General features: G+C 37.0%; 1 protein-coding gene across 1 annotated transcript; it reads right to left on the bottom strand.

Annotated features, from left to right (window-relative positions):
- Positions 1 to 55,596: 55,596 nt before the first annotated feature.
- BRINP3 (BMP/retinoic acid inducible neural specific 3) lies at positions 55,597 to 251,126 on the bottom strand. Its single transcript, XM_047754623.1, has 7 exons — positions 250,972 to 251,126; positions 246,047 to 246,237; positions 224,169 to 224,359; positions 181,176 to 181,281; positions 177,071 to 177,307; positions 121,329 to 121,551; positions 55,597 to 57,072 (listed from the first exon to the last, which is right to left on the bottom strand). The coding sequence occupies exons 1-7, from the start codon at positions 251,124 to 251,126 to the stop codon at positions 55,956 to 55,958; spliced, it is 2,220 nt and encodes a 739-aa protein (XP_047610579.1). The 3' UTR covers positions 55,597 to 55,955.
- Between the last annotated feature and the right edge of the window lie 37,232 nt (positions 251,127 to 288,358).

Below are 288,358 nucleotides of genomic sequence, written 5' to 3'. Positions count from 1 at the left end.
GTTGTTGAGTTGTAGAAGTTGTTTGTATATTTTAGCTTAAGCTCTTGTCAGTTGCGTTGTTTGAATCTATTTTCTCCCATTCTGTAGGTTGTCTTTTTTTTCTTTATGGTTTCCTTTGATGTGCAAAAGCCTGTTAGTTGGATTAGGTCCCATTAATTTATTTTTGTGAAAACAATTTCTAAATTATGTGCATTCCTTCTAAGCTCAATGTCAATCAAATAGGTTATCTTTAAATTTCTATAATTCATTCATGTTTAGATCTTAATCATCTTCTAATTTTCAAGCATGTAAGGATGGAGGACTTGATGGAAGGAAGGAAGGAATGAACAAACAAATGAAGGAAAAAAGGAAGGGAGGAAAGGAAGAAAGGAAGGGATAATTTAGAGAGAGTAAGAAGAAAAACAGAGAGAGAGAGGAGAGAGAGAGAGAGAAAGAAAAGGAAGGAAGGAAGGAAGAAAAAAAGAGAAAGGAAGGAAAGAAAGAGAAAGGAATGAGGGAGAAAGCAAGGGAAGGAAAGAAGGAAGAAAGAGAAAAGAAAGAAACATAAAGAGAAGTTTAGATAGTTGATTGAAAAAACATTTATGAGTTGATTGAAAAAACATTTATGAAGTGAACTCAGCGTGGTAGGGAAGGAGAAGGCCAGGGCTGAATTGCTGTTTCTCTAAATAGGACTCCAGTTGCAGAGCTGGTTCCCAGGTCTCTGAGGATGACTCACACCTTTTTCTTTCATTCCATCTCTTCTCTTTTTCTTCTGTGTTGCTTTCAAACAGTCACCCGTCATGCCGGCCAGTATTTGACAGATTGTGACTCCCTAAAATACTACAATAGTTCTCTGGTTAATTTTTTCCTAATACATGTTTTTCTAGTAGCCAAAGGTTTAGTTTCTTCATCTTTAAGTAAGATCTGTCTTTAAAATTTTTGTCTTTATATGACAGGTACTAGTGTGTCACTCACTTTTCTTCCTGAGGCCAAGTGACCAGTATCTTGGCCACTGTCATTTTGGTCATTGTATTAAATGAATGGGAATAGTTTCCTTCCTCCTCTTTGCTGCATGCTAATAGCTTACCCCTTTTTGTTCAGTTTTAATGGTATATGATTAACATATAATGTGGTATTAGTTTTATGTACACAGCAATAATGACTTGACATGTATATAACATGAAACAATGACCACAGTAGTTATAGTTAACATCCATCGCCACACACTTTGTTTTCTTGGGAAGAGAACTTCGAGGATATACTCTTGTAGCAACATCCACATACACAGTGTGGCATTAACTGTAGTCAGCATGCTGTGCGTCACGTCCCCAAAACGCATTTGTCTCAGAAATGGAAGCTGGTACCTTTGGATAACCTTTACCCACTTCATCAGAGAAAGGTAAATACAGGCATCCCTTCATAGCCACAGAAGATTGGTTTCAGGACCCCATGGATACCAAACTCCGCAAATGCTCGAGTTCCTTATATAAAATGGTATATTATTTGCATATAACCTGTGTATACCCTGCCGTATACTTTAAATTGTCTCTAGATTGCTTAGAATATCTAGTACAATGCAGACACTATGGAAATAGTTGCCCATGTATGGTAAATTTAAGTTTTGCTTGTTGGAACTTCCTGGATTTTTTTGTAAATATTTCAATCTCTGATTGAATCTGCGAATGTGGAATCCACAAATACGGAGGGCCTGCTCTACTCTCTGATCTCACTCATATGTGCAATCTTTAAAAAATGAACTCAGGCAAGCATTGTCACTGAAGTGGCTCGAGTTGCTGCTGTGACACAGGCTCACTTCCTGGCCCAAGAACTTCCATGCCCATGCCGTGGGCAGGGTCAAAAAAACAAAGATGAGCTCATAGACACAGAGTAGAGATTGGTGGCTTACTCATTACAGTGAAGTTTCATGTTGGCTGAGGAAACTAAGCTCAAATTGGTCTCAGTCACATTGCCTACTCTTTCCAGCTTTTCCTGCCTTTTTTCCCCCCCTTTGGCTACACAGAGGATATATGGAAGTTTCTGGGCCAAGATTGAATATGAGCCACAGCTATGGCCTCAGCCATAGCTGTGGCAACATCAGATCTCTAAGCCATCTCTAAACCTGGGCAGGGAATCAAACCCATGCCCAGCAGCAACCAAAACAGCTGCAGAGACAGTGCTGGATCCCTAACCCACTGCACCACAGCAGGAACTCCTGAGCTTCCCTGCCTTTTCTTACATCAACTGGAGTTTTAGAAAAAGAATTTCACTTTAAACTCTGCAAAGTACATGAAATGCTCTCTCACACATGTGGTTCACTAACTTCACACATGTCTTCTTTATGAGAGCAGGCTATAGCTCTCGATTCAGAGGTATCAGGTACAATTGTTTGTCTTTTTTATGGGTTCATGTTGAATCCCTCATGACATTTTGATATATTCTCTGATATCATCAAAGCCTTTATCATCAAGAAGTCTGTGATCTAAGCAACAAGAAACAACAGAGATTGCAGCAGTCAGATATTTTGTTACTGTTTGATTGGGATTTTTCTGACTTGCTGCCTTCCTGCACCATCCTGTTCTGAACCTGAGGTACTTTATGCCATCACATTGATCACTGTCAACAGCATTTTCACCATTAGCATTCTTTAAAATAAAATAATCTTCTATGACAAAAACCTAACCAAAAACGTCCAAAAATGTGAATTCATGGATTCACTAATGGAATTGAGAAGTTGAGTGTGTCATAAGCTTCTTGCAGAGCCGAATACCAGAGCTGACACAGAATCAGTAGAACCTGATTTTTCTGGTTTGTTCTTGGGTCTCTTCTGTATTCCATTTGTTTTCACTTACATTTTTTATATGTAGGGGAAAAATAGGTTCCATCCACTCTAGCTTTACAAATTGTAACCCCGGGAAGAACAAAACAAAAAGTCTTCTTTCTCATAGCTGCGTAAGAAGGCAGAGGCATGGCTATATCTGTCATTAGTTCCATAAGGTGCTTGTCTCTGGGGAAAAAACCTCTGTGCCCATGAGGTTTTTTTCCTGGCTGAGTGTAGGGAAATAGAGTTTCTCCAAACAGATGCTTTACTTTCAGAAAAGAAAAGGTAACAATTTTAAAAGATTGTATTGCTTGAAGTTCCTTATCCAGAATAAACCAAATAATGGATGATATAATACAGTGATAGTTAGAAACATCTGGGGTTTGAAGAGTGTTAGGAACTGTAACAACTGCATACAGTAAAGGGTAACAGATGAAAAGATATAAGGAAAGGTAGAAATGGATCTTCTATAAGATATGAGTTGTCCCCACGTGTCTGTGTAACTGTTATTCGCAGTACATGAAAGACTTATGTTCCATTTCTCTAGTTCACAGTATCATGTGTATTATGTAGTTGCTCAATAAATTTTTAATAAATTAATGAAAGCATTTCACCTGCTATCAAATAGTTATTTAAAATGACCCAAATAAAAATGTAAGATGAAACACATGTACTCCTCTAAACTACCAAAAAGAACTATTCTAAAAAGAGATTTGAAATCAACTTAACATTTACAGGATATGTGACAGCTAGCTTGACATCGAATATATTATCTATATTTTTCTTTCATTCGGTAAAACCCTTCAAAATAAGTGAGATGAGCATATATGGGGACATTAGTGTATTCTGTTTCAAATTTCAGTGACAAAAATAAATGGTAAATTTTACTATACTCTGTTGATTTAGTGTACTGTAAAGTCTCCACCATCCATTACACTTTATTCGCTAACTGCCTTAATGTAGCAATTAGGAGTCGATTAGAAATGTCCAGGAACAATAATACTTAAAGATCAATTAGGAACCCATGCTGCTAGGAAGATTAAATATTTACTAAAATAACAACAGCCTTGAAACTAATGGTTCAAACTTCATTACTTGAATACATTTTTTGAACTGCTATTTTCTGCCTCACTTCACTGTAATTGCAAAATGTAACAGTAGCAGTAAATGTTTCAGACTAAAGTACATAAAAGGCACAAAGCTTTTAGGTCATAATGACACTTGTTTAGATATTGTACACAGAATACAAACACTTTTTGGTACAAGTTTATAAAAGACTGGTTGAAAAGAAAGCTTTGTAATGATATTATTTAAGACTAATTATATTTATTGCAATAGATGGAAAGTAAAGCTACTGAGTTTATTTCTTATGGGGGAAAAACATAATTGAAATGTGTTGGACTACACATTATGCCTTAGTAATTTACATGGTAACAATAAAGTTGCAGCTATGTGAAAATTAAATCACAAGTTTCCGAGGAAGTCGTTTCCAATTTTTCACCACTGTAAATGATGCTGCTATAAAAAGTTTTATCTATAAAGTTTGCGTATTTACTGGATCGACTATAAAAAAGGCATTGAGGGAGTTCCCATCATGGCTCAGTGGTTAACAAATCTGACTAGCATCCATGAGTATGCAGATTCAATCCCTGGCCTCACTCGGAGGGTTATGGATCTGGCGTTGCCCTGAGCTGTGGTGTAGGCTACAGACATGGCTTGGATCCTGTATAGGCCAGCAGCTACAGCTCCAATGTAACCCTTACCCTGGAAAACTCCACATGCCGTGGGTGCAGCCCCAAAAAAAAATTTTTTTTTTTTTTTTTTTTTTTACAAAAAGGCATTGAGTATTTTTTTTAACAGCAGCTGGTAGACTTTTCAGAGTTATACCACGAAGATGAGTTTTGTCCATAGACAGCAGTTTCTGTTCTGTCAGTATTCTCTGAATAAGGAAATAAAGTTCATCACTTGCATAGTCAGGTTGGACAACTACTTGCGTGAAATAACTTCAAGGACACCAAGGCGGATTCATGCATGTGTGCACGAGTATATAAATAAATGAAGTCAAGTAAACATACAGAGGGATCCAGTGCTGAGTAGATCTGTAGGTAGGATCAGATCTGGAAGGACAACGTAGGCGTGTTGGCTGTAGTGATCACTAAATGTAGCACTTGTGGGATCACTAAAGTGGATGTCATGCTTAGCCCTTCCCTGCTTGCTTCTTTCAGGGAGGGGAAGAGAATAAATGTCATTTGAAATTGTCCCATAGAGTCAATATATTTGAAAAGAGCAGTTATATTATCAGTAATATAGCAGAATGATATGTAAAATCGAAGAGTTATATGGATTGCAGGGTATATATATTTTTTAGCCAAAGAAAGTTTGTTTTGCCCACTTCTGTGGCATGTGGAAGTTCCCAGGCCAAGGATTCAAACTGCACCACAGCAGTGACCAGAGCCCCTGCAGTGACAATGCTGGATCCTTAACCCACTGAGCCATACTGGAACTCCAAAAAAAAAAAAAATTATGTAAAATAAAACTGAAGGGGGGATAATAGGAAGTGAAGCTCACCTACTCCCACAAAGACATCAAAAATACATCTACATGTGGAACAATTTGCATAGAAAATTTACTGATTTCTGGCAAAAGACCTCAGGATTCTGAGACAGCAAGAAAATCTCCACATAACTGGGTAGGACAAAAGAAAGAAGAGGGAGAGAGAGAGAATGAGAACAGAAACAGGAAAGAGCCCTAGTACCCCTAGGAGGAAACTGAGAAAGAAGAAAATCCTGCACCCAGGGAAGTCCTCCCACTGGTGAGATCAGTCAGGACAGAGGAGGAACTTCAGATTTGGAGGAGAACACCACAGTTGGTTTTTAGCAGTTATAACCGAAACAGTCCTGCACAAACAAACCATCAGCGCTACTGCCCTACACTTTCCTGAGATGACCATTGATGCAGGCAGGGGTTGAGAACTAAAACTTGGACTTCGGAGATCAGATTAAGGGAGAGAACTGGGGCTGTCTACAAGGGAAAAAAACTGGAGTGGGCCATGAAGAAACATCCTGGAGGGACTAGAGTCTAGGATAATCGCACTTGCCAGTTGAGGAAACCAAGCTGGGTTCAGAGGCCAGGGACCATTGTTTGAAAGTGCTGGTGGGAATCCACCACTACAGCCTTGTTCCCTGTGCACTCTGAGGCAGCAGGACCCCACTTGCTCCAACTTCAGGAGCCATACATGAGCATTTGCTGTCTAGCAATGTGGGGAGCAGCTGCCACCCCATCACAACTGCAGAGAGGATTCATCGGAGCTGCCTGCCAAAGGGAGGGGATACAGGAGCAGCATCTTCCTGGAGCCACTGCCACCCCCACCCTCTGATCCAGGATCATTCCCATGAACTGTAAACCACTGGCACCTCCCTCATGGAACTCAGCCATAGCAACCTATGAGGATGATACCACTGCTCCCATCAGGTGCTATGGGTATATATGAGCCCACTGCCACCCTCAAGACCTCTAGGACTGAGCAACAGCTGCCACCTCTACACACCTGCTGTCAAGGGGACCACAAACATAGAAAGTTAAACAATATGAGGCAACAAAGATACATGTTTCAGCCAAATAAACAAGATCAAAGCACACAAAAACAACTATATGAAGATGATATAGGCATTCTACCTAAAAAAAAAATTCAAAGTGATGATCATAAAGATGAACCAAAATCTCAGAAAAAGAATAGAGGCACAGGTTGAGAAGATACCAGAAATATTTAACAACGAGCTAAAAGATTTAAAGAACAAGCAAGCTAAGATGATTAGTATATCTGAATGAAAAATCCACTAGAAGGAATCAGTAATAGAATGACTGAGGCAGAAGAAAGAATAAGTGAGGTGAAGACAGAGTGGTGGAAATCACTGCCACAGCAAAGAATAAAGAAAAAAGAATGAAAAGAATTGAAGACAGTCTAAGACCTCTGGGACAATATTAAATATACCGACATTGCATCGTAGAGGCCCCTGAAGGAAAAGAGAGAGAAAATGGGCCAGAGTAAATATTTGAAAGGATTATAGCTGAAAACTTCCCTAATGTGGAAAAGGAAATGATCACTCAAGTCGAAGAAGCACATACAGGTTATATGTAGGTTTATCCATACAGGATAAACCAGAGGAGAAACACAGTGAGACACAGCCTAATCAAACTGACAAAAACTAAACATGAAGAAAAAAAATAATAAAAGCAACAAGGGAAAAGCAGTAAATAACGTACGAGGATAAGAGCTGATTTTTCAGCAGAAACCTTGCAAGCTAGAAGGGAGATGAAGAGGAACCTGGAATCAAGACTACTCTAGCCAGGAAATCGCTCCTTCAGATTTGATGGAGAGATCAGAAGCTTTACAGACATGCAAAAGCTAAAAGAATTCAACACCACCAAACCAGATTTACAACAAATGCTAACGGAGCTTATCTAAGTTGAAAAGAAAGACCACAATTGGAAACAAGAAGATTACCAGTGGGAAAGCTCACCAGTAAAGGTGAACATACAGTGAAGGAAGGAAATCATCCATATACAAATATGATATCAAAATCAGAAATTGTTAGAAGAGGAAGGTACACATGCAAGATATTGAAAAAAGCCTTTGAAATCAAGAGACCAGCAACTTAAAACAATTCTGCATATATACAGAATGCTATATCAGAACCTACTAGGAACTACTTACCAAAGCAGGATCCATCCCTGGCCTCGCTCAGTCGTTTAGGGATCTGGCATTGCCGTGAGTTGTGGTGTAGGTCACAGACATGGCTTAGATCCCACGTTGCTGTGGCTATGGCTGTGGCATAGGCTGTCAGCTGCTGCTCCAATGATTTGACCCCCTACCCTGGAAACCTCCATATGCCTTGGGTGCAGCCCTAAAAAGCAAAAAAGGGGTGGGGGTAATTATGTGGTTTGAAAAGTGTTGAAAAGGTTGTTTTTTTTTTAAGCTTTTTTTAGGTTTTCTTTTCTTTTTTCTTTTTTTTTTTTGTCTTTTTGTCTTTTAGGGCTGTACCTGTGGCATATGGAGGTTCGCAGGCTAGGGGTCAAATCACAGCTGTAGCCGCAGGCCTATGCCGTAGCCACAGCAACATAGAATCCAAGCCGCATCTGCAGCCTGCACCACAGCTTATGACAACGTGGAATCTTTAACCCACTGAGCGAGATCAGGAATCAAACCCCTGTCCTCATGGATGCTGGTCAGATTTGCTAACCACTTAGCCATGACAGGAACTCCTATAAGCTATTTCTACTACCAGCTTCTGGATTAAGTAGTGACTTTGCTTAGTAAATCAATTTATTTGATCAGTTTATATATTAAAAGATTTAATCCATTTTTAAAAAGAAAGAAGATAGAAAATTAAAGTGATACTAGATCTTACCAAAGAAATTGGTCATGTACACAAGTGAGGGAAAACTCTCCTGATTTTACTTCCCATAAAAGAAATTCAGCGAGCAATTTAGTCAAGCACATATTTAGTAACAGGTTAATGTCTAGTAAATTCTATCAAGACTGTTAAACTGATTTGCGTATATAGACACCATCAATAATTGAATGTCTTTAGATTTTTAAAATAAATTGAACAGGACTCATCTGAATAAACAGAGTAGACATTATATGCATTCAACAGGATTTATACAACAATTAAGAGAAAACTCTCATTAGCAGTTTCATTAAGAAACAAACAAAAAACAATTTTGAAAAGTTTGCTTCCAAGACCTTGAGAGAGAAAGTGAAAAATTCCATTGGGCAGAACAATTATCTCATATCAGGTTCAGGAAATAATACTTCGAGATATTTTTCTAGACCAATTAAGCAAAAGGGTTGTAATTCATGCATATGTTTGAATACATACATTTACGTGCATAGAAAAGATAACTGGATATACGAGGCATTTGGTACCAATGATGAATAGATGGCATGCTTAATTTTTGAAAAGAGAGAGCCAAATAATATTTCACTCTCCCAAGTGATTTTTGGTTGATATAATGAACTCCCTGGAGAACCTCTTTATTTAAAATATTTACCTGAATATCTCTGTACAACATCTTTAGATCCCATATATTCTATTCACAGTTCTCTACATGTAGCCCCATCATGTGTTAGCTTTATTTGAAATAATTTTCTGCTTGGAAAAATGTGCCGCAGAAAGTAGAAAAAAAAAAAAAAAGACACCACCTTGGGTGCTACCATGGCTGTTTTAAATGGGTTATAACTCATAAAGGAATACAAACAATTTTAAAGGGTTGATGTTTCACAAACTTTTCTTGGGAAATAATCAGGTAAATGTCTGAAAGATGCAGATAGATTCAATATAAATAGTATATGTTAGAAACCGATGCATTATTAAATAGATGTTATCAATAATTGCTGGTTAGATATTTGATTTTAAATACCACTCTGAAAAATCTGATTCAGCCTTTCCATTGCTGGTTAGATATTTGATTTTAAATACCACTCTGAAAAATCTGATTCAACCTTTTGACCTATGACTGACAAAGTTGAGTGAAATAAATGACAGATATCCATTTTTATATATATATTGAACAAACATCAAATAATTTAAAACTTATTGTGTGACAGTACCGCTCTAAAATTTGAAAAATATTAGCTCATTTAACCTTCATAGGTGACTTTACACCTTTCATAAGGTAGATACAATTTTCAACTTTATTTAACAGACCAAGCTATTGTGTCAGAGAAGAAGGTAAAACAACTTATTCTAGGTCCTACTACTAGAAAGTGGCAAGGCTTTGATGCAGACCCAGGCTACCTGTCCCAAAGTCCACTGCACCAATTTGCCGGGCACTAGAGGCACCCTGAGGAAAATAGTACAACAGGAAGAATGGAATGGAATATGGTATTTATTCTATTCATCCAGTTGCTTTATATCTCTTTTTCTTACAGATATTTAACTTCATTAGCCCCCATGGCTCCCTCTGCTTTATCTTCCACTGGTATATAATGAGAGTTTTTTTGTGTGTTTTTTTTTTATATATTACCATATGATATACCTATCCCACTTCTGGGTATTTATTTATAAAAATAGGAAAACACTAATTCTAAAAGATAAGTGTGCCTCTGTGTTCCCTGCTGCATCATTTATACTTAGTTGTTTCCCTGAGATATCCAGGACCATTGGCTCCTTTTATTCTCCAGTAGTAACTTCCTAGGAAATAGATTCCCAGCAATATAGCTAGGGTTTGCGTAGCAGGACAAAGTGCTTCCTATCTGGATTGTTACAGTGAGAAGAAACTGGGACGGAACCCATTTTAGTAAAAATATACTCTCGGAGATTAAGTTTTTATTTACTTTTTAAAATCAAGAGACACAACCAAAACTACAGACTACTTCATAGTATTCAGAAATGAAATCTAATCCTGAACATTTCTAAAGACAAAAGAAATCAATCTTTCTTTAGGGGAGGTGGTCCAGATATTCAATACACATCTGCCACAGTATCAGAGAGTTTGCTGTGCATATATGCCAGCCTACACTATATCATCAGTAAGGAGGATTTTTAAAGAAGACACATGTTCAAGAAGTGAGGGTAAGGTAATCCATAGGCCTATTTATGGAAAACAGCAGACCCAAATAGTTCCATCATCATTCACAGATGTATAAACAGGAAAAATGAAAGAAAAAAAAAATCAGTGAGTGTTACGGTACGAACCTACAACAGAAAGAAAGGATAGTGTACCTTTCATACTCTGAATGCACAGCTGCTGTATTTTGAAATAGACGAATAAATATTAGAAAGCATCTGCTTTTCGCATTGTGAAATTTGAGAGAATTGATTCTATGAATCAAGAGAGGAAAAGAGGTAATAAGAAAACAGCTTAATTTAAAGGGAATCTGAGATGCAGGGAAAACAATAAAAACAAAACCAGGTAAGGTTATATTATTTTAAAAACTAAAAATACTTTTGAAATAAATATTGGTATCATTAGAAGTTTGGGTCAGAAACAACACTACGGAAAAAATTACTGTGATGTAAAAGATACAGTTAATGCCCAGCATTTAGAGGAAAAAATAGGTTAAAAGAACCAAAAACATGTGACAGGAATGGAGGTGTAGCAAACCATTATTTATATTATTGATTAAACAGAAAGACCGTAGAAAATGGAAGTAAAGAAGTTTAAATACCATAGAAAAAGAATCCTGAGCGGAAGAAATATTATGTTGTGTGAATGAAATACTCTCTACCAAGAAAGATCAGTAGTCCAACACACACACACACACATAAAACCACTGTAGTATAAGTCCTGGTGGGTGTGGGTGTGTGTGTTGTCTATTTCTTTTAGTAGTGCAAGTGCCTGATTTAAGTGTTGGTTGTCAACGCATTCACTTCAAAGACGCCTATCTGGACTAATCGCATTACCATCCACAGGGATAAAGAGCCAGGCCATGCCTCATCTGAGACTCCTATATTTATTTATTTATTTATTTATTTATTTATTTAGCTAGCTAGCTAGCTTTTTTTTAGGGCTACACCCATGGCATATGGAGGTTCCCAGGCTAGGGATCGAATCGGAGCTACAGCTGCTGGCCTGCACCACAGCCACAGCAACAGGACATGTGAGCCACTTCTGTGACCTACACCACAGCTCACGGCAAGGCCAGATCCCTAATCCACTGAGCAAATCCATGGATCAAACGTGTGTCCTCATGGACACTAGTCAGATTCGTTTCCTCTGTGCCACAACGAGAACTCCTAAGGCTCCTATTTTTAGAGATCATGGTTGATTTAGATAACGGACCATTTGGGCTGCTCATTTTTCTCTTCTCCTGCTTTGATTTTCCGCTCTTGTGTTTCAGATTTATCCATTTAGAGTGAGCTGGAAAAACTCTATGCTCCCACATTTGACCTCAATAAAAGCAGAACCCCAGGCTCTGGCTTAGACCCTCTCTCTCTTTTTCTCTCTCTCCCTCTCACCCAGCTCCCTGCCCCACAGTCTCACTGTATGACCTCAGGTGTGCCATGTAATTTCCAGGACTTATAAGTTATAAAGCTCATCTCTTTCAAACTTTCCTGATAGTTATTACTGAAGGCATTTTGTGGCCTCGATAAGAACCACAAGGGTTAGTCCATCACGAACCCTGGTTATTGATAGGCTGAAACTGGCACAAAGCAGACATTTTCACATTTTGTTGATAGCACTGCCTAGGCCACAAATATCAGAATTATTCTGAAACTAAACCGTCACTCAGAGTGGAACAGCCAGAGATGGCTAACTTTGAGGGTGAAATGTTGGTTAGGAAGGATGCACTCATAGCTGTAAAGCTCATGTTTTATGTCCCTTTTCATACTCCTAAGCTAACTTAATAAAATGTTTAATGATGCCAGGCTACTCTCTACAAAGCTAAGTTTTGCTACAGATATGGTAGCAAATATGTTTCCACATAAATTGGAATAAGAAATCAGTTCACACCTGAAGGGAAAAAAATGATACAAAATCATGCCATGATTATGAAGTGCAGTGAACTAAATAAAAGTAGCAAAATTTAAAATCCAAGACATAAAATATCCTTTAAAATTGGATACTGGTGAAAAGAAAGAAATTGCTCTGAATCAGAAAGCACAGATAAAGTTCTGAAGACAGAGGAAACCCTGTGATTATACATTAAGGAATGATGCAAAAGATCACTGTAACAATTGTTGTGTTGTTTATTCTAAAGCTATGTATGAAAGACAATTGTTACATTCACTGGTTTCATGTTTCACTGTAACAATTGTTGTGTTGTTTATTCTAAAGCTATGTATGAAAGATAATTATTACATTCACTGGTTTAATGTTTTACTGGTTTCACTGAAAATTTTCTGGAGTTGTCATTAGCAATTATTGGTGATCCAAATATTCACCAAACTACTTTAGCTCAGGGGGTTAAAGTGTCATTAGTAGAATTTGTTCAAATAATATTGTGAAATATTTAATAATAAAGTCCTCTGTTGAACATTTACTACACATCAGCATGTTAAAATCTGCTATAATTATACCTATTTAACCTTACATTAGTTGAATGTCTTTTTTTGCATTTACTCTTAGGCATTCAGTAGATCAATATTTACTGAATCTCAATAATAGTGAAAGATAGATAAGAATAGTTGTTAAATTAGGAGATATATAAGAATGGAAACTGGAGTTCCTGTCGTGTTGCAGCAGAAATGAATCCAGGTTCAATCCTGGCCTTGCTCAGTGGGTTAAGAATCTGGCGTTGTGGTGAGCTGTGGTGTAGGTCGCAAACGTGGCTCAGATCTGGCATTGCTGTGGCTCTGGCATAGGCCAGCAGTAATAGCTCCAATTAGACACCTAACCTGGGGATCTCCATAGGCCACAGGTGCAGCCCTAAAAAGATTAAAAAAAAAAAAAAAAGAATGGAAACTAATAGGAAGAATTAAATCAGAAAACATAAAACAAGATAACACAAAACTGACATGTATCAAAGAAATCTTGAAAGAAATTAAATAATATTTTGAACTAAATGAAAGTTAAACACAACTTATGAAAATTTGTGGGTTTCAGCAAAAGCGGTTTTTAGAGGAAAATTTATAGCATATTAGCATATAGCATATTAGAAAGCAAGAAATATCTAAAATCAAAGTCTAAATTTTCACCGTAAAGAACTAGAGAGAGAAGAACAGATTAAATGCAAAGTAAATAGAAGAGAAGAAGTAATAAGATTTGGAATAGAAATCAATAAAATTGAAAATAGATCAATAGAGAAAATCAGTAAAACCAAAGATTGTTTCTTTGAAAAGATATATAAAAACACTAAGCCTCGATCTAGCCAGACTAAGAGAAAAAGAGAAAAGAAAAAACCACTAATTATTGATACCAGAAATGAAAGAGGGGACATTGCTAAAGATGCCATGAACATTAAAAGGATAATGAAAGAACACTTTGAACAACTTTGTCTACAAATTTTATAACTTAGATAAAATGGACCAACTCCTGGAAAGATGCAATTTGCCAAACTCACAGAGGAAGAAGTCGACAATCTGTGTAGGCCTTTAGCTATTAGCAATTTTGAACAGTAAAGAATAACCTTCCAAAACAAAAAGCACTAGGCCCAGAGGATCTTCTGGTGAATTCTGCCAAACATTAAGGAAGAAATTATACCAATTCTCTACAGTCTCTTTCGGTGGAGAGAACCAGAGATAATACTACTTTGTGTGACTACTACAGGGTTTTCTTCTGTGGTTTTCATGATGCATGTATTAGCTATTTTATATGTGTAACGTTTTAAGCTGATCATTTAACTGTGATAGCATTTCTAAACTTTACGTTTACTCTCACCTCATTCACATTATAGGTTATTGATGTTACAGTTTACATATTTTTTTATATTGTGTATCCAACAGTGCAACTACTGTAGCTATGGTTATTTTTAATGTATTTACTTCTCTAACTTTTAAACTAGATTTGTAAGTAAAGTGTGTACCACCATTGCAGTATTAGAGGATCTGACTTGGACTACATATTTACTCTTTACAATGGGTTTTACACCTACGTTCATGCCTTTATAACATCAGTTAGCATCTTTTTATTTCGGCTTGAGTAAGGCACTTTTGCATTTCTCATAAGGCGGGTCAGGTGGTGATGAATTCCTTCAGCTTTTATTTTTTTAGAAAAGTCTTTATCTTGCCGCTATTTCTGAAGAGCTGTGCCAGGGTGTTCTTGATTAACCTTTTATTTTTTTCTCTCTTTCAAAATTTTGAATATGTCATCCCATTTTCTCCTGGTCTGACTGGTTTCTATTAAGAAATTCTCCTCTAGTCTCATGAGAGGTCCCTTGTATGTGACATGTCATTTTGCTACTTTCAAAATTTTCCCTATGGTTTGAACATTTAATTGTAATGTGTCTTGGTATAGCCCTTTTGGAGTTCGACTTATTTGGGGTTCTGGATGGGTTGGCTGGTAGAATCCTTGGGCACGTAGGTCTTTCTATCAGGGTCTGTTTTTCTTTTTTTCCTTTTTTTTTTTTTTTTTTGACAAGGCCACTGCCCAAGTTCTGAGGTTAAGGGGGAGCGCTCTGTTGGATGGAAGTAGTTGGATAGGATAGCTGGCTTGTTTTCCTGCCTAGTTACAACTGTAGGACAAGCTGTGCATTTGCTTGGGTTCTCTGGTCAGGATTCCTATTGGACGGAACTAGGTACAACACTCATTAGTACATCAGTAGACAGGGCTATGAATTAACTTCACTGCTTACTGGGCAGCAGAATGGACCCCAAGGCTGACATGGCTGTTTGTTTTGGAATTCAAATCTGGAAGAACTAGGCACTGATTTCCCTCCCCAGACAGTGCCACCAACTTTGCTGTGTAGACAGGTAGAGTCAAGGGCTGGGCTTTCCACTTGTGCCTCTGTAAGTAGGGCTGCAGGACGAGCTGCATAGCCTTGGACACATGCTCTGCTTAGGTTTCCTGGTCAGGCGGAGCTGAAGGCTGCGTTCAGGATACAGGTTAGCTTCCTTACATGGATGTGGGTACAAGACAGATCCCCAGACTGACAAGGTTCCTTCTTGGGGACCAAATCGGCAGATCTCTGCTCGAATTTCCCTGGCCAGCCAGGGCCACTGGCTTAGTTCTGCACAAGGGCAGAGCCAGTGGGCTGGGCCCTCTGCTCTGGTGTTTCAGGGGTAATATGGCCTGGCTTCCTGGTCAGACAGGGCTGAGGGCTAAATTCAGGGTAGGTGAGGATGTTAATTAACTTCCCGTCCTGGGTGAAGCAGCAGAGCAGGCTCCAAGGCTAGCAAGGCTTGTTGTTTGGAGTCCGGAATCAGGCAGAACTATGCACCGAGTTTCCTGGTCAGCCGGGTATGCGGTCTTGGCTCTGCAGATGTGCAGCGTCACTGGCTGGGGTGTCTGCCTGAGTTAGGCTGTGGGTAGAAACTCAGTCTGCCAAGATCTGAGTGCTGGTTGCTGCATACCCTCCCCCTTTCTCCATCACTATTTAATCTCCAGTATTTAAGGCTTGCAGATCCGCCCCCCGACACCTGCCATGAGCTCTGTGAGGCAAGGCCTGAGCTGGACCCCTGGGAAGTGACCCACAATGTTGGGAGAACTGGCTCTCTAGCCAGGGCTCTTTTCTTCCCACTGGAGGAAAAAATAGGCCCAGATGGGCTCTCTTGGTGTGACTGTGGCGGCCTGGAGGCAGTGTGACCAAAGGATGGCCACTTTTCTTACCCTGCCAATGCAATCCTCCTTGGTCTCTGAGGGCAGAGGAGTGCTTCAGACTCACGTCTGAATTCTGGAATTTTCACATCAGTGTTTTCTTTGTAGATGGCCGCTAATTGATCTTCTTGTGAGAGACACTGAAGTCAGGGGGGACCTGTGTTTCCATCTTGATGTCACGCTTTAAAAGACAGAGCCCTCATTCAAAGAGGTACTTGCAGCCCTGTGTTCACTGCAGCCCTATTCACAGTAGCCAAGACATAGAACCAACCTAAATGTCTACTGACAGATGAATGGATTCAGAAGCTGTGGTACATACACACCATGGAATAGTACTCAGCCATAAAAAAGAACAAAATAATGCCATTTTTGGCAACATGGATGCAAGGAGAGATTCTCATACTAAGTGAAGTAAGTTGGAAAGAGAAAGATACCATATAATATCACTTACATGCAGAATCTAAGATGCGGCACAGATGAACCTATCTGCAGAACAGAAACAGACTCACAGACATAGGAAACAGTCTTGTGGTTGCCAAAGAGGAGGGAGAGGGAGTGGAATGGACTGGGAGTTTGAAATAAATAGATACCAACAATTACATTAAAATGGATAAGCAGTGCAGTCCTGCTGTATAGCATAGGAAACTATCCAATCATTTGTGATAGAACATGAATGAAGATAATATTGGAGAAAGAATATGTATGTGTGTGTGTATATATATGACTGGGTCGCTTTGCTATACAGCAGAAATTGGGCTACAAATTGTAAAGCAACTATGCTTTAATAAAAAGTGTTTTTAAAAAGATAATGTACTTTAAAAATTTATTTTTACTCTAAAGGTATTTTAGTGCAGGCAGTAAATAACACAATGGAACAAGTGGAAATAATACTAGTTCTCAATAATAAGATGAGGATTACCACTTGCTAACCGTGGGGCCTCGGAAAGTTATTGAATTCTCTGAGCCCAGCTGTTGTCACGTGTAAGTGAGGGCTGGTCACTGCTGGTCTCCACAGCCCGCTGTTGTTCTGCTGATGGTGACGATAATGGCGCCAGCGTAGTCTGAGTGCCAATGAAGACGATTCGGTTCCTTAATGACTGTATTTACCAGTGAAAACATCGGCCGAATCTTGCTTTCACTCCTTTTGTAAAATGTTAAAATAACGTATTGAACAGTTGGGGCCGGTAAGACCGGAGAATAAGAGGAAGGTAATCTGTTTTCTTAACATGGAGCAGATACATCTTGAGAGCCGTCTAGAGAAAATGAATAAATAGGTCACTGGGAGTCTACCTGTTCATGCATACATTTTGCTTTTCTTTTCTCTAGAGTCTCTTTAGTTTAGTCTTTGCCGACCTCAGAATAAACATGCAAATGAAGAACAGACGGTGAATAGTTAAAAGCATTTATGAATAAGCATTTATTCATCAGTATATTCATAAATGAATCAGCCCTTCCGTGTATTGTTTTCTACCGAAGCGTAGAAAACACATCAGAGGGCTCTGTTCACTATAAAGCAATATTCTAAAGCTAGCTATTTTTAATCTGTGCTTTTGTCCGTTTGTCCTTTGATATATTAATTCGCTACTTAAAAAATATTGAGTGTCTATAAATTTCCAGGCTGTGAGATATGAAAGATACTGCCAACATTTTCCTCACTTTCTAACTCAGCAAATTTTGCACTTGGGACTCTCAGAACCATTCCTCGCAGAAAACACTAACTACACAGAACTAAATCAAGACTGTTCTTCAATATCTTTCTATCTGGAAGTTTAAAGAAAAGTATAGGAACCGACAAATATGCAATTTTTGCATGAATGAATTTATAAATACATAAATAAGTGCATGAATACATGAAGGAAGAAAGGAATGAAAAGTTCTATGTAATACTCTTTCTTAAGCATGTTTTTAAATTAAGGCAGTACATGGTACTGCTTAATCTTGAATACTATTATATTTAATATACATGTTTCCAGTATCTTAACAAAATGTGTGCTTACATTCTGGTTAGCAACTGGAGTTCCTGCTGTGGCACAATGGGAGTGGTAGTGTCTCTGGATGCAGAATAGATCCCTGGCCCTGTATAGTAGGTTAATGGATCTGGTGTTGCCACAGCTGCAGAGTAGTGGCAACTGTAGTTTGGATCTGATCCCTGGCCTGGGAGGTCCATGTGCTGTTGGGCGGCCAAAAAAGTAAGAAAAAAAAAAAAAAAAACCATTCTGGTTAGTAACTTATGGACTGGGGACTGACTGAGGGACTTAGACAGAGGAGTGATGAATCAGTCAAACCATACATCTGTCTTGGTATAGCCCTAATCAGTGAAAGCATTTAGTTATTTTTATAAGCAATGCATAAAACACACCATTATATTTTTTATCTCCAAAATACAGCTCTCTGAGCATACACACACCATCCATGTGTTTTCCTCGATGGCGTTTGTGGCAATAGTCATTTATCACATGGAGAAATGGCACTGGTGTGTCAAACACAAAATATGGAGCACCTGCCTCAGCAGATCTCTTGTCATGTATGGCAGCCCATGTACAGAAAAGGCATGTTCCAGCGAAAGCACAGGCCAAAAATATAAGCTTAAAACGTAGAATTAAATTACATACAAGAGGGAATCTTTAGCTCATTACACCAACTCTACAACATACATGCTTCGGTTAGTAAATATACACAGACGTATTTTCACTTGTTTCCTTTGTGCATGTTCCTTGTTTGAAGTCTTGGAGGCTATTTCTCTATAACACCACACTGCATAATTTGTAAGTCGCTGTTCGAATTGGTATTCTATATTTAAATATTCGCTCTCTCATTCCCAAATTGCAGCAGATATATACAAAGTGGCAAATTCGTTGTCTTTAATTAACTTTGAAACTGCAGTAAATTCTTATTCTTGTATAATTTACTAATATGAAATGTTAGGTGATTGAGTCAGTTTACTTTTGGATTCTCCTTAAAAAATAGGCACTTGAAAAGAAAATGATTCAGGTTTAGTTCCAAATTGCTACTGGTAGGAGCTCTTTAGCATATACAGGGAAAAAGTGGAAAGCACTTTTTTACATTATATACATTTTATATATTACTATATATTATAATTATACATAATTATGTATGTTATAGTATATATAATATATAGTATAATATATAATATAATATATAGTATAAAATATAATACTCATTTCAGATTTAATTTGTGGCACTGTATTTGTCTTTTAGTTATTATTGATACCTTGATTAATTGAATAGAACGGTGACAATTACGCATTTTTTCGGAGTGGGTAGGTTTATAAGTTCTACTGTGTAAAACAGACCTTCTTCTCTAACGATTGGATCTTGGTCATGTTGTCAAGGCTATGAAGGGCATTTTGTTTCCTTGTAAAGCTAATGGGTTAGTCTAGCGCTCTTCCCTGGCTGTTTGCTATATAAACATACTTGGGAGTTTAAAACAAAAGCTATGAGGCTCTGCCCCCAGGTTGTACAAAAATATTAGAACCATAAAGAATTATATTCCAACCTGCAGCCTTCGTCTTTTATATGCTAAAGTTTAACCCACTTATTTATTTAGGGCATTTGACTAGTTATTTGTAACAGTCAGCTACTGCTGCAGTGATATGCAAGAATGATCATTTGAAACTCAATGTCTTAAAATATCAATGTTTTAAAAAAGCAAGAAGCATGTGCTTCTTGTTCCTGTGCTGCTGCACTTTGACTGATCTAGGCTGGCTTGGCAGCAAAGCTCTGCTCTAGGCTATTGAGTCAGCTGAGCTTGCTGACTTTGGTTTTGCCAGGTTTTTGTTAAGTTCTGTTCCATGTGTGTCAGTCGGAATCCTGTGCTGAAGCAGCAGCAATTGGTATGAGGATGTTTGTCTTATAACTGATGCCTAGAATCCAGCTGATAGCCAAATCCCTTTGATTCTTTGATTTTTATTCCATTATCCAAAGCATGTCCCACAGCGAGTATATTTTGGACAGGAAAACACACTCTTCTCCAACGGGGAGAAGAAGTTGAGAAGCTATTTGTCGAACAATACTCCAATCAGTCCTGATGTTTCTAAACTTTTTTTCTGAATGTCATTGACTACGATTTGACTTTTCATCTGCTGAATATCCATGGCAAAAAATAGAAATATTCAGACAAAGGTTGATAGCACTCGCTGACAGCCTGATTTAAGGGTCAGTCATGCTCAGACTAATATATTAAAAGGCAAGGCAGTAATATTTCAGTCTCCTTCTGTTCATAGAGATAATATGTTCACAAGCCAGTACATAAAACATGTTTATAATTACACCACAATATCTTGAAAGGCATCACATATATTTTGTTACTATAAAGAACTGGAGAAAAATAATAAGAATAGCAACTAAATTTTGCATGAGTTTGAAGTTTTAAAAGATTGTATGGCCCTCACTTCACAGGATGCTTCAAACAACAGAGTAGATAAGAAACCTCACAACAGTTCTCCTTTTTCCAGTGAAGATACTAAGAGTCCAGAGGTTAAGTTCTTTACCAGGACCTTGCAAACCTAGGACTCAACTACCTATCTGAAAAATTAATGTTAAAAATACAGCACCATGTCACTAATGAAAACTTTTGTCTTATATTCAAACAATATATTTAACAGGACACTTTGATGGTCTGGTTGGTTGAGTGTAGAATTTAGTATTCCTTTTTAAAAACCTGTAAAATTCTGACTACATCATCATTTTTTAACTGACCTTATGCTGATTTATTAGCATTTTATGTCAGATAACTTTCATGTGCATTGTACCTTAATTTAGTTTTTCATTGTCACTGTTCACTCTATTTCTTTCTTTTAATGTGGCATTAAATCTCTTTGTGAAAGAAATCTAGCAGAGATGCTTTCATGAAGAGAAATTATGTGAAAATTTGAACTTCAGAAAAGTCCATGCAAGTGGATGCAAAACTCTGTAACAATAATTGCTTTTAGCTTCACCTTACCTTCTGCAATCTCCTGGACTCCATGGCATTGTGGCGCACCTGAGCATCTTGAACCTCAACCCTCTTTTGGGTCATAATGCATCACAAAACAGTAATTTATTCAGCGAAGCTTTGTGAGGCAGAAGTTTTAAATATACACAGGGTTTGTGAAATACAACATAAATACTTATCTACGCGTCTGTGTACATGTAATTCAAATTATATTACAGGATAGTTTTTTTCTCTTAGTGAATGAACACTACATATTTCATCAAATGAACTTCGATTTTCTTCTATATGTCCACTGTGATAAATTTAAGCTCTAACCTGCCTCCTCTTTTGTGTGTATGTGTGTGATGGGGGGGTTGTCTATAGCTGTAGTCCAATTTTTATTTTTCTGTGTTTTGCATTTGAAAGTACTGCCTTAGGTCTGAAGATTTCCCACTAAGCTTTATTAAACTCATTAAGCTAAGAGAGTGTCACTTTATTTTTTTATTTATTTTTTAATACTATTTAATTTATTTAAATTTTATTTTTAATTAAAAAAAAAAGAATGATAGACTCACAGGTACCTCACTGAGAGACTAAAAAGCCTATCATCCTTACTGTCCATATAATAGTTTTCAATTTCTTTTTATAGCAAAACAGATATTAAAATCAGAAATGCAGAGTCTACTAAATAATCCGTCTAAGTGTTTTGTTTCATCAGTTGGGCCAAGCACACATATATTTGGAATGTTTCCATGGGGAACAAGTTGGAGCCTTTCTGCAACATCTTTATACATACACATATATATGTGTATTTCATTGAGATATTTTAAAATAATTTTCAATTTTATTTTATGTCTTTGAACATAATAGTTTTCCCAGCCATCACAATTTCTAGATATTGTAAGTACAGTCAATTTGTAATCTTTGACATTGTAGGTGTGAAAAAAATTTTTCTTACATCTTACCTTATACAGATGGTCCTCTTTTGACATATGATTTTGTTCAATTCATCTTTTTGAAGGATTAAATCCATCTTCATGAACTTCATGAGCCTAACTCATTTAGCTCTTTTCCATTGGAGAACGCATGCTGGAATTATATTTAAAAACAGAAAAGAAAATTATTGGCCCCTTACTTTCTACAAATCAGCATGTCAACTGCTAAACTAATGACATAGCCTAACTCATGTTTTATAGGAGCACCTTGGTAGGTAAAATAAAATCCTTCATGCAGGAGTTCTTATTCTCTGGAGGAAATCACACAACAGCATAATTTTCCAGAATCCGTTACTCTAGACATTTCTTAAAGATTTATGATACTTAGTTGAGTAAATTTGGCATTGGGAGTATTGAAACAACAAGCAAGAACCTGTGATAGAAAGGTACATATTTTATGAACTAGGGTATAATGAAAAGAGGTCAGGAACTATGAGGACTGGTATTCATTTTTATCTATACCTCAGCAGGTCAATCCTGAGTTAGAATCTAATCATGATTTGGCAGTTAATAAATTAACGAAATAAATATGGAGAAACCTCAGATATATTGATGTATCTTGGTCTTTGTTCTGTTCAACTTTACTTAATACAGTAAAACATGTAAATTGATAAGAAATATACTTTAGTCATTGAGAAAGCAACTCTTTCACAAAAACCATTAATCTTTCATGCTCTTTGTGACTTAAAATATTACTTGCTAGAATACAAGGAATGTTGTAAAAAAAACTATCAAGTTGCAAGAAAATATTAATCAATATTAAATATTCATTGAGTATTGATTTTTGACTTGAATTCTACCATAAGTAATATGAAGGTATTATATATGTGTGTGTGTTCGTGTGTGTGTGTGGGGGGGTACTTCCATTTCTTGGTAAATTTAAAATTCGGGGAAATAAACAGGCAGTGATACTTTTCCTCTGTAATATTCCCATTTTCCAGTACTCATTCATCTACTGAAACTATGTAAATATTATGTATTCTCCTCCTTATCCTGTCAATTTCTCCCAGTATCTTCTCTGAATTCACTGAAGTTATTCTTCCTATTTTTTTCCTAACTGAATCAAAGACATTTTCCTATGGATTAGGTATAAAAATTAACCTGATTTTGTCTTTTTCAATCTTTTTTATTTTAAACAGTGGTAGTTATTCCTCTGTGTCTTAATATTGGGATTAAAATTATCCATGAGATACATGAGGTCAGAAATGGGCCAGATTAAGTATTTTAATGATCTTGTTACGGTAAAGTGACGTGAATGGCATATCTGTCCAAGGTTGATCAGAGAATCCATTTTCTTCAGAGCAAGAGAACCCTAGATGTTCTTGTTCAGTCTTGCATCATCAGACTTTGGAGTGCCTCTGGGACTATGCCCTAATTCTGACCTCAGACTCTTTTGACATCCCAGTAGATTCTAGGGAAATGCAGTAATCTGGCAAGAGAACTTGTTTCAAAAAAGTATATATTGTAATAGGAAAACCTGAAACAAAGTTTGAGTTTGATCATTTTGTTGGCAAGTATCTAAAAAAAAAAAAAAAACTCAGGAGTAGCAGATAACAAAATTAGATGTTTTCAATGTTCCATTAGCTATACATCCCATAAAGTATTGTCACAAAATAACATATGTTTATCTTCCCTTAAATTTTTAATAAATTTTAGATGTAAGTTTCTAGCTTCCAATTAGATACAATAGTTTATCCTATTTTTAAATTCTTAAAACTTAAAAAAAGTAGGAAAAAACTTATTACGCATTCCATATCCATATGTTTTTCAAAGAACTGAACCCATAAAAAAAGAGCAGATTAATTTTCCTTTTTTCTCTTTACGTTCACAGGTGTGGCATATGGAAGTTCCCAGGTTAGGGGTTGAATCAGAGCCACCCTACGCCACTGCCACAGCAACTCCTGGTCTTTAACCCACTGAGTGGGGCAGGGATTGAACTCTTATCCTCATGGATACTAGTTGGGTTCGTTTTAGCTGAGCCACAATGAGAACTCCCTTTTCCTTTTTTGAAACAGTTAATATAAGCTCCAGAAATTTTAAGTTATGTTGTTTACTGAGAAAAATTTAACTCAATATGGAATGGTCCAATATTTATATAATAGGAAAGGGAACAAAACCTTATTTGCATATGTGTGTGCACATACATGTGTGTATGTGTTTATGCACATGAAGGGTATTGCTCCTTTAGACCAATAAAAGATGGAAAGGAAGAAAATTGGCAAAGGAGAACAAGAAAAAGGGTGTCAGGATTGGAAAGGAAGAAGTAAAACCATCTCATTTACAGATGACATGATTTTCATATATAGAAGCTGGATTAATTTTTAATGGAAAACATCATCAAACTGTGTTTTGTTTTGTTTTGCTTTGTTTTTTGGCCATACCTGCAGCATGCAGAAGTTCTCAGACCAGGGATGGAACCCACACCACTGCAATAACAAGAGCCACTACAGTGACAATGCTGGATCCTTAACCTGCTGAGCCACAAGGGAAGGCCAATGTCAAACTATTCTTAAGTAATACATCCACATTGAATATGTATATGGCAAGGATTAGAAATTGAGATAAAAATGTCTGATTTGGTCTAGACAAAGCTGGTCTTGTACTATCATATCTTAATATAATGTCTACAATAAACTATCACTTAAAAAAAGTCACATTGCTTATGCATATAGCACATATTCAAACATCTTGTTAAAAAAAAAAGGTCTGTTAAATATAGCTATAAAATTGCAGCCCAATTCCAACTATTAGTCACTTTGGGAAAATAGCTCAATTGTTTTCTCAAACTGATAAAGATGTTCATTCAAGTTGTCAGCTAGGATAGATATAATAAGAAATCAATTTTAGCTGTGAAATTACAGTTTCATCTTGGCAGTGGTCTAGGATATAACTTACTTCATTTCTAATTCTGAGATATCCACACGATATAACTTGGCATTTGAAATGCTATAAAAATTTGTATCAAGGAAATACAAGAACTTAGAGTTTATCAGAAAACCTAGACTTTAGATATGCTTCTGTTTCCTCTGTAACGTGTAACTAGTCATTTCCATCACCTGGTTTTGAACCCGCTCACTACACCAACAAAATTAATTGCTCACATTCAGTTATTCATTAGCTTCTAGCGCTATAAAGTTATAATTTCTTCAACATTTATGCTTTTATTGAATTTCAAATTTTCAATTATAAGACAACAGCCAGCATTGTAAAAGTTTTTGTGTAAATTTCACTGAGTGTGAGAAATAAATTGATACTGTATATCTGGACCAATTTTTCCATATATCTGAAAAGTCAATATATTCATGGTGTTTGATCTAGCTATTCTATATTTAGAAATTAATTCTAAGGAAATCATTAGAAATGCATGGAAAGGTGTCTCAACAAAAGTTTTTACCACGATATATTTAATGTCATATAAAAAGCGAGATTAATATATAGCATTTATGGGGTAGTATATCATGCAGTCACTTTATGGAATGTTAAGTCAGGAAACAGAGAATAAACTTGTATATGAAAATTTTATTTAAAACAAATAATACACTTTTTTTCCCATTTTGGGTGAAAGATACCTAAATTCAAACATTAAATATAATCATTAGCTTGAAAGAAGTATAATAAATATACTAAGTATCCAAAAGTGAGGGAATGTAGGAGTTCCCGTCATGGATCAGTGGTTAACGAATCTGACTAGGAACCATGAGGTTGTGGGTCCGATCCCTGGCCTTGCCCAGTGGGTTGGGGATCTGGCATTGCCATGAGCTGTGGTGTAGGTCGCAGATGCGGCTCAGATCCCGCGTTGCTGTGACTGTGATGTAGGCCGGCGGCTACAGCTCCAATTAGACCCCTAGCCTGGGAACCTCCATATGCCGCAGGAGCAGCCCAAGAAATGGCAAAAAGACAAAGAAAAAAAAAGTAAGGGAATGTGGAAGAAATTGGGTAAATAATGAAATATGCTGTGTGGGAGGGATGATATTAAAACAATTACCTTATGAAACATTTAGAAGTTGTTTTTTATTTTATTTATTTTTTAGCAATCGTTTTTAAAGTTGATTTTCTAATAATAACTTGCACATTGCCCCCCAATTTATTTCCAGTACCTAATGCTCAGATCACATGCCACGAGCTTTTCTATCTGCCGTCTACACTAACTTGGACTTAACCTAACAACCCTTAACCTAACAACCTCTTAACCTAACAACCCCCTTTACGTACTTCTATGCTAGGAAATTCCATAACATTGCAAATTAGGCACAACACAGTTTCTGTCATCCACTCAGAAGCTGTTACATACAACTTTTATTATATGAAAATTTTCAAAATCACAGAAATTTTAACTTCTGCAAAACATGACCCTGTTCCCAGACCCATTCTGTTCCACAAAGATCTATCATCATTATATTAAAGATATGTAACGGAAATATAGTCAGTAGTCGACCTCCCCCTACCCCTAACTCAAACTAATTTCACCCAGTTACTAGGTGAAGCAATTGCTAAATAAAAATTGCTGAAGGAGAGAAAATGAGGGAAATCAGAGAAGACAGTGTCATCCCCCAAAGAAGTAAATTCCCAAACCTGAATGTCATGCGTCTGAATATCTGCATATTGTAAAAGATTTTCAAGTGCAAAGCACATCAAGGAAGAAAAAGTGCTATGAAATTTCAAAATACTAAAGATGTGCAAGTGAGAAGAGAGCAAAAAAGAGAAAGAATATCCCCCAAATCTAAGCTTAGGGGAACCCCATCAATCCTGTAAAATCAAGTTTGATAATAAAAGTATACAATTTATTGATATAAATTTCCTCAGGAAAAAAATTCGACTTTGATCAAATAAGTGCAGATGCAGAATTTTTCACATTCGATATAAATCGACAAGATGGAATTCATTCTTGAACAAACCAGTATGGTGTACAAAGCAAGGGGTCAGCAACACTTGTAGCTGTGAAGCAGAACTTCAGGACACAAATTACTAGAGAAATAGTAATAGAAATACATGACACAGTAATTGAGGGTTTTGGGGGGGTCTGTGTGTGAGCATGTTTGTATGTGCATATGTATGTTTAACTGTTTTGAAACCAATTATCATTATTAGATAGTGTGATTTCATTAACTTTTATACATCATTTGGTGATCTTTACAAAGTCCTATAATGCAAAACTCTTAGATATCATCAAACTTAAAGTAAAACCAGAGACGATTTAATATTTGGCATCAAGATAAACGTTTTAAAATATTTGTTCTGCATTGATTTATTGGTGGTTATCTCCACTCAAGCAAGGAGCATTTCTGGTTTGTTAAAATTCATTAATTTTCAATCCTAGTTTAAGTCTGTGTCTGTGTGTGCAGGAGTAAGACTAACCTGTATTATTCTGGCTATGTGGGAAATACTTTGTGGAGTCCTTGGTTATTCTCTATTATGTTTTATATTTATTCTTGCGCTGTGTCAGTGCCTGAAACACTTTGCTAGCCTAGGGCATATAGATTATCTTCATTGGGCTTTGTGTGTTGGCTGGTATAGCTGGTGGCCTGTTCTCTTGGGGCAAGACATTCACAGTGGCTGTTTAACCATCTTGCCTTGCTGGTGTTCTCCAATCTCTCTTCTAGCTGGTGCTGCTGAACATCAGAGAAGCATTTGCCTTCCCCCTCTGCACTGTCATCACACCTCATGCTTCAAAGAACCCTGGCAGGCACATGAAATGTATTCCTCAGTTACTGTGATTCTTTCTCAAGGGGCGATTTGAGAGTTAATGTATTTTCAAACCGATATGGACCATGGGGAACGAGAAGGGTGTTGGGTTAAATTGGATCTCTGCCTCCCACACTACGTAGTTATTTCTAACTTCATCTGGCTAGGACGGTGTTGACCTAGGACTTCTCTGAGAAACACGGAAACTTCAGAGAGGTAGGTCAAGATAGGAAGTATAAGTTTGCTCAGAATGTCATAAAAAGATACTGCAGACTGGGCAGCTTAAAAAGCAGAATTTTAATGTTTCCTAGTTCTAAAAGGTGGACGTCCTGGACCAAAGTCCGCGTTTGCAGTTGGCTAACTTCTTGCTGTGTCCTCACTTGACCTTTTCTTTGTGAGCACACATTACTGGCGCCTCGTCCTCTTCTTATAAGACACCATTGTACTGAATTGCTGCTGTATCCTTAAGATTTTTTTTTTGATCTTCTTCACCTTTTTAAAGTTTTGATCAGAGGTAAAGGCTTACACATGTGAATTTGGGGTGGGAGGGCAAATTCAGTCTATAAGTTCCAATGTTCTCAATTAGTCAAAGCTATTCAGATGTTTTGAAAATGCCAGTGGGTGCAGCCAGTGACCTGCCTCAGACCTTCCTCAATGAATAGCAGCTTCTGTAAGCTTGTGAAAATAATAAATGCTCCAGCTGTCCAAACCCTTCTTTGGAGTTACCTGGGTACTCCATGCCTCAGTAACTAAAACCTTAATTCTGACATTTGGGGCCTCCTTGGCCCTGTACCAATTCAATGGCAAGCATTAGGTCTGGTTGGTTGAAAATAATCATATTATTGCTCTTTCCTAAAACAAGGGATTTAGATGATCCATAATATCTTCATTTCATTTTATTTTATTTTTGTTTTGTTTTTTAGGGCTGCACCCGTGGCATAGGGAGGTTCCCAAGCTACGGGTCGAATGGGAACTCCAGCTGCCGGTCTATATCACAGCCATAGCAGTGCAGGATCTGAGCTGCCTCTGCAACCTACACCACATTTCATGGCAATGCCAGATCCTTAACCCACCGAGCAAGGCCAGATCTTGAACCTGCAACCTCATGGTTCCTCGTCGGATTCGTTTCCACTGTGCCATGAGGGAAACTCCTAGATGATCCATAATACCTATGATGATAAATATTTAGAGGCACCAAAATATCAGGAGAATAAATATAAAACATGGATGATAACCAAGCTTTATTGTTCTTCCTATTGTCTCTTTAGACAAAGACTGAAATTAGAATTCAAAATTAAGAAATTAGTCAATTTACACTCCAGAAATACAGAGTGGTTAAAAGGATTAAAAACAATATCTAAAATATGCTGCTTATGAGAGGACTCTCTTTAGCTGAAGAACCCATGAAGCTGAAAGTAAAACAATCAAGAGATACTCCATACAAATATTAACCAAAAGACAGCATGGATGGCTATATTTATATCAAACAAAATAGACCTTAAGTGAATAACTTTCGCAAGGGACAACATATAATGAAAAAAGGGTCAATTCATCGAGAACATGTAACAGTTATAAAAATATATGCACCAACATTGAAGCACCTAAATATATAAAGCAAATAGTAACAAAACTGAAGGGTAAAATAGATAGCATATAATAGTGGTTGGAACTTCAATATTCCATTCTCAACACTGAATCATCCCAACAGAAAATCAATAGGAAACAGCAGACTTGAATAACACTTTAATCAAATGGAACCAAGAGACATATACATAAGAGTCCATCCAACAGCAACAGAATATACATTCTTCTCAAGTGCACACAAAAAATTCTCAGGATAGATCAGATATTAGGCCACAACACAGACTGTAACAAGCTGAAGAAGATTGAAATCATGTCATATATTTTTTTCTAATCACAATGGTAAAAAATTAGAAATAAAAGAAGGAAAATTAGAAAATCCCCAATATGTGGAAATTTAATAACACACTACTAAGCAACCAATGAAGCAAAGAGGAAATCAAAAGTAACATTTAAAAAAATACCTTGAGACAGGAGTTTCCACTGTGGCTCAGCAGGTTAGGAGCCCTTCACAGTATCCCTGAGGACATGGGTTCAATCCCTGGTCTTGCTCAGTGGGTTAAGAATTCAGTATTGCCACAATCTGTGGCATAGGTCACAGATGTGACTCAAATCCCTTGTTCCTGTGGCTGTGACGTAGGCTGGCAGCTGCAGCTCTGATTCAATCCCTGGCCCAAGAACTTCCATATGCCATAGATGTGGCCCTAAAATTTTTTTTTTTTTAATTAAAAAGTAACTTGAAACAAATAAACTTATAGGATGAAGCAAAACAATTCTAGCAGAAAAATTTATAATAGTGAAAATTTACACTAAGGAAAAGTATATGTCAATAAACAACTGTGCGCTTTAAGGAACTAGATTTAGGGGAATAGCTCAGGGGTGGAGCATTTGACTGAACTTCAGGTAACTAGATTAAAGAATTAGTTAAGCTCTAAGTTAGCATAAGAAAAGAAATAATAAAGATTAGAGCAGAAAGAAATAGAGACTAGAAAAATAAACATATTTGACAAAACAGAAAAAGAGGACTCAAATAAAATTATAAATGAAAGAAAATTTATCACTGATACACAGAAATACAAAAAAAAGTTAAACTACTACAAGAAATTATACAAATATACAACAAATTGAATAAACTAGTAATAACGGACAAATTCCTAGAAACATTAAACTTACCAAGACTGAATCATGACAGACCAATAACAAGTAAAGAGATTGAAGCAGTAATCAAAACCTCCCAATGAAGAAAAGTCAAAGGCCAGCTAGCTTCACAAAGAAATTTAACCAAATATTTAGTGAAGAATTAATGCTAATTCTTAAATTCTTACAAAAAATTAAAAAGGCTAGAACTCTTCCAAACGTAATTTATGAGTCCATCATTATACTGATATAAAACAAGACAAGACTATAAGAAAATAGAATTATAGACCTAATGAACATAGATGTAAAATTACTCTACAAAATAGCCAAATTCAACTACACATTAAAATGATCATACACTGCGATCAGTTGGGATTTATCCCTAGCATGTAAACATGTTTTAAAATATGCAAATTAATAAATGTGACACAACACATTAATAGGATAAAGGATAAATGTCGTGTCATTATCTCAATAAATGCTGAAAGAGCATTTGACAAATTCAGCATCCTTTCATGATGCAGATTCCATTTGTCTCTGCAGATGAAACAATACTGTATATAGAAAACTCTAAGGACTCCATTAAAAAAAAAATAACTGTCAAAAAATCCAAGTCAGCAAAGTTTCAGTATACAAAATCAGCATATAAAAAGTAATTGCAGAGTTCCTGTCGTGGTGCAGCAGAAATGAATCTGACTAGGAACCATGAGGTTGGGGGTTCAGTCCCTGGCCTTGCTCAGTGGGTTAAGGATCCGGTGTTTCTGTGAGCTGTGGTGTAGGTCACAGATGCAGCTTGGAATGGCGTGGCTGTGACTGTGGCATAGGCCAGCAGCTAGCCTGGGAACCTCCATACGCCACGGGTGTAGTCCTCAAAAAAAAGACAAAAAGTCAAAATAATAATTTCATTTCTGTACACTAACACTGAACTTTCCAAAAAATAAAATATAAAACAATTCCATTTACAATAGCATGAAAAATAGTAAAATACTTAGAAAAAAATCAAAGCGGTGAAAGATCTATACACTGAAAACTATTTAACACTGTGATGAAAGAAATTAGAGAAACCACAAATAAATGGAAAGATATCCCTTGTTTATGGATCTGAAGAATTAGAATTGTTAAAATGTCTCTGGTTCCCAAAATGATCACAGATTCAGTGCTCACCTATCAAAATTCCAATTGCATTTTTCACAGAAATAAAAACGTTACAAATTTCTTATGAAGCCACAAATGATCCTTAGTAGGCAAAACAATCTTGAGAAAGAAGAACAAAGATGGAAGCACGACATTTGTTTTCAAAATAAATCAAAAAGATATAGTAATCAAACAGTATGACACTGCCATAGAAATAGAGACTGGAATAGAAAGCTTAGGAATAACTCTGCATATCTACATTCAACTGGCCTTTGATAAGGTTCTAAGAGCATTCATTTGGGAAAGATAGTCTCTCCAATAAATGGTGTTGGGAAAACTGGGATATCCACGTGCAGAAGAATGAGAAGGGAACTTTATCTCACACCGTATACAAAAATCTATTCAAAATGAATGAAGGACAAACATCAGACCTGCAAGTAAAAACCTATTAGAAGAAAAGAAAGAGAAAAAGCACCTTGATATTGATGTTGGCAGGAAATTTTTTTTTTTCATCTAAAGCATAAACAATAAAAATAAGTGTGATTACATCAAGCTAAAAAGCTTTTGCACAACTAAGGAAATAATCAGGCTGATGAAGATGCAAACCATAAATCTGATAAGCAAAACCCCCAGTTAACCCATTTTTAAAAATGGAATATAGACCTGAATATAGACATTTCTCAAAATAAGACATACAAATGGCCAGCAATTGTATGAAAATGTGTTCAGCATCAGTAATCATCACAGAAACACACATGAAAACCCCAAGATACTTCTGCACACCTGGTGAAATCACTCTTATCAAAAAGACAAAAATTGGAGTTCCCTTTGTGCCTCAGCGGTTGACAAACCCAGCTAGGATCCATGAGGATGCAGGTTCAATCCCTAGCTTCGCTCACTGGGTTCAGGATCCCGTGTTGCCCTGAGCTGTGGTGTAGGTTGCAGACACAGGTCAGATCTTACGTTGCTGTGGCTGTGGTGTAGGCCAGCAGCTGTAGTTCAGACTTCAACCCCTAGCCTGGGAACTTCCATATGCCGCAGGTGCCACGTAAAAAGCAAAAAAAAAAAAAAAAAAAAGGGCCAAAATTAACAAGTGTTGGGAAAAAGGGAGCCTTGTATACTGTTTGTGAGAATGTACATTGGTATAGCCATTATGGAAAGAAATATGGTGATTCCTCAAAAAATTAAAAATAGAACTACCATAGTATCTAACAGTCTTACTTCTGGGCATATATGCAAAAGAATGAAGTCCGTATCTTGAAGAGATACCCGCCCTCCTGTGTCCATTGAAGCATTATTCCCAATATCAAAGTATGAGCCCCTGTGTCCATCAGTGGACACATTGATTAAGAAAATGTAATGTATATATCCAGTGGATTATTTATTCAGCCTTTGAAAAAGAAGGCTGCCATCTGTAACGATGCAGAAGAATTTGGAAGACCTTATACTAAGTAAAACAAATCTGAAAACAGAAAGGCAAATGCTTGATGTGACCATATGAGATTTTTAAAAGTTGAATTCATAAAGGCAGAGTAGAGAGTTGGTTCCTGGAGGCTGAGGTGGGGTAAAATGAGAGGTGTTGTCAAAGGGTACAAAGTGTCAGCTTTGCAAAATGAGTAAGTTCTGGAGAACCAGTATTCTGCATAGGGATTATCATTTGATATACAGTATTATATACTCCAGATTTGCTGAGACAGCAGTTCTGAAGTCCTCCCACCACACACACACACACACACACACACACACACACACACAGAGTACAGTGTGAGATGATGGGTATGTTACAATTGTGGTAAGCATTTCACAGTGTATATGTATGTCGAACTTCATGTTATACACCTTACATATATCCAGTTTCTATTTGTTTATACCTCAATAAACCTGGAAAAAAGATGTTTCTTAAGTTCATATTAGCACTCTAATTTCTAAGTGAACCAGAATATTGACTTACTATTTAAAATAGTTTGTGTTGATTTCTGTTACTTGTACTTAAAATGGTCCCAACAGATGAAGCCGGGCGTCTGTTGTGATATGATAGCCAGGAATCAAAACTGACTTTAATATTTCAAAATATTATTCCTTCTGGTTTTATTAAATTACATATGAGGGTGAACCTAAATAAACCTGGGAACTAAAATAATCTTTCAGGTCTTTGTCAAAACATAACTTTTCAGACCAAAACATGTTATGTTTAATAACATGAGTTTATGGAACAAGTGCCCTGGTTACAACCCAGATTAACTTTTTAATCTTGGTTTTGTTCTTTTATGAGTATTCTGAGGATGAAGTGATAATATTAGTAAAGTACTTAGCGCATTCCTTGCCATGTAGTATGGACTCAGTAAGTGCTAGCTATTTTTGTCATTGGGATTGAGAGTATGTTCAGTTTTAAGACTAGCATTAAAAAGGAAGATGATTATTAAAATGTATTTTATAAGGAAATTATGTATTTTTAAGTATATTTCAGTGAACCTACCACAAATTTGTGCATATTTGAATTTGAGAAATACTGACATATGAAAAGTTACCTTGTTCCCGAATTAGCTGTCCACATAGACTTGCGCTTCCTTTTCCATTGTGTATTGTTATTGCGGGAAGTAAGCCATGCCACCAATTTCTAAGTGCCCTTATGATTAGATGCTGTTGTTTCTCACCAAGGAAATATTAGTGGAAATGATGTTACTATGTAGCGAAGAATTTAACTTTGCTCAAAGGGAAATCTCGTCTTTACCCTTGGCTCCTCGGAGATAATTTCAACATGCTTGGAATACTCTGCCTTGTAGACGTGCCTTTGTTTACCTGGGGGCTCTGGGCCATGCCACATAGTCTAACCGTATGATTTAAGGTGGGGTCTTTGGTGCACATTGCGTGAGCTTGACCGTGGTAGACGGGAAGGTGGGTTGGGACTGAGATCATCCGTGTAAGCAGTAATCAGGACTTGTGACAGTGCCGCAATAACAACTCGAGGCACTAAGGCTTGGGTGAGCTACCGTGGTGGCAAATTGTCACACATTCTTGTGGGAAAGTTAGCCCTGTCCATGAAGCCACTGGAAGAGGACAGAAAGAAGCTCCACACATAGACCCTGCCTCTCGTGTCTTCCCTTGACTGTATTTAATCTGTATCCTTTCCCTCTAATAAACCATAACTGTGAATGTAAAAGTGAGGTCGATGAATCCTTCTAGCAACTTACTGAATCTGAGGGTTCTGAGGACCAGCAAACTCATCGGGCGTTGTCAGAAGGGAGAGTGATTTAGTGGACTATTCCCTAACTTCACAGTCGGTTTCTGGCACGAGTATAAGGTGTGTGTGTGTGTGTGTGTGTGTGTGTGTGTGTGTGTGTGTGTGTGTGTGTGTGTGTGTGTGTGTGTGTGTGTGTGTGTTTGTGTGTGTACCTCTAAGCTTAGAGCCTCTTCACAAGCTTGATCCAAATCATTCCAAGACCCTAACCGTGGATAGATCTTTAATATGAAAGGCGTCTAGTCTACAAACCAGGCTCTGGGCAGCATGTGAGAATGCTGCCCACTGACCAGTGTGAACTGGAGATGGGCACTTGCCATCTGCCTCTACAAAGATTGAATCATGAGCCACGGCAGCTGCCGACCCTCGACACCTGCTGGCAGGAGCTCAGGGTGGAGACCAGGAGTGAGGTGCTCTGTGCTCTGGGAAAACTAGCAGAACAGGTCTTCAGATTGTTAGATATTTTCAGAAGATTTTATGAGACCCGCTTGCATGTGTTTGAATCTAGAAAGCACTAAAATCCTTCAGGGTGATGTCTGCTTCTTGTGACTAGCAGGAACCTTCATGAGATGAGTGGCAACCTTCTGCAAAAATATGTTTTTGATTTCACCTACCTCCCCAAAATCACGTGTAGACTCATCTTCCCCCCTCCTCTTGGGAGCAGTTTTTCAGCACCCTCTGAAATGCTCCTTCCCAGGCCGCAGTCCTCGTTTTGCTGCAAGTAAAACTTAACTCTCAACTTTTAGGATGTGCGTATTTTTTTTAAGTCGACACCAGGATTATCCAAATGGCATTGTTTCATGAGCAAAAATTAAACTTTCTTGAATGGAAATTATTGCTGATATTATGATAGCATTGGCATAACTACTCTATTCCTTATCAAGGTTATAATATTTCTTCGAGACATATTTTTTTTTAAAATGGCCTAAGTTTAAAAAAATAAACTTACTGCAGACATATGAAATAGTATCTGTTACTACAATATGCTGAATTTTGAATCCATATTTTCCAGACTCTATGTTTGCAGTTCTGGTAGATGCTTTTATGGATATGTTAAGTAGCAAAAATATTTTACTAGTAATGGCGCTTCTCACTCAAGTAAAATCTATATCCTTCTTGTCACTTATTTTTACAATTATAAATGTACCTCCACATTAAATTATAATATGCATGAGCAAAAAGTATTACCTTTACATCCTCTACAAATTATTTTAAAAATATTTAAAAAGTATTACCTTTATATCCTCTACAAATTATTTTAAAAATATTTTAAAAAGCATCATTTCTTAAAATGCGTTTAAAGACACCAAACCAAGAATGTTAAAGTCACCACAATTATCTATCTACAATTTAGATTTTAGTTCCCCTTGATTGTTTCATTATCTCAACCAGTATCAATCGCCATTTAATTTACCCTAACTCTGTTTTCCTCTTATTTCTTTCTTGGTCATTGAAATGCAGCCCCAGGTTTTGGCCTCAATGTAGCCGATAGTGATTCAGATGTCAATACAGGCTGTGAAACATCAGAGTTTCATTAGCTTGAAAAAGGTGATTTATTTAGCTTGCCCTCTGGCAACTTTGAACATTCAGTAGCTGCTAAAAATCTGCAAATAAATAAAATAAAATCACTCTCTATGCTGAACCTTTAAATAGATTTAAACTCAACATGATCAAAAAGTAGCTTCCTCACAGGATAGCTCAAGCTTTTATAAGCAGTTATTAGAAGGTAAAACAGATAAAAAGAGGAATTCTCTTATATTAATTATAGTATGTAGTCTTATATGTTAGTAGTTAGAGTTATGAATGTTTTGGTCCTATGGGTTTATTTAAAAATCAATTCAAAGTCAATAGATGTCCACCCACTTGATGGCATAACGTTTTGCTTGGCTTAGGAAATAATAAGCAATATGTATCAAATGAAAATGGACAAAATACTTTGGTTCCCTGTTACGGTCAAGTTGTTAAATAGGAATTTGGGGAAAAAAAGGGAACTTAGGAAACTGAAGATTTCCTAATGAAGTGACATAAAAATATTTTTTATTTCCACATCTCGTTTAAATAAGACATACAATCCTAATGGAGAGTTTTGAGTTTTCACTAGATTTTGTGTATATAAGGCCTCTGGGAAAACAAATTCAACCTTTTTGGTGCAAACGGAATTCTTGGAAAAATATACCATAGTGAAAGTTTTATTCATTTAGAAATTCTTGCACATTTAATATTGCACCAAATTATTGATGTGTATCATATAAAGATTTGACTAGAGAGAAATCTGATTCTAGCCCTTTTTAAATTTTTTGTTTCCTTGTAGCTTTTCTCTCTTACACTCAGTTCTGTTCATGTCAATGAGAAATGATGGCTATATTCATATTCATATATATTCATATATATTGCTATATTCATAACCAAGTCAAGAATCACCTAAAATACACTTTATTAATAATAACATGATTTTCCAAATCCAACCCTGACTTTCAACAACATTGATTCTGGATCGACTTTCCCATCCTCGGGATCACTCACCATGTATCATATTGAGGCAGGAGGTAGATGGGTGCCAGGCTAAGCAACTGGGATCTGTCCCCCTGTGGACAGATACTGCAAGATAAATATCATGGCAGGCACAAGGAGGAGCTGTGCCCTGCTTGGATAAAAGATAGAGACCACATATTTCTCATTCTTGGGGTCAAAGAGACCTCCTGAAGTAGACATTTGCAGAAAGATTCCTCAGGAGTCAGAGAAGGGAGGGAAACCCAGACCACAGCACATCCTGTCCACTTCTCAGAAACCCTGGTGGTAGAATCCTTCTCAGCTACAAGGTAGTCAGGCTGAAGGTGGACTCCAGGCTGGACCAAGCAAGATGCTTGACAAGAGGAAGCCCGCAGGACCGCCTCTGCACAAGTGATTTAAACCACCTCCAAACCTCGTGTTGCTCTCTTCTCATTCTCGCTCTCTCTCTGTCTCTGACTCTCTCTTTGCCTCCCCACGCCCAGCCTCCCCATGCTTTCAGCACATGATTCTTCTCTCTTCATGAACACTTGATTTGCCTCAGCACTCGCAGTGACTTTGCCAGATTATTTCTCCAAAGGCACAAGGACTGGGGACCTCCGTTAAGCCTGCTGGCCCTTGAGGTCTAGTGGTCAAGGTTCAGCGCTCTCACCCCCCAGCCACCTGAGGACGATATGTGTCCCCTCGTATTTTAGTGATTTCCTTGAGAGTCCTAATTTTCTTATTCTTCATGTCAAATTTTTTGTTATTGTATGTAATTAGCTAGCAGTGTTTGTGTTGACAGTCTCACCACCACAAATCTCTTGATTTCCTTTCTCTCCTTCACGGACCCTCCTTCTTTCCACTGGTTCCTTATTGCAGGATATGTGCACACATGGCGGTGTGTCTTCCATCCTAAAGTCCAACTTTACAAAAGCAATGTTACCACGACCCCTCTTCTACACATGGGATCCATGGCACTCCTTCCTCAGGAGTCCTTAAGAGTGAAGCTTTCCCCTTTGTGCTCTATTTTCAGTGTTTTCCAAAAGGCTGGGAGGCAAAGGGGTTCTACCAAGAAAGCCAGAGACCAGGGAAAATATTAACATTGGCGCCAAGTGGAGGGAGCAGTATTAAGAGTCGACTTACATTGGAAGATGTGCAGATACCTTCATGTTTTATTTTAGGTCCTGCTTGGTTTCTGCATTTCTCAGGAATGTATTTCAAAGCATTTGCAGACTTCATTGAACACCTCTGACAGTACATGTAAAGATATTAGGATAGATTCCCTAGCCCAGATAACTTAGACACGCTTCTTTAAATAGATGCAGTGCTTTCTGACTCTTGCTTTCTCATCATCGATCCTCTCCTTAAACAACTAAGAAACAGATTATGCCGTAGACTCTGTATAGCTAAGATTGTTAAGAATGACAGTCTGTGCCAGCTGCTGTCCATGGCACATGACTCTCCCCAGCATCCTGTCCTTTAACCTCTTGCTTTATGAGAAGAATCCTGGTTTCTCTCTCTCTCTCTTTTTTTTTTTTTAGGGCTGCACTCAAGGCTTACGGAGATTGCCAGGCCAGGGGTCAGATCGGAGCTGCAGCTGAAGCCAAAGCAACTCGGGATGCGAGCCTGTGTCTGCGACCTACACCACAGCCACAGCTCACAGTAACGCCGGATCCTTAATCCACTGAGCGAGACCAAGGATCGAACCTGCATCCTCAAAGATACTAGTCGGGTTTGTTAACCACTGAGCCACAATGGGAACTCCCTCTGTCAGCTTCTCTTCTTAAATACATTTGTGCAGTGTTCCATCCATGACAGATTTCCAGTGAGTCATATTTTCTGTAGTATTTTGTCCATGCCCATGGTTCTGTACTATTCATATATGATATCCATTTCCAACGCAGATAATGTCACTTGAAAGTTTCCTCAAGGTATAGCATCAAACAAAACTCCTAGGTTGCAGGTTTGATCCCTGCCCTTGCTCAGTGGGTTAAGAATCCGGCATTGCTGTGAGCTGTGGTGTAGGTTGCAGATGTGGCTTGGATCCCCCGTTGATGTGGCTCTGGCGTAGGCTGGCGGCTACAGCTCCGATTGGACCCCTAGCCTGGGAACCTCCATATGCCAAGGGAGCGGCCCAAGAAATGGCAAAAAGACAAAAAAAAAAAAAACAAAACAAAACTCCTTATCATTTCTGCCGAATTTGTTTCTACTGCCATCTTGTCTATCCCGTTGATGATACATACACTTTTGATCAGAAAGCCATGGGCATCACACGAAGTGAAATAAGTCAGTTACAAAAGGACAAGTACTGTATAATTCCACTCATATGAAGAATCCGATATAACCAAATCATAGAAACAGAAAAGGCTGGCCGGGAGGTGGGGAGGGGAACTGATGTTTAATAAGTATAGTGGTTTTGGTTTTGGAAGGCGAAAAAGTTCCAGAGGTCTGTTGCACAGCAATGCGTATATACTTAACACTAGTGAATTGTCCACTTAAAAATAGTTAAGAGGGTAAAGTTAATATTACATATTTTTTACCACAATAAAAAAATTGAATAAATGAATAGCTAGATAATTTAGAAGTAAATGATTAAAAATAGAAGATACTCATATTTACACATGTATTTTATCTGTCCTACTTTGAGAAGTCAGTCCAGCAACATAATCCTGACCTTATTTGAATAATTTTGGATAGGTGTTAAGAGATGTTTAGGCACCAAGCCTGTGTTCATAGCTCCATTTCAGTTTGTAAGAAAACTATAGGGAGTTCTCGTCGTGGCTCAATGGTTAACGAATCCGACTAGGAACCATGAGGTTGTGGGTTCGATCCCTGGCCTTGGGTTAAGGATCTGACGTTGCCAAGAGCTGTGGTGTAGGTCGCAGATGAGGCTCGGATCCCGCGTTGCTGTGGTTGTGGCGTAGGCCAGCGGCTACAGCTCCAATTTGACCGCTAGCCTGGGAACCTCCATATGCCACAGGAGCGGCTCAAGAAATGGCAAAAAGACAAAAAAATAATAATAATAAATAAATAAAAATTTAAAAGAAAAGAAAACTGTAGATGAATTTTCTAGCAGCTCCCCCCTGGTGACTCTGTTAGGCTAAATAATAGGTTACAAAATGTCACTTCCAATTCCTAGAAATGCTGCCTGGCTTTGAAAATGGGATTTCTCGTGTGATTACATTAAGAAGTTTGAGATGATGGGATGATCCTTGTTTAGCCTGATGAACCCAAAATGGAATCAAGTGTGTCCTTAGGTGGGGGGCGGTCAGAAGGAGATTCACAGATTCCACCGACCACACATACAGAGGAGAAGACAATGTGAAATCAGAGGCAGAGAGTTGGATGTTGTTTCCAGGAAATAAAATTGCCAGCAGCCACTGAAAACTCAAGAGAGAAGGAGTGAATTCTCCCTAAGATCCCCTGCAGGGAGAGTGGCCCCTGCTGGCATCTTGATATTAACCCACTAATACTGAGTTCTTAGCTCTGGGCTCCAGAAATCTGAGAGAATAAATTTAAATTGTTTTAAGCTACCCAATGTGTGGTAATTTGTTGTAGAAGCTGCAAGAGAATAATCCCGTTACTAACTTCATATGCATATGAGTTGTGCTTTGAATGCCAACAAACAAGTAAAAGCCATGGGATAAATGATTCTGACTACATAAAAAAGAGCTGGGAAAGAAAGAAATTAAGAACTAAGGACCCAAGGGATTTGGTTAGGATCTGAGAAAGTAATTTGCCTATAGTATTAAGTATGCAGTAATTTGCATATGGCTGAAGGAAAATTAATTTTCAAGGTTTTCAAACTATCATGCGTAAACACAATTATTATTTAAAAAAACCTAAGTGCAACAAATGAAATAATTGAAGTGAGTGGATAATTATTAATATACTTTCAAAATTTGCTAAAATTATTTCAATGAACCTAACAACATGAGTCACTTAGGGTTTCTAAGATTTTCTTGAAATAGAGATCATGAATGAATTTGCTAAAAAAGGATATGTATATAATTTTCAGCAAATTCATATATACATTATATATATACACACATATATAAATGCATATGCTTTATCATGTTGCAATTTTTAAAAGAGATTAATATTACTTAAGAGCATAGCATCTGGAACTAAAATGCTTCTGTTTAAATCCTAGTTCTATCATTTACCAGCTGTGTGAACAAAATTGTTTCACCTTTCTGTGCCTTGTTCAGCTAGTGATAAACAGACTTCATTGGGTTTTTCTGTGAATTAAATGGGTCAATGTGTGTATAATACTTAGAACTATGCCAGGCATTTAGTACTTTAAAAATGACTCTTCATAAGTAAGTAAGAGAGACTAACGAATTCCACTCTCACCCAGGGCATAAACAACATTAATGATTTTGTTGTTGTTGTTGTTGTTTGTTTTTTAGAGCTACACCTGTGGCATACGGAAGTTCCCAGGCGAGGGGTTGAATTGGAGCTGTAGCCATTGGCCTACACCACAACCACAGCAAAGCAGATTCGACCCAAATCTGCAGCCTACACCACCGCTCACGGCAACGCCGGATCCTTAACCCACAGAGCGAGGCCAGGGATGGAACCTGCATCCTCATGGTTCCTAGTCGGATTTGTTTCCACTGAGCCATGATGGAAACTCCCAACATTTATGATTTTTAGGACACCAGTGATTTTAAGAAGGTTTACCAGTTTTATACATCTCACAGATGGCATGGCTGAAAGAACAGACTCATTTCTCACAGATTTGGAGGCTGAGACATTTAAGATCAGTCTTATGAGTCTGCCTACTGATGCACAGGAGACGTCTTCCTCCTGTGCCCTCAGGTGGTGAGGGAGCCCTTTGGGGCCTTTTATAAAGACACTTATCCCCTCATGAGGGTGATTAAGACCTAACCACCTCTTAAAGGCCACGCCTCTAAATATCATCACTTTATGGGTTAGCTTTCAACAGATGAATCTGGAGGAACACAACATTCTGTCAATAGCAATTAAAAAAAAAACTACTAATTTTGGACAACTAAAAAATAACTACTACCATATTAATGTTACCTATTAGGAGTAACATGTTTTCAGAAGAACTTAAAGAAAACTAACACTGAAGAGAGGAACTGGCCTGATGAGGGCATGCTTGTCTCAGGATGGCGTTGGAGAACTATTGATGAATTTCGTCTCTTGGATTCCCTTTTCTTTAGAATCTGTGTAGGCAGCTTTTCTTTTGTTGAGACATTCTTCCTTTGTAAGTGCCAATATACCTGAAAGGTTTACAACCTTCTTTCACATTGATCTAGTTTGAAGCTTTGTTTTTTTTTTTAAATTAAACTTTCTGAAAAGGCAGGTCAGTCTGTTATGTGTTGATTTTAACAATTCATCTTTTTGAAAGGTAGCCTATCTCTAAATTTTAGGTATAGTTTTCTATAACCCCTATGTTCAACATAACAAACATATATTCTCAGGAGTTTATTTTATAAAGTGAGTTTTCTTGATGAATCATTCATTGTATTTTCTTTTTATTCCATCTCACCCTTCAATCATCCTGGGATAATAGACATTATGATTATAGCAAATGCTGTATTGGCAACTATGGCTTTGTTATGGCAAATGCCAAGTATGTCTAACTGTGCACAGGAAGTCCTGCCAGTGGAAAGTGGCATTAATTTTTAAATCTCTGAACAACTGAGTATATCATTGTGTTCAGCAATGTTTAAACAAAATATTTACTCTTCCAAAGTAAAGTGTTTGGATCAAAGGTGAAAATCAAACTTTCAAGCAGTGATAAACATAATATATTTCTTGCTACTATGACATGCATTTGTACTCTTAAATTATAGGGCATTTGCTTCACCTGGAATATCCTCTCATACCCTCTTAATTTATCAAGATCCTACTCTTATTTCAGGGGTCAGCTAGCAGCCACAGCCACCATCAATATTTTCCCACAACTTTCACCCACATAGAACTCTCAGTATTTGAATCATTTTGCAAATGAAATCATAGAAATTTTAATGTTGAGAAAGAACTTAAAGCACAGTAGATATAACTTTTTATGGGAAAAATCCGGGTCCCAGAGGAGTTAAGTGGCTTCCCCACTGCGACAAAACCCAGATTTCCCGATTGTAATTTATTATTAAAATAGTAGTTTTTATATGGTTTGTTTGTGTTCTTTGGGGTCCATGGAAATCAGTCAGGTGCCACCAAAGAAGTCAGTGGTGCTGTTGAATAAACAAGGATACTTCAACCTGATTTCCCCTAGAGTACAGGGGTCCTTTTAATTTGTATTGTTTAATAGGTTTCAGTTAGAAGAAAAGTTCTCATTAAAATAAGTATAACAAAGTAATACATTAAAATTTCGCTCATTTCCTTGTACTTTTTCCATGTGTTGTTGTCGGTATATCATCTATGTATCCATTCCTCCATTCATCTCTCTATGTGAGTAGATAAGGAATGTATGTTTCCTGGCATGGAATTTTGATTTTACTGTCTTGAAAGGGCATGACAAGACCTATATCATCTCCCACCTACCCACTTTATTTGCAGCTGCCTTGAATAAACTAAGAATTCTGTATAATTTCTGATATTGATGATAATGAGAGTAATGAAGTCAGCTGAAGTGGAAACAGTATGTAAATTTTATATGTATCAACAGTTTGACATAACTGACATCAACATTAATTAATGAAATTAATGATTCGTTACATGAAATCAAATATCAGAGAAATGTGTCTTTATAAAGCAGGGTACAATGAGCTTGTGTTTAACCATATTAAAGGCAATTCAGGATCAATTAAATAAATAACATTCCACCAGCATTCCACCTCTTCAGTTTTAAAACTCTAGAAATGAAGCATAATCATAATGAAAAACTGACAGCGTGAGTATTAAAACAACATAGAGTGAAATTTATAAGGTTGTCTTTTGAAATTGCACATATGTAACTAAGACATAGTATATACTATATCTTTATCCATTCCATTCATCTTTTGATGGTTACCTCAATGTTCATGTCTTAGCTGTGGTAAATAGTGCCGCAGGGAACATTGGGGTACATGTATCTTTTACTATTAGAGCTTTCATCTTTTCTGGATAAGTTATCATACTAAGTAAAGTAAGCAGACAAGACAGATACTACAGGATATCACTTATATGTGAAATCTAAAAAATAGTACAGGAGTTCCCATTATGTCTCAGTGGGTTAAGAACCCAGCACAGTGTCCATGAGGCTGAGGGTTTGATCCCTGGCCTTGCTCAGTGGGTTAAGGAACTGGCATTGCTGCACGCTGTGGCATAGGTCACAGATGTGAAACAATCTGGCATTGCTGTGGCTGTGGTGTAGGCCGGGACCTGCCTAGGAACTTCCATATGCTGCAGGTGCAGCCCTAAAAAGAAAAGAAAAAAAAATAAAAAATATCACAAACAAACCTATTTACCAAATAGGAACGGATTCACAGAGATAAAAAATAAACTTATGGTTCCCAAAGGGGAAAGGAGCGGGATAAATTGGGAGTATGGGGTTAACAGATGTACACTACTGTATATAAAATAAGCAAGGACTAATTGTACAGCATAGGAAATTATATTTAATATTTTATAATGAACTATAATGGAAAATAATAAACACACATATAAAACTGAATCACTTTGAGGTACATCTGAAACCAACAGAATATTCTAAATCAACCATATTTCAATTTAAAAAGATGGAATGAATATTACCTATATCTAGTGAATTCAACCACACGGAATTTTCCTGTTACCCTTCTAGAACCTAGCAACAGGACAGGCACGCGATTGCTGTTTTTGTTGTTGCTGAATAAATGAATGTGTGGATCAATAACTGAATCAACTGATGAAACTTAAACTTTTCAATTTTGGGTAAATGCATGCCATCAAGGCCATTAAGAAAATGAAACTAGCTCAATCTAGTAATACTGATATTAGATAAACATTTCCAAACATTAGAAAATACTTCTAAAACTTTGGCTCACTATAAGCAAAAGTAGATGAATAGAAGTCCTGTGGACTTCTATTTTCAAAAGTATAAATCATATCTGATCAAACCATATGTTACAGAGGTTTATAGCCTCATGTTCTTTAATCACTTGATACGCTCTATTACTCCCAGAAAGAGAAGTCTTAATTCAGACACATGTTGGTGTCCTGCCTTCCTTTCTGTCACCACTTTAACTAAGAGTAATACAATTGTGAGGTTTTGCTAGGTACCCAAATAATAGGCTGTTTGTGAAAGTGACATAAGCACAAAAATTATAGCAATATTGGCGTTCCTGTCGTGGCACAGCAGAAAGGAATCCAACTAGGTTGTGGGTTCAATCCCTGGCCTTGTTCAGTGGGTTAGGATCTGTTGTTGCCCTGAGCTGTGGTGTAGGTCGCAGAGGTGGCTCAGATCTTGGGCTGCTGTGGCTGTGGCATAGACTGGCAGATGTACCTTCGATTCGACCCATAGCCTGGGAACCTCCATATGCCTCGGGTACGGCCCTAAAAAGCAAAAAAAAAAAAAAATATATATATATATAGCAATATAGAGTCAGTAACTATAGAGCAAAACAAACAAGTGTCAAAATAATTAGTATGTTTTATATGCTATTACAATAGCATAAGGTGTATGCTATAGCAAAGGTGTATTACAATGGCAAAGAGTCATTTTGATTATTATTTTGATTACTTAGTATACTTCCATTTGAAATTTAGAAAAGCTTCATCAAAACAATTACAACAAAACAGTGAGGGAATAAAAGAGATATATAAATTGCATTTCATATAAAAAAGATTAAGTTCTTGCTAAGTTATTTAAGAATGAAGATTTTTTTGTAAATTATAAATTTTGTGCCCATTATTGTAAAAATACATTAGAATAGTTCGATATTCAATTAGAGGATGCATGGGAGGGAAAATAATGCATAGAGTACATTACTGTATTAGAATAAAAGCTGAACAAAACTTTTAAAAGACTTAAGAATGACTCAGAAATAGATACCTTTATTTCTTTTATGTAATGTATAGGGTGACTGCCTAGGATCTGTTTAGATTATATTGATTTCAGGAATACTTAGTGCCTCTGTCATCCTTGAAACATGATTTTCCAGGCCTTTCCATTTGTGGCCACTCACAGGCAGGAAGAAAAGTAAGTGTGAGCCCGGGTCAAGTCTTTTAGGCAAGTGGGAAGGAATTGTCAATATGTCAGTTCACATATCCTTGGTGAGAATTTAGACACATCGCCACACTTACTTACAAACGAGGCCAAGAAATGTAACGTAGCTGGAAAGCTTTGCACGTAGGGGGGACGGAGAGGATACATTTGAGGGAATGAACAAGTGTTGTAAGAATACTTCCCAGGATATGTTACTTCAGAGTTGAGATTTTTGTCTGAAAATGATTTATACTTATGAAATACCTAGTAATACACTAAATATCCTATTGGATTATGATTTCTCAAACAACTTTTCTTTAGAGCAGATTCCAATTTGCAGAAAAATTAGGAAGCTAGAGCAGTGTCCCACTCTGTTTTCCCTGTCATTAACATCTTATATTAGTATTGGAACATTATTATTAACTGAAGTCTCTATTCAGTTTTCCTTAGTTTTTCAACCCAGTGACCTTTTCCATTGCTGGTTCATAACAAATAATTGACTCTTAAATGTTTTCCTGGTTATATTGCTTGTTAGTTGATAGAGCAGTGAAAGCTCTGTGGCAATGGTCATACCTAGTGCCCCGATACTGATTTCGAATGTCACTGTCAATAAAAGGAATCAGAGCCCCTTGAAGAAATGGCTGATTCTAGGACTCGGATCAAAAGTATACATGAGCTGGAAACATCTTGTAAAGACAGAGAGTAAGGAGGTGCTAAAAAACAAATAACTCCTCTCCTCCCAAACCATTATGATAGTAATATGTCAGAGGGTCACAGAAGTCAACTTAAAAAGTTTCAACAGGAGTTCCCGTCGTGGCGCAGTGGTTAACGAATCCGACTAGGAACCATGAGGTTGTGGGTTCGGTCCCTGCCCTTGCTCAGTGGGTTAAAGATCCGGCGTTGCCGTGAGCTGTGGTGTAGGTCGCAGACGCGGCTCCGATCCCGCGTTGCTGTGGCTCTGGCGTAGGCCGGTGGCTACAGCTCCGATTAGACTCCTAGCCTGGGAACCTCCATATGCCGCGGGAGCGGCCCAAGAAATAGCAACAACAACAACAACAACAATAACAACAACAAAAGACAAAAAAAAAAAGTTTCAACAGCAAAAGCTGGAAAATTTAAGCACAAAGTAAATGACATTGCATTGGGTTGTAACCCAAAATATAAAACAAACATCTCTGATTCCATACTGATATAAAGAATTGGAGAAGAGAGATAAGAGCCCAGGAAAGAATTTCATTTGGTTTTTGTATCTCCTATGCTCTCAGGGAGATAAAGCGTAACTACCCACCACACCTTAAGTGTGTGGGGTAAATGCAGTGACTTCTTTCCAAAGAGGACAAGAAGTTTGATTTATGTAAGGAAAGGAATGGCAAGAGCAAATTCTATCAAGTGTTTTTTATCTGTTTCGTTTTGGTTTTGCTTTGTTTGTTTTTGCCTAAGAATGCCATTTTCCGTTTTAAAACATTTAAACAAATTAACTGGGTGTAAAATTCTGATTTTTTTTTTTCTTTCAAAGCTTTAAATATTTTAGTCCTCTTTCTTTTTGCTTGCATGGTTTTAGACTGGAAATCTAATTAATTCTCATCCTTGCTTCTTTCCAGTGAAGGTATTTTTCTTCCATCTGCTTTCAAGATTTTCTGTTTTTGTCAGGTCAAATATGATATGTCCAAATGTAGAATGTAGAATTTTTTTTTTTATTCTATTTGTTGTTTTCTAAACTTCCCAGATCTGTGGTTTGAGTTCTGTCATTGATTTTGGGTGTCATCTACTTCTTCCAGTAGAGCCTTTAACATATTAATCAGAGTTACTTAAAATTCTCAGTCATAAAATTATAATATATATATTTTTTTCTCTCTTTGGCATGCCTTGTAATTTTTGTTAAATTGTAGACATGTTGTATTGGGTAATAGATACTGAGATAAATATGCTGTAGTGAGAACTGGCAATTTCAGTCTGCCAGTTGAGTTGAATTTAATGTTTGCTGTAGCTATAGATGCCAGAGGCTTCAAATTTCTCTGTTTTCCTTGTTTTTGTCTCCACTTTTCACTTTGTTCCTTTAGCACTCAGAAGAGTCTGCAGCTTGCAAGTGTCCCAGCTATGATCTATGGTTAATTATATCAGAACCCTGTGGGCATAATGGTAAAAGTATGGGAGAAAAAGAGGACGTATTCTATACTCTTTTGATGAAACATGGGTCTCTGGCTCTGGTTGTGAACAAGTGTTTTTCTCTAGTGGTACAGCTTTCTTGTCACCCCTTACACAAGATGAGAAGGCTAGTGAGGGCTAGAATAAGCAGATGCCCTTCCAGCAAGGGGATAAGCTCTGCTAAGGACTTCATTCACCAGGAGAGTAGTCCTTCCTTATGGAGAAGGCTCTGGGCATATTGCGTAATAACTTCTCTTCCCCATCTTCTGTCGGACGCCGATGGTCATCCTTTTTGATCTTCACCATAAGAGCCTGCTGGGGTTCCGAAAGGTGAAGTTCACAAAAGTGGAAAGTCAGGGCTCAGAATGCCCCCAGGAGATCCTCAGCATTGTTCTGGACCCAAACGCAGCTTCTAGCAATTCATCAGAATTACCATTTAGGTCTTCGCATGGGTTTATATCTCCAGCAGTTTCTAGTCCAGATAAGCATGACTTGGCTTTTTTTTTTTTTTTAATCTTTTTACGCCCATGGAAGTTCCCAGGCTAGGGGTCGAATCGGAGCTGCAGCTGCTGGCCAAAAGCCACAGCCGCAGCAAAGCCAAAACCGAGCACTCTCTGCTACCTCACACTGCAGTTCACAGCAATGCTGGCTCTTTAACCCACTGAGTGGGGTCAGGGATTGAACTTGTGTCCTCACGGATATTAGTTGGGTTTGTTACCGCTGAGCCACAGCAGGAACTCCTGTCTTGACTTTTATTCTTTGCATTTCTTTGTTTCTCTAGATTTGGAGTTTGTGCTTTGTTCTGCAAATTCAGTTCTGTAATAGATTCAATGAAAACTACTGATTTTAAGTTAGATCAGTGTTTTCTTACTCTATGGAGAGAACTGAGGAATTCTGAGCTCTTTATATGTTAATGTTGAAACTGGAAGTCAAAGTATGAGGTTTCGTATTATATATTTAACATGTTTTATTGCATATCATTTTGTTATAATTTGGCATATAAAATAAAATGTCAAATTTGATTGGGAGGATATTGCATGATTTAATTTTTAAGAGGTTGGAAGATTCCATCAGCTTTCTGCATGAAATCAGATGTTTATTATAGCCAATGTTTAATTGCATAAACAGGTTGGAGGCAAATAATAGGAAATAAAATTTATAAATTATAGTCAAATTTTATTTGTATACTTCCACTCACCCTTTTATTATACAAATATAAAATTAAAAGAGTAAAATCTCCCTGTACCCCACCCTTTTCAATTTTTTTAAACATACTGAAACCCTTAGAGCAATTATATTAAAAATTCTTTAAATGCTTAACACTGAACATAGTCTCTGACACATATTAGCAAATGTTTATTTGATAAATTGATAAGTGATTTAATAAATGCCGATAACAATGGGATGATTTAAATGCAAGAAAAAAGAAGTAGAGTGAAATAATTTGAAAAGTAAGAGATCATCAGGGCCCTGATGGAGGCGGGTGAACAATTCTCCGGAAAATGCCACTTTAGATTGAAGCTGCTCAGGTCAAACTAGAAGAGGAAGAGGCTGGTAATCAGAGCTGCCCCATCAAAACAGGATCCACTGGCAACATGTGACTTTTGAGTCCTAGTAATGTGGCTGGTCCCCAATTGAGATGGGTGTGAATGTAAAATACAAACCAGATGTCCAAGAATTGGTACTAAAAAGTAGCACACGATGTCCCATTATCAATAATGTTTGTCGCTGATGACATTTGAAATTATAATATTTTATATATACTGATTTAATTAAAATACGCCAAATTGATTTCTCCCTTTTTCTTCTACTTTTTAAAAACTAGGACTATAGGAAAATTTTAAATTACATATATGCCTGAATTTGTGGCTTAAATTATCTTTCTATTAGATTGCTCTGTTCTGGGGAACAATTTTTTGACACTAGGGATCTCTCCAACTAGCAACTGGATTATTTTTTTGTTGATAGTGTTAAATCCCTAAACTACTAGGGTGTAATTTCTTCTTTACTTTTGCTTTAAGATATAAATTTAATTAGTGTGTCCTCCTTTCCAGGTAGAAAATCAAATGCTACAGCTGGATGAATTACGTTCCACTTACATTTAAAATGACAATTTTATCATAAATGCCGTTTCCACAACCACTACACTATTTTGTTTTTCCACCATTTGTATATTTTAATGTCTGTCAACAGAAGTTCTCATTAATTTATCTTGTTTTCAAATTGATTGGTTTGTTCACAATCATTTTTTCTCCAAACACATTTTAAATTATTTCATTATGTTGATATTAAAAAAGATCCTATGAAGATCTTATTTAATTAGAAGTAAACTTGAAAATTACTTTGACGTAGAGTTTACATCATGTATGCTGTTGATCTAATCTAATCAAAAGCATTATATTATATTATAGTATAGTATAGTATAGTATAGTATAGTATATTTTCCAAACGGTCAGTTCACTTTTGTATTTTTCTTTGTGATAATTTTATTTCTTATGGTTATCCAGTAGTTAAGTGCCTGAGTTTAACATTATAATTTCTTCATTACAGCCTTTTTTTCAACTTAGAGTAAGAGAAATATGCAACTATGTTAGAAATAAGAGTTTAATAGCTTGTTTTTGCTTTAAAAATTGAGGGTTTTTTTGGTTTTCATTACAAACTCAACATTGGTGATTTATGTAGAAGCACTTTTAAATATGTATTATTCTTATTTTTATAGTAGTTTATATGTTAATTACCCTGGCTCTATTAAATACTAAGTACATAACCTAATAAGTGTAGAGTATTATCATTCTATGTAGAAATTTTTACTTATTTTACTTCTCATTTTAATGATTTTGAATGAGTATATTTTTAAAGAATCTATCCAAGATGTTATAAAAGAGCAAAGTCTATATTTCAAAATCAACAATGTCAGAAATACCTCTGAAAATTTCTGTATGAAACGATTAAATGGACTTTGGTTTTCTGTAGCAGATAGCTAATTATCGCTGACATTTTGAGTGTTATAGACTGCATTTTTGCTATAAATCATTTTCAGGGGATCATTTTTTCCTACGTATTTACTCTTGCACTTTTGCAGACCCTTTCAGCCCTGCTTTATGCTCATAATAATGCTGTTTGGAGGGAGAGAGGAGAGGTAGACACTGCAGTTAGGTCACTATGTCCCCTCAAAATCACTATACTCTCGGAACAGTGCTTTTCTTATTGTAAGTATTGCATAGACATTTAATTAATCAAATATTATATGGTATGGTTATGTGATAGTTATACTGTATAACCGTAGAATAAAACAGTACTTCAGTCATTAAGTGGTTAGTCTGATGGCCAGTATATGATATAATTTCAAGTGTGGAATTTTTGCTTTGGATTGAATTTCATTTATATGTATTAATTTACCACACTTGACTGCATGTCCTCAATATCAAATTATTTGACATGCATATTCTAATTTATCAGCTGTTCGTAGTTCATTGAAATAGTTGATGTTGCCTTCATGTAAAAGGAATGGAGATGTTTGTAAAATTTTTCAGCTAAGACACATTTTCCAAATATTAAAATATGCCAGGGTGATTGAATTATAATTTATATTTCTATTTCTAGGAAAGCCTGGAGATAGAAATATAACTCTGATGACACAGATGGAGAACAGGAAAGTAGAATGTCCACAGCTGTAGAAAAGTAGTCCAATGAATGATGACAAAATAAACTCTTGGGTTTTAGAAATTCAGATAATGGCACTATTATTGCCAAAGAATACTACATGCTTAACATCGGTGACTCTGTGTTTTCAAATTATAAATACCTTATTTGTGGCCAGAGGGAAGATGCATCTTTCCTAAAGGATTATTATTCCAATTAAATGATCTAGGAACCAAAATCAAAAAGAAGTTTTATCAAATGATAGTTTTTCTAAGGTTGATTTATTTAATATGTTCTTTTCAAGTGATACATTGATTTGGGAGATCTATATGCAGCTTCTTAAAATCTTAACCCAAGTTTATTATGTAACAGTTTTATTTTCTATTTTTCAAATTCCCTAAGATCACAAACCCAAAAGTTAAAAGACCAAGATTCTAACACAAAGGAATATTACTCAGCCAGAAAAAAGAATGAAATATTGCCATTTGCAGCAACGTGGATGGATCTAGAGATCATCATACTAAGCAAAATAAGCCAGACGAAGACAAACATTATATGATATTGCTTATGTATGGAATCTGAAAAAAAAAAAAAGATACGAATGATATGAATGGATTTACATACAAATAGAAATAGACCCACAGACATAGAAACAAAGGTGGGAGGGGTTGGGATAAATTAGGAGTTTGGGATTAACATACACTACTCTGTGTAAAATAGATAATCAACAAGGATCTACTATAGAGCACGGGGAACTTTGTTCAACAAAAGGGAGAGGAAAGTATCTAAAAAAATAGATAAGTATGTATGTATAAAAGAATCCCTTTTGTGTACACCCCAAACTAACATAACATTGTAAATCAACTATACTTCAGTTTAAAACAACAACTATAACAATAACTAGAGCAGTAAAAGATGTTCCTGGAAAAAACATATTCTTAATAAATTTTTCAATTTTCAGAATTTCAAGTGCCATTGAATTAAGTTCAGTAACCCCTAATTTAGAGACCTGCATTAGAAATATAAAAGAAGAAATCAAATACCCTGTCTTCTGAAATATGATTTTACATATGTAGTTTTCAAAAGCCTTTTGCTCTGAATAAGATTTTGGAAGTTCAATTATTTTTATTAAAATCCTCAAATTCCTAAAGCTGTAATGAACAAAAGTGTTTGCATATAGGCAAATTCAGGAATAATGAAATGTTCATGGACTGCATTTTTCCCTCATACATTGAACAACAAATGTATTAAACTAGGTTATATCATCTGTGCTTGTTTGTCACTGATTAATAGCTGGTAACATATGGCAAGTAAAAATGTAAAAAGAGATGTTGATCTTATTCTTTAATTATGTAACACACTTTAGAATTGCTTGGTAGGTTTACTTGTATTCGTGTTCTTTTAGACACAACATTCAGAGAAACACCTTCATTTTAGTTTTCCACTTTCAGGAAAAAAACAGAGTCAGAGACACAAAGGACTCAATGATATTGTTACCAAGACAGTTGGAATGAAGATGATTCGATCCCATCCATTGGGACTTTTGTGCCAACACATGCCAGCCACAAGAAGTCCCAGAATCAGCCCCCAGTCATGTACTTTACCTGTGGCTGTAGGAGCTTCTCTCTCATAAAGCAGCTAGGGCAGAGCAAGCTGAGTAATAAAAGAAGTAGCATTGCTGGCATTTTCCTTAAATTCCAGGGAGTGATTGCAGTTCTGAATTCCCTGGTGACCATGCATGATGCTCAGGTGGTTTCTGGGTCTCAGCAGCTCTGGATAGCTGAGCCTTGAGGATGCTTCTGGAAAAGTAGCAGTGGCTACTACTTAAGGTATTCAAATTATAAATACCTTATTTGTGGTATTCTGACTTTTACAGCAAATGTCTTTTTCAATGTATTATCTATTCTGACTTTTACAGCAAATGTCTTTTTCACTGTATTATCTATATTTGATAAGCTTGGTCATCCAGTGGATGATGAATTCTGGTTTTATTTAACTACTCAGGTGTGCTGTGAAGGTATGTGTTTTATTATTATTTAGACCTCATTTTCATAAGTGATTCTTCTCCATAAACCTTTTCATAGAATTAAATTAAATATAGAAATAGAATGGTTCATTTAAAGCTCTGTGACACAGTGAAAAGAAGATAGATTCACTGCAGAAAATTTGTGTTAGAATCTTGGTCTTTTAACTTTTGGGTTTGTGATCTTAGGGAATTTGAAAAACCACCTTGAGCCTCTGTTTTTTTTTTTTTCCCCACCAAGAAAATGAGAATAATAATCTATAACCTAGTGTTGTCAGAATTAAATGAAAAGAATATTTGCTATGATACCAGTAGGGTAATGTTTAATGCCTTGTGTATATTTTCAACTGAATTACCTACGATAGCCAAAACAAAACAAAAAATCAGGTGCATAAAGGAAGAAAATCAGCTACCCAGATACTGAGGGAAAAATTATGCCATGCTTATCATTATTTTGAATAAATATCTGTTGTCTGAACCACCTGTTCTTAAAATGCTTTGGAATCTAAAAAAACAGTTGGAGAATCCAGAATATGGGTGTGATGTTTTTGTGATCAATCTTATTCTTTTCATTCAAGTTATGAGATCCCTTCTCTGCGCCCTGAGAAATGACTTCACAGCCTCAACAGGGAAGCTGGGCTGGACAGTACATTTGATTACTTTATAGGACATGTTTATGAAATACTTAGACAAGAGCTGAGTGAAAATATCATAACCATACTTCACAGATCATCCATATATTAAAACAAAAATGCAATTTAAATTCATAGCTAAAAAGTACTAATTATATAACTACTGTCACACCAGGAGTCATATGGGAATTTCAAACCAAAATTAGTTTGTATTGAAAGTTTGTTCTTTAAAATATATTTTGGTAAGAGTAGTTTCTCTGAGATGAAAAATATTTGAATTCGTTTTTTGATCATTTATTTTACACCAACACCTTACAATTTGTGAATTCTAAAAATGTTATTTTATTGACATTGGTCGAGTGTTGGAAGAACTAGGGTTTCAGTACTTGGAATGGAAATGATTGTGCAGAGTACACTGATGGCTGGTTAGTGTAATGTTGAGAAAGAATGACAAAGTACGTTGCGAAGTTAATCAAGGGTTTACTTTCTCCATAATGTTCTTATAGTCACATTGACTCTTCTGTATGTTTGCCAAAATGTTTTGATATTTAGCTGGGAATTACTTTTGTCTGTTATTCATAATAACGATGATGTCTCTAGGAATGGTTTATAAGTATTGGTAGTAAATACAGCACTGCCATTTTGCTGCTCAGCACAAAAATACAACTGAATCCTAAGCATTCTACCTAGGTGGGTTTTCCTTAAAGGCTGTTGAAAGGGATCTTCAAATGTTTCCATCAAAAAGTCTTGGTGAATTTTCCCCAGGTTCTAACAAGCTATATCTAAATAGAACTCATTTCATGGAAAAAAGGAATCCCACAGCACTTCTTTTTAATAACTGTTCAGCTACAAAATTTTATTGGTATCTTTTTATGTTCCCTCTAGAGGATGTAATGCACAAAAGCATTGCCACGGAACATATAAAATTACAAATGAAATTTATTGTAAAAAGTAGAATGTCTTCTAGACTGGTGTCAGTATTTATTTCATTCATAAACCAAAACTGCAGTATAATATATTCATTGTCAGCAAGTTCATGTGTGTAAGTTGCCATCCAATGTTATTGACTGATATAAGACAGATATTGAAAAGACAATTGAAATGTACTCTTCCAAACATAACGTGTTCCACAAAAGCACTGTAAAAACTCCTTCAAGGTTTTGGGTTGTGCTTGACATTTATGGTTAACTACATAATTTGGTCGTGTCATAATCCACCGTGTTTGGCAATTTGGCATTAAACGCCTGCAGGGCAGCTTGGATCCTCACCACCTCACTCGTAGACAGCTTGAGTCTATGACGAAGCAAGCAGGAGAAAAGATCTAGACGACGCTGACCGGGCGGGGAGAGTTTATTTACACGGTCTCTTATCTCCAGAAGCTGCAAAAGTGCTGAGTCCTGGGATCCCTGAGTGTAGGGGTAGTCCAGCTGCAGGATCAGGTCCCGAATCGCTTCCGGGTCAAAGTGCATGCTGTAGCCAAACACTTGGATGTTATTGATTTTCATGTAACCCAGGTTCCGGGAAGGGTCGATAAACTCCAGAGGTTCGTAGTAAATGCTCTCATTGCCATTGGGGCCGTTGGACTTGATGCGACTCCTCAGGTAGATGTGCACCGTCTCAAAAAACGTCTTCCACTTGTTCCCCAGAGTCAGCGACCAGTTGTAACACTGCAGGGGCAGGTCCAGCTTAGTCCGCTCCCAGTCGGGAAAGCTGTTTTCATTCACAGGCATAAACCAGCTCTCAGAGTGGCTGCCTCCGAAGGGATTGACGTAAACGGCCAGCACCGGCTCCAGGGTGCTGTTTTTCGTTAAGCAGATCTGCAGAGAGAGACCCAAGATCATGTGGACCAGGCTGGACTTGTACTTGTTGCTCTTCAAAGTGAGCAGCATCCGCTTCCGCCAGGACGGGTCGAACCAGCTGTTGAGGCGCATGTCGTTGCTGATGAAGATGGCATGGACCTCTATTCGTCTGTCCGTTTTCTGCAGCAGGTACTTCATCTCGAGGTCTTGCAGGTCCGTCTCGAAGCCGATGTAGTGATCGGTAGACTCGGCCACCTCGGGCTTGCAGAGCCCCTGGCTCAGCATGTAGCCCGTGTTGCAGGCGCCACAGCGCGTGCGGTTGTCGGGGGCGCAGGTGAGGCAGGCGGCCGCGTCGCCCACGGTGCAGGGCAGGAAGGTGGTGCAGACCACCTGGTCGTTGGGACACGTGCACGAGTGTGTCTCCTCAGAAAAGCTGCCCAGGAGGCCGTTCTCATTGCAGTAGAGAAAAGACTGGATGCGCGTGAGCCAGTAGGTTGAGGTTCTAGAAATGCAAAACAAAAGGAATCTATGTAAACTACAAAGACATTCAGTGTGTGTGTGTGTGTGTGTCCCCGGCAGTCAAGTAACCTTAAGTCTGAAAGCTTCACTGTCACTTTTTTACGTTCTTTCCAGTTCTTCATTTAACTGAAATAAAAAATCCATATAGTTCATAGTTGAAAAAACATATATAAATATATTGCCTGTATTTATATTATATATATATATATTTTAATTCATCACTGCACAAGCTTAGATAAAGATAGATACACTTGGAGGTTCCATGGGGCCCGGTGGAAATGAATCTGACCAGGAACCATGAGGTTGTGGGTTCAATCCCTGGCCTTGCTCAGTGGGTTGAGGATCAGGTGTTGCCGTGAGCTGTGGTGTAGCTCACAGATGCGGCTCGGATTTGGCATTGCTGTGACCTTGGCATAGGTCAACAGCTGTAGCTTTGATTCAACCTGGGAACTTCCATATGCTAAGGGTGTGGCCCTAAAAAGCGGGGCGGGGGTGGGGGGGATAGATACACTTGATTTGAACTGAAAAACAGCATGAAATACTTTCTCAAGAGACCACATGGGCTTTTACTAGTGTACTTGGAAGCTGCTTGCGAATATAAATGGGTTGGTTATAGTTTTGAAATGATGCCACACCACAGCAACTAAAAGTGATTTTTATCATCAAATATCTAGAGTAGAATTCGAGCGTATAAATGACGATTGTTCCTTCATTCACTCTTAGCTTCATGGAGCCCTAATGCTGCAGGAAGCCTAAATAGGAAGTAAAACAAAAATAAAAGAAAAATAACTCTAAATTGTCAGTCAATGGATTTAAATTCTAGGGTTTCATCAACACTGAAAGAACAAGTACCCACTGAGAAGGAAAATATTATTAAAACATGCTTGATTTTTATCCTTCCAGGCTGCTCAAGAAAATTGTTGAAAATATCTCATTAAAACCAACTAGAAGTTGTTTTAATAAGGGTTAAGTGCGTTAGTTGAATGTGTTTGATTTGAATCATTAACATTTTTTCTTATTTATATCCAAAATCAGGCTAATCGTGATGCAAATTTAAGATCTACTTTTCCTGTTTTCCCACATTACTCAAATTCCTTCGTGTTTAAAAATCTCAGGAAAATAAGGAAAAGCGTGTGGCCCTGTGATCAGATAATTGATTTTGTTTGTTTGTTTTTTGTCTTTTTGCCATTTCTTGGGCCATTCCGGCAGCATATGGAGGTTCCCAGGCTAGGGGTCCAATTGGAGCTGTAGCTGCCGGCCTACACCACAGCTCACGGCAACGCTGGATCCTTAACCCCCTGAGCAAGGCCAGGGATCGAACCCGAAACCTCATGGTTCCTAGTCGGATTTGCCAACCACTGAGCCACGACGGGAACTCCCAGATAATTGTTTTTATCATGCTGCTTTCTCATACTAGTTACATGATCATGGAAAAGTTGAAAGGCCTCTCTCGCTTGCAGTTCTCTCATGTGAGAAATGGGAATGGCAGTAACAGCTTCCATATTGAGTTCTTGTGAGAAATAGGCTCAGACGGTATGCATGGTTTCAGTCTTGTATAGAACATGTGTCCCAGTAGACACTCAAAAATCATATCTATTTTTGGTATCCTTTCCAGTGTTCATTATTTAGCATATACGAGCTTTTCTATAAATCGTATGTATTGTACTCAATCCTGTAGGTTTATTACACTGCTGCTCTTTTAAAGAATTTGTATATGCTGGATACTGGTAAATACAGGTATTAATCCTTGTAAACAATATTTTATTATGGTATTGAGTGCAATATTTGCACTATATACTCATTTTTGTATATTCATTTTTGGGCCCTTGCTCATTCTCCCCTTGCAGTGTAACACTTACAAAAAACAAACAAACAAACAAAAAACTCCCTTTTTTTCCAAATAAATTCAATGACTCCTTTATTCCTCTCATAACACTTACTTATTCCTCCTTACAGTGCCTTTTCCCACTTAAAATGTTATATTGTGTACTTACTTGTTTATACTCCATTTATCCCATTAGATATAATATCCAACTTGCCAGAATCGTGCATGCTTTGGTTATAGCTTTATATCCCACTGCCCTGCAGAATGCTGAGAAATCACAGCCCTCTGATATTTAATGAATATTAGGTCAAATGCATAGATGAATTAAAGGAACATTTCCTCATAAGCCTATTTTTAACTGAAATTTAGAGCCCTAGACTACATACCTAATATAGTTATGAAGACCTAAATCACATGTTGCAGGAAGTCCGATACATAACATATATTTTGACATTTGCACAAATAAATCTACATAAAAATCTGAATAAAATTTAAAATAAAATATAAAAAAAAAAACCATTTCTCTTCCCGAGTCCCTAAATGTAACTCTTTTCTGTAGACCCAGAAGAAAATGTAAAACCAAGCTGAAGCCAACCAAAACACGAAACTTTTTCTTCTTAATTATTTCTCACACTGAAAAACACTGACTGGAACACTTAATACCTTCATATCTAACTTTCCCAAGATACTTTAAAAATCAGTGCTTAGGAAAGCTCTCCCATGAGGGTGCCCAGGGTTGTGAAATAGCCATTTGGCACTTCCTGAGCCATCATCTCTATATAAGTATCTTTCCTCCTCTCCTCTGGTTCTTTGTTTTCTTGCTGCAGAAAAAATGTGCAAAAAGCCTCCTCCCTTTTCTGGCTTAGAAAATAGCTTGATTCATTATTTCTGCATTCAGCCTCTGAAGATAGAAATTATTAATGATTTGTTACCTGTAGTTACTGACATATTTATTTCATCAGTTCGTTCTCAATGAACTAATCACCCTCCCTCTTGTCTCCCTTCTCTTTCCCTTTCCTTCCTTCCTTTTTTTTTTTTTTTACTTTTTTATAATCCTCTTTCCCTTTCTCCCTTCTTTTCCTCTCTTCGTTTCTGTAGTTCTGTTTATATCTAACATAACAATATAAAATATATATCCTATCTGGATTGAAAACGGTATTTTCTCCCCTAGAACCAAAGCATAAATTCCCTGAGCCAATTCATCTCTCACTCTACGCTCTCATCATGTTTTCAAATCATAAGAACAAACAAAAAATGAAATAAATAGACCTAAGGCTAGAGGCAGAGCTCCCAAAATGAGGGCACTGTGGAAAGACTCATTTGGACACTTTAGAAAAGCAATGGCTTTTCCAGCTTTCAGGCTCTTCCAAGCCTTCTCACATCCCCGCAGATGCGTAACTGAAGGAACGTGTTCTCAGCCTCATGTGTTTCAGCTTGTCACGTATGGATATCGATAACCGGGCATGTTGGCCGAGCTCCCATTCTCTGGGACAGAGGAGCCAGCGGATTTTCTTCCTTTCTGCTTCTTGTCCTTGCTCCTCTATTACCTACCTTTTGAGTATCTTACCGCATTTCACAAATAGAGACTAGATTTTTAAAGGAACAAAATGCAATAATCATTCTTTGCCCTTGTAAAATATTGGTGAAGGCAGCAGTCAGAAGTAGAAAATGGAACACATTTCAGGAGTGTACGTGGATTTTTCACTTAAAAGATCACATAGTTTTTTTCTGACAAAGTAAAATGTAACCGCTTTAAATTTTTTTTTTAAACAATGTTTTTGGAAGAGAAATGTTGTCAACATTAAAATGCACATTTTGCTGTAGCAAGTATTTTTTAAACTATATACCTAAATAGTAAAACACAGTAATGCCGCATTTTAAATTTTCACGTATAACTTCTCTTCACATAAACTCTGACTAGGAAAGAGGATATAATGTTGAAAAATGAATGTCTGGCAGGCAGATCTCTTGTTGCTTTTTATCAAACATGTGGCCTTGTTCCTGACATCTACTTAGTGGCACATCAATAAATATTTACTAAACAGAGGAAGTAGGAAAGAAAGGGAGAAAGGAGGTCGGGGGGGAGGAAGGGGGAGAGAAAAAGAAACTGAAGTGGAAGAACTATGGATTATGGAAGAACAGAAGAAAGAAACAGGAGAAAACAGCATTTAAAAAGCCATTGACAGGAGTCCCCACTGTGGTTAAGGACCCAGTGTCATCTCTGCAGCAGCTCAGGTCACTGCGGAGGTGGGAGTTCGACCCCCTGCCAGGGCAGTTGGTTAAGGATCCAGCATTGACGCAGCTGTGGTGTAGGTTGGGTTTGGTCAGTTAACTATGTCTAGCACTTCTAGTTACTTGGTGAATTTATTATTATTATTATTTTTAATTTATGGCTGCACCTATGGCATATGGAAGTTCCCGGGCCAGGGACTGAATCCAAGCCACATCTGTGACCTCTGCCACAACTATAGCAATGTCAGATCCTTTAGCCCACTGTGCTAATAAGCAGGGCATGGAACTCATACCTCTGTAGCAACCTGAGCTGCTACAGTAGGATTCTTAATCCACTGTGCCAGGGTGGGAACTCCTATCTCGGTGAATTTCTCCTCTCCTAGGCTTTGATTGGATGGCCTTTAAGAAATTCATTCAAGAAGAAAGAATTTATTCTTCTGTTTGAGCCATTCTGGTTATTACTTGCTTTGATTATGGCCACAAATATAAATTTTCTTTAAAAGTTCTCAAGCTCAATCAGAGCAGTTGGCTAAATTTCAGTCAAAACCCATAACCACCCCTTTATTAAGAGGGACTCTTAATAGTTCCAGGCTAGATTTAAATGGGTAACTCCAGGCTTCAGTCATTTTAGTTTAAAGTTCCCCTTATAATGAACAATTAAATCACACTAAGAATAATCAGAATAATAATACTAGGATATTGGCCTGGAGTGCCTTATGAATAATGTAAATATATCATTACCCTTAAAAGTAACAATTGGTATAAAATAGTTTCGGTCAGATGACTAGAGATACACTGGGCTGCACCCAATGGAAGTTCCTGACTTGAATTCTTATTTATGACTTATTAAGGCTACTAGTTACATTACTTAAATTCTGCCTGTTCTCTAAAAGTGTGGTTTCTTTATAACCCACTATGTAACTGAGCCTCTGACCACAATAATGCAAGCTATTCCATTTAGAATGGATAAGCAGTGAGGTCCTACTGGACAGCACAGGGAACTGTGTCCAGTCTCTTGGGCTAGAACATGATGAGAGATAACATGAGAAAAAGAACATAAGTATGCATATGACTGGGGCACTGTGCTGTAGAGCAGAAATTGACACAATGCTGTAAATCGACTACACTTTAATAAAACGATGTAAAAATAGATTAACTTGAAAAATCCAAAAAACTAATGACGACTAAGTGGCCAGAAATGATTGACCAAACATATAGTTTTATACAAGACTAAAATGACTGTAATAGGAGTTCCCATTGTGGCTTAGCAGAAACAAATCTGCCTAGTATCCATGAAGGCGCAGGTTTGATCCTGGGCCTCACTCAGTGGGTTAAGGATTTGGTGTTGCCATGAGCTGTAGGGTAGGTTGCAGAGGAGGCTCAGATCTGCCACTGCTGTGGCTGTGGTGTAGGCCAGCAGCTATAGCTCCGATTCGACCCCTAGCCTGGGAACATCTATATGCCATGGGTGTGGCCCTAAAAAGACAAAAATAAATAAATAAATAAATATAAATAAAATAATATATATATAAAATGATTGTAGTAGTGTAACTCTACATTTGGGAAGAAGTCACAAGAGAATCATTTCCTAGACTGTCAGAGTCTAGTAAGACAGGTGGCCTAGAGACTTAAACATCTGCTATTAGCAGGGCTTAGTCCAGTAATAGCATATTGTGTGGCCTATGAATGAAATCTTCTCCTGACCTAGGAATGAGCCTTCCTACCACTGTGAGACAGACTGGTCATGAAAAATCTCCCAAAGCTTGGCCAGGTTTATAACCCAAAGAAGGGGTCTGTTGCCCACCATCCGGTTCTGTGAGAATCCAGTCATTAACCACTGCAGTTGACTAATCGTACACCCTGAAAGGAACGCAGGATAAAAACAAGATAAGGTGCTCTGTGCTTTGGAAAAACAGGCCCCTCTCAGTAGTTAAGAGCTATCCCAGCAAAAAATAATAATAATGAACCCAGATCTGCACATCTTCCTAAACATAAACACTAAACACATGAACTGAGATCCGTGATCCTTGTAACTAGCAGTAACCCTTTTTTGAGATGTATGCCAGACTGCATATTTCCCCTAAAGTCATACGAAATCCCTACATATGCTGGCCTCTCCACTCTCTCTCTATAGCAGTGCCCCAGATCTGTCTGAGACGCTGTTTCCCAGGCTGTAGTTCTCAATCAGATCCTGAAAAAAACTCAACACACAGTTCTTACAGTGTGTGTGTGTGTGTGTGTGTTTCACACAACACATGGTACCGGGTACTTACTAGGAGCGCTGTATAGAACATAATTTATTGTAACTATCTGCTTACCTTATGCTTTCCTTCAGGAGGAAGAGGAGCTTTAAGACAGGTTTGTGCCTGGTATAGCACTTGGCACGGATTAAATATATATGTAAAAAGTAATCTTGAGAGTAAATGACAAGACTGATAACATCATGCTTTTTTGTGTCACACATGGAAATCTAAAAACGTGCAAAACACTGTAAGTATAACTTACAAGGAATCAGTATTATGTAGATTATTTTGCCATTCAAATTATTGATCAACTGTGGGTATGTAGAAATAACATTTATTTTATCACATATTACCGGTTAGTGTTGTATACTAACCACAAAATTGCGAAGGTTTTGTTGAACTTATCGTGACCTATGACTGTGTGGCGCACAGGAACACTCAGAGTGCGGATTAAATCATTAATCCACTACATAGACAAGTAGATGTGATGTCATTTTGGGAAAAAAAAAAATAGAGTATCTGCCAATTCAGAAACTGGAACAAAGGAATGTGACGTTAGGCTAATCGATGGTATTAACAAATACACAAAATTATTTATCTAAATAAAAGGCAAGGAGGGATTTGTAGGTGAAAATTATTACATTTAGAATGGATAAGCAGTGAAGTCCTGCTATACAGCCCAAGGAACTATATCCAGTCTTGAGATAGAATATGATGGAAGATAATATGAGAAAAAGAATATATATATATATATATATATATATATATATATGTGTCACTTTGCTGTACAGCAGAAATTGACAGAATGTTGTAAATCAACTATAATTTAAAAAACTAAAAAATAAATAAAGGGAATGAAAACATGAGAAAAAGAAACATGGGGACTCAGTGAGGTGTTAATTGGCAGTGTTTTTCTAGCATTATCCAGGGATGAGGCTGTCCATATAAAATGATGAGTGGGCTCAGACCTCCTGGCAGGTAATATTTGTGCCCATAAATGTATCCATATATAATGTTATTAGGAGTGTGTTGGGAGCAAATTTTGCCACTATAAAATATCTCTTTGGAATGTAGATGATTTTGTGCTGAAAATAATCAAGGTGCGAAAGACCCCGGAAGCTTTTCTTTTTGCTTCTGCCTTTGCTGTCTAAGGAACTTAGATAAAGTGCCTGTTCCCTGGTCCGAGCTATCACCAGAGAGATCCGAGGCCGCTCCGTGTCCCACGGTCTCTGCGTGGCCCAGCAAACGTTTGGTTTCCAATATTTAGTCTCCGTCTCCGTCTCCGTGAGAACCGTCTTCCTCCCTTTTGAAGTCCCCAACTGCCACCTCCAACATCCTCTTTTGTGTTTAGCTGAGGGAGGTATTTAAGGTGAGGTTTTTTGGCCATTTTGGCAAGTTACTTAGTTTTCCTGTGTCTCTCTTGTGTGTATATGTTATTAAACTCTTGTTTGATTGAGACAGATTAACAGGAGAACAATCTGTCAATTTAATTTCTAGATCAGCCAGAAGAACAGAGAAAGGTAGAGGAAAATTTCTTCTTCGCCAAGAAATGAGAGTCAGTTAAAACTCTCTTGCTCTTAGTCCATGACAACTAAATTTTATGATAACTAAGGGGCTTCGCATTTAAGATTCCTATAAGAGGGACTCTGACTAGCCACATTGTACAAGTCTTGTAAGTCATGTGACATCTATGTCGTCAAATAATAATATAAACTATAGATTATTCTTTAGGAATTTGATTCATTGGGCTATAATCCTTAAACTGGTGATCTTTTTTTTTTTTTTTAATTGCTGCACCCGTGGCATATGGAAGTTCCCAGGCCAGCGATTGAACCCAAGAAGCAGCTGCAGCCTATGCCACAGCTGCATCAACACAGGACACTTTTAACCCACTGTGCCAGGCCAGGGATCAAACCTGCACCTCTGTAGTGACCTGAGCCACGGCAGTTGAATTCTTAACCCACTGCACCACAGTAGAAACTCCTAAACTGGTCATCTTTAAAGACTGAATGTGGGTAGGGATCCTGGAGCTTTAGAGTTTCACAAAGTGGACCATTGAAAGAAAACACCAAGGAACTACTAACTTTCAGGGGTTCTGCTTAGATAATCTTCATCAAAATACCTGAAGAGTTGGAGTTCCCATTGTGGCTCAGTGGTAAAGAACCAGACTGGTATTCATGAGGATGTGTGTTAGATCCCTGGCCTCCCTCAGTGGGGTCAAGGATCCAGCACTGCCGTGAGCTACAGTGTAGGTCACAGATGCAGCTTGGATCCCGTGTTGCTGTGGCTGTGGTGTAAGCTGGCAGCTAAAGCTCCAATTCCACCCCTAGCCTGGCAAACTCCATATGCTGCAGGTGCGGCCCTAAATAGACAAAAATACATGTATTAAAAGCTGTTGCACTGAGGGTGTGGCTTTTGTTTGTATTGGGGACAAGGCCAGCATGGCCAGCACAAGGCCACATGTGCTCTGAATTAAAATCGTGATTAATGGTTACACCACACTATCACCCAAAATGCATGTGATCCTTTATGGAAATAAGCAATTACTGTGGTTTGTGTATGTGTTAAATGTTGCAAAATTTATACAGAGATTTCAAGAATAGCAACTTACATCTCTAAAAGTTTTCTTGCTTAGCATATGAATATAAGCAATAACCTTTGACCTATTTCAGGTGATGTAGCATTGTTCATGGAGATGAAAAGGAACAGAGGTATCTCAAGGGATGGGATGTTTGTATTCTCTCAAAATGCATATGATAAAATCCTAATCCTAATCCTAAAGTGAGAGTATTGGGAGATAAGGCCTTTGGGAGGTACTGAGGTACCTAGGGCGGAGCCCTCATGAATGAGATTAGTGCCCTTTGAAAAAGGACCTAGTCAGCCATCTCTCTTTCCGCTGTGTGAGGACCTAGTGAGAAGACGGTCCTCGGTGAACCAGAAAGAGATTTCTTACCAGACACGGAATCTTCCAGTGCCCTGATCTCAGTCTTCCAGCCTCCAGAAGTATGGGAAATAAATGCATGTGATTTGAGCCACTCTTTAGTGTGCTATTTATGTTAGACCATCCCATTCTAAGACAAGTGTCATCTTCTCATTCATTACCAATTTAATATTACACTTAAGTCTATGGAAAATAAAAGCAGAATGTATGCAATGACTGTTTAGAAAATGAAAGCAATCTAGCAAGTCTAGCCTTCTGTGGCCTTATTATTTTCTAGAGGAGAAAATAATAAATGATGAATTAGCTTAAATGATGATTACACATCTATTCAGAAAATAGATAGTAGAGCAAGCACTTTAATTCTCGGATCCTTGGGCAGACATATAATGTAGAACGTCCTTTTATTTCTTTTTTCAGTGCACAAGATGTTCCATTAGCCACAGGATCATCTCATTGGGGAAAAAAATGAGTCACTCTGGATGATATCAGCAGTGACACAAATCAAATGGGTATTCAAAATGTATTCTGCTCTTCTATTTTCAGGGAAAACCACAACAATACAAATGGGAGCCTCTTATCTTTTGGAAGAAAGGGAGAAACTTGTGTCACTTCAAGAACTTAATCTGTTTTCTTGGCAGGGGGAAAATCCATAAGTCCATTCCTTAGTGTTAACAGTCAAGCCTTAATTTAATTTTGAACAGTAAACCCACTTTCAAATCATTTCAAAATGAGATATCACTAATTTTTTTGCTTACAAATTAACTTTAGACAGTGAGAGACAAACATCATATGATATCACATATATGTGGAATCTAAAAAGAGGATACAAATGAACTTATGTGCACAACAGAAATGGACTCACAGTCTTTGAAAACCTTATGGTCTCCAAAGGGGACAGATGGGGGGAGGAGGGGTGGACTGGGCTGGGGATTTGGGATGAAATGTCCTAAAATTAGGCTGTGATGATGGTTATACAACTATGAATATAATAGTAAAATTCATTAAGTTATTAAAAAAATAAAATTAAAAAACCAAATTTATTTTAAATTATAATAAATGAACAGAATAAATGAATAGAAAAACAAAGATAATTTAAAAGAATTTTTTAAATGTAATGTAATTTTTTTGATAACTTAATAAATTTTATCACCTTTGCTATTTATCATCTTTTAATAATAAAACGATTCCTGGGGGATCTCAAAGGAAAACAACGCCACCAGACCCCCAAACAAAGTGGCTTTGACGTAACCAAGTCCTAAGTCATTTGCAAGCCAAGAGTGAAGAAAGGCCATTGCAGACTTAATTCATCAGGCCCATCAGGATGTGGTGGTAGAGGTCAAAACCACCTCCCCTGCAGTCCTCAGGGCCACCAGAGCAATCGGGCACGCTTCAGGGGCACCGTGAAGTAATAACTACAACTACATGAGGGCACTTACAACGTGCCAGGGACCATTTAACCATATAGTGACGCTTAGTCCTTGTAACGACGCGGTGAGCTGAGTACTGTCCTCACCCACATTCCCGGGTGAGGAACTCAGATGCCCAGGGAGCCCCTTACGTGACGGCACAGACTGTCCCTAAATGAGCCAGAGCCCATGTTCTCTCCCCTCCACTCGATTAGCTAGGAAACGACTGGCCCAAGAAAAACATACTACGTGAGTAAATGTTGAAATTAAAATTTCAGTCTACCTTCTGAGGTGACCGCTGCCGAGATACTTTGGCAGCCCAGAGCAGCTCTGGAGGCAATGGGGAATGACCACCCTGTTTCTAGGTTAACTGAGCAACAGGAAGTGAGATGAGACCGCTTGCTGTCATCATGGTCGTTAATGGTCTTTCTACCACATTTGGTCAAGGGCAAGCTACCCAAACCCATATTTCACAGGCAACTAAAGTCAGGAGATAGTGAGAGGCATGCCGTCCAAACGCAATTCTGAAGAGCCTTGGATCAGAGTGGTCCAAAACCATCCTGTCCATGTAAGCAAAGGGCTGAAGCCACCTGAGGTTCTGTTTTCAGCTCTGATAAGAGAGTTTTAGGTCTCATGGATCTTCCGTGAAAGGGAAAGAACAACAACGACCACTAAGTGGCTACAGGACTAAAGTCAACTTGTCTTTGATTCTGAAAGTTTAACTTTTATTACGTAAACGTGATGCTGCGCAAGACCCTTCGGGGGCCTCCACAAAATCCTTTCTGGGTCCTTCATTTCTTGTTTGTAGGAAGAAGGCTTTCAGCCTCCTACACCTTCCCTGGGTTACAAAGGCTAGATTCAAACAATTACTTCCCTAATTAGGGAGGGGAGGGAATGCAGAAACAGGAAAAGTAGTCAAGAAACAAGAGTGCAGTGGAGTTCCTGCTGTGGCTCAGTGGTAACAACCCAGCTAGCATCCATAAGGACACAGGTTTGATCCCTGGCCTCACTCAGTGGGTTAAGGATCTGGCATTGCCATGAACTGTAGTGTAGGTTAAAGAGGTGGCTCGGATCTGGCATTGCTGTGGCTGTGGTGTAAGCTGACAGCAATAGCTTCAATTCAACCCACAGCCTGAGAACTTCCATATACCGCAGGTGCAGTTCTAAAAAGAAAAAGGAAGGAAGAAAGAGAGAAAGAAAGACGAAAGAAGGAAAGAAAGGAACAAGAGTGCAGTGATGAGCAGGGTCCTGATTCCTCCTGGTGGAGGGGGGGGGGGTGGGGGGGTGCACAGCAAGCTGACCCCTGTCTCTGAGTTCTTCTACAGAAACTAAGGCCACCACCCAGGTGGCGCCAAGCATGTGGACCCCAGACTGGTTGGAACCAGAAGGCTTTTTGAGCCTCCTGGAACACACCCTGTTGTGTCACCACCAACCAGTTAGAGGAAAGTCACACACTTCAGCAGCCCTCACCTCAAATGTTGCCTGTAAAATTTCTCCCTGAAAACCATTAGGGAGTTTGGGGGTTTTGAGCACAAGCCACCTGTTTCCTTGCTTGGCCCTGCAATACGCCTTTCTCCACTCTAGACTCTGATGCTTTATTTCTCTTGGCCTCCCTGTAGGTCAGGCACATGAACCTCAGTTTGGCAACAAGCCCTTTTGATCATGTTTCCTGGTTCTTCTAGCATCGGACTGACCTGCCAGAAAATAATCATGAATCAGAGTAAATGGTTTTCATGAAATGTTTAACCTACGAAAGGGAATTTGTTTGGACTTTATGATAATCACATACTTATCTAAATGCAATCATTTACTCAAGATTTCTTCTCATCCTCTTTTTACTTATGAGGTCGTCTTAACACATTTCAGAGTGTTATAGGGTTTGGTTGTGAGAGCACCAAACAGGAGCTGAGGAGGTAATGCAGAAACAACTGTATGCTTTGTCAATTGAGAATGGGTGTCTCATCTGCTGTTAATTGCCCATTTGATATTAACGGGTCTTTTATTCCTACTAATGGAACCTTGATTTTGTTCATTGTGTTGTGCCAAAATAAAACTACTTTTCCCAGTTTCATTTTAAGTTAGAGATGTCTACCTGGCATGGTTCTCATATAAGCAGAAGTCTAATGTGGGAGAGTCTATGATGGCTGCTTCTTCCTGAAAGAAGTCAACAGCCATGGCTACTTACACTGAAAAACGTTGTGGTATTTGAAGCTTGTGATGTCAAGAAAAAATCAACAAGCAAAGCATGTAAAGTATGTGGAGGGAAAGGCAAAAACGAACAAACAAAAAAACAGATAAGATATGGTCCTGAACGCATCGCACTGCAGAACTGCTGTCCTTAGTTCCTTTCTAAGGAATTCCTTTTCCTTGAAAAAGAAACCTCTTTATGTCTTTAGGCTTCACTTAATCAAGTTTTCTGTTACTTGTAGTAGAATATTGATTAGTGGGAACCAGATGAAAAGTTTCTAAGAAACGTCCAAACTTTGAAAATAAATAGTCCCTTGATCCTGCTCCTGAGACATCAAGAAACCTGCTGTTCTTGGATATCAAGCCATAGCTGTCTCAGGCGGAGCACCTAGGAATGATGTGCATACTAACTCTGACAGGGTTTTAAAGGGAAATACCTCAACAAGTAACTTCTTTTCAGCAACTCTTAAAAAAAAAAAGCCAAACAGGTCAAATCCTTGGAACTCTCGTGGAATTAAAAATGTATAAAAACTGACAACCTGACACAGAAAATTGACTCTATTGGCTCATTGGACAAGTGATTTTATGTCCTTGAACAAGGAGTGAAAACTCTTAACAAAAGTATAAGCAGCTTGGAAAAGGATGTGGCATCTTCAAGCATTGTTGGATAGACCTGAAAGCATTTTCATGCTTATTTGAAATAAAACCCTTTAAAAATGTTAAGTGTGTTTTAGGCCTCAGCCATATACCTACAATACATTTGTTTCTGAAACAAAGTCAAATTAATATTGAGAGCATATGCTGTTGTCTCAGCTGATGAGGGTTTATTTGAATTTCAAATAATATCTCATTAGCTGAACTGATACTGAAATCACTGAATGTTTCCATGTATTAGCACATTATGAATTCCTTGAATATAATACAAGGAAGAATACTGGAGAATACTGTATACATAATGCAAGTAGAATACTGTATCTATATATTTCACAATGTTTTGGGGGTTTGCACTGAAACTTTAGAAAATCCGTTTACAGTCCTATGAAATAAAGTCAGTAAGCCAATAGATACATAATGAGTTTTTAAATCCCAGGCATGCTTTTCCTCTTCCAATAAACCAAAGGTCTCTTTTTTGTGTGTTTTCCTAACAAGTATTTGGAATCTTATAAGAAATGTTTTATTTCTCACTTCCATTTATTCCCACATATATCACTCCTGTAAATGATCTGAAGTGCAACCTCTTCCTATTTCTCTAAATTGAAAGAGACATGTCACCATAAATCAACACCTTAACTTATTTTGGTGAGAATTGTGCTGAAGCATTACATTTCCCAGGGAAGAAACTAGGATGAAATGAAACCTACAACTTCCATTTCAGTATTCAAAGCAGGGTTTTTCATTTTAAATCGGAATAACAGAGTATGCTTTCTTCATACAAGAATTAACTGTATCAAATCCTTCTACTTCTCCCATTGCTACTCATCCTTTTCTTCTCCCCCTTTTTCTTCCTGAAACACCTATAAATACTTAATCAGAATGCCTTCGATTACCTTATTTTTATCTAGGAAGGATACAGGTTGAGGTGGCACAGGCTGTGCCTATGAACAAAAATTTTTAAATCAGTGGATCAGTTTCATTGCCAACAAGTCAATCCATCTGAAATGTATGTGGAGGAGCTCCCATCATGGCTCAGTGGTAGTGAGCCTGACTAGCATCTATGAGGACTCAGGTTCCATCCCTGGCCTCACTCAGTGGGTTAAGGATCTGACGTTGCTGTTGCTGTGAGCTGTGGTGTAGGCTGCAGATGCGGCTCAGATTCTGCGTTGCTGTGGCTGTGGTGCAGAACTGCAGCTGCAGTTCTGATTCAACCCAGACCCCTAGCCTGGGAACTCAATAGGCCACAGTTGTGGCCCTAAAAATAAATAAATAAAAAATAAAGAATGAAAAAGAGTAAAAAAGATTAACTAAATAAAATAAATGTGGAAAGGAAACAAATTTAGAGTTTTTTGCTAATTAAGTCAACTAGATATTTTACTTTTAAGGATACACATTTAGTAAGTTTTTATACATTAATTCATTTTTAGACATCCGGAATTCCAGAAAAAATAGAGTTGGGTGAAAACCAATCAGAATTAAGCAGAACAACTTTCTCCCTTATATACAAGGTACATATATGACTGGGTGCATTTCCCTATTATTTTGCTAATATGATGGAGCAACAATGGCTGGATTTGAAATGTGGAATGGGACTTGTCCAGGCTCTGGTTTGGGGACCTAAAGCAACATGATTGGAGGATATCATTGTCTAATCTGTGCATTTTTAATTTTTTTTTTGACATTTACAAAATCAAGCCAGGTTTACTAGACTATTTTTAAGTTTCCTTCCAGCTTGAACTTTCTACTTTCTACCCAAAGACTCAATAATTCTGTTTTTAGTAATAGTACTTAAATAATACCCTAAACATTTAGCACTTATGCATTAGGTTATAGTGACTATAAACTGTCTGTTGATAACCGCCAAGTAGTACGTACCATCCAAAGTGAAATGATCATCTTACGTTCTTCACAAAAATTTGTTTTTGGCTGCCTCACAGCATATGGAGTTCCTGGGCCAGGGATCTGATCCTAGACTCAGTTGTGCCCTGTGCTGCAGCTGCAGCAATGCCAGATCCTTTAACTTACTGTGCGGGGCTGGGAATTGAGCCTGTCTCCTGAAACTGCTGAGACACCACTGATCCCATTGTGTCACAGTGAGAACTCCTCTACATATATTTTAGCAGTAAGGTTGCCACACTGTGTGTGTGTGTATATGTAGGATCATACTGTTTCTCAGATCAAGACCTCCCAGTCATCTCCTTAAGCATGGGATGGGGGATCCTCAGAGGGACCTCTAGGATGTCGGCAGCCACTCTCCCCATTATTTATTCCCTCTTCCTCCGTGACTCCTTTCCCCTTCTCGTTTCACACTGCACACCTTTGCTTCTCTCTCTGGCATTTGCATGTGCTGGTTCCTTCTCCTGGAACTCCCCTGATCAGATGTGTGCACGGCTTCCTCCTGATCTTCTAATCTGTTAACGCATTCTTTTCATCATTAGATCTTTTCACGGACAACCTATTTAAATTACTGCCCCCCTCCCAGCCTTCTCTTTCACCTTTCTCTCCTCTTTTTTTCTTATCGCTCTCATATTTCTTTTATTTAAATGCTTCTCTTCACCAGGATGTTAACTTCAGTGAAGCTAAGAATTTTCATCTCCCTTGTATATGGTTATATTCCCAGAAAAACTCTCTAGCTGGTGGTATGCCTGCAATAAACTACGTTGAAGGATGAAGGAATTCTTTTAGGAAATTTTTAAAGGGAGAGGGATACTTAGTAGACACAAATGAGTACAAGCTGCTCAGTTTGCCTGTGTTCAGTTTACAGAAAGTTCTCTTAGCTAGAGTCCACCTCTCAGCAAAGTAGAAACACTTTTTCTTGAAAATTATTTCCCACTGTTTCTCACTCTAGGGTTTGTATTTCAAAGATCAAAGTTCCACCTTATCTATTTATTTATTGTTAAGCACTGGGGTATTTGGAATACAAATTTTGGTTAGGGGAAATTTTAGAATAAAGCAAATGTGAAGAGCAAAGAGTTGTGCCATCCTTGAAGATGTTTCTCCCCCATAAATTGGCAACTATTTCTAGATCCCAGCTTCTCATAACATGGTCTGGCTAGCATCCAGCTGCCCTTCCCATGAAAAGCAAATGAATATCACTCACATTCAATATTGAAAAATCTCTTGCTCTGTCGTCCATATTGGAGTTCATTATTTTCCACAATTTCTTAAAGATAAGAAAAACGTGGGAGAGAAATGTCTATGCTCTTACATGATATTAGCAACAGAAATCAGGGTCAAACAATTAATGATAAGTTAAGATTTCCCATGCCTAATGGTCAGTGATGTGGGGACAGAGAGATGTGGACAATCTCTGAGACGAAGAGAGAAGCCCTGAATGGTCCCAGTGAAAGGATAATTTCTTATACGAGCTTTAGCATTTAATTTAAAATTATATATATATTTTTTTGGTCTTTTTGCCTTTTTCTAGGGCCACTCCCGCGGCATGTGGAGGTTCCCAGGCTAGGGGTCTAATCGGAGCCGTTGCTGCTGGCCTACACCACAGCTACAGCAACATGGGATCCGAGCCGCGTCTGTGACCTACACCACAGCTCACAGCAACGCCGGATCCCCAACCCATAGAGCAAGGCCAGGGATCGAACCCACAACCTCATGGTTCCTAGTCGGATTCGTTAACCACTGCGCCACGACGGGAACTCCTAAAACGATTTTAATAGCTCGGATTATACATAAAATATAAGGACAAAATTGATTTTCTGTATCGTAGGTAGCTTTCCATTTGGTTTTCAGACACAGCAGCAGGAAAATAAGATTTCAACCATGGATATGTTTTTCCAAGGAATCGTCTGAGAAAGAGCACAAACTTGACAGGAAGAGTCATTAGAGAGTTTTGTGGTCCATCTTAACTTTGCTAATCCATTCACTCTGTTCCTAGTCTTTTCATTCCTACCACAAAGGGTAATCATCCCTCATTGTCTCCTGTGTGGTACAAAAGCAGAGGGAAAATGAAGGTGTTTCCTAAAGCTGCATCCAGGACTGCTGTTACTGGTAATCTACCTGATGCTATGTTACAATAGTCTGACAGCCTGGAATTTCTCCTCAGAGTACATGTCATGTTGCTCCGAACACATACTAATCGAACGTATCTGCCTTCCACAAATACAGTTACAAGCTACCATTAATCGATGAAAACTGAAGTAGACAACTTCGGATTTCAGAACCCGAAACTCCAACAAGTGATGTGTTTTTCTGGCAGGTGAGAATACACAGTTTCAGATATGCTGTGGCGCGTTGCACACACAGGAAAATTAGCTTTCCAAGTGGTACGTCAACATTAATTTTCATAGTTTTGTAATATCTCTAATCATAACCAATGGGGTTAGACAAAAACACCTGCTGTCCTTTTTGCTATTTGTAGGACAAATTAAATTCAGAGAAGCATGACTACAGTAGAACAGGATACCCACCGTGGGGTAAGTGTCCTCAAGGCTTCTTGCCATGTCAGTGGTTGGTGTTTTAACATTCTAAAGGGGCTAACCAACTGGAAATGAACACATTTCCATTGCATTTCTTAATAGATTTTCTGATTCAAAAATTGAGTGAGATAAACGTGTATTTATTCATGGAATGGTTACCTGAAGAGACATTGAAGGGATGGGTTGAAGCCATAAAATATTTGGTTCCTTGCATATGAAATGCTTATGATGCTGTTATGCTCTCCTTGCTCAGTGAATGTGGGTGTCTTGTGTTTCTTGACCTTTCTTTACAGATTCCTGTACAGATTTTTCTACATGACTGTAAAAAAGAGTGCTTTGAGTATAAGGACACCATCATCCTTTCTCCAGCTTAAAAAGATGATTACTTCTTTAGATCATGTTAGAGTCGAAGAGAAGGTAGCAGTTGCCACTCTTTGGTCTTTAAACCACTACGCTATGCAAAATATACTTCACCTTCTCAACATAATGCTTTTGCAGAACAGGAAACTAAAAGGACTAAATCCTTTTGTAATCCAGGTGTTCCACATGGCCACTGACTCCGTGTTATTCAGGAGAAATTACTCTAGGAAGAAACACCTCGTTAAAGGTTTTAGAGATGTAGCATCAATCTTCACACATTTTTGCTTAACAAATTTTGACAAAAGTCTTGGGTAGTATACACTAAAATGTGCACACAATACATGCAATTTAATGAGTATTGAATTACTCCTCTGCAAATAATCATTGAAAGGCTGAAAGGACATTAGAGCCAATACTAAGGAGCCTACATTCGATGTCTATTAATCTTTAACAACTTTTTCAGCATGATATTTTCAAATGCACACAGATAATAGAGATTTCCCCTGAGGTTTCAGGTATTCATTAGCCAGCATCAACAGCTACCAATATTTTGTTTTACATGTTTTATCTACTGCCTTCCAATTTTGGGGGGTAGTTTGGAAGGTTTTAAAGGAAATCTCAGACCACGTGTTATTTCATGCAAATATTTTGTGTGCAATTCTATATGCATCCCCCAAATTAAAATGTTAGAAGACTATTAACTTACATAATCACGACTGCCATTGTCTCATAACAAAATTAATCATAATTCATTGATGGTGACTCATACTCAAACCACATTCCAATTTCCCTGAAAGTCTGAAAATAATTATTTTTAATCCTTAAAAATCAGGATCCAAAAAAGTTCTACTATTTCATTAGGTAGTTATGTCCCTTCAATCTTTTTCAGTGTTTCTTTGTTTCTTCCCATATCATAGGGTTTTTTCTGTTGTTGTTGTTTGAAATAAGGCCAAGTTTTTTTTACTCTCTGGATTATGGATTTGAGTGATAAATTCTGCATGGTGGCATTTAACTTCTTTTACCCCTAATTAATTGCCTGTGAACAAAAGTTGACATCAAAAAAATATGATTAGATCAAGTACATTGTGCTTTGGGGCAGAGGATATGAATTTCATAAACAATGCTGAATATTCACTATTTTTATATTTAAATTAATATTCTGCCCTCCAATCCTAAACACACATCATACACACACACATTCACACAGACATACACAAACACACATGGTATTGAAAGCTCAGATTTCAACCCAAGCTCTGTGGTCTACTAAAAAAAAATTCATAAAGAAATGGCCTGTACTGTGTAATTAAGCCAAAACCCGAGTCATTGTGTCTAACCACAGCCTGCTATTTCCTCTTGTACAAATAAAAGTAAAATTTTTATACAGTAAAAAATACAACAGGGACAAGGTTAAGAAATGGGTTTATAATAGACACGGCCCTTCACAGACGCCTTCATGTGGCCTCCAAGCAGGAAGGGACCGAGATGTGACATTTATCAAGCAGCTGTTTAGGCACTTTACCTAACACAGTCATAGAAGTCTCACTGCTCCAAGGTCAATGTTTTTAGCACAAGGTTCTCACAGAGCAGATAACTGAGACTCAGAGAGGCAAGTTTCCTAAGGTCATATGGAATGAGTGAGCTGCAGATTGGGGATTGAGCCAGAGGGTGTCTACTCCATATAGCACAACCTTAGAAGTAGATTGATGACTAAAATTACAGGAGGAACCCCTGTTCAAAATGGACTCTTCCACTGCTCATAAGCTTTTGTTATAAATATAGTCCCTTGCATCCAGGAAAAAACAGCCTGTAATCCAAATGAGCTAAACATGGAAATATCATCCCAAGAAGGTCCTATTAGAATAGGAAATACTGGGTTATAGTCCCAGCTTCACTACAAACTAATTCTAAGTTTTCCTTGAAGTTTGGCCTTCAAATAATTACTCTGTGCGTAAACACCGTTATTGATTAGTATCGTTAGTGGGTGTTTATATTTTCATCTTGTAATAAATAAGCATTTTTTACGAAGACTTAATTTTGCCACTGTGGCTAACACTGACCGCTTTCTATGTTCCAGGTGCTTTTCTAAACACTTCACCGTTAGTAACGCATTTAAGACACCACCTGAGCCTGAGAGAGGTACTAATATCTTCTCTATTTTGCAGATGAGGAACGTGAATTACAGTAAGGAGCGGAGCAATTTTGAACATGAACACGGAAACGGCCGAACTGGGATTTAAACAGGCGGTATGATAGTCTTATGCACTACTTAATCCTACATTTCCATAAAACTATCTTCTTTCTAAAGACAGTAAAAGGTAATGGCATTCTCTTCAAGTAATTAAAACATCCATCAATTTCAAAAGGCTGATCTCTATATAAAAGAGGTGAGTAAGGATAGTACTGAAGACATTTTTTCAGTAGACAAAGAAAATCTAAACTATTCACTCATTTGTTCATTCAAGAAACACTTGTTACATTGAGGGTCCCCCCACCCCGACACAGTCATCATTCCAAAGCTTCTTACAACAGGTCATCTCGTGGCCTTTGTTTGCCTTTGTTTCTACACCTATCTCTGTTTCTACATGGAAAACAACAGTGAAAATCTGCACTTTTAGAATCTGTTGAAAGCATGTTTGACATAAGAGGAGAAACAGAGGATACTTGCTATGTCCGGGCTGGTAGCTAAACAGAAAATGTCAAATTTCAGTTAGGTTCACGTCTGAGCCACCATCATGAGAGTGAATATAAGTGTTTCCGTCTTTTAAGACATGTCAGTACTTCTTGACACTTTCTAAATTTTAAAATGTTACACTGGATGACATATTTTTTTTATCTCCCCTATTTTTTTTTAACCATTAATTATCCCAAAAGTTCACTGACACTGAATACAGATGTCTGTATTTCAGGTAAGTGCCACGTGCTTTGTTAAGACCTGTTATTCGGCAAAATTATGGGAAGGACTTGGAGGGCATCAATGATGAGATTTAACTGTGGCTTATTGGTTGCTTAGTGCCTTACAAACCTCTTTTTGTGTAATAAATATTTCTAAATGGAAGCTCAAGGGTTTGGCGTTCATAGCATTTAAGATGGAGAACTGTTGCACTGCCTATGGACCACTCACCTGGGGTCTCCCTGTAGCCCACTCCTCAGTACTGGGCGGTCAGGACCAGTGCCATCCGTATCTACTGACCCTCAGAGAGTGGCTGCCTTTGCTTTATTATTTTTCAATAAACCAATGAGTCTATTTGTGACTCCACTGTCGTGGAGCAAAATTTGCTATCCCAATATTTTTCTTGGGCATGGGGATTATTTTGAGCTGAAAACAAGACTGAAAAAGATGCCAAAAGAAACTTTGACTGTTGCACAGTATTGTCCAGAAGAATTCACATAATGGGCCCGTTCCCAGAACAGAGCTGTAACCCAGAGGGAGGTGCCAAGAACATGGCCTATGTCTGCCAGGGGATCGCTGGCAGCCCTGGCGATCTGGGTCTACTCTGCTTGCGCTTTCTCCTCGTGGCCCAGCAAACATTCATTTACCCTCCTTCTGCTTCCTGTCCTCGGGGCCATCGCCTTCCTCCCCTTTGAAGGGCCACACTACCATCCCCGTGATCCTCTTGGGTCTTTAGCTGAACATCTCTAAGGTGGCAGTCTCGGCCATTCTGGCAAGGCAGTCACATTTCCGGGGTCTCTCCCATGGATATAGGCTATTACATTTTTATTTGGTTTTCTCCTGCTCATCTGTCTCATGTCAGTTTAATTCTCAGACCAGCCGGAAGAACCAGAAGAGGCAAAGGAAAATGTCTTCCTTCCCTACACCTTCGAATACAGGAAGTGACCATTTCATACGCCTTTGAATACAGGAGGAAGTGACCATTTCATACGCCTTCAAATACAGGAAGTGACCATTTCATACGCCTTCAAACAGGAAGTGACCATTTCATACGCCTTCGAATACGGGAAGTGACCATTTCACACACCTTCGAATACAGGAAGTGACCATTTCATACGCCTTCGAATACAGGAGGAAGTGACCATTTCATACGCCTTCCAATACAGGAAGTGACCATTTCATACGCCTTCGAATACAGGAAGTGACCATTTCATACGCCTTCGAATACAGGAGGAAGTGACCATTTCATACGCCTTCAAATACAGGAAGTGACCATTTCATACGCCTTCAAATACGGGAAGTGACCATTTCATACGCCTTCGAATACGGGAGGTGACCATTTCACACGCCTTCGAATACAGGAAGTGACCATTTCATACGCCTTCCAATACAGGAGGAAGTGACCATTTCATACGCCTTCAAATACAGGAGGAAGTGACCATTTCATACGCCTTCGAATACAGGAGGAAGTGACCATTTCATACGCCTTCAAATACAGGAAGTGACCATTTCATACGCCTTCAAATACGGGAAGTGACCATTTCATACGCCTTCGAATACGGGAGGTGACCATTTCACACGCCTTCGAATACAGGAAGTGACCATTTCATACGCCTTCCAATACAGGAGGAAGTGACCATTTCATACGCCTTCCAATACAGGAGGAAGTGACCATTTCATACGCCTTCAAATACAGGAGGAAGTGACCATTTCATACGCCTTCGAATACAGGAGGAAGTGACCATTTCATACGCCTTCGAATACAGGAGGAAGTGACCATTTCATACGCCTTCGAATACAGGAGGAAGTGACCATTTCATACGCCTTCGAATACATGAAGTGACCATTTCACACGCCTTTGAATACAGGAGGAAGTGACCATTTCATACGCCTTCAAATATAGGAAGTGACCATTTCACACACCTTCGAATACAGGAAGTGACCATTTCATACGCCTTCGAATACAGGAAGTGACCATTTCACACGCCTTCGAATACAGGAAGTGACCATTTCATACGCCTTCAAATACAGGAGGAAGTGACCATTTCATACGCCTTTGAATACAGGAGGAAGTGACCATTTCATACGCCTTCGAATACAGGAAGTGACCATTTCATACACCTTCGAATACAGGAGGAAGTGACCATTTCATACGCCTTCGAATACAGGAGGAAGTGACCATTTCATGGTTGCATGTCCTTATCACTTGCCTTCAAATTGTTAGAGATATTTTTCTTTTTTAATTTGTTTTATCCGTTAGCGAAAGGAGGTTAACTGCTTTCTCCCTGCTCATTACAAAAGGTATATTTAAAAAAAAAAAAAAAAAAACCCAAAGGCCTAGTGATAAGAAGCTTGTGATTCTGAATTCTAACAATACAGAATTCTGAAAAGCCCAGTTCGTCCTCAACTGCCTTCAATGTTATTTTTCCTTTGCTTCAACCTTATTGCATTGCGGTGATACACAATGAAGTATTTGATAATAAAATTTTACCAATGAATAAAAAAGAATCAAAAATATTTTTTTACATGGGATAGGTGTATTAGAAAATACAAGCATATAAAAAAGGAAACACTTTTGGTAAGTTTATCAACTAGGACATGTAAGTATTGTCATTATAATTAATGTTTCCTTATAATGGCAAACATATAAATAAAATTTTACAAACCTAGATTTTATTAAGTGCAGAATTTGCCTACAACTGACTGTACAGAAATGAAAATACCTTTTGAAAATAATGTTTTTGAATTATGTACCCACAGAGCCCACAGATAGTGCATTTCTAGGTCTACAGACCAAAACTAAAACAAAACAAAACACTAAACTATGACCTGTTATACAGAATTGAAATCAAACTAGGGAAAATGCAAACTACAGGCTATTTAATTTAACACAAGATGTGGTCAACCAAGATGAAAAGGCCATGGAAAAAATTACATAATTATGAGATCAAGCAAATTTGCAAATCTGAAAAAAAAAAAAAGTTTTGGGGTTTCCCATTGTGGCGCAGCAGAAGCGAATCTGATTAGTATCCAGAGAATGGGGGTTTGATCCCTGGCCCCACTCAGTGGGTTGGGGATCCCCACATTATGGTGAGTGGTGGTGTAGGTCGCAGACGCAGCTTGGATTTCGTGTTGCTGTGGCTGTGGTATAGGCCAGCAGCTATAGCTCTGATTCAACCCCTAGCCTAGGAACTCCCATATGCCATAGGTGTGGCCCTAAGAGAAAAAAAAAAAAAAAAAGAAAAAGTCTTGAGAGACAACCTCCTTCTGAATCTGACACACACTGTTTGGGGCTGGAGCTGCCATGTCTTCTGTTAAAGGCAGACTGTATAGTCTTCTAGAATACAATAAAATTTGGTTCATTGAGGATCTGAAGAGAATGAGAATGGCATATTAATAGTAGAGATAAAAACTGAGATAAAACAAAAACAGACTATAGCATGGTAGAGCTAAAAGCACAGCACAAAGAAATTTGTACAATTAAAGGGATAAAGCACTTATTAAGGGAACTGAAAAGCAAAGGGACCATGAAGTATTAACAAGCAAAGTTGGATGAATATCTAGTGCTGCTTCAAACCAATTTGCAAAGATAATGCAATAGAAATGTGTCTTTGCATGCATGTGTTTATGAAAGGAAATAATATTTCTATAAATAAATGCTAACATTTTATTACCTTATTATCCTGCTTCAAAATATGTTAGAATGCAGACAAATCTGAATTGGTTTACTTATGGAAAACTTGCATAAGCATAAATGTAAAAGTTTAGCCAGTAAGTACTTAAGTTCTAATTATGTGTCTAGCGTCATTTTAGATAACATTATGTAGGGAAAGTGGGCAAGGGAGGATTAAAAAATAAATAGAATATTTTGTGAATTCCAAGTGCCTATTACACTGGAAATGCATAAACATATATAATGCATAATGTAGAATGTTAATAAGTGTGAATAAAAAAGCAAATTATGGGTTATGCTAAAAAGTATGGTAGAAGTTATAAAAATACAAACTATGTGGAAAGAAAAATATGGGTAAGTAGAGGGAAAAATTTCTCCAAACTTAAATGCAGTCTCTGTCCTACTGAGCCCCTAATAGTGCTTAAGCTTTTGAGGACTGATTGCAATATTTTTTTGTTCTCTGAGCCCGACAAAACGCACAACCTAGAGAAGCTTCTTTGGAAATAATTATTTACAACGAAAATATCAACATGATGCATGAGAAGGATGCATGGTGAGATTAAAGAAATCATTCCAATTTAAACAGTTTAAAAACTATTTTAGAAGGCTCATTGGTTTCTGCTCTGCCTTTAAGAAGTGGTTTGGAACATGACGCATTGCCTGTAACACTGTGGGTATAAAAATTAACTTGACACCATTCCATAGCATGTCGGAGGAGGCAGAGATGTGCAAAACTGATGTGAGAAGAACAAATAAAAGAGAGAATAGGTAGCAGTCCCAGGTAATTAGGGTACCTTATCATAACTTCAACACTGTGCCTTTCAGGAAAGCCAAAATTTGTATTTACATTTAACTGAAATCTTTACAGCGATACGAAGCAACCTCTTGAACATCATGAGAAAATGTATTCTATGGAGTGTCGTGAAGGTGACTAAGGAAATTAATTAGATCAGCATGCACAGTGTACCATGAGTCAGAGAATCACGGAAATTAGAGCCAGATAGGAGCTCAAGATCACCTTGTCCAGCACCGTCACTTGGCAGATGAGGAAACTGAAACTGGATTGGTACGGGTAATTTCCCAAGGTCGCACCGATAATTAGCAGCAGAACGACACCTCAAACCTAAGTATTTCAACTCCTAACTAGGGTCCTTTTGGATGAATAAAGGCCACGCTGTTCTAAAGCATTAAAAAATAAAATAGAATAAAGAGCTCCACAGTCAAGTACATTAAAAAAGTAAAAGCAACTACATCCTCATATATATCCAAACGTACATAACACGATATAGAAATATACACAGGTTTTAACATCTCTTTAGAATATGTTGTACACTACATGTGAACAATTTTTAACATGAGGTCTTTGTTGCTCATGATGAAGGAATAAGGCGTGAGAATGAGAGAGCTATTCAGAATATGTAATTGATTTTCTGTGCAGCTCACTTGATTCTATCTTAAGAAATTTGCTGCATTTCCAGAAATGAATCTAACACTTGGAAATTAAAATCACAATGGGATGGGATGGCAGACACAACTTATTTCTTAATATTCATCCTGTCTTGCTTTGCATAGTAATCAGCTTTTTAGCTGAGCACATAATCACTCAGCCAAAGGCTACCTTTCCCAACCTTTCCTGCAGCTAAAGTGATCTCAGAAGAAGCTTTGGTCTCTGGGTTGTAACTGGGATGATATATTCAACTTGGTGTCATGCCTTCAAAGGAAAGAAGTGTGGACACTTTTCCACTTCTCCATCAGGGATGCTGCAGTGGCGTCACTACGGTGAGGGTTGAAATCGCCATCCTGTACCCTAAGATTAGATCTGTATGTGGAAGATGGCAAAGCAACAGCTGAAGGAACCTGGGTTTCTAACATTGTGAAGCCGTCACACCAGCCCTGAAAATCCTACGCAGTTACTCAATGTCAGAGGGAAAAACTACTTTAAGCCCATGTCAACAATCAATCAAGGCTTCCTTTTCACAGCAGCTTACCTTATAGCCTACCTCATATGGATAAGATTGCTTTGACTGGGAAATTTAAAAATTTACATTAATAGCCAATTTTACTGTTGAATATTAGACAAAAATAGATTAAAAAGGGGATGTTTGCCTGACTTCATGCTGATTGCAATAGGTCTAAAAAGAATTTGAAAATACAATCATCCATTTAACGATTCGTTGCACAGAAACACTGATTTTAAAAAAATGAGTGTATTAAGTTGTATTTCTGCACATTCTATCAGTTCGCCATGGATTTTGAGGACTAGCTGCTATAATAAAGGGAATCAATTCCACATTCACCCTTCCACCCTAGAGTGCTCTGACTGCCCTCTGCCGTGCTCTTCTAGATAAACCGGAGGTATATCCTGTCCATCTATCTCTACTGTAGGAGTTACAATCTGGTATTACCATTGTTAATTTCTTTTTATTTAAAACAATTTTTTTTTGGCTGCAAGTTCCCAGGTCAGGAATAGAACCTGTGCCATAGCAGTGACAATACCAGGTCCTTAACCTGAGGAGCCACCAGGGAACTCCTTACCATCGTTTATTTATCTTTACTCTCCATTGAAAGAAACAGGATACATCATTATTAGATCATTTAGTTCTCAAATTAGAAAAAGATTTTCAGGGTCTTTGCATTTGTGAATTCTTTTCCCCAGATCTCTACAGCCAAACTCTTTCTCATCCTTCATACCTTTGCTCAAATTTTACCCCTTCAGAGCCTCTTCTATGTAAAATGGCACTCTCAGAGCTTCTGTTGTGGTTCAGATGTAATGAACCCGACTAGTGTCCATGAGGATGCTGGTTCAATCCCTGGCCTTGCTCAGTGGGTTAAAGATCCATCGTTGCCGTGAGCTGCACTACAGGTCCAGACGTGGCTCAGATCCTGCCTTGCTGTGGCTGTGGCTGTGCTGTAGGCTGGCAGCTGTAGCTCAGATTTGACCCCTCGCCTGGGAGCTTCCATATGCTGTGGGTGCAGCCTTAAAAAAAAGCAAAAATAAAATAAAATGGTCTCTCCTATCTATCCCCAGATATGAAAAAATGGCACTCTCCCCTACAATCAATTATATAAATCCACCTGTTTATTTCCCCCATAAATTTTAATCTTATCTGAAATTATTTTATGTATTTATTTGTTGATTTTTTATGACCTGTCTTCCCCTTTGAGGCTTTTAGTATGCATATCACATAAGCGAGATGGTGCTAGGATTCAGCAAACTCAAGTGTAGACACATCTACTTTCACTGGATTTAGAAGACAGTGCATAAAACAAACACTGAGCAAATAATTACTAAGGTAATCACTGAGAGGGTGATGTAGCTTTTAAGAAAACAAAGTATTTAATTTGATCAGAGACAAAACTCATTTATCTCTTAAAAGTATGAGTCATAACTTTGCATCAGCCTTGCACACAATATGGAATAAAACTGCAAATCTGCATAAATCAGTAACTTGCAGCATGATGAGTGTTTTCAAATAAACTTTGATCTAAACAGATATATTTTTAAAATCATTTTACATGAACTTATTTTCCTTTTCTCAACAAAGAGGGCAGCGATACATTTGAATAGCTATTTCGAATTTTGTTACTGAAACAGGATAACATTATTTCATGTTATGTTTAGCTGCCTAAGTAAAGAATACCCAATGAAAATACATGGGGTCAATAATTCAATTTCAGGTATCAAAGTGTCAAAAGATTGGGTTATTTAAAACTTTTTTATAAAATCTAATACCAGTCTTTTTCTAAGTTACACAACCACATGTTCTATCAATACACATTTGGTTTACACGCTGACTTATTTCCTTTTTAACACACTGGACACACACACTCTCCCCAAACTGTACAATTTTGTTTTTGTTTCTCTCAAAGTTGTTTGATGGTATAAGGAGGCACTATAGCATAGCCAAGCTGACAGGTAGAAGTAACCATCAAGTGACCTAGACTGGATGAAATACATAAAGAATAATCATATGGTCAAGTCCCCAGAAAGTTGTTTCCTGCTTTCCTGGACTTTAAAATGGCTTTTAACCCTATTATTCTGTAATTTAATAACTTTATTCTGCAAACAGATATCAAGGGACTAGTACATGTTGCATAACTGATAATTCAATTCTATCTGCCAAAGACTATTTTTGGAAGCTTCTAACATATAAATCAATTTGTCTATATCAAATGGACAAGAGTTGGCTGATGGATAAAGGTTATCATCATGTACTGATTTCACAGAACTTAAATACCAACTTGGTCTAGAATTAAATGTCTTAGAATTCTGCCTGTATCTGCAAAAACATGATACAGTGCCACACTCAATGCACATTGTTTGTTAAAAAAAACAACAACAACAAAAAAAACGGGCTCCCAGTGTTAATTCTCATTTGATGTTTGCCATGGCTTTACCAGTTTAACAAATGTTTATTGGAAAGGCTTTACCTGTGCCTATGGTAGCAGATAACTGGGACAAAGACCAAATTATGCAAACCAATTTTCGGATATATGTTGGGCAGAGAGATAGTGAATAAAACTTTTACATGCAGCCAAATCCTTGCTGAGTCATTTTATTTATCAAGGCCAGACTTCCACTGGATCAAGGAAGGCTTTTATGTCAATACCAATTATACAATCAAAAGTTCAATAATAGAAATATTTAAAAAAATCTTTTAAATGGGTCTGATTACTGTTTCATAGGAACAAACAATTGAAAGTTCTGATTTGATTGGATAGGTCTACCATGATTATAGAGGACAAGCAAATAGAATTTTTACTAGGCTTTCATTTAACATATTCCAATTTCTGTCAAAAATAAATCAGATTCAATTTTATTTGCTACACTCATTTACACAAACCAATCTATTACTATCCTTTAGGTAAGGATCTAGATAAGGGACCTAAGAACCACAAACCCTACTTGTTCCTTCTTTTTATTATTACTGATAAGAATATATAAACCGATTCTAAGATGTGTCGAGCTCAGCCAATAATTAAAAACAAGTATCTTTCTGAAGTGAAACAATAGTAATTTTATCATCTGCTGGATGAAGAGTGCATGGAGAGTCAGTTTCGGTCGTCTCCATGCAAATAAGCACTGAACAGTAATTTTCGTTTGTAGTGCTATATTATTTACCAGTTCTGGGGATACTTGTAATTCATGCGGTAGATAACTAGAGCATTATGTTCTTTTAAATACCATTAAAAAAGAACAGGTGCAGCTTCTGAACACTCAGGACAATAAGCTCATCTGTGTTTAGAGCAGCAAGCCTCAGGTGAAGAATGAGAATGCAATTGACATGATGAAGACTTTTAAACTGTAGATAATGTTAGCAAACAAAAGGGTTTTTCGCTGCCTCGTTAGCACTCCTTCTTAGTCCCCCTAGCATTTTCTCCCCAAAGTCACACAGGATTTATAGCAACGTGGTTCCATTAACTCCACAGACATGAATGAGTAACACAGAGAACTCTATTTGCCCATTACACTTCTAAAATCAAGAGCGAATGACGGGTAAACAATGAGAGTAAGCAGGTGAATCAGACAGGCAGTCCTAATTTTAAAATGACATGGTGCACAAAATTCTGTTCTTTGGAGAAAAATCCCTTACACATTTCCTATCTACTGGGGAGGCACGATTTATCTTCTGGATTTCTGAGTACAGATCTCAGAGCGACTGTGCTCACACATGGGAGTTGCCAAGCATGGGAAAATGGTGCGGTAAGAAAGCAGATCTTCAGCAAAGAGTTCTGGAAGCCTGTCCGGACACCGATTCCACTTCTGTTGTCAAGGTTTCTGTCTGAGTTTAGACATGTTACTTAATCTTCCTAGTGTGCAGGTTTGTCTGAGCAAATAAAAGAGTTGGCTCAGATCTTTTAGCTGTTTGACTGTAGGTGTGATTTTTTTCCTTAAAAACAAAAACACAAAACAAAAAAAAAAAAACCTTTCTGTGCCTTTTCCCAGCTGTGCTGCCCCGTCTTTGAGCTACCCTTTGTGCAATCAGGAGTCTAAACCAGCCAAACTCCATGTCCCCTTTTTGGCATGTTAGTTTGTTTCACTTAATGTCTGTCTTCAAAATATTTTTGACACCTTCTTGTGAAAGAACAAGTTAATTAACTTGATTTAGTGACCTCAGCCCTTTGAAGCTGCTTTCATTTATCCTAAACGTTATTGTAATCATCTCAAGAGAAGGAAAAAAAATGTGCTGTGAGAGTTCTGAGCATCGCAGGCAAAGGACCTTTGCTGCCAAAAATACTTCCCTTCGACCTCGTATTGTTGAGCACTTACTACATTCGAGACACTGTTCTAGGAGAACCACAAGTATTATCCTAACTTTCTCAACGACTCTAAAGTTAGCATGGCATTTTTGAGGGGCCACCAGGAAGGAACTGTACAGGGAAGGGTGCTACTTCCCAAGCAGGTTTGCATCCAGGTGTGGTGTGACCTTGTAACAGGTTCCTGAAGTAGGAATGGAAGAGAGAACTACTGATCTAGAATCTTAAGAAGAAAAGGATGCTTCACACACCCCACTCACCTTAATGGGCTGGATATTGATATTCCCAGTAACCCTGGAAGCTATTCATGGAAAATGCAAAGACTCCGTAAGTCGGGATCCCTGAATGATTAGGTGGCATTAACTCACATGTTCCTATGCCAGTAAAATCCTCTTTTCCATCCCCTACCAACGTAGAACTGCCTTGGGTTCTTTCAGTGAAGGAAAAACAAATCTCTCTTGTATTTGCTGATTACGTATTTCGTGCCTCTTTGTTCTCTTAGCTTGTCCTAACTAGTATAGATAGATATTACTATCCTCACTTTATCAAGGATGAACCTGAGACCAAGAGTTGTTAGGATGCTTGCCTCAGATGACAAAGTAAACATGTAGAAGCTGTCCAAATCCAGAATTTTGCCACCAAAAGCGGTGCAAAATGTCTTCACTCACAGGGAAATGGATAGGAAATGTGTTGACTCGTGTAAACAGCACTAGAGATTGATGAGGTCAGATCTTGAGATTAGCTAGACGTGTATCATCTCTTTGAAACTCCCTGAAATGGTAACAGTGAAACAGAAGACAACATCTACTTCAACTACCATGGCTATTTTAGGTCAGTAAACCCTCTATCTTCAACCCCGATGCCGAGCTAGAAGTCAGCATCTTTCTAATTACTTCTGTTGTCCCACCTCCCCAAAGAACCATTCCATCACCAAGGTCGGTCTATTCTCTTCCTTAAAAATGTCTCCTAGACAAAAAAAAAAAAAAAAAAAAAAAGGAGTTCCCGTCGTGGCGCAGTGGTTAGCAAATCCGACTAGGAACCATGAGGTTGCGGGTTCGGTCCCTGCCCTTGCTCAGTGGGTTAACGATCCGGCGTTGCCATGAGCTGTGGTGTAGGTTGCAGACGCGGCTCGGATCCCGCGTTGCTGTGGCTCTGGCGTAGGCCGGTGGCTACAGCTCCGATTCAACCCCTAGCCTGGGAACCTCCATATGCCGCGGGAGCGGCCCAAGAAATAGCAGCAACAACAACAACAATAAAAAGACAAAAAAAAATGTCTCGTATTTATCCCCCTTTTCCGTGACAATATTTGTCATGTTTTGTCTGGATATCCCCTGACTCTAATGTCAGCCTCTTTTATCCAACTTTCATACTATTTCCAAAGTGAGCTATCAAATGATTCAATCTAGTAGTCCCATACTCCGGCTCAAGGAGTCAATTGCTCCAGATGGTAGGCTTATAAAACTCTCTATGAGCTTGCCCCATTTACAAGTTCATTTTCGCTTACCCTCTTTCTTCCTTTTAATTTTATGAGTCGGCAACTCTAACCTGCACTATATCTGGACATTTTTGGGCTGCGTATTCTGTACTGGTTATTTACAACTGCCTTTGGAGGTGCCAGTCATTTGTAATAGGTGTAATTGCGGGGATGACTGAAAAAGTATGCAAAATATACATCAAATTAACAGCAGCTAATGTGTTAAAGCAAATTTCCCACCTAGAAAGAATGCCTGTCACCTGCCCATGCTAATTGGTAGCATTCTGTAATGTGGACTTCATAAAGTACTCAGACCTATGTATTAAATTCTCCAGTGGCTAATACTCACAGATTTCTGAACACCCTTGCAGTGTCCATGCTTCTGCACACTGCATCTGATGCTCTTTCTCACTAGAACCACCTAAAGATAGGAGATTTTTCTGGCAAGTGCTTAACCAATCGCTCTTTACATCTTCACTCAAATTAAAACTTCATTGTGAACATTTTATGAGGTTAATTTTACCTTTGTTAATAGTATGCTTCCACTATGCAATATGTTCTTTTGTATCATACAGGGATGTGTGACCTCAGACATTTGAATTACATTACATTGATATTGTAATGGGATGTGTTTTAATACACCTGCGTTAGATTGTATTTTAAGTTTTTTGTATCATATTTTCTTTTTTACAATTGTAGCATAGGCCCTGATTACTCATTCCTTCCCATTTCCTTAGCAAAATGTTTAGCGCAAAGTAGAGAACTTAATTTTATTTACAGAATAAAAACCAGAACATAATAAACATATATCCTATTCAGAGATTTCAAGATATAAGGCTACATTATAACGTATGGGTTTTGTGGTGATTTAGAAATATATCTATAATTCTGTGACACTCCTTTTCTCAAGAAGTGGAGATTAATGATCTTAAAATCTTGAGTGTGGGCTAGACCTGCATATAAAAGGTAGAAAGTGAAGAAAGGGATTTTAACTTCTGAGAATAGGTCATAAAAAGTTTTGTGCTTTCTTCTTGCTCCCTTGAATCACTAACTGTGGGGGAAGGAAGAAGCCAGAAGGGGATTTAATGAACATGCTGCAGGTCCACCTGTCAGGGCACTAAGAACTCCTTCCAGTAGCCATGCTTGTGAGCCGTCTTGAGAGTATGTCCTCCAGCTCCAGTCAAGCCTTCAGATGACTGCAGCCTACCCTTCAATTGAATGAGAGACTAAGTGAAAACACCCAACTAAGATACTCCCAAAATTATGACTTGTAGAAATTATGAAAATATGGACTGTTTAAGCTGCTAGTTTTAGAGTTATTTGTTATGCAGCCATGGGTAATGAATATTTTATAGTTTATAATAAAACTATAAATGTATTCTGCAAGTAACTTGTGTTAGTTTAGGTGGGGGGCTTATCTTTATTCACATGACAAAAACATAATGTAATACAGTGTATTACACAGTGCTAAAATAATTACTTCCACAAGCATTTACCAAAAGAAAAAACCTACTGTGTCTTATTAAAAAATATAGATGGCTCAGCAGTTCTCTTCCTGCTCAGAGGAACTGTCCATAAATGAAAGGCACAACATGAAGTTGTGTGTTCACTGTGGCACAGAGTGTGGTCGTGGCAGTTAGAGACGGTGTGGGTGCAAATCCCTCAGGAATGTATGGAAACAGTGCATGCACATTATAAAATACTCTGTGACAATTTGAAGTCACAACATATAGGTCCAGGAAAACACATTGATTTACAAATGCGTTTTGTGAAAAAAGGTAAGAAACAAAATGCATGATACAGTGAATGCAAATTACATATGCATCCATGAATATCATCACTACATATTTTATAATGACATAGCCCCTTTAATGACACATATCAAGTCCAACAGAGTGGGTATCTAGGAGAATGGCAGTGGGGATAAAGAATGAAAAAACCCCACATAATACAGGTATACATAAATTTAGACCAGGTCTTGGCACAGAAAGAAAATTAAACTATGAGCTGTATGAATGATTAGCTCAAATCTCTGTACCTAAGTCCCATAAAAACCAAACTGAACAGATAAACAAAAACTATCTACACTCTTTCGTGTACTGGAGGATTAAGAATACGACAGTGAAAAAGAAACACGGTCTCCTTGTGGATTTACTTCTCAATAAATAAGTGCAACAGTAACAAACAGGAAATATTAAATAAGTCTACATGCTATGAAAAATTAACAGTGTGATGTGTTAGCATATAAGGCACAAGGGCTACTGCGGGAAGGGACCCTTGCCAGAAGCCTCTCTGTGGAGGTGATATTTGCATGGAGAGCTGAATGTTTAGAATTCACTATCTTGGCAAAGCTGAGCAAAGGATATGTATTCCAGGCAGAGTGCAGGTGCTTTGGCTTGGCACGAAAGGGGCAACAAAGATGGGCGTGGCTGCGACGTAACGAGTTCGTGGAGAGTGACAAAACGGGCCAGACCAGATAGGATTGTGTTAATCTTTGGAGGCAGATTTGGATTACAGCCTTAGAGTGAAATGGAAAGCAGGCAAGGAAACACATTGACAAAGAAAAGCATCCTGACTGTTGTGTGGAGAGTGAATTTAAAGACAGATGAAGGCAGACGTGGAAATGAGGCAGAGCAGTTCCGATACCACTGCTATCGCAGTGATTCTGGAAGATGCGATGGTCGCTTAGGCAGTGGTGGGAGAAGGAGGGCTAGAGGGACCTTGATAAAGGGACCGTAGAGGATTGGAAGAAAGCTCACAAGACTCGCTACTGGAAGGCATGCATAGTGTGGAGCAAAGAGAGAAAACGAGGGTGACTCCTCTGTTTCTCATTTGAGCAGCTAAGTGGCTGGGGACATTGCAGTCCAGATAAGGACCAGGTGTCATAGGTCAGTGTGGGGTTCAAGGAATCTTTTGACTATTGGGTCACTTACCTTAAATCAGACACTGAAGCATGAACATAGTTGAGAAGTAAACTGTGAAACTGTATATATATTCAAAAATGAATATAACTTAAAGGTCCCTCTGTGAACCTGAATAGAGTTCTCAGTACATTTACGGGAGTGAGACATCCCTCCTGCCTCCTCCCACGGTTACAATATGTGGGATTTCAGATTACAAGCTTGAATACCGCAAGTCCTGGGTTCTCCTCAGCTCGGTCTCTTGCTAGCTCTTGGCTCTCAGATAAGACGATGACCTCCGTTTGACTCCTTTTCCTCACCGGTCAGTGGGGATAATAATAGTACCTCCCCTGAGGAGTATGCAAGCTAAGGCAGCAAGAGAACTTGGCACAGTGCTCGGTACAGAGAAGCTCCTCCATCCTGTGCCTCTCAAAAACAATGCATAAATCCTAAGTAGATTATTTTCCCTTTCCTAAAAGATCTATTTTCCTAGGTGAAATTGTTGTAATGCTCATCTTCTCTGTTCTAGAAAACATGCTAAATGTTGAGGACAAATATTGAGTCCAGTAATGAATGGTTCTCACCATTTAGACACTTATCTAACAAGAAAGACGTTACTCGAATAATCACATAAATATCAATATAACATTACATTTGTGACAGGTGCAAAAAGTACACGTAGATGGTGCTAGGGGAGCGGGGCAGGGAGATGGGTGTGAAGGTGCCATGTCCAAGGAATGGATGTGCAAAGACTCAGCGTTGAGCATGAGTGTCCAAGGTTGGCTGGGGCTGGTTGTGATCAGGAGGAGGCTTCAGACATAGGCGGGGGTTATACAAACCAAGCGGGCCAGAGGAGAGATTTCAATTTTATCCCGGAGCAAGTGGGTGGGAATGCAATTACATGATCTGATTTATAAGATTATAATGTATATTTTAGCTGATGCTTTTTGAGAAGGGTATTTAATTTGCATAATGCTCACAAATTAAATAAACAAGCAATGATGAAGTGCCAATAATTAGGAAAACTTGGTCCTGGAGAGCTGGAGCATGAGCTTTAGGGCAGGGCATCAGTTCTCTGGAGGAAACTACGAAAAAGCTGGACATGGGGAGTGTCGGAGGCACTCCCTATTGCAAGTTTAGTGGCATGGAGCACATGCTTTCATCCCCATGGAATTCAGGGAAGAGCCGACATCTGGAGTGGCAAATGAAGATATGTCAATTAGCATCAAATGTGGTTGTCAAGGCTTAGTTTGGTAAAATTCTGGCCTTGTTTAAATTTAAATCTTTCTAAGAACTGACATGGTCTTTCTTGAATTAATCTCCACAAGGCACTATAGTATTTGTCATTAGAAATGCATCTTATGTGACTTAATCCATAAGAGCTGCCATGAAAAATTCTCAATTTAAATTGAGAATCGATAATGCTGCCATTATAGAATATTTAAATGAAATGTCTTTAATAAGATACGCATTTTGTTTAAGGTTCTTCATAAAGCACTTTTATGGAAAAGCTTCTGGGGATGTTCCAGGTTTCAATCATGCTTTGATGCTTTTTTCATCATAGAACTTGGAGTTCTTTCGTTTTAGTCCTATGAAGATGGCACTTTGTTTCCAAACTTTTTGGAAATGTGTTGTTATTTTTAATGTGGTTGTACTTAATTGTTGTATGCATTCGTATGAAGGGGCATCAGAAAGCACTTTTGGAAATTAAGGTCATCTTGTAGGAGTAACTGGAAATTATAAGTTTGTATACTTTGCATTCCCTGGAGACAGCACTTGCCATACTGATTACAAAAATGCTGGCATTTCATATAATGACCAATGGTATTTGCATCTCACATTTTGATTTTAGATTATAGCTCCAAGATAAGCAAGAGTGTCAATGCAGTCACCACAAATTGTGATTATGGAAAAGAATAGATTATCAGTTATAAATAAATGATTAATTGATTCTACCTTAGTTTGTATTCTTCATTTGATTTGAATGTTTTAGAATATTTATAAGTGAAAATGGTAAGACAAGATTCAATATATGCCATTACAGCCTATTTTGTTAAAATGTCTGTATATTTCTCTAATTCTAGTGTCTCTACACCAGTATATAAACGTATAAAACAATAAAATAGTATCCCCATTACTATAATAGCTAGCTTCTTGCAGAACAAAATTACCACCAAATGCACTAAAAATTAAGCCCAGAAATAATGACAATTAAGACAGATATACACACATGTACATGTGTCTGTGTGTGTGCGTGTGTGTGTGTGTGTATATAAATCTTCTATCCATTCAATTAAAACAAGGGGCATATACCTTATGTTTCTGTCTTTTTAAAGATAAGAGAACATTCTGTGATGAAGATCCTAGTATAATGCTAGTGTAATGCAATCTTATTAAAATAATGTTATAATATATAATATAATAATATTATAATCTGAAATATCCAAAATATGATATTTGTACCATTTTCCATTTCCTTTAGCTTTCATTTAAATTAAAAATATATATAATTTGTTTTTATTGAGGTCTGATAACCTCAATTTATCAGACTCAAAGGGAGTTTCAAAAACAATGACTTAATCAGCAATATAGTCAAAGGTCCAATAAGCGTTGTTTAGCAAAAATCACCATCTTTTGGACATACATTCGGCCATCTAACTTGTCAATTCTGTCAATGTCAGATGGATTCTTTCTTTCCTATTCCCATTGGCAGTGCACTAGTTGTAGGTTTTATCTAACACATTACTCGAGTACACTTTTAACATTTCTTCCTATCTCCTCTTTTTGAATAATTTCATTTATTGAAATATTTAACTTCATAAGATAATGCTTCATTCATTATTGTCATCATTGAAATTTTAATTAGCATGAGTTTACAGTTTCAATATATTTACGAGTTTTGCTCTATTCCATCATCTAAATTCATTTTTAGATATCATGTACCTTTTCGTATAATCTACATGAGTCCTATAATTTGAGGAGAATAATTATCCCTATCTCAATTTTTACTGATAAATAAATGTTTAAAGACCTGTCCAAAACACTAGTAGAAAGCAAATTTAAGAACAGAAGAACCACGGAAGAAGTGTTCACGGAATAATCATGGCCACCAATTACTGAACACTTGCTCTGTATCACACATTTATTAAACACTTTACTTTCAAAAAATAATTTAATTAGGTCAACTCCAAATAAAATGTGTATTTATATAAAGTGCCTGTAAATGATTGGTATATAGTAAACACTCGATAAAATTGAGCTATTATTCTAAACCCTCACAATATCTAGATGAGCAGATTTGACTCTTCCCCAGTTAGTGTTTGAGAACCCTTCTCTCAATGAAGACAGCTAAGCATACTACTGACTAATGAGGCAAAAGGTTCTTGCATAAATTAAGAACCAAAGAATGAAATTATTGATTTTTCAGTTCAGACATTGAACAAGCATTATCAAGATGTATGTGTGAGACAGAAAATGATTTGGAACCCCATCCCAGAGGAGAAAATTGGAGGAAAACCCAGAGCTCAGATGTTGGTCCCTTCCCATGCTCTGTCCCCTGTGTAGAGCTACATTGGTGGGGGCTTGTAATGGAAACCTAGTGAAGCTTAGGGATCAGTGCAAAGGGAGCCAGCTGTTCATTTGCCCACCTGCAGAACTCTGTCTTGCAATATAGAGGCTATAGAGAGAAAGATGGAAATCCCAAAGTCTGGCAGAACACCCAATTCCTTCTTTGGACTGAGAAGGTCAAAGGAAGGACACAATATCTACATGGCCTGAATGGAAAGATGAGGAAGATGCAGTGAAGACAGGAGATGAGTCAACCAGAGCTGGTGTCTAAATCACATACCCCTCAAAGGAGCACCTTGGACAGACAAATGAAGCTGGGGTTCCACCAAATGGCCATTTATACCTGAGAGGGACTTAGAAAACCCATGTTAGGTTTGGTATCTACCCAAGTGTGAAGGAGAAGGAAAAAACAAAATCCTAAAGAGATGATCTTAAAATTGAATGGGATGAAAATACAGACCAGAGTTGACCATGGAACTTCTGCATTCAATAAAAGCGATGGATCAATGTCAAAAGACTTCATCATAGGAAAAAAAGTGCTCTTTTTTTTTCACATCTGAGGATCTGATTATCAAAGTAATGCTATGCCTTATTTTACTTATATTTTAATATGAAGCAAATCATGCAAAATCTTCTCATAGGAAATAGCACTAAAATGAAAGGTGGGTAGGGGACTTAAGGAAAATAATAAACATTTTTGAGTTACTATAAAAAAATGAGGTCTATGCCAATTAATTGTTAAATGATATCTAGAGTCCATATAAGCCAGATCTGCAACCTTATAGCAGGTGAAATAAGCCCACCCCGTGAAGATTTTCTCCAGGCAATAAGTGTAGAACATTATCCATCTCTTTTTATATCCAGTATTGCATCTATTGTAACTGTGTACTCAATGTTCATTATAAGGGCTCCACAATAGGTAAGACACAATCCTTGTCTCAGAGGGATTCAGTATCTGTTGGAAAGACAGACACATAAGCAAATAAATATAAGAAAAATGTCATAACTCTTAAGTGAGGAATGAAGAGCACAGAAAGGCCATTCTTAACATGCTGGAGAGAAAGGCGGTTAAGAGAAATTTTCAGGAAAGGAGGCAGTATTTCAACTAAGTCTCGATAGCTATGTAGAAATTTACCAAGCAAATAAGGAGAAGCAGCAGAGTAAAAACATTAGGAAAAGAATATCCAAGTTGGGCTCACTTAAGCATTTTGTATGTTGTTCTACATGGCAGAAGCATTTCTATACTTAAACTTTATTTTTTTCAAGTGTTGTTTGTATTGCTGTAACCCTATATGAACATTTTCGTTAATGTTTAAAAACCATATTGATTGGCATTTTAAAATGTACTTATATTAGTCTAAAATGAAGACTCACGTAGGTTAAAATTGTAAAATTTACTCCTATATTTGATACTATCATCGATATTATGTGTTTATTGTTGGTCTTGGGGTCATCTGCCATGAAAAAGTAATTTATCTGGGTGTTTTTATACCCACATCATATAAAAGTGTGCCAGACCCAAGAGTATATACACACATATAAACGTATTCTTAACTATTGACTTTACCACATACCTAAAAGTTAATTTGAGATTAAAAAAAAAGTTAATTTTATTTACTAAAACCAGAAATTTTAGTGCCAGACATAATTTAGTTTTGATATTTTCTCAACATCACAACAAGCCTTTTCTAAATTAAAATGCTGAAATCAAAGCTGAAGGGTATGTTTTCAAACTGGGTGAGAAGAAGTGAACTGTATTTCAAAACAACACTTACATGTCGAGTCAGTCACACGATTCAGGGAATAACAAAATTAGCATTCCGTGGATTCATTCATCAGACAGTACTGGTTGCCTCTTTACCCACATACTGTAAAGCTATTCATACCAGCAGCTTAAAACATTTAAGTTTGCCAAGTTTCACAGGTGTCTCCTGAAGAGAATGCCCCTATAGTCTGCCACTCCCTTATAAAGGACAAATCTCTATTCACAAGAAGGGGAAACTTACAGAGGGGCTATTTTTCAAAATCTTTGAAGCCAGTTCAATCTGGAATTTGAGCAGTTGTACCTCCTCTTAACAACAGGTGCAGAATGATACACTGGCTCTCTTATAAATATTCTTGAAAGGGTCTCTTCGCTTCAGCATTTTAATGCCATGTTGCTTCAAATGAGGCCAGCTTTTCACAGGTCTCCTAATCTAAATGCACCAATTCTTCCATACTGTACCTAATTCATTTTACTAATGAAAATATCCAATGTCAACTGGTTTGTGTCTCCTGTGCAAATTTTGCTATTAAGATATTAATATCTTTTATAGATTTGATGCTTCCTACATTAAAAAAAAACCATTTATTCATCTATACTAAATTGCTATACCTCTTGGTTATTTTCCAGTAATAAAGAAGATTTTATGCCTTGCATTTAAATGCACGCCATTTTGATTGAGACTGGAATTTGGAGATGATTGTCAAATGTTAGAGAAAATTGCAGAGACATTAAGTCTATTCTAGACTTATCACCATTTTCTAACTGTGTAATCTTTTGAATATTCTTTAACATTTTAATCTTCATTTTCCCTATCTGTAAAACAGAATAATAAATCCTCCCTTACATGACTTGTATATTTTAAAGAGTTTTTGGAAGGATTGAAAATAATATCAGTCATTAAAAATATGCATATATAAGCTTAAAAATGTAAGAAATCAACATAAAACCAAGTATAAAAAGGGAAAATCAAGCATAAAATATAAAAGACTTCTTTCCCAGAGGAATACTTTGTAGAAAATCTTTTCAACCTTTTTGTTGGACAAAGATTTCTTACAACTTGAAAGTGCTAACTATAGAACAAAATCATCAATAAATCGATTTCAACAAGATTTTTAAAAATCTCCTCTTCAAAGGACACCATTAAGAAAATGAAATAGCAGGACACATGCTGGGGGAATATATTTGAAATTCCTGTGTCAGAGAAAATACTTGTATTATAACATACAAAGAATTATTAGAAGTCAATAATAAGAAAATGAAATACTTGATAAAGTGAACAAAACATTTGAACACTCATTTCACAAAACATGCTGTATGAATAGTCAATAAGCATCTGAGATGATACTTAACCTAATTTGTTATGAGGAAATAAAACATTTGGTAGCATTCCAATAAGAAATGAGAAAACCGAGAATTTAAATCTGGCTGGGACTAAGGGCAGAACTAAGAAATATTTTAATTTTTATATGGTTGGCTTTGGGAAAGAAATTACAGAATTCATCCTTTTGGTTTTTTTCATGAAAGATACCATCTGAAAAACTGCAATGACCTTAGACACAAATTTGAGTGGGTTTTTGTTTTTACTTTAATAACATTTAACAGTTTAATAGTTTCTGAGAGGACAACCTCTCAAAAATATTTTTGTACTGGGGAAAATGTAACTTCCAAGTGGAATTTTTATAATATGGTATTGAAGTATTCTTGAGATAATTTAACTATCAAAATGCTCACTTTCTGCTTCAGGAATAAATTTTATTAGAAAAGAAAAGAATGTAATTTTCTCTTTTTTTGTGGTATCTTTGTCTGGTTTTCATATCAGGATGATGGTAGCCTCATAAAATGAGCTTGGGAGTCTTCCTTCCTCTGCTATTTTTTGAAAGAGTTTCTTCTCTGAATGTTTGACAGAATTTACCTGTGTAGCCATCAGGTCCTGGACTTTTGTTTTTTGGAAGGTTTTTAATCACATGTTCAGTTTCAGTACTTGTGATTGGTTTGTTCTTATTTTCACTTTCTTCCTGGTTCAGTATTGGTACACTGTACCTTTGTAAGAATCTGTCCATTTATTCTAGGTTGTGCATTTTATCAGCATATAGTTGCTTATAGTAGTTTCTTATGATCCTTTGTACTTCTGTGGTGTCAGGTGTAATTTCTCCTTCTTCATTTCTAATTTTATTGATTTAAGCCCTCTCCTTTTTTTTTTCTGGATGAGTCTGGGTAAAGGTTTATCAATTTTGTTCATCTTTTCAAAGAACCAATGGTTTCATTGATCTTCTCTATTGTTTTCTTTGTCTCTGTTTCATTTATTTCAACAGCTGACGTCATTCTCAATGGTGAAAAATTGAAAACATTTCCACTAAGATCAGGAACAAGACAAAGATGTCCATTTTCACCACTATTGTTCAACATAGTTTTGGAAGTCCTAGCCACAGCAAAGAAATAAAAGGAATCCAAAGAAAAGAAATGAAAGGAATCCAAATTGGAGAAGAAGAAGTAAAACTACCACTGTTTGCAGATGACATGATACTACACTTAGAAAACCCTAAAGACAGTACCAGAAAACTTTTAAAACTCCTCAATGAATTTATCAAAGTTGAAGGCTACAAAATTAATACACAGAAATCAATGGAATACCATTTAGCCTTGAAAAGGGAAAATAGATTCAGTCATTTGCAACATGGATGAATCTGGAGGGTATTATGCTAAGTGAAATAAGCCAGACAGAGAAAGAGAATTACTAAATGGTATCATTGTTATGTGAAGTCTTACATGTATCTATGAGTACACATATGTATGTAACTCATAGATTTGAAGAATAGAATGGTTGTTGCCAGGGATTAGGGCAAGGGAGAAATGAAAACAGGTTAGACAAAGGGTACAAACTTTCAGTTACAAGAAGAATAAGGTCTGAGGATTTAATATATAACATGATGACTATAGTTGGTGATTCAGTATTGTAAAATAGAAGTTTGCTGAGAGACTAGAATGTAAGTGTTCTCACCAAAAAAGAAAAAAAGTAAATACAATAATAAGGTTGTGTATATGTTAATTAACTTGGTGATGAGAGTTTTTCCCAGTGTCTACCAAATGTTCACACTGTATACTTCAAATGTATTACAGTTTTATATATATATATATATATATATATATATATATTAATTACAGTTTTGTCAATTATACCTTAAAAAAAAGAAGAAAGGGAGGGAGGAAGAATGGTAAGAAGGAAAGAAAGAAGAAAGGAAAGGAAAGGAAGAGAGCTAGTCAAGACTTGTAGCTGAAAATAAGAAACCAAATACATCTTTTCCCCAAGGTAGCCTGAAGAAGCGTTCTTGACTGCGCATACAAGCTGGACCAGCAGCCCTTTGTGGATATAGGAACAACAGCAGAAATCCTGAGGGTGGTGCTTCAACAAGGAACATCCCTAACACTGAGATAGTCCTCCACCTGACAAATGCACACTTTTATAGATATCCTAGCGCTGAATTCGACATCTTTAATGAAGAGCACTGCATGGATACCAGCGAACCAGAATAAATCCCCAGCAGATAATAATGGACCTGGGTCACTCTGCCAGAGTGTTCTGACTGCAGCTGAACATCAGAACTGAGGCGAACTTGTGACTCTTTTAAGTCCTTTTAGTCAAAAGTCAAGGTGATAGCTAAGGAATATCCCTTTAAGAAGTGATAATTGGGCGACAAAATTTTAGAATTAACAGTCCCTAAAGAGTATATTACAAACAGTTAATTGCCTGAACATCACATAGGTGTGAGCATTTAAAACTTTGCTAAAGATACTATGAATGAACGAAGGGCCTTAAAGCCTCATATGTTTAAGTAAGAAGAATGACGCCCAGTTGGTCTGTTCGGGTGTCAATGTTCCATAAAAACAAATAGGAGCTTTTTAGGGGGCAAAATGTCATCACCACTTGTTGCATAGGATTCTTCAAGAGATAGCAGAGAAATATCAATTAATTTATAGTCATAGAAGCCACAAATATGCATCAGGTACATTCCAGGAAATTTCATATGAATCAACAACTTTTGAAACACGGAAGTTTTTTTTCCCCCCTGTATTAAAGGGCCTCATAGGTAGTGTCTACACCTAATGCACAAATAAAAGAATAAAGTGGTATCCACAGCACCCACACTGCAATCGTGAATGTCCATCTATTATAAAACAAAGTGAGGACCCTTGGAGAGGAGAAGGTTCTAAGTGTGATTCCAAGTTTGGGGCATGGAAAGCGATGATGGGTCCGGAGTACCACGAAAGCATAATGACATCACGTGTGATAACACCGGAGACGTTGGCATCCTAAGGGAACTGCAATGCAATATTGCGTAGCCTTTCCTCCAGGTGGTCGTTTTACTTCTAGAAAAATATTTTATCTTTTGTATAATTAAATTAGACATTGAAGCATATTCATCTATAGGTTCCATTCATCTACAGGTTCTATTACTTTTTTTTCACATTAAAGTTGTGTGGGCTTTATAAAACACGTTGCCTTCCAGAGTTGCCTGTGGTTTGGAAAAAACAAATAACACACCTTTTCTAGTCTTTAAAGGTTGGGGAAATGCTGCCTGTGAACATAGTGTATCTTGATGCTTTGCCAACTGGCCATTTTACCGCCTTTCCCTGATGTCTGCCATCTGACCCCACCCCTTACTTCTGACCACATTACCTGTTTATTATCTCCTGGCTCAATCCTTTCTAGCCCCTGGGCTCCCCCAAAATTTCTTCCACACTGGACTCCATTGCAGCTCAGGGTGCTGTCCTTGCTATTCGCTCCAGCTGTAATTTTCTCTCCCCCAGATATTAACATGGCTTACCATTCTCTCACCTCCTTCAAGTCTATGCTGACAACGCCAGGGAAAATAACACACACACACACAAAAGCAAGCACCATCTTTGAAACTATCGCCCTTTCTGGTTTATTTTTCTCCTCAACCCTCATGACCTTCTATAATGACATATAATTTATCTGTTTAGTTTCCTTCTGACCCCACTAAAACATTAAGTCCAAGTTTCCAGGAAAAAAATAAATAAATACATTTTATTTTGCAGATTGATGCATCTCTGGCTCCTACAAATGACATTCAATATTTATTTGTTGAATGAACAAAATAAATGGTTACAGGTTCTAAGTAATGCTAGTTTTTAATTTTTTTCTTCTTTAATATGTAAGGCATTTAAACCAATAATTTTTACTCTGAGTCCAGAATTTGTTATGTTCTAATAGGTATTGCTATGAAATCTTCTTTCTCTTAATGCATTCCAGAATTTGCAATTCCCCTTTGGATTTTCTTTGATCCAAGGACTATGAGGGGTGGATTTCTTAATTTCCTGTCAGATAACAGTTTCCTTTAAAAAACTTCACTTCAGAAATTTTATTTAAAATATTTAACCTATTAGATATGATTTTTAAATCATAATTTAAAAATGGCCTAGTAAGTCTCTGTTTTTTAAGTTAAGATCAGAAAATTAATGTAACTTTACACTGGGTGTGCTTGCATGCATTCTCCCCCCCGCCCCGATTGCTACAATCATAAAGCAAATTGTTACATATACCTGAGACTATTTCTATACTTTACGGTATTTTCTTTTCTACTTAATGACTGTAACATCCTCATCTTCACCATCAGTACCATTATCAAAGGGATAGGTTTTGAGGGGTTTAATAAAATATTGAGACGTTGCATATATAAGCCAGTTTAATTCTCATAATACTTTTATAAGGTAGGTTCTTTTATTACCCACACATTATAGTTAGAAAACTGAGACAATCAGAGAGAAAGTGATTTCTTGTGGCTACTCAGTAGCACAGTCAGGACACTTTAAAAACAGTATCCTATTTCTTTAGAATATATTTTAATATTTACTGATGCTTGTCTCCTATCATTGTCCCTTGTTAAAATATTTTCCACTTTTGCTTAACTTGTTTCTTCCAGATAAATTTTCAGTAATGATGCATTAAACATTATTTTATGGGAAAAGAGTATTTTTATAAGATTTTTTCCATTCAGAAACATGGCTAAGCTCTTCATTTATTCACAACTTCCCTTCATATCCTAATATGATATTCTCTTACTAACTTTGCTCATTTATTATTAGGCTAATGATTTTTAATTTTACTATCTTGTAACTAGCAGATTAAGTCGTTTGAACATTGTGTACGTTTGGTTTTATGTTCTACTCTAGTTGATTCTCTGGAAGATTTTTAGATAAATAATCATACCATCTACAACTAATAATCATACATTCTTTTAAATATTAATACCTCTATTTTTGCTAATTCCATATTCAGGCTTTATTTTACTAGCAGAAGTTCCTAGACAAGAGTAAATAATAAAAGCAATAGCAGGCATTCTTTTCTTGGTCTGAAATCTAAAGGTAATTTTTTTTTAATTTTAGGAAAAAGTTTACATACCTTCTTAAATTAATCATTCTATTAATCTCAATTTAATAAGTAATATTTTCATGAAAAAACATTTGGAGATTACAATATCTGAGGCATTGCATGGAGTCATATTTTTTTTTGTTTCCTGTTATATAGGAAACCACCTGATTAGGCCTCAAATTCTTGAGTCACTATTTTTCTTCTCAAAATGCCACTGATTGATCTTCCATGCTTTAGTATTTTAGCACTGCACATTAATTTTTTTTCCCATGCTCACTAGGTTACATTGCCAGTGAAGAAATATATATAAAAAAAACCACTTTTGCTGTCGCAGTCTTGGAAAAAAAGAAAAGCCGCAAGTGGGCTTCCCTCTTGTAGTTAGAGTGGCTTGTTGCATTTGGTTTTACGTAAGTACAGTTTATGGTATCCTGACAAGGTGCCCGTTCCTCTGGCTCTCTCCAGGGGAAGCATGATAGACACTAAAGTAGCACTGGGAACTCTGTCTAGTCAATTCTGATGGAACACGTAATGTGAGAAAAAAGAATGTATACACGTAAGTGGAACTGGGTCACCATGCTGTACAGTAGAAAAAAAAATAATATATATATATAAAGAAATAAAAATTAAAAAAAAAATAAGAAGCTAAACTGTGATCCAGAAAGAGTCTCTAGCTGTGTCTGCCTTTAGTTACCCACATCTGGAGATGAAGAAGCCTTGATCTGAGATAAACCAATGATGTGGCTGTCATCCTGGGAGGCAGCGGGGGGGATGGACCATGATGATGGGGTGCACGGCTTTGCCTTTTCTTTTGCATCCGTGCATACAATAGGTTGGCTCTTAAAGGAGACAAATCTTAAAACTCGCCACAGCACTAGGAAGAACTGACATGGACTGGCTAAAAACGACTGACCCGAATTCAGAAGTCTCTACACAGCACCATCCTTCTTGACACATTTTGCTTGGTGCTGGGTCTTCTTTTCATCCAAATTCAGGTCTTATAAGAAAAGTGCCTTCCCACCCCACCCCTGCCCGTGTCTTCTCTCTGTCTCTCTCCCTCCTTCTTCCTCTTCTCCCTCAAATAGCTATCAGGTGTCTTTTTATGGAAATTCTATTATGCACTTTCCATGATTTTCATGTACATTTCTCTCCCCCCCAATAAATTACATCTTCCCATTATTTTTTTTTAAACTGTTATGACTCAGTTTCTTAAGAGTTTCTTCTATAAACCAATTCAGTTTTCTCTAACAGTCCACTGCCTTTCTTTTAGTTTTAAATTTCACAATCATAATTTTGAATCCCCACCAAACCTTTCTTATTTTCTGAGGATTCCGTTTCATGACTCCATGCTTTCGCATGGATTCAATAGCCTTTCAAATGCCTTAGCAGCTATGGATGAGCAGAAGCTGGGAGCCTTATTTTAACAAACACCACAAATTTGGGAAGCACCAGGGCTGTGGATTAAGAATCCAAGCTGTTTAGCCAAACTACCCGAGTTTGGATACTAGCTCTGCCATCACTAGTTTAATAATATTGTTGGTTATACTAATATTGAATAATATTGGGCAAATTGTTTAGATTATCTAGACTTCAGTTTCCTCAATTGGATTTTTTGAATAATAGCATTAACTCCCTTGTAACACTGTATTACATGAGCAAAAACAGGTAAAGCTCTTAGACGTGTTTGACTCATAATTTGTGCTTAGTACACAACGCTTCTCATTAGCATGTCAACCCCCAAATCATACCCCTTTATCATATTTTTGCGGCTCTGCAATAAGGGCTACGGAGGGAGGACACTCAATGTCTCTTCTATTTGCGACTAGGTCACTGTTTCACTCGAGTGTGGCAAACTGTGAAATGATCGGCTCTACCCTCATTCCTGTTTGTTTCCTGCAGGATATCTTTCAAATTCCACATTCTTGCATATTGACTGAATGCTTCCCTACCTTCAGGCAGTGGTTTTTCATTCATTTCAATGGGATTTTTGAAATGAAAATCATGTATTTAAATCATAATCATGTATTGTTGTTATGTTTTTAACATATGGTCAAGGGTGTTTTTGTGTGTGTGTATTTAGGAAGAGGCTACGCGCACACGTGCACACACACACACACATCCATTATATAAATATATATATATCCCTTAAAATTGGTAGCTTTTCTTTACATTCCATTTTGCTTCGAGATTGTTGACAAATGACGTTCTTGCTTGTATGAACTAATTTTACTTCAGATCAATACAAGATACTACCGGAGACTTGATCTTTTTCGTTTCCTTTTGGAAAGCTACATGAAGTCTTCCTGCTGGGTTTAACAGAACAACCACAACAAACTGACCTTCATTTTCTCCTGTGTTCTTTTGTCACATCGGTGTTCTTTTGTGTTGTTCTGTTTGCTGCTGTCTGAAGTGCATCTGGATTGTGAGATAGGGATTTTGATTTTAACTGGCATTGATTTTTGAAATGTATTCACTCACTTTTTAGCCTGTTGTGGCTGCCTCAGACGAAGTGCTTCAAAGGTTGTTTACCTGTTCCTTTTCCAGTGTTAGGGATTTAAACTAGTGTAGATCTTCGTAATATTTAGTTTTTTTCTTTTTTTAATCCTTGATTCAAAAAGCCATTTGCTTTTAGAAAGTGATGTTTTACTTTAATGTTTAAGGAAAAGAACTCTGGGTTTTGGTCACATACCATTTAATGACTTGCTCTATATGTGTGCCTGTATGTGCGTATATGTCAACATGGAAACATACATACATACACATGTGAGGAATACATGTAATAGAATACTGATGAAAGGAGGCAAGGAAGGCTACTTTGGTGCTTTGCTGTCCTCAGCAGAGAGATTATAAAATAAACTGAGTTTAAAGGTTGCAAAATAGAAACAGATTCAAGGATATAGAGAACAGACTTGTGGCTGCTGATGGGGGAGAAGGAGGGAGTGGGATGATTAGGGCGTTTGTGGTTGGTAGATGCAAAGTGTCGCATTTAGAATGGATAAGAAATGAAGTCCATTTGTACAGCACAGGGAACTAGAGCCAGTCTTTTGGGATAGAACATTATGGAAGATGAGATGAGAAAAGAATATATATATATATATATGTGTGTGTGTGTGTGTTTGTAAGTATGACCGGATCACTATGCTGTACAGCAGAAATTGACACAAAACTGTAAATCAACTATACTCTAACAAAAATTAAAAAAAAAAAACAAAAACGAGATTGCACATTGCCTCTACAAGTGTTACCAAATTAAGGGTAAAGGGATTAGGACAAATACTATTTTATCAATACATTTATGAGTGTCACTTTTAATATAACCTATTTCATCTCCACACATTGAAGCCTCCAGTATTATTCACACAAAAACTGAACTGCACATAAGAAAACACTTTGAGCGATATTCCTCTCTTATGTATACACTATTACGTTTTTTATAGAGTAAGACATTTGAAAATTCTGTTCTACTCTAAATCATGTCATGCCTACCTCATGTTTACTTCTGGCTACAACATTTAATGGAGCATTCAGGAGGAAAGTTTCATGGATAACATAATATTTCTGATTTACAGGTTGGGTTTCTTATTTGAGATAATAAAACCACCACAGCATCCTGAGAGTGGATGATGTTCTGCTTCCTATTTATTTTGGCAAAGTAAACATACATCCATTTATTCCATAAAATAAGTAAAAATTTTTAGAAGTGACTCAAACAGAAATTAGATTGATTCTCAACCCTGATTTAAATGTATGTAAAGTTTGTATGTACATCTATTCCAAGAGTTTTATTGTCAATAACATTATAAAATTTGGAGAAACATCTGTATCCTGAAATCTATATTGATTCCCACTTTATGCTCCACACATGGTTAACAATTGATGGCTAATATGATGTCAGCAAATAATCAGTTTATTTCCTTGTACTCCACAAGACTTATTTCCCTCCAAGATGTAACTTCGTATGCCAATTACCTGTCACAAGAAAGCCTGCATATAATACAACCCACCATCTCATGCAGGCTGCTAGGATGAAAATTGCCATGTTCAAGTTAAAAAAAAAAAAAAGAAATGTGACAAAAATGTGTTTTAGGAAAGAAATTGGCATTTGATTTGTAGGACCATTTCAAGCTATTCTTGTATAGAGATGAGATGAGTAATCTCCAAGTCTTTCTGAGAAAGTAATTAAAATAATCATTTGCCAAGAATTGATACCTAGCACTCAGAAACCATCTAAGGAGAAAGCAAAGAACTTCTAAAAATCATTTTCAGCTCAAAGTAATTATCAAATATTTTATGGTGACTGAGGCGATTACATTAGAACTGTAGACAATTCTAGAAGCTCTAAGGATGGGGTGAAAAATGGTGGTACAGTGTTTTTTCCAAGAGTGTACTTGGAGAAGTAAACAGGCATTGTAGGATGCAAAAGTGTTCTGGAAAATTCTAATTTTTAACAAATCTATTTTTTTCCTAATGGTAGGACATTATCAAATAGTTGGTATGCATGTGTACATTGTAAAAAGTTTAGATTAACTCTAGTCTCCAAATGTGCTTGACTATGGCTCTTTTAGGAAATGTGTGCTGATGTATTTATTTTAGAAACAAATATTAAGTTATTTTGTGGAACACAATGAAGGGCCATCATCAACTTAGAAGAAAATGAAGACTCAGAGCAGAACCATCGAAGTAACTTCTGTGGCATTAAACCTGCGGACAACATCAAATAAGCAGCTGATTCTGGGGAGGTCCCTTAGGGGCTCAGCAGGAACAAACCCGACCAATGCGTATCCGTGAGGATGCAGGTTTGATCCCTGGCCTCACTCAGTGGGTTAAATGATCCCGTGTTGTGTGGCTGTGGCTGTGGTGCAGGCCGGCAACTCCATCTCTGACTGGACCCCGGGTCTGGGAACTTCCATATGCGGTGCTGCAAGGGCAGCCCTAAAAAGACACACACACAGAAAAGAACCTGATTCTGATTGTTTATACAAAGTAACATTCCCTTGAAATAGTGCTGTAAAGTGCTGTGGGAGGGAGGGGCTTAAGATTCCACATGATGGACATTCTTTCCAAGACTCTATGAAGAGGACTTTTCTTTCAAGACAGTTAACTTAAATGTCAAGGTAGTTCTCTGGAGCTGTCTATATTGTTACTGTTGTCAAATCTGATGATTTAAGCCGGCACCTCCACTGAGGTATGGGAGCAAAAGTATTTGGGAACGACATGAACCCTTTCCTGCAAGACTGTTTTAATGCCAGGAAGATGGAATAGGAGGTACTGCAGTGACATGTGCAGAGTTAAACACATTAAAAAAAAGCAACACATCTCTCTTACTTGGAAGGTGTGTTATACTCAAGCCTATTCCCCTTGGTTCTTGGCTTCCTTTTCCTCAGGGCAGAAAATTAAAAAAAAAAAAAAATGAAAGGAAGGATAAGATAACACTACAAGGTATTTACTTTAACCTTAAAATGAACTGATAACTTTGCTCAATTTCACAAATGTATAAATAAATAAACACATACACATACATCCACAAAATTTCCAGAAGGAGCAGGGCCTTTTGATTCTGTTCAATATTATCAAAATCAGTTATCTGAAAGGAGAGCGTTTATGTTTGAATGTGGATCTCTTTCCTGTATAGATTGTGGGCTGTCAACAGCATTTAACAGACAAAATTTCAAGATGATAAGCTCTTTGATTGCTCCCCATGGCCTTTTATCCATGAAAAAAAGAAAAAAGAAGAAAAAAGCTAAGAAGAACAGGTACAGCTCAATAATCCTGTAAATTTTAATTTTAATTTATTATTTTTTGTACTCTGCCTAAAATGCCTCAAGTTGAAGCATTCTACGGCTATCACACCATTGATTTTAAAATCCAAAGAGCTTTTCATACCTAAGCATGAATTTGAATTCTTTTAAAGAATTATTTTCAGCTAACGTCTATTGAGATCGAATAAGCTGAAAAATCATGCAATGAGCCCTTCACTGAAGGTCGAAGTAGGAACATTATAGTTAAAAGATAAGGACATTTTCCAGCCAGGAGAGCTGAAACACAGGCCAGCTCGAGTTAGGTGAAAGGTGGTAGCATGGGAGGAAGAGCTACATTTGCTTATTTTGAAATGTGTTTGGAAGTGGCCCTGTACCAAGGATAACGGGGCACACCTAGCAAATTTTTTTTTTCTTCTTGAAAATTCATCTCACTGGCTTTCTGGAATCAGAATCCAGTTAAATTCGAATAGGAGTTATTCTATACAAGTAACTAAGTGTTTCTTACAGCATTCATTTTATTCTTACTCTGAAGCACTTGAAAACGCATTTGAAGATTATCACTAATAGATTAGAATTGACCTGTACTTAAAAATGTTTTTTTGTTTGGTACATGTTAAACAAGGGTTATGTAAGCACTGTCCACATGCTGGGTGCTTTTGTGATTGCTCTATTTTTCACATTTCTCAATAACACATTGAAGATGTCTAAATATTAAACCTGTTAAATTTACTGATCATTATTACTTAGCAAGTGCCTGTGAGTCATCACAGAGTGGGTGAAACATAAAAAATAATAAAACTTCTTTTGTAATGTAGAAATGGAAAGGAAACTAATACCCTCACTTTTCCATACAGTTTCATATAAAATCGCTCTCAGCAAATTCCCTTGTATTAATATATAAATGCCATTTTTAATTAAGTCACACATTCTGCAATATTAGAGGATTTGGAAGCCATACAGTAAGGTCCTTTTATTAGTTGGGATGCAAGTTTGGCTGCAGTAACATAAGCCAAATAATATTGGCGTAGAAAAACTGCAATTTCATCTTCTCTCAAATAAATGTACAAACAAACCATCAAGGACTTTTGAGCTCATTTCAAAGGGATTGGGCTTTGCAAAGTTTAATATGGCGTTTCATGTCATAATTTTTCCGTTGTAGCCATCACATCTGCATTCTAGCCAGGGAGAAGATCGATGGCAGGTGTTCCTCTTTCTTTAAGGTTCAATTCAGAAGCGTCATGCATTCCTTCCACTTACATCCTTTTGAGGCTAAGAGGGTGGTGCAGCCTGGGCTTTGCTGAAATCAGAGGTTGCATGAGGCAAGAAAGAGAAGGTGAGGAAGAAGGGACGTGCCCTGTGTGATAGCCTCGCGATTTGTCTTCCGGCCTAGCAGGTCCTTAAGGAGTTGAAATTGACCTAGAGCAACTTTCTAAACAGTGGTCCACTAGCCCTTTGGTGTGGGTGAAGCGGGTAGTGGGGAAGGGATTCAAGACCCTGTAAAGTGTGTGCCAAATGAAAACAAAAAAGACTTTCATGGACATAGAAAGACATTATTTTTCCTTTGCATTCTGTGGACTTTTGCACTGAGAGTGTCCAAAACAATGGTGGGTAAATGATGGCTGGAAACATGGCATAAATCAAGGATGTACTAGTAGTTACATATTATTTTCTGATTCACGCTTATACAACAGAAAGTATACTCGTTTTAAAATTTTCTTTTTTTTTGTCTTTTTTTGCCTTTTTCTAGGGCCGCTCCCGTGGTATATGGAGGTTCCCAGGCCTACACCAGAGCCACAGCAACGTGGGATCCGAGCCTGTCTGTGACCTACCCCCACAGCTCACGACAACGCCAGATCCTTAACCCACTGAGCAAGTCCAGGGATCGAACCTGCAACCTCATGGTTCGTAGTCGGATTCGTTAACCACTGAACCACAACGGGAACTCCTTAAATTTTTCTTAGTGAGGTATTAAAAACAAGTTTACTGGATCTCAATTTTCAATACACATTATGTCGAAACCAGATGGGCAAGGAATAACGCACTTGTGCTGCTCGCTGGACCGCCCTTGTGCGGTTGTATTGGTTGCAGGTTTTCATGGCAACCATTTTTACTTGAGAGAGTGACTGACAGACCATCTTACTCAGACTTGAATATTTGGCATATCTGTTACCAAAACCGAAAAAAATAAATCTCTCTCTTTATGGTAAACTGATGTATTTAATGACAATGTGAAAACTTTAGCTTTCAAGTAAAAATTAGGAATTTGGAAGATGTGTATCTGCCACCAAGAGACTGACAGCTTCCCAATATGTACTGACTTTTCTTATGATTCCAATGATGATAACAAGGAAGGAGATTTTTCGTGATTATATAAGGATATGCATCAACATTTGGGAGATCCTCACAACTGAGTGAACCAGCGTTTTTCAAATAACTAACATAATTTTGTGTGCATGGGTAGAAGATCCGTCAAAGGTACAAAAGAGATCAAATAATTTAACGTGATAGATTTCAGTATGTTCACTGCATGCTTTCAGATTCTATATTACAACTGACTTTTAAGAATCTACTACTTGTTGAATTTTGGTGTAGGATCTAAGAATAATATCCACAATTATTTGAAAATGCTACAACCACCCTCATTTCTTCAATACTTCTGTGTGGATCTCCAAAACTACCGTTTGCAGCAGATTCCATGCATGAACAGCTATGGGAATTCAGTACCTTCTCCTAAGCCAAATAGTAATTAAGGAAATGTGCAAAAATCATTAAAGTTTAAATGTCATATATGCCCGGATGTAATGAACTTGCTTATTGTTCTTTAAAATGTAGTAATGAATACATATATTAAAAATTGTCAGTTTTAATTTTTACTGTGGTAAACACACACACACGTACATGCATAGATTCAAATCTTCCACAGGGAAGAGTTTTTTGGATTTCTCAATGATTTTTATGCATTTGAAAGGGTCCTGAGACAGTTTGATATTTTTGATCAAAATCATCGTGGAAAATTTCAGCTAAAGGATTTGCCACTAAAATAACACAGAAAACACACTGTGCAGAGTGACCCTTATGAAATTAAAGGTCTTTAAAGTGGGTGTATAAATACACCCCCACGTCAACCTTTCCTTTTTTTTATTAAGGGAATAGTGTCTACAGCCCTATAATTATTATTCTCCAAGTTGGAAGCAGCCTCAAAAATGCTCCTTATATATAAATGCATTTTGAAACCATGTTTAATATATGCTTTCTAAGAATAAATACTCTAATATTACCTATAATAAAACCAAAGTTTATCTCTTCATTATTAAAAAATTAATAAATTTTTGTTTGACAAGATTATATATTTTATTAAAACGAGATAAAAATATTAACCCTGATCCATTTTTTGTGTAGTCAAAAACTACTTTAAAACTATGCTGAGATGGAGTTCCCATCGTGGCTCAGTGAAGATGAATCTGACTAGCATCCATGAGGACACAGGTTGGATCCCTGGCCCTGCTAAGTGGGTCAAGGATCTGGCATTGCTGTAAACTGTGGTGTAGGTCGCAGACCTGGCTTGGATCTGGCATGGCTTTGACCACAGATCCTACTGTACCCCTAGCCTGGGAACCACCATATGCTGTGGGTGTGGCCATAAAAAGAGAAAAAAAAATCCTGATGATGATTTAAAATACTTACCATTTCTTATTTCTTTTGTTGATAAATTACAAAATTATAATTTATCTTCACAGATTTCCATTTTGCTTATGTGCCAACTAAGCAAATAATAATATTATTATGTGCCAAATAACATTATTTGGTGCTTTTCCAAATATTTAATAGCTATATTGACCTTATAGTGTTGCTTTTAATGTTATGTATTTATATTTCTTTATTAGTGTATATAATGAACCATTAAGACTTGGCAACAACCGATGCTTTTTCATTCCTCCCATTCCCAGGGCAATATTCTTCCAAATTGCCCTTCTCAACATTGTATAATAATGGTGCCTTTTTCATTCCTCCCATTCCCAGGGCAATATTCTTCCAAAGTGCCCTTCTCAACATTGTATAATAATGGTGCCTTGGGTTATGATCTATACACTCTTCTAATACACAGACTTTGATAAAATTAACTATCAAAACAAACAAAAAAGCTGTCACATTTACTGCATTAGACATTGACGGTCCTGCTCTGTCTGAAGTTTTATGCCATGTTGAGGAAATTCATTACCACAGGCAAATCACAAGTCCCTACTTCATTTTTAATAGTTCCAGTATACATTCACAATGGATCCAGAATTTTAACAAATGTTCTATCTTCTAGATTTATGTCTATTTATTTCTATTATGTTTTTTACAAGAGAAGGAGACCAACTTGAATTCATGCTATAAGATGAAATTATTGGAAGAATAATCAGATGTAGCACCTCATATGTCACACGAAAGTATGAAAACGATTCCGAAAAGAGAAAACATAACCTGTTATTTGTTAACCTTCGAATGCATTAAAAAAGAAAATTTAGCTAAGGCGAGAAGGCACTCTTTTGCAGGAGAGGATTAATGAGAAATTGTAAGTTGGGATTCCAAGAGCACTAAAATCACCTGAATTTAAAAAAAAAAAAAGGGTAGAAAGATTTTAGTAAAGAGGGGATATATACTGAGGAGAATGAGGATCCGTAAAGAAGGAAAATGTCTGGATATTCGGCAAAGGAGGAGGAGAAGAGAGAAAGCAGGCTGAAAAGAGCTGAGACAGAACTAAGGGGGAAATGTAACTTAAAGGAATTGTTCCACATCATTCCTGTATTTCAGATGTTGGAAAGGTCATTCACAAAGCTTTTTCCCCATGAGCATGTTAAAATATCTACTTGTCTTGCATGGCTTATAGAGTGGTAACTGCCTGATGCATATGGGACAAAAAGGGTCACGTTTGAGGTGGAGAAGGAAAATGTGAACAGCACAAACTCAGAAGAGAAGTACACTGGATCTAGGAGTCAAAGGAAAACAGGAGCTTGAACGAGACCTGACTTCTGTGTCTCATATTGGGTCTACATGAGATCTTCATTCTCAACCACCACGGACAGGACTCCTGAACAAAAGACACAACTCCCTGGTCTTCTCACTCTCTTCTCAAGATAGAGCCCAAGCCTGCCTGCTACGATATGAGATACGAGCAGAGCCCAACCCTGCCTGCTACGAGATGAATGCTGTGGCCCCTCAAAATTTACGTGTTGGAATCCTAGCCCCTGAAAATAAGGCCAGTAAAAGGCGGGGGCCTTTGGGAGGTGTTTGGGTCAGAGGACGGAGGCCTTGTGAATGAGATTAGTGTCCTTCACCAGACCCCATCGTGATGGTATGTAGACCTTGGACCTCAGTCTCCAGGCTTTGAGAGTTGTTTGTGAGATGCCCAGTCTGCGGCATTTTTGTTTGTTTATAGCAGCCAGAACAGACAAAGACACAGTCTCAGGTCCATTTGAAAGAACAGGGGAGGACATTCACCTGCTTAATGGAGAAACCAAGCAAAGCAGAACATAATATCCATCTTGTAACAGGTGATCCAATTTATGCAGACAGGGAAACATTTTATATAGAGTAATAATTCATTGTTGTGTGGGTTCAGAGGTTCAACTAAAGTATTAAGAAAAATATCACAGAGCACTCATGAAATATTTATTGAGCACTTGCTGTCCGTGAATTTGAGAGCTGTCTCTAGGAACTCCAGCAGATAACTTAACATTTGGATTTCTTAAAATCCTGTCTGGGTCTCATCTTTTCAGAGTTCCAGTGTACAGGACAATCCTTCCCAAACATGTTAGGGGTTACATAGTTTATTTCAGCATTCCCAGATTTATTTTATTCTCCTCCATCCACAGATAACTGCTCAGTCTTTCAACTTCATTTTCCTCAAATTTTCATTGTGTTTGTTCTTCTTCTTAGTCCATAGTCATAATATCTTTTTGAATTGGACCAGAATTGAAGGAGATCTGGGTAGATGGATGAGAAAGACGGGAAAGCTGGCTGACTCCACAAAATAATCCAAATCTGTATTGGTAGATCAACTTGCAATGACACTTCAATTAAAATCACTTTGATATTATAGAGTTTTAAGTTATTCCTATGGGTGCTATATTAGTTAAAATACATACATATGCATATATGTATAGATACTATATATTAATGTTTATATATAATGTATAGATCTGTATAAAGTGTATATACTTATATAACACATAATATATGTGTATTATCTACATAATATATATAATGTATATACACATACATATTTATTAATGAATATACAATTACATATTTGAGTTATTACCAATAAAATATTCAGTTTAACTTCCTGAATACTCAGGATTCAGGATTCAGTCTGGTTTTTATAAGGTGTCCATATGATGGAGTGTAAAGTAATAATATTCTTTTTTAATATAACATATACTAATGAAATAGTTCAATGATATACAAAGTGAATATTTTTAAAACAATTGATAACATTTTTAAAGACAGAGTATATATTATAGTAGAACATGGTTGGCAAAACTTTTCTGTAAGAGCCAGACAGCAAATATCATAGGGTCTCAGGACCTTACAGAGCTTCTCTGTGACAAGTAGCCGCCACCAGAGTGTGAAAGTGACCACAGGCAATACGTAGAAAAATGGGTATGGATTTTTATTTATGCACATTTGAATATGCATCCCATACAATTGCTGTCAATCAAAAATTTTCTCCTCTTTATCATTTTCAACTATTTAAAAAGTTAATAAGAGCCTTGCTTTACAAGCTGATACAAAAACTGGTGAGGGTGGGATTTGGCACATATGCCATTTTCTAACTCCTGTTATACAGCATTTATAGGAAGTGCATGGCATAGCTCTCAGATAAAGACTGACATAGCCCTAATCTCATTCTTCTCTGTGACATTAGAGAAGCGATGTCATCCTCTCACTGTCCAGTATTAATGAAGAAGAGATAACTTTGTAAACGTATTTTAATCAATTTTTAGTGGCCTGCTGCAGCTGGCACGCACAGCCTTAGAAGGACCAGCTGTGCAGGACTATGCAACTCTATGTGCCGTGACAGCATCCTGGTAGCTTGAAACTGACTGCAGTGGAAGTACTGCTACCACAAGAATTAGTAAATGCTATAAATCAGGTATTTTTCCCCCTATAGAGTTGGTTGGTAAGCCTTTACCAATTGACCTTTAAACATAATATTTCTATGGATGCTTGGCCATTTTGTGAAGACAAAATTACAGCACAAAATAGTGTAGTTGAGGTGATTTCGACTTTTATACATGAATACTTATCAAAAATTGCTATAATTACTGCCCTTAAAGGAAACAAATATTTATTTTTATTTATCTGGAAGATAGGAGACTAGCACAAAAGTGGACCGCCTTTAAGAAATCAGATTATCACAGGCTTTGGAATTTACTTCAATAAGAAAAAGTGTTTTGAGGTCATGGGAATTCACGAGAGGGGTAGTGAGAGCAGTGCAGAATTGCCACAAGGACAGAGGGCCATACTTTCTCAAAAGGAAAGAATTACACTCTACGTTGCAAAGAAAAGCCTCAACTAACTCGCCCTTATACAGGAAGTGTCAAGAAATAATGGCTGTGGAAATGCATTTTGCAGGTCTCATTTTGTTTGCTTTTTCTTATTTCTCTAGATTTTAGAATATTAGATATTGAAACCCAGTTCCTAGGATGGGATGAATTCAAGAGAAAAAATTCTATTAGTGCAGAACAAAAAAATAGAATTTCTGATATAGGTGAGTCACTGGTATTGCCTCTCCACTTCCTCTTTCAAAACTTTCTGAAAACACATTCCACAAACATCCTACCTCTTTCCCACTCTATTCTACTACCAAACTCTAGTACATATATATATTTTTTGTTTGCCTATGCCTAATGTAATTTTATATTATGCTATTAAAACAGGAAAAATAAAAACAAAACAGAAATAAAATCTTACAATTCCTGGTAGAAGAAATACAGTGATGGGAAAAAAATTCAATAAAAATCTTTCATCAAGCCAGAAGTATTTTTTTATTGTGTATGATGAGTAAGAGCCAACATAGGAATTAAGTTAAATTGAAAAAAAGAAAGTCAAGAAGTGCCTTTGGTAATCTTTGATTTATTTAGTTTAGAAGTTTGGGAAAAAAATATTTATTTCTATTGTTTATTGAATTTTGTTCCAAATGATCCATCTTTATTTTATGCTATCTGTGCATTTATTCTGTACATATCCAACTTGAATTATTTTATATTCTTAAAAATCTTGCACTCTGGAGTTGCCACCATGGCACAGGGGGCTAAGAATCTGACTACACGACTGCAGTGTCTTGAGTCACTACAGACGCATGGGTTCGATTCTGAGCCCAGGGCAATGGGTTAAAGTATCTGGCGTTGCTGTAGCTGCTGCAGCGCAGGTCACAGCTGTGGCTTGGATTCAGTGCCTGGCCCAGGAACTTCCATATGCTATGGGTACGGCCATTGAAAAAAACAAAACAAAACCCCAAAACTTGCACTCTAATGGCATATTTGAGTGTTTAATTTGTATTTATTTGTACTAGAGATTAATGTGTCTGTGTTGATATATGTTACTCCACTATTTGTTTCATTTTCAGGTTCTGTTTCTCCACTCATCCCTTAAATGTATCCTGAGATTTTTTCTACGTAGTTTCCATGACATTATCCTCAGATCCCAAGGTTTCGCGGGCACTCACGGCTGCCACCTTACCCTCCCAAATCTCCTCTGAGTTTCAGACAAAGACATCCAGCTCTAGCTTCGCTTGTTTAAGAGAACCCTACAAGTCAACGTCTTTACAAGCAAACTCTCTGACTTGCTTCTATCTCATTCGCTGGCATTTCCTATTTTGTTTAGGGATAGAAACATCTCTTTCAGTTGTTTACAAACTGTAGTTAACCTACATGCTTGGAGCATAAAGTTCATTATAATTAACCAATATATGTCTCTGTTAGGGAATTTTTTTCTGGAAGTATGCAGACACATATATATTAAAAATATCTAACGTGTGGAAGGAATAAGAAAACTTACCAGAAGCATAAAACAACAAAACTTAATAGCAGTGCTTAGAAAAAATTTTATATCAGGGAATGTCTATACTGAAAAAAAGATGAAAGCTATCAAATCAATAACCCACATTTTCTCTCTATGAAAGTAGGGGAAAAAATCGCAGTGAAAACAAAGCAAGTAGAAGTCAGGAAATAATCACGATTTAGTGGAAAAATCAAATTAAACTGACAAAAATAATAAAGTATATAAAGAAAGCTAAAAGTCAGTGCTTTGAAAAGAAACAAAACTGACAAACTTAGAACTAGAGGACCAGACAGACAGACATATGGGGAGAAGCGATGGGCAAGAAAGTGAAAAGATATCCCGTGTCTGGAAGGAGTTATTTATATATTGTAAAACTAATTAAGTTCTGGCGTCCAAATTTCTAACTTACAACTCAATAATGCAAATAAAAACCAATTTAAACACGAGTGAAGAAAATTCGAACAGATTTCTCTCCAAAGAAGATGCACAATGAACACCACGCACAGGAAAAGAGGTTTAGCATCATTAGTTTTGGGGAAAGGGTAAATTAAAACCACCAGAAGATACCACGTCCCTCCCCCAGGATGACTATAATCCAAAGGTGCCATAATAACAACTGTTGGTGAAGATGGGGAGAAACTGGAGCTCTCTCATGGTTGGTGGAAATATTAAATGGTGCTGCCATTGTGGAAAACGGCGTGACGGGTCCTCAAAATGCTAAATAATCAGATTATCTTCTAACTAGACATTTCCACACTCAGACACATCCCCAGGAAAACCGAACACATATCTTTACATTAAAAAACCACAGGTGAACATTCATAGCATTGTTCACACTAGCCAAAAAGTGGAAACAGTACACACGTCCATCAAAGGATTCCGTGATAAGCAAAGTCTGATTTACCCATGCTACCGATATGTGTGTGTTACCATGTCAGTGAACCTGAAAGCATGATGATCAGTGAAAGAAGCCAGTCACAAAAGACCACATGTTGTATGAGTCCATTCATATGAAATGTCCTGTGTAGGCAAATCTATGAGGACAAACAGTAGATTAGACAAATCTATAGGGACAAATAGCCTAGGGACAAATGTGGGGCTATGGAGAAGGACTGAGATTTTGGGGGGGAATGAAGATGTTTTCAGCTTAGAGTGTGGTGATGAGGTTGCATACATTTTGAATATGCTAAAATCCAAGGAATTGTAAATGTCAATGATTTATTTTGAAATCAATTTTATTTAATTATCTATTTCTTTTTGTCTTTTTAGGGCCATACCTGTGGCATGTGTAGTTTCCTAGGGTAGGGGTCTAATTGGAGCCGTAGTTGCTGGCTTTCACCACAGCCACAGCAACCTCAGATCTGAGCCACGTCTGTGACCTACACCACAGTTTCGGCAACACTGGATCCTTAACCCACTGAGTGAGGCTGGGGATCCAACCTGCGTCCTCATGGATACAAGTCAGATTCCTTTCTACTGAGCCATGAGGGGAACTCCAAATTTTTAAAATGTATAGACTTTCAGGGCTTTCCTTGGTGAAAGAAGTCTATAATTACAGTATTTTATAGTAGAGATACTTGCACAAGTGCGTATTTTTTGTGATATTGAGCTAAATTTTTCCTTAGCTTTTCATTTTGAGTTGTTTCAACATGACATTAATTAAATGAACACAACTTTTTATAGCACTCACTGATCAATGTGTCTTAAAGTTGCAAATCTAAAACCTGGGCCGCCACAAGATCAGTTCAGATAAAAATATCTTAATATTCTGTCATCTTTCATAGAAATTGCTAGACACTTCCCCAGCGATTTTCACAGTGTCCTATAGAATCACATTTATGTTTTTCTGAACATAGATCAAATAAAATAAAATGTATATTCTGTCATTTGAAAATTACATATTCAAAAATTTTACTTTATGGATCTTGCTTACTTCCTATGCTTACTATATAACTGTACGGCTTTGTGTTTTTATGTTCACTGTGATATAATTATGAGTTGATTACCAGACATAACAAGATAGAATGATTTCTTGCTTCTGATAGTAAAAAAGGAATGATTAGTAGATGTGTTGCCATGGTACTATTACACTGGAAAATAGCAATTAATTATTTTAAAACTTGAGAGAATATATTGTTTTCAAGTTATCTCCAATAGTATAAATAATACCGTGCCATGTGTATTACCCCCCCTACATTCAGAAACTAGAGCTGTCAAAATTATGTCTTACCTTTGTCTTGGCAGGCTGATGAGGGGTTGTTTATGACACCTCTTGCTAAGGCTAAAGAGCTTGTGTACAATTTTCTGTGCCTTTAGGAAAAGTTGCTTCATGCTGTTCTCCAGTTGTTCATAGCGGCGCTGAAAATTAGAATCCATTGTCCACAAATGCATTATGGTAGATGTGTTGAGGAAATAATTCATGGGTAGCCTTTTCATAAAGAACTTGAATTCATCTGAAAAAAATGTCAAAATTCAACATTTTAAGAATAAAACACTTATTTTCCCTTTTCTCCAAAACACATTTAACATGTTAATGTTAAAAATAAATATGATCTATTATTTTGTGTGTAGCAAATTAATAGTAAGATGGGAATTTCTGTAATACTTTAGGATAGTTTTCCTTTTGTTCCCTTTAAAATAGAACATTCATAGAAAAAGATAATTAAAATAATTGTGCTAAAGCAAATATTTTGGGCAGAAAGTTTATACTGAACTTAATTTTTCTCTGTTCTCATTTTGATGGTATTTGAATTTGATGACATTTAAGTTTCTCCCAGAGGTAGTGGTCATTAATCTAGCTTATTTTTTCGGCAATGGTATTAATAGTCTATTCCAGGTATTGTTCATTAAATAAATATTTTCTGAAATTCTCATTAAATCAGTATAGAAAATATATATTATCATTACTAAATGACTGCTGTTTAAAGAAAAATAGGAAGTTTTTACAGTGGAAAGTATAATATTGAACTATGTACTCTGGTTGTCCCCTTAGTAACTAACCATATTCCAATTTATTTAGACATATAATAATTTAAAACCTAACTCTATACTAAAGAGAAAAAAAAAGTAATTGAAAGCTCCAATATTGGATTTTCTTGTGTGTCAATATTAATCATGCCTAAAATAATCTTCTTTTCCAATGTCAGAGTAAACAACAGTAGGAACAAAAATTAATGCTATAATTAAATAATCTTCTAAAGGTTCTATTAATTATCCTAACACCAAAGACAGCTGTTACAAGAGCCAAAATATAGAAACAACCCAACTGTCCATCAACAAATGAATGGATTTACCAAGTGCAATATATACATTAAACAGAATGTAATGTGAGCTGTAAAAATGAATGATCACTTGCATGCTACAACATGGATGAACCTTGAAAATACGCTATGTGAAATAAGCCAGATGAAAAAAGGACAAATATTATATGTTTGCACTTATAGGAAATATCTAGATAGCCATCGAGACAGAAAATAGTTCATTGAGGCAGAAAATAGATTAGAATTTTCCTGGGGATGGGAAAGAAGGAAATGGGAAATTTTTGAATAATTGCTACAGAATTTCTGTTTGGGGCAATAAAAACTTTTTGGAATAAAGATAGTGGTTATGGCTGCACAACACCGCAAGTATAATTAATGTCATTGAATTGCACATTTAAAATGACAAATTCTATGCTATTTTATTTTACCACGCAAAAAAATTAAAAAATAAAAATAAGAGAGTAGAGCCTTCTCCCCATCTCTCCTTTTCTTCTCAATTATCATGACCATGTACTCAAAACGTAAACTTTCAGGAGCACCTATTGTGGCTCAGTGAGTTAAGAACCTTGACGAGTATCCATGAAGATGCTCGTTCGATCCCTGGCCTCGCTCAGTGGGTTAAGGATCCCACATTGCCACAATCTGTGGTGTAGGTCAAGGATGCGGCTTGGATCTGGTGTTGCTGTGGCTGTGACTTAGGCCAGCAGCTGCAGCTCCAATGCAACCCCTAGCCTAGGAACTTCCATATGCCACAGGAGCAGCTTAAAAAGAAATTAAAAAAAAAAGAAAAAAAGAAAGACCCCCCCCAAAACAAAAAACAAAACAAAAACCCCATAAACTTTTAAATTTATTTTAGTATTTCCATAAAAGATTTACTATGTTTAGCATATCATGTCGTACCCATTTCCATGGAGGAGATGGCAGGGTTTCCTTTACACATATACTCCGGCAAAACATATGATCTGGAAAGTGTTTTCAGTGGCTGGAGGTGTATTATTTGACAAGTGAGACAAACCACATTTTAGTCATTATTCTACCCATGAAAAAGTTGTATCGCATGCATTAAACCTCAGTCCCTCTGTGCCTTAATTTCCTCCTTTGTAAATGAGACAGAAAGTTTTGGATAATAAGAATCTCATTTAAATTTAAAATTCTATGATATTACGAACAGTTGTTTTAAATGAACATTGAGTTTTAAACATCCCATTCAAAAATAGTGGTTTTCAAATGGCCAGTTATAGGTGTTACTATTTAACTGAACTTGGACGAGGTATGTCAATACCGATTCCTTACAAAGTAGAGACTGTCCTTATTGCAATGTTTCAACACCTCTAAGTTGACACTAACTTTTCTTACAATACGCCATCCACATGGGAAAAGATAAACTGCGTTAATGCTATATGTATTGAAAGCTTTTAATTTATACTTGTTTTTCAAATGAAGGCTATTTCAATAATCATATTCAACTATTTCATCGATGATGGAAGCTACAACTTTTAAACAATTAACAGAAAATTATATTCATGAACATTGGGGTTGATGCTTTTTTCTGGAGTAAATAAGAACAGGGTTCTGACATCTTTTGGACATTGAAGGTATAAACATTTATGAGAAGAATAAGGCAAAGGAAAACCAAAGGAAAAAACAGGAGCTTTCATGGCCAAAAATTAATGGGGGAATATTTTCGAGGCTATATCATTTGATATGCTTCAAATCATTTTAAAAGTAAGCAGGGTATAAATAGATGCATTTTATTTTATTTTATTTTATTTTTTTTGTCTTTTTGCTATTTCTTTGGGCCACTCCCGTGGCATATGGAGGTTCCCAGGCTAGGGGTCGAATTGGAGCTGTAGCCACCGGCCTACGCCAGAGCCACAGTAACGCAGGATCCGAGCCACGTCTGCAACCTACACCACAGCTCACGGCAACGCCGGATCGTTAACCCACTGAGCAAGGGCAGGGACCGAACCCGCAATCTCATGGTTCCTAGTCGGATTTGCTAACCACTGCGCCACGACGGGAACTCCATAGATGGATGCATTTTAAAATCCGAATTTCACAGGACCCTACATTTTGTTTGGTCCCCTATGTCTCTTTTGGGAAATTCTCTCCTTCAAATGAAGGAGTTGGTGCATGGAAATTGGAAAGCATTCCTTGCATTATTCACACAGCAGATGCCACTCCTTTGAAAACTAATCATTCATCTCATTGTCATCTTTTACTTGAACACTTTTGATAAGTCTTTACTGTTTCGTAAGTATGCATATTTAAATTATTTTCATTTTTATGGTACTATGAACGTTTCTAAATCAGTGAATTTGATTCAAGTAGAGAATGTGTTAATTTATTTAATTTTGCCAAAGTATATGTCATAGTGTCTGTCAGCCGAAAATTGTCACTATGAAATTTTTAGGAAACAGTTTTAACATGACACTTGAATAATTACTTCATTATGAAGTCATTAAGAGTCACCGCTGACAGTCACCCCAAACATTTAGGGGACACCTGTTGTGCACAAAACATACAGATGTTTCAGCCCATGAGTGCGAATATAAATAAATCTTCATTTTATTTTTAAAAATGACAAGTGACATTAGATATTTTGGAGCACTAAAATAACATCTTTTCTAAAATCCATTCTACTTAGTTGTCAACAGAATCTTCCAAAATATTCCTGTGGATATCTTTTCTTTCATTTTTTGGCAACTGGTAAAATTCACATTTATAGAATATGAAAATGAAACTTGAATGGTTTATTAGAATTACTATAAAGTCTAGAGATTTACATAACTACAAAGAGAAAATATTATAACGAGGGGATACCAGATAACATGTGACCCTACAAAAACTTCCAAATCCATGTAGACGGGATATTATTTTTCAAACGGCAAGTGAACAGGGAATAGCTATACTTTTGTAGGGGGATAAACTCCTGAAAGAAAACAAATGAATGCTACAGAAAAGTAACCCGGAAGACCCAGAAGACCTAAGTTTATTATCTGTTTTTTGTTTTTGTCTTTTTAGGGCCGCAACCACAGCACACGGAGGAGGTTCCCAGGCGAGGGGCTGAATCAGGGCTCCAGCCACTGGCCTCCGCCACAGCCACCGCAACCCCAGATCCGAGGCACATCTGCGAGCTACACCACAGCTCAGGGCAACGCCAGTTCCTTAATCCACTGAGAGAGGCCAGGGATTGAACCTGTGTCCCTATGGATACCAGTCAGATTTGTTTCCACTGAGCCACGTTGGGAATTCCGAGTTTAAGAGAGAGAGAGTAATCTGGAAATCCCTGTTGGTTACGTAAGCATCAGCTGAGGACTGTGGCCCAGCACAGTTTTGAGGCCGATGGAGAAACAGAGCAATAGCAACAGTAACACGAATGGTATTTAACATCCAGTGTGCCGGCAGGAATTTACAGCCAGTCCGTTTTCTTCACAAAACGAATTCACAATGAAGCAAAGAACAATACAGAGGGAAATGGATGGTGCTAATGAATTCTGGGGGAGCAAAGAGGTAGGGTAGGGGACATCTTCCCAATAAATTAGAGAAGACAAGCTAGGCGCCGCATAACTCTCTAGATGACTGCTATTCCTCCATTAAAAATGAAGTGTTTTCTAAAATAGCTGAACGAGGTTTTTTTTCCCTTACCCTCCCCCCTCCTCTAACAGAAACTCTAGTTAACATTTGACATCTAATTAGCTAATTTTGAAACTGGTTCTCTCTCCCTCTCTCTGTTAACATGAGTTCTTACTTTGGCAGGCACTCAATTTTAGGGGCTTTAAATATTAACTCATTCCCCCTAATAATCCTTCATGTAAATTTTATTGGAAGTTATATATGTAGAATGCAGATGATTTTTAGTTTAATAACTCTGTCAGCAAAAAAAACACTTTTATTAATGCGACTGCCTTTACATATTGATCTTATGTATTTATATATTTATGCTTCTCATTCTCAGGCTTCACAGTGGAATTAAATAAGTGAGAGCGGAGAACTGGACTTTTCAGGCTGTAGAAGAACCAGTGACAACATGTCGATCGCGTGTCTGCTTTTACGGATGAGCGTGAAAAGCACTGACCAGTGTATGGATTACGCTTTTTCACCTGTTCGGAATCTCTGTTCAGAAGTGCTTGGGAATGTATCTTCAAAGGTGTTCTGAAGCATTCTCAATTTTCCAGAGCTTTGTGAGCACATAATTTACTTCCTTGAAAATGTGGAAAAGTAATCAGATAGTTGTGTATTATTTAGAAACGATTTCTTGAGTTACGAATCCATCAAAATATCCCAAACAGATGCAGCCTCCATCATCTGAGAGGGAGGACTCCGGGCAGAAATGTGTGCTTTTACGGTGTTTACTACTTTAGGTGAATGTACTATTTTACTATAGTGTTTTTTTGTCTTTTTACTTTTAGGGCTGCATCTGCAGCATATGAAAGTTTCCAGGGGTCGAATCTGAGTTAGAGCTTCAGGCCTGCACCACAGCCACAGCAACGTAGGATCTGAGCAGAATATGCAAACTGCACCGCAGATCAGAGCAACACTGGATCCTTAACCCACTGAGCAAGGCCAGGGATCTAACCCACATCCTCATGGATACTAGTCTCGTTCCTTAACACTAAGCCATGACGGGAACTCCTGTTTTACTAAAATTTAAATAAATATTGTGAATTAGAGTAAAACACAGCCAAAAAATACTATTAAATTGCCCCTACACTATGTATATATCTTATGTTTCAGACACTGAAATAAAATTCTATTATTTATGGATTTGTTAAGATAAAAGTAAAAAGCCTACTGGTTCACATTCTAGTGTTTCTTTTTTTCTGCAATTAACGTGGGCACAATCAAAGTAGCTTTTCAGTAGCAACATCAATGCCATGTGGATAATAGCTTTAAGTACTATGAAAGCATAGCAACAGTCTTACTACTGTCACAAAATAGTGTACAATATACAGCAAAATATGTCAGGAACATGGGTACAGAGCATCTTTAAATAAAGATGTACCAGGCTGAAAAAAATCGTGTCAGATACACATGAAGAATCTAGGCAACATTTGTTTTCTTTTTGTTCCATTTTGTGTTTTCTTTTCTTTTTTGGCCGCCCTGCAGCATGTGGAGTTCTTGGGCCAGGCATCGGATTTGAGCCACAGTTTTGACCTTCACGACGGCTGTGGCAACGCTGGATCCTTTAACCCACGTGCGGGTGGGATGGAACCTGAGTCCTGCTGCTGCAGAGACTGACCTCTTTGTGCCACACCGGGAACTCCCCAAAGTTTGTTTTTAAGCAGAAAGGATAATTACGTCGCATTTTGCAGCACTACCACTCTAGTGCCTTCAAACTCATCTCTCCTGCTTCTGTTTGTAAACATAGGATTTTTTGACATAACACATGTTAATAATATATTCTAGTAACACATATTTTCTGTAATCAATAAGTTAATAAAACAAATATTATTTCCTTATACTGAAAGCAGTACCATGGCCTTCTGTATACATGCACTCACATGGCAAATATAGTCCGTTTCTATGGCTGGATTTTTATTTATTTATTAATTCATTGGTTTAATCTGCAGTAGGTTTTTACCTATAATAAGTACTGCCTCCAGAGGTGACAAATAAATATTAAACTATACCTACCACTGAGTCTCAAAGTTATTGCTCAACCCAACCAGGATACCGTCTAACAAAACTCATTCTTTTTTAATTTGTTTTTTTGTTTTGTTTTTTTTTCCTTTTTAGGCCTATGTATAGGTGTTCCTGCAGTTGCCACCTATCCAGCAGCTGTGGCAACAGCAGGATCCTTAACCCACTGTGCCAGCCAGGAATTGAGCCGACATATGTCTCAGGGTTCCAGAGATGTCACAGATTCCCTTGTGCCATAGCGAGAACTCCTATAAAGCTGTTTCTTATTTTTGAGAATCATGCAGTTTCCTCGAAGATAGTATGGATTCCTCTATCCTGTCCTGATTTTTGATGGCAAAGATGTGCCTAGCAAATAAATTAATTGCAAAACTTGACACTACAGAAGTGCAGGCATTAACTACATAAGACACAAAATTGAAAAAAAAAAAAAAAGAAAGAAAAGGGAATGTGCATAGGAAAAAGGATTGGTGGGGAGAAAATTTAGGCAATCAATGTCCTGAAGTGCAGAAAGTTACCAAGGTCTGAGCTGACAACCTGACCCTTGAGGAAATATAACGAATAGGCAAATTTTGACCCACTCCAAATCCTGACTAGCATTAGTTGATTTTTAACTTTTACAAAGTATTTTTTTTTCCTTCAAACATTTCTAAGGGATTATTTGAACATTTTCACCAGCTTAGAATTTTCTCAACTTCTGCAGTCAATCACTGATATGACTTTGAGTGGTAACATATCAGTGCAAGTCTATTCAAACCATTCGATAAGCCACAGGTATAGAGTTTACACTGAAACTGACAATATACTATAGTGCCGCATAAAGTAAACGGCAAGTCTGTTCAATAGCTTGTGACCTGGCCAATTTTATGAGGCTACAAAGTGAAGGCTTCATGAGGGCATAAATCAGAAATAGAACCTAATTCCTTAGTAGCTGCCTAGAAATAAGTCATGCTTTTCCTATTTTCTTTTTCTCTGAAAGATACATCATCTATTTGTATTAAAATATTTCAATGTGGCAAGACAATTATGCTGTTCTTCCTTGGGTTGCCCTGTATATGAGCCCCCCTTCAAATATTTGAGAACTTACCCAAATAGAGCTTTATCTCCAGAAGCATAACGAACCATAGTTCTCTCTAGAAGCTAATCTCTATAACTATAACTAGTTACCTATAACTATAGAACAGCCTAGAGGCAGGTCTCATTTTCCCATTGCCCCTGCAACCACGTAGTGGATGCACCATCCAAGTTATAGGAATCAGGTGTGTCCACCCAGAGTTTGGGTCTTAAGAAGTTGACGCAAGAATAAAGAGGATGCCTAGAGCAGTTCTCTAAAGCAATAGTGCTCCCAGCAATAAGGGCGGTGTTCAGAGCAATCCCATGTTTGCTGGAGCTAGTAATGACGGCCTCTCTAATGAAGGCTTATGCAAGATTTTCACTTTGTTTTGACTATGTGGCACAAGAGTATGCTTCTTTAACCTTCTTGGTTATTCTATATGCTACGCAATATCCTTTAATAGGTCCTTATCAAGTTAGGTCAGCTAGAGCCTATTTCTCTTAGTTGCACCGAAACCATCTGGGCTCTTATAGGTACTGGTGTCAGACGTGATTTGGAATAGTCTCCATGGACACGAGGGAGACCATATACTTGGTTTCTTGGACTAGTTGGAGAAAAAGGCTTTTTAAATCCACACAGTATTAAGGGTGGAAGTTTGACAATGGAAGGACCACCTGTGCTCATCGAGAATGAAGAACTTGCTGCAGAAATGGCATTTGGGACTCTGTGCCTCCACAGAACTGAAGGAGAAACATAAAAAATTCAAAGACTAAGGGTGGGTTGGCTATTACAAACAGAGATGGCTTGCTTCAAGAGCTCAAAATCCTACACTTTTTTTTTTTTTTCTCAAAGCACAGTAAGAATGGTGCTAAAGGCATCTTTTATCTCTTGCAGCTGTAGGGCTTCAAATAAACTTTGATCCCGAGATTGAATTTAAACTTCAGACAGATCGGTATGTTCAAGTTAGAAAGAACACTGGGAAGGGATGGGGAACTGGGTGGGGGATTGGGATTAACTGAGAATAATTCAAAGCATTAAATCAAGGACAAGCTCGCTTTCCTTGTCCCCAAGAAACTGCACCATCTGCCCTGCCGGATGGGCAAACTCTCTCTTGCTTTCCATCACTGCAATGATTTTAATCAAAGGAGTGACTTTCATTGGGAAGCCAATGTTCATTCCACCCCACGTTCATCACCCATGTCCCACGGAAGTTCATTGAAAATATTCTAATTTTCCAAAGGCTATCATGACTTTTCTGGTTTTTATCGGAGAAAGAACACTAAACACATTGGTGAAAAGAATGCCCACCAGCGTCTCTGATGAACATTGTATTCTGTAGGATGGGGACCCAGCTAGTGTGAAAACTGGTGTGAAATCAGATGACATTTCTGATTTCAACTAAGATACAATTACTCCCCTATGACAGGGATAGAAGCAGGTATTAAACATCAGAGGCTCAGTGGAACACAGTATTGCCATAGATGACAGATCTACTAGCATGTTACTCAAAAAAGGTCTAGCCTGTAAGAATTTTAGAGTTTACTAATCAGGTCATGGTCCCTTGGGACTTAAATTTGGGACCAGTGCTATGAAGGTCTATTTAGTGTGTATAGTTGGAAAAAAAAATTAAGTCTGCAACAGAGCCTTGACTTAAGGCTTGAAGAGTGAGAAGACTGCTCTCCCTGGTCCTGAATGATTTCAAGGATTCAGGACCGCACCACAGCTTTAGAGCAAACCTTTCCTTTGCATTGTGAATTAATTCCTTGGGCTCCTGAATGACACCCTAATCTAGGAATCAGAGAGTGGCTTTATAGAAATAAGATAGTAAACTGAGTTTCCTTTGAATCCTCTTCAATTCAGATCTGGTGGGACCCGAACTCATGCCATGTTTATTTTCCCTGTCCCTGGCTCCCTAACCTATGATGAAGTAAGATCTATAAAAGTAAGAAGGATAAAATGAAGCTTCCCTCTCCTATGAAAAGACTACACTCAAAATGGTATTACTTTTTGTGTGTGTGTGTGTGCTTCACAGTTGCAGGAATTGGAAATCTGTTCAACACTGAAAATTTTGAGAATAGTAATCATATTCCAAGTCTAATTAACTCAATGTTGGCAAAAGTTTAATCACAGAGTAACTCTAATTAAAACTGTTTTTCCAGATGTAGTCGCTTACTGGTGGCAGGACTTCTAGCCCTAGGGATAAAGTTTCTTCTCCAGCACAAACTCCTTTTTCTATCGTTGTAGACAGGGAATCCTGGAAGAAGTTTTCTTTCCTATATCAGGTAAGAGTATAAAACACTCCCATTTTACTCAAGGATCAAATCATTCCTCAGCCTCTTCACTACAATTTACCTCACATGGATACAGACCATCTCATGTTGTTATGGGACATATTTGGTTCATGATGTCATGCTGAAAAGACATGACAAACACGAGGAGCAGATAACTGGGCTGCTGGCCATATCTCAGCTATGTGCAAGGGCTGCAAATACAGTTTATAAAAACTCAAGCATCTGATGCCTGAGTAAAATTTCTGAGAGTCCAGTGGTCCTGAGCATAAGCGAATATCTTATGCAAAGTGAAAAACAAGTAACTGCTCCTCCACTTCCCCTTCATAATAAAGAGGTGCAGGTCTTAGAAGTGGCAGCGAATGAATTATCTGATAACATTACTGATAACGATGACTTCAGTGATTTGTATTGGGCTGTCAGAGATATCAGTTGCAAATTCTTTCACTCCTTATTTCTAATTGTTCTTTTATTTTTAATGATTTCTATTTTTTATATTATAGTTGATTTAGTGTTCTGTCAATTTATACTGTACAGCAAAGTGACCCAGTCACACACACACATATATATATATATGTATGTATGTATATATACACACATACATACACGCACACATGTATATACATATATATACACACACACATACATACACACACACACACACACACACACATATTCTTTTTCTCACATTATCCTCCATCATGTTCCATCACGAGTGACTAGATATAGTTCCCTATGCTATACAGCAGGATTTCATTGCTTATCCAATCCAAATGCAATAGCTTACATCTATTAACCACAGACTCCCAGTCCATCCCACCCCCTTAACAACCACAAGTCTGTTCTCGGAGTCCATGAGTTTCTTTTCTGTGGAAATATTCATTTATGCTGTATATTGGATTCCAGATACACAATATAATATGGTATTTGTCTTTCTCTTTCTGACTTACTTCACTTAGTATAGGAGTCTCTAGTTCCATCCGTGTCGCTCCAAATGGCATTATGTTGTTCTTTTTACGGCTGAGTAGTATTCCACTGTGTGCATATATAACACATCTTAATCCATTCATCTGTTGATGGACTTTTAGGTTGTTTCCATGTCTTGGCCATTGTGAATAGTGCTGCAATGAACATACTGGTACATGTGTATTTTTCAAGGAGAGTTTCGTCTGGATATATGTCCAAGGGTGGGATTGCTGGGTCATATGGTAGTTCTATATTTAGTTTTCTGAGGTACCTCCATACTGTTTTCCATAGTGGTTGTACCAATTTACATTCCCACTGACAGTGCAGGAGGGTTCTCTTTACTCCACACTCTCTCCAACATGTGTTATTTGTGGATTAATAATGATGGCCATTCTGACTGGTATGAAGTGGTACCTCATAGTATTTTTGATTTGCATTTCTATAATAATCAGGGATGTTGAGCATTTTTTCATGTGCCTGTTGACCATATGTATATCTTCTTTGGAGAAATGTCTATTCAGGTCTTTTGGCCATTTTTAATTTGGGTCATTGCTTTTTTTTTTTGCTGTTGAGTTGTATAAGTTATTTGTATATTTTAGAGATTAAGCCCCTATCAGTTGAATCATCTGAAACTATTTTCTCCCATTTCATAGGTTTTTTTTTTTTTTAATGTTTTCTTTTGGTGTGCAAAAGCTTGTCAGTTTGATTAAGTCCCATTGGTTTATTTTTGTTTTTCTTTCTGTTGCCTTGGGAGACTGACCTGAGAAAATATTCATAAGGTTGATGTCAGAATGTTTTGCCTATGTTCTCTTCCAGGAGTTTGATGGTGTCCTGTCTTATATTTAAGTCTTTAAGCCATTTTGAGTTTATTTTGGTGCATGGTGTGAGGGTGCATTCCAGTTTCATTGATTCAAAAGTGGCTGTCCAGGTTTCCCAGCACCACTTCCTGAAAAGACTGTCTTTTTCCCATGTTATATGCTTGCCTCCTTTGTTAAAGGTTAATTGACCATAGGTGTCTAGGTTTATTTCTGGGTTCTCCATTCTGTTCCTTTGGTCTGTATGTCTGTTTTGGTACTAGTACTGCAGTGTCTTGATTACTGAAGTTCTGTAATATTGCCTGTAGTCTGGGAGAGTTATGCCTCCTACTTGTTTTTCATTCCTCAGGATTGCTCTGGCAATTCTGGGCCTTTTATGGTTCTATCTATCTATCTATCTATCTATCTATCTATATATATATATTTTTTTTTTGCTTTTTAGGGCTGTAGGTGAGGCATATGGAAGTTCCCAGGGTAGGGGTCAAATTGTAGCTACAGCTGCCAGCCTATGCCACAGCCACTGCAATGCAGGATCCAAGCCACATCTGCGACCTTCACCACAGCTCACTGCAACACTGGATCCTTTAACCCAATGAGAGAGGCCAGGGATCAAACTGGCATCTATGCGGATCCTAGTTGGGTTCATTACCACTGAGCCACGATGGGAAATTCGGTTCCATATACATTTTTGGAATCGCTCTTTCTATGTGATTGAGGGATTATTCTTGGCACAGCCTCACAGCTAGAATCTCCAGTCCTCCTGCTAATTCTGTGAGCTTTCCAGTCCAATGTCTGTACATAAATTCCTTTTTGCTGCAGTCATATTCTGTTCTTGCAAGAATGCTGACACAGCTAATGTGGGCCTCAAATGTAATTAGAGTCTGGAGTTCAACAAGAGTATAACAAATATTTATTTAGTGTTTGCTGTGTGCCAATCACTGTGCTAGTTAAGTGCTAAAATCATATTAATCAACATTTGTGTAGCTATAACAGTACTCTTCAAAGGTGTGCTGTGTAGATTAAATTGGATAATTATGGAGTTCCCGTCGTGGCACAGTGGTTAACGAATCCGACTAGGAACCATGAGGTTGCGGGTTCGGTCCCTGCCCTTGCTCAGTTGGTTAACGATCCGGCGTTGCCGTGAGCTGTGGTGTAGGTTGCAGACGTGGCTCGGATCCTGCGTTCCTGTGGCTCTGGCGTAGGCCGGTGGCTGCAGCTCCGATTAGACCCCTGGCCTGGGAACCTCCATATGCCACGGGAGCGGCCCAAGAAATAGCAACAACAACAACCACAACAACAACAACAAAAAAGACAAAAAAAAATTGGATAATTATTATGAAACTGTAATAAAGTGCCTTTCACATAACTAGTGAGAAATAAATGCTAGCTGCTATTTTTCTTTTGATAATTCATTATGTGTTTCTACGAGTGTTGAGCTGAGCACTTTAAGGGGATTATCTCATTTAATCCTTACAGCTGCCCTAGGAGATGGGTACTTTTACACTCTGCATTTCACTGAGCGTGATACATGCTCTAGCAAAATTTCCACTTGTTCAAAATGACATAGCTCTTAATTAGGTCCTAGAACAAAAGAAGTCTGAGAACTCCTGCCTCGATAAGCATAAACTCTGTTGAGAGTTGACCAAAAATAAAATTATCATTACCTTTATTTAAAGATGGCTTTTCTTTTGTAGACTTTTCACAAATACTTTCACATTCAATCTCACAATAGCTCTGCAGTAGGATGGGCTGGTTTTATTGAGATATAATGTGAAGCAATTTTGAATTAAAGGATCATAGCACAGAGTCAACTATGAGAGTAAAATGAGAAAAGTAACAGACTCAAAGAAATACAAAAGAAGAGGTCATTTTATATTTCTCAGAGGGGCAGGGCAAGGTTTTAATTATTTGTTTTTTTCCCTTTACAAAAGCCTAAGACAGCACATTACACAGAGTATGAGTTAAGAATATGCTTCTTCCAGATACAAGTGACATCATATGGTATTTGTCTTTCTCTTTCTGACTTAACTTCACTCAGGATGAGAGTCCGATTAGCAATGGGATCCTGCTGTGTAGCAGTGGGAACTCTGTCTAGTCACTTATGACGGAACATGTAATGTGAGAAAAAAAAAAAGGGGATTTCAGGGTGAAGGCAACATCATGGAATAAACGCATAAATAAATGTCAGCTTATGGGTGAGAAACTGGTAAATGGGCGTTCAGGTGGTAAAGTTAGACTGTGTGTGAATTTCAGAGTATTGGTAAATAATCAAAGGCCTTGCGATGACACGTGATCACTGGTTACACACAAAACTTTCGGTATGTAGATTGTATAAGGAAAATTTACATCTGGTGCCTTTTAAGTATCAAGAATTCTTTCTTATTTCTGTTATGCCCAATGTATTAAAATGGTTCCCATGACTTAGAGATGCTGAGTAAATCTCATCAGGAGGGAAGCCTTCTAAGTAATGCATAGAGAAAACCACTGAACACACAAGCAATATCAGACATGAGGTCAAATCCATTTGAAACCTCGTACCCACGATCAGGCAGAGACTCAAGGACCAAAGTAATGCTGGTAAGAAGTGAATCTACTTCATATGCTCTAAATAGGCAGTAGCACTCAAAGTGTTCATCTTTTCTCTTGAAACAGAAAAAGCATAGCTGGTACCTTCCCTTGCCCCTTGTACATCAATTGTCAATTTCTGCAGCAGGTTTTGTTTCTCTTCAACAATGAAAAATGGAGACCAAAGAAGTTTAGGGTTTTCCCTATATACAAATTGTACGGAAAATTTGAATTAGTACTTAAACTAAGAACTTTTGCCCATACTATGCATGTGACCATCTTAGATGTCATAAATACACACAAAAATATACAACAAGTATTAAAATAATACTAACTCACATATTATTTAACTGTTAGAAACTGTTTCCAAAGAGGACTTTTAAAAAGCATATAAATGAAATTACCATTTTTTTATGTTCAAATTGGCAAATTCCTAATTAAATTCAGTACAAGCATGGAGATTTTATCCTAAGTTATTCTGACATGCTTTATTCCAGGTATCGTTCCAAGGGTAATCAGGACTCTCAATGCACTATAGAAAAATTATCTCAGTCCCTTCTCACTTGATAGCATCTTAACGAATTACTTGAGAACTTTGGAAAACCAAACTTTAACAAAGGGTAGACACACCTTCCACATACCGAATTGTCTGAGAAAAGAAAGCAACCCTGCCCAGAAAGAACAGGGAAAATGTATCAAGAGAAAGAAGCCCTTTCCACCAGCCACAGGGAGTGTCTCCACACACAGCTAGGCAGCATGAGAAAACAGGTGATTATATGCGTCCACGATATTCACTTGAAATCTGCTTTGTTTCCCTCCCTTTTTCACAGAAGCTTCAGGCACAGTTGAAACAGCTACTAGAAGGGAAACAAACTTATGTTCAGTAAGACAGAGTCAGTGCCTGTGGTAAGAAATGAACTAAACCTGTATAAGCCTCTGTGTTCCTTAATTCCATCCTCAAATATTTACATATTAGCTTTTACGTAGAATTAAAAGACATTATATTCACTATATCATCATGCTATGATTAAAAGTTGATTCCTTATAGTTCTTACGTGTTGAAGGATTTTTTTCCTCTGAAATCCATTAAGCAAATGCACTGTGTGTTGTGTCTTTCTACTATGTTTTCCAGACTATTACTCAAATTTGTTAAGAACTGGATTTTTTCTGAACAAAGACAAGGTATGATGCTTCTCATTGCTCATGCTCAGTCTATTTGTTCCAGATGAAAATATCTCAGGCTGTGGCATTTCCACTTTACACCCCACTGGCCATTGTGCTCAATTGTTTATTATGAAGTTGGCATCATCCTCACCAGTGCAAGCCTGGGAATCCTTTCTCCTGGTCCCCTTCCTTAGACAATTCCAGGTTAGAGCTTGCCAATGAGAGGAACTTGTGAGATGTAAAAGACGGACCTGAAGTGGAAGCCATTATTCTTAGTTTATGACAACGAACGTGTGGGAGTCACACACAACTCCTCCCAAAATTCAGTGACATGGTGGCTTCTACAGATAGGCCAATGGCCATAGAAATGGCAGCTTGTCCACAAGCAGCCACTTCCAGATACTGCTCCATGGGCTCCCACTTCACAGTGGCCAGAAGCAGGCAGCTTCTGGGACCTTCTGCAAGCTCTGGCTTTTCCCTCCTTTCCAGGGCTTTGAGATTAAATGGATTATGGAGGTTCCACCTACTCTCTGTCTACCTAACTCTCTGCCTACCCCTTTCATCCCTTCACTTTTTGAGCTCCTTCCTTTGGTAAATATCATTTCCCATTTCAAGCCCCTTTATTCCCATAACGCCTTTTGCGGCTTTATTTTCTTAACCTCAGAGAAAGAAAGCAGGAGAAGCACCTGTGGCTGGTTTCCTACCGCATCTATGGTCCTCTGACAGAACACTGATTTTATGGTTGACAGCAATGGGTCCAAATACAAAATGCCTTGTAGCCTCTGGTGGATATGTGACAATGTTCTGGCCAAAGTGACAAAAGCAACAATGTGTGTTGGTATGTGAGTGTGTGTACATGTTGGGGGGGTTTCTTCTGTGTGGGTAAAGATTTCCTTTGCGGATTTAGGTACTGCCCTCTTCCTTCTCAACCTTTCCTGCATCCTTCTGAGTAAAGTGAACACCTGTAGCTGGAGCAGCCAGGTTGTAACCACATGTGAACAACCCAGGGCAAAGAAAAGCTTTTAGTCTGCAGCTCCTCAAGCCCTGGAAGCAGTATTGGCACTACCACCTCACTTCTGTAAAACACAGATTAGTGTTAACTGAGGACGGAAAAGAAATGCGGGAATGCAAACCTGCCAAGCATCCGCCATGACACCTTATCTTGAGAGCGCTTTAGAAATTATGGACGATCCCAAGAGCTGTTGTTTTTTGCAAGGTACTTTATAATAATAAGTAAATACCTAAATTAAACATTGACTTATTATTTCATGCACAACAACAACATGTTTTAACGAAAATAACTCTATTTTCTGAAACAGGAGATACTCTGTTAGGAGAGATTGGCATTGTTTCACATTTTTGCAAACCTCTTTAATGTCTAGCTTAAGAGGAAACACCTGATTCTTATATCTGTCTCTGCCCTCAATTTCCTGCAACATCATACACAATGTCACTTCTAGACACCTCTACTGTATACTCATAAGAGAATGAAAATGACAAAGGAAGCAATGACTTCTCAAATAGCGTAACCAAGGGCTTGACTCCATGGACTTTCTAAAAGTATCTCAGGGACCACCAGCTTTTTCCCCTGAGGACACTTTGCAAACCTTTCTTCTAAAGAATAATGTACATATAAACTATAATATTCAGAGTTTACGTAGTGGCTAGCAAATATATATAATAAGTAGTGAAAGATAGCTATATTGTTTTATAGGTAATAGCAAACATGGATGCTATAATAAAAATAATGAGAATAAACTTTATAGTTAAGAGGTAATATCAACTTTTATGTGCTTATCAACAAAATACGTTATGCTACGTGTCTAAAGGAAAGGGGATTTGTAATATTCATTCCCTAAGCATTTAACATGCAATATTTCATTTTTCAGGTCATCTAGACATAATAATTAGAGGTAAAAATCATACATGAGTTTAAATTTAACAGCTGTTATATGTTTTCAATAAGTTTGCCCTTTTTCATCATAGATTATCTTGGAATTTCACGGGGCAGAGAAACAAACAAATAAAAAGCAGGTTTTTTTTTTTCCTCCAGAAATGTGATGCCAAATGTCACACTGAAGCAACATATTTATTTGATATGCTGCAGTGGCAAGCTGCTAGGATCAGAGTTCTGAAAATCACCACTACTATTCTTAGTGGGGAACTCTGAGAGCCAGTCATAAGAGATATAAATGATACCATATGGCCTGAGAGCCTGATACTTTTGTAGATGCCTGGTATTGTGTAGAAGAAAAGTGGTCTAATAATAAAATCGTGGCAATATTATTTCTTTCTCGCCACGATATTTCAATAGTAATCTAAGCAATAAAAATAATAGCAGGTCTAACACAACTGGCAATATTAAATTGAAGAAGCAAATTGCAAAGCTAGTGAAATTGTTATCAGAGGGATTGATCTACAATAGAACCAATATTTCAAGCTCTCAAATAAATGTTCAATAAAGTGATGCTGCACCCATTGTGCTAGTGTTGTAGTGATTTTCCAAAGATGTATGACTTAGGAATATTTTGCAGTCTTTCATACACTGGGGCAAAACACAAAGAACTAAAATGAAAGTACACTTATTTTTATGTTGCATTGGGTTTTAGTTGTTCACAAGGCATTCCTTAACTCATCAAAAAAAAAAGAAAGAAAAAGAAAACCTAAAACAAAAAACTAAACTACCAGTTTCAAGGAATGAGTCTTTGTACTGGAAACCACGGAAACATTAGACTTTAGGCAGAAATGTTGTTTCTTCTCTGTACAAGTGAATGCACTCAATGTAATTGTTCCAGAAAGTTTTGGAGATGGTTCTTTATATATTATAAACAAATTACAGTTTTACGTTCTCTATTGCATATTAAGGAAACATTAAAAAATGATTACTATAAATGTTTACCTTTATAAGACACTAAACATAGAAATATATCTCGATACTTATCATCAATATCTATCAATGAGTCTATCTATCTGTTTATCCATCTACTATCCATCCATCCACCTATTTATCTAATATGTCTTGTGTTCAGGAGGGGCAACATTTTGGTGCTGTGACAACCCATCCCCCAGACCCTAGGCTTAAAACAGCCACACTGTATGTCCTGCGCAGTTTACACGCCCTGTGGATCAGCGGTGGCCTCTGCTGAGTGCAAAGTTCACGGAGGCTTTATGGTCCTCCAACTGCACACCTTGGAGCATAAAGCCTTCGCGGTCTTCAAGTAAGGGAAGACAAAGTGACGTGTGTTTTATTTTTCATTTTTGAATACCGCCTTAGCCCATAAACGGCACATTTTACTTGCACTTACTCTTTATGTGTTAGAATTTGCCACATTGCACAGGGGACCTGCAAGAGGACTGGAAAAAATAAGGCAGCAGGTCGACTATTGGGTGAGTATTCCTCTCTCGGCAGTCAGCCCTCCTAATCATTAGACACCCTTTTCCTTTCTTCTTCCCACTTGTAGAACACACTCTACCCTCCCCCAGGGCAAGGGATCCAAAGAGCCCATCACTGTGTCAAGTGCACAGAGCAGGGTATGGACTGGCTTGTCAATCAAGTTCAGACACGGCTACATGGGAACGCATGCAAGAGATGCGTTGCCTTCTTCCCACACCTAACGTCGGCCGTGTAGGTGGGCGAAATAACTAGAGCAAACACGGCTGTTTGTAAAGAGCAGGAATAGGAGGCACGAAGAAGTTACTGTTGGCAGTCATCCTGGAACCCACCACGGCAAACACAGGGGGACTCCTTGCCCTAGAGGTGGAGAGCATTTCTTGATCAGGCCTGATTTTACTTTCTGGGAGATTCTTCTTTTCCCAATTCCCCTTTACCAAGAACTGCAGCCACAGCTCTTTTCCAGAGATGGTTCTTAGAGCTGCGACATTTTTTTTTTTTTTTTGGTTTCATTTGTGTCTTTCTGACTCTCTTAGATTTAGAGGGCACTGGAAGCGGTAAGGATTCTAAAGGAAGGCCACATCCTTATTCTGATCTTTTAATGAATATGTGTCCCTCGGACTGTCTTAACTTTTGAGCACTGGGAGTCAAGAAGCTCTTTTAAGTCAGGAGGCCCGAAATGTTTGGACTTTCTCCCTTCCCTGTCCTAAAGAGAGCTTGTCCCTTTCATGCCCCCCAAGAGAGCTCATTGGGTTCTTTATCACATGACCAAACAAGGCTATGAGCCGGAAGCCTCTGCTTTTTAATCTCTTTCACTAGGACTGCCATTGCAGGAGGCAAGTGGCTTTCCTTACATGTAATGGCAGAGGACAGCCTTATCAAAGGACAACATGAGTCGACATCTCGTCTCACCAGCAGGCCAGTGTCATCTTTGCTTTTGTTTATTTCTTGTGGAAGCATCTCAGGACTAAGAGGCAACTACTGGGAAGTCAGGGGAGACGAGGTTATATGGTGACAAGAAATCCAGAGACAACATAATTTCTGTGTCTTTGTCATTATTTGGGGACTCTGTGAAACTATTTTCTTCGTTCTTGGAAAGAAAATATTTACCTCTCTAACGTGTAATGCTAGCGAAGAAATTAAAAGCTCCTTGCCAAATAATTGCAAAATAGGGAAAAGTAATAAGTATTTTGATAATAAATTCCACAAGCTTGTATGTTCAATACTAAAAAATCCAAGAAGCTCTAAAAGCCACACATGAGTTTATAACTAATTTGACAACCAAGACTGATCTTGCCTATGTTCTCCTGGAGAAACATCTTTCCTGAAGCAACATGTGGCTCTTACACAGTCCTAGACAAACTGGAGTGCTACGTGTTATGTGCATCATGTTATCATGCTCAAAGGTGAAATACGGTACCTACTAACACATATACACCAAAGGTTTTGCATCTGGTACCAAGAACCTCTAGTTCCTAAATCATGCAGAGTAATGGGATATCCTGGGTAACTACCTGTACATAGGACCCCGACACACACTATGTCTCCTTATTTTTAGTACATTTAGATCCATGACCTTCCTTCCCCACATTCAAAATGTGCTTATTTTTCTTTCTGATGTGCATGTGGTTGTTATCATCGTTCGTGTTAATTACCGTCTGGATGATGAAGGAAAGGGATTCAGTGTTGCCTTTGCAGAAGCCAATGGTAACATTCCACTTGGCAAGTTCTCATTTTTGTCATGCAAAACCCCAAAACTTTAGGAGGTTCCTAGTGGCCCTAACAGGTTAGGGATCCTCGGCACTGCTGTTGCACTGGTCACTGCTGGGGCGCTGATTTGATCCCTGGCCAGGGAACTTCTGCATGCCATGGGCGTGGCCACCCCCCCACAATATTTTATTATAATTTATGGCATCCAGGAAAGAATACCGAAACTACCTAAGGAATTAGGTAAAACTATCGATGCCAAAACTCTGAACACGGGTTCTCTATCTTCCATGCTTTAGTGATGAAGATGAATCACATCTCAGAACGTCTAGGATTGTTTTGCCAGAACTCTGGTAGAGATTGAGTTTGATCTTTCTCACAGCCCCTGCCCATTACTTACATACGTATCTATAAATGTATTGGTAACTGCTGTAGAGAGGAAAGAGAACAGACTTGCTAAAAAAAAAAAAAGGAATATTAAACAAATTGGGTGAGTTAGATGATAAAGCGATACCTGAGTAATAAAAAAGTCAAGAGACATTTGAGAACTATACAGGAGGTAATATATTTAAATCCAGTAGGTTTTACTTTGTACCAAATTATGTGAAATGGTTCCATGAATAAAATTTGGTTACCAGCTTTGCAGGAATGGCAGTACCTACTAAACCGAGCAGACATCCATAGAATTAGATCATGCCTACCTTTCTCCTTTCTTTTATTACCTTGTCAGCATACTATTTAAAATGTCTCAGCAAACTCTTCCCTTCGCCACTTTAATAAGTAGATTTGCCAGGTGCAGCACTAGCAGGAGGCTCATAATGTATTTAAGTTTGAAAAGGAGGCAATTATATTTCAAGGTTCTGATTGGCTATATTTTAATTTCAGAACCATGAGATGCACTGATTTAGCTGGTGGCTTTCTGAAGTAACCATGTACATTTGCACCTGTTCGTTCTATTAAAACAGAAACACCTTGCCAGGGGTGAGCAAAGGATATTGGTCACAGAAGCCATGACAACTCGGTCCCTCTGCTCTTACCATTGATTACATTTCTTGACAGTCGCATGGGAAGTTAATTACTGGTAGGAAATTAACACCCTTGCAAAATAATAAGGAAAACATAATTATATGGAGAACTCCCAGAGACTGTTTGTAGTCTTAAATGTGATATTCCCCAGTCTCTGAATAGCTATGGCAACCTGGGTTTTGGTACATGTCTTTTTGCCTATGTTCCTCAATACAGGTCCTGTCCCTGACAAAAAGTGGTAATTATTAATGCTCAATTTCCTTTTAAATTATTAAAAAGACTTCTGAATTTTCATCCACCTAACTAAATATTCCCCAAAGACTGGCTCAGTGAAAACAAGATAAAATTGACTTTGCATATAAAGTGAATCATCTTTCTAGAAAAATAAGGCTCCTTGAGAAAGACTCAGGATACCTTATCTAATTTCGGTTTGTAATCTTGTTAAATTAAATGTCTGCCTTCTCTATTACAGGATGGAGGCTCAGTGAATAGACTCTAAAGCCAGGCTACCTAGGCTTTCATTCCCGCCCTGTCCTCCAGAAGCCATGTGACCTTGTGGAAGGTTATTCACCTTAACTATGGCATCTGCTCTCTAGAGTGGAAAGATCTTGGTTTGTAATAATTACTGTTCTCCATTTTATCCTGAACACTACGTGTTCCCAGTCAGAGGCAGATTCGTTATGAAATCCTTCACAACGCATAACAATGCGTCGGCTCCCCTTCGCCTTAGTCTTTACTTCTGGGAAGATGTGATGAAAGGCAAAGCAATTTTTTTCCCCCCACAAATAGTCTGATACCATCATAGATCAGGGGCCAGGGAAAATGCCTTTCTTCACTAAGAAAGAGAAAGAAGACAGCTGTTCCCTTCCCTACCTACAAGAGTCTCCTTGGAAACTAATGGGCTTGAATCTGAACTTCAACTCTTTGGTGTATGAATGAAATATCCACAGGAACCAGAGAGCCTCCTGTGTCTCAAATTTTACATTATTGTCTCATCGCCCAAAAATTCTCCAAATTCTGGATCTTCACTCCACTGCCCTTAAAAAGTACAAACCCAAGGAGACACTTGCTACTGCCTTTGGAGTACTCTGGGGTTTAAGCAAGGAAATTAGGGTGGGCGGGCTGTAACTATTGGGCCCTCTGGGCATCCTAAAAGAACTTTTACTAACTTTTCAAATCAGAGCAATGAGATTCTGCATCAGGGAAACAAAACTAACCCTTACGGTATATGAACATGTTTTTAGGAAATCAAGAGTTGTCAAGCATGATGGATAAAAAAATCCTGCCAAGTTGTATATTCTCTCAAATAAGAGTGAGTAGCCACCTGAATGGATCTGTGAGGTTTAAATCAGTTAGTGCACGAAATTACTTAATTAGTCACATATAATTTGCTGCTCAAAACTACCAGAAAAGAGTCTAACTCCAACTGATTTTTCAATCATTTTAGAAGTCAAGGTGTTAGCTATATTATTATTATTATTACTTTGGGTGGGGAGTTTGGGGTTTAGGATGCAAACTGTTACATTTGGAGTGGATGGGTAATGGGGGGAACTGGGTGTGACTGGGTACAAAAGAAATTGAAGAAACTTTGTAAATCTACTATAATTTTAAAGAAGATATGGGCTATAAAATTTAAATATGAGAAAACATTTATTTAACACACTGTTATTTAGTACTGAACCCCCTTTCTTTAACTTTTTATTTTAAAATCATAAAAATCCACAGGAAGCTGCAAATCTGCAGAGGGAATCCTGGGTACCTTCTATTTCGTGTCTCCTAATGATTACATTTTACATGACGATAGCACAGTATCCAAACCAGGGCACCGAACACTGGTAGAATGTGAGTGCAGAGGTCAAAGCCACTTTATCATGAATAGATGCGTTAATCTCCATCACAATCAAGATACAGAACTGTCCTCTTACCACAAAGATATCCCTGATTTTGCCCTTTTGTGGTGAACCTATTTCTCTTCCTCTCACCATCCCTAACCTCTGGAAAACATTAGATGATTTTTCACTCTCTCATTTTGTCATTTTGCAAATGTAATACAAATGGATTTAGATGATAGGTGATTTAACTAAAACTGTTTCTTTTTTCTTTTTTAAAATGTTTTATTATAGTTGGTTTATAATGTCCCTTCAATTTCTGCTGTACAGCAAGGTGACCCAGTCATACATAGATGTACTTTTTTTTTTTTTTCGTACTATCTTCCATCACATACTAACCCAAGAGATTGGACAGTTTCCTGTGCTGTCCATAGGATTCAGTTGTTTAACCATTCCAGTTATAACCGTTTGCATCCACCCACCCCAAGCTCCCTGTCCATGCCACTTTCCTCTGGCAACCACAAGCCTATTCTCCATGTCAGTGAGTCTGTTTCTATTTTGTAGATAGGACCATTTGTGCCACATCTTAGATTCCACATTGAAGTGATATCATATGGTATTTGTCTTTCTTGTTTTTGTCTTTTGTTTTTACATTCAGCATAATGCCTTTGAGATCTAACCCAGTTACTGTGTGTACCAATACAATCGTCCCTTCCCTGTGAAGGGCAAGTTGAATTCCATCGTGTGAGTGCTGTGGTTTGTTTAACCGATCGCTTAACAGGGGACAGTAACAATTACGTACAGTGTTGGTCTGATATCAACAAAGTGAACCATTTACATGTCATGAAATTATTGAGGACATGTCTAAAGTCTTGACTCTGCCATTTGATTTTTTATTTTTTGTTCCCTGTTTGCTTTTTTTTTTTTAGGGCCGCACACGCAGCATATGGAGGTTCCCAGGCTAGGGGTCGAATCGGAGCTACAGCTGCTGGCCTACACCACAGCCACAGCCACGCAGGATCCGAGCTGCATCTGCAACCTACACCACCACTCAAGGCAACACCAGATCCTTAACTCACTAAGCGAGGGCAGGGATCACACCCACATCCTCATGCCTCCTAGTTGGATTTGTTAACCACTGATCCACGAAGGGAAATCCTGTATTTACTTATATTTTTAATGTTGCTGTTGTTCTCTTTTCCTCCTTGGTGTTCTGACTACTTCTTTTATTTGGAGAAATTTCTTCAGGTATCATGTTGAGTAGCTGTGGTGGTAACAAATTATCTTAATTTTCCTTTATCTGAGAAGACCTTGACATCCCTTCGTGCCTGAGGGATATTCTCCTGTGTATCAAATCCTGGTGAACATTCTTTTTCTATCATCACTTGTGTCACTTGCTCCGTTCTCCATGGTTTTCAACAGACGTTATTCAGTCTATCCCACCTTGGCTAAGGGTTTATTTCTCTGTCTGTATTTTTAAGGTATTTGATTTTTTTTTTAGTTTTCAGACGTTGGACTATCATGTGCTGGATGTGGATTTTTTGTGTCCATTCTGTGCGGGGTTTTTATCAACTTCTGGATCTTGTAGGCACACGTCTTTGCCACATTGGGGAAATTTTCAGCTATAATGTCTTTGAATAATTTCACCCTCTCCCCTATTCCCTTGCAGAACGCCAATGACAAGAAAGTTAGATCTTTTGTTAAAGTACCTGGAGCTCTGTATCTTATCTTTTATTTTTTAGTCTCCTTTTAGATTTGATAATTTATACTAGTCTATCTCCAGTCCATTGATGCACTTCTCTGGCTTCTACTCTGTTACGGAATGCCTTGTTTTGTTTCAGTTCTTAGTTTTCATTCTAAAATGGCCAGGCAGTCTTCTTTTAACTTTTATTTCTTTTACAGAGTATATAACAACAACAAAAAGATTATCCTTGCAAAACCAAACCAAACCAAACCAAACCAAACCAGGTCTAGTCTTTGGGCTCAGCCTCTGAGAAGTAATCTTGCTGTCATGCCCATTAGGAGTGTCTTTTTTGTTTGAGGACCTTGGGTTGTGACAACAGTCCCGTAATGTTATTTAGGGAGGGGGCTGACACACTAGAAAGATTGACAATGTAATCAAGGGTGGGGTCTTTGGGTCACACTGTATCAGTTGCCATGGAGACTGTAACATCATAGACAATAAACTAATCAGTTGTGCTTAGGTGATGGAACCCCAGTAAAACCTCTGAACACAGAGGCTCAGAAGAGCTTCCCCGGCTGGCAATATACCACGCATATTTTCACAAACCCGTGCCAGGAAAGTACTATATCTTAACTCTGCAGGCAGAGGACAAAGGAAGTTCCAAGTCTGGGAATTCCTTTGACTCTGTCTTATGTGTTTACTTTCTGGCTGACTAAAATATATTATTTTCCTATAATAAAGTATAACCACGAGTATAGTAGTTTTTAGTGACATTCGTGAGTCCTTCCAGTGAAGTACTTTTAAACATGCGATTGGTGTCAAAAATTAAGGCAGTTTTGTGAAAAATGTGTTGTCTCTGCCTTAGCAGGTGGCTGAACGTCATGATGAGACTTTGTGGTTATTTATTTGTTTCAAGCATGTTCATAATTGCTCATTGAAGCATTTTTGTGATGGCTGCTTTAAAATCCTTGTCAGATCAATCGGTATCCTCTTGTGTTTGGATCTATTAATGGCCTCTTCTCGCCCAAGTTGAGATTTTTCTGGTACCTCATGTGAGAAGCAGTTTCAATAGAAACGTGCGCCTTTGGAGTATTATGTTAGGAACCAATGGGTCTTATTTAAATGTATTTTAGAAGGTCATTTCTGACCCTTCTCAAGCAGGGTAAAAGGGTATCACTTTATTAATGCCAGGTCAGGGTGAAAGTCCAAGTTTTACCCTTGTCATACATTGAACCCCCTGGAAAGAAGGGCTTTCCATTACTTCTGGAAAGGGCTAGATCTCAGGTTTCTCATGATGCCTCTGCTGACAAAATCCTAGTGGAACTTATTGGAGCCCTCATTACTGCTCTATAAGTAACCTCCCCTGACACTGCAGGGCTTGGTCTTGTGGCTCCCTTGGTGCTAAATTCCTGACTCTTCCCCTAGGCATCTTCTGACACCATGGGAAAGGAGGTGATCAATGCCACCCAGGAGGACTGAAAGTCCCGGCTTCTCACTTGGTCTTTTATGACACCAGCTCATGGAGGTGGGTGGATAACTTCATCACAGAAATCTAGGCACCCAACCTGTCCTTTGTTGGCAGGAGTAGGTTAGAGATGCAGATCCTTCTGAGGCATTTGCCAGAACTGAGGCATTTATTGTCTAGAAGTTTTGCCTCTTTCTAGAGGGCCCCTTTTCTGGTCCTGTTGCCTAAAGAGAGCAGCCTTTTCTTGGGGCTTCTTGGTCCGCATGCATTGATTCTTCATGTTTCTGGAGATTCCATTGTACAATTATTTAATATATAATGTCATAAAAAAAGAAAAAGGAAGAGAAAATAAGAAAAGCAACAATAATAGAGGGAGTATGGCTGTGTTGATTTCATTCCCTCTGATCTCTAGCCTGTCTGCCATCCTTTATGCATCTTTTACAGTCTCTTGTTTGTTTCATACATAATGTCCAGAGTTTTGGCTGAACTCTGAGTTTTAGCAGGAGGAAGAGAAAAAAAGCACTGCTAATCCCTTTTATATTTTTCTTCATTATTTCAAACCTACACTTACAGAAATAATAAAAACAAAAACAAAAACGAATTCCAGAGATATTACCCTATTTGTAAATGTCACATTGCCAGAAAGGTGACCAAATTAGTACAGCAATCTGTCCATCTGATTCTAGCAGGTTTTAATGAAAGAGTTTACAAAAACACAAAATGAATAGAAGTAGGGTACACATCACTGTCTCCTCCACTTTTCTTACTCTCTGCAATTCATACAAGGACACCTATTAGATTTTAATACTCAAATCTGAATATTTGGACCCAAAAATGTAGCTGGAAAAAAAAACAACAACATGTAACTAATGGAGTTAATTAGGGCTGCCCAATGAGTGTAACAGAAATCTCTGGTCTGTAAGGGAAAAAAATACCCATTTAAAACACATTTAAAAGTAAAATATGTCAAATATATATATGTATCATGTACTCTTTTCACAGACCCTGGTAAAAAAAAAAAATATGTGTATAAAGTACTATAACAAAGGCCACATTTTCCACGGGAGTTGATGATGAAATGTTTGGGGCTGTGGGACAAAAGTCTGGTGGCCATAAATGGCTCTATTTGGTTCTGCCATAGTAGTTATTCCCTCTGTTATTTTTATAAGCACTATCCTGAATGCCTTCCAAAAACACAAATTAATGTTTAGTTTGTATTTTAGTCTTTCCTGCCTCACATTCCTATAAATAAAAATACATAAGTACCACTGTTTTACTTTAAAAAATGCCTTAGCAGAATTTCACATCCTATTAGCAGTATCATTTCCCTAAATTCAGACACGGTGCTTGGTGAAGTGGTGCGGCAATAGAAAAAGTTTTTTTGAAAAATATCCAATTCCCCTCATCTTAACTTTCAGCATGTCTAGAGAAGTAGGATTCTGTGTTTGTTGAAGGACTATTCAGATGCATCTAGGGTCTGATTACAGGTTTGGCTCTTAACTAGGTACATTTCTTTGTACAGATAATCCATCAGCGTTAAATTTGCTCAACAACTCCCGCAGTTGCTCAAAAGCACAGATGGTGTGAAGACTCAGATTGCAGTGTTCTTCAACCACAGGGTTTTCAGATGCTTGGGTGAAGTTTTGACAGGAAGAAAAAAAAATCTGCTCCTCCCTTATCCGAAGTGATCGCATGCTTCTTCTATTGGAGGGCATACAAACACTTCTCTTTCAAAATTCAGAATATCATTTTAACCATGGAGGAAAGCGAATTACAAGGAGAATTACGAAAGGAAAAAACAGAGTGGGTTTTTTTTTCCCTAATAAAATAATTATTATATTGAGCATATTGGGATTTAAAAAATCACGCTACACAGTCTACTTTGGGTTCAGTATGGTATATGCTCTCTGTATTTATAAATGAACTCGGATATCATCGAATTATATTAAAACATGAAATATTATTTATTTAGCTAGTGTTGTCTTTTTAGGGCTCCACCCGTGGCATATGGAAGTTCCCAGGCTAGGGGTCGAATGAGACCTGCAGCTGCTGGCCTACACCACAGCCACGGCAAGGTGGGATCCGAGCCACATCTGTGACCTACATCACAGCTCATACAACACTGGATACTTAACCCACTGGGTGAGGCCAGGGAATCAAATCTGCATTTTCATGGGTACTGGTCTGGTTTGTTAGTGCTGAGCCACTCTCTAAAACACTGAATTTTATATTTTAGAATTACATTAAAATACTTAATAAGCATATTTCATATTAAAATACTGAAATCCACAAATATGTTTTAACTATAAAGGAATAGGATAGAAGTTTTTCCAGTATTTTTCTTTAGTGGAAAATAATTTTTAAACGCAGATAAGAAAAATGTGAGTCATTATGAACTAATGATATATTAGCAAAGAGGTAGTGGAGACACTTTTAAGTTCTACTGGACTGAAATGAGAGCAGAAATATTTAACTGCATGTATAAAATAGGCATGCTAATTTCTAGGCTTCAACTGCCTTGACATGACAGGGTGAATTTATCAACCTTACTCATTTAGTTCCAAAAAGGAAACTTAGTTCCCTACAGGAGTGGCTGCCTTCCCAAGCTTTGGTACCTGTTGGCATCACCTGGGGACTTTTAATACCCCAATCCAGTTTGCATCCCATTGACAAATAAAGCAGTAATATCTAGAGATGAAATGAAGGCATCCATATTTTTAGTGATCCCCATGATTTAGAGAAAAGGCAGTTTGGGAACCAGTGTTTCTTTACATTCATGTTAAATAGGTTACTTCAGGGTGGGGAAAAAAAAAACAGATTTAAATATATGAGCATATGTAACAGTCTGGTTGATGTTTATCAAACCTCAAGATTCAAAAACAAGGTTTTGTTGCTCAAAGTGACTTGGTATTTTCAATAATTAAGTTACAACCAATTGTTACAAACCTGTGCTGAAGCTGAGTTTCAGCAGTGTAGTCTCTGAATGTTCTTATTAGCAGAACCACTAATCTAAACTTCACAAGAAATATCTATAAAGCATGATTTTAGATAACAAAGAACCATTTTTCCTTATGCTTAAAAAAGTTTGGGCATCTTAGAATACATTTTAAAGTACATTTTAAATGGAAATAACCCTTATTCTGCTGAATTTCATGTTCAATTTCCAATAGCAGTTATAGTACAAATCAGTCTTGCACCTTAAAAAAAATCTATATAGTGTTGATTAGTCTATTAAGTCACTAGGGAACATTAAAAGTGCTGTTTCTTAAACAAGAAACATTAGAGTGATATTTTTTAAACAAGTCATAGCTCAGAACGTAAACAGTTATTCCATTTGGTATGTGTTCTTTGCATCAGCGTCTCTCAGGGTTCCATTTGATATCAATCAGCAGGTAGGTTCTTTTGGCAGGAAGTGGTGTTAGAGCTTGCTCTAGCCGATTCCAATTAGCATCAGCATAATCTCCCCAAAGGAAGAAATGCCTTGCAATAAGGAGAACTATTAATTTTGCTGGGATTTTGTAATAACTTCAAAAACATGGACCTATAGGCAAGGAAGAGGAGTGGATTTTCTACAAGATGAAATGTTTAAAAAATGAAGTAGGAGTTCCCATCATGGTGCACTGGAAACAAACCTGACTAGGAACCATGAGGTTGCAGGTTCGTTCCCTGGCCTCGATCAGTGGGTTAAGGATCCAGTGTTGCCGTGAGCTGTGGTGCAGGTCGCAGATGCAGCTTGGATCTGGCGTTGCTGTGGCTGTGGTGTAGGCCAGCAGCTGTAGCTCTGATTAGACCCCTAGCCTGGAAACCTCCATATGTGGCCAGTGCAGCCCTAAAAAGACAAACAAACAAACAAACAAACAAAAAATGAAGTAGCTTAAGAAAAATAAAAAATAAAATAAAACAAAAATCCAGTTCTAGAAGCCAGTCTAACTAGGAGGCTGGGTTTTGGCTTGTATAAGGAAACAATAAAGCAAGATGATGATAACAGCTGGAAGTCAAGATTTTCAGTGTTGTACTATGCTAATTACAGAGTTTACAGAGTTTGTTTTACTTAAATTTTTTTTTTTCATTTTGTGAATGATAAAACAAACTTTGTGCCCTCAAAATTACCTGCTTTATTCTGAAGTCAGTTTTATAATATTTGTCCAGAAGTAACATGGGATGAGTCCACGAAAGCCCCAAAATTCTTCTTATTAGTGTGCTGTATGTTTAACTTGTTTTGAATTTGTGAATCTCTTTAGTTGGTCTGGAAACCCCGGGTGGGCGGACCTATGACTGACAGGAGATGAATTAATGGGCTTCTTTGGAAGAAAACTATCCATGTATGAGAAAGAGAAGGGGTTACAGCATGAAATAAGCTTGGGAACATACAAAATAAATTGAAAAAAAGTAAGAGAGACAAGAGGTGATATGTGAGACCCAAACAAAAAATTTCTGCAACTTAGTCCTATAAGTGATAAAGCAGCTGCTTCAAAGTGTGTTGTAAAGTTTACCTGATTCTTTTATACTTTTTCTCATGTATTTGAGTTACTAAGAGTTTTTAAGGACCTGGCTATAATGAGAGTCAGCAATCTTATTTACCATTTTGGGTATTACTATTTGGTGATTATCTTTATAGGTGGAAAAAATAAGCAAGCAGGCTCTCACCAAACCTGAATCTTCTGATGCTTTGATCTTGGACATCTCGGGCTCCAGAACTGTGACGAATAAACTGTGTCCATTTGCCTCCCAGTTGATGACATTTTTGTTATAGCACCACAAATGGACTAAGGCATTCCTGACCTCACGTTGCTTAGAACATTTACTTTAGAAAAACTGCAACTGTAAATTCTTTCTCTGACCCTTTGAGATATAAATCCTATCCCAGGCTCTGGACAGTTTTACAACTCAGGAATGTCTTTCTCAAGGACCTGGGAGCCATCTCTTTGAAATATAATCATTAAAAAAGATAGAGCCCCTCTCTCTCTTCTCTATAGGAGGTCAGGAGCCTACCCATAACCAATTAGCAAACACAGATGGTCGACTGACATTGACAAACATCTCCCCTGACTGGTCCTCCAGCCCTTTACCACCAGCTCATACCAGTGTTTAAGATTCTTCCCACCTTTTGTTAAGCCGGAATTGAGGTCCATCTTTCTCTCCTATTGTAAGAGTTTTGAGGAAAATCTTCCTTGCATTTTAAACTTGTCTGCTGTGATCTTGTTCTTTGACAACATGAGCTGATAACCTTGGATTATTGGGGTGGTTCTAGATGACATCACCAAAAATTCTCTTGGTAGAGAAGCAGAGGAGATTATACACAAAGTGAGAACAAGGAATGTGCTCACAGATGCAGAGACTGTTGTTACGGAGGCATAGTTAAGAAAGGCTGCCAGGGAGTTCCCCTCCTGGCTCAGCAGTTAACTGACTAGGATCCATGAGGATACAGGTTCAATCCCTGGCCTCGCTCAGGATCAGGCATTACATGAGCTGGGGTGCAGGTTACAGATACAGCTTGGATCCTGTGATGCTGTGGCTATGGTGTAGGCTGGTGGCTGCAGCTCTGATTCAACCCCTAGCCAGGGGCTTGAAAAAAAAAAAGAAAGAAAGGCTACCTCCCAGCAGCCATAATCTAGAATTAAGGAGGTATTCTGCCCCAGGCCATACAGAAGGAGTGTGGTCCTACTGACACCTTGATTTTGAACTTCTGGCCTCCAGAACTGTGCAAGAATTAACTTCTGCAGTTTTAAGCCACCAAATATGGAACTTTGTTAGAGCACCTCTAGGGCATTAATAGAATTTATCAGAATATGTTTTTTTATATGTATCTTTTTAAAATTATAGTAATTAAATTATTATAAAAATGTTAATTCCACTGTGTATTTTAGATGGAGACCGCCCTTTGATTAAAGCAATGCCATTGGAGTACCATATGTTGACAACTGTGTACTGTTTTCATAAGAAAAAGCAGTAGTAGAGGAAAGCAATCATATTACTTTGTTTTAGCAGAAAATGTGAAGTGTTTTTTTTCTGAAGCGCTATTGTTAAAATGATAGAATTGGGATAAGCCACTTAAGCACCTGTTTTTAAGGAGAATGCTGTTTAAATAGATTAATTCCACCAGAGCCCTGGAGATACTAATGCAATTCACCAATTTAGGATAAACAGCTTCGGTATGGATTTTTGATAAGAAAACAGCTGCTCATCTAGAAGTAATAGTAGCTAAAGTCTGAAGGCCATGAGATTTGTCTGTTCTGGAAGATATGCTATGCAAGGAACAGATGGTTAGCATAAATAATTCAAAATCGCTCTCCAGTAACTTCTTTGGGTAAAAACAATGTATTGAACTGTGTTTAAAAGGTTACTTGGAACTTTAAGCAGACAGACTATTTCTATTTCCATTCCAAGCTTGCTTTCAAATGCAGTTTAAAAACAAAACACAAGTTTTGATCATTTAGGTGTTAGTCTTCTAAAATCAATATAGGCAATGATACCACATGCCTCATGCAAGAGCAATATACATGCATTATATGTGCAAGCACAATTAAATAGATCTAGGTCTCCAATGTAAATTCTGTTGAAGCTAATGTAATGTCCATTTACCTTACATGTAAATAGTGAACAGGGAAATCTATCGGTGTTTATAACACCAACAATAAATACATGCAACTAAGTTTTGCATAGCCCCTTACAATTTTTTTTTCTAATCCTTCATCAAATGTTATTTTATTTTGTACATAAAACTCTGAACCACTCCGTCAGTGTCGAAAATAAAACACTAGCCCTATAGTTTTACAATCCTACTTGGTAATTCAATTTTACGCTAAAAGTTTTATATATCCTCTGCTAATTACTCTAATTTTTCTTCCCCCTCTTGAAAGGAGATTTTAAAGATTGGTAGATTTCTTCCCTTTTCCTTCAAATTTTCCTATGTATTATGCGAATGAAGAATTCCTTTCTCCTGCTTCATGGTCCCAAGCCCTTCTAACCTGATTCATAATCCCTTTTCTTTTGGTGAATTAATATTTTCCTCTTTATGGTTTCATTCCTTTTGGTGTGAAAACCGGTATTGTGACTTTTCTAATCAAATGTCTTTCAGACTCTGTATTGTTCTCAATCCTCCCCTCAAGCTTCTCTCATTTCATAATCAACAAATGTATTGGCGTTCTACTTTATTTCCACTCAGTTGTTCTTCAGCTGATGTTCAGTTACACATCACTCATACCTGTGCACTTGGCATATGTTCTCAGTCCAAAATGTTTCATGTCAAGTAACTACTGTTGACCATGGCCAAGAAGATGTAGGCAGGAGTCTTCTGCTCTAGATCCCTAGGGAGGCTCTCATCTCCTCCAGCAATTCTCCCGGACCATCCTCTCACAAAGATTTAGAAGTGTTACTGACCCTAACCCAACAAAACAGGCATCACCATCAATCCCTAATATGTTCTTCTGACCCTGGCTTCCAAGTTGCAGTCAAGCTTCCTTGAACAGTGGATTCTGTTCCTTCAAGACCAAGACAATTCTCCTCACCTACAAATAGTACCCTGTCCTCGGCAAGACGCCTGCCATCATTAGGTGGTTGCCAGCTGAGACGTAGAGATTTAGACTTCTTCTTTGCCACAAACCAAGTAGTCACATAAATTGCCCAATAGCAGTTAGCTATTCAGCTATTGTGAGATTTAGTAACTTTCTGGATGAGCTTTGAAAGGAACTAGAAGTGTTTATCTTTCCTCCCAAATATTTAAGCAAGTATTGGTATTCCATAGTCAATACTTATAATACCAGTTTCTTGGACCAGAAAGGCAATAGAGAAGCACATATCTAGGTGTGGATATTGAGCTATTAAAAGGAAGCTCTGGAGAAACATAATCAGGTGCTCAGCTCCTCAGCTATTACTGCTTCCTGTTCACGCAGTGGTTGGTGACATTAAATGGTAGTTCATTTTTGTTTGTATCGATTCTGAGGATGTCTAATGCTTAGGAAAAGTTTCAGGAGAAAATATACTTTGTATTTCAGAATTAATAATTACATTTTAGCCATCAGTCTTCCTGGGGCCATGCTTAACCATTTAAAGAAGCCATCCTGTGAATACAGTCTAACCACTGGGAAAGTGTCAAGGGGACACTCAACTGAGCCATTTCTCTCTCTAACACAAGCAGGGGTTGGCACAGAGTGGACCTACTGTTATAATCAACAGGGCTATGAATGGTATATTTTTAAACAGGTATCTCCTTGCCCCTGATATATATCCATTTATCCTCTCTTTATTCCGTTACCCCTGTGTGTGCAATTAATAAATTAATAATCCGCAAATGTGATCTTATCCGCCACAGATGCTGAGCTTGAGGAAGTGAAGTGCCCCAGGCTCAGCAACCAGAACAGTTCACCCCAAATCCAGCCCCTTCTACTATCATCATTAGTTGCATTATGCACATGGTACAAATCACAACTTCAAGGCTCCAATCTATTTCTTTTCCTGTAACATTGGGGGGAAAAAAACCTATTATTTCTCTCTTATTCTCTCTTAGGGTAAGTCAGTAAGGTAAAATTCTGACGATGCTGGTAGCCATTTTTATCACAAATTGGGGGATAACTGACTAAATAGAAAATGGTAACAAAGAAGAGAAGAGATAATAAAGTGACAGATTTCTGATAACTGCAACCCGCGTTTCTGCTCTAAGCACATTCTTCCTACAGTGAACATCTAGCTAAATTCCTTTCCTTTAAAAAAAGAAAATCAAATTCATTTAAGTATAAATGCAGCATTTTTAATATTTAAAAAAATTTCACCATGTGACAAACAACTGAATTGCCAGTCTCATTTCTGCCTTTTCCCCTTCTATTTTATAACCCTGCAGTCCTAGATCCTGATAGGAAGTACCCTGGCTAAGTCCTACCGATCCTTCTAGGTTTAGCTTAAGTGTTCACGTTCCCAGAAACTCTTTCTCACTGCTTCTCACCAAAACACCAAGCTTCATTTTTCTTCTTTGTACCAATAACACCCTGGGCCTACCTGCGTCCTATTTACATGGCCATCAGCTGTTAAAATCTCTCTTCCCAGACAGATTTTGAGCCGGGTAAGGACATCATCTTCGTCATTTTATATCTCCTCTGCCTATTCAGTACCTATTCCTCAGTCAACAGCCACGATGTGGAAACATGCCAGCATCTTTCTGGACCTTCTGCCTGCTTCCAAACACTATGTCTTCATCTTGAGATAGTTTTCGACTTGTAATTAATTTAGAATTTGAATTGAGAAATATAACATGGAGACCACGAACTCAGGCATCATAGGGTTCACATTTGAGACTCCATGCAGAAAAGGCAGAGTGCACACGTCAGAGCTACAACTGCCGGCCAACACCACAGCCACAGAAACATGGGATCCGAGCCGCATCTGCAACCTACACCACAGCTCACGGCAATGCCGGATCCCCGACCCACTGAGCGAGTCTAGGAATCGAACCTGTGTCCTCATGGATACTAGTCAGATTCATTTCCGCTGTGTCACAATGAGAACTCCGAGGAAACAAGTTCTGAATCACCTCCTAGGTGTTTAGATGTTCAGGAAATACTTCCTTTTATACATGGGTCTTAGCAAATTAAATATGTCTACGGAGACACTGACATAGCTCCCAAGCCTAAATACTTACACGTATTGAATCAATTAGTCATCTGGCAATGGAAGAAAAGGGTGATTAACTAGAAGGGCAGTTTGCCCAGCAAACAGTACCACTTACAAAATGCACTAACAGATCCACTAGACTTAGGTATTGTAACGGTAAACGTGGCAGCTGTAATTTTCACAGGTCATCTTCCTATGGGCTTGCTGGTTCCCGAGAAATGTGTCAGTGTAGTGACTTGCAGTCACTCTTCTTCGATTCTGTACCAGGATGATCTCTGTAAAAGTCCGTTCCTCAAATTTATGCATCATTTTCTCTAAGAGGATTATTAGACACATCTACACGTTATTGCTGATGTGAGAAGTTATAGCTCCCATGTTACATCAGGATATAATGCCTTTAAAGGCAGTACGATTCGTTAAAGCAGAGGTCTATTTATTCAAGAATGATTTTTTCTTTTTTACATTCTGTCTTTGATTCTCTAAAGGAACATGGGTGGAGTTAGGATGAAAAGAGAACAAAGGACGTTTTTAAAAGACACGCATGACAAATGTATTTCTCTTTTAAAAAACATATTTTTTTGCAGTTTCAACTAACTGGATTCTTCGGCAGCTCTCCATCCTCCTGGGAAGGATTTTCACATCCTAGAATGTTATCATCAAAGCTAGCTTGGAATTTTAAAATGCTGAGAAGTTCAAGCATTGTTTTAAAGATTGTTGAACAGATGTACTCTCTCCTAAGAGACTTTCTTGATGGTAAATACCTTGCATTTCATCTGAGAACTTCAAAATATAAGTATGCATTTTAACGGAAAGACATCAAGAAAGAAAAAAAATGATCAAGGATGGAAACTCAAGACACACTGGCATTTTATCTGTGGTTGCTCCTACTGCACAATTTGAAATATATTTCAAACTGAAACACCAGAGAACATTTTTCACAGAAATAAGAAGCCTGGATCAGAAGCAGAAAAATTTATTGAAAACTGGCATTTATAATATATACTCAGTCTTGAGGGTATTTAAATAGAATTTCCTATTGTATTATACGAAAGTAATGCTTTTTTAGAAAAAAATATTAAGTTATTGGTGTACAGATATCATTTCATATATAAGCATAATTCAAAATAAAACGTGAATTAATTAGAATAAATGGATATTGAATAAAAGTTAATGGAATCTCACTTTGATGAAAGAGGCCCCATCAAAACATACACAGTCAGTACCAAGTTTCTAGATAAGTAAGATTCCAGCTGACTTTTTGTCATCCTGTGCAGAGTATGTTATACCTAGAGTGTCTGTAAAGCAAACTTTAAAAGGAACATTGAAAATAGATATTGAGCATCAGAAATGCAGATATTTGAAGCCACACAAAGGAAAGGAAGCTAGAGGAGTAAGAAATATTTAATCTGTAAAAGGAAGCATTAATGGTGGTAAATGATTTTGCTTCAAATACTTTAAAAAGTAAATGGAAGAGATACAAGGATTCATTACGTGCTGCTCCAGAAGTCAAACTGATGCGAGAAAGAGAAATTCAGGAGGTATAGAGGGAGAATTTCAATTATTAAAAAATGTAATACTCTCTAAAAATTTAAGTGGCGGCTGTCAAAGAGCACAGGTGATCTAATCCCCTCAGGAAGCTCAGCCATCAACATCCAGGGTATTTTATAAGTGGCATTCAGATGCTGGATGGGAAGGACATACTGTTTTATTTCTAATATGTTTTATCTTAGAAAGATTGTGACGCTATAAGGAGGTTTCAGTCTGTCTGCCAAATAACCCCAAATACCATTTATTTCACATCTTGGGTTTTTCCCTTGTGTTAATTTATAGAATCTTAAAAATCTCAATACTTAAATATTTATTTAGAATATCTAGAATAAAAAGTAACCTCCCTTAAAATGAAAATAACTATCAGTTATTGGACATTAAGCACAGAGTGGTTCAAGCTTGTTGTTTTCCTTCTTAAACACAGACACAGCAGATCTGGGTGAATCCACGTACTTCATAGATAGACTTTATGAATATTTACCCACAGTTGGTAAGGTCTGTGTCATGTCCTTCCCTGTGGATGAATAATACATTCCCAGCTGATTAAATTCAGGATTGGCCCTATACCTTCCTTCAGCCAGTGGAATGTGACTCTAAATGCTGCCTGCCACTCGGGGCAGGAGATATGGAAGCCAACATGCTGTTCATCTGTCTCTTCTCGGCCTGAAATGATTGTGGGACGTGTTCCATGTCCAAGTGAGAGACTCTTCTGTTAGCCTGGGTTGGTGATGAGGAAGGGGCCAAGGGCAGCTGATTTGCAACACCCTGATTTTGCAAAGGCAAAATAAATGGAAGTGTTTGCAGAGCTCTAAGCTTCTGAGGTCATTTGTCACCTTGCCTGTTCTGGCCGATCTGAACAACGGAAGCTGGGTAAAAGATTATTCTGGGCATGATGCATTTTCAGAAGCAGGATATGTCCCGGGGCGGGGGGGTTGACAGAAAAAACCATGGGGCCAAAGTTGGGGTACGGTTACATATAAACCTAAGGGAAGTCATAAAAAAGCCAGGTGTAAGCTTATCATAATTTCAAAGATGTTTAGGACCAGGCCTGCAGCCAAGGGAAGGATACATCCTTTCCTTCCAACTTCTATACATTGAGCTTCAGGATTCTTTGCTTCCAAACCCAGAGCAAAGGTTAATACTGTAGCGACACCATGAACTTCTATTAGGAGTTATGTAAGCCTTAAGGACTTCAAGTAAGAATAAAATGCTAAGGGAAACTTTAAGACAAATTATAATTAGATAATCACCTAGTGCGGAATGAGGGAGTAGGGAAACGAATTAGGGTAAAAAGTTATCCTAATATACTTGTACTTAGGTGGATAAATTTATCCATTGCCTAAAGCAAAAATATCCATAGCCTAAAATATTCTTGCTCGTTAAGTGGTATTTGAATTGGGGCCAAATGAAGGCTCATTGCTTTATTCAGTGAGTTACAGGTAAAGACACAGAAATCACAGAAGGTTATTTTAGGTATACTGAGTATAAAGTATAAAAGGACTATGCATATTACTAAAATCCAGATGGAACTCTTCATGAATTCCAAGGAAACCCTAGTGGGGTTTATGACAGAGTTCTGCAATTTTCCCTGTTCTACTAAAACAAACAAACAAACAAACAAACAAAACAAACAACTTCTAGTGATTAATAAGAAATCATAAAAGACAGTTTTGAACCATGATGGAACCAGAATCCAAAAAAAGTTCAAGGCATGCAACAATGGCAGAAATGTTCAAAATTAAATCTAGCATGTACTTCAAAAAAGTGTGTGTGTGTGTGTGTGTGTGGGTGGGTGGGTGGATGGGTGTGTGTGGGTGTGTGTGAGAGAGAGAGAGAGGCTGTGACTTGCCAGTAGGTTACACAAAATATACTTTGAAGATTTTGCTCACAACGCAATGTGCACAAACAGCATGACATAGCTGCCAAAGAGGTAATAGATTCTTAATCTGCCTTATGTCTAGAATAAAGAGGGCAATTGTTTTATTTTATTTTATTTTACATTAATAAAACCACATTTACAGAACTGTGTTCTATGCAGTTCTGAATTCCACTGGCAAACCACACCTATCCCCAGAGGACAGTAACAATGGTTAAGGATTTCTAAATAAAGGGTAATCTGAGAGAATGGGAATATTAAGTTCCCTAGCACAAACTCACAAGACAGACGTGACACTGGGCAAACGCCTGGCGGCTGCCCTGTGGAAAAGGGAGTGGACCTTTGCACCAGTCTAGGGAGGAGGACTACGGCTCTAGGATACGTTAAAGTTACGTGTATTTTAGCACACAGCAACATCGTGCTATTTTTACAGAAAGTGAGGAATACATAAAATGTTAACACAAAGAGGAATCTTAGAAATAGAGCCCTTCAAACTCATACTCTTCAGCCTCCTGATACACTGAACTCCTCAGATCTGGAAATTCAAGTTAAATAATCAACACTATTTTGGGGTAGACCATGATGGAAGATCGTGTGAGAAAAAGAAGTGTGTGTATATATACATATATATATGTACTGGGTCACTGGGTCACGATGCTGTGCAGCAGAAACTGTGACTGGGTCACGATGCTGTGCAGCAGAAATTGACGCAACACTGCACATCACCTATCCTCTAATAAAATAATAAAAAATCAGCACTACATAGTATGAAGCAGAGGATTCTTCTTCAAGAAGGTCTGACAAGCTGGCCACTAAAGTACCCGTCAGTTTTAAAAGACTGTGGCGCATCTCTATGCTTCCATGGTGTTTGGGGAACTTCATCTTGCTCTTCTGAGCGTGTCGTCTTGCAGAGCCAGTGTGACACACGTGGTCAACCTTCCTAGGATGGCACGTGTTCAGAGTTCACACAACACAGCCACCTGACAACCTGACATAACACCACACATTTGTTTTGCTGCCAATTAACTTCAAGATCTTTCCACTAACACTTTGTCAACTCCTTAAATGAAGCACTGACTTTTGCCAATGGAGGGGCTATTTCTTCTTCACAGCTAGCTGTTAAGATCATACTAGCAAGATAACAAAAATTAAATGAGACTCTCAGTGACAGGCCATTTAGCCACATGGCAGAAGCTGCCACAATATAGGTGTCACTGTAGAAGAATGGAGGAGGTTGAAGGGACGTTGGTTTAATCACAGGAAGTGTATCTTTCGCAAACAGATTGAATCAGTGTGACGAGTCATCTGACTCTGCTCCACAAAATGTATAGTTATCAATGTATATAAAATCCCGAGTTATCCTAATAGTAATGACAAATGGATTTTGTAAGGAAAAGAATCAGAGATACAGAAATACTATTGTTGGCATGACAGCCCAGATAACCGCATTTAAAATTAGAATCTTGCTGACATGTAGACAGCAAATATGAACAGTGACTGAACTTGTCCTACATGAAGTTCAACTCACTTTAAATAAAAATATGATTCTCTTAGGCTGCAGAGCTTTTCATCATTCCACAATGAACTATCAAATGGCAACATACATGATTCACCGTCAGCATTTAGAAGAATTTCAAACATACTGCACTAGCTATCAATATCATATTTCAGATAAATAAACATAGCACAATGACAGTATAACTTCACGGGTCTAAATTGATACACTGCATACATGTGTATTCAATGTTGACCATAATGTCTGTATTACAACCTCTAGATCATAGTAAGCCGCTCTTTTTATTATTTATTTTTCTAGGGTCACACTCGCAGCATTCGGAAGTTCCCAGGGTAGGGGTTGAATTGGAGCTACAGCTGCCAGCCTACACCAGAACCACAGCCATGCGGGATCGGAGCCGAGACTGTGACCTACACCACAGCTCACGGCAACGCTGGATCCCCAACCGACTGAGCGAGACCAGGGATCGAACCCTCATCCCCGTGGATAGCAGTTGGATTGTTTCCACTGCACGACAGGAATTCCTCCAGCAAGCCACTCTTTTAGTTAATACAAGCTATGACAAATAGGTGAGGTATTTCCTTACGTAATTTTCTCATGCAGTTGTTTATGAAAGAAGTTGGTATACAGTGCCAGAACCGTATACTTTTGTCTGAGCTTGAATGTTTGCTTTACTACATGTTAGATGTGTTGGCAAGTGACTTAACATGTGTCAGACCTGGCTTTTTTTTTTTTTTGCTGCACTCATGGCATGTGGATGTTCCTGGGGCCAGGGATTAAACCCATGCCACAGCAACATGAGCCACTGCAATGACAGTGCTGGATCCATAGCCCACTGAGCCACATGAGAACTCCTAGACCTGGCTTTTTCATCTGTAAAGTAAAAACAAAATATATAGTCATAATATTGGTACTCAGTAAGATTGCCTTAATAATAAAGGGCATAAGGTTGAAACTAGGTCTAAAGGGGCTGTATACTTTCTATTAAAGCCATTAAATAATAAGCTTGGAAAATGTAGCCAATACTAGCCATGACTTCTTAGAGAAATGGTCAAGCAAAATGTCTCACAGTGCTACATTTTAATGAAATAAATAAATTATAACACCAAACTTATGTTTCTTTCATCCTCAATGAAATAATAAAAAAGAGTCATCCTCTTATATGCAAATCAGCAGAGGCTATTTCCCAGGATAACAAACATACGAAAACATTGCTAGGCTTCAACGACAAAGATTTTCTTCTTGCTCCTATCCACATCCACCTTGGAGTGGCTGGGTCTCTGCTGCCCACTGTCCTGTTCCTGTGACCCAGGCTCCCAGAACCTTCACCATGTGCTGTGGCGAAAAAATTAATTTAACCTCTTCCCAAAATAAATTAAAAATAGATAAATCAGCAAACCTAAGAAACTGTGCCTGGGTCTCAAAGGCTTCCCCTACAAAGTGACAAACAGCTTTTTCTTTTATATTTCCTTTATCAAAACAAGTCGCACGGCCAAATCTAAGGGGGCCGCTAGGTCAGTTTTCTTCAAGGCTTGCAAGGATGAGAAACAGCTATGTTTGCCAACGAGGGTGGCTGACAGCTTTATATAACAATGTCATTAGGCAATCCAGACATTTTGCTATGTACTTTAAATGTCAAATTTCAAAGATTTTATGACTCAATACGAATTTCATAGAGCATGCCTTGACTTTGTGGTAATTTCTAATGCTCTGGAATTAGATTATCTGCATGAATCCCAAAATCCAGGTTAAAATTCATATATTGTTGTCCTCATGCACCAATGAAATAACTCACCAGGCAGGTCATGCAAAGGACATTAACTCTGCACCCAAATAAAGGGTTCGTTCACTTTTTCAGCACCATGATTGAATTTAATAACAAATAAGACATTATCTGAAAGTAAATGAGTAGAACTACTCGTTAGTTTGTCATAAGGAGATACTGTCTTAAAATTAAATTTATGCAACAATGGAATAGTTAGCATATCAAGTACTGAGTATACTAATGGGATCTTTGTGAGGTTAACTATAGAAGGTATGAAGGTACTGAGTCCTATTGCCCTTTGGCATAGATCCTAGAGTTTACAGTTAAAATTAATAATTATTTTTATCAAAGTGACCTCAAAGTCATTAAAAACTCATCACATTTATTCTTATAAAACCAGCCACACAATAGCAAGTAAAAATTCTCTGAATACTCAGTATTAATTATTAATCTCTCTTCACCACAGTCTGTATCTACATGAGAAAAAAGCAATAAAACACTTAATGAAGTCACCATTCATTCTGTTTCCACGATACTGAACCAAAGCCTTGAATGATTCGTTTCAGACTCAACTGGAGAGTGGACCAAATTATGAGTTCTAACCAATACAGAATCTGATAGCTTTAGAACAAACCCCTACATATATGGAGAGATAATTATTCATAATAAATACATTTAAACTGATGGACAAAGCATATTTTTTGTGCTCTGATGGACCTGTATAATCTATCATAGTGTCGTGAGAAGAAATACATGGCAATAATTGTCCATTATACAGATTTCAGCGGCAGAAAAGAAGAGCAAACCAACCCACCCACCAACCAACTCACTAAATAAATCCTCCAAATACTTTGGGAAAGAAAAATATAACATGGAGGCAAGGCGTTTTCGTTTCTTAGAATTTTTTTAGAATGTGACTACGGAAACGACCACTGGTGTTACAGTTATTGCGACGTTCCGAGAGGCAGTGACTGACATAGAGGTTAAACCAAAACATGGGCACTGCCTCGCCAAACGCGTCTTTTCTTATCTTGTTCCTCAATCAATCTACATTGTGATACATGATGTGTCTACTAAACACGGCGCACTTTCCTACTTTCTGTGCAATGATGAAAGGAAATATGATGTTCTCTGACCTCAGGAAACATCAAACTTTTTTGTAGATCGTTGGGGGGATGGCACGGATCTAGCTATGGAAATACATCAGGCCAACTGGAACAGGTAGAAGGCATTTGGCAGAAAGCCCTGTGGGATCTAAATCAGAAGTCCGTACATAAAACACCTGCTTGGCATTCTACAACCATCTTATTTCAGATGATGTTAAGACATTAAGTGAAGAACAGAATAAAATTTGGTTTTGGTAAAGGTGAAATTCACAATATATCACATATGACAAAGCCAGGCACTGATGAGTCAGTGCAGAGACAGTGACCAGTCAGAACAATTAGCAGTGCAAAACCAAAGTGGTTTTGCTATATCAGTCTTGCAGCTGATTCTGTTGCTGTTGCTGAGGATATCTGTAAATTACAGTACAGCCAATGAACAGGTCATCACAATACATTCAAACTTAGAGAGATATTGGGAGACTCATAATTTGACTTGATATTATAAAAAGCTTATTTTCTTTCCCTTGCTCATATATTCCAATTTCCAAGTGCTAGAATACAACTGCATTATAAATATAAGCATATGACTGCCAAAAAGCTGTCTGCATGAGAAGGTAATATTATACGTGATTGTTAATTTAGAATGAGGATTTTATATCTAGTTCCTCTAATCTAAATAAGGTAACTGAATGACAAATGAGGGAGCTGAAGCTTTAGGAGATCAAGTGATCAAAAAGCTTGTTACTGATGAAGCTTGTTTTTCAGATGTTCCACTATTTCGTTCAGACAGAATTATGAGTACAGTGGGTTCGATGTGCCAGAGCTCTCTGAACATTACATACAACTTCTTTCCCTGTTAATACATGAGACTGTAGGACCTCAGATCGCAAGACCAAGACATTTAGTTCCACCGAAGATTGTATGGTTAGAATGTGATATTTTCAGCCACTTGTATCTGAAAAGACGACTGAGGCGGACATTATGGCCACTCACCAATTTCATGGATCCTTTTCTAGGCATAAGGTAAAAGGACATTTTCTTTTTCTTTTGAAATTAGGCTTGGCCAAAAACTGTGATGCTAGGGAATGGCAGGTGCTTCCTCATAGTTCATGTTAATTCCCAGGAATTCATATACGACCCAGTGACAGTTTATGGCACTCTCTCTATTGCCTACAAAACCAAACCACTCCAGATAGTGACACTTCATTCCGAATCCAAGAGTGAGGACAACGCAGTCCCAAGACTCTAGCTAACCTGTCTGGGTGGTTCGTATGAGCAAGAAACGAACCTTGTTTATATCTGAGATTTGACGGGTGTTTCTTAGGAGTGCTGTGTTACCAAGTTGATCCTGACTTACACAGAAATGGAAGCCAAAATAGAAGAGACAGGCTGTGCTGCAGAAAGGAGACGCCTAGAGGTACGGCACTGACTTAGTGGATCATGGATGCGTCAAGACACTTGATTCGAGGTTGGAATCACCATCATAGGTAGTGGGGAAACAGCTGGTGAAATTTTTACCTGTGGTTACATACTGGGGACCAAGATCATGTACCCAATAAACATAGTGCTGGGGAAGACACCAGAAAACAGAATGTTAGTTCTGATACTAATGAGTGTTTCCAGCAAGGTATTAACCTCTGACACAGTGACACACGGCTCCAGATGGAGGCTGCTCTATTAGCCCAAGTCCTGGAGGGAGCACACACAGAGAAGATTCCACCACCATCTCACCATGGATATGTGGTATGAAAAAACAATCGAACAACAACAACGACAACAACAACAAAAAAAAAACAAGAAAACAAACAAAAAAGCCCCAAACTATCATGTCATATACCAAAGAGAATTTTTTTTTTTGTCTTTTTAGAGCTGCACACATCACATATGGGGGTTCCCAGGCTAGGGGTTGAATTGGAGCTGTAGCTGCCAGCCTACACTACAATCATAGCAACTTGGGATCCAAGCCATGTCTGTGACCTACACCACGGCTCATGGCATCACTGGGTGCTTATCCCACTGAGCGAGGCCAGGGATGAAACCTATGTCCTCATGGATGCTAGTTAGATTCGTTTCCACTGAGTTCCACTGATGGGAATGCCCCAAAGGGAATTTTTTATTGGACATTTTTTTAGTATTACCTAGATTTTGTGTCTAATACATCTCCTCAAATTAGAAGAGCATTGGTGAGTTGGAAAGCAGAAATATAAGGGAAGAAATAGAGAAACAGTGAATAAAAGTTGGAAGAGGCAACCGCTTCTCAACTCTTGATTTTAAAATAATCAATTTAGTTTTAATGGTCAAGGCAATATCATTCTAGCAGCACGGATAAAATCAGGTGTCTGGCCTTGATGCTTTGTTGTCAAGACCACAGAACGTATGAATTTGTCTTAGGGAACAGGTCCACAAAAAAGGTGTAAGGCCCAGTAAGTACGCTCATCAGAGAAGGCAGAAATAAATGAGTTTAATACAATCCCATGAGTCAAATGAGAGAGGGAGGAAGAGCGACAGGGTGAAAAAGAAAAGAAAAATAGCAAATTTGGAAAGCAGATCCAAGGAAAGTGGTAGGTGGGTTCTGTTGTGTCACAGGGAAGAACAAATCTGGCTTCATATCAGATCTATTTCTTTTCCTTTAACCTTTGTGTTCTGTTGCTTCTGCTACAAGTTAAGAATGTGGCCTTTAGCTTGAACGAAGACATCCTCAATGCTCTGACTTTCAAAGGCACAATGTTCTCGCATTATACAGAGATAAAAGGTTGTAGAACAGAGGATAATACTTGTCTTGCTTGAGGTTTATAGGAACATCGTGACCTGATCTATGTGCACAGGTGCAAGAACAAAGGATTCTGAGGACAAGAGGTTTGCAATGACCAACTGCACCCTGTCCATTTCAGTATAAAAGAAGCCTGAGTTCTTGGGTAAGATGGTTCTTTAGGACACTAGTCCACCATCTTCTTAGTCTGCTCGTTTTGCAAATAAGGTTGCTAATTCTGGCCCCAACAGCTTGTCTCTCCATTTATTGGCCTGTCATGCAGTGAGCGTGGCTTGGTAACAGTTGGTCCATGGAATTAAGTGAACTTAAATGGATAAAAGACAAGGAAATTTATACTTGAGTTTTGCTTGTTCATTTTTGTTCTTTAATTTTGCAGCCACATGCACAGCATGTAGAAGTTGCCAGACCAGGGATTGAATCTGAGTCGCAGCTATGACCTATGCTGCAGCTGGAGCGATGCTAGATTCCTGAACCCACTCACCAGGAGAGGAGTTGAACCCACATCTCCACAGGGACGTGAGCCTCTACAATCAGACTTTCAACTCACGGCAACACCGCAGGAACTCCTCTGTGTGAGTTTTAATGCTGAAAGTACCATGACTCCTGGCTAAAAAGCATATGAAGTTTAAGATTTAAAATGGCCTTTTGATTCCCAAAATTTGGGTGGAAAGCAGGCTGAGACAGCTGTGCCTCAGGCATATTCTCCAATTCTCACCTCCCATGTGTAAGGAGGGAAATGCCATAGGATCATCACACAGACACTGAGGAGTTTGAACACTGCAGACAAGAGAGTTACCTCCAGAGAGAAACACCGAGGACAAATCTAGGAATATTTTCCATCTCCAGGTCTGGCCTCCTTAAAACATCTTCCCAGGGGAATTTCCTAAGTGCTACAAACTTCAGTTTGCTTTGTGTTTCCTGTTGTTCCCTTTTCTGGCTGGAGGTGCTTTCTAATAGTTCTCCTAACTCAGTCTACCTTGGTGTATTGTCTATCTGAAGGAAGTAACTTTGGTTCATAAATCTCTGTAACAGAAGAAACCACATCTGCATTGGATGAAGAGGCTGTCAAGTCTCACTCCCCTGAGCTGGAATTAGCAATAGTGGGACTTCTGTGTCTTTTGGAGATGAGGTGAGTGTGTTCTGTATCTGAGAAGGGGAAGAAATCAAATACCTGTGATCAGAACAGTGGCGTGAGCAGTCATTACAACTTATCACACACACCCAGGATCTGATTAAGGAAAAAGTCCTCTTTGAAGTAGGCGAGAGAAATTTGTTTTAGATAATGACATTTTAGCCTGGGTGTAATGTTCTGGCCAAGCTTTAGGACTTAGAGCACAGATATCCTGCCATGCTTTTCCTTCTGCCATGGTGACTGCTTTTCCACATCGGGGTGGGTCTGTCAGCCTGAGTCGTGGGATGAGGAGAGGGGCAAAGTCCTAACCCAATTTGCAATGGTCGAGTGGGGAAGAAAGAAACTTTAGTGCTCTCATTTGAAGATATTTGCGGTTCTTTATTACTTCAGCGTCACTAGCCTGTCTGAGTGATAAATCATCTCAAACTGGCTTAGCAATGAAGGAAATTTATCAGTTCATGTAACTGAAACACTAAAAGCAAGGTGAGCTTGAAGCAGGAGTGCTTCAACAGCTCCTAGATGTAACCCCCCCAAAACCTATTTTCCACCTTGCGTGGCTCAAGTCATTCCTATGGCGGCAAGATGGGTCTGTGAAGCTCTTCTGACAAGTTACTCTTTCGTCGTATCTAAGAAGAAAAATGAATAGCACTTCCTACAGCTACTGTGGAAAAATAAAGAATCTTTCGTCTCCCCCAGATACTCCCAGGAAATACATTTCTGGGTCTCACTGATCCACATTTTCACACGTCTCGAACTGATCTTTGTAGCAAAGGGAATGGGTTCTTGTGATGGGCCTGCATTAATCAAAGAGCAGTCCTGGATCCGACGATGAGGGCACTCCCATATACGGTGCAATGGTAAGAACGGAAGTGGGGGCTCCTCAAAGAAAAATCATGGTGCTGTCGTGTCAAGGAAAGAGATAGAATGCTGAGAGAAAGCGGTAGATTTTATTAAAGTTATAACATTCATTCCACTGAAAGTTGGTAAAATTAAAATGCCTATTTTATTTCATTTTATTTGCTTTTTAGGGCTACACCTGCAGTATATGGACCTGACTAGAGGTCAAGTCAGAGCTACAGTTGCCAGCCTGCACCACAGCCCCAGGGATGTGGGATCTGAGCCATCTGTGACCTACACCACAGCTCATGGCAACGCTGGATCCTTAACCCACTGAGCGAGGCCAGGAATTGAACCTACATCCTCATAGATACTAGTTGGGCTCGCTTCCACTGAGCCACAACAGGAATTTCCAAGATGTCTTATTTAGATATACTTATTTTCCCTGGAAAATAGCTTGTAAACTGATATTTAAATGTCATCTGAGGGTCTGAGAAACGGTTTTTGAGAAAGAAAAGGGAGTCAACATAAAAGTAATAGGAAGAAATACATTATATTTTTTAAGTTTATAAATCAAGTTAACACAACTTTTACAGGACATTTTGCCATTACAGCATTAGAAAGTTTATCTTTTTGCAGGGGAAGTGTCAAATGGAGAGGATTCTCGAAAAGTAACACCTAGACAATTGCATTACCGTGTGGCCTCCAGCTGCCATTCTTGGTTCGTCAAATGAATTTCCTTACACTTAATAGGACATGATCCTGATAAAGATATATGTTGACAGCATGCAGTACACCTTAGAGTTCCCATATCCCAAGTGATAACACAATTTTTCTGAAGAGTAAAGAAGTTACATCAAAAAAGTGCTAAAAGAGTTGCGCTCTGTGTAAACCAAGCCCTGTATCCTTAAGTTTATTCACTGTATGTACCATCATATTACATAACTACAGCTTAAATAATTAATGTCTTATTCATCCAGAAAAGAGGTGAGGATAAATCAGAACATCATATGAGAAAGATACCATATTGCCATTTATTTAGTTTTTCTTTACTTTTCTGGCAATTTGGGTAAATGCTTGAATCCAAATTAAAATAAATGGTAATTTTAAGGACTACCAATTTTTTTCATTACATTCAAATCCTTCAGCCAGATCTAGGTGGAAGTAGTCTCTTAGTAACTGGCAACTAAATTGTTTCTATCTAATAAAATATAATCCACATACCATTTTTTCCTTTGGCACTGCCACTGCAAGAGTACATGTAAGTTTCTTTCTTTCTTTTGTCCCTGTTTTCATGGAGCATTTCTTGTTTGGATATATTTTTATTCTCACCTTCATTTTTGAAAATATTTTGGAGTGATACATAATTCTATAGTAATTGTTTCTTTCTGTTTTTTAACTTTGTATTGTCAAACTCTGTTTTTGTTTTGACAGGTCAGGCTCATTGCTAGTTCAGTGGGAACAATGTCTTTCTTTGTTCTCTTGTGAATTTAGAAGAATGTTTCTTTTTTTTTTTTAAACAGATTTGTTATGATATGCCACTGTTGTTTTTTTTTTGTATTTATCCTTTTTGTGTGTTTGTTGTACTATATGAATCTGTAGGTTGAATTTGGATGCTTTCAGTTTTTAAAAATGTGTATGACTTCCATCTTTCGATGTGGTTTATTCCATTTTCCCCTCCATTCCCCTCGCGTCTCAAATTTTAAAATGTTAGACCCTTCATGCATGTCTCATATGCTCATCATGCATTTAGCCAATATTTTGTTGTTACTTTCCTCACTGCTTCCATGTTGATCTATTAACCTCTCTTCATGGTCACTAAGTCTCTTGTCCACTCTGCCAAAAACTCCTATTAAAACAAAACCTTGAGTTATTATTTTCGGATATTGCATTTTTATGTTTTAGGATATCTTTTCATCCAGTTTCATAGATTTCATATCTCTGGTGAACTTTTCAATATCTCCATCTACTCTATCCTCCCTTTCCTTTCCTTTTTTAATGAATAAAATTTAATTTTATTTTATTAAATTGTGACTAAAATGTTAATTTAATACAATTAACATTTTAATAACAATTACCTGAACTCACTCATTTCAATATCTGGGCCATCTTACATCTGTTACCTGGTTTCTTTTCTCTTTGATACTGGCCATAAGTTCTTGTCTGCTCACTCGTGTTGTAAATCTGAGTTTTTTATGTCCATCATAGAGAAGAACTGTCGAGGTTTTAGAAAATGTTTTCCTCCTCAAGAGGTCACCCTCGTCATATTCAGCAGAGCCTACAGAGCGTTGATCAGCTCTTTCGGATCAGGGCTGGCGCCGAATCAGTGATGGTTTACAGGTGCATAGAACTCAGTCTAGCTCTGATGCTCTTCTCTTCTCAGGGTACGGCCTTTCAGAACTTTCAATTAAGTTCCTGGTAAGGCATCTGCTGCTTCAGGCTTGTAAAAGTGCAGAAGATTCAATTACATTGCTCAGAGGTATGTATTGATCTCTTCAGTCATTTGCCAGGGTTAAGGCACATGTCTTAAAGAGGAGACTGGTCACATATTTAAAAGTCCTCAAGCCTCCGGTTTTACTCACTTGTGTCTAGCGTGGCTACAAAACTTTTTTCTGATTTCTCTGTCCCAGAAGAACAGCCTTTTTTTCAGGGGCTAATCCTAGATGCTCAGCTTCTAACACTCCCGGAATTGATGAATGTGCCTCAGGGGAAAACAGCTGCAGAAACGCAGTGTCACTTCCTCATTCTTCCCCGGGCTTTCCATCCTTTCTTGTTTTATTTTCAAGCCCCTCCCTCCAGAGAGCTTCTGTCCCTTAAGCACCTGCAAGTCTGAGGTAGACTGCACTCTGCTCACAAAGACTTCTGAACAGTTCTGCAGCATCCAGCACAATCAGAAATCCAGCAAATATCTCTTAATGAAACTGAACTTCCTTCCCGTGGAGTCTTAGCTTTTGTCAGTCTAGTCTCTACAACTACTAGAAGCTTTGCTGGTTTTTCCTTCTCCCATCAGCCATTCTCTGCCTGGGTAAATGCAGAGCCCTAAGTTTCTATTGGCAGAAATGAAAGAAAGAGGAGTTCCCGTCGTGGTGCAGTGGTTAACGCATCCGACTAGGAACCATGAGGTTGCGGGTTCGGTCCCTGCCCTTGCTCAGTGGGTTAACGATCCGGTGTTGCCGTGAGCTGTGGTGTAGGTCACAGACACGGCTCAGATCCCCCGTTGCTGTGGTTCTGGTGTAGGCCGGCGGCTACAGCTCCGATTTGACCCCTAGCCTGGGAACCTCCATGTGCCATGGGAGCGGCCCAAAGAAATAGCAAAAAGACAAAAAAAAAAAAAGACAAAAAAAAAGAAATGAAAGAAAGAAAAGAAAGGAAGGAAGGATGAAAGAAAGAAAGGAAAACGAAAGGAAGAAAGAAAACAAGCTGTGAATCCCTAGCTTACATCTCATGCCAGGAATTTTAGTCCATTTAGTTGTTACTTTTATGATCTATTATCTCTTTAAAAATATATTTTAAAAATCATTCAACTTTGTAGTGACCGTCAGTAGAAGCATTGGCGTACATCAGTCTAGTACACTTCATCTGGAAACAAAAACCCTCAATGCTCAATCGATGACTTTTAAAACATCCTCTTAAGGCAAAATAAAGGGGGTAGAAATCCTGTGTAAGCCCCACAAATTTGGGGCGCCTAAGATTCCCTGGTCTAACACTGTAATGTGTAGATAAGAGTCTTTTGTTTAATGTAACTCTAGGATGACTACCACATATCATAATTTATCTAAAAGTGTTAACATTTCATAATTAAACATCAGATGGTTCTACGTGAATATAACATTTTCAGCTTCTAATACATTGCTTATGAGTATTCTATTGGGAAAACTAAACAGAAGAATTTGAGACTAGACATTCATTCCAACAATTTCAAGGACACAGAATTTTTGATTCTTAGATGGTTTTTCCTATTTATATAAATAGTTATATTACTAGAATGGAGAAGGATTATTTATTATGCACTATTTTGATCAAAACATTTCTCACGAAAATCTAAATCTACTTACCTAGCCTTTCATTTAATAATAATGATAGTTCTACTAAGCAAAAGAGCGAGGGTTTGTTGAAATCATCAACTGTGATTTTTCTTGTCTGATGTTAGCTGTTGACTTGTCATATGTGGCCTTTTTGTATCGAGAGATATTCCTTCTATGCTTAAGTTAAGTGTTTTTATTGTAAATGCATGTTAAATTTTATTGTCTCTTTTTAAGTGTGTTGGGTTACACGAATCACTCACAAAATTATAACTTCCAAGCATGTAAACCTGACCTCTTAGCAATTAAAGCATCTTTTGCCAGTTTGAAATCTAGTCATGCCTAACACTTTTGACTAAATGCTACATAACTGCTAGTGAACCATTGATTTAAACTGCCCACCTTGACCAGGCAGGATAATAGCTGCTTGCCTGAGCTGACTCACAACAGGAGGCCCTGATAAGGAACGTGGTGCTACCCTGAAAACCAGCAGAGGCACTGGGAGGGCAGATAGGAGGGAAGGATGACCAGCCTCCCAGGATCCTTGGTGCTGGAATTCCATCTCCGCTAAGAGGTGTGTGTGCCACCAGGAAGGACCCTGCGTCAGGCCAGATGTGGGCCAAACAAGATGACTGGCCAGAGACAACCCAGAAACCAACCCCACTCGCATACACCTGAGCCTGAGCCACACGGAAGAGCAGTTCTTCTGGTTCCCTTATCCTTCTGCTCTGTGCCTGGGCGCCTTTTCGCAATAAAGTCTTTTGCTTCGTCAACACCTGTGTCTTCTCAGATAATTCATTTCTGAGTGTTAGGCAAGGGCTCATATTCGGGCCCTGGAAGGGGTCCCCCTTCCTGCAACATAATTATACTCACCACATTATGGGAATTTTTATTATTTTTTAATTTTTTTATTATTTTTATTATTCTATGATCATGAATGATTATTTTCATTTCATACTGAGGTATTCTTAACCTTCTCTTTCTTTCTTTCTTTTTTTTTTTTTTTAACAATCACACCTGTTGCATATGGAAGTTCCCAGGCCAAGGGTCAAATTGGAGCTGCATCTGAGGCCTACACCATAGCTAAATCAACGCTTTAACACCGATTTGAGACACATCTACAAACTACACCACTGCTTGTGGTGAGGTTAGATCCTTAACCCACTGAGCAAGGCCAGGGATCGAACCTACATTCTCATGGACATTATGTCCGGTTTTTAACTTACTGAGCCACAATAGAAACTCCTTAACTTTTTATTAAAGTTCAATGCTACATAGTCCATACGAAACAACATCCAAAACACACACATGCATGCATAAAAAATCAGAAATAACAAAAATAAATCCCCCACACAATATTAAATCAAAATTGATCTGAATTTGGTTAAAATAAATAGTTCGGTGATAATGGACATTCATGAGATTCATCTTAGATTCATCTTACTGTGAAGAAAGTAGTAAAAAATCACCCTCTGTAGCTTGCCTCACAAGGGAACTCGGGGGCCAGGAGAATAGTCCAGAGGCATATCAGAAGTATGTGGATTAAGAGTGCTGCCTGAGGAGTTCCTGTCGTGGCTCAGTAGTTAACGAACCCGACTAGCATCCATGAGCATGCAGGTTCATTCCCTGGCCTTGCTCCGTGGGTTAAAGATCCGGCATTGCCAGGAGCTGTGGTGTAGGTGGCAGATGCCGCTGTGGCTGTGGAGGAGACCGGCAGCTACAGCTCCAATTCGACCCCTAGCCTGTGAACTTCCTTATGCCACAAGTAAGGCCTTAGAAAGACAAAAGACAAAAGGCGAAAAGTAAAAGAGAGAAAGAGAACGCTGCCTGCCATATCAGGAAATAAGGGTGTTGTGGGCATCAGCCTTCAGCCACTACAGCCACCTCCTAGCCCCTGAGGGTGAGCTCCGAAGGAACTCAGGATGGAAACAGGGTGCCATCCATTAAGATATGAGACACTGGAGTGACCCCTAAGAGTGCATCCTGAGAGACTCAGGATGGGAAAGCACAGGATACCGGCCTCAGGTAGCTGAGGTACCCATCAAGGAAAGAGTTTCACGAGCCCTGAATTTTGCATCTTCCCATACGTGAAAAGTGTTAAATTCATTAACTGGAAATGTCTAGTTTTCTTTAATTAACAGCAGTCTTTTGATGTTCTGACTATCTGGCTCCCCCTTTAGCTCTGTGGCGCGCTCACTCAGAGCGAGCCGAGCGTCCTGTCTCTCGGGCTTGAAGTGCTCAGAAAATCCACCGAATAAACCCTTAACGCTCAGACTCACAGACACTGAGAACAGACTGTGGGTGCCAAGGAGGGTGGGGTGGGGGGAGTGGGTGGGCCTGGAAGTTTGGGATTAGCTGATGCAAACTCTTACATTTAGAATGGATAAGCAATGAGGTCCTGCTGTACAGCACAGGGACCTCTATCCAGTCTCTTGGGACAGACCATGATGGAAGATAATACAAGAAAGGGAATATACATACATAGACATAGACATATGACTGGGTCACTTTGCTGTACAGCAGAAATGGGCACAACGTTGTAGATCAACCATACTTTAACAAAAAAAGAAAATTCCGTAACACTCTCGACTGTCAGTTCGTGCATTTTTTCAGTTCACTGTTTAACTTCTTATATGGAGAAAGGCAAGAACTTTCATTATTAAATAACTAATAAATCAACTCAAGGGCAGGCTAGATTCTAGTGCCAACAGTATGGGGCAATACACAAGGTACCATATACTTTTTCAGTAAAATACTGAATAACCAGTAATAAAAGGAATACATATGCCGGTTTGAAAGAATGATAGTAATAAATTGAATAAAATTCCTCCAAGTATGTAATAATTTCTTCCAAAAGAGTAAAATAGTCTTCTGAATATAGCAGGTTTTTTTTTTTTTTTTTGGCCAAGTTTAAAAAGTGTCAGAGCAAAATATATGTCTTACCTGATTCTTCAAAGTCCATGTTGTAGGCTTTCCAGGTTTCGGTTGTTCGAAGAAGATTCTCTTCCATGGCTTGAATGTCCATGGAGGGGCAGTTGCATTCTGGAAATTTGGGGCCACACTGACACCAGCAGTCATTGTCCTTGCAGATAAATTCTCCCTCTGAATTGCAAGCAATGTAGCTCAAAGCTGCTTGTACAAAACGCTCCTGAAGATAGTCTGGAAGGAGTACTTGAAGCCCTGACAGAGCAAATAAAGCAAATACATTTATTTTGATAAAGAAAAAGTATAATACATATGTACAATACCCAAAGAAGATCAAAAATTTAGCATATTAAGTTATACATCTATACATTTTTGTCTTTTTTTTTATGGCTGCACCTGCACCATATGGAAGTTCTCAGGCTACAGGGGTCGAACTGGAGCTGCAGCTGCTGACCTGCACCACAGCCACAACCACAGCAATGCCAGATCCCAGCTGCTTCTGCACCTATAACACAGCTTGCGGCAAAGCTGTTAAATCCTTAACCCACTGAGCAAGGCCAAGGATCGAACTCATGTCCTCATGGATACTAGATAGGTTTGTTACCCCTGAGCCACAATGGGAACACCTACGGACATTTTAAAATGATCATTAGAAAACTAGCAAAATCTGCAAAATTGGAAGTAGTTATCATTGTTTTCAATATACACTGACTCCATGCACTGTTCAAGAGTCCCAGAAATTACAGAGGTGTTTAATATATCAGACTATCTGATTTTGATTTTTCAAATTATTTGATTGGTTATTTGACTTAATTGATCAGAATATTTACATTATATGATGTAGATAGAACCTACCTTCCTTGATGTCAAATAGTTTCCCACTTTACCTTCAGACTCTCAGCTCACATCTACGTAGATATCATAACACAAAGGGTTGTGGCATTGATCAAAGAGCTATGGCATGTGGCTATAATACTTATACCTTAACAACGCATGACCTTATATAAATATTTTTTATATGGTCACTTCGATTGACTATCAGGAAACTATCAGTCAGACTGATTTAATTTTTTCACAGTTTATTTCCTTGTCCTGTATTAAGACAGCCTTAGTAATACAGTTTATTGGTTTTCCACATGCAAGTTTAATAAGCCGCTAACTCTATAAAAAATCAAAACTGAAAATAAGGCTATAAATTAATATTTTGAGGTCTCTACTAGTTTTACATTTTAGCTTTCCTTGATAAATAGAAAAATCTAAACAAAGGGCTAAATATTCAAACTAATCAGTAGATAAAAACACAAAAGTAAGGGAAAATTTAGTCAGGGGCTATTTGCTATTTACTGCAAAATTTAATTTCTACAAATTTCATGTTTCTTTTCTAACCAAAAAAAAAATCATTTTTGACATGACCATTCGCTATAAGATTAATTTAATTAAAATAATGAATTAGCATTTAGGGAAAAATCTACTTTATAAATATCTTGATAATTGTACCCATCTCATTCTTGTAGATTAATCCTCCTTTAGTTCAGTCAGGAAAAGTACTCTTAGCACCTACTGTCTAGTTTATTATTCACTTTTATTTTACTTCAAATAAATAACATTTATTGAATGCCTTCCATTTGGAAGAGAATTTCTAGGTAAGGTACCAACATAAAGATGACTGGAACATAGCCTGCCCTAAAAGTACATGCAATACATTTAGGAAAAATAAAATAATTAATATAAAATAATATAACAAGTATATAATAATCTTATACGATACTTCATAATTACTAGAGTTGGACTGCATGTATTTCACTCGGGATAATTAATTGGCAAAGCAATCATATTAGGTTCACAAAAAAGGTAGACTGGAACATGATTTGACAGAAGGATAGTTTTCAACATTAGGAGAGGTTTTTTGTGGCATAGGCTAATTCGTTAATGACACCACACACAAGTGGACTGTGGAAGATATTTTTAAAAATAGCAGATAATATTGCTTCACTTCACATAAACTATAAGAATGCAATGAGTGAGTTGCTTATGAAAATAAATGTAGAGTAATGCTATTGGGTTCCTCTACCAGGGCGCAGTGTATGGAATTAATTCCCTTGTATTTCAGTGATGTTTAACCATGCAGGATATGCTGAGTTGTGCTTCACTGGGAAGTAGAGGATATAAAAAATAAAGATTAGTTTAGACAGAAGACTAAAATCTAACTAAGGAAATGGTGATGGAAAGGCAATTTGGGTGACAGGAGAAGAGGAATGAGAATTTGTTAGACATACTTTCTTGATGTAAGGCAGGTGAAATACGTCAAATGACTTCGGGGAGTAAAATGATGAAGCTAGACATAGTCTTACCTGCCCAGTGCTGTGAGTCATCAAATTACTGTATACTTCAGAAATATCTAGAGAGTTTACTGAAAACACTGCTTTTGGTGTAAGACACAGGCTAAGCCAGAGACTCTATTAACGGGACTCAGGAGTCAGCATATACTTATTAAAACATCTCAGGTATTTTAAGTATGTGGAATCTGATGATTATCTCAATCTTAATTTTACAAAATACAAGACTGAAAACAGAAGAAAAAATGGAAAGAAATTCAGAGAATTTATGTAACAGTTAAAATGTCATAAAGCAAGTAATTGTATTATAATTTTTAATCTGTAAAAATGAGAGTGTCTTTGCAGAAGTATTGCTTCATTTATTTCTTGTGTTAAGTTTTTTCAAGGCAGATAGAAGGTTGAAGTTTTGTGTTTATAATATAATGTTCTTAAAACTGAACACTTTTTCAGAGAGTAAAAATCAATAAATAATAAAAAAAAGTATGTATACGTGTATGTGTAGCTTGGTCTCCATGCTGTACAGTGGAAAAAATAAATCAATAAATAAAAATTTTTAAAAAATACAATTTAATAGTAAATCAATTGAAATAAAGAGACGTCTGATGTAAAAATTCTTTGTCTTTTTCAGCGCAAATTAATACTCTTATGGAAAGTGAATGCATACATTTAAAAAGGAATGAACAGTAGACAATTGCAAGTAATATTGATAGAGCACATTTCTGTTTAAATTCGAGAAAACATTTTATAACTTTAAATCTGAAACTGACAATGATAAATTGGATAGCATTTCAAGTTTAGAAATTCTAAGTACTTGTAATTTTTATGCAATTCAAAATGAATGAAATTCATTTATCATTTAAGATAAATTTAAATAACCTGATGCCGTTACATTTTTCAAGGTTGTAAAGCTGAGGGGAAAACATGGCATAATTTCTGAAACTTTAAAGAATTTTCTTGTAAAACTGAATATCAGAAATACAAGTCTAACTTAGGCAATTAAAGAAGGTAGACAAGAGAACAACTCAAAATTCGGGCTTTGATCTGTCAACTTAATTTAGACAATGTGTCCTCACAAAGACTTCACTGAATTTGTTGAACTAGGATCTGTTTAAATATGTGGATTCATAACTCCTCCTGCCTGTATGAATATCCATAACCATTTAGAGGATAGTATATATTTGTTAAAATTATTATTTTAAAACATCTTCTGTTGAATTATCTCACAAAATACCATAACAGAAAGAAAATGATAAACTATTGCCACTGTCACATAATCTGTCTTTATAGAGGAAATAAAGCAAATATAAACATTGTGTTAATATATTCTTAAGTATATTTCTACTTGTCAAAAGACAAATGCAGCCTTAACTATCATATTAGTTTATTCTTAAAATGTCATCAGTTCAAATTACAATATGCATAAATACGGTTGACATTTTTATTGGAGTGTGTCAAGAAAAACATCAAAGCTCAGGCAGACATATGTAAAAATTAGTGCTTATCGAGACAATGATCACTGTACAAAAGAAAAATATTACCACAAAATTTCAGTTCTGATGCATTACTTAATTTAAGAAGTAAAGTGAATTTTGACATTCTCTTCATCTGGTATAGAGCGGTTCATCAGTTAACAATGACAATATTAGCCTTTTATGTGAATTGTAACAACCTAATACTGCAATGCTGCTTAGTTTTAAAATAGGAAGGAGAAGGAGAAGAAGCAAGAATCACAACTGGATAACTGTCATTCAGGCTAATAGAGAACTAGTGCAATTATACCTACGTACCTTGTAGCTGAATCTTGTTCTCAGGACTCTGAACCAGAACAGAACTGACAGAATCTAGGTTGTCATAGTTGCTGCAGCCCAGAGGACCTGTCCGTGTTTCTGTTACCTGAAGAACAAAACATCCACCTTATTATATAAACCAGAGTGTATCGTATTCTTTCAGGTCAGTGGAGTTGTCACACACCAGGGTTGTACAACTGATACTCAACATCCCTGTCCAGTCCAGGAGAAGGTCTGGGATCGGATACACACACCTACGCATAGAGGAGACAAATGGCTCCACTATCACCAATTCCATTTCCTTCCCTTTGACCAGGCATCAATCTTCAGAGAAAACAATGGTACCTCTTTTTGGTCAACAGCATCACTCCTAAAAGGTCACCAGTTTTACTGAAGATATGGCAGAGCGTGCTTCTTTAGGTAGAGAGCAAGCTTTGACTCATCTAAGAATTGCTTTTTGTTCATTCATTTTTTTTCAGTAAATCCAAACCACCTGCTAGACTACTGTATAAAGACTGATTTTATTATTTTATTGTTTCTACTTAAAAATCTACAGTTTTCAGCTCTTTTATGGTGGCGTCAAAGTCTAAACTCTTCTGCTTGGCTTCCACCGATCCCACTTTTCCCAGAAGGCAGGCAGTCTTGCTGTCCAGCTCGATCTGCTAATTCTATGCCTTTGCTTATACGATAACATCCTTGCCCCTCCTCCACCATTCTCCCTTTAAACACATTGATTTTTCTTCATCCTCAAAATTAACCTCATATTCAAACACCCACACAAAGTAGTCCTTAATAATTTGCACTAGTGTTAGCACACCATCTCTATAAAGCTATGGTCTGCAGTGTCCAACTTAGCACTTAATTATGGAATCACATATTGTAGACTTTTTCCCCTAAGGGTGTCTTAAGATGGATAGTAATCAAGAGATGAGGAGGCATCTAATCAATGATAGCAAACTGGAAATCTATCCTGAGGATATATTTTTAAAGCCAAACATACTTCAAAACAGAGGAGTATTGTAATCATTTTTGCATTGGAACTTTTTATTCTCCATAACCAGAATGGTTTGCAAAACACTGCATAGATCATTTCATTTCACCTTTCATAGCCCCACAACATCTTCCCACCTCACTCAGGATAAAAGCCTGAGCCCCGTCTAGGACGAAAAAGATGCCATATCTTCCAGCCGCCTGTTACCGCTCCGGACTCATCCCTCCTCTTCTCATTTACTCCATCCCAACACACTGGCTTCTTTGCTAATTATTCTCCTGCCTCATGATTTTTGACTTGCTGTTCCTGTACGTGGAATGATCTTCCTCAAAATATTTCTAATAGCACTCCTTCACTCTCTTCCAGTTTTTATTCAAATGACATTCTCTCTAGACTACTTGGACTAATCTGTTTTATTTTTAAATTTTAAAAAAATCATTTTCTGAAATCATTTCCTTTTTGCCTTCTTTCGTTCTTTCTTTCTTTTTGGCAGCTGGATATGGGATCTCAGTTCATTTGCATACCAGAGACTGAACCCTGTGGACTGCAGGGGTGAAAGCACTGAGTCCTAACCACTACACCATCAGGGAACTCCCTGGACTAATGTATTTTAAATGAATATACTTTTAGACATGTCCTTCTTCCAACCTTTATTTCCTTTGCTCCTTACCTTGTTTTACATTTTCCACAGTAGCTTTCAGCTTCTAACATGCTGTGTAATTTAGTCATTTATCATGAATACTGTTGACACTACTCATTAGAATGCAAGTGCCACCAAGGGCAGGAAATATTGCCTATTTGCTCACTGAAGTAGTCACAGCACATATTATGCCCTTGGAGAAGCCCATGGGCATTATGAGACGAGGACATAACAGGTGAGGGAAAAACCAAACCAAGGAAGATGCTAACGCTGTCACTGAGATGGTGAAGGCCCAGAAGGAGCAGTGGCGACACGATTTATCCGAAGAAAATGGATTATGAAAAACAATTAGAACTGGCAAGACTACAAAACACTGAAAACATATATAATGGAGAGAAGGAAAGGCAATAGTTTGCAGCATAAGTGATAACATTAAGATGCTGAGCAAGGTCCACCATGAAGGGCATGCAAGGAGGGACATGTTTTTGAGCGCTTTGACTCTGAGTTGAATCACACTCTTGGTTGAAAACATCCATTAGAAGAAGTGACAATGCAGATCTATTTCTTAGAAGTTATACTAAAGATGGAATTACTACTTTGGGAGACAAAACTTACAGGTAATAATCAAACACAGGGCCATGGACAGATGCCCTGAGGGGACGAATAACTGTATCATGACCATCCTACTTCCTTAAACAGGTAGTCCTTTAGGGGAACACATAACAACAGCTGGGAATGTACGTTACCATTTCTGTAACGTCACACCAACTGTGTACTTCTTTACTGCTGCCCTGCAATGGTGACACGGAATATTTCTTAGTTTATTCAGGAAAATAAGTCCTGGTGTTGATATGTGCCATATACGTGCATGTGGGTGTGCCTGGTTGTGTATAATTAATATTTAAATATAAATGCTTACTAACAAATGAGTGAAAGGAGGTTTGAAGACGCCACATATTTAGGGTTTCAGATAATTTAAATTGTCATCTTGTTCTATAGAGTAGCTTAACTATTTCCCACCAACACACCACATTTATAGAAACAAGCTCCAAAATTTGCCATTTAATACAGTTTTCTAAATAAAAGTATCTTAAAGCACACACTCATTGACATGGGATCTGAGAAATTAGTGTGCAATCTTCTTAATGCTCAACTTTTGAAATAGGTTAAACTGTATTATTTTATCTCATTACAGACGGTCCCTTATGTTCAGTTACTGTTTTCTTAATAGCAAATTCAGGAGATTTAAATAATAGGCCTATACATTTAGAGAAAGTTTGAATATCTCTAACTATTTATCTGTAGATAATTTTATTCCCTAACTTTGCAGTATAAAATAAAATATAGCATATCTCATTGATAATTTTATTTTGTCTTTAATCATTCACAACTGATTTTATTGGTCACTGTCTGATTTAATATAAAAATTCACAAACTCTAGCACATTCATTGATGAAAATCTACTTTTCCAATTGCAGATTTTAAGGATCCTACATGTTTCATCAGTAATAAATATGTCTGTATTATGTCAATGTAATAAAAGGAATAAAAATGAAAAGAAAGTTAATAAAAGCTAACTTATTATACAAACATTTATGTAGATATATTAACTCTACCAAAAATGAATTATATAGTTGTGCCAGCAATAGCTTGAACTTTTGTTCATCAGCTGATAGATGGACATCTGATTTAGGGGTCTCCATATATAACATATCGAAGCAAGAGTTGTCCAATAGCTACACATAAAAATGATTAAGACTGACAAGACAATAATCCAGAACTGATAGCATTTAGCATTTTGAGCAATGACATACACAATGAGAAAGCGTTTTACGTATTTTCTAAAATTTATCTCTTGGTGAGAGGATGTTGAAACAAGGGAACTTTCTGAAGTATTGAAGAACCACTGAGTTGTGTTTTTATCTGAATATCATGAGGAAAATGAATGTGCTTAAGGGACTGGGTGTGGAATGGAGGGGACTGGAAGACATGGCTTGACCTGCTGCGGATGTAATGTCAAAACTGATTTAGCACAAATTTGCTTCCAAAATATAACAAACATGCTCTTCTCTCACTGACAATTTATATGAATTTTGTTCAACTCTCCTGTTAAAAATCAGAGAGGGTATAAAAGTATAGTAAATGGGAAAACATCTCTAGTTTCAACTCTTCCTATATTGTTTCTGTATTGTTTTATTGCATTGATGCCTATTCTTTTCATGGCTGGAGAATTGTGCAGAGAGTAAAAAAATCATGTTAAATAATTTGAATTATACAAACTAATGTTGATTAATTTGAAGAAAATAGACTTAAACGAGAATGCGAAGGTCAACGTCATACCTCTACTACTTCCCAGAGACGACGACCTAAGCTTCACCCTTCTGTCTGGAAAATGGCTAAAATCACACAGCAGAAGGAGGTGGTGAAGAAAAATGAGATAATCTGTGATACACGCTTCCTTCTCATGGGCCTGGCCCACCGTAGTAATTTCACAGTAAATGTAAATTATGTGGAAATGTTTATTATTAAAAGGCAAAGACACAGTAACAACTCTATGGCAGACTTACTGGAGCCTTCCATACCCTAACTATCATGTGAGGCTATAAAATGCTAATAATTCTTCTGACATCAGTGCTGTATGTTAAAATTTTCTTTGTAGACAGAGAAAGTGTGCCTGAATTTTATATCCATCCTAAATCACACGCACTCTTAAATGAGTCTATACACAAATCTCGTACAAGTCACATCAATATGCAATCAAGTACAATATGGTAAGAATAATCCACAACAAGATGAAACTAGAAATACTGACATAGAAGAAAGTAGGCAGTTCACTTGCATAGAACAGAAGAGAACAACAACAGCAACTGCATGGAAAAAGAAACAATCCTTATCTCTTGTGTAGAAGATAATCAAGGAGTCTCTCAAAAAATGTATGGTTGTATGAGAAAACCTTTACACTTACTGAATGAAAAAAGTAAATGTATATGCCTCTTGTAAAAATCATACATGCGTATATATTATAAGTAGCTCTGTGAACCTATTATTGCTCTAGGCTTTTTTAAAAATAAACAAAGTGTTAGTTCAACCATTTTGACTGAATTGATTATTGTTGATCAACAACTCTGTAAAACACATGATCGTAGGAATAGCATAATTCTTAATGCAAATCTACAAATGCACATTTATTAAAGTTTGTAATGTTCCAAAAAACTTCTTGGAAATCAAGAGGGGGAAATGCTTTTTCCACCTAAACTCAAAAAAAGAAAAAAAAGGAATGTATCTACCCTCCATAACAATGACACATCATCTGTAAACTATTAATCATGCGGTAAGAATAAATATGGACCAGCAGTGTTGCTTGTTCCAATTTGTCAGTTATAATGACAAAATTAATAAATGTTAATATTGAGAATTCAAGCCAAGGCATAAACTGAAAAGCCCAGAGGAAGAACTACTTCCCTCTCATTGTGTATGTGCCCTAATCTTTTTACCCAACTTGAACATGGTTGACAGTAGGAGTAACTGCTGTTCAGGATCATCTTTTATTCTTAACACCAAATTTTCATGTGCTTTATATTGTTACAGCCCTTCTATCCTCACAAAATATTCTGTTTTGTTTCAAGAGATATGTTAGAGTATATTGAAATAGTTTCTGAATAAGTTCATAAACCATTGATTAGGTATATGAAACAACAGAATACTGATCAGTACCACGTGGTTCACTTATGAAGAATTATGCCCAGAAAGAGCGTCTAATTTTCTGGTGGTTTATCAGAGCTTAACTGACCTAAGGGAAAGGGGATACCTAATTGCAGCCCACTCTAGCCATCCTGTCCCACTGAGGGTGTGAAGGAGGATGCGGGTTAGATCCCTGGCTTTGCTCAGTGGGTTAAGGATCTGGCGTTGCCATGAGCCATGGTGTAGGTCGCAGACTGGCTCGGATCTGGAGTTGCTGTGGCTGTGGTGTCGGCTGACAGCTGTATCTCCAATTTGACCCCTAGCCTGGGAACCTCCATCTGCTGTGGGTGTGGCCCTAAAAAGACAAAAGAAAAAAATATATCAAAACAACTTCTTTATAGAGGAAAAAATATTGTAGGTTAGAAACTCAGATCTACATGAAGTAAGGAAAAAACATCAAAAAAGGAATAAGTGAAGACAAACATATTTTTTATTTTTCTTATTTTTAATTTAACTAACAGATAATAGTTTGTTCGAAATAATAATATGAAAATGTATAAGGAATGTATAGTTTATGTATCTTATATAAATGAAATGAATGACAAGAATGATAGAATGATACAAAAGATGAGAGAGAATAATTGATTATTGTGTTATTACAAGTTGTTCACACTACCCATGAAGTGGTGTAGTGTTATCTGAAAATGGATTTGGATTAACTATAAATGTATATTGCATATGTCAGGGAGATGAATAGAAAATGTAAAAAAAAAAACCAAACAGACTATAACCGCTATGCTAAGAAAGGAGAGGAGATGGAATCATGTAAAATGCTTAAGTAAAACCACAAAAGGTAGAAGAGTGGAAGACAAAAATAGGAACGATAAATAAAGGTAACAAATAAGAAGCAACAATGAATATAGTAGATATAAATCCAACTATATTAACAATCACTTTGAAAATCAATGCACCAATTAAAAGACAGATTTTTAGAGTAGAGCATAAAACAAGACCCAACTTTAAGCTGTCCCCAAGGAGTGCGCTTTAAATGTAAAGATTAAAAGTGTAGATTAATCGTAACTAAATGGAGAAAAATATACCATGCTAATACTAATCAAAAGAAAGCAAGAGTATAATTATATAACTATATTATGTTCAGACAGAGCAGACAAGTAAAACTGCAAAGGATAAAGAGAGCATCATGATAATGGTAAAAATGGTTAACCCTTCATGAAGATATAATACTGCTTAATATGTTAGGTGCCTAAGGGTAGAGCCTCAAGTTATATGGAGCAAAAACGAAGAGAATTACATAAATAAATAGATGCACGCAGTTGGAAATTTCAACACCCTTCTGTTAGAAATGGATAGGTCCAACAAGCGGAAATCTACAAACATAAGGTAAAATGGTAGCAGCAACACTTTTAAGTACACTTGACAAAACAGATGAAATTGTGTATTACTTTACCAAGGAATTTTAAAGAAGAATGAGGTAGAATTATCCATTACCAAATGGTTTAAAATAGTATAAAGCCAGAAAATGCCAAGTGTTGGTAATAATGTGAGTTGTGACTATAAATCTGTATAACCGCTTCCACTTTAGAAACTATCTAAGGAGTTCCTTTCGTGGCGCAGTGGTTAACGAAGCCGACTAGGAACCAAGAGGTTGAGGGTTCTATCCCTGGCCTTGCTCAGTGGGTCGAGGATCCGGCGTTGCCGTGAGCTGTGGTGTAGATTGTAGACGCGGCTCAGATCCTGTGTTGCTGTGGCTCTGGTGTAGGCCAATAGCTACAGCTCTGATTAGACCCCTAGCCTGGGAACCTCCAAATGCTGTGGGAGCGGCCCTAGAAAAGGCAAAAAAGACAAAAAAAAAAGGACAAAAAAAAAAAAAGAAACTATCTAAGTAGATGTAGGCACATCTCATGAGCCAGACCTAAAGCCAATTTTAAAATATGAACTCGAGTATAACCAAAGGGTCCATGCAAATAGGTTCATAGCAATTCCATTCTTAATAATCCTTAACTGAAGAAATCAAAATTCTAATCGAGAATTCAATGTACAAGTAAACTGAGGATGAGCATACTGTACCGCAATGACATAGAATAACTTGAATGAATCTCGCAAATATAACGTTGAGTGAAGTAAGCCACATATAGCATGCCTCCATTAATACGAAGTTCAAGGTCAGACAAAAATGCTTTATGGTGTTGCAAGCCATGAGGGTGGTCACGCTTTGTGCATAGTAGCAAAGGTAAGAGGATGTAAGGGGGCCTCCTTGGATTCTGGTCATGTTTGAATTTTTATATAGATGATGGAGGCTTAACTGTGTTGCAGTCTCAACACCATGACTGCGTACTTTGCTGTATATATGGTACTTACCAGTAAAACATTTACCAATAATAGTTGGTTAATAGTTGTTCTCATGAATTATATCAAGGCAGCCACACGTCATCTATGTCTACATATCTGGTATCTATCTGTCGTCATGTCTCTATACTACAATACTAGCATGGATCTTTGTACCGATATCCTTTCAAATTGATTGTTATTATAATATGATTTTGCCAAAATAAATTGCTAAAATCTGACACTAAATGAATTATGAAAAGCAGATTATTTATTTTAAGGTTATTAATATAATAATTTATTTAATTGGAATTGATTCCCTTTTAGTCTTCTTGAAGTATCACATTTATTTCATTTTCTTTCAAGGCCATGATTATGCCTATTCTATAATTGCAGATATGTACATGATTAGTCAATCATCCACTAGGACTAACTTGTAGATTAATCCTTCTTATTTTTATTTTGTGCATACTCATAATTCCACTTCTCTCTGAAAGTGGAAAAAAGACATTAGCCTTTTCCTAGTAACCTCAACTACAGGTAACAATAAAAATTGTAATTACATAAGCAAGCTATTTAAATATTCAATTTTTCATAATGGTAATTAATTTTTAGTTTATATTGGTTAAAGGGCTTTGAAATCTTTTGAAAATAAATCATTATATTTTACATTAAAGAACAGAGTTTACTAAATTTTCATAATTAATATTCAAAACAGAAACCCTAATAATGAAAAAGGTATCAGAAAAAGACCCCATAGATATAGTTTGGAAGATTTCTAAAAGCAATGACACCTTAACAAAATTAAAAGCACTATTTTCCAAGATTAGGACATTATTTGAGGGAGTAAAATTAGGAGAGAAAAACTCCCAATATTTTAATATCTTACACTTTTTTTCTTACCACAAATTTTTCTTTACATTACATTATGGCAATTATAAAATTACAATCACCAGTTTACGTTATCTTTTTTACTTATTTAACTGTAAATTTCCTATTTATCATTAAACATGGTATCTGGCACATAGTAGAAATTCAATAACTGTGAACAAAATTGGTGGATAAATATTTTACTTTCAGTTAGAGATCTTTACTTGAAAATATTTTAACGTTTCTGAGACCTTCTTGAAGAAAATGGAGCAGTGACAGTATATGTAAATTTTAGAGCAATGGTGAGTTTTAGAAATCTCCTAGCTTACCATTTCATTACACAAATGAGGTATCTGGAACCAAGGAAATTATAGAGCTAGTTCCATATCACAGAAGTGAAATGAAAGCTGGAATTGGGTCTTGAATATCATGACTTATAAATCACATGCCCATTCCAAATAGCATATTGGCTTTTCAAGCTCTAGACTTAAGTTTTGGAAACTTTGCTTGCGTTAATTTAATCTATTCTCTGTCTTTCATTCTCTCTAGCAATACAGTTAAACAATAACGCACAATTTAATGGTCTAGATTGACGTACAAGTCAGTTAGAATGGGGTAGTATTTTAAGTCATTCTCATGAACAATAAATACTGTTGTGAATGTCTGGTTAATATAACTTTGATTGAGGGCCAAATGAATTAGCTTTTGCTCTATGTATTAATTTATTAATGCTTTGAAATATAACTTCCCACATATTCTTAAATTACTCTACACCAGATTTCTAAGAAGTAACATACAACTGTTGATTAGCTTCCACTATGTTGTTGCTCTTACTAAAGAAATAAAATCTTTATTTATTTATTTATTTATTTATTGTATTTTTAGGTTCACACCCGTGGCATATGGAAGTTCCCAGGCTAGGGTCTAATCGGAGCTGTTGCTGCCAGCCTACACCACAGCCACAGCAATGCCAGATCTGAGCCATGTCTGCGATCTCACCTACACCACAGCTCAGGGCAACACCAGATCCTTAACCCACTGAGCAAGGTCAGGGATTGAACCCCCAGCCTCATGGTTCCTAGCAGGATTCATTTCCATTGAGCCATGACGGGAACGCCCTAGAAATAAAATCTTTTACCACCAGACATGGTTGAAGCTATCAAACTGACTGAAAGGTTTAGAAAGTATTGGTACTAAATATATGTATGTAGTTTGTATATATGTAAATATTTATACCTAGTACACATTGTAATTAATTATATGAAATAATTATATCACATGGTACAATACACATAATCATACAATTTTATAACAACATACATTTTAGATATTAAAGTGTTATACTTGATCATTATGTCCTACATGATAATTATATATGATATCAATCACACAAATGTTATATGATAATTATAAGTTGTATATAATAAGAAATTAAATACATATATAATAGGTTTTTTAAAATGTAAATATTGAGTTAAAAATATTTTTATTTTTCCCCTGCAAGTCATTAGCATTTTATTTCAAAATTTTACTAAACATTTAACATCAAAATGCAGTTCAGGAATTCCCGTCGTGGCGCAGTGGTTAACGAATCCGACTAGGAACCATGAGGTTGCGGGTTCGATCCCTGCCCTTGCTCAGTGGGTTAACGATCCGGCGTTGCCGTGAGCTGTGGTGTAGGTTGCAGACGCGGCTCGGATCCCGTGTTGCTGTGGCTCTGGCGTAGGCCGGTGGCTACAGCTCCGATTTGACCCCTAGCCTGGGAACCTCCATATGCCTCGGGAGCGGCCCAAGAAATAGCAACAACAACAACAACAACAACAACAACAAAAACAAAACAAAAAAATGCAGTTCAATATAGTTCCAGTTCTTTATCCTGCTGCAACATATCTAGGCTTAATATTTAATGAGAAATGAATTTTCAAACATATTCATTTTAAGAACTAATAAAAAACAGTATTCATATCAGAATAAACATATTTCAGTAGCAAAGACTTCCTTAACTTTTAAAATTGTCTTACTATTTGTAGTAAGTTTTACAACTATTTTATTGTAGAACTATTTACTACTTTACATGTACAAAGTTACACGTCCTTAAGTGAAAAATACAAGAGTATATCAATAATAAATTTTCTTGCATCTCCACAGAACAATGCACATTATGCTTAGTGTATTATTCACGATTAATATCACGATTTAAAGTGCATTTGACATCGTTGATGTTTCCTGAACCTGCTCCAACAACTTAATGGAAGTTTAAAATAGTACATGATACATAATCAATGTTCAGATGACTCAAATCTTCACACGATAATCACAAACATGAATCAAAGACGGTTCAATGTAAGGGAGCATAGACCATTGCTGAATTACTTATCCATGCAAATGACTTTGTACTGAAAATTATTTCCCTTGGTTCTAGTTCCCACAGTTTTCAATGGATGACATACTTTCAGCTATTAGTATCATTGATTCATAGAACTGTATTTTTTTGACTTTTAAAAAAATTACAGTATAGTTGAAGAATCGTATTCTTAAAAGCTCCCTAGAGTTTTTTTCTATAAAAAGAGCAGAATTACTTAAAACAATGAGGATTACAAACGATAATTATAAATGCTATTATACATCCATAAAACATGTATAAAATAAATATAAATTATAAAAACATAAGGGATGAGAAACAATGTAGATAAGATATAGTATGTGAAACAACCTATTACATTTTGAGGAGACTGATACAAAAGACAGAGCACATGTTTAATTTAGGGACAAAACAGACTATGTCTTCTTGGAGAGCAGTTGCCTCAGTGCAGTTTCCACTTGTATTTGTGGCCATGAGGCCAGGCGTGGCTACAATGATTGACCTATTTTTCCTACCATCCATCAAAATAACACACATCTGCAACCCATAAACACCCACGTGTAAACCTGTTGAGAAAGACTGTGTATGGTCTTTGAATACATATTAAAATATAAGATTGCACAGGAGGCCAGAAAAGAGATTCTCAGGTTCTTAAAGTGTCTATTCAGTGTAATACAGAAGAAGGTGAACTGGACACAATTTAGTTGGAACAAGCTTGCCAAATAACATCAGGACTCTTTTATGCTTAAACCATGGTTACCATGGAATTTCAATGCGTGGTGCTTGATTGGTCTGGGAGAAGCGAAATCTATAAGCTCACTTCTACAGATGCTATTTTGATTTATTTTTTAAACAGTGCAAAGCTTAAAAATCACAATGATTTCAAGAACACTCCGTAGCCAAAAAAAAAAAAAAAAAGAGGCTTTCATTAGATTTCTAACTACATGTATATACATTTAGAAAACTGACGTTTTTCTAAAAGCTACATTTGGGATAGCTATGCCTGACAAAGTTACATAAATGGTAAGCTTGTACCTCATTATATGAAGTCTTAAGGGGTACTGCTGTTATCCTACTGTTGGCTAAGAATTTTCCGATGTATCCAATATTAATATGAAGACAAATAAAGTGTCACTGCCACAGGGCAGTTGCAAATAACAAACAGAGATTGCAACTTGGTTCAGGGCTGTGGCATGCTGTCTGCCTTCTGGCGAGAGTTATTAGGCCGCCACTGCACAAGTTACTGCCACTGCGGTTCTGAATGCCACTTGCCCCAGTCCTGAGAAATCGCATTTTAGGAAACTCAGGAGCCAGAGGTTCTTTTCTGTTGCTTCACATAAAACAGATGTAATGTAAGACAACATTCGTTACATTTAGTTTAGAAATGAAAGGAAACAGAAGAGGTAAAACATTAAGAATGATTTTATTTTCTTTATTGTTGACGCTATGAATTGCAGTCTCATTGCCTTTTTGAGTTACGAAATCAACTTAAAATTATGATAAACTTGAAAATGCAATGGAAATTTCAGAATACAAATACTCTGTTTTTGGAGCTTGCGTAAATCATCGTATGAAACAAATGATGTTTGGTCAACAGTTTCAACGATGATGTCCGCTATTTTATAAAAATGAAAATAGAAAAGTAGGACTTACTTGAAAACTACATTTACTATAACAAAATCATCGAAGAAGTGGGATTAGGAGAGTCTTCAGCCTTGCCTGCCTCTCCCTTGGAGAGAGTGATCTTTAATTGCGAAAGAACTTGCATGGTCTGTTTCCTACAGTTTTTCTCACTCCTTTCCCAAAGAATTTCTGTACCTCTTGCTCCAACTACTCTAAACCATTCCTCTATCTGGATGTGGTTTCTCTCTGCTTGGATGGAGTAAGCAAATGAGCAGTTAGAGTGAATTCACCAAAGATGTTATAGACTCACCTACAACTGAGTATATGCACACAAAATCTGTTGCCATGATGAGTGAGCAGAGGGTAACACGAACCACAGCCTCTCACTTCAATAAGCCTTGTTGTATAATTTATTTTATCCATATGTTTCTAAATCTATCCAACCTGCTCAATCGGTGGTCACCTGGAGTCACAGTCAAGCAGTTAACTGTGAGCTGATGCCCTAGGTGATAGCAACACTCAGCAACTGAATTGCTTATTTTGCTTCCGTTTGATAGAGTAGCTAAAAAATAGGCAGATGCAAATGTCAAGGGCAGGAGGAAAAGCACCTATCACCATATTAGAGGACAGTGGCAGCTGAAGCAGGGGTGCTGCCAGTCAGTCCATCATGGCTGGCAGTGAACACAAAGCACACACTGGGAAATCTGTCACTGTCAAAATGCCAACCACAGGATGCTCTGCCATACTAAGACACTAAAGCAAGATACCTGGTTAGAATAGGCTTATTTTGTGTCGCCAATCTAATACAACCATTTCATTATTATTATTTTTAATTGTCTCCTTTAATTTGAGAGTCGATAGGGTGTATTTCACAGCAGCTCCCAATGTTTTATTAAGGAAAAACTTTTACTAAAAATTTTTCATTATCCCTCTGAAATTCCACATTTAATATGACTGTTCTGAACTACTTATTAAAACATTTCTTGTGGCTTCTGATTAGAAATATACAACTTTTTATTATAGTCTTTTGAAGTTTCAGCAGTATTGAATATTTCTGAATTCCTGAAGCATATCAAAAGCTTCTGACTTCAGTTATCTTTTTGTAATAGGACAACGAATGCCTGCGCACAGACTAGCTAAACTTCTCATACCGAGACTGTCATATGCTTCCATTTGTCACCCAATTAAACAAGCGCCTGGAGAACTGATAAGCACACCACACTAAAACGCAACAGACTCGGGCGTAATTAGAGAGACAGAAGTGCATTTCTTGTTTCAACTGGCCATTATAGAAACAGCTCTGCTGTCATTTCTCTCTCTCTCTCTTTTTTTTTTCTTCAAAAAATAAATTGGCATTGCTCACACACAGAAAAGTTAGGCGAAGTCCAAATTCTACTTTAGCAACTGAGTGCCACCAAAAATCAGCACCAAGATGACTTCAAATGAATTTTTAAAAAATTGTAGAAGAGAAAGTGGAATCTTACAGTTCACATAAATTACACATGTATCATTAAAATTCTAAGACCCAGAAAAAAAGCAATAAATTGGCCAAATATGTCAGCAATATTGCCATCATATTCTTCAGTGCTGCTCTCCCTCTAAATATTTTTTGAGTTGAAACATAGCCTGAGGATTAAATTCTTATCATAAAAAATAATGGAAGCATAACAAAAGTGGAAAGGAAAAAGTTTAGTCATTTTTAAAGGATTTGTATATTTCCTGGAACATATTTAGAAGAAAAATAATTAAAATTCAATGTGCACTCTCACTGCGCTCTTTACCTCTCTATTGTTTTTTCCCTAAATCCTTTCTTTGTTATATTATTTCTTCTTGACTATTTATTTCCTTCAGAGACAAGGATGCCCAATGGGCTTCTATCCCTCCCTCGTAGCTCTGGGTATCTCCAATGCATACACACATTTATTTAGAGATCCATCACTTACCACTACTTCAAATTCTCAGCCTTCCTCTCCTATGATCTGTGATTTTAGCATTCATTACATGGTTGGAATTGTTGTAAAAAATATAACCATCAGAGTGAGTGCACCAATGATATATTTGCTCAATTTTTGCAATTCATGAATTGTTTTACCTTTCCAAATTAATCTTATTTTCATAGTTATTTTATATATTTGAGTTATTATATATTACTTGAGTTGACGTTTTCTTAATGATTTTCATTTTTTCCATCATAGCTGATGTACAGCGTTCTGAAAATTTTCTATTGTACAGCAAAGTGACCCAGTCACACATACATATAAACATTCTTTTTCATATATTACCCTCCATCACACTCCATCAAAAGTAACTATATATGGTTCCCAATGCTATACAGCAGGATCTCATAGCTTATCCATTCCAAAGGCAATACTTTGCATCTATTAACCCCAAATTTCCAGTCCATCCCATTCCCTCCCCCTCCCCCTCGGCAACCACAAGTCTATTCTCCAAGTCCATGAGTTCCTTTTCTGTGGAAAAGTTCATTTGTGCCATATATTAGATTCCAGATATAAGTGATACCATATGGTATTTGTCCTTCTCTTTCTGACTTACTTCACTTGGTATGAGAGTCTCTAGTTCCATCTATGTTGCTGCAAATGGCATTAGTTTGTTTTTTTTTAAAGGCTGAGTAGTATTCCATAGAGTATATATACTATATCTTCTGAAGTTGTTTTACTTCTATAGATTATAAACTTTTATCTACCAGAATTTTATTTTGTGTTTTTTTTTATAAAATTTCTATACTTTCAAATGATATATCTCTCTAGGTATATCTTCCTAATTTCAGTTTTTCATTGTGTTTTGTATTCATTTTTATAGGTGTGAGATACATTTCTGTCAATTTGTATTTGTAACAATCCCTTATTAATTGGTATACTTAATCTCAACCACAAATTATTTTGGTTTGTGTTTCCCAAGTTTGCAAGAATCTCCATCATCTATATTTCTTTAGAGGCTTACAGTAATCATGCTCTGTTTTCTTTTTTTAATCTGGCCCCACTTAGATAGGCTCATACTTTTTCTTTGTTTACTCACTGGACACCAGGTCAATGCTGCAGTATCAAAATACTTCATGGGCTGTAATTCTGCATGGTGAAGTCTGTGCCATGTAGTTGTGGCCTCAAATAAAGCAGCAATACCCTGTCGGTTCTCTGCTCTGCTATTAAGACTTAGTTTCTTCACCCTGAGGAGCTTCCCATGCCTTGGATAGGAAGACTGCCTCATTTATTCAAGCACCCTTCAGCTCCTAAGGGTCAGGGAAACAAAGCTACACTCATACGGTGCCAGACGTCTTTAAGTGCTAAACTCTCCCTGCTAACAATTACATTCTAATCCTCAAAATTAAGACATCCAGAAGCTGCTGCTCAGGCTTGCAATAATCTCAGATGGAAGAAATTTCTTCAAATAGCTCTCATGTTTCTACTATCCAGGGCATCTTTTCCTTAGGGCACCTAAACCTATTTGGCTCAGGAGAGATGGATGGATGGGAATGGAAGTTGGAAATAGAAGAAATTCAATTCTCTCTTTAACTTGCCAACTTTCCAGATGCCCTTCATATCTTTCAGACAAATAAGCACTCAGTGATTAGACTAATTCACTCCTGGATCTCTTCAGTTGTTTTCTATACATCAGTGATTCTCACACTTTTTCTCTTTTTAGAGTCTCTCTTGATTCAGGATCCATAATTGCAACTCTCTTGTAGATGCTGTTATCTGGATTTTCATTAATACCTCATAACACTTGTGTCACAAACTGAAATTATTGTCTCTGTTGCTATAAAACCCAACTTCTGTCATGACCCAACAAGTTAGTGGAAGCACCACGGCACCCAATCTCTCAAGCTTAAACGCACTTTTATCGTCTCTAGATTCTCTCCCTATATGCCTTAAACCGATTAGTAGGCAACCATATAAATTTTATTTTACCTATAACCCATGTTTCTCCATTGCTACTGCGTGAGGTAAGCTTTTTACCTACTCTTTGATTATTTTCTGAAATAATATCCTAAATTATTTATATGCCATTAGACTTTTCTAATCTAATAAACTATTATGTTTGAGTTATAATGTTGAAAGATTTCTCATGTAACAGCAATAACAACAACACAATTATTGTCATGTCAAAATATTATTACAGACCCCTGACTGGCTTCTCGATTTCTCCACGTATTTTTGTAACTACCTCGAAGCAGTTCCACTCAATTAGTTGGTGCTTAAAACTGCATTATTTTGATTTCTTCTTGGTGGTTTGCATGTTTGCTACAACTGCTTGTTCAAGCTAACACTGAGCTCAGATTCCTGGCTGTGCAGTGGGCTCAGGTCTGCTCTACTAGTGTTCCATCCAGGACCCAGGATAAGATACAGTGGTTTTCTAGAGAAAGCTTCTCACATGACAATGATAGAAGCACAAGAACAGAAAGAGAAACACAATGATACACTCCACGCCTGTGAGACATTGTCAAAATTCCATTGGCCAAAATCACCTCACCAGGGCCAACATTACAAGGACAGAAAAAATGTTCCCCAGATATCATCAGAGAAATTAACAAACTCACTTGACAAAGGGTGTGCTAAAGGCGCTGGTAAATAATCAAGAAAAGCTAAAGGCATGAGTAGGGAACTGGGAAAAAAATAACTCAGTTTATACCATTATAACTTTGGGAAACAGGGCTCTTCACAAATCAGTCACAGATTTCTTCAGACACACTGAAATTTTCTGTAATTCTCTGGAACACCAACACTTTCACATTTAAAGCCTTTATCTTCCCTCTGGATTTTCCTTTGAGTAATACTACCTTACTATTTATCCTTCAAGTCCCAGATTAGATATTTCTGAGCATTTTTATCAACTCTCTCAGACAAGAATCAATGGATGTCCTTGCAGCAAATTTATTTTTGCCATTTTGCCTTTTCCTGTCCAGGTAGCTGCCTCTAAGACTGAATACATCACGGCGAAAAATCATGTCATTCTCATTTATTTAGTCCTAACACCTACCAGCGTTGAGCACATCACAGATACTAAATGAATATTCACCATATAAGCAAGTTAATTGGGTAATTTGTAAACTTCCAGACAATCTTACACTAATATAGGGCATTGAACATTATGTCTAGTAATTATAGGATAACATATAATGTATACATTTTGCTTTAATTTACAAACCAATTAATTCAACTAAAATTATTTTAACTGATCATTAAAGTAAAAATTTAACTATTAGATGCTTCAAATATGAAAACTAGCAACTGACTTGTATGAAAATAAGAATCAAGAAAAGTAAAATGTTTCAAAGTAGGTGACATTTGTATGCATAATTAAAAAATAAAAGAACTGCTTTTTAAAAATTATCTCCTTTCTAGGTCAAAATTTTCTCTGAGCATGATTCCATTCTGGAGGAGATTTCTGAAACTTTATCTTGGACCAAAGGTGAACTTGTTTGAGAGTTTGAACTAAATTGCTTTAGCCATTTTTGAGTTATGTGAAGGTGAGAGTACATTTTTCATGCACCTAACTAAAATAGGCTCCAACCTTTTCCACTTACATAAGTCACAGATGACTAATGCTATATGTTTTAAACTTGACAGGATTATTATATTTCTCAAAGAAACCTCTAAATTGAAAAGAAAATATCTAGTCATTTTTAAGATGACAACATTTTCCGTTTATGTGTCCAAAGATTGCTAATAGAGGATTGTAGTTTAAAAGTAAAGAAAATACAATTAAGGTCAACTGAAATTTCTGTCTAGCTTAGATCAAAAAAAAAAAAAAAAAACAAAAGATAGAGGACAAATATCAAATTAGTGTAGCATTTCAGGGCAGAAACGTTAGGAAGCTAATGCACTTTAAAGTACACTTTAAAATGTAAAAGTAATTTAACCTCAACCTTTTCCAATCCAGCTGGAGGGAAATGCAGCAATCTGAAATATAAATTCTTTGCCCAGCACATTCTCTAGTGAGTTTTGATCACTTAAACTTTGAGCTCCTCATAAGCAGTGCGATGGGGGAAATAGCCATTATCAAGTGGCATAGAATAAATGCGGTATTATATACGACATCACAAATTACCTTTTAAACCTAGCTTTGTCTTCTTTAATTCCCTGGGCACAAAGCGTACAACTCTCAAGGTGGAAGAATAATCCATTAAGCGTTTAGAATGTTAAAGGAGAAAAATGCAGTATCTTTCTTAAATCTACATTGATATCTAAGACATGCCATGTTTTACAGTCGTTTCCACTCCAGCTCACTGAGATGCTTTTCAGTCTCTGCTCGTCTCCCTTCCAGTTTCCCAATTTGCTCAGCCTAGCCTTTCCATCATTACTCACGTCAGTGAGGAGATGGCTGAAGGGGAAAGGGTCAGAGGCATTGCAGCCGTCAAGTCTAGAGAGGACTTTCTCTGGAGCCTTCGATGTAACAGGCGGTAACAAGTCAAGTAACTTTGCAGTGTGGCTCAAGAAAGTATTGCGGCAGATGTGTCTTGAGATTGTATGCTGGCTGCATGTGAAAGGTAGTAAGACGAAGGCAGGGAGGACAGGGAAGCTTCACAATGGAAAGGGCCTCAACTGGGTTCCGGTCATGCATGGAGAAGAAGGGAGGGAAACCACAGAAATCTGCGGAACCCCTTGACTGCTTAAGTATAGGGAATAAACAGAGAGAACAGCATACAAATCATTAATTTGTGATCATCTTGATAAAAAGGGGATAAACAGAGGAAAACGCTTCAGGTGACTGGAAAATCTGGAGGGGACCTAGAGTTTGGAGATGGGAATGGTAGTCCATATTGAGGAGCTGTCAACATAGGGTTGATGCTTGATAAAATACAAAATACATAAAACATATGGTCTTCTTTGACATAATCTCTTGTACATCAATACCTCTATTAATAAAAATATTACTCGAATGAACAATTATTCATCAGCAATACAGAGTTCAGTTGATAGAAACTGGTATATGGTTCATTTACTCCCTTATACCATACTTCATACCTTTTACTTTTCTACAAAATTACAGATACTTAAGTTTCTGATTGGTTGGTTGGTTTTTGTTTTTGTTTTCTTTTGTTTTGTTTTTGTTTTTTGCTACATCCACAGCATGTGGAAGTTCCTGGGCCAGGGATAAAACCTCCAGCATAGCAGCAGTATGAGCAGATGCAGTGACAGTACCAAATCCTTAACATGCTATATTAATGTGAAGATAAACTTTCCTAAAATTTTCTAATTTTCTCAACCCGGTAAAAAGTGCTATCAAATTTTCTCTTATCTCATTTAGTCATGAAAAAAATTGCTTTGTTATAAAAAAATAAAATGGCAAGTCAAGACCATCTAGACAGATAAACTCATTATACATAACTAAGGATAACAAACTAGGCAGAAATGTAACTTGACCGCTCGTGAAAAGAAGGCTGTTTAGATGTGGGATCACTAAAATTCTCTTTAGTCCTGAAACTTGGAAAGGAAAATTTTGGAATGTTCTACAAACCACTTTTCCCAACAGCTTTAGTGTAATTTTGAGTGGAAATGCATATATTCATCAGAAAGCCTAGCCTCCATCCATCTCAGATTTAGTGAGTTTTCATAAATTCCATTAAATAGACTATTGCGTTATAGCTTAGTTCTAATGAGTTATCTACCCTTTTCTATCTCTTAATTCGGTCCCCCCTTTAATAGCTGACTTCTTTTGAAAAGGGTAAGGGGATTCTGACTTATTTTTTTCTCTTTTTCAAAAAAATTTTTTTCTGTGTTAGAGTTTATTCCTGAGTCCTCTGTTTATCTGTTCATTTTGTTCTCATAATTGTGGACATAATTAATATAGTCAACATTTACATAGCACTTAATATGTGCTAGATACTGCTCTACATAATTTAAATATATTAACTCTTTTAATCTTCATGACAGCGAGATTAAAAAGTGCTATTATTACCTCCATTTTACATATGATTATCTTGATAAAGAAGGTAGTTTACTTAAGTAAGACCACATAATCCATAGATTGGAATACCCACCCTGGGGCCTTGTGGCTCCAGAATTAGGGTTCTTCAATTCTCTATGCACTTGGACTCTTCTGACATTATGTGACATACTAGACTGAAACAGGGAGTATGTTCCAATATGTAGAGAAAAGGTAAAGAACAGATTTCTTTCTTAATTATTTAACTATACACCCAGGAACATAATAGAAGCAATTGAGAAAAAACTTGCAATGTGTATCAATGGCTGTTTATCCACTGTTGGCAGGTGGATGAATCACATTCTGAACAATATGGGAGAGGTAAAGAAATTTTTTTTTCTGTCATTTAACTTAATATGATATTTAATAGTTATCTTTAAAACAAAATTGGAGACAGTAAAAAAAAAAAAATCAGTGGCTGCAGGTGGGGGAGGAGGGGAGGAATGAATTGGTGGAGCACAGAGAATTTTTACCATAAAAATAAATCCATGTCATGATACCTTTATCCAAATCTATAGATTGAACAACAAGGAGAATGAGCCATGAAGTAAATTGTGGACTTTGTGTCATTGTGATGTGTCAGTGTAGGCTCCTCAGTTGTCACAAACGTACCATCTGGTGGGGGACGTGGATAATGGGGGAGGCTACGCATGTGCGGAGGCAGGGAGCATGTGTGTTCCCCTTCATTTTATTTCAAGCCTAAAACTTCTCTAAAACTAAAGTTTAATGAAAAATAAAACAAACAAACAAAAGCCCAGGAATTCCTGCTGTGGTGCAGTGGATTAAGAATTCATCTGTTGTAACTTGGGTTGTGGTGGAGGTGTGGGTTGGATCCTAGCCCAGTGCAGTGGGTTAAAGCATCTGGTGTTGCCACAGCTGCTGTGTAGGTCACAGCTATGGCTTGGATTCAGTCCCTGTCCCCAGAACTTCCACATGCTGCAGGTGCAGCCAGAAATAAAACCAAACCAAACCAAACTAAACAACAACAACAACAACAACAACAAAAAATCAGCTCATAAATCATACATGAGCATTCCCATCTCAACTTACAGTTTCTTACTTTACTTCCCAGAGCTGTTAGCAAATGTAAGAAAACCAATCCAGTTTTTTTTTTTTTTGGTATTCATACACTCGTGATGAATAAAAGACAATTTTGAAAAATATCAAATTCCTATTCACTTGATGAAGGAGAACACAAGTCTGTCTACCCAAGAGGAGTCAGATATACTGCAAAAAGGTTTCGACAGATAGACAATTGGTACTTAGTTTAGGCAGCTGATTTATCCCTTCAAAATGCTTTTATTACTGGCAGCTGATTTTCACTACTTCAACAAAATACATTCAGAAAATATTTCTTGAGTATCAGTCACTAAATACAGTACTGCATGTGTGGCATGCTTAGTGCTGCAAGCATTTCAAAGAAGATACTACCAAAGAGCTTTAGATGTTATGAGAATCCCTAGCTTAGGTGTGCCATGGTCTTGATGCTTCAGAGCACAGAACGTGGAATATACAGGATTATTATAAAGGAAAAGAGCAATTGTGCATTCTTATCTTAAAAAGGTATTTCCAAAAGAGAATGATGAGTGTTCTTTCTGCTTATTGGAAGAGTTGTCGTTCTGCTATTCAGAGGACGAAGAAGTATGAGAATGTCGAGAGATAAAAGCCTACTGGGGAGTCCTGTGAAAGTTTTCCAAGCTGTTTCAGCATCCATGCTATAGTTACAAGCACTTACCTAATTTTAGCAATCTGAAACTCTGGGCTGGCTGCAGTTTCTGACTGCTACAACATCATCAATTCTGCTCATGCTGAGTTAGGTTCATTTAATTTAAATTAGCATTTATTGAGATCCTATCTTGTGCTGAGCTCTGGGTAGAGAGATCAGAAGACAAATAAGCTACTTCTTGGAATATAATATGAGCCCCATAACTATACATTAAATAATTACAGCTAACACTTTATAGCACTTTTACATGCCAGGCATTGTTCTAAGAGCCTTTCAAATATTAACCCATTTGACCCTCACAACAAATCTATACAATCCTCATCCTAGACACAATGAACCTCAGTCAGGGAGAAGTTGAGTGTATTAATTTGTCTAAGTGTCATGATTAATGATCAGTAGAGCCAGATTTACACTCAGATATCTGGTTCTAGAATGATATTGTTAACCTTTTGAATAAAAGAGTGAGTGGCCTAACAAGTGAATTTACTTATTTTCTAAGTTACTCAATGAAAGATACGGAACAGGGAGACTTTTGAGACCCGAGAAAAGGAATCCGTTTAAGATCATAGGGGCAGGAAGTCCAATAAGAAAGAAGAGGATGAGCAATGAAATCAGTTTTAGAACCCTACACATCCATTAATAAAAATCTTGGTGGGTAATGAAAAACAAGAAATTGACAAACCAGCAAACATTTTCCTGGTCAAGTTTTGCGCATAGTTCCCAAGTCTGATATGCTTCTGAAGAGGTCAGTAACTACACGCATTTCAGTCCGAAATCGGGGGCTGCCAAAATCAAGAAAGTTTCTGATGATTCATTACATTCTTCCACGCATTATGATTCTTGCTGATTTCATTCTGCCCTTTGCTTCATCATTATTTTAACCTTGCTCCTTGCCACTTACTTTTACGTAACTGTAACAAAGAATGTATACAATTCTGCTCAATTAACATTGTGTTCTTCTTTGAAAAACATCCTGTTTTCTTATTTTTTTCTCCATATTATAAATAGAATTAAATTTTCAATTAACATATAGTATAAATTCTCATTTATTCCTAACTGCCTAAGAAAATGCATTCTCTATATTCACAATGGGCTTATTTGTAAAGGTAGCAATACAATTATTATTTTTTTGTTTTCTCTTTCCTTCTTTCCTAAAGATTGCTTTATTGATGCTGTTAGAAAAGCATCTAGATTTCACCCTACTATCTAGACCTTGTAATGCATTTTTTTTTCTCCCAGCATTTGCTCACTTGAATGCCTTCCCCCCCACCCATGGGTGCACCTGCAGCCCATGGAAGTTCCTGGGCTAGGGGTCACATCGGAGCTTCAGCTGTGGTCTACCTCCAGCCATGGCAACACCGGATCCGAGACATGTCAGCAACCTACACCACAGCTTGTGGCAACACCAGATATTTATCCCACTGAGCGAGGCCAGGGATCAAACCTGCATCTTCATAGCGACAACTCAGGTCCTCAACACCCTGAACCACAATGGGAACTCCTGCTGGAATGTCTTTGTGATGGCAATTATTTTAAGATAATGGAAATATTTTACATTCTGAAGATAATGGTTTTCCTAGATCAATTAGCAATGACTCTTTTGGCTTTCCATAGACGCCCGCTGAGCAGAATACTTCTTTGTGTGGGATCCAAGAACCACACCGACGGAGGTGGTGAATACTGTCAGTTTTTTCCTCTGTGACTGAACACATACCTGATATAGCGGTTTTGTAACTGGACTTTAGCAAATCTGTTTCATAGGAAATTGTGTAAACATTACTGGATTTAGAAAGTAGCAGCCTGCAGAAGACTATTTTTTAAATTAACTAGCAATTTTCTGAAAATATCTCTCTTTCCTCTGTCTTAAATCCTCTCATTTTTATACTACTGGAATGTTGAATGGTATTAAATATTGAGGTGTAGTCATAGTAGGGTAATAGATCTTGAAAGATTCTGTCTTTATATGATATAAACTAAAGACATATATATGTGTAACATATACATCGCATATCATTTAAGTCTTATTATATTTAAGTCTTATCCTTAAGCTATTAGAATTTTCATCAGTCATCATAAGAGTTATTCAATAACTTTATATTGGTTATTAATTACTAAATTGGTTGTGTTCGAATATGTTTAGATTACTAGAGAACAGTACCCAGAGTTGCTATGTATATTATCGAAAACGGCCTGTGACATTACCAAACAAAATGTTTGAGGCATGCCAAGAAATAGGAAAGTATTATCTGCACATTGGAAAAGAAGGAAAATACCAGTTGTGCGAGCAACCAGATGTTGTATTTCACATAAAAAGACTTCAAAATAGACATTATACATATCTTCATAGAACCAAAGGAAAGCAAGCCTAAAGTAGCAAAGAAAAACCACTGTCACATCAAATAGAGAAACTGATACAGAGATATAAATTAGCAAAACAACCAAATGGAAATTCGGGAGTTGAAAAGTACAAGTGAATTTTAAAAAAGAAATCACCAGAGGAAATTACAGTAGAGTTAAATGGGAAAAGGGAAGAAATAATGAATTTAAAGACAGATCAATAGGTATTACAAAAGCCAGAGAACCAGGGAAAAAAGACTAATACACACACACACACCGCAGTATATGTGTATATTCTGGTAGCTCTGTTTCTCTGGAAAACTCTGGCTAATATACTTGCTACAAACAATATGAAAATCAAATTTTAAAAAAATCATTCAAAATAGCATCAAAAAGAAAAAATATCTAAGGAATAAATTTAGCAAAATAAGTTCAAACATTGTACTCTGGAAACTACAAAATATCATCAAAAGAAATTGGGACTCAGTATAGTCCAATCAGTCCTAAAAAAAGACAACCAAGCAGGGGCACTCATGCTTTTTACCTCAAAAATGACCACAAAGTGACAGTAATTGAGACACTGTGGTTTTGGCACAGGGATCAATGTACAAATCAATGAAACACACTTGAGAGTCTAATTCTGTGATCAACTATGATCAACTAATTTGATCATCTATGATCAACTAAGCTTTGACAAGAATGCTGGAACTATTTAATGGGGAAATAATAGTCTTTTCAAGCAAAGGTGTTGGGACAACTGGATAGCCTCCTAAAAAGATTGAAGTTGGACTCTTACCTCGGAGAACATGTAAGGAAATTTTTTAAACCTTGAATTTGGCAAAGCGTTTTTACATGTAATACCAAAAATAAAAGGAACAAAAGAAAAATAGATAAATTGGACTTAAAATTAAATTTGGGGCTTCAAAGTTCATCAAGAAAGTAAAAAGACCCCCCCAGAATTAGAAAAAAATATTTGCAAGTTGTATAACTAAGGTGGGAATGATACCTGGGAAATATAGAGGAATCTTCCAACTCAATAATAAAAGATAAAAACCAATTAAGAAATAAGCAAAGAACCTGAATAGACATTTCTATAAAAAAGATATCCAAGTGGCCAAGAGATAAAGAAGAGATACTTAGTGATGTCATCTGGGAAATGCAAATCAAAACCACAAAGAGATAGCACTTCACACCCACTAGTGTGACTGGAATCAAAGAGTCAGATAGTGACAAGTATTGGCAAGGTAGTAAAGCAATCAAAATTCTCATACAGTACAGTGAAACGTAAGAAAGGTGGGGAAACTTTGGAAGCAGTCTGGAAGCTCCTCAGAGTTAACACATGACCCGGCAGTTTGACTCCTAGGTGTATATCCAAGAGAAAGGCAAATATATGTCCAAGCGAAAACTCATACACAAATGTTTATAGCAGCGTTATTAAGAGTAGTAAAAAGTGGAAACAACTCAAATGTCCTTCAGGAGATGAATGAGTAAACCACGTGTTGTATTCATATGATGGGATATTACTCATCCATAAAAAGAAAAATGAAAGCACTAATGAATTTTGAAAACAATATGCCACATGAAAAAGAACAGTTACAAAAGACTACTGTTTTTGCTTTTTTTAATTTTTATTTTTTAAGGCCGCACCCATGGCATATGGAGGTTCCCAGGCTAGAGGTCGAATCAGAGCTGCAGCTGCCGCCCTATGCCACAGCCCCAGCAATGCAGGATCCGAGCCATGTCTGCGACCTACACCACAGCTCACAGCAATGCCAGATCCTTAACCCAGTGAGCCAAGCCAGGGGTCAAACCTGCGTCCTCATGGATAATAGTTGGGCTTGTTTACCACTGAGCCATGAGGGAAACTCCAAAAGATCACATATTATATGATGCTATTCATATGAAAATCCAGAATAGGGAAATCTATAGAGACAGAAACTGGATTACTGGTTATTTAGGGCTGGATAGGATAGGAGAATTACAGTTAAAGGGTTTGGGGACATTTTTGTAAGATGATCAGATGTCTTAATTTTACTGTGATAATGTTTCTATATATCTGTGAATATACTAAAAAGAAATCTGAATTGGACAAATGTGGGACTTGCACGATATATGAGTTATAGCTCAACAAATCTATTTTTAAAATGAACATTAAATGTCAGCTTACATCAGATCAAACCTAACAGTACTATAGTGTAGTTTCATCCTTTCAATTTCACACACTGAATGGGGAGAAGTTCAGGGAACCACTACAGCCTGTATTTCCTAAACGTGACCATATTACTAATATCAATCATGTCCTCCTTTAAAATCAGAAATATATGAGAAATAAATCAAGGTTCTTTTGGGGAAATGTACAAAATATCTGTCTTAGACTTTTGAACATTTTTCAATGTTTTCCTATATATATTTACAAATATTTTCATTTTTTTCAGGAATATTCATATGTGCACACTGATTTTTATTTCAGTATTCTCAGGTAGTTTGGTTTTTGTAAATCAGGGTAGCCTGATTGGATATGGGGAGAATGGAATCCAGGAGAGTGTGGTGCAAATATACCTAGCTAGAAAACATAAAGAGACTCTCAGACATAGAGAACAGACCGGTGGTTGCCAAGGGGGACGGGGAGGGAGTGGGACGGACGGGAGGTTGGGGTTAGTAGATGCAAACCATGACATTTAGCATGGCTAAGCAAGGAGGTCCTGCTGTGCAGCGCAGGGGACTTTATCTAGTCTCTTGGGATAGAACATGATGGAGGGTAGTGTAAGAAAAGGAGTACACACACACACACACACACACACACACACACATGACTGGGTCGTGATGCTCTGTGTATATATACATATCTGTATATATATATACATATGAGAAAGGGTCACTGTGCTCTAATAGTGCCACCAAAATTGCCACAACGCTGTAAAGCAACTATACTTTAATAAAAAAAATTCAAAATAAAAGAAAAATTTCGGAGCTCTCTTGAGAAGCACTACCAGTTGCGTGTGTGCATGCATACATGTTTGAGCACACACACACACAATATCGAGTTAGGGAAGGAGACCGGAGGGAGCTCAAACATGTGCATCCTCTAGGTAGCTTTTAGACTCATCTTTAGTTTTTCGTCTGATACCTGTCCGAGCGACCAGTTTAAGCAGTGCTGTTCGACAGTCATCACGGGTTTGATAAAATAGAAGGACACGTTGCTGGGGAGAGCACCTGACATTTGCTCTCTTATATCCCTTTGAGAACCACAGCTTTAATTTATGTGTGGGACGAAATGGAGTTCAAGAGTTTATTGATTTAAAGTATTGCTCCTGAGAATCTTTGCTCCAGATCAATGTTTGTAACAATCCAGTTCGCGGTTCTGGAAAAAAGACGTGATCCCCGACACAATGCTGCTGAGTTTTGCCTCCAACCCCGAAATAAAGGTTAAATGACAAACAAAGATGTGCGTAAATGCAGTGATGTACTATTTATAGCTATGTTGAAACTAAACCAAACAAAATCGGCCTTATGTTTTCAGTTGAAGGCGGGGTGACTGTGATGAGCCTTGATTATGTTTTTTAAAATGTCATCTAATTGTTTTTTATGGAGGAGATAATACACCTGGCAATAAAGTAGACTTATTTAGATAACAATATAATGACAAGAACGGTGGCCACAATGTATAGATGGTTACCTTGAAAAGCTTGAGGCACTGGTTATATTCAAGAAAGATACCCTGGCCATGAGTAGAGGAGAAACTGTATTTCACTTTGCCGCATGATTTATTGACAAGAATTTTACTAGGGAGCCCCTGATGTTCTCTCTCAGACCAACTTCCGCCCACATTCTAGAGCTTCCACCAAAGATAGAAGAATATCTGATTAGTGATACTGAAGAACTGGGATTATGCACGCTCTACTCGGCACCTCCTAAAATACCACTTGCGGGAGTTCCCAGGTGTGGCGCAGCAGAGAGGAATCTGACTAGTGTCAGGTGGCAGTTCAGTCCCCTGGGCTCGCTTAGGGGGCCGGCAATCCCGCGTGGCCACGAACGGAGGTGTAGATCACAGACACGGCTGGGATCCTGCATTGCTGTGGCTGTGGCTGTGGGTAGGTTGGCAGCTGCAGCTCTGATTCGAGCCCTAGCCTGAAAACTTTCATATGCCACGGGTGCGGCCCTAACAAGCAAAGTAAAATAAAATAAAATAGCACTTGCATAAATCCATCAGAGGGGTTACCATCATGTTTAGTATTGCATATGGGTTAAGCTTGTAGGAGCAGGCTCTGCCTGAGGGAGAGCGCTAGTTATTTAAGTTTAATTGGGAGTTAGCTGTTAGATGGAGCCTTGAAATAGAGCTTATACTTGAACTTCAGTCCTGGGTGATTTCTTAATTGGTTCTAAAGTCTCTACGTGGGAGGAAAAAAGTGTATAATGTGAGATCTCATGCACTTCAGGAGGCATAATGCTAGCTGTAATGGGGTATAAAATAAAAGCCTGAAATGTCTTCGTAATCTCCAGGACGTCTCTATGACCTTACACGAGGAAAAAAAAAAAAAACGAAAACACCTGAGATCCAATATAGTGTTTTGAACACATTTGTAGAGTTATCAGGGGATACAGAGAAGTAGGAATCAAGGCGTAGAGCCTAAAAGCAAGGACTTCTAGTTAGGATATTGAAAAAAATCACAAGATACCAGCATTCTCACCCTAACAATGAGAGTAAGTTGGAAAAACTCAAATGCAAAGTTTTTGTTTAACTATAAGCGTAAGTGGATAGTGTCAATGACCTAAAATCCAGGGGGGGGGGGAAGGAGTCAACCTTTCTGGGAGGAAAGGAATACAATGGTGCTCTCACTTCTGGCAGAGAAGGAAGAGCATACAGCTGCCATTGATAAAGTTAAGCGGTGCTAAAAAGAAGGTTTAATGGTGGCATAGGTGCTGGTATGATGGATTAAAATACCAGGAAGCACCAAAGCCACTGCACACCCACCCATTTTCTTTTTTTAACACACAGCATTTGACAATAACAATAAATATGTGAAAAAGCAAGAGAATATGAACTCAATCAGAAAGATAGGCAATAGTCAAAGAAAGCAGACCCAGAAATGCATAAGAGGTTGAAATCGCAGGATAGAAATGTTTGAATAATTAGAATGACTTTGTTAAAAAATCTCCTAGAATGGTTGGACAACATACATAAGCAAATGGGGACTTTCAGAAAATTGAAACCATACAAAATGAAAATACACGGGAGAAAATAAAATGTATCATAAATGAAGAATTTATTGAATTGGCTCTACATTGCCCTGGACAAACAGGGAATAAATAAATGAATGAAAGATATGTCATTGGAAATTAATACAATCGAAAGGCAAAGAGAAAAAAAAGGGCAACTTGCACAAGATGTTAAGGACGATGTCACTCTAGCATCAAAATCCCAGGGGAGAAGGAGAATAAATTATCAGGAAGGATAAACAGGAAGAAAAACCACACCAATCAATCTTCTGAAAGTCCAAAATAAAGAGAAACATAGAAGATCTTGAAGTCAGACAGGGGAAGTGAAACATTGTGTCCAAGAGAAAAAATTACAATAGTGATGGCTAACTACTCGTCAAAGAAAAAGGAGATCAGAAGACAACAGTAAAATGGGAAGAATGAAAGATAGAAAGGTAGAACGGATTGATGGATAGATATCTGCAGATACAGATGAGGAGACACACATGCATTTATTTACATGTGTATTTAAAAAGTAGAATTTTGGAAATATTAAAATAATAACTAGTTTTAAGTATTTTTGTGCTTTTTCATACACAGAGCTTTTAAATCTTTTGTCCAGTGTGAATGGTATAATTTTTTACTTCAACTTCTGATTGTTGATAGCATATAGAAGTATACATAGTTTTATGAATTAATCTCGTATCCTGCAAATGATCAGCTCCCTTTTTATTTCTTGGTCCTTTCAAAAACATTTCTTTGGATTTTCTATAGATGCATGTCTTCTGTGAATAAAGAAGTTTACTTATTTTCAAATCTGAATGCTTGATTTCCGTGTACTGCTTGATGACAGTGGTTAGCACTTATAAGGTTTACCACTAGAATGTTTAGTACTATTATCAGAAGTGTTTAGTATTATTCTACTCCAGTAAAAGTAGAAATCCTTGTTTTGTTCCCGAAGTATAGAGAAAAAGCATTTACTCTGTCACCATGGAGGATGGTGTTTGCTACAGGTACACTCTTGATCAAGTTGAAAATGTTCCCTTCTTGATATAGTTTCTAAGATTTGTTTTTTTTTCTTTTAATCAGAATTACATGTCGCATTTTTCTAAAGGTTCTTCTGCATTTCTTGAGAAGATTCACTCTGTTGGTCGATCGGTTGGTCGGTCAGTCGGTCTGTCTGTGTGTCTATCTATCTATCCATCCATCCATATCTACATTTGACTTGTTAATACGATAAATTATTAAATTAGATTGGTTAATTATTTAATGCTATTCACCTTGAACTCCTTGGATAAATCCAACTTCTTTTGATAAGCCAAATTCTATTGATAATTGTTAGTTTCAAGTTGCTTAAATTTTGGTAGAAATATTTGCATCAACACTAATGAGGTATATTGATCATTTTATTTCCTTATAGTATTTTTGCTTTGTTATCAAAGTAATGCTGGACTTAAGGAATGATTTGATCATTTTTCAACTCTCTGAAATGTTTTGTAATAGTTTATACAATTTTTATTATCTCTTCCTTAAAAATGTTCGAATTCAATAGTGAAGACATCCTGGCCAGGATCAATTTGTTTAATAAATTTTGGATTACTCTGTTTATCTACTCTGGACTAAACCTTGGAAATTCTTGTCTTTCAAGGAACGCACTTACTAGTTTTCAAATTAGTAGACATGATGTTGTTTGAGATATGTCCTTATTAACACTCAGAAAACTGTATAATGTATAGTGGTGTTTCATCTCTCATTTCCAGTATTGGTAATTTGTCTATTCACTGTTTCGTTTCTTGATATTTTTGGCTAAATATTTATCAGTTTTACTGATACATTTAAAGAATCCACACAATATCCAAACAACTGGTTCCTTCTTTATTGTTTTCCTGTTTTCTGTTTTATATTCTATTTCTATTGATCTCCATTTTATTTTTTTTCTTCAGATTACTTTGGATTTAATTGCTCATCTTCATCTCTGGTCTCTTAAGGGTAGATCTTTGACTATTGTTTTATCTTTTTTTTCAACTAGAAACATTATTAGCTGCAAAATTTTCCCCTGGGTTCTATTTTATTAATATTTGACAGGTTTTAGCATGTTATATTTCCATTATTACATTCAGTTCAAAAAAATTCTCATGCCCTTTACTTTCTTCTCTGAGCCATGGCTACTTAGAAATCTATTATTTAGTTTTTGAAATACATGAGGATTTTTCAAACACCTTTGTATTCTTAACATATACTTTGCATAGGTTTAATGACAGCGTTATTTGAATCTACTACACCCTCGCTGATTTTCTGTTGACTTGTTCTGCCAAAGATTGAAGAAGGCTGTTAAAATCTCTGACGATGATTCGGGATTTCTCTATGGCTTTTTTCTCTCCTAAAATTTTTCATGTATTTTGAAGCTCTGCTAATAGGACCACATATTTAAGATTTTTATTTCCTCTGGATTAATTGACCAGTTTATCATTATGAAATACTGTTGTCCCTGATAATATTCTTTTCTGAAACATATTCTCTTATATTAAAATAGCCACGCCACTGCTGGCACAGTATATCTGCTCTCATCTGTTTACTTTTAGCCAACTTTTACATTTCAAGTGTTTTTCTTATAGGCAACATACAGTTGGATCTTCCTTTCCTAAATATATTCAATGTGTCAATATGCCTTTGAATTGGCCAGTTTAGACTATCTTTATAGAAGTATGGCTAATGGCGTTATTAGGTTTGTCAATCTACTTGGTATTACTTTCTCTTTCCCCATCAGTTCTTTCTTCCCGTTGTTACAATTTTAACTTCCTTTGAAATTTTAAGATAATTCTATTGTATAACATTTTTGTCCTGTTAGCTCTAACCCTTTATGTCGTTATTTTAGTGGTTGCTTTAGTGTTCACTGTATACACCCTCTTCCGTCTACTTTTAAATGATATTATAGCATCGTACTGCTGATATAAGAATCATAAAATTTTATACAGTTGACCCTTGAATAACAGGGGGACATCAACCCTCTACAGAGTAGAAAATTCGGGTATAACTCAGGGTTGGCCCTCTGTATCCATGGTTCCTCTGCAGCTTTAGCTCTTCACCCACAAATTCAACCAACTTTCAATACTGTAGTACCATAGTTGTTTCTATCAAAAAACCTGCTTATAAGTAGAGCCTTGTAGTTCAAGGTCAGCGGTTCCTCCTGTATGCCTATGACCTGTATGCTATTGTTGCCACACTGCTTATTTCCACCTATGCCATAAACCTCGTAACACACTGACTGTGGTTTTGATTAAATAATTGATTCTCTTTTAAAGAGACAAATAATAAGAAATAGAATTGCCATGTTGGTACCATTTTCACTTTTCTATATTCATTTGTGGAAATATGTATTTCTGACAGGCATCAACTGTCTTCTTGCTTGAATGATGTCCTGTATCATTTTTTTTTTTCTTTCATAGGATCACATCTGCAGATATGGAAGTTCCCAGGCTAGGGGTGGAATCTGGAGCTGCAGCTGCCAGCCTATACTACAGCCACAGCAACACTGGATCCAAGCCACATCTGCAACCTCTGCTGCAGCTTGTGGCAAGGCTGGATCTTTAACCCACGGAGTGAGGCCAGAGATCAAACCCACATCCTTGTGAACGCTATGTCAGGATTCTAACTGGCTGAGCCTGACCCCTGTACCTCGTGAATTTCCATATAAGCATTTTTACAGTCTAGTTGGTCTTATTTTTTAGAAGAGCTGTCTTTTATTCAATTCAAATTCCTTTAATGACTAGTGAAGATTAAGATACTGTCTTTAGTACTGGTTTTGAGCAATTTGGTTATGAAATGCCTTTTTCGTGTAATTTTCGTGTAATTTTCTTGACCTTTTCCATGTTTGGCATTCTTTGAGTTTCTTGGATCTGTGAGTTGAAAGGTCCTCATTAACTCGGAAATTAGTCACTAGCTCTTCAAATATTTTTTGTTTAGTCTGTGGCAACAGATTCTAAGGAACTCCCCCTCTGACCGCACGCATTCTTCTGTAATCCTCTCCCACTGAGGGCAGACAGGCCCTATGCAACCAAAGAAAAAGACAAAGATGATGGAATGGATGTGACTGTGACGGCATGTCCGTAAACACACATTACCAAAAAGATTCTAATGTTTTATCGTGACTTTCTTGCTGAACCTGAAAAAACACATTAACGGGTTGTGAGGTGCCCTATGGAGAGGGTCGCTTGGCAGACGGTTGAGGATTGCCTTCCACCAACAGCGAACAAGAAAAGAGCCCTTCACACTGGCGAGGACATTATTGCTTCCAACAACTATGTATGCTTGGAAAAGGATCTTTCCCACGTTGACCGTCAGGTGAGAATCTAGTTTTGGTGGGCACATCGATGGGAAAACTAGCCAAGTCATGCCTGGACTCTTGGAAAAACAACCAAACAAAAGAAGGAGCAAAACAACAAACAAAAGCCATAAGCCATGATAACGTCGCTGAAGGAACCATAATAAAGGTACATAGCCATAGGGATCTAATACGTCCCTCTGCCCGCAGACTTCTCTGGGGACTCTCATTCACATATTTACAGCCTTGTGGAGCTGTTCCACAGCTCACTGTTCATCGTTTTGTTTTTTGTTTCATTCTCTCTGTTTTCATTTTGAAGAGTTTATCTGTCCATGTTGCAATTTCCCGCATCTTTGCCCATGCCATGTGGAAGGTGTCTCATCTTATCCAGTAAATTTTTATGTCAAACATTATAGTCTTTATCTCCGTAAACTCAATTGCAGCTTTTTTATGGATTTTTGGGGGGGTCTTATTTTAAGGGCCACACCTGCACGTGGAAGTTCCTAAGCTAGAGGTTGAATTGGAGCTGTAGCTACTGGTGTACACCACAGCCATAGCAACTTGGGATCCTGGGTGTGTCTTCAACCTATACCACAGCTCACAATGTGTGGGATCCCCAATCCACTGAGTGAGGCCAGGGATCGAACCCATGTCCTCATGGATCCTAGGCAGCTTCACGACTGCCGAGCCACAACAGGAACTCATTTTTTTTTTTTAATATCTTCAGGTCTCTACTAATATTTTAGAAAATATGGAATACATATTTTAGTGTTCTTGTCTGAGTCAAATGTTTATGTTCATTGAGAGTCAGTTTTAATTGGCTCAATGTTCTCTTCATTATGGGTTGTGTTTTCCTGCTTCTTCATTACCTGGGAAATTTGACTCGTTTTATCATTGTGAATCTTATTGTGTTGGATGTTTGATGTATTTATTTATTTTGTATTCCTATCATCATTCTTGACCTTTGTTCTGGGATGCAGGTCTTGGAAAGATTTTGATTCATTTTGGTCTTGTTTTTATAATTTGTGAGATGAGTCCAGGGAAGAACTCAATCTAGGGTTAATTATTACCTACCACCAAAAAATGCCACATTCTAGTCACTGCTCATGGATTATTGGTATGTTTTTTCTGGCTTATGAAATACTATTCTAGGCCCTGTGTGAGGAGCAGATAGTTTTCTCTAATGCTATGTTACAGTTTCTCCCCTGATGTCAGATAATTTCCTCATATGTATACACTCAACAGCAATCTGCTAAATACTAGAGGGCAAACCTCTATAGTTCCTGGGGTTTTCTCTCTACATAGCTTTCTCCTCTTTGGTATTCTATCCAACGAATTAGAAATACATAGTTCTCTCTTAATTTGGAGCTCTGTTCTCAATTTAAAGAATCATTTGGGGAGTTCCTGTTGTGGCTCAATGGTAACAAACCCAACTAGTATCCATGAGGTTGCAGGTTCGATCCCTGGCTCTGCTCAGTGGGTTAAGGATCTGGCGTTGCCATGAACTGTCATGTAGGTTGCAGACTCGGCTCAGATCTGGCATTGTTGTGGCTGCAGCTGTGGCTGGCAGTTACAGCTCTGATTTGACCCCTTCCCAGGAAGTTCCCTAGCCTGAGAACTTCCATATGCCACGGGGGTGCCCCTCAAAGGCAGAAAAAAAAAAAAGAAAAGAATTATTTGGTATCTGCCTGGATTTTCTCTCCCTACACCACTCCCTGGAAAGGACAGTAACCTGGGGCGCATATAGGCGTACCCCAGTTGTTTCCCATCTCTCATGAATCACTGTCCTTCAATGTCTATTGTTCAATGGTTGCAAAACCAATATTTTTATACCTTTTATCATTTTTTGATTGCCAGGTAGGAGGGTAAATCCAGACCTTGTTAATCAAATTTGGTTAGAAGCAGTTCTGCCTGTTTAGAGATTTGAAATTTTATGTAATATCATTTTCTTTGCTTGATTTTATTTTTTCAGGCTTTTTCACTTCAAATAGTCTTTGTACATGGAAATGATAATAATTTAGTCAATGCTCAGTTGCAACACAGAAAGTATAATGATGTGTAATTTATCACGAGAAAGATAAACACAAGATGCATTTTGAGTGATAGTGGTAAGACAACTGAGATGTGAAGGAGCAGAAAATAAATAAGATATAATGGACTCACACAGCATAGACTCTCTCACAGGAAACAAGACTAGATTAGGAAAAGAGCTGGAAAAAGAAGAGTAGAATGAAACAGATGCCAATAAATACCCCAAATTGAATTTTAAAAGTTTCCTTGATTTATATAATTAATATTTAAATAGCAAAGCTTAACTGCTACTGATTTATTGCTTGGTAGCCACTATACATAAGCTATTTTGATTAAAAACAAAACATAGGGAGTTCTCTGATGGCCTAGCAGGTTGAGGCTCCTGCGTTCTCACCGCTTTCGCTCTGGTTGCTGCTGTGCGGCGTTAGGTTCAATCCCTGGCCCAGGAATTCCCACATACTGCCCGCATGGCAAATAGAAAAAAAAAAAATACAAATAAAAAAAAAAAACAAGAGAGAACCTGAAATAAACGTTGCAACTCTCATTAAAATAAATAAATAAATAAATAAATAAATAATAAAAACAAAACATAAACAAAAACAGGTTCTGCCTTCAGGATTGTTTGCCAAAAGCAAAGACATGACACAGAGGAAATAACTATCTAAATGAAAACCAGGAAATTATTATCAAACATGTAAAAATTCAGAATATGAAAAGAAATGATTCTTACTTATTCTGGAAATTTTGCTTTCATGAATTTAACCGTGACCCTAGCTTTATACATATTAATTATATGAATTATTCTGGAATTATGTATTTTCTTCTTCACACTAAGAAATTGGGGCAAGTAAGTATGTATACAAGAAAATTTCAGGTAAGTTTGTGGTCAACTTGACCAGCATTGTCCAACTTGTTAAATGTACTAAGTTAAATGTACAACTTCGATTGCACTAATTAGATACTTTTGTAAGTTTGTAAGTTAAACTATTCTTTTAAAACCCTAAGAGAGTTTGCTGTGTAAAAGAGAGTCTTCCTGAAAATAAAACTAATATATGAAGTCAAATGTCTAATTATTACGAATATTCACATGGAAACTGTCTATGTTGAGTTTTCTTAAAGTAAGATTTTTTGGAACATGTGGAGGTTAAATAAAAAAAAAATAATTGTGAAGTTTTACTAATTTTATTTCCCCAAATCAAATAATTTACATATGAAAAAAGCTTCTTGGAAAATTACGGTCAAGCCTAATTTTATAAGTAGCTTTAATTATTTTCTTGTCCCCTTTGCTATATGGTAGCATCTTGTCTATTTGTTTCATACATAGCAGTTTGTTACCTGCTGATTCTAAACTCCTAATTTATTCCTCCCCCACACTCTTTCCCCTTTTTAACCAGACATTTACTATCTATGTCTGTGAGTCTCTTTCTATTTTGTGAATAAGTTCATTTGTATCATATTTTAAATTCTATATACAAGTGATATCATATATTTGTTTTTCTCTTTCTGACTTTCTTCACTTAGTATGAGAATCTCTAGGTCCCTCCAAGTTGCTGCGAAAGGCATTATTTCATTCTTTTTTTACGGCTAAGTAGTATTCCATTCTATATACACCATATCTTTATCCATTCACATGCTGACAGGCATTTAGGTTGTTTCCATATTTCGGATGTTATAAACAGTTATCAACTTTGGGGTGCATGTATGTTTTGGAATTAGAGCTCTCTCCAGATATATGCTGAGGAGTAGGATGGAAGGATCCATGGCAACTCCATTCCAAGTTTTGTTTTGGCTTTTTGGCTTCCTCTGCAGCATGTGGAAGTTCAGGGGCCAGGGATTGAAGCTGTGCCATATACTTCTAGTTTTTAAAGGAACCTCCATGATGTTCTCTTTAGCGACTGTACCAAGTTACATTCCCACCAACAGAACAGGAGGGCCACTTTTCTCCAGCCTTTGTAGACTATTTAAGACTTGTAGACTTTTTTTTTTTTTAAATGCAACATTTATTTCAGGTTCTCTTGGGTGTTTTGTATCTTTTCTCTCTCTCTCTCTCTTTTTTTTTTTTTCTGCCACACAGGCAATATGTGGGAATTCCTGGGCCAGGGATGGAACCTACACTGCACAGCAGCAACCAGAGCGAAAGCGGTGAGAATGCAGGAGCCTCAACCCACTAGGTCATCAGAGAACTCCCAGATTTGTAGACTTTTTAGTGATGGCCATTCTGACTGGAGGGAGGTGGTCCCTCATCGTTGTGTGCTTTACATTTCTCTGATAATTAGTGCTGTTGCCCCTCTTTTCAAAATACGCCTATCAGCCGTCTGTTTGTCCTGTTGGGAGAAATGTCTCTTTAGGCCTTCTGCCCATTTTTTGTTGGGTTGGTTGGTTGGTCGTTTCTGTTACTGAGTTGTACGAACTGTTTGCATCTTTCGGAAAGTAAGCCCTCGTGGTAATATTGTTAGAAAATATTTCTCCCGGGACATTAGTTGTGTTTTCATTTTGTTTATGGTTTCCTTTGTTGTGCAAAAGCTTCTAAGTTTGATGAGGTCTCCTTTATTTATGGTTTGCTTTTATTTCTGTTGCCTTAGGAGATCAACCGAAGAAAACACTGCTATAATTTAGACCAGAAAATGTTTTTGTCTATGTCCTCTTCAAGGAGTTTTGTTGTGCCACGGCTTATATTTACGTCTTCAAGCCATTTGGAGTTTATTTATTTATTTATTTATTTTGTCTTTTTTTTTTTTTTTTTTTTTTTTTGCTATTTCTTGGGCCGCTGTCTAGGCATATGGAGGTTCCCAGGCTAAGGGTCAAATCGGAGCTGTAGCTGCCAGCCTACACCAGAGCCACAGCAACACAGGATCCGAGCCGCATCTGCGACCTACATCACAGCTCACGGCAACGCCGGATCATTAACCCACTGAGCAAGGGCAGGGACCGAACCCGCAACCTCATGGTTCCTAGTCGGATTCGTTAACCACTGCGCCACGACGGGAACTCCTGGAGTTTATTTTTGTGCATGGTGAGAAGGTGTGTTCCAGTGTCATTGATTCACACAAGGCTGTCCAGTTTTCCTAGTGGCTGTCCAGTTGCGTGAGGGGTGAAGGAATGTCCTGACTTCCGTGATTTATGTGCATCTGTCCAGCTTTCCCAGGGCTGCTTGGTGAAGGAATGGTCTTTTCTCCACTGTATTTTCTAATGCATATCCTAATTTTATAAATAGCTTTTAATATTTTCATTTAGTGTATTTTTATAATTTTAGAAATAGAAATGTAATTCTAAGGTCGTGGAGCTTCTCAATATCACCTTCAACACACTTAAGGAAACTATGCAGCACTAAAACATCACGTGGAGATGAATATTTTCAGCTGGAATATTGATCGGTAAGTACCTTTATTATATTGTTTTTGCTTTTTCCTAATTTTTTTGGGGAAAAATGCTAAACACCATAATTTTAATAATCATTCCAATTTTTTTCTATATTAGAAAGATGCCAAAAATAAAGTACCTTATTTCTTCTTTTAGAAAAATAATAATAACTGAGGTCTTTTAAATTTTTTATCCAGTTTGAAAATATTTTAATTTCACTCACTGCATGTAATCTGATTTTTAAAACTTAGAGTATTAAGGAAATTTTTTAAACATACAGATGTTATTTCAGGCGATAGACTAAAATTTCCCCCAAGTGTCTATTTTGATTTTCTCACCACTGCTGATAACATACTAAGGTTTATTTGACCATTTCAAAATAAACCTAAAGAATATGCTAGTGTGATCTTTTAGATAACTTGTGTCAATGGAGTTGAATCTTCTGAAAATAGTGGACAATTTTTGACATTGTACTTGACATGTTATTTATTGCATTAATCGTTATATTGATATAAATGCCGTTATTAGAATAGTATAGCAGTTAATTAAGCTACATGAGCATTTGAGCCATTCTGTTTTTGTTTGTTTGTTTACAGATGTGTTAATGAACAGCAATCTACATTTACATTCATAATTATGAGATTAAAAACAACAATTTGTTCTATTCCATTTTCCAGAAACTGGCTCATAGTTAATGCTATTTGTCCAACTCTTTTGTGTTTTTGCAAGAATTAGCATGATAAAAGCAGGCATGATTATGCAGCTTTAATTTTATTTTTGCTGTCAACTGATAATGATCTTATGTGACTTTATTTTTTAACAATACTCTGTCTCCTAAGTTACGTGAATCAAGGGACATCTTCCTATAACAATTGTTCAAGAAATTAAATGTCCACTATGTGGCACTTAAAACACAAGGTATATTAGCTAATCAAGGCAATTGTGGCTCTTGCTATCCTTAGTGGAAATCTTTAAAATGAAAAAGCAATGCATTGAACTTTTAAAGATTTAGTAAAGGAGTTTCAGATATCCTACAAAAGCACTTTGCATTGAGTTAGTTATCCAAGTATAAAGGATTTCAGTAGTTGCACGTCCTTGGATTCTACTTACACACCCACTACCCTCAGCACTCAGTCCTTCTTACCTTCTTAACTTACATCTAACCAATTATAATCTTATAATTGAGGAGAGACAACTTTTACCTGTGTAGAGACACATATGATAACTAATGAAAATTTAAAAAGTATACTCCCCAGGAAAATGCACAGGGGAATAAAAGTGTGCATGAAATTCGAAGACTCTGTAGACCTGCTCAAGCATCTTTCCCCAGAGCTGTCACAATCACCTAGACTGCAGCTGACCCTGGACCAGATAACCACCAGTCACTTGAAACTGTAACTGCCTTAGGCCTACATTTAACCCTGAGAGGTCCAATCACCCTCCCCTCCTTCCCAGGCCCTACAACCTCGCCTCCATGCTCCCTATGTACTCCTGGGAATATGTTCTTAGCCATGTGGCTGCCAGGGGGATGGACCTCATTTCCTTTGTTCCCTTAGTTACTCACAAGCTATGTGCACATCTCTTTACAACCCATCTCTGCATCATCCGCCTGCTGCTCTGTTTCCTCTCCCTGATGAAAGCCCCACTTTCGTTCCTGTTCCCTGCCACTCTAGGCACCCTTTAAAATATTGCCATCAGAGGCTCTAGAACACCCCTCCAAGTTTAACAGATAATGCACACTTTCTGGAGTCCTTTCAAGGTAAGGCTGCTCGCTCTCCCACTCTCCCAGCTCCTTCTTTCTCTTCCCCAGAACCGTTCACAGATCACTCCTTAGTAAAAGTCACGTCTCCTTTGGGGCTGGCTCATTCGTACCAGAGAGCTAGATTCTGACCTTTGTTGAGACGTATCATTGCCGGCGGGTTCATCCAGATCTAAGAACAAGGCCTGCATGCAATAGTCTGAACCCTTAAAGCAGATGCCCTGTGTGATCTGCCCTTCTCTTGGGGAAGAAAAGAGTATTTACAAATATCCATTAAGTTTTGACATGAACCATGAATGAATATTTCTTACTTAGTGTGAGTACAAAAACTCTATTGTATAATCCTACCTGGTACTGAGCAAAAACGATCAATAGCCAAATAATAAACACGCTTACAACAGTGATGTCTTCTATTAGAAAATACACTTTGTTACTGTGTATATCATTGAAATTGATTTCTGAAAAAGCCTAGTTCTTCTCAGCCACCTCAAGCTAAATACCTACAATACTACTCTACCTTACAATAATTTTTAAATGAACTACATCTGTGTTCGTGCTGGCTATGTTTTCATCTACACAGCATAAATACTCTTTATATACTGGATTGCTCAATATAATGCAAGTCCTACAGTCACGAGTAGACTAACTATAACTATATAATTTATATATATAGAATTCCTTTTCTTAACCTCATCTACTAGCACTATAATGATGGGCAGTTATTGCTTGCTTAACCCTTAATATAAAAATATTTTCAGGTCACCTTTGATTCTCCTGAATATAATCTTGGACAAAAGATACACCTTGGACTAATTTTTATTAGCATTCTCAACATATCAACATGTTAAATTTTCAATTCAATGAAAAAATAATACCTACAATTTGAATCTCATCAAACAATAGAATGATATATTTAATGGCTACTTTTTACATTAATGAGGAACTGTACCACTTGAAACCCTAAGAAATACTCTTTATGTTTTATTTTGCTCTGGTTAACTTAGTGCAGAATCACACTGACACACGGTGCCAAATCTCTGGTCTGTTAGAACTGCAATGGCCATTGGCCAAACACAATAACATGTAGATCCAAACTGCCAGAGAAATATGTCAAAACATCTATTGTTTTGGAAACCACTGCCTGCCTCTCTCTCTCTCTTTCCCTTCATTTTCTTTGAAAAGTAAAGGTATCTTACTCTCCCTTTCTCTGGCAAAGTCAACCTTTGTTGAGTTAGAAGCCAAGGGTTTTCGTGCACATGTGGAGTTTATCCACTAATTCTAGATTATGGGTGTATCTTGACTTCTAGAAACTTTTGAATAAATACTTATACTTCTTAATTGTGTTCTAAAAACGTTGGGAGAAAAATACTCCTTAAATTAGACTTCTTAATGTTTTTATGTTATTGACCCACTTTGAGCCCTTCTCAGGATGATGTTTTTAAAGGCACGCAAGAAAATGTGAAATTTTACAAAAGAAATCCGTGTCATTAAAACAAAGCTTTATCCATGAACACTTTATGGGGGGGGTCCGTGTACCCCAAGATAAACTTGCACAACTCAAGTGTATTTCCATTAATGCTCTGACATGAAAAACTTTGACCCAATCATTAAGATCACCAAATTACATGAAAATAGATACAATGTGTCATCTTGACTATACTGCAACACTCAAAATGAAAGGAAGTCTAAAATGATTTTCCAGGATACACATGTTGAAATCAGTGAGACACAAGCATACATAGACATGGATTTTAGCAACAGAAAAGGGGATGCTGGGACACAATCTTAGGGTCAACGCCCTCCTACCTTTATGGCAGTGGATGCGATTTGAATGTGGTGAAGTCTCCGGAGGGTGCTGTCCCTGTCAATGAAATAGGAGGCAGCCAGCTGATGGAGCGTCTCCAGGGTGACCGAGGAGCTATTGGTGCTGGAATCACTTCCTTCAGATCGTTTGCTCAGCTTCCGCTTGTCCACAAAAATGGTGAGTGACTCCTCTCCTGCATTAATAATATTTTACATTATTCCATTTTCCACCTCAAATCAGTGTGTTCCATTACCTGCAGGGGAGGAAGCCTAGGTTACAGCCACGAGGAAACAAAAGAATGATGAACAACTAACGGTCAGGGAGTTTTACTTTCGTTTTGTTCACACCTATTTGCCGCATCCCTAGATTTGGGGATTTTGATGGTCGTAAATACATATTTAGGGAGCTCCTGCTGTGGCTGAAACGAATCTGACGAGCATCCATGAGGACGCAGGTTCGATCCCTGGCCTTGTTCAGTGGGTTATGGATTGGAGTTGCCACGAGCTGTGGTGTAGGTCGCAGATGCGGCTCGGATCCTGTGTTGCTGTGGCTGCGGTGTAGGCCAGCAGCTGTAGCTCTGATTCGACCCCTAACCTGAGAACCTCCATATGCTGCAGGTGCAGCCCTAAAAAGACAAGAAAACAAAACAAAAAAAAACCCACTTACTTAGTAAATATTGAAGAGCAAGTTTTTATGGAACAGTTTCTCTAGATTTTGTTGACTTTCTCAACAAATGGTTTATCTTACCTAACACTCTTGAGGCCCCAAAACAAATTCAGATGAAAAAATATGTTAAATAGTCTCAATATTTACTACAGATCAGCATGGCAAATGGAAATATGACCAAGTCTATTATAAAACATTAGCTGTTTTCAATTGTTTCTTGAAAATGCAGAGAAAACATGTATATGAATATATAGTTATACATATATATGTACTAAATTCAGAGGTTTCCCAAACATGGTATGATATCAAAATATTTTATATTAGTCAGATATTCTCTAAGGAAATCACTAACCTCCATGGAAGTTTTAGGTACTTGACAATGGTTTCACTAAGGTGAAATTTAAAGCATATTACACAGTTTTCAATGTACAAATGTTAACAAAATATGTCAACATCATTTAAGTTTAACATGAAGCACTGCTGCCATCCTCAGACCTCCATATTCTTGGATGTTTATGTAGCACATAATTGTCAAACTTGAAGCTTGTTCTTGTTCTTTCAGAAACCCATCTGTTCAGGTGGCATTATGCCCACTGATGAATTGGCAAAAGCCAGTTTTAGGAAAGACCAAATGAGATTTTCTAACAGAGCAATAGTTCACATTTCTTCTCCAAATTAAAAATAATACCATCTTTCAAGTGACCCAGCCTAAGTGACCATCCAGTGCCACGTGACAGTTTATGCTTCTCTGCAAGAGATGCGGTAAATGGGTATCAGAAAGAAGTTGTCAACAATGTTATCCTGGAAAGTGGCATTCTGAGTTGGTACTGGGACATCAGCATGCAATCTGGAAACCAGGCAGAGTAGAAGAGCTGAAGGAAAAAAAATATGAATGAGTGGGCCAAATTACTAACAGCCTTAAACCTTGTGTATGATATACCGCTTTTGGTGGGACCATCTGAGAGCAAGAAGGGGAATATGTAAGTAAAATACTATAGAAAACCCACAGCAATTATTCGCCCCTGAAGGAGAGGATCAGCTGGTAGGACATTTGAGGGAATGCATCTCAGAAAGACAGTTGAATCTGAGAAGAATCATTTGAGCACCAAGTTGTGAGCCGTCCCCAAACAAGCATCTTGGATGTAGATACAGATGGTCTATGAACCCCTAATGTGGCTCTGCTCTGTGCACATGTGAGTGCTAGAGTCTGAATGTCTGTGCCCCCCAGCATTCATAGGTTGAAATGCTGCCCTTCTAAAATGATGGTCTTCGGGGGTGGGGCCTGTGGAAGGTCATGAGGACGGAGCCCTCAGGAATGGAGTAAGTGCCTCTGGAAAGGAGGCTCCAGAGAAATTCCTTGTCCCTTCTTATCTGGAAAGATACAGGAAAAGGTTCCCATATGGCTCAGTGGAAACTAATCTGACTAGCAACCATGAGGATGCAGGTTTGATCCCTAGCTTTGCTCAGGGGGTAAGGATCCATCCGGTGCTGCCATGAGCTGTGGTGTAGGTCGCAGATGTGGCTCAGATCTGGGGTTGCTGTGGCTGTGGTGTAGGCCGGCAGCTGCAGCTCCAATTCGATCCCTAGCCTGGGAACCTCCATATGTTGCAGGTTCAGCCTTAGAAGGGAAAAAAAAAAAAAAAGGCAGGAAAAAAATCTGTGACCTGGAAGAAAGCCCTCATCCCAACCATGCTAGCTGACATTCTGATTTTAGACTTAGAGCCTGAAGAACTAGAAGCAATACATTTTCGCTGTGTGCTGTTTATAAGCTACATAGTTGGTGATGCTTCACTATAGCAGCCTGAACAGATAAAGACAGCAAGAGATAGATCTTCTGAAGGAAAGTTAAAAACAAAATGACAAAGACATTTGTCTTTGCCAATGTGAATGCAAAAATCAAAAGGAAGCAAATTGAATAATGTCTACATCATATATTGTAGAACTCAGACCAGCATTAATGAAAGGGGGAAATGAAATATACTGAAGAGTGCTAAAGACTAAGAGCTGCAAATTTGCTTTACTTGCAGCACTTGTCATAAAGCAGAAGACATGGAAGATATAGGTTAAAATATGCATACGCTGCTATTTTTTAGGAGACTCCAACACACATTTCCTAGACCTAGATAGATGCGGGGGGGCGGGGGGGGTTAAAAAAGGTAAGGATAGCAATGTATACAACCACATTAATAAGGTAGATCTTAGAGGAAAATAGTAAACCTTACACTAATAGAGAGGAAAATGAAAACTTATTTCCTAGCGTATACGGAACATTTAGAAAAACTGGTCATATTCTGTTAAAAAATTATTAGTAATTTCCAAAAATGTGGGGGTAAAAATCATTTGACAGAGTTTCTCCTAACCAAATTCTATCCAAGCTCCCAGGAGCTTGTTTTGATTAGACCCTTTCCTTGGGCATGTTCTCAAGAGCCCCGTTTTAGGAAGACTTCTGTCAGGTTACTTTAGCAAGAATCCCTTATCCTGCACATCGGATCATCTTTCATATCTGACCAAATTCCTCCTCTCCATCTCCCTGTGATGTTTGAGCCACAGTGGGAATTCTTAAACAGATACATTTTAAGATAAATATTACTTTGTAAAACTTTTGTAAAGAACTTTAAATGTCTCAGCACAGAATACCTCCACAAAAACTAACTAAATAAATAAAACACAATCAATCGGCCTTTATGGTGACTAGCGTCCATGAGGATGCAGGTTTGATCCCTGGCCTTGCTCGGTGGGTCAAGAGTCTGCGCATTGCCATGAGCTGTGTTGTAGGTCACAGAGGCAACCCAGATCCCGAGGGGCTGGGGCTGTGGTGCAGGCTCGCAGCTGTCGCTCTGATTCTACTCCTAGCCCAGGAACTTCCACGTGCCATGGGTGGGGCCCTAAAAAGACAAAACAAAACAAAAAAATCTGATATTATTTAAAATGTTTATAGATGATAGGAAATGCAGGAAAACAGCTGTAATAAATTGAGTATAATGTTGAACAAAAATCTGGAAAAGATGACACACACACACACAACAATTATTACAATGTATTATTACTGAAGCCAAATAAAAAAATAAAGCAATAGTAAACTGTATCCTATAGTAAATTTTAAAGCTTATATCTCATGACCAAATAGAATAATTGTAAAAGTGAAAAGATAGTTCAATGTAACTGGGCTTATAAGTATATCTTGAAAATCTTTGATCTCCATTAATGCCTACAATGCATTTGATAAACACATTATTGATTGATACATGTGATACATGTACAAATGTATTTGATAAATGCATTGATAAATGATTGATAAATACATGATTGATACATACCTATTGCTGATTAATTTTCGATAAGTTAGGAGTCAATTAAAAATCCTTTAAAAGATAAAATATATGATTTGCCACCTAAAAGACAATGCTGTACTTAATATCCATAAAGCATTTCAATTAAAATCAGAACCAGATAAATAAACCCGCAATTGGTACTACTTTTTGACGTGTTAATAAATTCACAGATAACCTGATTGTTCATTTGAAAAACTCAAGAAAATCAGTGGATAAACACATGGTAACAGAACTTAGTAACATTGCAGAAAATAATAAAACATTACTAATTCGATAAACTGAAATATTCAGATAATAATTAGTTAGAAGTAATGGATTAAGGTGCAAGATTTATAACACAAAGAAAAATGCAAAACACACATACAAAATTATAAGCCACTCCTGAAAATGACAAAAATAGACTGATAAATGGCATGGTGCTTTGTTTTGAACTGGAATATTCAAAGTTAAAAATATATCATTTTTCCTGAAGTTAATGTGTAAGTTTAATTCAATTTTTATTAAAGAACCAGATGTGTCATTTTTTTGTCTCCTAGAGAAAGTGATGTTAATTATAAAAATTTTAAGGAAAAAAATCAAAGAAAATAAGAATGAAAACACCTCTCTGTATATGAATACATATTTTAAAATGTATATAATTAAAACAGTGTAGTTTAGATGTATGAATACAGAGACCATTGGAACAGGAAAAAATCAAGTATATATTAAAATTTAGTATGTAAGGATAGAATATTAATTCAATGGGGAGGGGTAGAATTTTCAATAAATGGCATTGTGTCATCAGAATAGCCATTTGAAAAATAAAGTGTATACACACACATATACATGTATAGGTATACACATGTACATACATATATATACATTTTTTTTGTCTTTTTAGGGCCATATCCATGGCATATGGAGGTTCCCAGGCTAGAGGTCAAATCAGAGCTCCAACAGCTGGCCTAAGCCAACAGCCACACCAACGCCAGATCAGAGCTGCACCTGAGACCTACACCACAGCTGACAGCAATGATCACAGATCTTCGTCTGTGACCTACACCACAGCTCATGGCAATGCTGGATCCTTAACCCACTGAGTGAGGCCAGGGATCGAACCTCTGTCCTTAGGGATACTAGTCAGAACACTGCTGCTGAGCCACAATGGGAACTCCTAAAGCGTATCTGAGGAAATATTCCTAACAAATTTGAGACATGAATATTTAATAAAGTGAAAAGAATTGACTACAAAAATAATGAATGAAAATGCAGGAATGGGAAAAAGCATTCCTAACCATGGCTAAAAGTCCAAAAGTAACACAATAAAAGATGAATTAGACAATATAAAAAGAGCTTTTTTTTTTTTTTTAGCACAAAACACCGCAAATAAATTTTGCATTGTGGAGAGATGTTTGCAACTTATATTACGGACAAGTGACTAATAACTGTAATGTTCCAAGAGCTTCTAAAAATCAAGCAAGAAACAAGATGCAAGCATAGAAAGATAAGAGGGTTTATATAGGAAAAGACAAAAAAATATATATAAATTGAAAAGGCTTTCAATCTAAATCATAGTATGAGAAGCACAAATTTAAGATATATTGATGTATCACCTTGTTGTTATTATGGACTTTGCCAAAATTCACAAGTTTGAAAACCCTGGCAAAGCTGTGGGTACACTTGAAGAAAATAGGTCCTCTGATATATTGTTGCTCAAAGGGCAAAAATGATAAAACTGTGGGGAGAAATTTGGCAGTTATTAGCAAGAATTGACTCTGCAGCCAACTTTGAGAATGTATTCCAAAGAAACAATGGCTAAAATATGCTAAAGGTGTCTCACTGTGGCTTTTTAATAATATGTGTAACAACACAAATGCCTAATCGATAGGAATTGATTATATAAGAAAGTAGAATGATTTCTGCACACAAACATGGCCAAGGCAAAGTGGATAAAATTGTGTTTCACAAGAGGGACTTTTTTTTATAAGAAAAGGGGTGATATAAACATATGGATGGGAGTTCCCGTCGTGGCGCAGTGGTTAACGAATCCGACTAGGAACCATGAGGTTGCGGGTTCGGTCCCTGCCCTTGCTCAGTGGGTTAACGATCCGGCGTTGCCGTGAGCTGTGGTGTAGATTGCAGATGCGACTCGGATCCCGCGTTGCTGTGGCTCTGGCGTAGGCCGGTGGCTACAGCTCCGATTCAACCCCTGGCCTGGGAACCTCCATATGCCGCGGGAGCAGCCCAAGAAATAGCAGCAACAACAACAACAACAATAACAACAACAAAAAAAAAGACAAAAAAAAATATATATGGATGGATTTATGTTTTATTTGGGGAAAAAAAAAAAACACTGGAAGGATTAATCAAACTCTTATATCTACATTTACCTAAAAGGAAGGGGAGAGAACAGAATGAAAGGAACTTTCAGAATAAAGACTTCCCTGTATATACTTTGTTAAAGTTTTTTTTAACACTAAAATAAGATCTTTTATAATGATCTTATTTAATTATAAAAATCTATCAAATCCAATAGAAAAAAAATCATCAACCCTTAAGAATTAAAATTAAGCCAATTGTTGGAGTTTCCACTGTGGCTCAGTGGTTAATGAATCTGATTAGGAACCATGAGATTGCAGGTTCGGTTACTGGCCTCACTCAGTGGGTTAAGGATCCAGCATTGCCATGAGCTGTGGTGTAGATCACAGATGAAGCTCGGATCTGGCATTGTGGCTGTGGTGTAGGTCAATGGCTTTAGCTCTAATCAGACCCCTAGCCTGGGAACCTCCGTATGCTGTGGGTGTGGCCGTAGAAAAGACAAAAAGAAAAAAAAAAAGAAAAAAAGAAAAAGCCACTTTTTTTTATCAAGTAACTGTTTATTGTTTGTAAAAGTAGCTCTTTTAATTGACCTATGAAGACAGTATTTTATTTTATTTTTGTTTTAAAAAAAATTTTTTTTATTAGGGCTGAACCTGTGGCACATGGAAGTTCCCAGGGTAGGGGTCGAATTGGAGCTACAGCTGCTAGCCTACCCCACAGCCACAGCAATGCTGGATCCTTAACCCACTGAGTGAGGCCAGGGATTTAACCCACGTCCTCCTGGATACTAGTCAGGTTCATTAACCACTGAGCCACAGTGGGAACTTCTTGAGCACAGTGTTTTAAATGTAAGACCATTTTTGGAATACTCTACAGACAAATAAAGGTACAAAGAATCAGCAAACTTCATTCTTTAGTCTATTTGTAGGTAGGAATATTAACGGTCGCAGTACAGTTTTATATAGCATATGAGATAAATATGGGTATATGAGTATGTATTATACAAGTCTTTCTAATTTGAGTATATTTGAAAATTTCATTTAAAAAATATCATGGCATGAATGTTTGCAACTATCTATGGTTGGCCCATGTTGAAACATACCTGGTTATAACAATTTTTTATTAAGTAACTAGTAAATTCATGACTCTAATATTATGGCTAATATGAAATTCTAAATGCTTTAATAGCTCTCAGATGATTTAATTTGCAAATTACCTCTAAATCCAAGCTCAGCCTCTCTGCATTCATATTGTTTTCTACAGATTTTGGTATTTAGAAGGAAGCTTACTATAATCTTCAATTAGGCAATATACATTAAGTTCAAAATACTGGTTCAACTGATTTATTGGACATTAGTTTTGCATTTTGGAGATGTAAGAGAGCCATTTAAATATGTGAAAAGAATCATCTACACCATGTCTCTCTTGCCTAGTAGTGAATTTTCACATTACTGGAGGTGTCCAACATTAATTTTTAAAATATATGTCCTTGAGCAGAATAGATGATTAGGCCACTAGAATGGATTCTTTTACTGAAGTATGTGGTTATGTATGAAAAAAAATGTAGAATTAATTATTATGGTTTATATTTAAGTGTATCAACTACTACTGCGAAAGAGATTTAGGTTCTAATGTCAGCTTCTACTTAGTAATATGATGGTCTTAAATGTATAACTTAAGATTCCTATGTAACATGAGCATAGTAATCGCTCCTTCAAAGTGTGGCTATAAGCATAAAAGAGTTAATATCTATGAAAGACAATATTATGATAATAATTCAAATGTTGCTGGCATGCTATTAGTTTTGATTCATCACAATTTATTAGAACTACCTAAAGCAACTCATTACATATCTGGACATTTTTGGTAATTTTAGGTATTTTGTCTTATTTGTAATGAACCTAAGCCTGGATTTCTACTTCTTTAACAATCTCCTTCTTTTATAAATTCATTAACACTAGCCATAATTTGGGTCCACATACAGAAATTAAAGATCTTCCCAAAAAGTCCTTAAAATATTATATCCCCATAATCTTCACTCTTCTGGTGAAATATTCCACATCATTTATTTCTTATTAATAGGATTTCTATTGATTCCTATCTCACCCAAAAAAGGAGAAGTAGCACATGATAATTTAAAAAATTAAGTTAACCTTATTCCTAAAGGAACTAGAAAAGGACAAAAAAAGCACAAAACCCAAAGTTAGAAAAAGGAAATAAATAATAAAGATTAGAGCTGAAATCAATGAAACAGAGACCAAAAAAAAAAATATTAACATAACAAAAAGATGGTTCTTTGAAAAGGTAAACAAAATTAATAAACATATAGCCAGACTAGACTCACCAGGAATAAAAAATGGAGGGTGCCCCAATCAATAAAATCAGAAAAGGAAAAGAAGTTACAACTAACAATACAGAAATACAAAAGATCATGAGAGACTACTGCAAACAGCTATATGCCAATAAAATTGGTAATCTAGAAGAAATGGTCAAATTCTTGGAAAGGTACAATCTCTCAATACTAAACCCAAAAGAAATAGAAAATATGAACAGACCACTTACCAGTATTAAAATTGAACCAGTAATTAAAAATTCTCAACAAACAAAAGTCCAGGACCAGATGACATCATAGATGAAGTCTACCAAACATTTAGGGAAGTGTAAACATTTATCCTTCTCAAACTATTCCAAAAAACTGCAGAGGAAAGAATACTTCTGAACTCATTCTATAAGGCCAGCATCACCCTGATACCCAAACCAGACAAAAAATATCACACATACAAAAAAGAAAATTACAGCTAATATCACTGATGAACATTGATGCAAAAACTGTCAACAAAATTCTCGCAAACTGAATCCAACAATACATTAAAGGGACCATAAATCATGATCAAGTGAGATTTATCCCATGGGTGCAAGGATTTTTCAGTATCTACAAATCAATGTGATATGCCACATTAACAAATTGAAAAAAATTAAAAAAAAGATCATCTCAATAGATGCAGAAAAAGTTTTTGACAAAATTCAACATCCATTTATGATAGAAACTCTCCAAAATATGGGCATAGAGGGAACATACATCAACATAATAAAGGCATTACATGACAAACCAAAAACTAACATCATATTCAAAAACATATGGCAAAAGCTGAAAGTATTTGCTCTAAGACCAAAAACAAGACAAGGATGTCCACTCCTGCCACTTTTAGCCAACAAATTTTTGGAAGTCCTAGCCATAGCAATCACATAAGAAAACGAACAAAAGGAATCTAAATGTGAAAGGAAGAAATAAAACTGCTACTCTTTGCAGATGACATGTTCTATAATATAAAATCCTAAGGAAACTAGCAGAAAACTACTCTTGCTCATTAATTAATTGGGAAAAATTGTGGAATACAAAACTAGATACATAACATACAGAAATCTGTTTCATTTCTATACATTAATAATGAACTAGCAAAGAGAGAAATTAAGGAAACAGTCTGATTTACCACCATATTAAAAAAGTATAATACCTAGGAATAAGCCTGCCTAAGGAGGTAAAAGACCTGGGTGTGGAAAACTAGGACATTGATGAAGATAACTAAAGATGATACAGATAGAAATATATACCATGTCAATCGAATGGAAGAATTAATATTGTTATAATGACCATGTTATCCAAGGCAATTTAAAGATTCAATATAATCCTTAACAAAAAACCAAGGACAGTTTTCATAGAATTAGGACAAATAATTTAAAAAAAATTATGGAAACAGAAATGATTCCCAAGTAGTCAAAACAATCTTGAGAAAGAAGAACAGAGCTGGAAAAATCACACTCCCAGACTTTAATCTATACTACAAAGCTATAGTAATCAAAACAATATGGTCACAAAAACAGACACATAGATCAATGGAAGACTACAGAGTCCAGAGCTAAACCTTTGCAATTATGGTCATTAATCTATGACAAAAGAGGCAAGAATACACAGTGGAGATGAGATAGTGTCTTTAATACATGCTGCTAGGAAAACTAGAGAACTACCTGTAAAAGAATGAAATTAGAAAACTTTCCTACACCAGACATACAAAAATTAACTCAAAATAGTTTAAAGCTATAAATTTAATACTGGAAACCATAAACTCCTAGAGGAAAACAGGAAAAAACACTCTTTGACATAAATTGTAGCGATATTTTTCTGGATCTGTACCTTAAAGCAAAAGTAAAAAAGAGCAAAAATAAACAAGTGGGACCTAATTAAACTCAAAAGGTTTTGCACAACCAAGAAAAGCACTGACAAAATAAAAAGACAACCTACCGAATGATAGAAAATATTGGCAAATTATATTTTTGATAAATGGTTAATATTCAAAATATGCAAACAGCACATACAACTCAACATTAAAAAAAATCAAACAATATGATTAAAAAATGGATAGAATATCTGAATAGACATTATTCCAAGGAGTACAGGAGATGGCCCATAGGCACATGAAAGGATGCTCAACATTGCTAATCATCAGTAAAATGCAAATAAAAACCACAATGAGATATTGCCTTACACCTGTCAGAGAGAAAAAAGTGTACAAATAACAAAAGTTGGTGAAGCATGAAGAAAACGGCAGCCTCATACACTGTTAGTGGGAATTTAAATTGGTGCAGCCACTTCCAAAAATAGGTCTCAAAAAAAAAATCCTAAAAATAGGAGTTCCCATCGTGGCTCAGTGGGTAACGAATCCAACTAGGAACAATGAGGCCGTGGGTTCGATCCCTGGCCTCACTCAGTGGGTTAAGGATCTGGAGTTGCTGTGAGCTGTGGGGTAGGTCGAAGCAGCGGCTTGAATCCCATGTTGCTGGGGCTGTGGCGTAGGCTGGCGGCTACAGCTCCGATAGACCGCTAACCTGGGAACTTCCATATGCTGCGGGTCTGGCCCTAGAAAAGGCAAAAAAATAAAATAAAAAATAAAAAAAATAAAAAATACAACAAAAAGCAAACATAACAAAAAATTAGCAGATTCACAGTTATAGAGAACAAACTAGTGGTTACCAGTGGAGAAAAGGATGTGGGGAGGGGTGGTGGAGGGGTAACGGATTTTAAAAATAAAACAAAAAACAAATTCGAACTAATTTTATTTAAGAATATTTTATAAATATTAGACCATCTCATGGTACAACTGCAAAATGACACAAAACAAGAGCTAGGGATCACTATTTCAGAGTGGCTTTCATTACAACGAAGTGAAAGGGAAAACAAAAGTTAATGGGCTTAAGTAATCAAAGACAAAAGTAGGAAACTAATGGCCCATGGACACCACCATGAATATTTGGAGTTTTTACTCCTTTTCTCCTGGACATGTAAAAAATAATTCTTTTATTTTTCAAAGATTTCACATTTGCTTGGAAGGTGCAGATCAATGCTGCTTCTTCCTTCTATGCTGAGAATATATGCTACAGACAACAGGGGAAAGCAAATGAAAAAATGCCATTGTAAATCTTAATTTTATTACGAATTTTGCTGTTTATTTTTTTATTTTTTAATTTGAAGGAAACATGACATATTGAGGGAAAGGAAAGCATGAGTTTTGGAGTCAGGTGTATGTGAGGGCGTATCCTGACAGCTTTTTTTCCCTCTACCTGATAACCACAGGATTTTGCTTTTTGAGGTTTCTTTTTTCTTTCTTTCTTTTTTTTTTTTTTAGAAAGTATTGTTGATTTACAGTGTTGTGTCAATTTCTGCTGTACAGCATAGGGACCCAGTCATACATAGACATACATTTTTCTTACACTATTTTTCATCATGTTCTTTCCCAAGAGATTGGATATAGTTCCCTCTGCTATATAATCATTTCCATTTCTAAAACAGACTAAAAAATATCCTACTTGCAACTGCCTGAGAAGATTAAAAAATACAGTTCCTCTCTATAGTTTGACAGAACACATGACATATACAATAAATTCTGGTTTCCTCTCCTTTCCTTTTTTTTTCTTAGGGCCCAACAGTAAATGACTGGGTTTTTAAAATTTTCTTGTTAGAATTTCATAGACATTAAATTTCACCCCGGGAACCTGATATTAGTCAAACTGTTTTCTAATGGAAATTGTAATCAAGATAGATGGGATTATTGAAGATAGTAGTTGGTTATCCTTTACAAGAACCAGATAAAGAGAAGCCATTCATAAATCGCTTCTAGTTCTTCTCAAGAGGGGAACAGTACTTCATGTAGGCAAAAGCTTTTGCTGCAGTGAAGCACGTGAGGCAGCTTAAATCTGCAGTTTAAATGATCATAACTGCTCTGTTATGCACCCTTTGTCTTAATCTCTTATTTCGAAACAGAACATATAACTAGGGATGTCCGCAGACTAGCTTATGCTACTTTCAAGTTTTGCAAGTCATGGATTGTTAAGATCTAAGTTATTTTGACAAGGCCATTCAATTTAGATGGAAAATAAGCCCATTTCTTTCCTCTAGGAAAGCAATTTAAATTTCTGCTTTTTTTAAAAAATTTTACATGACTAAAATGCTTTTGTGATGTTCACGTTATTTACCTTCTTTGAAACTTTTAGAGTGTGTCTTAAGAAAGGATAATACAGTCTCAACTTCAATTGTAAATCTCTGTCCGTTACACAAGTTGATCAGAATTCTATGCAAAAATATTCAGATTTAAAAACCGAGATTTTATTCAACCAGCTAAAAAAATTGTGTTCCAATGTTACTTTCATCCACATTTTTTTAAACCAGCTGTGGCTCATAAGCATGACATGAATGCCAAAGGACATTCACCCACTTCGTAAAAACCAAATATGATTTTGAAATGATTCAACATTCTGAGTCTGTTAGAAAGTGAAAAGGATTAACGATGGTAGGCATAAAAAGATGTGATTATTTCACATAGAAATCATGCAGCTGTACCTTTTACAACTCAACTGCTGTGGTAGTTTATGTACATTAAAAGCACATATTGGAAGATGCTTTCACACAGCATGAGAAACAGAGGACAATAAAACAACCAAAAAAAAATCATGACTGTAATTTTATTCTATGATTAGTTCATAAGGTAGGAAGAGGTAATTGTGATTTGGACCTCAATACTATGTATTTCTCTGTCTTAGTTTTCAAGTCATCGAAACTGCATCCACGACAGACAGAAAGTACTTTCAACTATTGTCTTTTCATGTGGATTCTCTCAATTGGCATTCTCATGTATATAGTTATTGGGCAAAGAGGTAAGGCTTTCAAAGTGTTAGAACCAAAAGCAGTGGATACAAGCATGAGTAAAAGAATGCCAGGGCCAGATCAATAGGATGATGCGACAGATGATTCCTTGCAATTTTTTTTTTTTTCTGTTATGGATACAAACATGCACACATGGATTAACGGTCCCTTGTAAAGAAGAACAATGCATGATTCCCTTTAACTTGGTATTGAAAATGAAAATGTTTCGGTCAGTGGAATAATTTGAGCCAGGTATGCTGAGATTCAGGACAAGTTTTGAGAGGCACCAGAAAGGTACTCTGTTTTTTTTTGTTTTTTGGGTTTTTTTTGGTTTTTTGCCTTTGCTCTCTGCCAGGAGGACAGCATGTTCCAAAGAAAGCCTTCTTCCTCTTGAGTCCCAGAATGAGGAGACCCTCAGAGCAAAATCACAGGGGGTCCTCAGTCGAAACAAATAATACTAAGGAGACACAAGCATTACAGTCACAATGTCCTGAGATTTGAGGGTCTTTCTTTTTAAACTACAATGAAGAACTTTGATGTTGGCTCTGTTTATTTTAGTTTATCATTGCTACTGCCATTGGACAAGGATACCATTCCACTCAGCAACAAAATGTGCATTTATGGCAAATGTCTTCCCGGTCATTCAACTTCCTTATACCTGAAAACCTGATGTTGACTGTCGGTTTCGCTTTCTACGCAAACTACCATTTGAGTAGAAACTCTTTGTAAGGGAATAGCCAGTGCAAACATACCTGAAATGTAATTGTACGTTTTACATCTGATGTATCATTATAGCTAAAAATGTTATCCTATTTTTGGTAATAACAGGTCACATTTTTCTTTGTGCTACTTTTACCATATTTTAAATATCTCTGTCTTTCTGAAGTTTTGTTTCACTTGTCACAGTGTTTACTCGCATTACTAATGATCACCCTTCCTTAGTTTAATGTGTTAAAAGGTATAAATCCTGGTGATATGTATCTTTCCACTAATACAGATGTGTATAAAAAAGAGTGTTTTAGAAACATATAGAAGGAAAAAAATTGTATAAATATAGACTTCTGACAAGGAGTAGAACCAAATATATAAAGACAGTAAAAAACAAACATGTTGGCTTAATACCAATTGGAATCTGCAAGATATTATGGGAAGGAAATAGCTAGCCTTATGCAGCTTTGGCAAAGCAATTTAAGATGTTTTGCAAAACACTCTAAAGGAAAGCAATGGATCTTATGGTTATTAAAACTCTACCCCCCCCTCTGCAAAAACCTGAAAAAATTTTAAACAAAAAGGGCCCAGATCCAAGAGTCTTTAGAGAACGATGTCATAAAAAAAAAAAGAGGAACTGAAAATGTATAATTCCAAGGATAGAATATACCCTAGTAAAATATAATCAACTTCTATTTTGGAGCAATTTACAAACAATGCGATAATGAACACTTTGTTAGATGTAGTTATAGTGCCTGCAATTATTTTGGTAAGATTAATTCTCAGAAGTGAGATTTCTGGAACAGTTAAGTACACTCTAAATTTATACAGATACTCTAAATAGTGCTGTCCACACTTAATGTGCCTATAAATCCCCTGAAGATTTTGTTAACGTGTAGATTCTGATTCATTAATCTGGGATGGAATCTGAGATTCTGCATTTCTAACAAGTTCTAAGGTGATACTGATGCCTTTGAACCATGGACCACACTCAAGTAATATGGCCACTAAACCACAGTAAATTTTGCTACCAAGGCAAATGCCTGTCATTATCAGTGCCCTGTGTGTTCTTTTAAGGAAAGTCCTGAATCTTTGCAGTTTTATAGGTAACTCAGTACATATTTGTCAAATCAATGGACAGGTGATTTTATCGGTCTCGTCAAAGTGCTATAAAGAAAAATAAGAACAAATATAATCAAATTTGTGAAATTCTAAAGCTTAGCATTTATCTTTTGACTTAGTTGCCAAGAATGCCATTATTAAGATCAACGGACATAGCAATTTTAATTTCATTTTCACCTTTGTTATCTTTATTATTTTAATAAATGGGTTCAAATCATTTTAGTATGTGACTGTCTTATAAACCATTAAGTGAATTAACAATATTACTTGAATTTCCAAGTCTTTGTCTTATTTACCAGAGAAACATGAGAGGGCTAGAGATGATAGAATGAAAGAGAGAAAGCAGAGACAGAGCGAGAGAAAAGACAAAAAGATGAGCAAATAGAATTAATCTCAAGTAGTAGGAGTATGAGTAAATATTTGGCTTTAAGTACCACTATGGCAATCTTTTCTCTGCATCTGTGCCATTATGGTAATAATTCCCTGGGATAGAAAGCTTCAGAAAACTGTTCTTTTCCTTCTTTCAGTTCTTCTTATTAAATAGAATACGTATTCTTGTAGAGGAGATAGTTCTATGTATTTTAAAGTAATTATTCATATTTGCTTAAGAAACAAAGTGTGTGTATATAAATATATATATATGTAACCACATTAACTTATTTAAATTATATTACAGATAAACTAAAATAAAAGGAATGTGCACTTCCTAAGAAGAGACCATGTGAAAATGAGAAAAGCAGCTATTAATATATTTTGAAAGAAGATGGTGCATGACATAGAGTTAAAAACATTGCAAATTCTCTATGCAATGGAATTTGCATAGATAAAAGGGAGAATTGAGTATTTCTGAAATTTAATGAGGATATTTGGATTTTCTATACTTCCAGTGTAAGAAAATAAGAAAAAAAAAATAGAATATTCTATCATATTCTAGTTTAGTTATCTCTGTTTTTTTTTTCCTTGAGAGATATACACACAAAAATATATATCATAAAATTTTGGCTAAATAAGTTACCTTGTGGGTATAGTTAGTTACAGAGCATGTAGTCACTGAGGTAGTATTTGATATCTTAGATAATTACCCTAGAAAGTTAATGTTATTATGGATATCAATTACACAGATTTTCACTTCAACAACAAAGAAAATGTTTTCTGTATTTAACAAAATTAAATATCTGACAACATGCTGAAGTTGACCAAGCAGTAACTACAAATACATTCTCAGAAGAAGCACTTTCAGAAAAAAATTCCAAACTAAATCTGTAAGTGAAAAAAAAAAAAAAAAAGGTAACTATGTCTGCTAAAAATTTAATTATGGCTTTTGAAACTCTGTGCATTCAAAATCCAGTGGTCAAAATGAAACTGTTTTTATGCTGCTCAGAATGAAAAATACTCTTCACAGTTGTAAATAAACAGTGCTTAATACATTACCTATTAGCTGCTGGAATGAATTTTGGTCCAACAACAGCAGCAACAACAATCACAATAAAACAAAACTTTGCTGTCCTGAAAAGAGTATTTTAGAGGGAAGGTATTTTGCCTAAACAGTCCCTACTGTATCCAAATTCCTGACTCCGCCCACAGAGATGCAACGAGTGATAGGCCGGGTGTGGGGAAGAGAGCAGCGCGCCTCTTCCGCTTCCCCTTTAGGTGTGTGGTCAGGAGGAGCAGAGAAGCACCCAGTCTGATCTTCAGGGAGCCAAGCCTAACCAAGGAGGTGCTCACAATTTATGTGACTCTAGGGGGCTCAGGCCTTTGCTACAACTGGTTCGACAAATCTGAGTAATTCTGGAGATGAGGATCAGGCCACATTTAAAGTTACGATAAATATGTGATTGCAATATTTTTATACATTTTGAATGAATGTTTTAGTTTTCGTCTTCCTCAGTCCTTTTTCAATTGATCCAGAACTCCGAGCTGGTATTTTTTATCGATGCCCTCCTTTTACTCAGTAAGACCAACAATTTTAAGGTCTTTTTATTTTCATTCACTCATTTTTTTTTTTTTTAGTATTTCTATATTCAGCACGCAGATACACTTTTATTTCAGTGTTTGTCATATATTGTATTATAATGAAATACATTATAAAAACAGTCATGAAATATATTCCACGGCTAGAAATCAATATATCCCAGGAGTGCAATCTTTTTCAAGATTGATTCTTTGAATTGAGCAGCTTATTTTAGATTTTTAAACAGTGATGGAGTTTAGATATCATTATCCCAAATAGAAGCAAGCTAAATTACTGTATTGATAAATAGTCTGGAAGCTATAAGATGAAACAAATGGGGAAAGTGATATGTATTGAAGAAGGTTTTTTATAATTTATTTTTCTCTATAGGAAGGTAATTCAATCACTGGCTTTATCTATCATAAAATATGCCATTAAAAGGCTTCAAATATGCAATCCCAAGTTTTATGTCTAAGTCAAGAGTGTGATGTACTAAATAACTCTTGGGGAAAAAGACATTTTTCATTTATGTCCTTTTCATCACCTTAATACTGGTAGAGAGTATTTTACACTCAATTTGTTTTAGAAAAGACTTAAATTTTGTTGAAGATCTAGTTACTTAGGAAGCATCTACTTCTAAAATAACTGGCTTTTTGTTAAAAAAAAAAACATTCGTTTCTATATATCAGTGTGTTAATATTAGAATTGTTTCTTGGTATTGGTCAACTAAGGCGAGAGAGAGGGTTTGCTCAAATTAAATACCACCGATATCAATTTTTAAAGAAATAAGGTAATGCAATTTCATGTTCAGTCAGGTAAAACATATGAAGCTAAAACACACTTACAGCAGCAAAAAAGGGTTGGTGTAATTACAACAGCAATAATTTTTAAATTGCCTGAAATCAACTTGGTATGCGTGTTAATTGCAAATAGTTCGTATCCTTAAGCTACTGGACTAATTTCATGCACTTTAGCTAAATTATTAACAGTATCCAACAGAGAGATTCCTGAAGGAAAATATAAGCAGCACTCAAAGGAGAAAGTAGAATTCCAACAGAAAATACCAGCAACATTAAATCCAAGGAATAATCAGAGATTAGAAGGCAAGGGAGGACAGCAACTCTACTCTCCCAGTCCCCCACCACCATCCTTTAAACGTCTAGTTCAAGTCTGCCTGAATAAGACCTTGAAATAATTGAAGTAAAGCATATTGTCACCATTCGAAATCAACCTGAAGAAGCGATTTATCGCAAAGGTTTTTACAAATCAGGCTTGTAAAAACAAAATCTTAAGACAGGAATGTGGCACCCATAATGCCACAACAATGAGACACATCAAAATGTCACTGTAATTTTGCTGCTAGGAAACAAAACCGTCCTTGAGAATCACTTGTGCTTTTTGATTTCTGCACCTCCCCCCCCCCATCCCTTCCTTCCTTTCTTATTGAGGAATATAGCTTATGTTCTGAAATTCCTCTGGACACTCCGCATTGTTGATATAATGATCATGAAACCAAGTATGTGTTTCAAGACCACTGGATTTTTTTAAAAAGAGAGATTATCGAAATAATTTTCATTTTTATTTCAGATTTTATTGAATTGATAATCATCATCATTACGAAGCCCAAAAGACAGTGTTCGCAGAATCATTTTTCACAGTCATGAAGCTATTTCGTCATTGTCTTGCTGTCCACACTGGTGTGGTAACAACAGCAATAGCATACAGGACGGCATGTTTATGCCAAGGACATTTTTCTACACTTACACTAATCCTCCCATGACCCTGTCACAGGGTTATTACTCTCCCTCTTTCTACTAAATGCAACTAAAACTCAGTGAAGTTACTTAACAGTTATTAAAGCCTCACAATTGGTTTTAAAAAAAAGGAGCATCAGGATTCAATACCAGTCTTGTCTGATCTGTTTATCTCATCATTTTAATATTAATCATTGAGAGAGGAAGGTAATAGAGAGAGAGTATGTATACCTGGCTCCCCTTTTCTGTCTGCTAGAACCCCCTACATCTTCCACCTTAATTCCTTAGGATTACACGGAAGGCTTATTGCTTTGGTGTGTCCAGAGAGCTACTCGTTTTCCACCCTCTCTAGGCTTTGTTCACCTGCTCTCTCTTTCATCCTAATTCTTTCTTATTTGGAATCTATTTGTATGGTCAGTGTTGGCTCTCTGGATGTGCTTCTATCACGTTGTATTCTTCCTGAATTAAATATTAGTTGTCCTCCATATATATTATACTTCTGACATGTATCCAATGGACTGAGCAGCCTCAGCCTCCTAGCAAGTGTAGCTGCACTTACTTATTCATTTAACAATAATTAATGAGAACCTATTGTGTGCCTAGAGCTAACATAACTATAGGGGTAAAGTAGTGACCAATATAGGCAAGTTCTCGTTTTCAAAAAAGTATGCCAGAATGACAGATAACAACACAGGAAACAAATAAATAACATTTTTTTCCACAGAATAAATTCTATGAAGAATGCAAAGGAGTTATGAAATAGTAGAGAATATTGATTTTCTATGGGCATTGTTGCTGGTAGGATGATTAGGAAAGGTCTCTCTGAGAAAGTAACATATGAAGAGAAAAATGTGAAGTTTCCTTGTGGCTGAAAAGTGGAGCATGATGAGGAGGGGGAAAAGATAAGTTCTGAGATGACATTCAGTACCAGATCATCCATGTGGATTTCATATAAAGTGGCTAATTATAGGTTTTGATTAAAACAGGAAATGATGAATGGATTAAGAGGATGTGGTACATATATACAATGGAATACTACTCAGCCATAAAAAAGAACAAGATGCTGCCATTTGTAGCAACCATGGGTACAACTAGAGATTATCATACTAAATGAATTAAATCAGAAAGATAAAGGAAAATACCATCCATTAGATGTGGAATCTAAAATGTGGCACAAACGAACCTGTCTACAAAACAGAAACAGACCCAGAGACATAGAGAACAGACTTGTGGTTGCCAAGGGGAAAAGGGAGGGAGTGAGATAGGGAGTTTAGGGTTAGCAGAAGCAAACTATTACATTTAGAATGGATTAGCAATGAGTTTCTGCTGTATGGCACAGGGAACTATATTTACCCTCTTGAGATAGAACATGATGGAAGATAATACGAGAATAATATATGCATATATGTATGTATGTATGACTGGGTCACTTTGCTGTACAGGAGAAACTGACACATTATAAATCAATTATACTTTAATAAAAAATAAAAATAAAAGAGGGAATGATCTGAACCAACTCAAGTTTTAAAAATGTAAGTATAGGGGTTGGATCTTAGGAATATTCTGGGATAAACATGGCAGTGACTTTGTCTGAGGACATTGGGGTAGAAGCTGGGAAAGAATCTGCTATGGGATATATTTGGAGGAATGAACAGATATGACATAGTGACAGGTTGGACTGGCAGGTAAAAGGAAAAGGACACATCTTATAAGGCTGAGAAATGAAAAGCAAGTGGATTTCATGCCCACCTCACCACTGGTGTGAACCAGCCTGCCTGCCTCCAATAAACTTACTGGGAAACGGACAAAGGAGTGGGGAATCAGTGTTTTCTTGGCTTACCTATCCAATTTTGTCCAATGCTCTTTATTACAGGAAAGAATAAGCTCCATTTCCAATGGCATGTTTGGACATTATTCAAAGCCCTACATAAAATTAAATATATGGAATCCTGGGGTTTTTTTAGTTTTAGGAAAATTTCAGTTCTTTTCCATTACACATGGTCTCTCCCTAAGCCATTTAAATGTATTCAAAATACTGAATTATATACCACCTTGACAAAACACACATTTAATGATATTAAATCACACTGACGGAGATGTGACATGATCAATTTATACTTTCATATTATGCATCTTTTTTTTTTTGTCTTTTTAGGGTCGCACTTGTGGCATATGGAGGTTCCCCTGCTAGGAGTCTAATTGGAGCTGTAGCCCCTGGCCTACACCAGAGCCATAGCAAGACGGGATCCGAGCTGCGTCTGTGACGTGCACCACAGCTCATGGCAACGCCGGATCCTTAACCCAATGAGCAAGGCCAGGGATCGAACCCACAACCTCATGGTTCCTAGTCGGATTCTTTAACCACTGCGCCATGACGGGAACTCCTATTGTGCATCTTAACTGATACTTATTACTATTTTTATATCATATATCCACCATGATCAGCATTGTTAAAATAGCTCTAAAAATGTAATTTTAAAATTTCAACCTTTTCTTCAGGACCTTTCCTGCTCTCTGTAACCAGAAGTCCCACCAATGACTGCACTGCTTATAACTTAATTGTAAACAAACTTTGGCACAGCACCCTGCATTATAGAATGCAATAACTGTATTTAATATATGACGCTACTTGTTTGGAAATTGCTTTCAGGCAGAAACTAAGTGTTAGTCAACTACCTCACCATTGTGAACCCCAGACAAGATATTCTGTAATAACTCAATAAATGAGGTAAGTTAATGAATGAAATTAGGATTATTCCAACTACAGCTGTTTGGGTTACCCCACACTTTTTGGTGACTTACACAGTTTTACGCACAAGCACACACAGGCACAAGTATTTTCAAAGAGTCGTACCTCCCAGAGTAGCAGAGAGCAAGAAATGTGTCCCATATTTCTTGATAAGGTTTTCTGTGATTTGCTGAAGGGTAGGTCGACGTCCCAAAAGTCTTATGTTGCGGAAGAATTCAGGGGCAAGAGGCAGAGGGGAGCCAAGGAAATTTCTTCTCTCAACTGCAAGGTTATTTACTTTCCAGCGGCCAAACTCCCTGAAAAGCAAATTTATTTTTATTCATAAATACATAATCTATCGGAATGTTTTCATTTGAAAAGTTCACTGGGTCGTTTCTCTGGGTCACTCCATGACAAAGATTCCTGCTTGTAATAATACGTCATGTGCTATGAGTAGCAGAAGCAGTAGTTGTAATTTATGTAACTAGAGTGAATATTCTGAAACCAAGTCATGTAGAGGAAAAACAAACCACTTAAGCAGATACCACTGTTCCCCCCAACCAAGGAAAGATATACTTATATAAATGATTGGATTGTATGTAAAATATTAAAGTGGAATTTTTTAAAAAGGGCTCTGAGCATTTTTTCATTGTCTAATTGAAACTGAAATAAGAATAAATTTGTTTTTATCATTTATTCACTTTATTCACTTTAGTGTGGAAGCCTGTAAAACCTCAAGGATATTGAGGAGCCATAGAAGATTTGTTTAAATATGGTTAAATGGGAAACTTTTTTAATAATAATAATTATTGTTTACAACATACTTGGAAACCCATATTCAACTTAATTAGCAGATTCAGTATGACTTTTGGGGTGGACTTGGTTAAATTAGAGAAGTGGCAAATACGGTTATAAAAGATTATGCATTAAAAAATGAATGCATTTACATTGAGTCAACCTAATAATACTTTAGAAAATAACTGTTGAACTGGACTGTCTAGAATCAACTATACAGATTTTTTAAAAATTTTTTTGAGGAGTGGTCTGATAAAAAATCTCAAATACCTTCCACAGGGAAGACTTCCCTCTACTGGATTTCCTCCTATGTGCATTATTTAACTCTGTTATTACTTAGCAAATAACATGTTGATTGGATATTGTATAAATATGTCATCTTTATTTACATCTTTATTTATATTGGTCTCTCCAAAACACCTGCACCACACCACAAAACGTGCATGACAAAGATACATCTGTGAACCAGACTCCAAGTGGAGTTCCCATCCTAGAGAAAAATTTTAAAAATAATATAAAGAAGGGTTACATTTTTAAAAAACTTCAGATTGTGATAAGTTGAGAGCTACCAGAGACAGCCCATCATGACAGGCTGAGGTGCTACGGGCAGCATGGCCCTCTTTTGATTTAAGTGACCAGAGGGAACAGCTCTGGGGAGGTGGTATTTGATACTTAGGTGCTCTTGGGAAGGAAAAATAAAAGAGGTTGGATGTGGGCAAACAAGATGAAGATTTACACAGAACAATGAAAATCAGTAAGTACTTCCAGGACCAAGAGGCAAGACCCTGATAGGGGACTACCATAATCTAACCGTGGATTACTTGTTGCTCTGACACAGCCTTGACAGCCAGACAATCTATCCAGTCTTTTGGAAACGAATTAGAAGATAAGATACACTCAGGAATCTAGGCGAAATTTTGACCTGAAAAAAATGTCAACTTAGCATTCTCTTCATTGAGAAATCCTTGGTATCTCTCCCATAAATCAGCAGATCCAAACAGTTTTAAATAAATTATTCTACCAATGGTTTTCAAATGTCAGAATCACCTGGAAACTCCACCCCAGAGTTTCTGATTTATTAGGGCCTGGTATGAGGTCAAGAGTTTGCATTTTTAACAAGCAGTGCAAACACTGCTATTCTGCGTTTCATACTCTGAAGGAAAACTACCGACTAGATAATTTGGTATATATATATATTCCTCTTTAGGGCTACATCCACAGCATGTGGAGATTCCCAGGCTAGGGTTGAATCAGAACTGCAGCTACCAGCCTACACCAGAGCCACAGCAACTTGGAATCCAAGCCATGTCTGCAACCTACACCACAGCTCACAGCAACGCAGGATCCTTAACCCACTGAGTGAGGCCAGGGATTGAACCTGCATCCTCATGGTTCCTAGGTGAGTCATGAAGGGAACTCCTGATAATTTGGTATATTTTTAAAATTTACTCAAAGTGCTCTCTTTTAAGTAAATGTAGGGCTTTTAAAGACACTATTACATTTATTACTTCACATTTCCTCAGAAAAGAGTAAGAATGTCTTTGTTATGTTTCCAAACCTGACTGATAATCAATAATTATTTTATGTCTTTTTATCTTATAAAAAATGTACCTGAATTTGGGGTCATTCTGGAGAGATGGGATTAAGATGGCGGAATAGAAGGACTGGAGCTCAACTTCTCTCCTAAAACAACAAAACCCACAACTAAAGACTGAAAAATCTCCACCCCAATGGACTGGAAACCTTAAAAAAGATGCCCTACTCCAGAAGAAAAAGACGAGGCCACATCAAGAGGTAGGAGGGGCGATTTCGCAATATTAACAACTCCATACCTCCGAGGTGGGAAGCCCCACAGACTGGAAACTAACTGGTTGACATAGACTCACCTACAGGAATGAGAGTTCTGAGCCCCACATCAAACTCTTATGTGCAGGGATCTGGCACTGGGAGAAAGAGCCCCTGGAGCATCTGGCATTGAAGGCCAGTGGGGCTTGTGCACAGGAGCTCCACAGGACTGGAGGAAACAGAGACCCCATTCTTGCCTTTCCTTTCTTTTTTTTTTTTTTTTTTTGTCTTTTTAGGGCCACGCTAGTGCTACAGTTGCCAGCCTACACCAGAGCCACAGCAACGCAGGATCCCAGCCGGGTCTGTAACCTACACCACAGCTCACGGCAACGCCGGATCCTTAACCCACTGAGCAAGGCCAGGAATCGAACCTGCAACCTCATGGTTCCTAGTCGGATTCGTTAACCACTGCGCCATGACAGGAACTCCTGGAGACCACATTCTTAAAAGGCGCACAGACTTTCATGTGTACTGGGTCCCAGGGCAAAGCAAGGTCTCCACAGGAATCTGGGTCAAACCTGACTGCAGTTCTTGGAGGACATCCTGGGAAAACAGGGGTGAATGTGGCTTGTTGTGAGGGAAGGACATTGGAAGCAAAGCTCTTGGGAATAGTCAGCAGCTGCCTTTCTCTGGAGGGGACCATTTTGGGAAAATCTGGCCCCACCTGTCAGTCAGTGCTGAGAAGCCCCAGGCCAAACACCAACCCAGGTGAGATCACAGCCCAGCCCCTCAGTAAACAGGCTGCCTAAAGACCCCTCAGGCACACTGCTGCCTCTAATCCCATCCAGATACTAAGCCCCACCCACCAGAGGGATTAGAATCAGCTCCACCTACCAGTGGGCAGGCATCAGCCCCGCCCATCAGGAAGCCTACAGCAAGCCCCCCATACTGACTTCAGCCACAAGGGGGGCAGACACCAGAGCTAAGAGAGGCTACAACTCTATTATCTGTAAAAAGGTCTTCACACCAAAAACCTATAAAAATGAAAAGACAGAGAACAATAACTCAGATGAGGGAGAAAGAAACCCCCCCAGAAAATCAGCTAAGCCATGACGAGATTCTCAGCCTCCAGGAAAAAGACTAGACTGTTGATGCTGAAGATGATACAAGACATTGGAAATAAACTGGAGGCAAGGATGGATAACTTACAGGAAACACTGAGCAAAGAGATACAAGATATCAAACTTAAACAAGAAGAGATGCAAAGAAATGTACCTGAATTTATTTATGCATGTGAGTGTTTGATATATGTGTAGAATGTGTATATATATTATTAATGCATTAGTATATATAAATATATATTCAAAACTTAGTATTTTGTGATGTAGGGTATATAGTAATATGATAATTTTAGGAAAATATTTCTTTTTTTTTGTCTTTTTTGTTGTTGTTGTTGCTATTTCTTGGGCCGCTCCCACGGCACATGGAGGTTCCCAGGCTAGGGGTCAAATCGGAGCTGTAGCCACCGGCCTACGCCAGAGCCACAGCAACGCGGGATCCGAGCCGCGTCTGCAACCTACGCCACAGCTCACGGCAACGCCAGATCGTTAACCCGCTGAGCAAGGGCAGGGACCGAACCCGCAACCTCATGGTTCCTAGTCGGATTCGTTAACCACTGCGCCACGACGGGAACTCCGGAAAATATTTCTTAAACCACGATCTAAATAATAGTTGCTCATTAATTTCAAAATTTTACCCTCAAATATATACTGTTTTAAAAACTTTATTGAAATGTAGTTAATTTACAATGTTGTGTTAATTTCCATTTACTTTTTTATTTGCTGTAAAACCTTTACAATTTGATCAAGGGAGAATAAAACAGTTTGAATCTAAAGTTGTGGTATATCTTCAATATTTTAAATTACCATATGTATACTCATATGCATATACTCATAAATTAAGATGTGAATTGCTAACTACATTAATTGGACTTTAAATAACCAAGAATGTTATTTCAATGGTGATATTTTTACAATCCACATAAATGCTTTTCGAATTGCTGCGTATTTCTTGCTGGGAGGCTGTGGGAAAAGACATATTGTAAGACCACAATTCCAGCCGCCTTTATTTTTTTAACAATTAATTAGCATATAAAATCAACTCATGATCTATTCTAACTTGAAATATTTGCGACTTCCTTTAGTTCGTTCCTTTTCAGTTGGACCCGGCGCGGATGCCATAGGAGAGAGCTATGAGAAATGTATGTCATTTCCTGAAATGTATGTCATTTCCTGAATATTACCTTAACAAGAAAATTTATTAATGGCTTACTGTGTATTGTTGTTAATACCAGAAGTCTTGCCCCTAAGATAGATGAAGAGGTATATAGAAAACCTCTGACCTCAAGGGTTCCACAATTACATTGAGTGAAATCCAACATGAATGCATACATTGCAATTCGAAGGCTTTACCATACTTTCATGTGCAGAAATGCAAGTGGACCAGGAGCTTCTTGAATACAACCCCGCTGCCCAATTCCTGGATATAACCTACTTCCTTTAGATAAGCACACCTCACAAGGCTGCCAGAGCCTGACACTGGGGACAGTCTTGCAGGGAGCTCGCATCAGCTGTCAGCTGCTTTTTTTTACTTGAGTCTGTTAACCTCGATTAAGTTTATGGTCTCAATTCACCTTCTGACATTTCAGGTGGACAAAACACTTTGCTGTCCCCCCAGCTGATTAATTTATTCTCTCTGTCATGCAATACCGAAAGGAAAGGACAAACTCTTTGGGGGGATCACCAAACAAAGACTAAAACTAAACCAATTAACCAATCAATTAACTAAGTGAGTGAATGAATGAACGCATGGTGAGTAAATACAGCAACTTGTTTTCTTAAATTTTTTTTAATTTTCAGAGCTTAATCTAAAATATCATCTCTTGTTTTTTTCTCACATTTTCATATAAAGAATGAAGTAAAATCCTCCTGGGTCTATCCTCAAAGTGTAATTTGTGTAGAAAATATAAATGTTGGTTTGAGATCTGAGATTCCTCCTTTTCCGCTCACACTTGGTTTGTATTTGCAATGCTACGTGATCACTGTTAGAATCTGTATAAGTTTTGGGGGAAAGCCTCGTTAGAACATGCTGGAATAATCCTGAAAAAGTGATGATAAGAGCGATTCAAGTAAAGGAAATCATCTCTGGACAGTTAAGGGCCACGTTGAGCGGCAGACATAAACATGACACACGTACTGTCTCTTTCACCTGCGCACAGGTACCATCGCATCCCGTGGTGCTCTTTAAAGTCAGTGTGGCCGTGTGGCTTGCTTAGTAAAGTGCAGGCGTGTGCGGTTAGCCTGGACCATCAGCCTGCGACTTTCACCAACAAAGATGTTTGGAATCCCCATACCCCAACCCTAACCCTGCAGCTTCCTGGGATGAACAAGAGTGTACAACTACAAAGAGATGTTGTCATGGAGAGCTACCAAGACTATAGAGTAGTAGTTGGTTTGCTTGCTTTCTAGGAATAAAATCTAGTATCTCATTTTTTATTTTATTTTTTATATGTATATTTTTCTTTTTAGGGCCTCACCCACAGCATATGGAGGTTCCCAGGCTAGGGGTCAAATCGGAGCTGTAGCCACTGGTCTACACCACAGCTCACGGCAACATCAGCTCCTTAACCCACTGAGTGAAGCCAGGGATCGCACCTGCATCCTCATGGATGCTAGTCAGATTTGTTTCCACTGAGCCCCTATGGGAACCCCTAATCTCGTATCTCATGACTGATGTTGAAACTTTTGACTTTAGAGTAACTTAAGAAAGCAATAAGGAATTAAGGGTTGTATATACATTAGAAAGTTAAGGGTGCGATTTTTTTGTTCCCTTCTTGAAGAACAGATTCACTTCCGTTGGCATCAGATGCTGCATTCATTAAATTTTGGAAAAACAAAGCAGCGGAGTGCTGAATTGAAACACAGTCTGCTATGATTACCATAATGAGAGCATTTTCCCTAAAGCCATCTAAGGATTCCAACCCGATGCATTATGTTTATATTAAATAAGAACATTGTCGTAATCTAACTAAAAGCCACATTCTACCTGAAGCCTTCACAGAACATACGTATCTTCTCATCAGAACCTTTGGAAATCTTTAAATGAAATCGGCACAATCATTAGCCTTTAATGTAATTTAGCCCCTTTAGAAGCACCACTATTTGTAGGGCACACAAATGGCTTGTAACCAGTTCAGCCAGAACATTACTTTGAAAATGTTTTTGTTGGCTCTCAGGAGCCTCCATTAGTTGATTAGAGTTGTACGCTGCTAAAAATTCTGACTTGCAAGCATCATTTATTTTGGGTGTCCACATAATGTTTACTTTCCTATGATATTTATTATAATTTTATCCCACCCATCTCACAAGAAATTGGAAAACCAGAATGACATCAACAAATTCCATTTAAATAATGGTTACATCAACTGCACATTGCCATAGACATACACATACTCTGTGTTTTAAAAATACATTAACTATCATGATTTTGTTAACATGATCCATGTATATTTGGTTCCTGAAAAACACAGAATTTGTCCCTGTTGAGGTTAGATATTTTGGACTCCACGCCACAGGCAAGGCAGCATAAAAATATTGATAAAATCAGATGCTGTAGTTGCTGAAAAGTCTTAATCTTTAACTGTTAATTGACGCTAAATAAAGTTCTTTCGCTAAAGCCCTAAAAGCTATTATTACATTACGTTTCACCATACTACATTCGTTGGCTTACAATTTTAATTCTATCAATATTCGTTAAAGTTTGAAGACACAACAGAATATTAAAACAAAATATATCAGCCAAGCATGAATCTGCGAACGAATCCAGCGTGAGGATTATCAATGGCCTCTCCAGTCTTTAGCAGCAATAACCTTTGAGTGACATCTGTAAAATCATACTGATCTTAAGGCCACTAATAATCAATACTCGTTCCCCATAATTCTATCCTATGTAACTGTTTTATCTAAAATTGGCTCTTTTAGTGTCCTTTCCGTAGAACCTCCCCATCTCACAAATGATGCTGTTTTCCATTTGGCCGGTACAAGGGAAAATTCTCAATGGCCCGAATAACCACAGCTCTGAAGCCAGTTTTTTAAAAGCCGCTGAATGCTCAAAAGTTGGCAGGGTGGAGGACCTCCTCTCTTTCGCCCTCCTGCTCCTAAACACACTAAAATGTTTCTTTACAATTTGAGCAGTAGCAGGGTGTTTAAAGCTTGGGAGGTAGTTTTGGATGAAGCTAGGAATTTAGCAGACTGCGTCTCTGCAGAGAGAAAAATATTGGAAGGCAGGCAAAGGGACAGCTATGACTTTTCTGAAATGTTTCTGTGCAGGATTTTTGAGATGCACCGTCAATGACTGTTGTACTGTGAATGTGCTGCCAAACAGAGGAGATGAGAGGTGAGTGAACATGACTGCAACAAACCCTCCCCCTCTCAGTAAAGCAACAATTCACTGTAGCTGTAGCCTCTTAACTCTATTATGGAATGTATAAAATGGGGTGGTGTTATTGAAAACTTTTAAAAGAATGGTTCAGTTTATGGCTACTAATGTACATGTCTAACTCTTAAAAGAACTATGGCAAATTTTCAGGGGTGTGAAATAACTGCAGATGGATTACGTTTATCTTGCATAGCTTTACATCATTGTCTATACTTTAACAAACAGGGTTTATTCAAATTTTAAGGGGAATATCATAGAATTCTATTTTCATAATCTCTACCATTAGTCCCAAAGGTAATTCATTGCAAAGGGCTCTAACAGTACCACATGCTTGTTATACCCATATAGATATATGTATAAGATAGAGAATTATTATCCAAGTTTTTGGCTGCATCTGCAGCATATGGAAGTCTCCGGGCCAGGGACGGAACCCATGCCACAGCAGTACCCCAAGTCACTGCAGTGACAATGTCAGATCCTTAACCCTCTGAGCAACATGGAAATATCTGTTTTCCGTTTTTAAACTTAAGCACTCCTTGAAAGAGATACTAGGAACCTTTCTGATGTAAAAATATATATATGCATGCTGTCAATGAATGACTTTCTAAGCTGAAGAGAGAAGGAATTATGTAACAAGCAAAAGCTTTTCTTTTTAAATTTTGCAAGTAGAGTTTAACATCTGTTACAACTCATCATAATTATTCCTCAATCGCATTCATATAATTATACAGATTTGGTAACTATTGATCACTGCAGACAAGCTAAGAGACACAACTGAGTTAAAATAAAATGTCTACTCTGATTCTCTCTGGAAAAGGCAATAAACAAATACGTGTCTTTAAATTTATAGTTATGAAATTATTTATTTTGGTTAAGTCAAAAAATTTATATTTCTTACCTAAATTTAGATATTTTAGGGAGGTAATGTCAGTTTTTCAAAGGATAATGGATTTAGGAGTCAGATAGCTAAAAGTTCAAATCTAATTCTCACCAGGTCGGTTCATGAAATTCAAAGCTCTATACATTTTGGCAAGTTCTTAACCTCACTGATGTAAAGCCCTTTCCTTTATAAGCGAATGTTCAATAATACTGATTGTAGAGGTTTTAAAGAAGTAAAATTTGTAGCAAATTCACTAAAATGGTGCAAGAAGCATTGCTTATTTCTTGGTAAGTTTTAGCATGTGAAGTCACAGATTTTTGTCCCAAAATATCAAGATACATACATATATGTATGTATACATATACATACATACACATACATACATATATAAAGATAATACATTTTGGTGAAACTAATGAGTAAAATTAACAAAAGAATTTTTAAATAAAATCACATCAAAGAATCTGCAAATTGTTTTTGGTTTTTGGTTCAGGCACAGATTAATGAGTTAAATGCTCATCGAGACGAATAAATACCAAAAGAATAGTTACCTGCTAATGAAAAATTCACCTGTATTTCGATAATTTCTTTAAACATTTAAGCAAAAATTTCATTGAGCTCTCTTTATGAGGTATACAACCTCTACCTTAAACAGTGACTCAAACATTCACAAACCATGAATGATGATGACAAGGTGGCTAACCAAATAAACACCTGAACCTGCGACAAATTAAAACTTCATCTACTTCCCCATTTCAAGTGACATGAGGTAAGAGTCAGGATTTCTTTTTAGAGTAATTAAGTTTTTAGAGAGAGTGAATACCAATTGTTAACCACTTTATCATAATTTTCCACAATACAATTATGGATATTTTATAATTTTCCATAATAAAAATTATTTTAAGTAACCCAATGTATATTTTTCCTAAAGTAAGGTTTTAAATGTCTTAAAAAATGCCTCTTAAATTTATGATTTTTCCCACATCATTAAGGAAAATAAAAATGTGTTGTAGTATGTCAAAGGTTTTAAGATGCAAATAATTTATTTCAACTTGCTATTAACATTACATCTTTCACATCCACATGTGGTAGGGAGGCTGGATGTGGTGTTTCATAATAAAACATTTTCAGAAAAATATATAATCTTAACTTCACAAGGAATAAATTACTCATTCCCCAAATTATTACCTTTCAGTGTGAATCAGGCTTAAGTTGTCAGAATACCACTTTGCACACAAAAAGCTTGTGAATCATAAACTGGTAAGGTTACTTTTCTCTGGATATTATCATCAGAATCTGTAGATTACAAATTGAAACTTATTATCTGACAGGCACTTCGTCTTCTGTCTTCTATGCTCAGGATTCACATAAAATAAATTTGTTGGTTATCACCAATGATAAACACCCTTCAAAGACAGCAATAACTGTCTAATCCGCTCTACCAACCCTGTCTCCAACTAATTCAAGTATTCTTTTTATATGTGTTCATAGAGTATTCTTTTTCTTCCTTGTATGCAATATAATTATTTGTGTGGTTATCTGGTTAATGTCTGCTTCTTCCATTATACAGTAAGTGTCCCTGAGGCATATGCTATGTCTTCTTTTATAGAGTATGAGTTTTATTTTATTTTATTTGCTTTTTAGGGCCACACCCTGCAGGATATGAAAGTTCCCAGGCTAGAGGTGGAAGAGGAGCTTCAGCTGCTGGCCTATGCCACAACCACAAACACAGCAATGCAGGTTCTGAGCCACGTCTGTGAGCTACACCACAGCTCAGAGCAACGTCGGATCCTTAACCCACTCAGTGAGGCCTGGGATCAAACCTGCACCCTCAGAGATACTAGTCAGATTCATTTCCACTGCACCACAGTGGGAACTCCCTGACTATGTGTTCTTAAGATTCAGCTCCCTGACCCACAGTCGTCACTCAGTAAATACATACTGAACCAACAAAGGAGTGACTGTTATCACATGAGCCAAACTGAAATCACCTCCTAAGTAAGAAAAAGTTCTCAATTTGTGAGCATACATCTTGGCCCAAATTCACAGAAAACCAAGCTCACTGGAAAAAGGAATTTCTCATCTGGGTTCTTTGAGGATGGTTGGGGAAGGTTAGGAGTCAACTATTGGCTTTAAACTGAGAATCACTAAGGACTGGGTAAAAACCTACTCCCGCTAAGAGCCAAAACATATACTTGAATGTTGAGAAAAAGGCTACCATTGTCTGTGAGTGCAGTGAAATCTGTCGTGGGGATGCTGACAACCTCCATTAGCTAATGCACTTCCAGGAGAGAAGTCCTCCATCAGTTATGAGCATCTTATAAGAGACCCTTTCATCTGAGTCAGCCTGAGGGCAAGGAAAAGACAATGATTTGTACAGACTCAATTCGCCTCTTGCTATGGGAGAAATAAATACATAGTATACATATTGACTGGTTTTCACTTAGAAACATTAAAATGCATTTTCATTTTACCTATTAACTGGCAACATGTTTAAAGATTGACTGGCAAAAAAGAAAAATTTTCATATCAAAATTTGAAATTTTGGCTGTCAAATAACATTTACCTCAATCTGGAGTTTGAAATGATTGTTTACTTTGACTTGTGTTTAAAGTGATGAATCTATGAGGTATATATTCTTATCTCCTTTTGGTAAATGAGAGGATTTGGGGGCAAATTTTTTCTCTAAGGATATATACCTGACAATAGCTTGAATGGAGGGAGTTGACTCCAAAACTAATATTCTTAACTTTATAGATGAACAAAAACTTTGAAAGGTGGGTTTTAGTAGTAATGTTCAAGATTAGTGTGTGTGTGTGTGGGGGGGGTGGCGATGCCTGGAGTGCATATGGTGAAAAAAATGGAAGAGAGAGATAAATAAATAAATACACACACACACACACACACACACACACACACACACACACACACACACACACAAAGAGTGGGAGTGGTAGGGAAGAAAGAAGTTGGGAGAAGTTTATCAATCAAGTGAGAAGGAATGTGAGAAATATTAAAATAAATTATTACTGTGGCTAGGACTTCCAAAACTATGTTGAATAGTATTGGATCCAGCAATCCCACTCCTGGGCATCTATCCAGAGAAAACCATGACTCGAAAAGACACATGTACTCCAAAGTTCATTGTAGCACTATATACAATAGCCAAGACATGGAAACAACCTAAATGTCCACAGACAGAGGAGTGGATCCAGAAGATGCGGTATACATACACAATGGAATATTACTCACCCATTAAAAGGAATGAAATAATGGCATTTTTAGAAACATGGATGGACCTAGAAGTTATCGTGCTAAGTGAAGTCAGTCAGAGAATGAGACACCAACATCAAATGCTATCACTTACATATGGAATCTGAAAAAAAGGACACAATGAACTTCTTTACAGAACAGATACTGACTCATAGACTTTGAAAAACTTATGGTTTCCAAAGGAGAGAGTTTGGGGGTTTGGGATGGAAATGCCATATCATTGTACAACTATAAATGTAACAAATTCATTGAGTAATTCAAAAAAATAAAAGAAATTAAAATTTAAAAAGAAAACCAAAAAATAAAAATAAAATAAAATATTATAATAGGAGCAAAATGCTAACTATAGATCAATCTCTTATTGTCCTGATTAAATAGAAGGAATAGAGAATGTAAATTTCTGCTGGGTAGAAGAAGCTACAGAACCCTTGAGACTAATTCATATTTCTCAGAGGAGGGAGGTAGAATTGTAGGAACTGAATGATTAAAGAAGTTTATGATCAATTGCTTTCATAAATGATTCATAGTATAGTCCAAACTCCAGCCTCAGAGCACAGAGAATAAAAGCCTCAGAGGGAGAAACAGATAGTAAGAAAAGAAGAGATTCTTAGATGGGATCACCCAGCAGGGATGAGGAATTCAAGGATGAAATTGGGAAGATGATAGGAAAATCTGTTATATCAATCAGTCACTGAGCTGAAAGTTGCCAACACGATTAATGCATTAGAAAGATTCCAGAGAAGAACAAAGTCCTGCAAATCCACGGGGAAGCTGAGCTTCCATGATCAAAGGTTAACATCACTGAACACAAAGGGAGATCTCTCACCACAAGGACAAGAGTGTTATTCTGCAAGGGAATAGGATGTCTCATCACTTTACTAGAGCTCTTCGCAATGAAAAATGGTCATGTAGAAAAAAAATACATTCATTGATACAATCTACTGATTTTTGAAAAATAATGATGTCTCCTCCTCAAAGTTTGCTTTAAAAAATCAGGTTGCTGGAAGTTCCCCTGTGGCACAGGGGGTTAAGGATCCATCATTGCTGCAAGTGTGAGGTAGGCTGAAGCTGCAGCTTGATCCCCACCCTGGAACTTCCACAATCGGTGGGTACACACACCCTACACACACACACAGGCACACACATGTTGCTGTTGTTTGACTATTTAACATTACAGAAAACCTACCCAAATACTGGAAATATTCTGGAAAGAGTCATCACAGCAGAAAGAACCAGTCAAGTGTGCATCCTAATTAATATGCAGAGTAGACAAAGAAGCTACACTCAATTAAAGTGCTAACATACCTAGAGGAAGAACAAGTGAGTAGAATTCAGGGAGGGAAAACTGCGTTTAGAGAAAAGACTTTTTTAAAAAGATGAAAAGGCATAGTGAAAGATGTACCAGTAATGACACTGAAACAGTTCTTTGGAAAATATAACAACCACTGAAAACATCTTTTGATGCTTCATTATTTCCATTGAAAAGGAAGTGAATCGACAGGTCTAAATTACCAATGAACCTAAAAACATATCATGGAAAATCATGCTACATGACCAAAGAAAATAGAATATAATAGGTAAAATAATACTGGAGTATCAAAGAAAATTTCCCAGAATGGTTCACAGTGGCCCAGCTAGCTACTCCAGCTTTCAGGGGGAGCTGCACTCCTGCAGAACACCTGCACAGGACCGCCAGGTCCCTGCAGGACACCCTGCAGGCCAGAAAAGCTACAACAAGCTTGGCCGAGTCGGGAAAAGATCTGCCTAATTCTCGGACAGTCCTTCCGAGTTGGGCTGCCCTGGGGAAGAGCCTCTCAGGTTTGCAGCAGCCCAGCTAGCCGCTCCAGCTCTTGGGGGTTGCTGCACTCCTGAGGAACAGCTGCCCAGCATCACCAACCCCCTGCAAGAACCCCACAGCCTAAAAACACCAGAGCAAGCTCTGCCTGGCCGAATGAAATCTGCTACCATCGTGGTGTGGACCTCCCAGTCCTCTCTGCCCTCAGGAAATCCTCCTTTGCTTCAAAGAGACCCTGTTAGCCCCAACAACACTCCAGAAAAGCCACATTGCCTCAAAAAAGACTGACCAACAATGGCAGCCCTCAGGAAACATTCCACGGCAGTGACAAGGCAAACACAGCCTGGCCACAGAGAGTACAACTCCCTCAGGAAAAAGAAAACAACAAGCAAGATGAAGAAGCTGAGAAACCACCCCCAGTCAAACCAACAGGAGAACTCACCTAAAATAGTCAACAATGACACAGATCTCTGCAGTCTGACAGACCTGGAGTTCAAAAGAGAAATAGTGAAAATACTGAAGGAATTAAGAGAAGATATGAACAGTAATACAGACACCCTCAGAAAGGAACGAGAAAATATAAGGAGGAGCCAAGAAAAACTAGAACATTCATTTGCAGAGATACAAACTGAACTAAGGGCAGTAAAAACCAGAATGAATAATGCAGAAGAACGAATCATTGATATGGAAGATAGAATAATGGAAATCACCCAATCCGGTCAGCAGACAGAAAACTGAATCAAAAAACAGGAAAGCAATATAAGAGACCTGTGGGATAATATAAAGCGGGCCAATGTATGCATAATAGGAATTCCAGAAGGAGTAGAAAAAGATAAGGGAGTGGAAAATATATTTGAAGAAATTATCGCTGGAAACTTTCCAAATCTAAAGGATACTGGGTTCAAGATACAGGAAGCAGAGAGGGCCCCAATCAAATTAAACCCAAATAGACCCACAGCAAGACACATTATAATAAAAATGGCAAAAGTTAGTGATAAAGAGAGGATCCTAAAGGCAGCAAGAGAAAAGCAGAATGTTACCTACAAGTGAACCTCCATAAGGTTGTCAGCTGATTTCTCTACAGAAACACTACAGGCCAGGAGGGAATGGCAAGAGATATTTAAAGCGCTAAAACCAAAAAATATGCAACCTAGAATACTCTATACAGCAAAAATATCATTTAAAATAGAAGGAGAAATAAAATTTTTTTCCAATAAACAAAAGCTAAAAGAATGCAGCAGTACAAAAGCCAGACTAAAATATTGAAAGGGCTTCTCTAAACCAAAAAGAAAGGAAGGAAGGAAAGGGAGGAAAAAGAAAAAAAAAGAAGAAGAAGAGGAAGAACTAGGACTGAGGAAACCGGAATCAGAGAGCAGTCACTCAAATAACCCAGCATACACATTTAATCATGAACATGTTTCAAACAAAATAAAACTAAAAAGAAAAAAAAGTCATCAAAATCGTAAAATGTGGGCAAGGGATGTTAGGAAATAAAGAGACCTTTTTGTTTGTTTGTTTATATGTTTATCTTCTTAATTTTAATATAGTAATGAAGTGTTTGAACCTACAGAACCATCAGGCTAAAACACACCATTATAAGAAGGGGTTAGCATACTTAAAAAACAGGGCAACCCCAAGCCAAAACCAAATATTGCATTCGCAAAAAATGAAAAACAAACAAACAAACAAAAAAAACACTCAAGCAGATAATAACCGGAGACCATCCAACCAAAAAAAAAAAAAAAAAGAAAGGAAGAATGGAGAACCACAGAATCAATAGGAACACGAGGTTCAAAATGGCAATAAATAATCATCTATCAGTTATCACCTTAAATGTCAAAGGACTGAATGCTCTGATCAAAAGACACAGAGCACAGAGTGGCTGAGTGGATAAAAAGGCAAAAACCTTCAATATGCTGCCTACAAGAAACTCACCTTAGGACAAAGGATACATATAGATTGAAAGTGAAAGGGTGGGAAAAAATATTTCATGCCAACAGACATGACAGGAAAGCAGGAGTTGCAACACTCATATCAGACAAAACAGACTTTAAAACAAAAGACATAAAGAAAGACAAAGAAGGACACTACTTAATGATTAAGGGATCCATCCAAGGAGAGGATGTTACTATCGTCAACATATATGCCCCAAATTCAGGAGCACCCAGATACATACAACAAATATTAACAGACATAAAGGGAGAAATTGATGGGAATACAATCATAGTAGGACACTTTAATACCCCCCTCACACCAATGGACAGATCCTCTAGACAGAAACCCAATAAAGCAACAGAGATCCTAAAGGAAACAATAGAAAAGTTAGACTTAATTGATATCTTCAGGACACTACATCCAAAACCATCAGAATACACATTCTTCTCAAGAGCACATGGAACAGTCTAAGAATCGACCACATATTGGGACACAAAGCTAACCTCAACAAATTTAGGAGCATAGAAATTATCTCAAGTATCTTCTCTGACCACAACACCATGAAATTAGAAATCAACCATGGGAAAAGAAATGAGAAAAAACCTACTACAGGAGACTAAACAACATGCTACTAAAAACCAATGGGTCAATGAAGAAATCAAGAAGGAAATTAAAAAATACCTTGAAACAAATGATAATGAAGACAAAACCTCTCAAAATCTATGGGATGCTGCGAAAGCAGTGCTCAGAGGGAAATTTATAGGGATACAGGCCTTTCTCAAAAAAGAAGAAAGATCCCAAATTGACAACTTAAGCCTCCACCTAAAGGAATTAGAAAAAGAAGAACAAAAAAGACCTAAAGTCAGCAAAAGGAAGGAAATTATAAAGATCAAAGAGGAAATCAATAAAATAGAGACTCAAAAAACAATAGAGAAAATTAATAAAACCAAGAGCTGGTTCTTTGAAAAGGTAAACAAAATTGACAAACCCCTGGCCAGACTCACTAAAAAGAGGAGAGAAATAACCCAAATAAACAAAATTATAAATGAAAAAGGAGAAATCACAACGGATACTGCAGAAATACAAAAAACCATAAGAGAATACTATGAACAACTATATGGCAACAAGTTTGACAATCTGGAAGAAATGGACAATTTTCTAGAATATTACAGCCTGCCAAAACTGAATCAAGAAGAAACAGACCAACTGAACAGACCGATCACTAGAAATGAAATTGAAGAGGTCATAAAATCACTCCCTACAAATAAAAGTCCAGGACCAGATGGCTTCACAGGTGAATTTTATCAAACATATAAAGAGGAACTGGTGCCCATCCTCCTTAAACTTTTTCAAAAGGTTGAAGAAGAAGGAATACTCCTAAAGACATTCTATGATGCCACCATCACCCTTATTCCAAAACCAGACAAAGATACCACCAAAAAAGAAAACTATCGGCCAATATCTTTGATGAATATAGATCCAAAAATTCTCAACAAAATCTTAGCCAACCGAATCCAACAACATATCAAAAAAATCATACACCATGACCAGGTAGGGTTCATCCCAGGTTCACAAGGATGGTTCAACATATGCAAATCAATCAACATCATACACCACATTAACAAAAGAAAAGTCAAAAATCACATGATCATCTCAATAGATGGAGAAAAAGCATTTGACAAAGTCCAACATTCATTCATGATCAAAACACTTGCCAAAGTGGGTATAGAGGGAACATTCCTGAACATGATCAAAGGCATTATAGCAAACCCATAGCAAATATAATTCTCAACGGGGAAAAACTGAAAGCCTTCTCACTCAAACCTGGAACAAGACAGGGATGCCCATTCTCACCACTGCTCTTCAACATAGTTTTGGAAGTCCTAGCCACAGCAATTAGGCAAACAAAAGAAATAAAAGGCATCCATTATGGAAGAGAAGAGATAAATCTGTCACTGTATGCAGATGACATGATACTATACATAGAAAACCTAAGGACTCAACTGAAAAACTACTTGAACTGATTAATAAATTCAGCAAAGTAGCAGGATATAAGATTAACATTCAGAAGTCAGTTGCATTTCTGTATAACAGCATGAAATATTAAAAAGGAATATAAAAATACAATTCCTTTTAAAATTGCACCTCACAAAATCAAATACCTCGGAATACACCTGACCAAAGAGGTAAAGGACTTATATGCCGAGAACTATAAAACTTTAATCAAAGAAATCAAAGAAGATGTAAAGAAATGGAAAGATATTCCATGTTCCTGGATTGGGAAAATCAATATTGTAAAAATGGCCATACTACCCAAAGCAATATACAGATTCAATGCAATCCCTATCCAATTACCTATGACTTTTTTCACAGAACTACAACAAACAATCCAAAAATTTATATGGAACAACAAAAGATCCAGAATCGCCAAAGCAATCCTGAGAAACAAAAACCAAGCAAGAGGCATAACTCTCTCAGACTTCAAAAAATATTACAAAGCCACAGTCATCAAAACAGTGTGGTACTGGTATCAAAACAGACAAACAGACCAATGGAACAGAATAGAGAACCCGGAAATAAACCCTGACACCTATGGTCAATGAATCTTTGACAAAGGAGGCAAGAACATAAAATGAGAAAAAGGAAGTCTATTCAGCAAGCATTGCTGGGAAACCTGGACAGCTGCATGCAAAGCAATGAAACTAGAACACACCCTCACACCATGCACAAAAATAAACTTAAAATGGCTGAAAGACTTAAATATATGACAGGACACCATCAAACTCCTAGAATAAAACATAGGCAAAACACTCTCTGACATCAACCTCATGAATATTTTCTCAGGTCAGTTTCCCAAAGCAATCGAAATAAGAGCAAAAATAAACCCATGGGACCTCATCAAACTGAAAAGCTTTTGCCCATCAAAGGAATCCAAAAAGAAAACAAAAAGACAACTTTCAGAATGGGAGAAAATAGTTTCAAATGATGCAACCGACAAGGGCTTAATCTCTAGAATATATAAACAACTTATACAACCCAACAGCAAAAAAGCCAATCAATCAAAGGGAAAATGGGCAAAAGACCTGAATAGACATTTCTCCAAGGAAGATATACAGATGGCCAACAAACACATGAAAAAATGCTCAACATCGCTGGTTATAAGAGAAATGCAAAACAAAACTACCATGAGACACCACCTCACACCAGTCAGAATGGCCATCATTAATAAGTCCACAAATAACAATTGCTGGAGGGGCTGTGGAGAAAAGGGAACCCTCCTGCATTGTTGGTGGGAATGTAAACTCATACAGCCACTGTGGAGAAGAGTTTGGAGATACCTTAGAAATCTATACATAGAACTTCCATATGACCCTGCAATCCCACTCTTGGGCATATTCAGACAAAACTCTGCTTGAAAGAGACACATGCACCCGCATGTTCATTGCAGCACTATTCACAATAGCCAGGACATGGAAACAACCCAAATGTCCATCAACAGATGATTGGATTTGGAAGATGTGGTATATATGCACAATGGAATACTCCTCAGCCATAAAAAAGCATGACATAATGCCATTTTCAGCAACATGGATGGAACTAGAGAACCTCATACTGAGTGAAATGAGCCAGAAAGACAAAGACAAATACCATATGATATCACTTATAACTGGAATCTAATATCCAGCACAAATGAACATCTCCTCAGAAAAGAAAATCATGGACTTGGAGAAGAGACTTGTGGCTGCCTGATGGGAGGGGGAGGGAGTGGGAGGGATCGGGAGCTTGGGCTTATCAGACACAACTTAGAATAGATTTACAAGTAGATCCTGCTGAGTAGCATTGAGAACTTTGTCTAGATACTCATGTTGCAACAGAACAAAGGGTGGAGAAAAATGTATACATGTAAGAATAACTTGATCCCCTCGCTGTACAGTGGGAAAATAAAATAAAAAAAAAATTTTCCAGAATGAAGGAGAATGAAAGAACAGTGTGGATGGGATAAAATTGAGGCCTCTACAGAGAAAAAGAGAGGGAGGGGAAACAAAAGGAAAAACAAAAAGGAAAGGATTTATACCATTTTGAAAGAGGAAAACAAAAAGTGTTTCTTAAATTCTACCTCAACAATAGAGGATTAAGAGAAACAAAGGAATATGGATACCCAAGGGTGGCTAAGACACAGAGAACAGACTGGTGGTTGCCAAGGGGGAGGCAACAGACTGGGAGCTTGGGGTCAGTAGATGTGAACTCTTACATTTAGAATGGATAAGCAATAAGATCCTACTGTACAGCACAGTGAACTATATCTGGTCTCTTGGGATAGACCACAATGGAAGATAATACAAGAAAGGGAATGTATAGATGAGGTACATACGACTGGGTCACGGTGCTGTACGGCAGAAATCGGCACAACTAAAGAAACTGGCATTGCAAATCAACTATACTTGAATAAAAAAATTAAAAAGTGGCTATTTTCAGTTGCCCAGGCATCATCAAGAGTTTTAGTTTCCTTTTTGAATATAGAAGATCGTTTCAAGATGAATTTTTAAAAAAGTCAATATTCTGAATCCCCAAGATTCGTACAAGTACAATGAAAACATGAACAGAATACATTAATTAAAATCATGAATAAAGTTAAGATGGGCAAAGGGGCCCTACTGCAGAGCACAGGAAAATGTGTGTAATTGGGTCACTTTGCTGTACAAGAAAACTTGAATTGTAAATCAGTTATACTTTAAATTAAAAAAAAAGGTAAGATTGCTGTGACTAAGTAAAATTAAGTGATGTAATAACATTTCAATATGTAGTTTAGTATTAACTTAACAATTTCATATTCAAAGACACTAATAGGCCCAATAGTGGTGTTTACAATCGAAGGTAACAGGAAAAAAACAACTGACATTTACTGCCCATTTGCCATGTTCTAAATTTTATTTTTCTTTCTCTCTTATATTCATACACAACTTTAGGAAACAAATATCATAGGGCGTTAAGTGTCAAGAAAGACAGACAAATGATGTATTGACATATGCAAATTTTGGGTAAGAAGACTTAGAGGAAAACACTAACACAGACATGAAACTCATTTTCTATTGATTTGTTTATCACCAAATTAATCCTTGATAAAGAGAATCTCAGCCTCCTGCAGAAGGAAGTTCATTTACTAAATCCAACTTTGAGCGGTTGGTAGTTTTGAAACAGGCAGAAGCTTTGGCTTCAGAAGTGGTTGTGTTCTGAGAGCTCTTGCCCTAAATCTATAGATTGTGGTTAGTTTTCAATTGCTGCTTCCTGTCTTCTAGATTAATGACTCTCTGAAAAAGCTGATACCTGGCATATTGGAGCACCTTTCATTGTGGGATGAGTTAACTCATTTTTAGATATTTATTGAGTGTAATATCTTAAGACTGATGTTGGATATTGTCAAAGAACACAAAAGGAGTAAACTTAGGGAGATGAGGATTTTTATCAGTCCACTGTCATAATATGCTTTGATACAGGTGTTTTAGGTAAGTTTATGGTCAAAAGAAACCCCCAAACTATTGATTGTGTACCTTAATTTTACCTAGTAATTGTTAACATCTTTGATAAAGCAAGTGTTGAATAAATATTCTCTGAATGGATTAATTAGTAGTCAAGCACAATTGCTGTTATGTTTGACTCTACTGCTCTAATTTTTTATTAAAATGTTTATTATGAGAAAACGGTAGATTCATATTCTCTTAGAGAGAACTCATATACCCTTTAATCCATTTGTCCCAATGACGACATCTTAGAAAACTATAGTAAAACATCCTAAGCAAGATTTTGGCATTGACACATCAAGATCCAGAACATCTCTGTCTCTGCAAGGACCTTTCATATTGTCCTTTTTTAGCTATATCTACTTTTCCCCTACCCACCCGAACTCCTGACAATCTCTAAGTTGTTCTCTACTTCTATCATTTTGTCATTTCAAAATGTTGTATAAATAGGATCACACTGCTTGTAACCTATTGGCATTGGCTTTTTTCCACTCAGAATAATTTTCTGGAGGTTGATCCATGTTGTGGCTGAAATCAAAATTTGTCCATTTTTATTGTTGCATAATATTCCATGCTATGGATGTACCACACTTCATTTCACCATTAACTGGTTGAGGGACGTCTAGGTTGTTTCCAGGTTTGACCACTACACATCAAAGTATTATACACATTTATGTATAGGTTTTTTTTTTTTGTATGATCATTCCTTCATTTATCTGGGATATATGCTCAGAAGTGCAGTTGCTGGGTCATATGATGATTATTCCACTTTATTTTCCCAGAACATATGTCTGAGGGATGCAGCTTCTCCATGTTGTTGCTAGCATTTGTTGTCACTGTTTCCTTTTATTTTAACCATGTTGATAAGTGGGTAGTAATATCACATTGTCATTGAGTGGTTTTAATTTGCATCTTTCTAATGGCTAATGATATTCACCATCTTTTCATATTCTTAATTGCCATGTGTATATCCTCTTCAATAAGATATCTGGTCATATTTTTTGCACATTTTCTATTCAGATTTTTGTAATGATGAGTGTTGACGTAGATAAAAAGAAAAACAGTCTATTAAAGTCTACTAAAGATTATTGCAAGAGAGTTGCAAATGTGTTCCTCATAGTGTATGCCTGTAGCTTGTATATTCCTCCTCTTAACATGATCTGTCACAGAGCAAAAAAAATAGTAATATGGATACAATCTAATTTATCAATTATTTTATATGGATCATGCTTTTGGTATTTAATCTAAGAATTTTTGGTCTAATCCTAGACCCCAAAGTTTTTTTTCTATTAAAATGTTTTATAGTATTACATTTTATATTTGTCTGTATCTATTTCAAGTTAATTTTGTGCAAAATATGAGATTTAGGTTAAAGATTTTTTTAACCTATGGATATCCAATTGTTCCAGCATCATTTGTTTAAAAAAGGTATTCTTTTTCCATTGAATTGCTTTTTTTCATCTGTCAAAAATCATGTTTTTGTGAATTCAGTTGGTGCATGTGTTTCTCTTGAATCAACAGCAGTCTTGATTACTGTAGGTATATAATGTTGGAAAATTGAGTAAACTGATTTTACTCTCCACCACCTTTTATTTTTTTTCATTGTGCAGGTAATTTAGTTTCTTTGCCTTTCCATATAAATTTTGGAATAATATTATTTATTCTATAGAAAAACAATTTGTCTGCTGGACTCGAAAGCAATTCAATTCTGCTGGAATTTTGAAAGGAATTGTTTTAAAACTATTATCATCTTCAGAGAGATCTATAGATATCTTTGTGATATCAGATATTCAAATTCATGAGCATTTGAATTTCTTTATTTTATCAGTGTCCTATAGTTGTCAGCCTGACAAGACCTGTATTTGAATTTTTAGATTTGCATCTATTTTCTTTTTTTTGTTGAATGACTAATGATATTGTATTTTTAATTTTGGTATGAACATGTTCTTACCTAGCTTATAAATGCAACAGATTCTGGGAGGTTTATCTTGTATCTTATAATCTTATTAAACTCCCTCATTATTCTGGAAGTGTTTTGTAGAGTTTTTTGTAATTTCCTATGTAGACAATTATGTCATCTGCAGATAATGACAGTTTTTTTATCTTTTTTTCTCGTCTGTAGAATTTTAATTTTTTCTTGCCTTATTTTATTGGATAGAACTTCCCGCATTATATAGAAGAGCTTAGACTAGATGCCCATGACTTGTTAAATTTTATTAAGTGCTTTACCTTCTTCAAGTGATAAGATCATCTTTTTTTTTCCCCTTTTTATCCTGTTAATATGGTTGATTTTATTTATTAATTTTCAAAAGGTGAGCTAGCTTGCAACAGTGGAATATATCCCACTTGGCCATTTATATATAATTATTTTTATATAGGGCTGAATTCTATTTACTCAGATGTTTTAATGAATTTTTAATCCATATTCATGAAGGAGACTGGACTGTAGTTTTCTACTTTTGAGCAATTTTTATTTGGTTTTGATATCAGGTAATCACTGGGTGATAAAAATGAATTGGTATATGTTCTCCCTTCTCCTATTTTCTGGGAAAGAGTTTGCAAAATTAATGTGAATTCTATTTAAACATTTGGTAGAATTTTGCAGTGAAATTATTTGGGCCTGGAAATTTATTTATATGGAGTTCCGAAATTAAAAATTCCATATCTTTAATAGTCATAGAGCTAATAAAATTACATCTTTTATACCAGATGCTCTGTGGAAGTTTGTGTTTTTGAGGAATGGTGTATTTTATCTAGGTTGTGAATTGTATGTGTGTAGAGTTGCTCATTGTATTAACTTATTATCCTTTTGATAGTCATAGGGTCTGTGGTACTAATCACTGCTTAATCCTGTAGTGTTAGTTTGTGTCTGATCTTTTTTTCTAGACTTTTACCAATTTTATTGATTTTCTCAAAGAACCAACTTGTTATTTCACTAATTTAATCTAGTTTCTCTGTTGTGAATCATTGATTTGTGCTATGACCTCTATTTTTTTAAAGTTTTGTTTGGGTTTATTTTGCTCTTCTTTTGGAGGGTCTTTTATTACTGATATGAGACTTTTTCTCTTTACTATCATAAGCAGTTTGTGCTATAATTTTATCTCAGTACCTCTTAAACTGTGTACTATAATTTGTGACACTTTGTATTTCATTTTTATTAACTTCAACGCATTTTTTTTCTTATATTGAGATTTATTCTTTAACCCATGGTTTACTTAGTAGTGTGAAATTTAGTTTCCAAGTATTTGTAAATTATCATATTGTTCTGTCATTGATTTCTTGTATGATTTTATTATGGTCAGGGAATATACTCTGTATGATTATACTTTTTCCAAATTTTTTGAGTTTTGTCTTACAACTAAGGATATCTTCTGCTATAGGTTCCATGAGCACTAGAATAATATGTGCACTGGACTGTTTTATTGTAAAGTATTAAATAAATGCTTAGATTCCATTGGCTAAGAGTATTGTTTTTCTGTATCTTTGCTGACTTTGTCTAGTTCCTCTATCAATTGATGAGAGACATTGAAATCTCCCACTATGACTACGGATTTTTCTGTTACTTCCTTCAGTTTTATTAATTTTTATTTCTAATATCCTATATTCTGGTCTTTTGGTGCATACACATTTAAGATTAATATGTCTTCATATTAGATTGGTCCATTATGATTATGTTAGGAAGTTAGTTTCTTATGATTTTCTTTGCTTTGAATCTTATTTTATCTGATATTAATGGATACTACTAGTTTATTTTAATTAATGTTTGCATGATTTTTTTTCTACTTTTTACCTTTAACCAACCAATGTTATTATTTGAAGTGAGGTTTACTGTAAACAATCTATATGTGAGTTATATTTTGTGATTCATTCACCAATCTCTGTTTCTTAATTAAAACACTTGTACTATTTATATTTAATGCAATTATTGATATTTTAGGGCTTAGGACTTTTTGCTTTTTATTTAGTCTCTGTTTTTCATTTTTGTTTTCTTTTTTCTATCATTTTGCAGGTTACTTAAATAGCTTTTTTTTTAAATTTCATTTTGATGTGTCTAAAGTTACCTCGAATATATGTTTTTGTGTATTATTTGTTATTGACTGGTTTGTGTCTTACATTTTTTCTGCCTTTAAGGTAATTACAACTTAATAGGAGAGCTGGATATATGAAAAAGCAAATCCAATAAGTTATGTCAGATAATATATCTATATTAAGAAGATAGTTTAGAAATATATTCAGCAAAGATTAAAATTGAGTTTGTTTAAAGGAATGAGTATGCCTAAGAAATCAACCACCAATTCAACACGTTTCATTAAAGATTGAGGGTTATAACAATATACACAGATAAGAGGCCAGGCATATCGTTAGAGATTTCCAAACAATTTAAATGAGTTGTGAGGATATAAATATATCTCTGAAATAGATAATGAAAAATATTTTTCTTTATTTTTTTAAATGGTGGAAAAATAAAATTTACCATGATAGTCAATATTTTTGGGCACACCCATGGGCTACAGAAGTTTCTGGGTCAGGGATAGAATTTCCAAATTGTCTGAACCATGTTGAATTCCCACAGCAATATATCAGAGTTCCTGTTTTTGAATATCCTTGCCAGCATTTGACGTTGCCATTGTTCTGGATTTTGGCCATTCTAACAGATGCGTAGGAGAATCTCACTGGTTTTTCATTTGCATTTCCCTGATGACCTGTGATGTGGAACATATTTTCATGTGCTTATGTGCTATTTGTGTATCTTCACCAGTAACATGGCTATTAGGAACCGTGGCCCACTTACTAACTGGCTCATTTTCTAATTGTTGAGTTTTAAGAATTCTTTGCATATTTCAGATCAGATGTGTTGATGTAAACGAGCTTTATCTGATGTATCGTTTGTAATTTTTTTCCAGGCTGTGTCTTATCTTGTCATTCCCTTGACATTCTTTTTGCAGAGCAGATGTTTTTACTTTTTTTTTTTAAATTCATTAATGTATAGGTGATTTACAATGTTCCTTCAATTTCTGCTATACAGCAAAGTGACCCAGTCATACATATATATGCACTTTTTAAAAAATTTTTCATCAAGTTCACTTTATCAGTTATCGCTTTCGTGAATCATGCTTTTGGTGTGGTAGCTAAAAGTCACTGCCAAACTCAGAAACATCTAGGTTTACTTTTATGTTGTCTTCTAGAAGTTTTATACACATTTAGATTTGAGATTTATTTTAAATAAGCTTTTGTAAAGAGTGTAAAATTTGTCTAGATTTTTTTTTTTTTTGCATGTGGATGTCTAGTTATTCTAGCACCATTTGTTAAAAAGGCTATATTTACTTCATTATACTGCCTTTGCTTCTTTGTAAGATCAGTTGACTATATTCATGCAGGTATTTTTCTAGGCTATCTATTCTGTTCCACTGATCTATTTTTCTATTCTTTTGCCAATATCGCACCATGTTAAAACTGCTGCTTTATAGCAAGTCTTAAAATTGTTAGTGTTCGTTCTCCAGCTTTATTCTTCATTATCATGCTGGCTCTTCTGGGTCTTCTGCCTCTCCACAAAAACCTTTGAATCCCCTTGTCAATATCCATCAAACAACTTGCTGGGAATTTAATTGAGATGTCATTGAATCTACAGACCAAATTGGAAGGAACTGATATCTTGACAATATCTTTCCATAAACACAGAATATCTCTCAATTTATTTAGTTCTTCTTTGTTTTCATTCATCAGGGTTTTGTTATTTTGCTCATATAGATCCTGTATATATCTTAATATGGTTTTATGGAAGTATTTTTTTTGGGGGGGTATTGTCTTTAAAGTCAAATTTCACTTTTTCATTGCTGGTATATATGAAAGGAATGGGTTTTGTGTATTAACCTTGTACCCTGAAACCTTGCTGTAATCACTTGAGTTTCAGGAGTTTTTTGGTTGATTTATTCAGATATTTTACATAGATTTTCATGTTATCTGAGAATAAGCACAGTTTTCTTTCTTCCTAATTGGCACGTCCTTCCCCCTCCCCCCTTTCTTTTCTTATTTCATTAGCTAGGACTTCCTACACATTGCTGAAAAGGAGTGCTGATAAGGGGCATCCTTGCCTCTGGGAGAAAACTTCTAGTTTCTTATCATTAAATTTGATATTAACTGTAGGTTTTGTTTAGATATGTTTTATCAAGTTGAGGAGCCCTCCATTATTTTTAATTTACTTAGAATTTTATCATGAATGGGTGTTGGATTTTGTCAAATGCCTTTCTGCATTTATTGAAATGATCACATGATTTTTCTTTTTTAGACTGCTGATGTGATGGATTACATTGATTCATTTTCAAACGCTGAAATATGCGTGTGTGCCTGGATTAACTTCCACTTGATCACAGTGTGTAATTCTTTCTTATACTTTGGTGGATTCCATGTGTTAATATTTTATTGAGGATTCTTGCATCTATGTTCGTTAGAGATATTGTTCTATAGTTATCTTTACTTGAAATATCTCTGTCTGGTTTGTTATTAGAGTAATGCTGGCCGCTTAGAATGAGTTAGCAAGTATGCGAACTTGCTATCCTGCTTCTATCCTCTAAAAGAGACTGGAGAATTGATACAATTTCTTCCTCAAATGGTTAGTATAATTCACCCGTGATCCCATCTGGAACTTATGCTTTCTGTTTTCAAAGGTAATTAAGTATTGATTCGACTTATTTAATGGATATAGGCCTATTCAGACTCGCTGTTTGTTCTTGTGTCCTTATCTGTCCATTTCTGATAGACGGATGTTAAAGTCTTCCATTGAGTTTCTTAAATCAATTTTTATATTTTTCCATTCTGACATTTCCACTTGGTTCATTTTAAATAGTTTCTTCTTTTATATAGTCTTCTTGAAGAGTAACTGGGCCATTTGTTAAGAAACAACATCACAAGGCAAAAGGCCAAATGACATACAGGGACAATTTGGAGGCCCCCAGCCCACAGGCCTACGAGATTCAGGCTGGCCTCAGCCTGCGATTTTTCCGCACTGCCCCAGACACACCCAAACTAGTCCATCTCAGAGTGCTAGCCTGGCATGGAGAAGGAGAAGGGAGTGGCTTTAAATTTAAGTCCAAGTGAATTTAACTCCAAGTTTAAAAGATGTCCACTGGATCACTCAGCAAGATACCCCCTTTCTGGGGAAAAATGAAGATGATCTCACCTTGTGTCCTGAATAAACACCGATGCTACTTTGCTAAAATTTCTATTTTCCCCCCTGTTTAAGCATGTTCATAATTGTGCAATGACACAATTTATGATGTGTCAAATAATTATAATGTGCCTGCTATCTCAGGGCTTTCATCTATTCATGATTTTTTTTTTAAATTCCAGCTGATATTTTCCTAGTTCTTTGTATGACAATTGATTTTAAATTAAAACCTAGATATTTTATATATTGTGTGGTATTAATGAAATAGCTTATTTAAATCTACATGTACAGCTGGCTTCCCCTGATACCACTTATACAGAGGAAGAGGAAGCACTATTGTACTGCTGCTTGCAAGCAGACATCAGTTTCCCCAGTCAGCATCTGCTGGACCCCCGCCTTGGGAAGAAAGGGCTACTTGGCCAGGAATGAGAGTTCCAGCTCTGAACTGGACTTCTGTTAAACCCACCCTTGCTACGAGATGTAGCAGTACTAGCTATAATGCTACTAATGCTACTAGTAGAGCTACTGCTGCCCACCTGGCTTCTCCTCATACCATGGTGGGACGCAAGGGTATGCTTCATTTCTGCTGGGTTGTGGTAAAAGTCTTCTTACCTATTTGGCCTCCTCTGGTGCTTATTCAAGACCACACCACTGCACAGAGGAAGGCAAATCTGGTTAGTGCTTGGCTGAGGTTAATGTTTGGGTTCCACATTGAGATTCCATGGACTCTGTGAAGGAGGAGTCTTGTTCCCACCCACCAGGGATGAAAAACGTAGGTTCCCACTTACCTGGACTTTCCTGGCACCACCTTGCTCTACCTGGGTCCCTAAATACAGTCTGGAAAGGCGAGAAGTCCCGGGCCCATTTGGTCTTTGCTGTCATGGGGGCAGTGAGGACCGAGTGGTTTTCCGTAAGTGTTTGGCTGGGATAGAGAAATTAATATCTAATTTTTTTCTCTCTTGCTAGTCAACTCCTTTCTAGGTTGTTCTCCTGGAGAGTAGGCGCTTATTAAGCTTTTTTTTTTTTTTTTTTTGGTCTGGATCGATTAGCATTTCTGGTTTACTGGCTTTATCCTTCTGAGTCTGGGATATACAAGGGAAAAAGCAAACCTTGGAACGCATCCTTGTTTGGATTTCAATGTCCCTAGCTCAGTCCACCTTCTTCCCGACAACTTTTAAAGTCTTCGCTTTCCTTTATATCTAATATCCAGGTGTTTGAATTGTGCTTACTGGAAGAAGTCTAGAGAACTACAGCTACATTTTCCCTGAAGCAGGAACTGCTATAACAGTGCTAATATTTGAAAATTACTTTTCATTTATTTTATAATAGACATCAAAAATATCATTGCATTTTTAAATACAAAACATGGCTAAAAGGCTAATAATCCTGTTAAATGGTAAGGAGGAGTTACTAAACTTTTAATACAGGTGTCTGTGAAAAATGGTGAGTAAAAATCCTTTCTACCAAGTTTACACACCTTTCTGAAGCTATGTGGAAAGAAAACAAAGAGAAAAGTGTATAGAGTATTTTAAAATCTTTTAGAGTTTTTGGAATATATAAAAATATAGCGGTAAATTACAAAACACAATCAGATGGAAAAACTATTCCTTTGTAATTATAGACACATTTTAATTTAGTAAAAGTATAATAAGACTAATCTGAGGGAGAGTTGTATGTGCATTTAAATATAGAGATTTTGTAAGAATCTGTAGAAAGTTCACATGACTATATAGAAATGCAATTTGTTAAGATTAAAATGGGGAAAGGGGGACCTAATCAAATTTATAAGCTTTTTCACAGCAAAGGAAACTGTAAACAAAACTAAAAATTGACCTATGGACTGGGAAAAAATATTTACGAACAATGCAATTGACCATGGCTTAATTTTAAAAATATGCAAAAAGCTCAGACACTCAATAACAAAACCCAAGCAAAAAATGGGCAGAAGATGTAAACATTTCTCCAGAGAAGAAATACAGCTGGCCCACAGAAGCACGAAAAGATACACAACATTACTAGTCATTAAAGAAATACCACACAACCACAATGAACTATCACCTCACACTGGTCAGAATGGTCACCATTAAAAAGCCTACAAATAACAAATGCTAGGGAGGGTGTAGAGAAAAGGGAAAAAGGGAACTCTCCTACACTGTGGGAATGTAAATGGGTATAGCCGTTACGGAAAACAGTATGGGGGTTCCTCAAAACACTAAAATTAGAGTTGTCATATGATCCAACAATCTCATTCCTTGGGCATAGATCCAGAGAAAACTCTAATCTGAAAAGATGCAGCACGTCTATGTTCAAGGCAGGACTATATACAGTAGCCAAGACATGTAAGCAACCTATATGTTCATCAGCAAATGAATGGATAACAAAGACGTAGAACGGGATGCTACCCATCTATAAAAACTAATGAAGAGTTCCCATTGTGGCTCAGAGGAAATGAATCTGACTAGCATCCATGAGGACGCAGGTTCCATCCCAGGCCTCTCTCAGTGGGCTAAGGATCCAGCGTTGCCATGAGATGTGGTGTAGGTCACAGAGGTGGCTCAGATCTCATGTTGCTGTGGCTGTGGCGAGGCCAGTGGCTACAGCTTTGAGTCAACCCCTGGCCTGGGAACTTCCATATGCTGTGGATGCAGCCCTAAAAAAGACAAAAAAAGAAAGAAAGAAAGCTATTTGCAGCAACCTAAATGGACCTAGAGATCATCAGACTGAGTAAAGTAAGTCAGAAAGAGAAAGACTAAGACCACTTATATGTGGAATCTAAAATATGACACAAAGGAACTTATTTACAAAACAGACTCAGATGCAGAAGACAAATTTATGGTTATCAAAGGAGGAAGGGGGTGGGGGATAAATTAGGAGTTTGGGATTAGTAGATACAAACTGTTACATATAAAGTAGATAAGCAACAAATTCCTACTGTGCAACACGGTGAACTATATTCAATATCCTGTAGTACACCCTAGTGGAAAAGAATGGGAAATGGGAACACACATACACACATACACACACACACAACTAATCACTTTACTGGATACCAGAAACTAGTATAAAGTTGTAGATCAACTATATCAATGAAACATAAAAATAAAAATATAAATTGGTAGCACAAATCCAAGCATTTTCCAAAAACAGTATAATTTAATTATATGTAATATTGATATAAAACTATATTTATCTCTATGTATGGTATAGGAAGGGTTTGTTACCTATATTTTTTCTTCAATTCTATTTTGAAATTGTTTATGGTGACAAATTTGGTAGACACAGGGGTTTTTTAAATAATGGAACGTGATAAAGATTATCAAACACTTTATAAGGAAAAAAATCTTACACTGTGAATTACAAAAAAGAAGTTAACTACAAAAACAATCCCAAAGTAGTTACAACAGCAAGACTAAGAACAACAACAGCAAAAATATTGCCCAGTGTGTGACTTACTAATAATACATGGCTTATTTGCTTACTTCTCATGTTTGATATATTCCCCATGCCTCCCAGATACAGAATTCCTCTTGTTGATTGCTCAGGCCATAAACATGAAAAATGAGCAAGAATCTCAGGAGTACAGAGGTCCTCTAAGTAAGACTACTTTTTAATAGTTAAATGCTGTACAGACTCAAATATAATGCAGACATGTTCTTAGAATGCAGATAATATTCAGCTCCTACCTGCTGTATACTATTTCAAGGGTTTCGTAGAAAGCAAAACTAATGAGAAGCATAAAATATTTTTTGAAGGTGTAGACTCTTCATAGTGTTTGCTTCGATGAACCAGCTTTAGAAAAATATAGATTTACAATTTTAACATCTAAAATGAGTGCCTTATTAGTGTCAAAATGGGGTGGGTCTATGCCAAGGCATCACTTTGTATTGGTGAAGAACATAATGATAATTCTCATAATTAGATAGCATATTTAAATTTACTGTGTTTCAGTGTGAGCAGCAGATGGAAATTGTCTTTGTTAAGTTGAATAGGAAGATCATGCCAAAAAGATGCCTAGAGGATAATTAAAATTGAATTTTTAAGAAACATTAATATTTTGATGTCCATAGAAACCCAAGTTAAATTGTAAAATGACACGACAATAATTTAATGGTACTGTTTCATAGGAAAGAAAGAATTGGGATGGAGTGAAGGTGACTGCAGGGTTGAAGATGGCTATGGTTTTGGTGAAGTGGGTATATTCTGATCAGAGACATCAATAAGTAAGACAAACATAATAATATGCAAAGGCTGTAAAGGGAAATGGTTAGAAAGGGAAGTTAAATGTTAAGGAAGTGGGCTAAACTGTATAATTATTAAATTGACAATGAAAAGAAATGCATTCTTCATGTGAAAATTCAGTCACTTATTTCACTTAAAAAACGTAGAATACAACTGCAATTATGCATTTGAACAAATGGCCTTCTACATCCTGGGTTGTGCTTAAATAACTCTTTTATAAATTAGTATTAGGATTCTTCCGAAAGAACTAGGTCAATTAAAAGTTAGTAAAGCCAGAAGTCCAGATGGCACTGAATTCACCCAACTAAAATTAACTCTCCTGGATTTGGCTTATTCTCATTATTCAATTATTCATGTGATATATGTGAAAATCTGGCAAACTGGAAAATTGCCAGTAATTTGCTCTGTCAATGGAAGATGACTCAGTTCACCTAATTACAGATTTAGACACAGTAGGTGTCTCCTCTTTCCGCTTAGATATTTTTTAAAGCAACTGATTCTATAATTAAAAAAAAAATCAAAAATCAAAATAAAATCACTGGTAATTTAATTCCCGTAAGATAGTAGCACAAGTAATCATTCCCATAAAAGTCAACAAGTAGTTATCCAATAGAGAATTAACACCCAGTATTGAATAAAATGATAAGGTTTAGGCAAAGCAAACCTGTTTTTGCAATATATTGTTTTATGACCTTGAGTAAATCATGTTATCACTCAAGATTCTTAATTTTCTATGCTATAAAAAACATGCAATGCACTTTTAAAATGCAAGTGCCTTTTTCACATTTCTGATTTCCTGCTTTAAATCTATATTCTTTTGTAGAAGTAGATTTACACCCTTAAACTTATCAAGATAAAGCATAGCTCTAGATAGCTGGTCTGAATTCATATAATTTTGCAAGGACTAGTATCCTAAAAATTCTCCTCTACCATCATATCATATGTACATAATTTAAAAATAAAATGTTGCTTGTTTGCTTGTTTACTATTTTGAGCAATATTCAACTCATACTTTGTGAAAATAATCACTATAATACACCATGACTCGATAATTATTTTCTCACCAAAGACTTGCAATGACCCTGAGAAGCATGTGTAACTATTTTCACTGTTTTATAGGTGATAAAATAAGGCATAATCACGTTAAATACTTGCCCTACCTGAAATGGTGTTTAAGTCATACTGCCCAGTAGAAACATTTTATGACCCACAAACATTCTTGATAGCATCTGAGCAGGAAGTTGACATGAGCATAAGGGAAGTAAGAGATGGTTGTTGTGACACTTAGGCTAGAAAGAGGTATCTGAATTTGTGGGTGGTGTCCTTAGATTATCATTATACCTCATTTCTCCATTAATTTTTGTTTTTAATTCTAGAATTTCGGTTGTGGCTCAGCGGGTTAAGAACCCTACTAATATCCATAGGGATGCAGGTCTCTGGCCTTGCTCATGGTTTAAGGACCTGGCATTGCTTGGGGCTGCCACATAGGTCTCAGATGTAGCTCAGATCCAGTGTCGCTGTGGCCAGTGGCTGTAGCTTTAACTCAGTCCTTAGCCTGGGAACATCCATACACCACAGGTGCAGCCCTAAGGAAAAAAATAACAATAAAAAATAATTTAAATTTTCTTATACAAATTTTAAAGGTCATCTTCTGTTTACAGTCATTACAAAATATTGGCTACACTCTTCATGCTATAAATATACCCTTGAGCCTATCTTAACATAATGGGTTGTGCCTCCCACCCCTTAGAGACCCCAGTATTGCCTCCCCACAGCTGATAACCACTAGTTTGTTCTCTATTTCTGTGAGTCTGGTTCTTTTTTGTTTTATTCACTAGTTGGCTATATTTTTCAGTCCCACATATAAGTGATATCAGACAGTATTTGCCTTTCTCTGACTTATTTCACTTAGAATAACACCCTCTTGAGTCCAAGGGATATCTGAATTTAAATAAGCCATCTTGGAGGGCACTGAAACATTCTGGTTGTGAGAAAAGTGTGACCAAATATCATGACAGGAATGAAAAGAAATGAAGAAATGGCAAGATATGTACTTTTATTTATTTGCAATATGACCTAATGAAAAATGCAAATTGCCTCTTAGAGAGGATAGAGTTCTTTTTGGATTAAAGACAAAGATGATGGTGGAGAAATAGGCAATATTTTAGAGAAAAGAGTCATGGCCTGGGTCTAGTTGATTAATTTGCAACATAGCAAAGGTCTCCGTAGTTCAACTGGGTAGACCAGTTGTTTGTTTCCTGTGGACGTGCTCACTTAGATAATCAAGATTCATTGACAACAATGACAGTTACATTTAGACATGAGAATGAGGTAAAGACAACAGGGCAGGGAAAAAATTATATAAAATGCTCTGTCTCAAAAGTATATGAGGTAATCCCTGTGCACAAAATTCACAAAATATTTTAGGCTCTTTAAATAAAATATACTCATAATAATAATTACCTGATCTTTATCACTGCTCAAATTTTATATCCTTGCTTAACAGTAAAAATTACACTTGGCAGTACTAATTCCCAAAACGATGAAAACTGTCTGGTACTGAGGAGTGCAGTGTGCAAAATTCTCTGTGCACTTGTCACTTTACAGATTTGAAATAAAAAAAGTTCTATTAGGCTCAGTTAAATGGCATTTCTGAAATTTAGGAGTAATAGTTATGAAATATGAATTAAAAATTAAAGCATAATTGGTATTAAAACATTTTTAGGCTTTTTTAAAATTGAATGCACTGCGCTAAACTGAACTCTATTTCAAAGCATCTTTAAGTTATCCCTAAAAATGAGAATAATGTATTTGGTCAAATATCAGAGAGATCTGGGCTGTTCCAAAGTGAGTATGTTATGCTCCCATCTCTCTTTGTACACCCAAATAGCCTTATCATAGATGCACCTAAGGTGTTAGTGGATAAAAAGAAATATCACATGTTAATTTGAAGTAGTTAAGTTACTGTCATTGCATGATGATTTTTAATCCTATAGTTCAGTATCTGATTTTTTTCATAATTAAAATATTTTCAAGGGTAGATTTTAGTCATGAATAATGCTAAGCCAAGGCTTATCTCGACCAAAAATAAACAAATAAATAAAAGTTTCTGTATTTAGAAACAGTTTTTTCTTTTGTCTTACATCTGTGCTTTGGAATAGTAACAAAGAGACAATTAAAAGAATGAACGAAATTTCCACTTACAGCCAAATGGTAGATTGCCTCCACTCTGAAAATAATTAAATATGCTAGACCAAACTGAATGTTTTAAAACTGCTGAACTGAGAAGAAAATTAGAATTCTTTGGAAGCAAAAATCTGAAAAAGCTAAAACATAGAAATGTTAGGAAATAGAAGTACAATATTTAAAACTGAACAATGCTATATGTCAACAACTACTGGACACAGCTAGAGTTCTAAGCATGAAATTTATAACCTCAAATGCTTACATTAGAAGCCTCACAAATATTGCAAAATAGTCAGATGTACACCATAATGAAAAAAAGAGGATAACAAATTGGAACAAGAACGAAGAAAGACAAAAATACAGAACAAAGTAATAGCAGAAAAATGTAGCATGAAGAATCAACGAAAACAAAAGTTGTATCCTGGCATAGGCAATAAAGTAAAAACAGATAAAGTGACTACATGAAAAGTAAAACTTTTTCTCATCAAATAATGAAATCCACAAAGTGAAAAGGCAACTTATGGAATGAGAGACAATATCCTGAAATCATGTATCTTGCAAAGGATTAATATCCATCATACATAAAGAGTTCCTTTAAGTCAACAAAAACAGAAAGAACAAATACTCAATTATAAAATTGGCAAGGGACTTGAATAGACATTTCTCCCAAGAAGATATAATGATGGCCAAGGAGCATTAAAAAAGATACTTGATATCACTAATTACTAGGGGAATGCAATCAAAACCACAATGAGAAATCGCCTCATGCCTATTAGGACGGCTACGAAGGAAGGGAGGAAGGAAGACAAGGCAGGGAGGAAGGGTGGGAGGGAAGGAAGGAAGTAAGTTTTGGCTTTGGTATGGATGTGAAAGAAAACCCAGAACTGTTGACTTTTGTGCACTTGTGGTGGGAATGTGCAGATAGCAGCCACTGTGGAAAACAATATGGTGGTTCCTTTAAAATTAAAAATAGAATTACTATGTGATGCAGAATTTTTACATTTGGCTACTAAACCTCCAAAATTAAAAGCTAGATCTCAAAGAAAAATTTCTGCACTCATGTTCTTAGCAACAATAGCTAAATGGTGGAAGTAAACTAGGTGCTCATAGACAGATGAGTAGATAATGTAGTATAAACATGCAATGGCGTATTATTCCCCCTGAAGATGGAAGGAAATTCTAACACATTCCACAGCATGGGTGAATCTTGACATTCTGCTCTGTGAAACAATTCAATCACAAAAGACAAGTACAGAGTTCCGGTCGTGGCTCAGTGGTTAGTGAATCTGACTAGGAACCATGAGGTTGTGGGTTCGATGCCTGGCCCTCCTCAGTGGGTTAAGGATCTGGCATTGCCATGAGCTGTGGTGCAGGTTACAGACGTGGCTCGGATCCCACATTGCTGTGGCTCTGGCATAGGCCAGTGGCTACAGCTCCGATTCGATTCCTAGCCTGGGAACCTCCATATGCCATGGGAGCAACCCTAGAAATGGCAAAAAGACCAAAAAAAAAAAAAAGCAAATACAATATGATTCCACTTAGTTTGAATAACAGTGAGAGAAAGTCACTAGGGAATAATTCAAATCAATGAACATTGAATGAATACCTACCTGCCAATGCAAGTAATTCTTTAACCACGGGCAGGATCCCATAGTTTAAGGAAGAAAGCAAGGACTCTTTGTTTCCCTCACATCTTGTTCTTCATTGGGTAAATCAGTTCTTCATGCCAGACCTGGATCTAAACACCTTTATATTGTTCATTTCCAAATCCAAGCCTTTCCTGTTACCTGATACTTTCTTGATTCTAGGACTGGGAATTCCAGTGCCAAAGACCTCCAAGAGTAAGCCCTAGGTCTCACATGTTAGTTTAGCATCATTAATTTTTGTGGTTTGAAAAAAAGTAGGTCATTCATTTTAATCTTGATCATCAGAGAAGTCTTCATGGAAGATACAGGATTAAACCTTTGCCTTGAAAACCGACAAGAATGTTCACATGTGAGAAATCTTAGAAAAGAATTCAAGGTTAAAGGAAAGACTACATCTACATGCATAGATCATGAAAAGTGCATTGAATGTTGATGGAACAGAGATTAATCCCAAGTGACTGAAAGGTAGACTGAGGTAAAGAATAAAATCTGGAAAAAACACACACAAACACAGTGGGTGGCAGCAGAGTTTGAGGTTTGCATCCAAAAAAGAATAGGAGTAAAATAGACATAATAATAATAATAATAATAATAATAATAATAATAATAATAATAATACTTGTTTGGAGGATTCAGAGCATGTTAATGAGTTAATCACAGAATCTGGAAAATAGCATTAACCAAATGTCACTATTAATTTTACTGTTATTTTGAGTCTATAGAGAATAAAAATTGCTTTATTCTGTGAGAAAGCTTAAATCATCACAGTTTTATTTAAAAAAAAAGGAATGAAAAAGTTTTCCTCACATAAAAAGAAGTGTATTTGATCTTTTAAGTAAAATAAGAATGCAAAAAACTGGTGACACTGAAGAGATGAGAGAGAGGAAAGTGGGATCTAAAAGGAATAAAAGGATAAAACAAATGTAAAGTCAATTCCCACAAGTCAAAAAGAGCTAAGCCTGAAAACATCAAAACTTATAAGGACGGTGCCAGTGGGATGAACACTTACACGCCTGGAGGCATGTTCATCACATTTTCTGAATATAAATTCAAAGCATATGGTCTCTTGATTGGGAAGAATATTTAAAATCAAGATTGTCCAGAAAAATCCAGTCATGCTCACTATTTCTAAGGTCACCTTGTGGAGGAAAACACTTAATAATGAAAGCATTTTTGTGTTTAAGTAATTAGCCACATCTGAAGTGATGCCAAGACTTAATAGAAAATGAGGGTCATTTATAAATTGTGTTACTGCAAAGCTGAGTATAACAACAGTCCAAAGAATTTCCACATAGTTGAAAATGAGTTAAAATCTAGAGATGTTGTAAAAGGGAATATCCATACACTTTCAAAGAGCTAAATCAATCTTGTAATAGGATCAAAGCATGAAGACAACTCAAAATAGAGAATTACTGGCAGTGCATTTATATGTTCCCCAGAGGCATTTGAAAAAAAAAGACATTTCCGTGATCTCCTAAATTTCTCTACCTTAACCTAGAGTTTTGAAATAAATAAAGCAGGTTTTCTTCAGTTCAAAATATCTTAGTCTTGGATCCAGCTATATCTGTTTTCTCTGTGTCTCTAAATAGGAAATGAAATAGAGATTGAGAAGTGTTTTCAATATTCTCAGGTTTTCTTCTGAAGAGATTCTTTCCAAAGTTACCCAGAGATTTCAAATGTGAAAGGTACAAAGGTTTTGAAGGAAGAGCAAGATAAAATTTCTTAAATTAAAGCTCTAAAATACTGACCGCAAATCTTAAATTAAATCTCATTTTGTATCATCAGATAATAAGAGATAGCTAGGGATATGGGTGATATTTTGGAGAAATGTCACATCATGTGTGAAGGGCTATTTCTTTCATAGTCTCTAACATTTAATTGGAAATCTTTGCCAACTTGTGGATATAATAACCTATTCTGGGAATATGTGGCTTATAGCTTGAGCAAAATTTTCACTCTGTTCAATTTGAGTTTAAAACATTCATTTTAAATTTCCCAATGTAGTCTTATAATAGCCAATGTTTTTTTATCAACTCCAAACTTTACACTGCACAATGATTTTTAATTTACCAATAAATTTTAACATATATATTACCAGAGATTACAAATGATTTACCAAAAAAAAAAAAGAAAGTAAAAAAGAATTAAAGATATAATTGGCTGTACCTATCTGAGTGTAGTTAAATATGATGGGAAAAAATTGGTTTTCTAGTTCATTAAATGCAGGGGATGAGTACTTCCAGGGTTTTTTGAGACCTTCTCATGAGAAGTTGGAAATATGCTTAGTAAATCAGGCCAACAAAATTTGGTAGTGTCTTATTCTGATGCGTTTACAAAGCCAACAGGTAAGATGAAAGTAGAAGGAATAGGTAGCATATATGATTCAGGAACATGAAAAAAAAAGGAAGAAGGCAGGCTGGGGGTAGGTGAGGAGGACAAAGTGGGAGTGGCAAAAGTGATAAAAGAAAATGCACCAAAACAATACTGGGAACTTAACGTATTTTCTTAAGAAGAGAAGCCTGTCTAAGTGGAGAGAACTAAAAAGGAAAATTCTTCAAATGATGTGATATATATTTGAACAGTAATCACGTATAATGCAAAGTGTATCTATCCCTTTTCACATGTGTAAGTTTTTTTTTTAATTCATCATTAAAAATATGGGCCAGGCACTTTGACAAGTGGTAAGTCGTATCTTATTTAATCCTCATAACAACCTTTGAGGTAGCTTCTGGGGTGCTCCCTATATGACAGATTAGAAAACTGAGGTTTAAGGAAGTCAGTAAATTACACAGATACACACAAAGAAAAGTGGGATTCTAGTCCAGACTCATCTGACCATAATGGCCACTTATTGCTTGAGTTTTATGCCTTTGTTTTGCAGATACTTTGTGAAGTAAATATATAAAACACTTTTCAGGTGGGATTATTAAATTCAGGAAAACTACAGCTAAGAACTGGAATGTTTAAGCTGACCTTTCTTCTGTAAAGTGCAATTTTATAAAATAAAACATAGAAAGATAGCTGGAAGACATGTTAACAGCCACCTATTCCACTTATGAACCTTGTGTGGTTTTTTTTTTCCCTATACAATCTGACTTATTTTCAACATATAATGGGTGACTTGTACATACAGAGCACTGGGCTAGACATTTTGACATTTAAAAACAATATTTTAAAACCTTGGTCTCCATCAGGGATCAAACTGGATCAAAAAATATACTTTTTAATGGAGACTAAAATGTCCGAGGAATACACATACACAGTATACTGTGGAAATGTAGAGAAAGATATAATTAATGATAACAAAGGAAATTAACTCTTTAAAAATGTAGGTTACACTTGAAGGTATTAAATGGTTAATATTTCAATAAATGAAAAATGAGAAAATATTTTTCTGATAAAAAACAGTATAAGCGTTGAAATTTTCCCTCCCCAGTTTTCTCACTCGCTTGATGGGAGTAAAATTCAGAACATTATAGTGAAGTTAAAGAAAGGTAATGAATATAAAGCTCATGTAATGTCTGAAATAATGTAAATGTTATCACCGTCACCAATGCTGTTATATTTAGACAATATAACTGGCAGTTGCCATGAGTATTCTTGGAAAATACATCTTACAGCAAAATTTAATACTATGTTGTTTTACAGAGAATAATCAAATGATGTGACATTGGAATAGAGTAAAATACAATCTGACCAGAAAAAAAAAGAGATATGACTGTGGGATATGATTTGACACAGTTTTAGAAAAATAAATTTAGGCCAGATAATGGACGACCTTAATAAAATGCCATCAAATTTGACATTTATTTCTGGACGAATTCTTACGACTAGGCCTTTGAGAGAGGAAGTGAAACGATTCAATTTGTGTTTTAATAACAATTCATCTTATATTTATGTTAATATGCTTATCAACTAACAACTTGCCTTATGTTTTCAGTTCATATTATTAATTTGATAACTTTGGGAGATAGGTCATAAAATATTTTTATAATTTCTCGATAAGGAAATGGAGCCTTGAGATATTAACCTGTTTCCATATCATTAACTTGCAGGTGGTAGAGCGAAGACTTAACCCAGTCTTCGAACTTCAAATCAAAGCTGTCTGCATAACATATTCATTCCTTCATTTAGTTTATTTCTAGGGGAACTACTGTGTGTATGAGTATTGTAATAGTGATTACATAACCCCTGCTATCACGCAGTTTATAGCCTAGAGGAGAGAAACAAAATATTTAGGTTGTGACCTATAGAATAAAAAGTGATAATTAAATTTTGAGAAGTAGAACTTGGGGAACACCAATGAGGCATAACAATCTAGTCTGCAGAGTAAGGCAAGGTTTCCAGAGAAACAAATTCCGGGGTAGGTAAAATAATGCCCCCACTTTCAAATGTCCACATTCTACTCCAAGGAACATGGGAATAACAGGTTATTTGACAAAGGGGAAAGAAGACTGCTAATCAGCTAACTTTAAAATAGGAGGAGTATCCTGGTTGAAACCGGGGGCCCAGATGCAAAATCCAAAGGACCATTAAACATGGTGGAGAGTCACCACGAGGGGAGGGCGGGACAGACGGGGAATTTGGGGTTAGTAGCTGCAAACGACTGCATTTACAATGGACGAGCAGGGAGGCCCTACTGTACAGCACAGGGAACCATGTCCAGTCTCTTGGGATGGAACATGATGGAAGAGAGTATGAAAAAAAAAAGAATGCATACATGT

This window comes from Phacochoerus africanus, chromosome 12 (assembly GCF_016906955.1).
Source record: "Phacochoerus africanus isolate WHEZ1 chromosome 12, ROS_Pafr_v1, whole genome shotgun sequence".
Lineage (NCBI taxonomy): Eukaryota > Metazoa > Chordata > Mammalia > Artiodactyla > Suidae > Phacochoerus > Phacochoerus africanus.
Note: the sequence above shows the minus strand (reverse complement) of the source record. Positions and strands in the feature narration are given on the sequence as shown.

What these genes read in the sequence shown, in the direction of transcription:
- BRINP3 (XM_047754623.1), bottom strand. Translation starts at nt 251,126, where the DNA reads ATGCGAGCTCCCTGCAAGACTGTCCCCAGTGTCAGGCTCTGGCAGCCT. An exon ending in CATGGACTTTGAAGAATCAG is followed by an intron (nt 121,552 to 177,070) that starts GTAAGACATATA and finishes CATTTTTTTCAG; the next exon opens with ATGAATTCAAGTTCTTTATG. An exon ending in ATCAGCCTGCCAAGACAAAG is followed by an intron (nt 57,073 to 121,328) that starts GTAAGACATAAT and finishes TTGCATTTCTAG; the next exon opens with AACCTCAACCTACTGGCTCA.